The sequence below is a fragment of the Triturus cristatus genome, chromosome 8, assembly GCF_964204655.1.
Source record: "Triturus cristatus chromosome 8, aTriCri1.1, whole genome shotgun sequence".
NCBI classification, from domain to species: Eukaryota; Metazoa; Chordata; class Amphibia; order Caudata; family Salamandridae; genus Triturus; species Triturus cristatus.
The window spans coordinates 48,123,854-48,412,211 of NC_140591.1; the positions used below are offsets into that span (position 1 = coordinate 48,123,854).

The 288,358-nt window shown below is 47.1% G+C and overlaps 1 protein-coding gene, 2 non-coding genes and 1 pseudogene across 4 annotated transcripts; 2 read left to right on the forward strand and 2 right to left on the reverse strand.

Annotated features, from left to right (window-relative positions):
- Positions 1–8,395: 8,395 nt before the first annotated feature.
- TRNAR-ACG (transfer RNA arginine (anticodon ACG)) lies at positions 8,396–8,468 on the reverse strand. Its single transcript has one exon. It is a non-coding gene; the product is annotated as a tRNA-Arg (tRNA).
- An 872-nt stretch (positions 8,469–9,340) lies between these two features.
- LOC146800023 (uncharacterized) lies at positions 9,341–236,722 on the forward strand. 2 transcript variants are annotated; one of them, XM_085620929.1, is made up of 7 exons: positions 9,341–9,431; positions 86,091–86,217; positions 88,060–88,176; positions 130,130–130,219; positions 137,831–137,941; positions 156,375–156,467; positions 234,160–236,722. In XM_085620929.1, exons 1-7 carry the CDS (start codon positions 9,408–9,410, stop codon positions 235,179–235,181), a joined length of 1,584 nt encoding a protein of 527 aa, XP_085477055.1. In that variant the 5' UTR covers positions 9,341–9,407; the 3' UTR covers positions 235,182–236,722. The 2 variants fall into 2 exon arrangements, with proteins under 2 accessions (XP_085477055.1, XP_085477054.1); XM_085620928.1 differs by lacking the exon at positions 9,341–9,431 and adding an exon at positions 46,740–46,910.
- On the reverse strand, positions 13,195–13,267 carry TRNAR-ACG (transfer RNA arginine (anticodon ACG)). The gene has a single exon. It is a non-coding gene; the product is annotated as a tRNA-Arg (tRNA).
- LOC146800025 (NADH dehydrogenase [ubiquinone] 1 beta subcomplex subunit 1 pseudogene) lies at positions 46,210–46,483 on the forward strand (annotated as a pseudogene).
- Positions 236,723–288,358: the final 51,636 nt, after the last annotated feature.

Here is a 288,358-nt window from a genome sequence, read left to right on the forward strand (position 1 = left end):
GATCCAAAGTCCACACACAGCTTGGACCAGGGTTCTAGGCATGGTTCTTCCGTGATTACCGGATGAGGTGCGGGCTCGCCCCCGGTGATGTTACACGAGTGACAGTTGCGGACGACTTCCTCAACCATGGCATCCATCCGAGGGAACCACACCTTGCTCCGCAGCCTGGCCTTGGTCTTGGAGACGCCTTGATGCCCTTGGTGCGCCAGCCGAACCACCTCCCCTTGGAGACTCCTCGGAATGACTAGTGTTGCGCCTCTCATGACCACGCCATGCGGCCCTTCGCTGAGCTCGCTCTGCGCGCTCCACACTTGCTGTCGAAAACCCTCTCGTCTTCGGTGAGGGCTTGCACCCCGTCCAGGAAGTTCCGCCAATTGCGGTTCGCCAGCGTGCGCTTCACCTTTACGAGGCACTCATCCAGCTCTGTGGCCCTGCCGATGTCCTCCAGCGTGAGTGCCACCGGGCACGCTGCCTTCGACACCATCCTGACGAACTCTTCCGTGCCACTTTCATCCGACTGATCAGGGTGTGATGGGGCCGGCCCCGGGTGCCGGGACAGGAAATCCGCCGGGTTGTTGGCCCCAGGTCGGAAGACGACCTCGAACCGGTAGGCTTGCAATTGGACTGCCCATCGCTCGATCCGCGGGGGGCCCAGGCGTGCCGTGCCAGCGAAGAGCGGGACCAGTGGTTTGTGGTCGGTGACCACCCGGAAGTCGTGACCATACAAGTAGAGATGAAAGTGCTGACAGGCCCACTTGATGGCCAGCGCCTTCCGCTCAATCTGCGCATACCGCATCTCGGTGGCCGTCAGAGCTCTGCTGGCGTATGCGGTCGGGACCCATTCCTTCGCCTCCGTTTCCTGCATCAGGACTGCGCCCAGCCCAACAGGGCTGGGCGCAGTCCTGGCTCGCGTCCACCACCACCTCTGTCCGCCTTTGAGTCCGGAAGTACGCCATGACCTTGTCGTCGATTAGCGCGTCCTTGACCGCCTGGAACGCGAGATCTTCCTTCGCTGCCCAGGTCCAGGGTTGGCCACTCTTCGTGAGAAGCCGGAGCGGCTCCGACAGGGACGCCAGGTTGGGAATTAAACGTCCGCAGTAGGTTGCCATCCCTAGAAAACTCCTGACTTCGGTGGCGGAGGTGGGCCTCGGGGCTGCTCGGATTGCTTCCGCCTTCTTCGGATCCACTCTCAGGCCTTCCCTCGAGAAGACATAGCCGAAGAACTCGACCGACTCCTGGTAGAAGGAGCACTTGGCCTCGTGCAAGGTAAGGCCACTGTCTGCCAGCCGCTGCAGCGTGTCCCGAAGATGCCGATGGTGTTCTTCCAGAGTCTTCGAGAACACCAAGATATCGTCGCTCAAATTGATGACTCCCTGGAGCCCCGAGAGAGTCTCCCGTATGGCGTTTTGGAACACTTCAGCCGCTGACGAAATCCCGAAACTCAGCCGCTTGTATCTCCTCAAGCCAACGTGGGTGGAGAAGGTGGTGATGTTGCGGCTGTCCGGGTGGAGCTCTAGCTGATGGTATCCCGCGTTGAGGTCCAGTTTTGTGAACCACTGTGCGCCGTTGAGGTCAGCCACAATATCGTCCATGGTGGGCGTGAGGTGTCTTTCGCGCTTTACTGCCTTGTTCGGGAGGCGCATATCCACGCACAAACGGATGGCGCCTGGCTGCTTGGGTTTGGGCGCCACGACTAGGGGGGACACCCACGGGGTGGGGCCGGATACCTTTTCGATCACCCCCAGGTCTTCCAACTTCTTCAACTCCTCCTCCACTCGTGGTCTCAGGAGGAATGGTATTCTCCTGTGGCGCAGCGCCATGGGCCGGACTGTCGGGTCCACGTGTAGTTTGAATTGTTTCCCGCGTAGGCACCCTAGACCTCGGAACAGCATGGGGAAGTCCTTCAACATCTCCCTGGCATGCAGATCATGCACTTGATTCGCGAAAAACACCAGCGCCAGATCTTCGGCGGTGTGACAGCTCAGTAAGGTGCCCCTCTTGCCTTCCGCCACGTGGAACGTCGTGGCCAGCTTCCTACCGTCGCTGACGACTTCAACGTCAATCACCCCTCGCAGGGACAGCGGCTTGTCACTGTCATATGTGAAGATTTGGGCTTTGGAGGGCCTCAGGGGCGGTCGTGGCGACAGCCTCTCATACTGGCAGCTGTCCATTACGTTCACCGACGCCCCCGTGTCGATGAGAGCGCTTACTGGGGATCCTGCCACCATGATGTCACACATGGGCGGCGGCCTTCGCCTCGTGCCTTCCCGGCCAACGAACGAGACGAAGAACACTTCATCATCCTCTACCTCTTCCACGAATTCCGCCTTGGTGTTGTCTCTCAGGGCGGCGGATTCTTCCTCTGTCAGTTGGTGCACGCTCGCCGTCGCACCTCGCGGGCCCCCAGCACCGCCGCGCATCCGTCCGCCTCGGCAGACCTTCGCGAAATGGTTCGCTCGTCCGCACTTCAGACACGTTTGTCCTCTTGCGACGCACCGCCCGCCAGGCGGGTGACCTAGGCCACAGTTGCCGCAGGTGTCTCTTTGTGGAGCCCTCGCGGCTCCGCGCTGCTGGCTCGGCCGCCTCTGCAGCACATCCACCCTCTCCTCCTTGACTGCCGGCGGTTTCGTGGCCACAGCCGGCCGGTTGAGGGCTGCTTCCATCACGTCCGCCCGAGCGTTGGACAGCTCGTGAGACCGGCCCAGGATTAAGATGTCCTCCAGCGAGATGCCTGGCTGCCGTAGGATTAGGCGCCGCAACGGGACCGACCTGCACCCCTGGATGAGCTGCGCCCGAATCTCTGCTCTCTGGTCTGGTAGTTCGCATGACAGCGAGAGTTTTCGAAGGCGGGCGTAGAAGACGTCGACGCTCTCTGTTTCCTCTTGTCGTGCCTGGCGGAGCTTGAACCACTCGAAGTCGGGGTTGGTTTGGGGGTCAAAATGGCGATTTAGGGCCCTTATGGCGCCCGCATAGTCGTTGTCGTTCCCTCTATCTGGTAGGGTCTCGAAGAGGTCGTACAGCTCCTCGCCACCGTAGCACATGAGGAGAGACCTCTTGACTGTATTGTCCGTCTCCCGCACCCCGACAAAGTAGTGCTCCAGCCGTCCGATCCATGATCGCCATCGCACCGCCGCTGTAGAGGGGTCCGACAGCTCGCTGAACGGTGGCAACGGGGCTACCGCACTGTGTCCAGGTGCGGCGGCTGCTGGTTGCGCGGCCCGCTGCTGTGGTGGCTGCGCGGTGCCACCTCCGCTGGTGACAGGGGTGGTCATGCTTGCTGCCCTTCTCCGTCACCTTTCCACCACCCCGGCCGTGGCTGCCGGTCTGCTCTCCAGGCGAGACCCTTGTCACTCTCCTCCCCCGCTTAGGGATGATGTAGGCTGCCTGGATGTCGCTGCGCGCAGGCGAGACCAACGGCTGTGCACCGTGACGCAGATGGGCTGCTTGGCCGGTGCTGCGCGAGGGCGAGACCACCGGAGCCCTTCTTCCTTATTCACCAAGCTTTATTCATACGATCTCTCCCTGCAGGCATTTGCATGGACGCCCCTGCCCCTGCCTCACTCTCGGGGCCTTGCACACCAGAGCAGCAACGTGCTCTCTTCTCCCCACTCAGACGCGGGCCGGGCTCACGAGGGCCGACACCCCCCTCCGACAGAGCTTACCGGCACAGCACAGGACGCCGGATCCTCTCCAGGCACCAGGACAACGCGCGCGCGGCCCCAGCCAGCCAACGCGAGGGCGCGCCCAGGAAAATCCTCCGTGTTCCGCCTCCGCGGACAGCCTGGAGCACCGCCAGCTGGATCAGCAGGTGCGCGGGGGGGCCAGGCGCGGGTAGGCTCCGCTCTCGTCGCCAATGTGGTATCGTGGGGGGCGGGGGTACAGGGTAGGCCTAAGGACAGTGAGTAGCTGGGGAATAATAAAGGACACAGCAGTCAGGGTCACTGTAGTGGGCCAAAGACCTCGAGCGGTCTTGCGCCCGTTTATTTATGCCTTCGGGCGTGCCCGCCCTCCGGGTGCGTGGGTGCGTGCTTAGCGTGGCTGAACGGGCCGGGTGGCTCCGTTACCACAATTGGGGCCTGTTCATGGTTTGAGAGGCCATTCTCAACGTGGACCCAACCATAATGCAATACGAGAAAACCCTCATATCCTACTTTAATCAGGATTTTCGTTTAGTTTCTGTATTGTTGTCCCCCTTTTGTTGCCTTCCAAAGAAATGGGTTTTACCTGTCTCCAAAAGTGTACTATAAATATTGCTTCTAGATGGAGCATTTGAAGCGGAGGCCACTCTAAGCTCGTTTTATTAACCGATGACGGTTCCATGTGAGTAAACGTTTATTCCAGGTATTAGAACACACAGGCAGCTGCGGTAGTGTAGTGAGAACTGTCACGTGAATGTACCGCCTGGCTTCTCTGCGCATGCTCGATCTCCGGGACACTTCCGCGCATGCGCAGCACCTCTGAATCTCTTTCCTAGTAGCAGGAGGAGCTAGGGTTTGGGGCTTGTTGTGAGGGGTTCTCCGTTGTCTCTCTTTATTCTTTGGCCAATTGTAGCTCAGACTCCTCGTATTCACCGGTGAATGTGCGATTATAAGCAGGAAAGGAATGTCCCGCCAGGAATCAGCCACCGTAAGTAATGCATAGAGTAAGGTATGAAGACACCATATGTTATTCTGAAGCCACGCAGAATAATGTGTACAGGAGTGTGGTTGGCTTTTAACCACGAAAATAGTCATAATGTCATTGGCTGCATATCTTAGGCACAGCTCTCAAGTATCCATTTTGTTAATGCGTGACATTCGGGTTCCTTCATTGCAGTGTTATGCGTGACATTGCCTTAAGGCGTGACATTGTAAGTTACACTTAGAGGCTATATTCAGAGCTTGGTTTAAGGAGTCTCCGCATGCTGATGCTACAGGCTTCCCTTCTATGCAAAGGTTGTGTAGAAAAAGCCACCATATTGTGAGGTCTGCACCAGTCTGAAGTTTTCAGCCGATGAATCTGGCTTCCGATTAGCGAAATGGATGACAGAACTCCAGCAGAATCCAGCAATGCCGGTTTCTGATGGAATTATGCCATAACATACGGGCATTGGAAATGTATCCTTAAAGTGGGGGCATCGTTCTTACCCACGTAGCTTCCAAGTTTTCAGTTTGCAAATGTGTGGCATTTCCAGTTATAAGGTGTGCATATGTGTGACATATTATGGCCATATGAGTGACACTTTATCGTGAATGGAATAAAATCAGTTATAACCATAAAATAACATAAATATCGGAAGACACTCACTTTGTACAAAAAATGGGTTTAAAAATTGCCTTACACAATTGCCATACAAGAAAGTAAAAGTAATGTATAAAAAGCAAGGACTAACTGAAGGTTTCAGTTACCCAAGGCACAGATGGCTTGCCAGCTTGGTCATGGCTTGCCACTTTTCCACTATGCCCCTATGCAAGAAAACCCACATGCACAGACAAAAACACACAAAAGTCCAATATTGCTCACTGTTCTGTTTAGTTTACGTTTGCAAAATTCAGGTCCTGTAAACATCATTTATTAGCATAAGCACTATAATCTGGTACATTAATTGTGCAATAGAAGCAAACCAAATTACAATTCCCCGAGTTAATTCTGTTGTCAAATCACTGCTCTGGATTGGGCCAAACATTTCACAATAACAGGATTAGGTTTCTCATTATTAGCAGTACTTATCTTCATTAGATTAGAAAGCTGAAAGCTGGAATCAGTAAGAAACCTGTGATCTTTTATCATAAACAGCTTTTAGATTACCAACCCAATTTACCATAAACAGATATGAAGTCATTAAAAAAAAACAGAATACAAGCGCCCAAGATGTCGCTCAGATGACGGGCATCAAAGTCAATCTCTCTGAAGCACAGGGGTATTGAGAGGAAGTTGTACAGACTTTCAGGGATGACTACTTTGCTTTCTGAGAAACAATATATAGACTGCATATATTCACTGCAACCATACATTAAAAACAAGTTAGACTTTTAGCATTGTCGTGCCCAAAAGCAAACATTTAATGCATTTAGATTGTTTTTGGCTTTGTGCCTGACTCCAGGCTCAAAACACCACCTGAATGCGCTAAATAATGATAAAGACCTTTTCAAACTTCTGAATAAATGATAGTGTCATTTAATTATGTTTGACCTTTTTATGAAAAACCCAGTTTTTTTTAATTGCTCCAGAATATTGACATTGTTTAGCTGATCTCCTTCTGGCCGATTGCTTTGGAGTCTCACAGAAGAAAGTTGTTGTACTACCGCTGCTGCTGAAAGCACGGCACGAAGCTTGAAACCCGCAGTTGCTTGGCAGGTAGTTCCATTCGGGAAATAATGTCGTCCCAATTTTTTTTTCCGCTCAGCAAATCATCTTTGCTCACCCTGTGACTTTCACTCAGTGTGAACTTGAGCTTCAGCCTCAGGCACAGAGCTGACAGGACTCTGGGTACTGCGGGCACTACGTTTTTCATAATACTGCTTGTCTGATGGAGAGCTCCTTTTTAGGTCTCGCCTGACCCAGCGCATACGCTGGTCTGGCGAGACTTATTGAGAGGGCTCCAAAAAGTGCTACCAGGCCAGCCTAGAGCTACAGTGCATGTGCGCGGGCGCGCGGGCGCGCGGCCGCGCTTTGCCGCAATTACTTTCACTTTCGCTGCCTCACGGCCGCTTTGATGTTTGATCGTGATCCCGATCGCAATCACTTTAACATTCGCAGCCGCTTTGCATAGCCAATAGGTCTCGCTTTTGGGACCTTATAAGTATTTAGTTATGCAACTGTTGCATGGCTAAACACTTATAAGGTCCCAAAGGCGAGACCTATTGGCTATGCCAATGCTTGTTTTAAGTGCTACACCACAAGCAACTGGGCTGGAACAAGCCCGACCAAAGACACTGGATCCACGATTAAAACTGTTACAAAAATTCTACTGTATCTCCTTCAGACATTACAAAAACTGGTCATGACAGCACTTGTTATGTCCAGACTAGATTACTGCAGTGGTCTCTTTCTCAAGGTACTACAAAACACTGCTGTTCGTATGCACCTGGGCATCCCTAAATTCCAATCCGCAAAAACACTACTACGTAAGTTGCACTGGCTCCCAGTTGGCCAGAGTAGGAAGCTGGCTTGGTATATGGTGCACACGTATTTAAGTGAAGCACCCTGCACCAATCCTGACAACCCTTATGTTGATTTTAGTGGTCTTAGACAACCATAGAAAGCTCTTTGGGCCAGATGTACGTCCATGTTATTTTGCATGTCGCAAATTGCGCTCAATTTGCTACTCGCAAAATGACTTGTACAACAGGGACACTGTTTGCAATTCTCAATGGGGATCGCAGATTGCATGCCTCATCAATATTCATGAGGCAATCGCAATTTGCGACCCCGTTGGGAATGGCTGGCCCTCCCAGGTATGGTGGCCTGCTGGGCTCAGCAGACCTCCATGTCTGGGACTGGTAGTGATTGGAGCTGTCTGTGGCATTAACACGTTTGTCTAGCTGGGCTTCCAGTGGACTACAAAATGTTGGACACTTTGAAACGTATCATTAATATATATTTTTATTGTCTTGATGCACTGTTTTGTAAAAAAGAAATTACTAATGCATCGAAAAATGAAACCCATTTGGAATAGAGAGTCTGTTTTACAACTGGCTGCTTTCTGTGATTATGTTATAGATATTGATTGAAAAGAATCTATAAGAACTATTTCTGTCAACCAAAAAATGCTCATTGGAGACTGATATCATCTCAAAGCAGTTTGATTTCTGCCCATGATTCAAATTGTTTTATTTTTACGGTGCATCATCGAGGCACTTCTAAGTGAGAGGTGACCAGGTTAGGGGGAGGAGCTAAAAGAGATTTATTTTTTAAGGGTAAGTGGGGTTTCCTATCTTTCTGATATGGACGTCTGCGTTGCAGAAGAGTGTGGTGAGGAAGGTAAGACTTGGGGTAATAGAGATCACTGGTAAATAATTGAAGCTTTAGTAACACAGCCTCACCCCCATAACCAGGGCATTATACAGATGTGATGTTCTCCAGATGCATCTGTATATATGTAAAATAGAACAAATGTATCAATCATTTGGCACATATTGAGCTTTTTATGCTATTAGCGTTAATTATACCATGAAAATACTGAGCATCCAAAGAAAATGTAAGTTTCCATTAATATATTTAGGATTCTTTCTAGGTTCAAATGACACACAAACTGAGACCACTGCAAATTTCTACTATTTCATTTCGGCATATAATTGTTTTGTTCATTTAGATGTAATTTCAAACAACACCTGGTTCACAAAGTATTTTTTTATTTATGCATTCGTAAAACAACATGAGTATTTAAATGAATGGAAATTCTAAAAGTAGTCCCCGAGCCAGCCAGGAGTCGAACCTGGAATCTTCTGCTCCGTAGGCAGACGCGTTATCCATTGCGCCACTGGCCCGCTGCTGAAGGCTGACGTCACAAGGGGCTATCAGAGCACAGCCATGGGAGACACAAGAGTCACCTCATCAGTTTCAGCACGAGGGCGGGCTCGTGCCACATGTTATCCATTGCGCCACTGGCCCTCGCCTCTAGGGGGCGCCAGGCCCAGAGTGACGCAGCACCTGGCAGATGGATGGACGTTTATATGTGCATGGTCAGTCCTTCTGAGCACCGGAGGCAAAGAGGAGGAGAGGATCTGATCACGACGATACTAGAGGGCTGCCGAGCTCTGCCAGGTGCTGGCGCTGTCCCGCAGACCCACCAAAACTCGTCGCGCTGCCTCACTCAGGACGTGGATCTGCAGGAAGATGCAAACGTGCTGAGCTCTGTAGACATCTCCACAGGGTTCGATAACAGGAGTCATTGGGGCCTGTTCATGGTTTGAGAGGCGATTCTCAACGTGGACCCAACCATAATGCAATACGAGAAAACCCTCATATCCTACTTTAATCAGGATTTTCGTTTAGTTTCTGTATTGTTGTCCCCCTTTTGTTGCCTTCCAAAGAAATGGGTTTTACCTGTCTTCAAAAGTGTACTATAAATATTGCTTCTAGGGGGAACATTTGAATCGGAGGCCACTCTAAGCTCGTTTTATTAACCGATGACGGTTCCATGTAAGTAAACGTTTATTCCAGGTAATAGAACACAAAGGCAGCTGCGGTAGTGTAGTGTGAACTGTCACGTGAATGTACCGCCTGGCTTCTCTGCGCATGCTCGATCTCCGGGACACTATTCCGCGCATGCGCAGCACCTCCGAATATCTTTCCTAGTAGCAGGAGGAGCTAGGATTTGGGGCTTGTTGTGAGGGGTTCTCCGTTGTCTCTCTTTATTCTTTGGCCAATTGTAGCTCAGACTTCTCGTATTCACCGGTTAATGTGCAATTATAAGCAGGAAAGGAATGTCCCGCCAGGAATCAGCCACCGTAAGTAATGCATAGAGTAAGGTATGAAGACACCATATGTTATTCTGAAGCCACGCAGAATAATGTGTACAGGAGTGTGGTTGGCTTTTAACCACGAAAATAGTCATAATGTCATTTGCTGCATATCTTAGGCAGAGCTCTCAAGTATCCATTTTGTTAATGCGTGACATTCGGGTTCCTTCATTGCTGTGTTATGCGTGACATTGCCTTAAGGCGTGACATTGTAAGTTACACTTAGAGGCTATATTCAGAGCTTGGTTTAAGGAGTCTCCGCATGCTGATGCTACAGGCTTCCCTTCTATGCAAAGGTTGTGTAGAAAAAGCCACCATATTGTGAGGTCTGCACTAGTCTGAAGTTTTCAGCCGATGAATCTGGCTTCCGATTAGCGAAATGGAGGACACAACTCTAGCAGAATCCAGCAATGCCGGTTTCTGATGGAATTATGCCATAACATACGGGCATTGGAAATGTATCCTTAAAGTGGGGGCATCGTTCTTACCCACATAGCTTCCAAGTTTTCAGTTTGCAAATGTGTGGCATTTCCAGTTATAAGGTGTGCATATGTGTGACATATTATGGCCATATGAGTGACACTTTATCGTGAATGGAATAAAATCAGTTATAACCATAAAATAACATAAATATCGGAAGACACTCACTTTGTACAAAAAATGGGTTTAAAAATTGCCTTACACAATTGCCATACAAGAAAGTAAAATTAATGTATAAAAAGCAAGGACTAACTGAAGGTTTCAGTTACCCAAGGCACAGATGGCTTGCCAGCTTGGTCATGGCTTGCCACTTTTCCACTATGCCCCTATGCAAGAAAACCCACATGCACAGACAAAAACACACAAAAGTTCAATATTGCTCACTGTTCGGTTTAGTTTACGTTTGCAAAATTCAGGTCCTGTAAACATCATTTATTAGCATAAGCACTATAATCTGGTACATTAATTGTGCAATAGAAGCAAACCAAATTACAATTCCCCGAGTTAATTCTGTTGTCAAATCACTGCTCTGGATTGGGCCAAACATTTCACAATAACAGGATTAGGTTTCTCATTATTAGCAGTACTTATTTTCATTAGATTAGAAAGCTGAAAGCTGGAATCAGTAAGAAACCTGTGATCTTTTATCATAAACAGCTTTTAGATTACCAACCCAGCTTACCATAAACAGATATGAAGTCATTAAAAAAAACCAGAATACAAGCGCCCAAGATGTCGCTCAGATGACGGGCATCAAAGACAATCTCTCTGAAGCACAGGGGTATTGAGAGGAAGTTGTACAGACTTTCAGGGATGACTACTTTGCTTTCTGAGAAACAATATATAGACTGCATATATTCACTGCAACCATACATTAAAAACAAGTTAGACTTTTAGCATTGTCGTGCCCAAAAGCAAACATTTAATGCATTTAGATTGTTTTTGGCTTTGTGCCTGACTCCAGGCTCAAAATACCACCTGAATGCGCTAAATAATGATAAAGACCTTTTCAAACTTCTGAATAAATGATAGTGTCATTTAATTATGTTTGACCTTTTTATGAAAAACCCAGTTTTTTTTAATTGCTCCAGAATATTTACATTGTTTAGCTGATCTCCTTCTGGCCGATTGCTTTGGAGTCTCACAGAAGAAGGTTGTTGTACTACCGCGCTGCTGCTGATAGCACAGGACGAAGCTTGAAACCAGCAGTTGCTTGGCAGGTAGTTCCATTCGGGAAATAATGTCGTCCCAATTTTTTTTTCCGCTCAGCAAATCATCTTTGCTCACCCTGTGACTTTCACTCAGTGTGAACTTGAGCTTCAGCCTCCGGCACAGAGCTGACAGGACTCTGGGTACTGCGGGCACTACATTTTTCATAATACTGCTTGTCTGATGGAGAGCTCCTTTTTAGGTCTCGCCTGACCCAGCGCATGCGCTGGTCTGGCGAGACTTATTGAGAGGGCTCCAAAAAGTGCTACCAGGCCAGCCTAGAGCTACAGTGCATGTGCGCGGGCGCGCGGCCGCGCTTTGCCGCAATTACTTTCACTTTCGCTGCCTCACGGCCGCTTTGATGTTTGATCGTGATCCCGATCGCAATCACTTTAACATTCGCAGCCGCTTTGCATAGCCAATAGGTCTCGCTTTTGGGACCTTATAAGTATTTAGTTATGCAACTGTTGCATGGCTAAACACTTATAAGGTCCCAAAGGCGAGACCTATTGGCTATGCCAATGCTTGTTTTAAGTGCTACACCACAAGCAACTGGGCTGGAACAAGCCCGACCAAAGACACTGGATCCACGATTAAAACTGTTACAAAAATTCTACTGTATCTCCTTCAGACATTACAAAAACTGGTCATGACAGCACTTGTTATGTCCAGACTAGATTACTGCAGTGGTCTCTTTCTCAAGGTACTACAAAACACTGCTGTTCGTATGCACCTGGGCATCCCTAAATTCCAATCCGCAAAAACACTACTACGTAAGTTGCACTGGCTCCCAGTTGGCCAGAGTAGGAAGCTGGCTTGGTATATGGTGCACACGTATTTAAGTGAAGCACCCTGCACCAATCCTGACAACCCTTATGTTGATTTTAGTGGTCTTAGACAACCATAGAAAGCTCTTTGGGCCAGATGTACGTCCATGTTATTTTGCAGGTCGCAAATTGCGCTCAATTTGCTACTCGCAAAATGACTTGTACAACAGGGACACTGTTTGCAATTCTCAATGGGGTCGCAGATTGCATGCCTCATCAATATTCATGAGGCAATCGCAATTTGCGACCCCATTGGGAATGGCTGGCCCTCCCAGGTATGGTGGCCTGCTGGGCTCAGCAGACCTCCATGTCTAGGACTGGTAGTGATTGGAGCTGTCTGTGGCATTAACACGTTTGTCTAGCTGGGCTTCCAGTGGACTACAAAATGTTGGACACTTTGAAACGTATCATTAATATATATTTTTATTGTCTTGATGCACTGTTTTGTAAAAAAGAAATTACTAATGCATCGAAAAATGAAGCCCATTTGGAATAGAGAGTCTGTTTTACAACTGGTTGCTTTCTGTGATTATGTTATAGATATTGATTGAAAAGAATCTATAAGAACTATTTCTGTCAACCAAAAAATGCTCATTGGAGACTGATATCATCTCAAAGCAGTTTGATTTCTGCCCGCGATTCAAATTGTTTTATTTTTACGGTGCATCATCGAGGCACTTCTAAGTGAGAGGTGACCAGGTTAGGGGGAGGAGCTAAAAGAGATTTATTTTTTAAGGGTAAGTGGGGTTTCCTATCTTTCTGATATGGACGTCTGCGTTGCAGAAGAGTGTGGTGAGGAAGGTAAGACTTGGAGTAATAGAGATCACTGGTAAATAATTGAAGCTTTAGTAACACAGCCTCACCCCCATAACCAGGGCATTATACAGATTTGATGTTCTCCAGATGCATCTGTATATATGTAAAATAGAACAAATGTATCAATCATTTGGCACATATTGAGCTTTTTATGCTATTAGCGTTAATTATACCATGAAAATACTGAGCATCCAAAGAAAATGTAAGTTTCCATTAATATATTTAGGATTCTTTCTAGGTTCAAATGACACACAAACACATGCTGAGACCACTGCAAATTTCTACTATTTCTGCATATAATTGTTTTGTTCATTTAGATGTAATTTCAAACAACACCTGGTTCACAAAGTATTTTTTTATTTATGCATTCGTAAAACAACATGAGTATTTAAATGAATGGAAATTCTAAAAGTAGTCCCCGAGCCAGCCAGGAGTCGAACCTGGAATCTTCTGCTCCGTAGGCAGACGCGTTATCCATTGCGCCACTGGCCCGCTGCTGAAGGCTGACGTCACAAGGGGCTATCAGAGCAAAGCCATGGGAGACACAAGAGTCACCTCATCAGTTTCAGCACGAGGGCGGGCTCGTGCCACATGTCATCCATTGCGCCACTGGCCCGCGCCTCTAGGAGGCGCCAGGCCCAGAGTGACGCAGCACCTGGCAGATGGATGGACGTTTATATGTGCATGGTCAGTCCTTCTGAGCACCGGAGACAAAGAGGAGGAGAGGATCTGATCACGACGATACTAGAGGGCTGCCGAGCTATGCCAGGTGCTGGCGCTCTCCCGCAGACCCACCACAACTCGTCGCACGGCCTCAGTCTGGACGTGGAGCTGCAGGAAGATGCAAACGTGCTGAGCTCTGTAGACATGTCCCCAGGGTTCGATAACAGGAGTCATTGGGGCCTGTTCATGGTTTGAGAGGCGATTCTCAACGTGGACCCAACCATAATGCAATACGAGAAAACCCTCATATCCTACTTTAATCAGGATTTTCGATTAGTTTCTGTATTGTTGTCCCCCTTTTGTTGCCTTCCAAAGAAATGGGTTTTACCTGTCTTCAAAAGTGTACTATAAATATTGCTTCTAGGGGGAACATTTGAAGCGGAGGCCACTCTAAGCTCGTTTTATTAACCTATGACGGTTCCATGTGAGTAAAGGTTTATTCCAGGTAATAGAACATAAAGGCAGCTGCGGTAGTGTAGTGAGAACTGTCACGTGACTGTACCGCCTGGCTTCTCTGCGCAAGCCCGATCTCCGGAACACTATTCCGCGCATGCGCAGCACCTCCGAATCTTTTAGTAGCAGGAGGAGCTAGGGGTTGGGGCTTGTTGTGAGGGGTTCTCCGTTGTCTCTCTTTATTCTTTGGCCAATTGTTGCTCAGACTCCTCGTATTCACCGGTGAATGTGCAATTATAAGCAGGAAAGGAATGTCCCGCCAGGAATCAGCCCCCGTAAGTAATGCATAGAGTAAGGTATGAAGACACCATATGTTATTCTGAAGCCACGCAGAATAATGTGTACAGGAGTGTGGTTGGCCTTTAATCACGAAAATAGTCATAATTGTAATGTTGCTTCTCACCGTAAGGGGGCAGGTGCTACCCAAGGACACACTGGAGACGGGTAGTAAGGTTGTGAAAACCTTTATTCAAATATATAAACACTTTACCGAGAGAGCGCCGGGCTACACGCTCCGTTCGCTGCTCTCGCGCCGCGCTGACTCACGCGCATGCGCAGTAGCGTCCGATCTGGCCGCTACGCGCGTTCCTACCCCCTGACGTAGTGCGCGTCAACTAGACCGCGACACTACATATCTCCCCCTTTTATACCACACATCACTCTAAGCCTACTCTGGTGGTCAGTCCATTTCATAGTCTCTGAACTTGGCCAGTCTCACCACAGCACGCCCAACCCGGGTGTGTCTTACCGGGGTGGTATGTCCTTCTTGACCTCCTTCTGCGACCGGGCTCCCTCTTCTACCTTCCGGAGTGCCCTGGCCCTCTCTTTCTCCTTCCTCCTCGTCTTCCCGGGCTCTTTCCTCTGGGGCCCATCCATCCTGTATGTCTCTCTCCCCGTCTTGTTCATCTCTCCCGTTCTCTCCACCTTCTCCCTTAGGAGCTCCTGCTCCCCTTGTCGTGCCTTCTGATGGTGTCGCCCCTTCCGCGTCCTCCCGGGGCCATTGTAAGATTTTGTTGCACTTAGCCATGCGGTCATGTTACCACACGTTTCCGTCACTGAGCAACGCTGCTCGGTCGTACACTTCTTCCACTCTTAGGGGTGGGGAGTACTTGCTTTCTCCTTTTCGCTTTAGGGTTGCCAGCTTCACTCTGACCCACTCCCCTTTTTCCAACTTTGCCTCCTTCACCTTCCGGTTGCGGTTGTAGTGTTCCGTGTAAATGCGTTGTGCCTGTTCCAGATTGTGTTGTACAACCGCTGGAGACCACTTACTGGTGATTGTCTTCTCTTGCCAAGCAACATTGTCTCTGGTGAATGGTTGCCTTCCTCGTAGGATTTGGAAGGGGCTGTACCCTGTGCCAGTGGGGGTGATGCGGTATGCCCAGATGGTGCTTTGTACTTCCTTTTCCCAGTCTTTGTCCCTCGTTATGGCGGCCTGTATAGAGCCCATGAGTACCCTATTGAACCTCTCCACTTGTCCGTTGCTGGCCGGATGATAAATCGACGTGTGCCTGAGTATTATGCCGTTCCTTTCAGCAAATTTGGACCATTTGTCTGAGGTGAATTGGGGTCCATTGTCACTGATTATCGTTCTGGGGATGCCTTCCCTGAGGAACACCTCCTTGAGGAAGCGCAAGATTGTGTCTGTGTCCATGACCTCTTGGGTGTGTACCTCTGGCCACTTCGAGTACTTGTCCACCAATACGCATAGGTATTTCGGTATCCCCTGATCATCCAGTATTGGTCCTAAGATGTCCACTGCCACCTCTTCCCATGGGTCGCTGGGAATCGCGAATTTCCCTAGTGCCGGCCTCATCGGCTTTAGTATTTTATCCGCTCCTTGGCACTGCGCGCAGTCTCTCACGTGCCTTTCTATTTGCATGACCATCCCCGGCCACCAATACGTTTGTTTGGTCCTGGCCTTCGTCTTCACAATTCCCAGGTGTCCTTCGTGTAATATGGATAGCAGGTCCGGTATTATACTCTCCGGTGGTACCACTCTGTTCCCTCTGTACACGAACACTCCGTCGTTCCCCACCGACAGCTCCTCTCGAACCTCATAGAACTGCCGGACCTTGGGCTTCTGTCGTCTTCTCTCCGGCCACCCTTGTATAATGTACTCCTTGATGTCGCCCAGATCACCGTCTGCTGCATATGCGTCTGTCCACTCCTGTTTACTGATGGTCTTTTCCGGGTCGTCCATCAGGGCTACCATCTCGTCTTCTTCCTCCGTGCCACTGGTGGCCCTTTCCATTGCTGACGCCCTGCTGAGGTAATCCGCTATCTTGTTCCTCGAGCCCGGGATATACTCCACGTTGTACCTGTACTCAAGGAGTTTCAACGTCATCTTTGCAATCCGGGGTGTGGCGCTAGCATGGCCGCAGGACGTCAAAACCTTCACTAGGGGCTTGTGGTCTGTCTTCACTTGAAAACGTGTGCCCCACAGGAACTGGCGGTACTTTCCCATGGCCCAGACCACGGCTAGCATCTCTTTTTCGATTACGCTGAACTTTTGTTCGGAAGACGTCAACGTTCTGGACGCGAAGCTGATCGTCTCCGTTCCACCTTCAGGCCTTTCCTGCATGAGTACCGCTCCTAGTCCTTTTTCGCTTGCGTCCGTCATCAGTATAGATCTTCCCCGGGGGTCGTACCCGTGCAGCGGGATCGCCTGGCTGATTTCGCGTTTCACTGTGTCAAATTCTTCTTGCTCCTCTTCTGTCCATGCAAACACCGTCTTGTCCCTTGTGAGTTGTCTCATATTGTGTGTTTTCGTGGCGAAATGGTGGACAAACTTGCTGTAGTATTCCGCTATTCCCAGAAAGGACCTTACTTCTTCCTTGGACGTGGGCGGGGGCGCGTCACAGATGGCCTTCACGTTCCCTTTTTTCGGTGTTATCCCCTGTTCTCCTATCTCATGCCCCAGGTATGTGACCGATGTCATTCCGAAATGACACTTCGCCCATTCCGCCGTCAGTACGTGTTCTTCCAAGATCTTTAACACCACTTCCAACTTCTCGTCGTGGTCTTCTAGCTCCTTCCCCATTACTAGGATATCATCCTGGAAGTATTGTACTCCCTCTACACCCTTGAATAGGCGGGCCATCAACTTTTGGAACACTGCTGCTGCAGACGCTAGTCCGAAGGGCATGCGACAGAATTGATAGCATCCAAACGGCGTTATAAATGACGTCAGTTTCTTGCTCACGGGATGCAGCACCACCTGGTGGTATGCCGATTACAGGTCGATGGTGGAGAACCATTTCACGCCTTTCGTGCGGGCCAACATTTCCTCTATGCGCGGCAAGGGGAATTTTTCTACCACAATGCATTTGTTTAATTCACGGAGGTCCACACATAAGCGCACCTTGCCTGACGGTTTCATGGCCACCACCAGTGGCGCCAACCACTCCGCGCTGTCGATCGGTTTGATGATTCCCCCGTCTTCCAGTCGGTGTAGTTCCTGTCGTACCGCCTCTCTCACTGCAATCGGTATGTTCCTTACTCTATGCGCCACCGGGCTGGCTTCTCCTTGAGGACGATCTTGTGGGTAAACTTCTCAAGTCTACCAATCTTGCCGCCGAACACTTTCGGATGTCCGCTCCGCCATTTCGCTGCTGTCAACTCTTCTCCGTCCAAAGTCACCAGCACTTGGATGTCCCCTCCTGGGTTCAGCTGTATCCCCAACTCTCCTTGGTCCATCCACCCTAGGACTGATGGTCCCTTCTCCGCGACGTATAGTTTACAGTGGGCGCTGCGTTCTTTGAACTGGAATGGCAGTTTCCTGAATCCCACCATCGGGATGGGCTCCCCTGTGTAGGTGACTGGTCGTATGTCGGGTGGATCCAGGCGTGGGCCCAGTGTGGGTTCGAACTTCTCGTTCCATACCGATCTTTGGACAATCGTGTAAGGCGACCCCGAATCCGCCACAATGGTGATTCCTACCCCTCTGATGAGCATGTCGCACTGGGGCTTGCGCGCTCTTTTACTCTCGATGCCCAGTACCTGGTCTTCCACGCACAGGACGTCATCGTCTTCCTCCTGGCCGTCTTCTTCTTCACCTATGTCTTGTGCTACGAATTTCACCGCGCGTTGTTTCTCTTTCCTTCTGCACACCTTCTCATAGTGGCCGACCAGGCCGCAAAATGCGCATTTGCCTCTGAAGGCGGGGCACCGTTTGTCATGTGCCGCGTGGCTCGGGCTCCCGCATCTGTAGCATCTCGCCGTTTCTCCTTTGTCTGGTTTCCACGGCTGTCCCGGTTTTCCTTTCGCCTTGTATGCTCCCCTGTAGTCTCCAGGCGCCGGTTTTCCTCTTCCATACTGGTCCGCGTCGTCTACCTTGTTTATCGTGAGTCTTGGGGCTTGGTCTCTCTTTGCTGCTTCTGCGCAGCGCTTGGTCAGCTCTGCCCTCTTCACTATGGCGATCACGTCTTTCAGCGTCGCGTCACCACTCGCCCACAATTTATCTTGCACTGATTTGCTTGTCGTATGCATCACGATTTGGTCCTTGATGAATTCGTCTTGTAGAACTCCGTATTTGCATGTTATTGCAAGTTTCCTCAGTGCCGCCACGTAATCATCTATTGTTTCTCCCGCTTCTTGCTTCCTCTGCTGGAAGTTGTAGCGGTCGATGGAGGTACAAACTGCAGGACGATAGTGGTTGTCCAAATCTTCCAGGGCGTGTTTGAACACGTCGGTGTCCGCTGCCGGCCTGGCGACTGGTGTTAGGTTTTGGAATACCCATATGCCTTCTGGTCCCAGGTTGTGCAAGAGTATCCTCTTCCTTCTGGCGCTGGAGAACGCCTCCTCGTTCTCATCTTCCAGCGCTTCTAGGTAATTCTTGAAGTACTCCCTCCAGTCTTCCCATTTCATTTGGGGTTCTCCTGGCCTTGGAAGGAACGGAATCGGCGTTGTTAAAGCTGATGCCTGCGCACTCATCTTGACGTCCGCTTGTTTCCTCGGGCTACCTGGCGCTTCTGTCCTTTCCCCTCTTCTTCGGGTCGCTGGGATCTCGTTGGAGCTACCTGCGCCGTCTCCACCCGATTCCGCCAGGGTCTCTGCTGCCGCTCCCGTCCGCCCCTGGCTGTCTTCTACCACGTGGAGGGCACACTCACTGTTCTCGTGCCTTCCTCTGGCATCCGTCCGCCGCTGCCGCGCTCTCTCGGTGTGTTGGGGTCTGTCCTCGACCTCCTGGCTCTGCTCTCCACTCGGTGTGTCGTCCCCCTGCGTAGGGCTACCTGCTATGTGCTGATTGGGGGCGCCTCCTTCACCGAGGGTCACCGGGTCCGCTCTGTCCGAGCCTCGTCGCCACTATAATGTTGCTTCTCACCGTAAGGGGGCAGGTGCTACCCAAGGACACACTGGAGACGGGTAGTAAGGTTGTGAAAACCTTTATTCAAATATATAAACACTTTACCGAGAGAGCGCCGGGCTACACGCTCCGTTCGCTGCTTTCACGCCGCGCTGACTCACGCGCATGCGCAGTAGCGTCCGATCTGGCCGCTACGCGCGTTCCTACCCCCTGACGTAGTGCGCGTCAACTAGACCGCGACACTACAATAATGTCATTTGCTGCTTGTCTTAGGCAGAGCTCTCAAGTATCCATTTTGTTCATGCGTGACATTTGGGTTCCTTCATTGCAGTGTTATGCGTGACATTGCCTTAAAGCGTGACATTGTAAGTTACACTTAGAGGCTATATTCAGAGCTTGGTTTAAGGAGTCTCCGCATGCTGATGCTACAGGCTTCCCTTCTATGCAAAGGTTGTGCAGAAAAAGCCACCATATTGTGAGGTCTGCACCAGTCTGAACATTTCAGCCGATGAATCTGGCTTCCGATTAGCGAAATGGAGGACAGAACTCCAGCAGAATCCAGCAATGCCGGTTTCTGATGGAATTATGCCATAACATACGGGCACTGGAAATGTATCCTTAAAGTGGGGGCATCGTTCTTACCCACATAGCTTCCAAGTTTTCAGTTTGCAAATGTGTGGCATTTCCAGTTATTAGGTGTGCATATGTGTGACATATATGGCCATATGAGTGACACTTTATCGTGAATGGAATAAAATCAGTTATAACCAAAAAATAACATAAATATCGGTAACCATAAAATAACATAAATATCGGAAGACACTCACTTTGTACAAAAAATTGGTTTAAAAATTGCCTTAAACAATTGCCATACAAGAAAGTAAAAGTAATGTATAAAAAGCAAGGACTAACTGAAGGTTTCAGTTACCCAAGGCACAGATGGCTTGCCAGCTTGGTCATGGCTTGCCACTTTTCCACTATGCCCCTATGCAAGAAAACCCACATGCACAGACAAATACACACAAAAGTTCAATATTGCTCAGTGTTCTGTTTAGTTTACGTTTGCAAAATTCAGGTCCTGTAAACATCATTTATTAGCATAAGCACTATAATCTGGTACATTAATTGTGCAATAGAAGCAAACCAAATTACAATTCCCGAGTTAATTCTGTTGTCAAATCACTGCTCTGGATTGGGCCAAACATTTCACAATAACAGGATTAGGTTTCTCATTATTAGCAGTACTTATCTTCATTAGATTAGAAAGCTGAAAGCTGGAATCAGTAAGAAACCTGTGATCTTTTATCATAAACAGCTTTTAGATTACCAACCCAGCTTACCATAAACAGATATGAAGTCATTAAAAATCAAATAGAATACAAGCGCCCAAGATGTCGCTCAGATGACGCGCATCAAAGACAATCTCTCTGAAGCACAGGGGTATTGAGAGGAAGTTGTACAGACTTTCAGGGATGACCACTTTGCTTTCTGAGAAACAATATATAGACTGCATATATTCACTGCAACCATACATTAAAAACAAGTTAGACTTTTAGCATTGTCGTGCCCAAAAGCAAACATTTAATGCATTTAGATTGTTTTTGGCTTTGTGCCTGACTCCAGGCTCAAAATACCACCTGAATGCGGTAAATAATGATAAAGACCTTTTCAAACTTCTGAATAAATGATAGTGTCATTTAATTATGTTTGACCTTTTTATGAAAAACCCAGTTTTTTTAATTGCTCCAGAATATTTACATTGTTTAGCTGATCTCCTTCTGGCCGATTGCTTTGGAGTCTCACAGAAGAAGGTTGTTGTACTACCGCTGCTGCTGAAAGCACGGCACGAAGCTTGAAACCAGCAGTTGCTTGGCAGGTAGTTCATTCGGGAAATAATGCCGTCCCAATTTTTTTTTCCGCTCAGCAAATCATCTTTGCTCACCCTGTTACTTTCACCCAGTGTGAACTTGAGCTTCAGCCTCAAGCACAGAGCTGACAGGACTCTGGGTACTGCGAGCACTAAGTTTTTCATAATACTGCTTGTCTGATGGAGAGCTCCTTTTTTAAGTGCTACACCACAAGCAACTGGGCTGGAACAAGCCCGACCAAAGACACTGGATCCATGATTAAAACTGTTACAAAAATTCTTCTGTCTCTCCTTGAGACATTACTAAAACTGGTCATGACAGCACTTGTTATGTCCAGACTAGATTACTGCAGTGGTCTCTTTCTCAAGGTACTACAAAACACTGCTGTTCGTATGCACCTGGGCATCCCTAAATTCCAATCCGCAAAAACACTACTACGTAAGTTGCACTGGCTCCCAGTTGGCCAGAGTAGGAAGCTGGCTTGGTATATGGTGCACACGTATTTAAGTGAAGCACCCTGCACCAATCCTGACAACCCTTATGGTGATTTTAGTGGTCTTAGACAACCACAGAAAGCTCTTTGGGCCAGATGTACGGCCATGTTATTTTGCACGTCGCAAATTGCGCTCAATTTGCGACTCGCAAAATGACTTGTACAACAGAGACACTGTTTGCAATTCTCAATGGGGTCACAGATTGCATGCCTCATCAATATTCATGAGGCAATCGCAATTTGCAACCCCATTGAAAATGGCTGGCCCTCCCAGGTATGGTGGCCGGCTGGGCTCAGCAGACCTTCATGTCTGGGACTGCTTTTAAATAAAGCATTTTTTTATTTTAATGCAGCCCATTTTCTTCAAAGGAAAAGGTGATGCATTTTTTTTTCTTTAATTAAATGTTTTTGATTCATTTTTTAAGGGCAGGTAGTTGTCCCTGGGACCACTGCCTGCCCCAAAAAATATTTTCCGCTGCATTTTGTAAAGGGGTCCCCGGGCCACCCCTTCCCTTTTGCAATTGCATTATCACCCTCTTGAAGAGGGCAGTAAATTGAAAGTGTTTTGCGACCGCAATTGCAGTCGCAAAACATTCGTACATGGCTTGTGTGGTCGCTATTAGGAAGAAAACGCCCCTTCCTAATAGCGAGTCACTGAACACTATTTAGCGAGATGCAATTTATTTGCGACTCGCAAAATAGTGTTAGTACATGGCCCACAGGATTTTTGCATGCGCAAACTGTAGGAGAGTAGGGTCTGCTTTCTATGTTCACCCCCACTTTTTGCTTTTGCTCCACTGGTTTTCGACTTAATGTGGCTGTGGGCCTGCTAATCAGACCCACAGCCCAGCTGTTCTCTCTCTAAACTGATACTATGTACTTTAGGTGCATAACCCAATTGGACAGGATCACCTTATTGGCCCCTGTACAGTGTACCTTAGGTACCCAGGGCATAGGTGTACCCTAGGCCTACCAGGGGCTGCAGCATGTATTATGCCACCACTGGCCTGGCCTTCCATTATGACACAACTGGCTGATCACTCAGCTGGGGCAAGGTCGTGTAATCACCCCTTGCTTAGGTGTAGTATTCCTATACCTACCTTATATATAGACACATGTGTACCTATCAGCCACTCCTATGGCAGGCCTTAACAATCCTGGAGGCAGAGTGCTTGGTAACATGTGAGATGGTGCTCTAGCATGAGCTGAGCCTGTCTGCAGCTTTCGGAACCATGTCCTTATAGCTGTTCTATGATATAGCCTACCATATACTCTTAAAGTACCTTATAATCTTAAACGGTTATGGTAACTATGGTTTGGCTTTATCGAAACATGTCGTGTAAGGTGTCTAACACTTTGGAATAATACCCCCATACCATTGCTGGCAATGAGGATATTATTCCTCCCTTCTAGAGAGAGAAGACATGTTGAAACCTACTTACCCGGTTAAAGTTAACCAGAGCCCCAGCATCACAAAATGGATGCTGCTGCCACAGACACTAGTCTGACCTCTTGCTGCTGGGAGTCCTTCCAGCGAGGGAGGCTTGGACAATAGGTTTCCTGCCTCGGGAGGTGCGAGCACCACCCTAGACAGGATTTAGTGTATTGGGGCAGGGAGGGTTGAATGAAACGAGACACTGCCTGGGGCACACAAGGTGTCCCATGCATAGTCCAGTTCAAACCGGTGCTGGGGCACTCCAGCCCCAGCTCTGGCGCGAAACTGGACAAAGGAAAGGGGGTGTAGCCACTCCCCTTCCTGGTCCCACCCATAGGAGGGACCTTGCAGGTAGCCCAGCCCACTAGCCCAGTATATTAGTAGCTAGTTGGGCCCTGCTAAATTAGATTAACCTGAATCTGCAACTTGAACAGAAACTCTGGACCTTCGACATTCGACCTCAGGAAGAAGACTGAAGAAATCTCCCTTGTGGCCAAGGAGTGACCACCCTGGGCAACCAGGCACCATCCAGCGACCGCTGCTTGCTTTGCGACTGAATCCTACGAGGGACGACTGCAGAGACTGACCAGCGCCGAGACTTCCAGACACCTCTGAACCAGATCCACATCTCCAGCGAAGCTGAGACCCGTGGAGGCGACGAGGGACGTGGGACCGGCGACTTGGGAAAAGTGGCTAGTAACTGACTAGCGCGACTTCTGAGGCTTCCTCGAGGCTGGGCTTGGGGAATTGAGAAGCCCGAGCACCATCTACAAAGAAGACCAGCTCCCCACACTTCACGTGTTCTGCGTGGGGCCCTTCTGCACCTGTGTTGCTCGACGTGTTGTCCGGTTGCTGGCCCGTTGGCTAGTAGCCTCTGCGACGACGAACCTTTGTTTTTCACTTGCTGGTCCGGCTCCTCCAGACTGGCACCCGCTCCTCTGTGAAAAAGAAGCACCCCAGACCTTCCTGGTCTGCACCAGAAGCAAGTCCTCCATCCTGCGTGGGTTCCGCTTGCCAAGGCTTGTTGGGTCCTAACTCGACTTCGACGCCGCCGACAGCAAGAGCCTTCGTGGGACAGCTCACCTCCTGGTCCTGGTCATCCTCGACGTCTCCTGGTACCCGTGGCTGCTGTGACAAGCTTCACCTCTTCACCTGCATCTTCACGACATCGCCTGGTTTCTTCCTGGTTCCTTCCCGGCTCCTGGCTGATGACCTAGACTCTGTCCCTTCTGCTTGCAGGTTCCTTCCTTCTTGATCCCCACCTTGGGATCCACCGGACACTCTTCACTGACTGCCTGTCAGCAACTTTCCTTCAGGCATCCATAGAAGTCCACGACGAAACCCGACGCAAGTTCACACCTATGCACCCGCAGCCCGTGGGCTAGGTAACTTGGGTACTTCGGTGCTCACAAGGGTATTGACTATCCTAGGGTCTAGTTTCCGAGTCTCGACTTTCTAGCTATACCAGAAGTGTCCTAAAACTGCTTATTTCTAACTGCTAGTGATTCTATCGACTTTTACGCATTACGCGTGAGTGTTTCCACTCTGCACCTGAATCCCGTGGGCCTACCACTTCCTAACTGTTGGTAGTATAGTGTAGCCCCAGCGATTCCCTAGGCCTAGGCCTATCCTGTGTTCGTTATAAGAAAACAGTGGTTCTGTCGGGTATAGGTAAAACAATTGCTTTGTCAAAAAGGACGAGTCAAGGATAAAAGGGAAATCAATCAAGCTGACCACACAATCTTAGAATATAAATCAAAGATCAGGCTTGTTTTGAAGAATATAATGTCATTTTTATATATAAATTACATCATTTATATAGCAGAGCACAAATGACATTGGAAATGCAGGATTACCAAGCTGATAAACTGTAAAGTGAGTCAGTGAATTTGTGACAGAGTGACATAGGTGACCAAATTGTGCATAATATATACAGTGAACAATTGCAGAACTTTGTTATATGTACAGTATGTGAGGGAAGGGCCAGTATCGAGGGCAAACAATGACACTGTTTCATGGATAAATCAGAAATTATATGAAAAGCAGGTCTCGCACTGGTCCTAGCATTTTCCGTCGACGTTTCAACCCAAAAAGTGCGACTTTGAATCGTCACGCAGGGTCTTCATCAGGACATTAAAATACAGATAGGTAACCTGCAAGAGCAAGTAAAGCGTGTGTCAGATATGTGTTATTATCGTGTGGTTATGTGATCCCGAAAAATACGGGACACCACTCACCTAGCCAGCGGTCTAGGAGGGCCTGGTAAGGAATTGTTCAAAGGCGCAGAGCTCCTCATCAAATGTGGTCTCTGTAAGGCAAAGTACGTGGTGCTATAACTGAACAACATAAGGTCTAGGCCTGTATCGTCGTGAGGCAAAGAGACAATGTATTTGAACAATTATAGAAATTGGGTGAGGGCTGAGAATTAAGGGTAGTGGCCTGTAAGTTGGCCGGTTACAGAGGACATGTAATTCAAACATGTGCATAAGTGGTTGAAAAGGCGGTCAAAAAGGACCAGTTCAAGAATTATCGCTAGATAATCGACCATGTGGGGAGGGGAAAAAACAGAATTTAATTGTTAGTTTTAACCGCTCACCTTAGGGGGCTTAAATCAAATGAGTGAGGACGAATCCGGTGAAAAATCGCGTCGGAGCCGTCTTCTATTTGATTCTGAAAGGACAATTGATGAATCAGAATGGTTCGTAGCCGGGCGGGACCGTGGGCACTTGTTACAGGGACGAAATCTTACTTGGGAATGAGAGCGGTAACAATTCACGCTGCAGCAGCTCCTGTCAGAGTCGGGAGAAGCTGCGAATGACAGGCAGGCCGCTACATGAAGGAGAGCCGCGCTGTCCCGTCTGACGTCAACATGGTGACGCGTAGGGGGCGTTGCATAGCAACCAACGGTGCGTCTTGGAATTCCGACCAATGGTGCGCGAAGAGCGCTGCACTCCAGCTGAATCCGAAAAACATCCCACTTTCCTGAGGACGATCATGTGTTATGGGGGCGTGGTCTGGCAAACGAGGCCATCTCCGGGAGAGGCGGCCCAGTGGGCGCGGTGTGTGCTATGCCCAGGATGAATCACAAAACTGTCAATCTGTATGATAGTGTAGAGACAGAATGGATCGTATCATGAGCAATTGCAACAGAGGACCTAGAAGATTTAAGACCTTCTCTGACTCTACATTTGGAAGTGGTTCAGATTCGGATTTGGATAGACCTTCCACGAGCCACCAGGATAACCAATTGTCCCTTTTTTTAGAGGAGGGCCCCCGACAACCAATCGGGTGGGGGCCAGGATCAGTTCTGGGGTCGCCCAAGAAGATGGAACAACCGAAGAGGAGGGAACAGCCGGCGCACCAACTCACGTGTCCGTTTCTTCCAGCCGGAAGCCCATGGAGAAATCTCAACCCGCAGGCAGACATATCGTTGGTGAATCCACAGCATGAATGTATAATCGCCAATGTCGCATCACCTCCACTAGGGTTGCCACTACCCTCACAACAGGACACCTCAACCCTACTAGTTGATCCAAACTCTCATGCAACTGTCACAAATGGAATACCATCTGAGCATCCCGATGAGATACTGATATCAACTGGACGGATAGAGCGACCGATGACCACTGCCACCATAATTGACATTTCCCAGCAAGTACCACTGCAACAAGCGAATATCGATCTGGCATCAACTCAAATTAACGCTAATTCCAGACCCTTGGAAACTCTGGCATCAACTCAAATTAACGCTAATTCCAGACCCTTGGAAACTCTAGATCCCATAATCAATCTCTCTGATTATGCATTAACAAATGAAGAAAAGATGGTCCTATCCAAAGGGTTGTCATTTGTACCCACAGCTGTTCCTGATTCTTTCAATGTCAAGGTTGAATTACAACGTTTCTTCAGGAAAATCAGGCTGAAGTATTATTTTTCGAAAAACATCTATACCCCAGCAACCACAGCAACGCCTTTCCGACCAATCTCAACATTCACACCAAGTGCGTACATGATGAGCGATAAAATACTTGCCTACGAAAAAATTGTACTCGAGGAGACCATGGACCTACTTCGTAAAAAGGAATACATCAGATACAACATCAGTAAACCTGAAAAATTGGCCCTCGCGACCTTGGGAACTAATGAGTCCATTGTTATAAAAGCCGCAGACAAAGGGGGAGCAGTAGTGCTGCAGAACACACAAGACTATGTTGCTGAAATAGAGCTTCAACTGGCGTGCATAGACAGTTATCGCCGGGTGCCGAGGGATCCCACATCTGAAATCAAATCGCTGATCGAAAACATCACGACGGATGGAGTATCACAAGGCTTCCTCAGTCAATCGGAATATGATTTCCTGAACAAGCGTGAGGCTAGGATTCCGACCATATATACCCTTCCCAAGATCCATAAACGCCTCGACAAGCCTCCTGGTAGACCAATTGTCTCGGGTTGCGGTTCCATACTCGAGCCGCTTAACCAATTCATAGACTACTTTTTACAGCCATGGATACCACAGACCAAATCATATGTTCGTGATACAATGCATATCATCCAATTGTTGGAGGGACAACCATTTGATACACGAACCCAACTGTTGGTCACGTTAGATGTATCCTCGCTCTATACCTCCATTCCTCAGACGAGGGCCTTGGAAGTTATCAAAGAACTCCTTGACAAAAGAATGCGACCGCACTGGATACCTACCGATTTCCTGCTAGGCCTTTTGGAGATTGCCATGAGATATAACTATTTTGTTTTCTTGAAACAGTTTTATTATCAATGTAAAGGCGTGGCGATGGGGGCTACCTATGCGCCGAGCCTGGCCAATATCTTCATGGACGCGTATGAGGAGGAACACCTATACGACCACCGGAATCCTTTCATTGACAACATTACCATCTGGAAACGCTATATAGACGATGTTATAATGATCTGGACTGGTACTAAGGACGAACTCAACCAGTTCTTTGACTGGCTGAATGCCAGATCCAACGATATCCAGTTCACCATGTCAAATGACAACAACACCATCGATTTCCTGGACCTTACCTTTGAAGTGGATGATGGACAACTGATTTGTGACCTCTACCGTAAACCTACAGAACGGAACACCCTCCTGAAATATGACTCTCACCACCCACGCAGCCTAAGGGATAACCTTCCCTATGGCCAATACCTTAGGCTGCGGAGGAACTGCACGCGCAGAGCTGATTTCTTTAAAGAAACCGAGATCCTCACCACTCGACTAAAGGAACGGGGGTATCCACTGGGTCTCCTGAAACGCGCACGCAAACGCGCATGGTATTGTCCGAGAGATGAACTATTACAGGTCAAAGAGAAAAGATCTCAGAGTGAAAACATTGTGTGTGTCACATCTTTCAACACAAAGAGCAATGGGATGAAGAAAATTATCAAGAAGTACTGGAATCTTGTTGTGAGCGAACTGCCGACCATCGAGGAACCCATCTTCGCGTTTAAACGTGCCAAGAATGTAAAAGACAGTGTTGTTAAGGCATACCTTGAACCACCAAAACCTCGTGGTCTCAGAGAACAGTTGGGGCTACCATCCATCGTGGGCCATTACAAGTGCGGACAGTGCAAAGCCTGTCCTTTGTCAATAGAGGGCTCCTCCTTCCTCCATAAAGACAGAACTTATAACTCAACTACATTCACGAATTGTAACAGCTCAAGTTTAATATACGTGATAAGATGTCCTTGTGATCTCTTATACGTGGGGCAAACAACGCAAAAAATAAAAGTAAGGATACTACAGCACATGAGCCGCATCAGATGCGGAACTCAAGGGGCCCCTATGGTGGACCATTTTCTGGCACTGAGCCATCGACCTGAAGATTTGAAATGGTGGGTGCTAGAGAAGGTCAGTCTGGCGCCAAGAGGGGGATCAATAACTGTGAATCTGAAGAGAAAAGAGTGTAGATGGATTCACTTCCTCAATACTGTCCAGCAAGGACTGAACAGCCTCGAGGAAACATCCAGGGAAATGGGGCAACTATGATACTCCATCTTGCACTCCTTGTTCCACAACCCCAGGCCAATCTGCATTTTGTATACTTAATTTGCTTACTTTTCATCCTGTATCTTACCCTGTGATCTGCTGTCACTCCAAGACAGATCTCAAATTGTTATTTAATTTGAACTCGATTTATGTCTTCTTATCTGCTTCCTAAGGCATATGCTTTGTAAATAATGACTGTTGTGTTTATTACATTTCGATCCACTCATGCTTCTCTACACAAGGGTTAAATTGACTACGCATGATCCTATGCCCATTAGCACTTGATCTGTCAACCCTGTTGTTGAACACATGTACTGGCAGCCCACAGCCGTTAACGCGCACTTGATTTCAGCTGACCCGCCTCACTGATGTTACTGTGGTTGCCACGCAACCCCACTCGTACACCACTCTGCTGACTTCGATTAGCGATAGACTCGCTTATGATCCGTAGCAATTGCAAAACGCTCATTTCGAACCTCTGTTGCAATTGCTCATGATACGATCCATTCTGTCTCTACACTATCATACAGATTGACAGTTTTGTGATTCATCCTGGGCATAGCACACACCGCGCCCACTGGGCCGCCTCTCCCGGAGATGGCCTCGTTTGCCAGACCACGCCCCCATAACACATGATCGTCCTCAGGAAAGTGGGATGTTTTTCGGATTCAGCTGGAGTGCAGCGCTCTTCGCGCACCATTGGTCGGAATTCCAAGACGCACCGTTGGTTGCTATGCAACGCCCCCTACGCGTCACCATGTTGACGTCAGACGGGACAGCGCGGCTCTCCTTCATGTAGCGGCCTGCCTGTCATTCGCAGCTTCTCCCGACTCTGACAGGAGCTGCTGCAGCGTGAATTGTTACCGCTCTCATTCCCAAGTAAGATTTCGTCCCTGTAACAAGTGCCCACGGTCCCGCCCGGCTACGAACCATTCTGATTCATCAATTGTCCTTTCAGAATCAAATAGAAGACGGCTCCGACGCGATTTTTCACCGGATTCGTCCTCACTCATTTGATTTAAGCCCCCTAAGGTGAGCGGTTAAAACTAACAATTAAATTCTGTTTTTTCCCCTCCCCACATGGTCGATTATCTAGCGATAATTCTTGAACTGGTCCTTTTTGACCGCCTTTTCAACCACTTATGCACATGTTTGAATTACATGTCCTCTGTAACCGGCCAACTTACAGGCCACTACCCTTAATTCTCAGCCCTCACCCAATTTCTATAATTGTTCAAATACATTGTCTCTTTGCCTCACGACGATACAGGCCTAGACCTTATGTTGTTCAGTTATAGCACCACGTACTTTGCCTTACAGAGACCACATTTGATGAGGAGCTCTGCGCCTTTGAACAATTCCTTACCAGGCCCTCCTAGACCGCTGGCTAGGTGAGTGGTGTCCCGTATTTTTCGGGATCACATAACCACACGATAATAACACATATCTGACACACGCTTTACTTGCTCTTGCAGGTTACCTATCTGTATTTTAATGTCCTGATGAAGACCCTGCGTGACGATTCAAAGTCGCACTTTTTGGGTTGAAACGTCGACGGAAAATGCTAGGACCAGTGCGAGACCTGCTTTTCATATAATTTCTGATTTATCCATGAAACAGTGTCATTGTTTGCCCTCGATACTGGCCCTTCCCTCACATACTGTACATATAACAAAGTTCTGCAATTGTTCACTGTATATATTATGCACAATTTGGTCACCTATGTCACTCTGTCACAAATTCACTGACTCACTTTACAGTTTATCAGCTTGGTAATCCTGCATTTCCAATGTCATTTGTGCTCTGCTATATAAATGATGTAATTTATATATAAAAATGACATTATATTCTTCAAAACAAGCCTGATCTTTGATTTATATTCTAAGATTGTGTGGTCAGCTTGATTGATTTCCCTTTTATCCTTGACTCGTCCTTTTTGACAAAGCAATTGTTTTACCTATACCCGACAGAACCACTGTTTTCTTATAATAATCCTACCCAGGTTCTGAGGGACACAGGGTCACCCCATTGTTTATATACTATCCTGTGTTCGTGACAGTGGTCCTTATACCACTTACTTAGTATATGGTTTGCGTGGCCCCTAGGGCCTAACTGTATTACTTACCTGTGTGACTTAATGTATGCTTAAATAAGACTGTGTTGTACTTACCTCGAATCTCATAAAGAGTGCTGAGGGTTTGACTAGAATAAATACATTCTATTTTTATATATATATGTTGTGGTGTCCTTTCATTTGGTATTCAAGGGATTGCATATGGTATAACAGCTGGCTTCACATGCCATTCAGAGTTTAGCCTAAGACTGCTCTTGTCCATGCTACCACTAGGATAGCTGGTCTATAAGGTTGACTTTACAACCAATCACCATAAGGGTTGTTTGGACTGATACAAGGTGTACACTAGAATTAGTGACATCATATATCAGGCCAACTTCTCACATTGGTGAGCAGCGGTTGGAATCTGAGCTTGCTGTTGTAATACCATTGTAATCTTGAGATACTAAATTGAAAGATCACATAAGATGTTGTTTAGGTACATATAACATAGATTATAAATACTTAAGTCCTACTGGACTTAGTTGTTGTAGGTTGAAGGGCCTAGCACACCCTGACTACAACTACTAGAGAGGTTTAGTAGATACAACTAGTGTAGGTAGGTGCACACACCACACCCTCACTAGATCATGTCTCTGAGAGGAGATAAAGGTGATTCTCTCCCAGGAGGCTACGATCTTAGAAAGATCCCCTCTAGATATGATACCCTAACTTTTCAGGAGATGAGACAATTGTGTACCTCCAGAAAGTTAAAACAGGGTTCAAACCCTACCCTCATTCAGCTAGTAGAGATCCTAGAGGAGTATGATGCTCTTAGGGCCTCCCAGGCTAGTACCCTAGGTACAGGTGAGGGTCTACCCACTACAGATGAGTCAGATGAGACTACAGATGAGGAGGTAGACAGCCAGGTCGAAGTAGGAAGACTTAGCCAGGCTAACTTAAGCTTGCATGGGAGTCTGAATGGGGCCCCCCCATACAGACCCCCGAGTGGACTTAACCAGAGAAACAGGAGAGACAGATCCCCTTCAAGGGAATCCATCCACTCCCATGTCTCTAACAGCTCCAATGCCTCTTCTCACAGGGGAATGACTTCCCCACAGAGAAAAGAGCATGAAGCCAGAATGAGGGAAGCTAATCTAAGGATTGAGAGGGAAGAACTTGCCCTTGCCAAGGAGAAGCTTGCTCTGGCTAGAGAGCAGAAGTTAAGTGGGTTAGAACCCACTGGTGGCAGCAATATCCCTAAGGATAGAGACAGGACCTATGATAATAGAAACCTGAGCAAGATTGTCCCTCCCTACAAGTGTGGGGATGACATCCACAAATGGATAACTGCTTTGGAGAGAGCTTGCAAAGTACAGCAGGTACCCCAAAGTCAGTGGGCAGCTATCTTGTGGCTCTCCTTCTCTGAGAAAGGTAGAGACAAGCTCCTCACAGTTAGTGATGAGGATGCAGACAATTACACTGTCCTGAAAAGTGCTCTGATTGATGGGTTTGGCCTAACCACTGAACAATACAAGTTGTTGTTCAGGGATACCCAGAAGACACAGACTCAGGACTGGACTGACTTTGTAGATTGTGCCACTAAGGCTCTGGAAGGCTGGTTATTGGGTAGTAAGGTTAAGGACTATACAGGATTGTATAATTTGATCATGAGAGAACAAATCCTTAATAACTGTCAAAACCAGCTGTTGCATCAACACTTGATTGACTCTGACCTAACTTCTCCCCAGGAATTGGGAAAGAAGGCAGATAGGTGGGTCAGGACTAGAGTTAAGCAAAAAACCCAGAACCAGGGCGGTGATCAGAAAAAGGCAGACCAGAAGGGTAATGATCAGAAACAAAAAGACCAGAAGTCTTCACCAGGCCCCCAAAAGGCTCAGGGGGAGGGGGGTTCCAAAAAGGATAAGAAGAAAGATGGCCAAACCATGGTGCAACTATTGTAAGTCAAACGCACATTGGTTTAGTGAGTGCACCAAAAAGGATAAGCCCTCAGCCACCATTGCCCCTAAGGCAACTGTACCCCCTAGTCCAGCTGTAAGTGGTGGTTCCCAGCAAAAGGGTGTAGTAGGGTTAACCCTGGGAACTGAGGAGGGTCCTGGCCTAGTCAGGATACCTACTCAGGCTGTTCTGATCTGTGATGGGGACATAGCTTTGTCCTCTACTGTAGGCCCCAGTAACCTGGGCAAGTACAGACAGACTCCTTTTATCAATAATAGAATGGCTCAGGCCTACAGGGACACTGGGGCTAGTGTCACAATGGTGACACCTGCCTTTGTGGACCTGGACGGATCATGCTAGGTGAGAACTACCTAGTGACCAACGCTAGCAATGCCACTACCTCCCATAGTGTGGCAATTGTTAACTTCTCCTGGGGAGGGGTAACTGGCCTCAAGAAAGTTGTGGTAAGTTCAGACCTTCCTGTAGAGTGTCTGTTAGGAAATGATCTTGAAACTTCCGTTTGGTCTGAAGTGGAGTATAGGACCCATGCAGAAATGCTTGGGATAGATGCACATGTCCTTGCTGTGACCAGGTCACAGGCCAAAAAGTGTAACACTGAACAAGTGCTGGATCCTGGGACAATGGACCAGACACAATCCAAGAGAAAGAGCAGTAGGGTAAAGGCTGTGCCTTCCCCCCTGCCTCAGGTGGTGGATCAGCCCTCCCAGGAGGATGATTCTGAGAGCCTTGAAGGAACAGTCCTAGAAGAACTGGAACCTGATCAGGTTGAGTTTCTTGGGACAGGGGGACCTTCAAGGGCAGATCTGAGGCAGGCTCAATTAGACTGCCCCTCTCTTGAACCCCTCAGACAGCAGGCTGCTGCCGAGGCTGCAGGGAATGCTCAAGGTACCCATAGAGTGTATTGGGATGAAGGGCTGCTGTACTCAGAGGCTAGAGACCCCAAGCCTGGCGCGTCCAGGAGGTTGGTAATACCCTTGAGTTTCAGAGGCTTCCTTCTTACCTTGGCCCATGGTATTCCCCTTGCAGGACACTTAGGCCAGAACAAGACTTGGGACAGACTTGTCCCTCACTTTCACTGGCCTCACATGTCAGAAGATACCAAGGAGTTTTGTCGCTCCTGTGTCACCTGCCAAGCCAGTGGCAAATCAGGTGGCACCACAAAGGCCCCCCTCATACCACTGCCTGTGGTGGGGGTTCCCTTTGAGAGAGTGGGGATAGACATTGTAGGACCAATGTACCCCCCAACAGCATCTGGGCACAGATTTATACTGGTGATAGTGGACCATGCCACCAGGTATCCAGAAGCTATTCCCCTGAGGACCACTACAGCACCTGTTGTGTGTGGCAAGAGCCCTACTTGGAGTCTTCTCCAGAGTGGGTTTTCCAAAGGAGGTTGTGTCTGACAGAGGTGCCAACTTCATGTCAGGATATTTGACTGCAATGTGGAAGGAATGTGGTGTCAACTACAAGTTCACTACACCCTATCACCCACAGTGCAATGGGCTTGTGGAGAGATTCAACAAGACCCTAAAAGGGATGATTAAAGGTTTACCAGACAAGCTTAGGCGAAGATGGGACATCCTTTTACCCTGCCTTCTGTTTGCTCACAGAGAGGTCCAACAAAAGGGGGTTGGCTACAGCCCCTTTGAGCTTTTGTTTGGGCATCCTGTAAGAGGACCCCTATGTTTTGTAAGGGAAGGATGGGAGAGACCTCTCAGACAACCCAAACTTGATTTAGTGGATTATGTACTTGGTCTCCGCTCCAGGATGGCAGAGTATATGAAGAAGGCTTCTAAAAACCTTGAGGCAAGCCAAGAACTCCAAAAAGCTTGGCATGACCAAAAGGCTGTGCTGACTGTGTACCAGCCAGGGCAGAAAGTGTGGGTGTTGGAGCCAGTGGCCCCAGCAGCACTCCAAGACAAATGGTCTGGAACCCACACTATTGTTGAGCAAAAGGGAGAAGTCACCTACTTGGTGGACCTTGGGACTCCCAGAAGCCCCCACAGGGTGCTTCATGTCAACAGATTGAAGGCATATGTTGACAGGGCAGACATGGGCTTACTCACGGCTACAGATGAGGGGCAGGAGGAAGAGAGTGACCCTCTCCCAGACCTGTTGACTCAGAACCCTGATGATGGCTCAGTTGATGGTGTGGTCTTTTCTGACAGCCTCACTGTCCATCAGCAACAGGACTGCAGACAAGTTCTACAATCCTACAGACATATGTTCTCTCTGACCCCAAGTCAGACAAACTGGTGCACCCATGAGGTGGACACTAGTGACAGTCTGCCTGTGAAGAGTAAAATCTACAGGCAACCTGACCATGTCAGGGACTGCATAAAAGTTGAGGTACAAAAGATGTTGGAGCTGGGAGTCATTGAACCTTCAGAGAGCCCTTGGGCTAGTCCTGCAGTTCTTGTGCCAAAACCTCACACCCAAGATGGTAAGAGAGAGATGAGGTTTTGCGTGGACTACAGAGGTCTCAATGCTGTCACTTGGACAGATGCCCACCCAATACCTAGGGCAGATGAGCTCATTGACAGACTGGCAGCTGCTACGTTTTTGAGCACATTTGACCTGACAGCAGGCTACTGGCAAATCAGACTAGCTGAGAATGCAAAGGCCAAAACTGCTTTCTCGACCCCAGGAGGACATTATCAATTTGTGGTAATGCCCTTTGGTTTGAAGAATGCACCTGCCACTTTCCAAAGGTTGGTGAATCAAGTCCTTACAGGCCTGGATGACTACTGTGCAGCTTATCTTGATGATATTGCTGTCTTTAGCTCCACCTGGGAGGATCACCTGGTCCACCTGAGGAATGTTTTAGGGGCCCTGCAAAAGGCAGGCCTCACTATCAAAGCCACCAAGTGCCAGTTAGGGCAGAGCAAGGTTGTATACCTGGGCCACCTAGTCGGTGGGGGTCAGGTTCAACCAATGGAGAGCAAGATCCAGACCATAAAGGACTGGACTCTTCCAACTACCCAGACTCAGGTCAGAGCTTTCTTGGGCCTGACTGGGTACTACAGAAAGTTTGTTAAGAACTATGGGTCCATTGTGACACCACTTAATGACTTGACCTCTAAGAAGATGCCAAAGAAAGTTCAGTGGACAGTGAGCTGTCAAAAAGCATTTGATGACCAGAAGCAGGCCATGTGCAGTGCACCTATTCTGAAAAGTCCAGACTACTTCAAAGAGTTCATAGTCCAGACAGATGCTTCTGAGTTGGGTGTGGGAGCTGTTCTTTCACAACTGAATGTAGATGGTCAAGACCAGCCCATTGCTTTTATTAGTAGAAGGCTGACCCCTAGAGAGAAACGTTGGTCAGCTATTGAGAGGGAGGCCCTTGCTGTGGTTTGGGCCCTGAAGAAGCTGAGGCCATACTTGTTTGGCACTCACTTCAAGATTCAGACAGACCATAAGCCCCTCTTGTGGCTAAATCAGATGAAGGGTGAAAATCCCAAACTTCTTAGGTGGTCCATTTCCCTACAGGGGATGGACTTCACAGTGGAACATAGACCTGGGACTGACCATGCCAATGCAGATGGACTCTCCAGATATTTCCACTTAGAACATGAAGACTCAACTGGTCAAGGTTAGTTTAATGTCCCTAAGTTTGGGGGGGGGGTTGTGTAGGAGAGTAGGGTCTGCTTTCTATGTTCACCCCCACTTTTTGCTTTTGCTCCACTGGTTTTCGACTTAGATGTGGCTGTGGGCCTGCTAATCAGACCCACAGCCCAGCTGTTCTCTCTCTAAACTGATACTATGTACTTTAGGTGCATAACCCAATTGGATAGGATCACCTTATTGGCCCCTGTACAGTGTACCTTAGGTACCCAGGGCATAGGTGTACCCTAGGCCTACTAGGAGCTGCAGCATGTATTATGCCACCCCTGGCCTGGCCTTCCATTATGACACAACTGGCTGATCACTCAGCTGGGGCAAGGTCGTGTAATCACCCCTTGCTTAGGTGTAGTATTCCTATACCTACCTTATATATAGACACATGTGTACCTATCAGCCACTCCTATGGCAGGCCTTAACAATCCTGGAGGCAGAGTGCTTGGTAACATGTGAGATGGTGCTCTAGCATGAGCTGAGCCTGTCTGCAGCTTTCGGAACCATGTCCTTATAGCTGTTCTATGATATAGCCTACCATATACTCTTAAAGTACCTTATAATCTTAAACGGTTATGGTAACTATGGTTTGGCTTTATCGAAACATGTCGTGTAAGGTGTCTAACACTTTGGAATAATACCCCCATACCATTGCTGGCAATGAGGATATTATTCCTCCCTTCTAGAGGGAGAAGACATGTTGAAACCTACTTACCCGGTTAAAGTTAACCAGAGCCCCAGCATCACAAAATGGATGCTGCTGCCACAGACACAAATCTGACCTCCTGCTGCTGGGAGTCCTTCCAGCGAGGGAGGCTTGGACAATAGGTTTCCTGCCTCGGGAGGTGCGAGCACCACCCTAGACAGGATTTAGTGTATTGGGGCAGGGAGGGTTGAATGAAACGAGACACTGCCTGGGGCACACAAGGTGTCCCATGCATAGTCCAGTTCAAACCGGTGCTGGGGCACTCCAGCCCCAGCTCTGGCGCGAAACTGGACAAAGGAAAGGGGGTGTAGCCACTCCCCTTCCTGGTCCCACCCATAGGAGGGACCTTGCAGGTAGCCCAGCCCACTAGCCCAGTATATTAGTAGCTAGTTGGGCCCTGCTAAATTAGATTAACCTGAATCTGCAACTTGAACAGAAACTCTGGACCTTCGACATTCGACCTCAGGAAGAAGACTGAAGAAATCTCCCTTGTGGCCAAGGAGTGACCACCCTGGGCAACCAGGCACCATCCAGCGACAGCTGCTTGCTTTGCGAATGAATCCTACGAGGGCCGACTGCAGAGACTGACCAGCGCCGAGACTTCCAGACACCTCTGAACCAGATCCACATCTCCAGCGAAGCTGAGACCCGTGGAGGCGACGAGGGACGTGGGACCGGCGACTTGGGAAAAGTGGCTAGTAACTGACAAGCGCGACTTCTGAGGCTTCCTCGAGGCTGTGCTTGGGGAATTGAGAAGCCCCACTCTCGAGCACCATCTGCAAAGAAGACCAGCTCCCCACACTTCACGTGTTCTGCGTGGGGCCCTTCTGCACCTGTGTTGCTCGACGTGTTGTCCGGTTGCTGGCACGTTGGCTAGTAGCCTCTGCGACGACTAACCTTTGTTTTCCACTTGCTGGTCCGGCTCCTCCAGACTGGCACCCGCTCCTCTGTGAAAGAGAAGCACCCCAGACCTTCCTGGTCTGCACCAGAAGCAAGTCCTCCATCCTGCGTGGGTTCCGCTTGCCAAGGCTTGTTGGGTCCTAACTCGACTTCGACGCCGCCGACAGCAAGATCCTTCGTGGGACAGCTCACCTCCTGGTCCTGGTCGTCCTCGACGTCTCCTGGTACCCGTGGCTGCTGCGACAAGCTTCACCTCTTCACCTGCATCTTCACGACATCGCCTAGTTCCTTCCTGGTTCCTTCCCGGCTCCTGGCTGGTGACCTAGACTCTGTCCCTTCTGCTTGCAGGTTCCTTCCTTCTTGATCCCCACCTTGGGATTCACTGGACACTCTTCACTGACGGCCTGTCAGCAGCTTTCCTTCAGGCATCCATAGAAGTCCACGACGAAACCCGACGCAAGTTCACACCTATGCACCCGCAGCCCGTGGGCTAGGTAACTTGGGTACTTCGGTGCTCACAAGGGTATTGACTATCCTAGGGTCTAGTTTCCGAGTCGCGACTTTCTAGCTTTACCAGAAGTGTCCTAAAACTGCTTATTTCTAACTGCTAGTGATTCTATCGACTTTTACGCATTACGCGTGAGTGTTTCCACTCTGCACCTGAATCCCGTGGGCCTCCCACTTCCTAACTGTTGGTAGTATAGTGTAGCCCCAGCGATTCCCTAGGCCTAGACCTATCCTGTGTTCGTGACAGTGGTCCTTATACCACTTACTTAGTATATGGTTTGCGTGGCCCCTAGGGCCTAACTGTATTACTTACCTGTGTGACTTAATGTATGCTTAAATAAGACTGTGTTGTACTTACCTCGAATCTCATATAGAGTGCTGAGGGTTTGAGTAGAATAAATACATTCTATTTTTATATATATCTGTTGTGGTGTCCTTTCATTTGGTATTCAAAGGATTGCATATGGTATAACAGCTGGCTTCACATGCCATTCAGAGTTTAGCCTAAGACTGCTCTTGTCCATGCTACCACTAGGATAGCTGGTCTATAAGGTTGACTTTACAACCAATCACCATAAGGGTTGTTTGGACTGATACAAGGTGTACACTAGAATTAGTGATATCATATATCAGGCCAACTTCTTACACAAACGGGTCGCAAACTTGTTTGCGCATGCAAAATCCCGTCGTACATCTGGCCCTTCATTAAGTGGTAGCTGTGGAGAGCAGCCTTCAGGCTTAGTCCAGAAGGAGTGTTGAGCAGCTTGTTTTACCAGATCTAATCGTGTAGTGTAGGTTAAACGAAAAAGAACCACACATGTAGTTATAAAAATATGTCTATTCAATTGCAAGAGGCAAGTAAGCACAATACACAGTGGTCTACAGGGAGAGACCAAAACATATACTAAGAAAGTGGATTGCGAACTGTGACCCAAGTCGGGACTTGGACCAGGAGACTTAGAAGAGCTGGGGACACAGAGGGGAGGATACTCCCATGTCCTTTGTCCAGTTTCGCGCCAGAGCGGGATCCAAGACCTCTGTGAACTGGCTCAGACTGGAGTATGGCAAAGATCCAGGTTCCCTGATCGACTGATGGAACCTTTATACGTGCCCTGGAGTTTCCTCGGGCAGTAATCTTCCCACCTTGTGTCACCCTTGTCCTGATGACCTCCAGTCATAAAGGTTGAAACGGCATCGACTTGTACCAGCTAAATATGGATTCTGTACTATGTATGACATGATTCTGCATCATTTCTGTATTATATTAATTCATGTATAAGATCATCCAGAATCTTTCCCATACGCTGTAGTGTTTTTCGTCATTCAAGTGTTTCACTCGCGCCGCTTAATTATTTCTTCACGAGCACAACGTGTTCACTTTGCACTTACTACACAATTTTAATGCATGGTTGCTAGCCTTAAAGTTTGAGAGCGGATACCCTAAACCATCGGCAAAAGCTAATGTAGACCTACCCACCATGGCAGGGAGGAATGTGCCAATCTGTCTTTTTGCAGGCGATGTTGTGTTGTTGCGGAACACTGAAAATGCCTCACACAAATTCCTTAAAGCATTTTGGATTATTGTACTAAGAAGTACCTAATTACACCTCAAAGACAAAGGTCATGCTTATCAACCCCTTCCCCCCTAGAAGGAAATTTGTGGTCAATGGTGTTTCCTTGGAGCATAACCATAATGGCAATCCTCTCCCTGAAACGCAAGGTGGGTGGTCAATGTCCGAGTGTGAGCCTATGGGTATATCCGCAACAGACTGTAGCTGCTGCCCTTTATGGGCCTGAGTTATGGGGTTGCGGTAAACTAAAATAGCTTCAAGTAGTAGAGGACAACTTTTTTAGGTCCCTCTTGAGCTTAGACTCGGAATCCCATTGGTGCCCTTGTACCTTGAACTGGGCATGTCTGCTTGTGCAGCTCAGGCAGGCTTGAATCACGTATTGTATTGAATACGCGTGCACAAGAATCCATGCGCATCAATTTAGTTAAAATCAGTTCAAGAAATAGTCAGCATTGGGAGATGGAATCTGGCTGTAGCATGTTAAAAATTTACTAATTAAGCTTCATTTAGAACATTGGAATGTTGGGAGCTTTATTGATGACAGTGAAGTGCTCCGGGCTTCTAATGTCTGGTAAAGGCCCGGAGCTCCTTCATTCCAATGTTTGTTCACAGCTGTTGCTGTGAACAAAGACCTCATTATGCCTGAGGGGATTTAAATCCCCTTGGGCTCACTGAGACCTTTGTTTTATTTGTAAGAATATTCTGCCCTCTAGTAGCGGAATGTTCGAATAGCTTGGCTATACCAGCCACTAAAGGCCCGCTCCCTTGTTAAAGGCCTGAGCCAAAGGGCTATAAGGCTATATTAGATCACTTCTGGAAAGAGTCTGCTCAAATTGTTTCTGGCTCAGTTGAACTTGTCAAGAATCAGTATTGGTCCTAATTCCAGCAAATTGTTTTGCTTATGAGCTGTCTCCCAGGCTTGAGAAGTACTTAGATGGGCTATATCCAGAGCTGAAAAGCTCCCTATACTTAGATTGGGGACTCTTCCCACTAAGGTCCATCCAGCCTTGTTTGGGGGAAATTCGAATGTGAGCATTTATTGTGACTGTTCGGTAGGCAGTAAAAATACAGTGATGCAGTTAATGCTGTTTTGCACAAAATTTACTGCCCCACCCGCCCCCAATCAGTGGGCAAATGGTGATCACACTCCTGGAGATTTGCCCTTTTGTTCAGCTAGACAGTCTGGCTGCAGGAACAGAGAGGGGAGACCAGTGCCCAAACGGGTTTTCCCGTGTGTGGGTAGCCTACAGGTAACCACTCCTCTAAGGTGGGCTACCCAGCTCCAAACATCCAGGGAAAGGTTCAGACATCTTGCAAGTGGGCAGATTAGTGCACCCTGGGATTTGCCTGATACTACACATAGCCGAAAGTCAATACAGGGCTGGACGGATCCTGGTAGCCCATTCGCTAGTGATAGCATCATACCCCCAGGTACTTTCTGGGTATAAATATGACACCCTGAACCTTAGAGCACAATAGAACTGGAGAAAGGACCGAAGAAGGTCTGCCCTGCTGACTACTGGACCTGGCAAAGGGAGGCTACACCGTCTGCTGGACTTTACCTGCTTCACCTTGGGCTAGCAAAGAGACGACTGTGCCTGTGACTCCTGGCCGGAGGAAAAGTCACTCCCAAGCTCCAGATCAAAGAAGTGGCACCAAGAGTCAGTCGGCTGACCCCTTGAAACCAGCGCCCAGGCCATCAAAGCTAAAGTAGCCCAACTCAGCAAGTCAGTACCCACTTCTGGAAATTTGCAGCCAACTCGCCTGGGCGCCACACAAGCCCAATCCTCGTCGGCCAAAAGTTGAAGTCGAGTCTGCCAGACCCATGAAGGTCGTCTGAGTCAAGACTGGTTGCCCAAGAGGGACTCCAGCCTCCACCAAAGGATACCACTGGGACTTCATGATAGGAGACCAGTAGCACAGCAGCAGCTGGCCTTCTACTGATTCAAAGAAGACGTTGAGGAACTACAACCTCTTTGACCCGTAGACTGAAGAGTAACCGCAAGGACATTCCTTAAAAAGCCCAGCATCCAGAACATCCTCTATCTCCTGCATCCTCAGGATAAGGACCGCTCCATTAAAGTCTATGGCGGTCTGACGTAAAGTTCAGAACTGGACTGGAGAACTCTTTGGTGATGAGGTAAAAGTCAAAATACCCCTTATAACACCCCTCCACCCCCCTCTACTCCCTGACGTATTTATTCGCCTTGGTCATATTAGGGTAGCCAAACACAACTCTTATTAACTTTTCAAACGTTTCCAAAATTTACAATTACCAATGTTTGTTTGCATGTGTGCTTGAAAGTACTGATATTTATAATTCCTTTGAAAATCTATATTTCCAGAATCCTCCAGTGGATTTTGTTCATCTTGGATTATAAAAATTCATCCAAATATCTATTTTTATAAATTAGTGTCAGATTTCTTTCGTGTTGTGTGACTTTCTCATTTCGTTGTTTGGTCCTTCTAAATGTTTTGCACTAGTTCATTTGTTTACGCTTTGCTGCTCAAACCAACAGGTACGCATGGTTGAACTAAGGTTTTGCAAACCAGCATTACTGGACCCAAAACAGTTTTTTGCGAGTGTATTACACGGTAAGGTTGCACAACTGTACCATATAATACACCAAAATCCTCACACAATTGAATAAATATTTCTTCTTCTAGCCCTAAACCAGTTCACATTTTCTCCTTGAAACCTGTCTCTGAAAGTCTTTTCAACAGCACCTGGTTTTCAGTTGTGTTGAATGCAGTGGAGAGATCTAAGTTCTCACTCCAACTACATCATCTTGACCCAACCATGAAAAAAATGTTTTTCTCGAACCGGGTGCCACTTGCATCACATAAGAATTGTTGTTGTTAACCAACAAATCCAGCTCCTCCATAACGTGGACAAAGGAATTCAACAGAATTTGCAGCCCCCTTGCTGTCCGAGCCATAAGGACAGCGTTGTCAGCGTACAATAGTAAGGGCAGGCTTTGTCGTCCCACCTGGGGACAGTCCACTTGTGACTTCAAGAGAACCTGCATCAAGTTAACATAAGAGATAAAAAGAAAAGGAGCCAAGATACAGCCCCGCCGGACCCCTCTCTGTATTGAGAACTGTTGAGTAACGTAAAGGTCTTTTGTGTAACAAACCACCGCTCTGGTACCTCTATGGAGGTTTCCTTAAAAAAAAGAACAATGTTCCCATCTACTCCAATGGAAAACATAATCTGCAAGAGCTTGGTTCTGTTAACGCGGTTAAATGCGGAAGACAGATCCATAAAAGCCAGGCGGATAGTAGCAGGACAGGCACTGGTGTACTTGTTAAGTATCATATACAGATTCAAACATTGGTCCACAGTTGACCGTCCAGCACAGAAGTCATACAGAACATCTGATCATCTGTCCACCGGGAAAGCCTATCTAATAAAATACATCCAACCACATTTACCACCGAATCTAACAGAGAGATTGGCCTACAACATTGGATGCTAGCTCTATCTCACTTTTTAAAAACAGAGACGATAGTAGATATCACCCTGGTATCCGGAGGGCCAACTACCCCAGCAGCGTTGCTAATGAAAGTATGGGCCGGTACCCAGAAGTCCATAGTACCCCCAGGGGCACCCCGCTGTCCCCCCTCCCCCATAATAGGTACCCAAATGACACACACAAGACAGTTGGTGTTAGGTAACAATGCTGCAGGTTTATTACATAATTCCAGAATATGTAATGGGTGGGTTATCTTACGGGCGATCCAAGGGCAGGCAACCAACTGGGTCGCCCGCCCACCTGATGAGCCGGGCAGCGCGGGAGCGATGCCCGCCGTTGCTGCCCTCCAGGTGATTCTTTCTACGATCACATGCCGTTGGTAATTCTACTCACGCCCCCCCCTCTCGGGGCGGAGCGTCGCATAGCAAGCCCCCGGTTGTTCAGGCCCACAACCGCCCGCAGGACTAGCGGGGCGCCGACACGGCTTCCGGGACCTCCCTTGAGGCTCCTCGGTTTTGGCTCAGGCACCCCCCATGGTGCCTCGCAGAGGTACCCTTTGTACCGGCCTGCTTCCAGATCGCCCTGTAACTCCGCCACAGCCCTGGAGGCGTCTCACCGTCGCAGCCAGGGCCCCCCACCAACCCGCTATAGTCTTACCTGCAACCTCTCCTATCTAGGGCTTCCTGCAACTAGCTGGAAGGGAACCATCCTAGCAGAAAGAAGAGTTTGAAATTCTGCCACCTCATGACCGTGTGACAGCGCTAGCGGGACTCAAACCCTGTGAGATCCCTTATGTCCCCTTATGGCGAGGTGGGCGACAAAGAGGTCGCCAGGTGGGTGGGGGAAGGCTAAATAGCCTCCCCCTCACACCAGGGCCAGGAAGTGACACGCATTGCGTGTCACTTCCAGCCAGCCCGAGGAGGGGGGCTCCGGTCTGCGTTCCCGCACCCCCCCCCAGTGGGAGGGGGTGTGGAGGGGTGAGCGGTGCCGCGGGGGCACTAAGGCGCCGACCGCCGATTGGCCCCCTGCGGGGGCCGCGGTCAGCGGCATATTAGAAATATACAGATCAGGAGGAATCCCGTCTGGACCTGGGGCCTTATTTTTTAACAACCCCGCTATGCCCTTTCTTACTTCCTCATTTGAGAACATCACAACAGATTTCTCTTCTCCCAGGCTCCTGCCTACGCTCGAGACAAAAGAGGACTGAAACATACTTCAAACAAGAGATATAAATAGAAAGCACTTTTAAATATGTTCTAGAGCTGTGTAGATGATCCTTAATATTTAGCGTAAACAAAGGCAGTAAAGTCATGGTATAAAGGAATACATATGATTGTTGTTTAATGTCCTATATGGTATCATTACTGGACCTTTGCAGATTCTTAAAGCTACAACAAATGGTCGGTATTCTTCTCTAGGAAAGTTTGCAACCCTATCCACAATGTCTTTCACGACTAGGGTTGCCACTTGGCCGGTTTTCTACCGGCACCACCACCCAGCCAGTACATAAATACAAACAAAATCACCTTAAGTCAGTGTTTTTTGCCGTTATATATAATTTAAAAGGCAAATATAGAAAGTACTTTTAAATGTATTTTAGAGCGTTTAACGAGTGTTGACTAATCATTAAAGAAAACAAAGGCAAAAAAGTGGTTTCGAATGCATACATACCAACCTGTTCAGTATCATATGTAGTGTCCTGCGAGACACGTTCTAGTGGTTCGCAGGAAGCATGTAATCCCAGCCACTCCCTCGAGGGCTGGACACACTGCACCCGACACCCATCCATCACGGGTGTCACGAGTGACGTGGCCCCGCTAATAAAAAGGCCCGGGTGCACGTGCTCGTGGCCAGTTTACTGCACAGTTCAGCCAGGTGTCCGTGTCACTTATTGGTATCATGTGGGCCTGAGGCCCGACACCACATTGGCGACGAGGATGGGATTACATGCTTCCTGCGAACCACTAGAACGTGTCTCGCAGGACACTACATCATAGTCCGGGCCTTTGCAGACTCTTAAAGCAACAACATATGGCCAGTATTTGTTTCTGTTGGAAAGGGCTGCAATTCTAGCTACAATATATTTTTCGCAACCCAAACAGGAGTATGTCGATATCTGTGTTAATGACTGCGCTCCAGGGAGACAAGTCTAAGATCCGTGCACCCTCTGTGCAGAGGCTGCTCCGTACTGTGGAGCTGTAGCAGTAACAACACTAGACAGAAGTACCAACATGTGGACACAAGCGCGCAGTGGAGGCTGCGTTGCCTGCCAGTGAAAAGAAATACACGTGTCCTTTCGCATCTGTCCTATGTCTGGGCCTCCAGTCACTGCTGAAAGGAGCCACCATGGTCGCATGTTCAACTTTGTACGTGATCATTGGGTCAATGTATTTGTCCCTCTGGGATTTGTGATTGGATGGTACTGGGATCGAAAGAATGACGAACGCTTGACCGAATTCCGCAACAAGAGTGTGTTATTCAGGAGGGAGTTGAAGCCAGGGGAAGAAGTTACGTGGAAATGAATTCTACCAGCTAAATGGACTCTTATATTCAATTGCACATTTTGGTGTATCGATCTGCCCTCGCTGTTTCATCTGCTTTGTGATTTGATGTAGGGCTTGAAACGGATGTATGTAAACATTAAATGACGTGTCTTTCCCGCAGATAACGAGCAGTGACCTCAATCTGAGCATGCGCAGATGTGGGCTAACGTTCTGCGCATGCGTAGGCGGGTTTATCATTGTCGTGCGCATGCGCCGATCTGGTATCTCTGTAAGTAATTGTGCCCAGACACTATCACCTCAGATCCCAACTGCCGGGTGGTGTCTTTTTCCTGCGCATGCGCAGTTAAAGTCACTGATTCACGTCAGTGCATCAGACTTGTGTATCACTAAGGTATTTGTAGGCAGGAGCGAGGGACCGACGGCCTCAGCTTTGTTCACCCCCCGCCGCTGCCACTTACAGCTCAGTCTCTGAAGGTTCACTTGAAAGGGAGAGCAGAAAAGATATGCCTCGGCGGGAGTCAGCAAAAGTGAGTATTTTCTGAGGAAAGTAGGAGCATGGAGACAGTACTGTGTCCTTTGACACAGAATAATCAGTGAGATAGGACTCCAACGGCAGCTCTAAAGTTACTTGAGCTGACCGTACCCCAGCATGTGAGTGTACCCCTCACAGGGCGGTGGAGCCTTATCTGCTGGGTGACACTGCTCTACAGTGGTTAAACCAGTGCTTACACCCAGGGAGCGAGGCCTGAGCACCAGTCTGGCCTTCATCTGCCAGGGCAGTTAAGCAATTTGTCTCTTTTAAAAAAAAAGCTCAACCTTTCCTTCTTTTTATTTCACGGTTCTACAAACAGTTCATCTTTTACTTCCTGGTGTGAGGTTACTTTCAAGAACCTGCTTCCTCGACCAACCGTTTACTTACTATTGTTTTACTTTGCCACAGTTCTCTCCCACTCATTCTTGTCCAGACTTTCAACTTCGACATTCAGGTTTAAATTGTCCCGGGGCTCGTTCTTCTCATCAGTGCAGGTCACAGTCAACCGAGATAAAGAATCAGCTACACTCTTCCTTGCACCAGGCCAGTATACTGCACAACAATTATGTTCAGCACCCTTTATTGTCCTATGGCTACTGTCTATTCGTTGTTATGCACAATGTGAGATAAAGACACACCAGCCCTCTTTTACTGACATCCCCAGTTAAGATGTTTTCTTCTTAATTCAAAGCAACCCAACGTGTTAGTCAAAGCTTTTTGTTCCTCGATTAAGTCAAAAGCTTCTTGGCATGTGTCAGCCCAGTACAATTGGACAATTGTTTTTAGAATGGCTCTAAAAGGGTCAGCAATAGTAGCAAATATTTTTCCGAATTTGGATCCATGTTAAGAAAAGCCAAGGAATAATGTGACCTGACCTTTATCACTGGCTGAGACGGTCCTGTTTATTGCTGCTACTAAATTATTTTAGGTTTTAACTACTTCCTGAGATATGGTGTGACTCAGGTAGTTTACGGATCCCACCCCACCTGACATTTATCTTTCTATTGCATATTGCGTTGAAAGTGGCGGCCAACAATGCCAGTCCAAAGAGCATACAACAAACTCATGATCTAGGTCCATCTTATGATACATATAGAATAAAGCGAGCACACAAAAATGAGAGGAATTCCTTCAACAACTTATCAACTTGTTTATCTTGTAAAAATGGTGGTGATATACCTAAATGCCCGTATTCAGGTCCTGGTAGTCTAAACACACACAAATGCCTCTTAATTAATGGTATGGAATATACTCTCTGCAAAAATTGCTTAACGTACACCCATAGTATGGTTTTATGTTGAAAGTTCTTGTTGTGACCCAGTGTTAGAAATTGGATTATTAAATGTGGTGTCGGACTACACACCTCAAGAAATAACAGTAATAAAGTAAAGATGCAAAACAATAAAAATTCCAAACTGACTGAGATATGATTTAAAAAAAAGTTTTAAGTAGAAATAGCACAGAGTGCCATTGGTAGTCAAGGCTCAACCTCGTCTCCTATGCTGACGACCCCCAGCTCATCCTCTCTTTCACCAACGAACCCATAACCTCCAGAATCAACTTCCACTGCGGGATGAATGCTGTTGCCACCTGGATGAAAGAAAGCTGCCTCAAGCTCAACTCGGAGAAAACCAAAGTACTCATGCTGGGACCCACCCCCTCAGCCTGGGGCCACTCCTGGTGGCACGCTGCACTGGGAATCTCTCTCACCCCCACGGACCTCGACCGTAGTCTTGGCATCATACTGGACTCCTTGCTCACAATGAACCACCAGATCAACGCTTTATCCTCATCTTGCATCCACACAATCCGCCTGCTTCGAAAGACATTTAGATGGATCCCTACAGAATCCAGAAATACGGTCACCCACGCACTCATCACCAGCGGTCTTGACTACGGCAACACACTCTACGTCAGTTTCACCCAGAAACGCCTCAGGAATCTACAGAAACATTCAAAACGCAGAGGCCAGACTGGTCCTCAACATCATCTGCCACAACCACTTCACTGAACACCTCTGAAAAAACTACTGGCTCCCAGTCATCAAAAAAATCACCTTCAAGCTCCTCACACATGCCTACAAAGCTCTCTACACTCAGGAATAGCATATTTGAACCACCGCCTCTCATTCCACGTACTCACCAGATACCTTCGCTCCACCCAACTGGCCCTGGCCACCGCTCACGGATCCACAAGACCAGAGGCGGAGGAAGAACCTTCTCCCATCTCGCCGCCAAGACCTGGAACACCCTGCCTCTCCACCTCAGGCAATCCCCGCCGCTGACCCAATTCAGGAAGGTTCGCAAGACCTGGCTCTTAGACTGAACCCCTGCACCCAGACGGCTGAGCAGCCCCACCCTCCTCACTGCCTTGAGACCCTTATGGTTGAGTAGCCGCATTATGTAAACCCCTGAGTGATTGATTGAGGCTCACTGTAGACCAGGACTAGGCACAGTTTGAGGAGGCTGGGGCTGACTGTGATGGAGCACGGGTCAGGTAGACCAACCAGGTTTGTGCTGGTAAAAGATTTTACCTCCTGATTTAGTCTTTCAAGTGCCACTTCACCACAGGGAGTACACTTCTAAAGCCCCCCGCCTCAAAGGCCTCAGGGAAGGCAGTTAATGGTTCACAGGGTGTCAAGCGAAGGCCAACAGCAGGGTCCAGTACAGGTCTAGTTGCCACTGCTCAGCTGGGCAGTTACAGTAAATGCCTCTTGTAGCTTGCTGTTTTCCTGTAGGTTGAACAAGAGGTTAGCCTTATGTCCTTTGGAGTCTACTTCTTTGTCCTGGATGCAAGAGGGAGCAGGTCCAGTCCTTTAGAGCCCCTCTTGGGTCACAGACAGCAGATCCTTTCCTCTTTTGTTCTTCCTGATTCAGAAAGTGTTCAGAAGTGAGTGACTGGGGGTGCCATATTTATACCACCATGCATCCAAGGAGCCACCTTGGATGCCATCATCGCTCAAAGAAACGCAATCACAATCAATCACATACTCCCCGTCGACTGGTCAGACCACCACATGATCTTATTCCATATCAACCAACTAACTCTTTCAAACGCCTATGCAAGACCCCCCCCCCTCCCCAAATGGTTGAGAAACTTCTCTCAGGTTCCCGTGAGAGTCCATGAAGAACGGATAAGCTCACTTCTCCCCGACACCAACGACCACCTCTCCACAAATGAACTCACTGAGTGTTCTAACGCAAAGCTAGTGTCCATGTTTGACCAACTAGCTCCCCTAAAGCTGAAAAAGAGCCGAGCCACTCCATCCAGATCTTGGTTCAACTCCGACCTCAACTCTGAAAGGAGAAAATGAAGAGCCAAAGAAAGTAAGTGGAGAAATAACCCTACCTCCATCCTCCGCGATCAACTCAAATCAGCCCGTAGGAAGTACAACGATCACATCAAAAACAAGAAATCCAGGAGCTCTATAGCATCATCAGACAACAAACCTCCAAGCCCGTGCCCTCCTCTATACAGGCATCCAAAGAACTATGCGATAACTTCGCCAACTTCTTCAATGATAAGATCGCTAAAATCAAAATCTCACTGGACGTCAACAATACGCACCCCACGAAGAGCATCGTGGCTGGATCGCTTGATCTTTCTCCTGGTACCTCTTCCAATTACTGGCTAAGCTTCCGCCCCATTCAAGAAACTGAGATAGTCACGCTGATTTCCACCTCCAAACCCTCAGCTCATGTCCTAGACCCCATTCCTCCCCTACTGACTAAAAAGCTGAATCACGCCTTAGATCCGCTCTGGAGCACATTCATAAATAGCTCCCTGAAAAACGGAGTCGTTCCAGACTGCCTTAAAACGGGTCAAGTCACACCCCTGTTGAAAAAACCCGGCCTAGACGTTACGGATCTGAACAACTTTAGACCTGTGTCGAACTTCCCCCTTCTCTCAAAAACCCTAGAAAGATGCGTACTACATCAACTAACCCAGCACCTGGACAACATCAGCTTCTTGGACCCCCACCAGTCTGGCTTCAGAAAAGGCTGTAGCACAGAAACCGCGATCCTCAACATCATCGATGATATCCATGGATCACTAGACTCTGACCAATGCTGCCTCCTCATTCTCCTTGACCTCTCGGCAGCATTTGACACAGTAGATCACAAACTCCTCATAAGGGCTCTCCAAGAAAGAGCTGGTCTTGGTGAGGTAGTCCTCAAATTGTTCTCCTCCTTCCTACACAATCGCTCACAAAAAATAAAAATCAAAAACTTCACTTCCGACAAGTCAACAAGGGCGCCCCTCAAGGCTCGGTGCTATCACCACAACTCTTTAACATCTACATGGAACCTCTCTCCAAACTACTCAGGAAAGCCAACATCCGCTTCCATCTCTACGCTGATGCTACTCAGATCTATCTGGAAACTACATCTCTCAAAGACATTCAAAGACTCAATGATGTACTGAGAGATGTCCAACACTGGCTGACATTCAACCACCTTAAACTAAACCCTGATAAGACTGAGACACTCCTCATCTCGAATAAGGAAGATAACCCCCAAATTGCCGAATGGTTAAAGGCCATCGATGCGCTCAACTGGAATCTCACTCTAGCAGACTCTGTCAAATCTCTAGGCATCACTCGAGACCCAAAACTGAACATGACGAGACACATTAAGAATTCGGCCAAAAGTGCTTTCCTTAACCTCAGACTACTGAACAAAATAAAACCCTTCATTCCGACCTGTGATCTCAAACAGGCCACCCAATCTCTGGTACTGTCAAGACTGGACTATGGGAATGCAGTGCTCTCAGGAATTCCTAAATTGCATCTGGCTCCCATCAAAACAACGCTGCATGCGGCTGCCAGAATGATCACTGGTATTAAGAAATTCGAGCATATCTCCCCTGCACTCAGGGAACTTAAGTGGCTTCCAGTCGAAATGCAGATTAGCTTCAGAACAGCCTGCCTCACCCATAAAGCCCTTCACACTGGCAAACCCGAATACCTGGCAAAAGAACTCAAAAAAGCTGGCCAGACCAGGAACCTGAGAAGTTCAAACTCCCTCCTACTCATCCCACCAAAAACTAGAAGAAAAAAAACTGCGGATTAATCCTTGACCGGAAGCGCTCCTAAAATCTGGAACTCCATTCCCCCTCTCTTCAGAACCATTCCCTCCTATGTAGAATTCAAAAGCCAACTCAAAACCTTGTTCCGCAACCACTCCCTAGGGAGTGGATAGCTCGAGGCAGCTAGCGGACACCGAGCTCTGCTCCAGCTCTAAGACTCCGAATAATCCTGAAGGCAAAACTGTCCTGCACTAGAATGTGTTGCTCTTTTATTTTGCGTTCTTCTGTTAATATGCCGCTCTTCTATTTTGTATCTGGGGATTATCTACTATGTACCTGCTGTAAAGCGCTCCCGATACCCTAGGGTCAGGCCAACGCTATAGAAAACTTCTTAAATAAAAAAAATAAAAAAATGCCTGACACTAGCTAGTGCATGGGAATGGCTCCTGGGCATGACCTAATAAATAGGTTAAAAGTTCCCGGGGCCACACTAAACTTGGGCTCTGAGGGTTGGGAGTGTGTGTGAGGAATAAACTACAGTGATCCTACTGTTGTGCCATACCTAACACTAAAACGCAGTTTGAAGCAGCTACTTTACCCACAATAAACCCAGAGACAGAAGTCTGATAGGACAAAAACAGGGTCGTTCAACAACCAAGCCGTGGATACATAAGTAATGTCTTGGCATCCTGTTCTCTCCTTTTCAAATGTTACATTCGGTTCAGCAGACCTGTCAAGTAGAACTGTGTTGTCAAAAGGAGGCCCACAGCCCGACCCTCATATTCTGATGACCTCAGAGGAGTCATCCCTACCCATTCAGGTTAGCCTGTTTGCTCGTGGGAGGCATTTATCACTTATTCAAATGCTAATCACTGGGAACTGGCAGAGGCTTATGTTATTTAGCCGCCTGACAGTTCAGGCAGAGAAAGGGCAACTTTCTAAAAGTTGCATTTCCTTAATATTTATTAAAAATCCAACATCAGCATTTAATTGATTTTTAATATCTCTTAAAAATCATTGTTTAATTCTTTTTCTAGCTCATCCCTTTCCGAAGGTACAGTATTAGTTTTTAATATTACTTCCCAGTTTTTCCCTATGGGCCAGTCAGCCTTCCTAGTAAAAATAGCTTTTGGGTGGTAGTAACTATAAGGACATGCTAACATTACATTTCTATGTGTCCTACATTTAAGTACCATGCACCCAGCCTTATGGGCTGTAAGGCTTACATGACTTATTGATTTCTAAAAGTAAGGTTTGGACCTGTCGTATTGGGTTATTTCAACAGGTAGACTTGCAGTGTTTAAACTGCTACAGCCAGCTCCAGTGGTAAGCATTTCGTGCTTTTGCCTGACCCAAGATATTGGCTCTGTCTGCAGACTCCTGTTATCTCTTTGAGTAGAAAGTGTGAAGTTCTCAAACATACATAGAAAATGTTGATATCGCCATGAATGTTCACTGTGTAAGCCAACATATTTTCTGTTATCAATGTATAAGTGCTCTCATTGCATAATGGCTGCCCATATATTTGCTTTTCATGCATTTTGTTTATAATAATGGATGCCTGTAATCAATATGTGAATTGTGAGGATGCATTTATTTCCTCTTTACTTTAGTCTGATAAATGTGTATTATCTCTGAGTTTTATTAATAAAAATAAGAAACGCAGGTATCTGACCATTAATTAGAGAGAGATACTTTGCGCTAGAAATTTATCCAGAGGCCGCACCAGTTTGTACTGCCAACCAGCTATGGACGGAGGGCGGTTCCAGGACCAGTGTAGAGAAATGACCTTGGGCCTAATGCTCTGTTTTTGATTCACAGATAGAATTGTGATAAAGAACAGCCAGGCTTGCTATTCCAAGGTGTGCTGTGTGACCCGTCCTAAGAAACTACAGTAGTGGGGTTGTTATTTAACACTTTAGCTAAAGTTTAGCATATTGCTTAGAAACGCTTTAGTGTGTTAGGATGTTAGGAATTTGCTAAAAAAAAATTCTTGTTCTGTGTAGTTACTGCTCATATTTTATGCACTAGATTAAAATGTTAAAATAAATGTTTTAAATTACATATCTCCTTTCTAAGTGCTATTTTGAATGTGTTATGAATTTCCAAAAGGACTGTTTGGATTTCCAAAATGTCCCTGATCTCATCTTATGAAATTGATAGTTACCAGAAAACGCTTCCTGCGCAGTATTGCTTAGTGGGTTTGTGTTCGAGTCGCAGTTCAACTGGCTTTCTAATTCAGTGTTGGTCCATTGAACTAAGTGCTTGCACCAGGGAGGTCAAAATCCGGGCCCTGTAGCTCTGGCCCCCAACTCCTCCTGATTGTATCACCCCCAACCCATGCTTTACACTTGCACTGCAGTGGATGGCACAATATGTTCTACAGTCCACTAGTGACATTTAACTTACAGGCCCTAGGTACATGTTGTACCATATACTAGGGACCTATAAGAAAGTTAAATATGCCAATTAGGAGGATATCAATTTTACTATGTTGAAAGGAGAAGCACAGGTTAGCAGGGGTAAAGTGCACAGAGTTCTATAGCTGGCAAAAAAGTTAAGGCAACAATCTGGGGGTAAACTATGCAAAAAGTATCATTTCGTACCGCTGAAATTAACCAACGTGGGAGCGGGTGAGCTCCCATCCTCTCCCACCCTCTGTCAACTAAAGAATCTGTAGTCCATTGGTGATATTGGGCAAGTTGATATCTTGCAGGGGATGTTGTTGCAGGTTAATCTGAGTGGGAGAGCTGTAAAGGGAAAGGTCAGAACTACTCCACTACCCTTCTCTAATCCAGCCATTCTACCCCACTCCACTCTAAGCTACCCCACTCCACTCGAGTCTACCCCACTCTTCTCCAATCTACCTCACTCCATTCCAATCTCTACTGCACTCCAATTTATCCAACTCTACTCCACCGCACTCCACTTCAATCTACCCGCTTGTGAGAAAGTGCCATCTTTCTTGCATGGTATGCCCCCACTTTTTGCTGAATTGCTGAATGTACTTTGAGTGTGCCCTGGACTCCTGCCAATCAGGTGCCCAGGGCCTATGTTCCTAACCTAAATTGGCAAATCCTGGCCACATGTCAGCCCCTGGTAAATGGTACCCTTGTGACCAGGGAAGGCCTCTAAGGGCTGCAGCACTTACTGTGCCACCCTTAGAGGCCCTGTACCCTAACACAAACACACTGCCCTTGCAGGCTGAGTGCCTGGGTACAGGACAAAACAGAGAGTCGACATGGCACACATCCCTGTGTGCCATGCCCACAACCTACACTGCCCTGGCATACATCAGCCACCCCTCTAGCTGGGTGTTCTATGCCAGTGGTGTGGGCACAGGAGTATGAGCCCTGTGCCCCTACAGTACCCAGGTCCATTCCTGGGCACTGTAAGTGCAGTGCTGCCATTTAAGAGTATATGGAGCTGGGAGCTCGTCAAACACAAACTCCACAGCACCATGATGGCTCCACTGAAGACTGAGAAGTTTGGTATCAAACTTCTCAGCACATTAAACCCGCACTGATGGCAGTGCAGGATTTAATGTACAATGCACAACAGAGGGCATCTTAGAGATGCCCCCTGAACCTAACCTACAATCCACGTCTGGTCTGAGGGGCTGCCTAGGCTGCCACACAGCAGAGATGTTGCTGGACCCCTGGGTAGAGAGCCACAACTCTGGGCCTGCAACAATGCACATCCTGGGCGAGGTGCTAGGTCTCCTCCCCAAGGATGGGCAGAGGAAGCTTCAAAGGCATGCCACATTTGTGAACTTCTCCAGGCCACTTTCTGTACTCAGCAACTGGCCCCTACTGGTTCTAAACCCCCACTCTGGCGGGAAGACTAGCCGGAAACCCCAAGGAAGGACAGGGGGTGTGCCAGCCTCAGCCAACCCCACCCCTCAGGCCCAATCAGGGCTAGGCCACTGCCCCCCTCCCACAGGAGAGTGGCAGGATAGGAGGTGTACTCACCCCAGGACAGGAACCCAGTGGTCCCTGCCCTTTACCTACCTGTAACGTCCCTAAATTTAGTATTTAGGGGCACCCTGAACCTTCCTCAGATTCCAAAACAACAAAGAAGATCAAGAAGAAAGAAGACCTGCCGTGCAGCTGCTAAGAAGAGGAAGACACCAACTGCTTTGGCCCTCGAACTTGCTCCTGCTAAATCCCGGCACCTCCTGTGGCCAGCAACCTCACATACCCCGGAGGACTTGGTTACCTTGTGACTCTGAGCATCTGGGACGCCCACGAGCAGTGGCTCTGCTCAAAGCAAGTATCTAACCCCTGGCATCAGCCAGGAACCGCGAACCCTGCACACTCTGCACCCGCCAAGCCTGGCCTGTGCTGGAGTGGACAAACACCCCGAGGATGTCCCCCCGGTGACTGTGACCCCGAATCCGGTACCCAAGGACACACCTCGACGCTCCTGACGACGCCTGCAGCCTCAGAACCAGGGACCCCCCCCAACTGCAATCAACAGAGGGTAAGATTTCCCGACACCAAAAGGCACCCCGGCGCCCTGCGGCCCCCTGTGCCCGACTCCTGGGTACCTACCTATCCTCCAACTACCCAACTTACCTCTCGAAGTGGTGGTGGCACCTGAAGAATCTTCGTCCCCGAGCTTGCAGCCTTTGTTCGTCCTTGAGCTTTTCCATTGCAATCCATTGAGCGCCCGAAGGCTCAAAAGCACCCTGCACCCAGCCGCCTGAGTGGCCCTGGCAGTGCAACTTCTACTCCTACCTACTTCCCCATTTGCCCTGAGCAAGTGATCAGGAGCCTAGCTCCCACAGCAGCGTGGCCTGCTAGTCAGCAGCCACCAACCAAGGGCCCCCTGGATAACGTTGTGCCTAACTCACTCTGCACCCGGCTGCCCCTGTGCCGCTGAGGGTGTAACAACTGTACTTACCTGACCCTGGGAGACCCTTGAGTCTATGCCCAGAACCTTAACTCTGCCAGTCGAGTACTTACCCTAAAGCCGATAACTCACTTTTCTTCCATAGGGTAACATTGACTGGTTTCTCTTGAAATTTCTTCTAAGTGTGGAGTTTCTAAACTTTAAAATATTCACCTAAAATCAACCGAGTAACGAAAATGGAAATACTCAGCTGCTATTAGGAGAGATCCCAGTGCTGGATCTTGGTGCCCAGCACTGACCCTGAAAAGTGCTTACGACCGTACTTACTACTAACTCAATTTTCTCCCATAGGAAACCATTGACTGTTTTACATATATATACAGAGCCACTTTCCTACACCGTTCCACTCTACCCCAGTCTACCCACTCCAAACCACCCAATCTACCTCGCTCTATTCTACCCCAATCTACCACACTCCATTTCACTCTACCCAATCTGCCCCACTCCAGTACAATCCACCCCACGGCATACCACTCCACTCCAATCTGCTACCCCAAACTACCCTGCTCCAATCTACAGTACTCCAAACTACCCCAATCTACTCCCAAAACATTAAATTCTGCCCTACTATAATACACCCAGTCTACCCCACTCCAGTGTACCCCAATCAACCCCATTCCACTCTTCCCCAATCTACCACAATATATACCACTCCACTCTACCCCAATATATCCCACTCTACTCCAATCTACCCCACTCCAATCCATTCTACCCCCACTCTACTCTATGCCAATGTACCCCTTCTCCACTATAACCCATTCCATTTTATCCCAATCTATCCCACTTCAATCTACCCCACACCACACCACTTAGCCATGCTGATCAGCAGCCCCAATGGTGTACAAGATGGCTAAAACACCTTGCCAAAGCCAGTAGCTCTCGCATATGCGAGACCTATTGTCTTTGCTAATGCTAGTTTTAAAACCGCTTTCTGGGCATTTTCAAAAAGTCAAAAACTGTCAGGTTATAACATGCACAACAGCTATTCTGATCACCGTGCGCAGACTTAGTTATGGGCCTTTCCACACCTGCGAGGCTGAGAAGAGCACAGCCTGGTCTGGAGGAGCTCAACCCAAGATGCAACTAATGAAGTTAGGCCAAGAGCTCAAACGAGAGGTCAGATAAGACCGCCTACAATGAGTACTAAATAAAAAGCAACAGGCTCATAGCCCCCTAAAGGCCCACCATACTTCTTTTCTGCATTTCCTGACCCTCATTCTTGATCATCCTCATCTGGGGTTTAAATTCTTGTTTGTGGGTGCCAGCTTAGTGTGCTAAATTGTTCGTGGGGAGCTTAGCTGTTTAGCTGTGAGGTCCGGAGGAACTGTTTCAAGGTTGGGCCAGTGGGGTTGGATAGTGGTGGCAGGTGTCGTGATACCCATTTTAAAAGTCCTACGATCTAGGTGAGCGGGCCTGAATTCTGCCTGGGAGTGTCATCACATTAGAGCAACTGGGGGAAATGAGCACTAAGACAGAAAAGCAACAAAGGTGAGGAAGAACAGTGTGGTTACAGAGCGATGGCAACTTTGGACTCGTAGAAATGGGTTCCTGGGAGGCTCGGGCCAATGCCATCTTATCAGCCACTGGCAATAGCTTGGGCTGCATTTAAGTCCATGTTTCTCACCCACAGTGCCACTCTAGACAAAGGCCCCACGTTATACAAATCAGTACTGATTCTGCTCCTCATGGGAGCAGTCCACGCCAAACAGCCAGGCAAGGCCCCTTCCAGAAGGTACTACAAGCAACCACAGACAGGTTTCGACCTACTTAAGTTTCATCAATGAGGTGCAGCTTGAGGCGTATGGCACAGTAAGCACGGGACCCACATCTGGGCATACCCATCGCACTTAGGGCATAAACTGCAACAACAACAAGGAAATGCATAGAACGCTTGGATTAATATCAGCCACTGACAAATACTCTGGCTACACAAATCAAGTGCATTGTTTTTCTACAGTGAAACTGGTCTTGGGTTGTTTGTGTTCAGGTTCAGAGAGAACCTGGCTTGGTGTTTGGTCTGAACTGCACCTGTCTGAGCAGGGCCAGGCTGGTCTGCAACTAGCTGGGTCTATTCTGAGGTAGCATTGTGGGCAAAAAAATAATGGACTAGGATGCGTCCTGAGTAATTAACAGTTGCTGAGTTTAATTCATGCATTTCTCCCATCACTTTTATGTTTACTTGACTGCAACGCTTTAAGTACAATGAGAAGGAGCAGATTTGGGTCCCATGCTCCTTTTGGCATTGGAACCAAGCTGCACCAGATTGAAGAGGCCCAACTTGGGCAAAATCCGTTTTGGTTTGCTTGTATTCTGGTTTAGAGAGGAAGTAGCTTAGCAGTATGGACTGGGTTGGACTGTTCCTATTGGTGCACGGTCGAGGCTGATTTGCATGCAGCTGACTCTACTCTGAGGTGGCGTTGTGGGCAAAAAACAATGTACTGGGATGCCGCCCGAGTAATTACAAGAAGCCGATATTAATTAAATCATCCCTCCCATCATATTTTTATGTTTCCTCCAGTACTAGAGAAGGTAGGCTAAAATGTGCAATATACATTAGAAATAACAACATTTCACTGTGGTTACAATATGTGTAATTGTGCACTGGTACTAAATATTTAATGAGATTTAAACAGGTATTTAAATAAAATGACAATTGCTAATACAAGCAAAGTGATACACACGTCCTCCTTAGCATTCTAGCAGTATCTGAGGTCAGCAGTCTAGTAGGGGTTTAGGAACCTTAGCTGTGCTTCATTTTAGTGTGTTTATGCCTAAGCATTTAAACAAGTTCTAACTAAGGCAGTTGCTTTAGATATCTGTTGTGGTTTGGTGGATGAAACCTTACTTCTAAAAAAAGAAAAAGTTATATATATTATATTCTTCTGACTGCTGTTTGTGGATATTCCTTTGATGTTTAATGAACTTCAACTCTTTATTTAAAAAAAAATAGTTATACCTTGAAAGTTGACTTCTGTTTGGAAAGCTAGGAAATCAAAAATTATAGCAAATAAAGGCAATTAATTGTTTTCAGGTTGTGAAAATGCCCACCTATGCGCCACCTATTCAATATATAGGTCAGGCCTTCGCTAAATGCCCTATCAGAGCTAGGAGTTAGATCATAAATGTACCCTGGTGATATTCCACTTTCGATCTGTCTAGATAATACAACCTCCCATTCTGCATTTTCAAAAATATATTTTCTATTTGCCAACGGATGGGTAGCATTAAGCTAAAACTTAATGTTGAAAAGAAGGAAATTCTTGTTGATAAAGGACAGAGCGATGCATGGCTTGACATTAGCTATCTGAGCTAGGTGCACTTCGGAACGGGACAAGACTGTAAAGAGTCACAAGGTTAGGTATGACATATTCCACCGCAGTCTTTGGACCCCCCAACGGAATGTGGAAAACCGGTCTTCATGATTGTGGGAATTGTTGGCACTGTGGACATTTGGTGGAAAATGCGGACAAATAGACAATCTAATGAACAATAGTTTGACTGATTAGTGAAAAACTGCAGTGGCGAAAAAATGGATAATTGTGGAGATATTAGATTATTGCCAGAGTAACAGTGTTTGTCGTCTGATGAGTGGACTCCATGAGTATTAATAGGATTTTGCACCTCGTGGGAGATCTTGTTACATGTGAGATGTTCTATTGATTATGTGAGTTTGTTTGCAGTTAATTGTATTTTGCCAACGGTATTGTGCTTTGTGAATCCCCCGAAGAGATCGTCAACAATTGTGAAACTATATTGAATTGCAATGTGTTGTACATCATTATGTGCTGTGGATTCTATTTTTGTTGATGATATAGTTGCGATTATGTGGTTTATGTAAAAGGTTTGACTTTAAGGGGAAATCTAGTTAGATATAACTTTTTCTGCTGAATAAAAATGTAGTGCCAGGTTATAAGCTGAAGACCCTTATTAGTCTAGATGTAAATAAGAACTAAATCAGTGTTAATGGTATATATTCTATACGCGAGGATAAACCGGCTGATTCCAATGGTAGGTTGTTGCTGGTTGGAAACCTAGCTTGATGTATGGTTGGTAGTGTCTTAATGTGCTATTTTCCCTTTTTCTGTGACAAGTTTGATTTCTGTCCCATGTCCCAATAGGCAGGGAAAGGGTTTATCTGGTTTGGTGTATTGATATCACTTATTGTGTTCAAAGTTTTGTTTTAAAATCATATGGCAATTGATTATGTGCAAATTACGTATATTGTGAACTTAATTTTAGTCTGCAATGGGTGCGCTAATGGCAAAATCAATCTATGGAGCAGAAGTTTTGCCTCAAATTGGAAGCACCACATATGAAATGCATGTTAAGCAGGGTATGCATACATCTTTGTGGCTTGCAGAATGGCATAAAATTACCACAAATTAGGAAAACTTGCAATTTCCTGAGAATGGAATGTACAGTGTGAAACAATTTGAGGTGTGTCATGTATGAGCAACGACTGCAGCTGAGACCTACGCAATGGCCAATGAGAAAGGACATCAGAAAATGCTATAAGGTCAGATAGGTAAAGCTGTTTATCAATGTGATATTGTGTTTATGGAAAAACACATTGTGTGTGAATGTATTGATTCAGACAGGGATAAAACAAAAGGAAGTAAGAAAAGAAAGGGTGAATTAAGGGGGAGAGGATAAGTTAATGGATCATTTGTTGATGAATGAGACCCCTCTTCAGGTGGAAGACGTGGTAGCAAGAGAATCGAGTGTAAGAGATGAACCATTCACTGAGGCTCAGAGTGAGATAAAAGTGGTGGAGATTTATATTTTTTTAATTTAATGAGGATTTGGATGTAATGGCAGAAACCGGACTAATAATGATAACATTTCAATATATAATAATGATGAATTGGTGTTTTTGATTACAGAAGCAGGAAAGTATGCATTATGTATATGGAAAGCTTGAGAAATTGGCTGGAGAATTGAATGTAGATTTATCCAAAAAGAGAATGTGTGAAACTTTCAGATTGAAACTGCCCAAATTTGAATTGCGAAAAACAAAAGGTTATAACTTTGCAAGACAATGTCAGAAAATTACTTAATGTGGATTAAGAACGGAAAAAAGTAACAAGGTTTAGAGGTGAATGGAATGGGATTTCTGTCAAGTTTGAAATGCCGAAAAAGTCTAAATCAAAAAAAGATGTGAGTGCAAGTGATTCTAAATGTGAAGTGATTGTTGGGAAAATAAAAGTCCCATTTCAAGATGTGCCTGGTGAGCATACATTTCTGTACCCTGGACATGGCAGAACTTGCGGACCTATACAAGGAATTTTCCAAATCTTAGAGAGGAGCCGGAAAATTGGTACATTGCTGTGAACAGGATTGTAACCATTTTAAACCTTGGAAAAATCTAGATAGGTTGTTTTCGATTGTGGTACCTAAATATTTGTGGAGCGAATGAGTGACAATAGTACAGTGGCCAGAAGGACTACAGAGAATTGGTACTACTTATAAAATGTCTAAGATTGCCATGGACAAATATGAACAGGCAATGGAGCATCTGAAAGGAAAGGTTCCCTAGAAACAAGTGAATTGTTTGAATATTATTAGAGCAACGCAAAATACAGAAGAATCCGTGCATGCATTTTATGAGTGATTGATGGCAGCATAGTGGAGTTGATGATCCAGCATTATAAGGCATGTCAGGATTTGTTTCGGCTATTGTGTTGTTATTGGATCCGGTGATCACAGCCCATATTTAGTATGATGTAATGGAAAGAAAAATTGTTAGACAAGATTGTCACACAATGTTCTTTTCAAACAAAAGGTGCTAATGTACATTGTAATGGTGTTCAATGTATACAAGTTATGGTGGTCTTAAAGTTAGAGGTTTCAGTAATGCTAATGACGATGTTGGAAATGAAAACTAGAGCTTGTCATATTTGTGGTAAAGATGGCCATTGGAAAGAAAGTCGTAGATTTAATGTGAATAGATTTTAAAATGAGTTGCAGATGGTTCTACAAAAGCAGTGTAATAGGAGTCCGAGGACACTGAATGGGACGATGCAGTCAGTGGTCCCAGCTCTGTCAGCCTCTTTGCAGAACATGCAGGATGCAAGGCAGTTCAGTGGGAATATGCCTTCAGCCCCAGTCATACAACAACAATGCAGAATAATAAATTATGATTTAAACCAAATTTTAAATTTCAACAGAAACATTACTAAATTAATGACAATTTTCCACAGTTTGCATATACACTTGGAGTTCCCACTGGATTGAGTTAGGTATAACCGTGCCTGAGAGGGAGGAGTATTGCATGTTTTGTGCAGTCCTAGAGGTAGACCAAAATGGGCCTTATGTAGTAGGAGAGGCTAATGGCCATTCCATTTCATTTGTGATTGCTACATGTGCTATCCAATCCACAGTCAGACTAGTAGAACTTCCAAACCTACCCCTCTCGGGAAAAGAAGTCCAAGTTATAGGCATTTCAAATAAACAAGTGACTATTATGTTTTAGCGAATGTCCCAGTTAAAATTAGTTAATTTGTTAATAATCAATAATTCATCATTAGTGAGACAAGTTCCGTGATCAGTTGCGCAAGTTATATTACTCAATTTAGCATATAATGGATGGTGTTGGCATACAGACAAAAGATGACAATATAATTTTCAAAATAAAATCATAAGAAACAAAAGTGGGAATGTTTCCAGTTGTCACAACAGAGTACTTGCCACCAAATTTAGGGCACACAGTTAAAAAGGAGGTGTGGAATTTTTCAGGGAAAGAAATTGGGCTGACTAAAAGTGTGGAACCAATACAGATTACTGTGAAAACAGAATGCAGCAGATTACCCGGGATTCGGAGGAGGTGACTGCACCTGTCAATGATAAAATGATTGAGCACGAAGGACATCCTGATAGTCCATGTAAGTCACCTGTAATGGGCTTGAGAAACCAAATTGCAAATGGAGAATAGCACAAGAGCTGCACAGAATAATCACTCAATCAATCAATCAATCATTTGTAGAGCACACTAGTCACCCGTGAGGGTCTCAAGGTGCTGAGCGGGGGGGGGGGAGGGGACAACCAGGTCTTGCGAAGTCTCCTGAAGGTCAGCAGGTCCTGGGTTTGTCGCAGCTGTGTGGGGAGTGTGTTCCATGTCTTAGCGGCGAGGTAGGAGAAGGATCTGCCACCGGTGGAGGTCCTGTGGATGCGTGGGACGGTGGCGAGGGCGGCGGAGCGAAGCTGGCGGTTCGGGTTGTAGAAGGTGAGACGGTTGTTGAAGAATGCTGGTCCGGCGTTGTGTAAAGCTCTGTGGGCGTGGCTGAGGAGCTTGAAGGTGATCCTTTTGTTGACTGGGAGCCAGTGCAACCCGCCGAAGACGCTGGAAAAAATACAATGAATGAAAGCCGGGATCACAGACTTTTCAAAATAGTCTGAAGAGATGTTGCAAGGCCAGAGCCCACAGTTTTAAATAAAATGAGACAGCCCCGTTGTATGCGAAGCATTGAAGATAGAATGAATTAGCTCACCAAAATGTTGTGGGAGGTCAGTGTTTTAAGTGCTTGAACTTCTGTTCTTGTATTAGCCACCTGCAGGACATAGGTGTCACGGGCAGAACTGAGAGAAACTTCTTTCTGGGACAATAAAGCTCTTATTCGGCTCAGCTTGTCGAACTCTGCCTTCAAGGTCGGAATGGAAGGCAAATTGAGATATCGGGACTCCCACGAGGTGGAGGAAACAGCACATTTTTGCCTGAAACTACACGTTGTGACAGTCACAATGTACGGTATGCCTATTAACATGCCACAGCATTTCTCATTATTCAGAAGTAAATAACTGCTGTTAGACAGCAGTATGAATGTTGGTTTAATCGAGGGGACGGGCTTTCCTTTTAAAATGCACGCTAAATTAGGCGCCTCTAAATTACAGGCGCCGTGCAATTGTATATTTTTGCACACAAAGGAGTGTCCAATGGAAGAATCGCAAGATTCACCAGTCAGATACACCTCTGTGTCTTCACGCAAACATCAAAACGTGAAGGGGAGTGACCAAACTTCATGAAGGAACGAATTTCCTAGTGGATCATAGCGACCTAGGGGAAAATGTTTCATGCATGATGTAAATTTAAATAAGGAGAACAGCAGTGTTATAACCCCATGAACGCGCCAAACAGCAGTTTGTTTCCGCTACTGAGAATGGTAATGGGTCTAATTTTTCTATTTGTAAAAGGGTATAAGTGGCATCTTTCATGGACATAGACTGTTGTCTTTCAGTCAAATTAAAAGGTAAAAACAAAGAGGACGCGTTTACATAGTCCCATGGCACTCGAGCCATTTTAAGCGTCTAAAAGGTCAATGCTAACTACACAATAGAGTGCAATTGGTTCTGACCATGATATAACACAGATACATCATCCTGCACAATATTAACAACAGAAGAAACAATATTGTCCAATGTGTAAATCCTGGATGAAAGGGTATTGATACTGTTATCTACTACAGCAAAAACTGTTTCAAGATTAACTTGGTCTATAGCCCTTAAACATGAAGCGGCTTCAATTTGGAACAATTTCCAAATTTCATTGTAAACTGCATATATCCATCGGTTGGGCATAGGGCCAATCAGGCCTTTTATGAAATCTGATATATCCACATCATACGATAACATTGACAAATGCTGTTTAACAGAAGACAAGGTAGAGTGTTGTAACCAAGTCTGACATAATTTACCAACAGAATACGTTGTAACGGAGTGTGTAGTTGTAAATCGTTGATCAGGTCTATCCTGTGGTAACCTGGAGCCCTGTTATGGAAATGCATTTGGCATGCATCTGCACTGGTCTGCCAAACCAACCTACCCATAGAGTCAAGATTAGAGATATTAAATGTTGCATTTGTAAATAGAGACTGCAACTCCTCAAACGTGTAATTGGTAGTACCATTCCAGTCTGGATATTCTGCAAGGGAAGGAAAAGCGGGAGCCTTTAGTTGTTTAGCCGTAGCTAAAACCAGACAAGTAGTTTGATAGATGGAATCGTTCAAGAATAGTATTTGTGTTGGTATAAGATATGCACAATACAAAGCTTCTGTGCCCTGCACCTGCCAGGTTTTGGAACCCCAAACTGATTTCAAATCATCTGTATTTTTCCAATGATCATAGCCACCCACAGCCAATTTAAGGATGAAGGAATCAGAGCATAACAATTTAATGTGGGTAAGCATAACTTATATTTGATTCAGAATTTAATTTAAAATAATAAGATTCAGGATTTGAGGTTTCAAAACTCGTAAAATATGTACATTTATTCAACAGGGTCTTAGAACTCCCTATTGGTGGGGCGGGACAATGTTATCATTGTGTGCAATTAAAAACAGCTTGAAAAGTAGTTGCTTTATGCAAATAATGGTGGCCATAATGCTGATAGCAAAATAAGTCAGCATCATTTGCAGAATTCAAATACAAGTCTTCAGCATCAAATGCTGCATAGTATTTTAAATCTGAAAACAGAGATTGTATTGCTCGCACATAATAATAAAAAAATGAATTTTGTTATGCGCACAGCTACCCCAAAAGGGGTGTCCCGGCGCTGAGGTAGATAAGGGCAAGTCAAGAAGGCAAAGATCTAGATGGAGCGACTAAACAACCAGGTTTTTAAGGACCTGCGGAACTCCAAATCAGACTGCATCAGGCGGAGCTCAAGCGGTAAAATATTCCAGTATTGAGTAGCTCCCACCTCAAAGGATTTGCCTCCCATTCTAGATTTTACGAAACGAGGGATGACGAGAAGATGCTTATTATTTGAACGGAGAGATCTGGTTTGATGATAGGTACGAAGTCTCTTTCTTAAATATAATGGGCCTTTACCTATACTGGCTCGGTAGGCTAAGGTCAAAGCCTTGAATTCGATACGTTTGGCAATGGGTAACCAATGAAGTTGTCGCAGATATGGGGTGATTGCTCGCACATCCCAGTCATCTGAACGTATATTATATTTAACCACATCACCCATTGAGACATGAAGTACATTTGGAACATTAATAATCTCGGTTGGACCATGGATCTGAAACGGGACTGTATCCCAAACTATGCCATCTGTAACTGGCCAGGCTGTAATGTTCACGAAAGGCAGGTCCCTCTTCATGATGTGTGATGAAAAATGCGGGGCTAAAGTTCCATCCACCAGTTATACAGCAGAGCGTTCTTTAAGGTAGTGTCCATTAATCAAAAGAAAAAACTCTGTCACAAATCCAATGGACATGAATAGAAAGATAAGGATGAGCACCAGCCAAATATATATCCACGGGGGAACCAAATAAGTGCGTTTAAACCAGGAGATAAAAATTGCAAATTTTGATGGGGTCAAAGTCGATGTCGAATGAGAGTCAAAGGAAAAACGGGATTCGTTCCTCGTTGTAATATTTAACCCAGGCAAAGATTCACTTGTGGGGTAAGTATATTCTGCTTCTTCATTAGCAGCTATTAACTGTGAAACCAGCAAAGGATTAGCAACAGCGTCCATCTCTATGGCAGTGTCAGGATTTCTTGGAATAGTGGCATATGATGAAGCTGGAGGCAAACTATTCAGATTCGGCCAGATGTTGTAGCTTGACATTGTCAATTGAGACGTATCTGTTGTCTTTGCGACCTGGAAGTGGTGGTAAAATTACTGTACGAGTTCCCTGCACGCCCAGCGCTGGAACCGGAGCTCGCTAGGATGGACCAAATTCTTTTTTGTTTTCCAGCTTCTCTCTGACCAGTTCTCCAACTTTAGGCAGCCAGCCGATCACTGGAATCTGCAGTGCACCATCAGCGGCGGCAGGTAAATGATCTTTTGCTAGACTTTCCCTTGTGTCTCTTAGGTTCTGTAAGACAGCACAATGTTTTTCTACGTCAAAAGGGACGCCATCAGCCACCAAGTCTAGACCATCAAGGTCTGGCACAAACATTTTCGTGCCACAGAGTAATTCGTAAGGGGTCCGCCCACCCAGAGGTCTTCTAGGGAAATTTTTAAGTGCACCCTGCACCCCCAAAGACCTCATGGATTCTATGTACGCCTTAGAGGCGAACGCCGGACCCTGGTCCGAATGTAAGGTGCTCACTGCAAAAATTCCCACAAAGACGCGCAAATCCCTGACTACATTCGAGCGTCAGCGCTGCGTTGTGACCAGACCCATAGAAAACGTGTGCACGAATCAACTGCAACTAAAATGTATTTATATGCAGTATCAGAAGAAAATGGACCGCAGTGATCCAAATAAACACAAGCAAATGGTCTATTGGATATGCATAACGTTTTTTGTGGTGGTCGGGTCACAGTAGACTGCTTGATTTGCTGACAAATTTCACAAGTAATTGTTTGTTTATATAAGCCACGCCAAGTGTAAGCCTGCGGGCCGCGTTGGGAATCAACCTCTCACCAACGTTATTAATTGTCACATAGGGAACGTTACTATTTGGAAAGACGGGGACCCCTACAGCTAATTAACTTGCTATACATAGGGAAAGAGACCATGTAGGTAAAGAGCTATAACAAGTGGATGAATATACATAGTAATATATATCCAATGTAAATCATGAATGTAACCACTAAAGTGCCAATCATATAGACAAAAACTTTATATACGCTTATGATTAGAAAAATAATTTTATTTCTTCATTTGATATTCTTTTTTGTGTATTATTATTCAATCTTAGTTTGATATGGCGTATAACAATTAAATATATAACAATATTTACAAGTCAACAAAGTACAATAAAGTTAATGCAGTAAAAAAAGAAAATTGGGGGAAGGGAATACAGAAAAATAAGATATCGTGGAACCAGATAGCAAAAAACTACATAGACATGTGAATAATAAAAACAATGCGGTAGATGAGAACTACGTGCGTTTCGGCATAACTGCCTTCAACAGGAAAACCGTCTATTGTACTGAAACTGAAAAAAATATAAACAACATGTAAGAGAGTGGTTACATTTTACTGTTTTGTATACATGTGCACCGTAATTTTAAACACTTTAAGTACAATGCTTACGGAAAAAATCTATATAGAACTGAATAGTTTGAAACAGGACAAAAAAGGGGATACAAAATGATATATTAAGCATTCGAATAGACACATCAAATTAATCATTCCTATTTGATTGCTCGTCAAAAAGATAGCATGACCAACTGAGAGCAGAGCGTGCCTAATTTTTAAAACATTCCATTAGTTATATACATATATACAATCTCCTTATCTTCTTTTATTCATTTTTCACACTACTAGAATACAGTGATCCTATCTATACAAAGGCTAATTATTTAAATAAACAAAGAGAACACAAATATTCAGAAAAAGTCAAAATAAGTAAATTTTTTAGAAAAAAAGTAGAATAATAAAGAATAAGTATTCAGAAGAAAGATCAAACAAATAAAAAGCAGTCAAATCAGATAGCCTTATGTAGCTGAAGTCCCCATCAATACATCACATATTACTACGAATGAAAGGGGTAAGAAAAGGCTACTTCACTTACTGAATACCAAAAATAGAGAGCTGAATTATCTTGGATTTGGTTGGGCGTCAATTATATGACTGAAGGCAATGTTTGCGCAGTCAAAGACGATATGATTCACTGGTTCTCTCTAGGCAAATGAGATATACAATATATGTAAATGGGTAAATCAATTTATACAGCTATATTCATTTTATTAAGCGCAAATATACAAGTACCTGGAAGAGCCTCCTACTATACTCACTTAAATTTGATTTGAATCCGATGATCTGTAACACAACGCTCCAAGAATAGAAGTGTGTACTTATCTACCCGGATCAGCTATCAAAGTGAGTGCCAATTCCCCTAACAGCAAGAACTATAAAAAGGAAGAAAAGTCGAAAGAGGTAACCATATTGTTGTCGTTGTACCCATAAGTATTATCCATGGGTAGACAGCCATCTATTAGCAGTGGTATATTGTGCCGATATCTACTTACTAGAGATTAATCGGTATCCTTCCTTATGCGATTCTGGATGAGAACAGAGCTGACCAAAAAACGTCTATCGACATAAACTCATTCAAAGGTCCAAAATGTAGGAAATCACCAAGGTATTTCCTAAATATACCTAAAATAACAATGATAAACAGAAAAAGTGGGGGTCTTAAAAATGGCTCTAGCGATAACGTTCTGCTAGTAACAAAAAGCCGTAGTGACATACCTGATAATCGCTCAAAATGATAGTATAACTGGCTCCAATGACTCAACTGCAGACAACGCTGTCAGCTCTTGTTTTAGCGTTACACCATCTATATACCACACGATTAATGCGCCAAAAATCTCATAGGTTCAACTAATTAGGAACAGTTGGCGATACTACAAGATACAGGTAGCGATATTCCGAGTTAAAAATAAACATCGAAGACGGACCATCGCCTTGAGTATCTAATCTCATATATTCAAGATGGCGCTGCCCATTATGCATCCCGAGAGTTGATTAGAGGAGGGACAAATAGTCCCAATATTCCGAGTTAAAAGTAAACATAGAAGACGGACCATAGCCTTGAGTATCTAATCTCATATATTCAAGATGGCGCTGCCCATTATGCATCCCAAGAGTCGATTAAAAGAGGAACACATAGTCCCAATATTGAGTTACGAAAATAGATAGAAAACGAAACCGTAACATGCACCATTAGTAAGGGTGCATAATGCTGTAGGTCTCAATACATACCAATGTAAATGATGTATATCTACAAATCAGTAAAATTATATATACTAAGTAAAGAGATGTATAAACATACATCAATCCTACATCTACAATCGACATCTTGGAACGGGACAGAATATTAAATAGATGGTATTACTCCTGTATAAGTCCATGAAAGGCAGGACAAAAAGTCCCTATATTGAGAGTCGAAAGTTAAATAGGGGGGCAAGATCTACTAACACAGTGTAATTTGCCAACCTACAAGAATGAAATATTCAACTATACGTATATCAATATAGAGAGGATTTGTACTAAGGCTAGACTTAGATAATCGCCTAATCCCAGGGTATTTCCAAATTCAAGCCCTTTTTAACAGTATCCAGACTGAAAATCCAAAAGACTTCACGTTTCTTTCTTATTTTATCAGAGTTTTTGCCTTCTTTAACAATGATTTTTTCCAGAATGAACCATTGTATATTATCTTCAGTTTGGTTGTTTTCCAGAAAATGTGAAACCATGGGGGAAGCCATTTTTTTGGTCCTAATAGCGGACCTTTGTTCAGTGAGTCTGATGTTAAGAGACCTAGATGTTTCACCCACATATCCTTTGTTGCAAGGACATATAAGTAAGTAAATGATGTTTTAGGGAACGTTAACAGGGTTTAAATGATATGAGTATTTGGAAGGGAATCCTTTTGGATAAGTACCTCCCTTCTCTGTAGCAGCTAAAGCTACCAAGATGTCATCATCAATCTTACTCATGGCTCTTGTAACCACTGCTACTAAGCACATGTCCACTGCTGACTTAGCGGCTTCATCAGCTAAGCTGTTAGCAACCGCGTGTACTCCTACACATTGGTGGCCTAGAGTATGAATTACTTGTGTGAGCGGCAGGCGTTCCTTCAGCTCTGCCACTTGAACCCATAGCATTTTATGCTTAATTGTCTTGCCTTTGGAATCACGGTAGTCATTTTGAGACCAAAAAATAAATTGTCATTAAAAGATTGCACACAGTAATAGGAATTGCTTACAATTAAGGTAGTCATATTAGGATCTGCAAACTCCAGTGCAAGCACCAAAGCACGCAGCTCCGCCAATTGGGCGGTACAGTCGCCGAGCGCCTGTGTGTGAACCACACTGGACTTAATCTCGCCGTTCACTATGGAACCAGTCACAATCGCACAGGCTGCAGAATAAGAATGTTTAGATCCAATTGCCAGTAGTGCCGAACTGTCAATGTAAATGATACAACGGTATTCCTCGATCGGGCTCATAGACAGAGGAGCTGGATGAACAAATTCATATTGCAGCGACTCCTGAGTCTGTAACGAGGAATGATAGAAAAATGTGACATCCGGGGATGTCAACAATGTAGCCCATTGTATCCACCGTGGATGTAAAGCTTTGGAATTAGGAACACTCGCCTTTTTCACTGCTTCCAGAGCAGGATATGGTGTTACCATCAACATGCGTTTTCCTTGTGCCAGGGCGTGTTCTTTTAGAATCGCCATCTGGACCGCCGTCAAGACACTTTCGACAGAGGAAAACCTCAGTTCTGCTGAAGTGTACAAGTGTGACTTATAATGCAATAGGGACTGTGTCTCCTTCATTAAACGTCAAGTATGTGAAACTCACCGCGCCTGGGACGATTCTTATCACCAGGTTAGTATGGTTGTCACGGGTTAACAAGAGTTTAGAGTCAAGTAAATCAGACTGCAAAGACTGCAGTATATTTGTATGTTCCGGAAGCCAGCATGCTTTCGCAAATGTTGGTTGTATCAAAGCATAGAGCGACTTGATACGCTGGGCATACTCTGGTACGTAAGTATGACCAAAGTTCAAGAAACCCAGCAAAATTTGTAATTTTTTCAGGGTTGTAGGAGGACGCAAATGTGCGCACTTCTCAAGGAAGAGCGGTACCACACCGCGTCCTTCTTTCTTGAGCCCGTAGCCCAAGAAGAACTATGCGAATTCAGCAATGTGTGATTTTGCAAAATTAAATTTGTATCCGTAGTCCGCAAACTCCTCAATGATGCGGTCCGCGCGACAAAGATGCGGATACAACTCGCCTGTAAGATAAATGTCATCTACATACGAATATGCATCAGGGTCGATTGTGTCTAACAATGGGACTACACGTGAGGCGAAAACACCCGGGCTATTTTCATAGTCCATCGCTAATCTTGTAAACTGTTTTTGTTTGCCACCGTGTGTAAAAGCTGTCCACTGACTTGACAAGGGGAAACAGATTGTGGCTAAAAAAGCCATCGGATATATCTAAAGTCGGTTTATATTTTTTCCGAACTAGACTGTCCACTAGGACTGAACTATGGGTATTCTGTACCGCATTCGTCCAACAATGTGAGTTCAGATGTCGGTAGTCCAAAATTATGCGGTACGACCCGTCTGGCTTGGTCACGGTAAAAAGAGGGTTATTCATAGGTGACACACGTCTCAATTACCCCTTGATACTCCAATTGGTCTAGTATTTCCGCTACAGGAGCCTTTTATTTCCCTACGGATGGGATATTGGGGTTGTGCCTGTGGCATGGACCGCAATGGAATCTCGTGATGGGGAGATGTTATATCCCAACCCACCTGAGTACGGTATAAAGCCAGCGCAAGTACCGAAGCCCACTGTTCTGCAAAATGTTGCAAATGCTTCTTTGGGACACTGTGTGAAAAACTAGGGAGGATTACCTCCTCCCCTCTCGTAGCTCCCAGAACAAAAGGCGGGGGCCAGTCTTCCTCCGCTAACAGGATGTCATACGAAGAAGTCAGATTTTCCCCAAAAAACCTTTGGTAATGCGTTTAATGTCACCTTCTATGAGAATACTAATTTCATATAGTCTGTCAGGGGGAGCCACTCTGGTGTCAGCAGTTTCAACTGTGATGAAAGTATCAGTTGCTGCCGCTTCCAGAAATGGACGCAGTGCTTGCCGCACTACTGTAACCTCCGCTGCACTGTCTAGCAGCGTTACTGCCCATGTTTGATTCCAGAGCTGGGTCCTCACCATCCGTGGCATACCTCGCAGATAAAGCGGCCACCTTCTCCTTTTGAAAAGGAGGGCGTTGACGAGGAAAGTCTTTTTGTTTACCCTTTCCGTCACTTGCCCGTGGCTGCTCACGTCCCTGCTGGGCACCTCGACCTCGTCTGCGCTCCTGGCGATCCCCTCCACCGGCATATGAGCCCGATGCTTCCTGTGAAGAACGGGGAGAACGCATATCAGGAAGCTTAAATCGATCAGGAGATTTAATTCTCGCGTGGTCACGCAGTTCATGAGTGCGTTCTGAGACCGAAGGTGTAGGGGACGGTGCCCGTCCCCCTTGCTTTTGTTGTGTTTTCCCCTGTTTGTTATTCTTCTAATTCTTTTTAGGGAATTGTGGACGGCCTCCTTGATCAGTTTGAGACATCCGTTGTGCCTGCGGTTGTGCAGGTACTTTAGCAAAAGGCTTAACACCCAAACTATTACACCCAACTGTTTTATATGCCTGGGCGATAATCTTGGGTAATTCGTGGGGTTTGTCTACATCTGGGACAAGCGCCAAAGCATTAGACACTTGAAAGTTGACTTCATCACCCTTAACATTAGCAAGGATTAGATCAGCAACCACGTCATACGCTCCAACTAACCTCATCCCCGGTTCTATTGCCGCCTCTGGTCCGTGCTCATCCTGAACACGTTTTATTACAGAGGGGAGTACTACCATGGACAGTGTGTCAAAACACTTTGCATAAACTGCTGCGAATATTTTACCCCAACTCTCACAATCAGTGACTTCGGATACTAAGTCTTTCTGCAAACTAATTATCAAAATCCGGTGCTTCTCCACAGGAGTGGTATGTGGAAACACTGCTTCCTGCTGGTCAAATTTCTCAGCAAGCCAATAAGGTAAATCTTCCTTATTTGGGGAGGCATGCCCATAACCGGATTAACCATTACGGGGCTAATTGTAACACCGCCAGCACCCGCTGGTTGTTGTGAAACTCCAGATGCTCCCGCCTGGATGTTGCGGTTCACATATTGAACCATTGCTCTATACACACGGACTAGTGTAGTGTGCATGAGACGGAGAGCTGCCACATCGCACGTTAAATACCGTGGATGCGGCGTGTAACCCGCCAACACGGGCAAGTGGCCCCATCAATCGATAACGGGCCAGACATGATAGGTGTTAGGGGTACGGGAAGGGCGCCATCAAACCAAATGCAATGCTGTCATGCCATCAACTGAACTTCTAGAGTTTTATATGGCCGATACACAGTATGGCTGTATGTATGCCACAAATTATCCGCTCCCTCAATAGCTGGAAATGTCACCCAGAAGTAAAAACACCTCATGTGTATACTGGGTCGGCTTGGACCAAAAAGATCAGATTGACACCAGCATCTGGCACCCACATGCTTGCAAATGATGCCGGACTGCCACGCGGCTGTGCGTCGTAATGTCAGCCTCAACCATATAGAAACGTGAAAAGAAAACTGTAAGGGAAAAGGCAGCAAGACAAAGTTGGGTCGTAATTCAAAATACAAATGAAACCTTTTTGTAAATATCAAGCTTGAATCGCCTATAAAAGCGACAGTATAGGCAAGAAAACCATCACCGATGTTTTCCGGAAACAGAGGCAAGGGGATTGTGAACAAGTAATGAGAACTACTAAAGTGCCTCGTAAATAAGTACCAGACCAAACGTTAGGTGCGCCATGTTGCAGGGATTCTGCACACACACAGAACTATGCACAGGAAACCAGGACTTCGGTGTATTGTGATGTACAAAAAACACGGCTCAGTGCCCAGAACCCCTATCCGGCTAGCTATAGTATCCCATTCATTCTCTGTACTACAGCGGAGCTACCAATGATTGGATATCATGTGACTCGGGGCCTCTCAGAATTCGTGGGAACAAGACACTCTTTCGCTTAGATGCTCATACCTGCTCACAATGTGAGTAACAGAGACACTGTATAGTTTAAAATGTTTATTTCAACTAACATGCACTGTAATGCAATACACGTGCTAACATTAGCAAAGAAGTGCATAAAAACAATACAATCAGCATGGTTACAATTCCATATAATACGAACGGGGATAGCATATTATGACAGTAGATGAAGCTTTAAAGTGCCTTACCACCCTCCCCGTGCTACAAGCTATGTTTATTATATCAGTGGAAGACCTCTGGGCTTGGACAGCGGAACCCCCTACCTCAAGTCTTAGATGATAGGATTTACATCTCCGGACAAGCACAGCTCTTCCTCTGGAAAGGTTTTCTCCAAGTGTGTTAACTTGCAACCCGTGCAATATTAAAAGCACCCAAAAAGTCAGAAGCGCAGCTGTGTTTCATGTTATGTCTATATGTGTGTGGGACGGACCAAAGCCGATTAACCATTGGAGTTATGTTCTGGCCTTGAACACGATGTACAGACGAGAACTCAGAGCAAAACAGAAATAGTGAAAGGCAGACAGTTCCCATGTGAAGAAGCACAAGCAAAAGTGTTTACGGGAACCAAGGCATGTAGTGTTGTGTGCATAAGCGGCAAGATGGCGGTGATGCAAAGCACAAACTAATGCTAACTTAGCAACGTCTGCTGGCATCCCTAAACCCTCACGACAGTGATTGCTGCGGAATCCGGATTGGGATGGGTCCAAGATGTTGTTCTCCTCGAGGAAGTGGGTCAGTTGTCTGTTGGCGATTTTTTCGATGACTTTCGGCGGGAACGGAAGAAGGGAGATGGGCCGGAAATTCTTAAGGTCCTTTAGGTCCGTTGTGGGTTTCTTGAGTAGGGCGTTTTGATCTCAGCGTGCTTCCAGCTTTCCGGGAAGGTGGCGGTCTCGAAGGAGCTGTTGATGATTTTCTGGAGATGGGGTGCGATGATGCGGTTTGCTTTGTTGAAGAAGTGGTGAGGGCAGGGGTCGTATGGTGAGCCGGAGTGGATGGTGTTCATGGTCTTGATGGTGTCATTGACGTCGGTCCAGGAGAGCAGGCGGTTGGTGAGGCTGGGGGGGCGGTGAGTCTGCAGTGTCGGTGGCTGTAGGGAGGGTCTGGGTGTTGAAGCTGTCGTGGATGTCTACGATCTTGCGGTGGAAGAAGGTGGCTAGGGAGTCGCATAGGTCTTGCGACGGCAGCATGTCGTTGGGGCTGGGCTTGGAGAGTTCCTTTACGATGTTGAAGAGCTCTTTGCTGTTGTGTGCATTGTTGTCGATGTGTTCCTTGAAGGAGGTCCTTTTGGTGACTCGGATGAGTTGGTGGTGCTTGTGGCTGGCGTTCTTTAGGGCTGCATGGTTGCCCGATGTCTTTTTGTGGCGCCACTTTCTCTTGAGTCTTCGGCAAGTCTGCTTGGATTTCTGGAGGTCGGTGGTGAACCAGCTGGCCTTTCTGTCGGTGCGTCTGTTTGAGGGTTTTTTGAACGGGGCGAGAGGGTTGGCGCAGTCGTCGATCCATTGCCTGAGGTTGCTGCCGGCTGCGTCGGTGTCGGTGGTGTCTGTCGGTGGGTCTCGGGCAAGGGCGGTGATGAGCTGGTCTTCGGTGACTTTGTTCCAGCTGCGGTAGGGGACCCGTTGCGGGTGGTGGTTCGTGGTGGGTTTCTTGAAGGTGAAGTGGACGCAGTGGGGGTCGGTCCAGTGGAGATCGGTGGTGTGGCTGAAGGTGACGTGGTTGCTGGCGTAGAGGATGGGGTCGAGCATGTGTCCGGCGGTGTGTGTGAGGGTCGTGACGAGCTGTTTGAGTCCGAGGTTGGCGAGGTTATCGAGCAGAGCAACGGAGTTGCTGTCGTCTATGTTCTTGAGGTGGAAATTCAGGTCTCCGAGGTGGATGTAGTCTGTGGAATAAATGATATTGTGATCCCATGATGTTCCATGATTCTGAATCTAGCAGTGATTTTGTGTCAAATTCCCACAGATGCTGAATTGTTCACAGTGATTTATTTGTATTAAGCATTTTTATCTGTTTGCGTTCAGATTCCAAAATAAAGTTCTCGTTTGGTGTAGGACCACCCTGGGTATAAGAGTTCCTCAATATTTTCACAGAGCCTCAAGAAAGATTGGAAAGTTTACATTTGCCTTATGATTCAGTACTGGTGCAGTCATTGATGATTTGCTGGGTGCAGCTAAAACAAAAGACAGTGGTAAGATGGACACAATTACTTTATTAAATCACTTGTTTGAAAATGGTAGTAAAGCGTCCCCTACTAAAATGCCTCACTGCCAAAAGGAAGTCATTTATTTGAAACACCAAATTGAGACAGATGTGAGGAAGGTGTCTAAAGAATCTTTCTCTGTTATTCTGAAAATGAACCCACCTACTACACAGAGAGAAGCGAGGATGTTTTTAAGAATGGTTGACTATTGTCATCAGTGGATTCCAAACTTTTCCTTGATTGCAAAGCCTCTACAGAGACAGACACCTGATGTGAGAATGACCCATGAATGCATTCAAGCCTTCCTGAAGCTCAGACACTAATTTTGTCCTGCGCATGCTCTAGAAATGCCTATTTTTGAGAACGATTTGTATTTTGTCATGAAAAAGAAGGGTGCGCACTTTCAACAACAGAGATCTGCGAAAAGACCAATTGCATATTTTTTTGCGACATTAGATTCAATAGCCCGACTCGGCCGAGTTGCATGAAGAGTATTGCTGTAAGTACTATGGCAATTGTTCGGAACGAGACAATAGGGTATACACTTATTGTGTTGGTTCCACAATCAGTTGAAATATTCACTCATACATGAACTCTGTACCTCTCAGTTAGCTTCTTAACTAAGTATGGGAAATCATCTTGGAGGCAGAGAACATTTCAATAAAACGTTGCAATATTCTGAATCCTGCCATGCTCTTGCCTTTGCCCAAGAAGAAAGCTGATGATGAAATTGATGATTGTGACCATGATTGTATTGATGTAACTGAGTTATGCGCCAAGCGAAAACTAGACATCCCAAATTTAACACTTGAGTTGGTTGGTGTGATTTTGTTTGTGGAGGGTTCTTGTCTGAGTTACCATAATGGAATCCTTCAAGCAGTATACGCAGCTTGCATAGTGGAAAATGTAGTGGAGGTATCATACTTGTGTAATGTAAATTCATCACAAGTAGCAGATTCGATAGCCATTACAAGAGCATACTTTGTGGCTAACAAATTAAGTGTGATAGTCTACCCGGTGGGCCAACATATGAAAGAAAATGAATGAACACAAAATAAGCAGAAGCAAAGGCAGGTACCTGTTCCTTGAGCCCAGCCTCATTCCCCCCCCACAGCATGACAATAACACATCGAACAAGCCCAGCAAATTGTGTATTGGTTCCACACCCTCCCATCCCCCTCTCATATCATGAACAGTAGAACCTTATCCTCTACCAAATGTCCCAGAGATTGGAAATGTTTTAGCTCAAAGCCTCTATAATCCACCCATGCCTGCCTAATCCTGGCGTGTTTTTACGGAAAATCCCTTGCTTTATATACTGTCACTTCTAAGCCCATACAGTAATCCATCCCCGTCTTCCATATGCCCAGGGAGGGGGTGGCCTCAACTTTCCATGTCTGTGCTATATCTCACTTTGCCAGAGTCCGACACAGAAACAGCAGGGTATTGTTATGGTGGTCTAACCACTCACCTGAAATCCAGGTAATCAGCAGGGGCGATGATTTAGTCCCCAGTCCTACCAGACTAAATCTCAGCCTCACTGGATTTTGTTGACAGTGAGTCTGACAAATACTCTGAGAGGGAAGGGGTTTGGGACGACGAACAACACGTAAAGAAAAAGACACTGTGACTTCACTTCTGGACCAGCCGGGTTCTTAACTGCGAAGTCACCCTCGTCTGTCTTGTAAAATAACACATATAGTGTAAGAGTGTTGTCTTGCTTATTCTACTATCTGCATTAATTGTACTTCTCAAATACAATAGTCACCTTCTATAACAAGCGGAAGCCCATAAATGGCGTGATTAGTTTTTATATGGTTCTTGTCCGGATCAATCACATTAATGGACAGACTCTAGTGAAAGGAAACAGAAAAGTAACATGTAATCTTCTAAACAGTTCTCATAACTCTCTTACTTACATAATTGTAACTAAATCCTTTCTCACCTTAATGCTCTTCTCTTTCTCCTATCTGTGCTGTAACCTCTGACTCTTATTTCCCGAATTGCTACTTATAAAAGAAAGGCAGAAAAACACTAGCCTATTTATCAATAAACATATTATAGAAACAATTGCCTAAAAGAAATAAGTGGGAACAGAATATTTGTTTCTTCAGCACCTGGCTTTTTCGATCATTAAGTGTCAAGTGTAACGACCTGAAATAAAGGAATAATTGTTCCACTTTAAAAGTTCAAAGCGCTTTCATTTAGAGTCAAACAACAATGTATTTTTTCCACATAAAATTTCAAAGCGCTTCCACACGAAATTAAATATACAATGTCTTTTTCCCTTGAAAATGTTCCAAGCGCTAACGCTGCAAGTGAGTCTAACTATTTAAAAGATAACTGCCAAGAGCGTCTTTTCGTTATTTGCTTCGAGCACGCTTTCCAAAAATCAGATCCAGTAAAAGAAATAACTCCCCCTGAACACCAAAGGCATTCACGGGACTTAGCTCTCTAGATGCTTCTCTCGCGTTGAATGTTCTCACACGCGTTGAAGCCGAGGATATATTCGCGGGTCTTGCCAGGCGAAGTCTTGACTCGGGTCTTGAATTCCAGAAACGAAGTCAAGCGCATAATACTTGCTGCGCGGCTATTTATACCCGAACAAGGGCGTTGTCAGGCGCGTCTTGTTGAACGCGCTACCGTGATGTTCCAGGGACGTTCCTAGACGCACGTTGGAAGACCCGTGCTTTAGTTATACCGATACTTGATGGGCACAAAACAACAATGGTTTCCGAAACAATAAACACTCCAAATGTAGTAAATAACAACCATGATTTTTTTAGAACCTGCAATCTAAATACCTGGTTTGGCAGGAAGGGGTATGCACACATGATTAACACCTTTGAAATTGCGCAGCATCGCAAAGAAGATAATCAATGAATCCTATCATTGCAGTTGTGTGTTGGTTCCTGACAGGTATCTTGTGTCTTTTGCTATCTAGACCATCAGTGACATGGAGAAGAATGAGTTTCAGGTCCATCTGATAGTCAACATGATTTTGGAGTGAGTCCTGTCTTAAGGCAATTGTGGTGCTAGCAGGGGTTCATGAAATCCACAGGCACCCCAATACAGAATTGCCGAAGGTTTTTGCCTTTACTTAATACATTAAAATTGTCCCAAAAAATTATTGTTGTAAAATGTGCTGCACATAAAAGTGAAGATTACATCTTTTCACTGTGCACCAAGTTTGCAGACAAAGTTGCAGAGTGCTTTGTTCTTCTGTGTATTACATTGCCATTAAATGAGAATTCTGACACGTGAGTTATAAAGGTAACTCATTTCTTGCCAATGTCAGTTGAAACTTTTAAAGAACTTAAGGACCTGCAAATGAAACATCACAGAATGGAAAGAAAAGTTGGGAAGGAGCAGGATATACACAATATAAAATTATTTGTGGAGATCAGTTGATGGATAATTTGTGTTTCAAGCACACAGAAAATGAGGATTGTTTGCAATAAGTTAAACCACTGGCAATCGCTTGGAATACTATTCAAACCCATTGTTATTTTGCCTGCCAGGCCACCAGCTTGGACCCAGCCATATGCAATCCAGTCTTGACTGTGCTCTAAGAACAGTCCATCCCTAACTGCCAGACCAGGTCCTTCATGAACCAGAAGATAAGCAACCTAGAACCGGTTTAATCCGGATTGGGGTTTGTCAGTAGGTGTAGCTTGGTTCCGGTGGCCAAATGAGCACAGGACCCATGTCTCGGCATATATCCTTGCCAGTTAGGACGGTACATAAGCACACAACAGGTGATGAAGGAATGCTTGCAATAAATCTGACCATTGCCAGTCGCTCAAGGTAACATGTCACCACAGTTTGAACACACCCTTATGCAAGTTAGTCTTGATCCTGCTCCAAAAGGAACAGCCCAGCCTGACCTTCCAGGCCAGGTCCTTCCTTAAACAGAGCAGAAGCAACCAAAGAACAGTTTCATCCTGATTGGGGCTCGTCAGTTGAGTATAGCTTGGCTCTACTGGCACAGTGAACACGGGACCTACGTCTGGGCATACAGTTCCACTTAGGGTGATGCATCAAACACACAAAAGGTACCCCTATACACTTACCTGCTCCCTGCTGACGAGAGGCAACTACCTCGAAACACGTGTCCAGGGATGACTAATGCGACACATACTTTTCTATATACACCGTGGCATAGGCGTACTTGCCGTCGCCACTACATTGACCACAGTTCCTTGGGGCAACTTGCTGGTGTGACGAGCAGAGTGCGACCAACTTTTGATTCAACACACAAAAGGTGATGGGAGGAATGCTTGCAATAAACCAGGCATTTAAGAAGGCTCATTTTTGCACCTTTAGAGATTGTAGCTGAGAATAGGTTTTTATGCTCGCAAAGTTGAATAATTGCACACATAGGTTGAAATTTTGCATTGAAACGTAAAGCTGATGTAACTGTTCATTGCCCACATCTGTTCCCTGAAATTTAACAAACTGTTGAAGAACAGTTTTTGTTTACATCGTTTCAAGATTTCCTCATATCAGTTGGTTAAAGGACTATTTTTATTAAGGATCGCAAAATGTTGAATGTAAGATTTTTTGAGAATTTTTTTATATTTTCATTTTGGAGATTAGGTCATTGAAAGAGTTTATTTTTTATGGAAAGCAGATGGCTAATAAAATAATTTTATGATTTTTAACTTGTACAAATTGAAATCTTACTGAGTGTGTACGTCCCTGCTGGATATGTCATACAAATAGCACACAACACAATAATACTACTAAAGATACTGGGATAGTTCAGAGAAATAGTTTCAGTGGAAATTATGGAGAACATTCTAATGCTAATTTACTTAGTGCTTACAAGGAGATAATGAATGTTCCTTATTGCTAAATATGCACACATCTCTTAACGTGTTTCAGAAGGTGTGTACTAAGGTACAACATCTGTTATTGTATGGGTTGTCCTGTACTGTGTATATTAATGAACCAAGGGCCATATATATGAAGCATTTTTCTGGTCGCAAACAGGCCAGTTCTCATAATCACCCTGTTTGCGACCAGAAAAATGCTTTTCGGATAGTACAAAGCCTAAATTGCAATTTGGTAACTTGTTACCGAATCACAATTTGGGTTTTGCGATTCAGTATTTGGAAGGGATGCGTCGAGGGCATCCCTTCCAAATACCGAATCGCATTGGTATGTACGAATGTTTTGGGACCAAATTGCAGACGCAAAACATTCACACTTTACCACCAACTCAAAGTTGGTGATGGTGCATCCACAATTTGGAAGGAGTCACCATAGGACCCCTTCCTCTTGGTGAATTTTTGGATTTTTTTCTTAAGAATAGGCAGTGGCCTCACGAAACACCACCTGCTCTTAAAAAATGAAAACAAAACGTTTATTTTTTTATTGTTGCTGTTTTCCTTTTAGGAAAATGGACTGCATTTCAACAAAAAAAGCCTTTTTTGAAAGGCAATCACAGACATGGTGGTCTGCTGCCACCGTCGCTCTGATGGCTGCGATTCATAATGGGTCGCAAACTGTGACCTACCTCATTAATAATCATGAGGTATGTCGATTTTCAACCCACAAAAGTTTCATACAAAAGGAATAGAGATTTCCAAATAGCAAGTTGGATAAAATCACTATTTTGAGATCACTGTTTCTTTTCTTTGTACACCTGACCCCAAGATTCTAATATATACATTGTGAACACGTTGAATGAAGAGAGATAAACCAATTATGAAAGAGTGAAATGTGGAATGATTCAGTTGATTTTAGATATGGTTGGTGTATTGATTCCCCCAATTGGTGTTGCTTTGAAGGATGTTAAGATTTTGAACTTGTCTACTTCAGTGAATGTTTGGCTACTAATACTGCAGGGGTATTAACTAAGATTAATGAAGAAATGTTTGCCATTTGTGCAGTGGTGATACAGAATAGGCTCGCTATAGATATGCTTTTGGCAAAAGAAGGTGGCATTTGTTGTTTAATTAAGATTCAGCAATGTTGTACGTTTGTGCGAGATAATACAGGACCATTAAAAAGTATATTAATGATATAACTAACATTTCAAGTATGTTTTTTTTGGGAGAGAAACTGCTGTGTGGGAAACAGTAGGTGAATTGCTCCGTGAGATTAGTAAGATATTTAGGAAGATGGGTGAATAGATTAGTGATGACTTACTGAAAAGAATATTAAGAACTATATTAATTATAACATCTATTATAATAGGCATAGTTATTTGCTTTAAAGAAGACCTAAATGTGTTTCTGAAAGAAGAAAATGACCGAAGAAGGCAGGAGGAGATCCACCATAATAAGATCAGATCCAGAGTTTGCAATGGTCTTAAAACCTTGAAGGACAAGTAGTTGTTGGAACCAGTAATGATGAATGAAGTGCTATATTAACGTAGTATGATCATTTCATACATTCTCACAGAAAGGGAATGGTAGCGTATTGGTATTTATTAAAAAACAATGCTTAATTCAGATGAGCTTAAGTTATCATGACTAAGCCACAGCCAGCTTGCATTGACATCAATTCATATTTACAGAAGGAATTGTGGACTTTTTTGTTTTTTTCCAAATGCATGTATTTCTTTGTGTGATTTTCCATTTTAGAAAATCAGCGAGATAGAAACCTTAGCCTTGGTGTTTGTACTAATAAATTGTATTCCATTGTGTTACTCTTGAGGAAACCATGTTCAAGATGTTCCTTTCTTTGTAAGTTTCAAGGCTTTGTCTTTGTAACTTCCAAGGCCTTTTGCCCAATCTTTTTAATGAACTATTCATTAACTTAACTGTTTATTGTTTTTCGGAGCTCCACAAATATCATGTAATGTCTTCTTTTGCAATGCACCCCTCGTTCATTAATATTCAGTGAAGTAGGTGTTACTAGATAGATCTTTTTGAATGTATCTTATCTTTTAGACCGTTTGTTGACTTACTACAGTGATACATTGCGAGTCCTAATTGTTTACTTGTCATATCTCACCACTGGGTAGGTGTTATTCCTGCAACTAAAACCCTATAAAAGATGATGGTTTTGGGAAATGTGCCAGACATTCTTGGTCATTCTATCGAGGCAGACTCTTACTGAACTATTCTTCCAGATCTTCTACTTACTTGCTTTCGAGGTTGACCTTAGGCTGATCCTCTCGTATTACTTTGGTTTACTAATGAGACTTTTATTGCTAATGAAATAAATGATCTTAGTGTTCTATTAAACCTTAATGATTTTGACTTTAAATATTGTCTTGTAAAGGTGTTCCTTATTGACTTTGGACTCCGTCTTACGAAAACGCTGACAGTCTAGGTCCTGTGCATCAACTCTCTTAATTATTTTAATCAGAGCATCGACACGTCTGTACACCTCAGTGGGACCCTTCACAAATCCTTTTTAGAACATTTGTAACAATGGATTGTTATGTTTAAATTTCGACAACGCAAACATGAGCTTTCCTTGTATGTCTAAGGCCCATTGCCGGTTAGGATATATGATTTATCATACTTAATTTACTGTTTTAAGTTGTTCTTATATGCTTTAAAATAGATTCATTCTATACAAACAGTATAGTACATTGTCTCCATGAAGCAGTAACTGTCCGGGGAAAAGCTACCTCTCCAATCACTTGTTGACTGTTTCCTTGCCTTTGACCCTGTACAGTGCTCGCTGCCTCCATCTATATTTGCACTACACAAATGCTACTCACATACTTGCATGTCACAGCGAGTAATCAAGATAAACAAATTACATACAAATACCTCTAATGTAATCTTATGGTTGTTGTGCCATTATTCACGTGCATCACTCACTTTGTAAATGCAAACTATACAATGTGTGAATACTTCTTGTTCCCATTCCAGTAGCTTGGTTACGCTGATGATGTGAAAGTAAATAAAAGCATTTGATATAAGTGTTGCAACAGAGACACAAAAAGCTAGGTGTCATACATAGAGAGTCAGACTGTAGTCAAGGTGGCTAGGTTTATGTGACTGTTCCATAGAGTGTATTCAAGTAGGCCCATCACAAATGGAGAGGAATGGTGACCTGGTCTTCATAAGGCCACCAAAGCTGCAGGGCAGAGTGGCCACTGCCTTCATTGACCACGGGGCTGTTCTGTTGCTTCAATTGGGTCTGGGATGTAAGAGGTGTCACTATTCATAGTTAGAGACGGCAAAATGGCCCTGTCACTTGAAAATGTGATCACTGAAGTTCTCTCACTTGTAATTTATGAACATTGGTAAAATACAATCTACGCAGGTTTGGGCACTAGAATATATAACTACTGATAGCCATAGAGTCTCTTGGAAGAAGCCCATTGGCATTCACATACAATAAACAGTGAAAACAAGAAACCCTACATGTAATCGATGACTCAACAAGTTAGGACTTGCCCTACTTATTTAATACATGTCTCTACACCGTTCTACGTAAGAGTTTCAGAATATGACATAATGCATATAATTAACATCCTTCTTCTAGGCGCTGCATACATTCCAAGATGTTGTTGCCTGTTTCTCACACGAGGAGTGGGCGCTTTTACACAAATGGCAGACGGATGTTTGTGGAAATCTGATGAGGGAAATTCATCAAGTCTTGATGACTCTGGGTAAAGTTTTATAAAGTTTGCACACTCTATAAATTACAATACGCTTTCAAAGTGTACAATTCTCAAAATAATGTTTAAAATTGTTCTTTGAATTTTCCTTTACTATTATCATTATTACAGTTGATTGTTCTGTAATTATACTCATTCCTAGAAATATACAAGATGAGCTATGAAGTCAACTACGATATTATTCTCAGTGTAGGACATGAAAATAAATTGTCTCCTATTGAGTATTTGACTGTCGGCTCTGACATCTCTTTGCATAGCTGGGGGTGCAGAGTATAGGTGATGTATGTGGGGCAGCAGTGACAGTGGAATAGGTTACCAAGGTACCATCTGATGGGGTGGTCACAGGAAAGAGTCTGTCTTGGAAGATGATTAAAGTCCTGGTTGCTGCATGTTTTGTTTCTCCTCAAAGGGTAGAAGTGCTTTCTTTGGAGCCTTTGTAGTCGGTGTAGCTTTATCACATGTATGATGGTGCAATACCTTGACATTTTATAAAAAGGTAGTATTGTAGGAACCTTATATATTATAGAGGATTCATGTGCAAGCTTTCATATCTGCATGGATGTTTTGGGGGTGGGGTAGTAAGCATCTCATTTGATCATAGGCAGCACATATGCAGTAGAGAGTTCACTATCCTGCTGCATTCTTACATATGCTGGTTGTTGTAGACTTGTAGTTGATTTGGTTAAGTTAACTGTTTGCTGTTTGTACAGATCATGTGTTTATTTAAACTGATATAAGCATGCATAGTAAAAGGTAAGCATGTCTGCTCGTTTTAGTGCTTACACAGTAGAAAGTGTACCACACTATTCAACCGCATGGTAGCACTTGCAGATGAATGCTGTCATGATCTACTGCAGTGTGAAATGTCTGTTTCGCTATCTCTTATCTGGGTCAGAACAATGACAGGTGCACTGGTACCCAGGAGAGCGAGAAATAAATTAGGTTGTCCTCTGGATCCCCATGCTTTCGAAAAGAGCTGTACTTTGAAGGCTTTCCCTAAAAAGATAAGTCAGATTAAGCCTCTAATGTGCTGCCAGTATTCTAATGCCATAGACTTACATTTTGCTGGCTAGATTAGCACTATAAATTGTTTTTCTCAGATCAGTTATGTTGTCCAGTGCTGGGGTTTCAGTGTTAATTTTGAAGAAACTATGGATAGTGACTGTGACTTGTTTCAGTTGGGTTGCAGGAAAGGTGTTGTAGTCCTTGTCTTAATATCAAGCTCCATTGTAATGTTGTGCTGTCTCCTACAGATGGCCTTGATATAACTCCCTTCCATCAACACATTGAAGGTTCTGTGTGGCTCCTCCCCCTCAGAACAGTGTCATAGACCCTTCTGTTCACCCTCCACTCGCTTTCACTCTTCTCTGCTCTCATACTTCTCACACTTTCCAATACAGGTTCTTCCCTCACCCATCTTTCCAACACAACTGTCAAACCTTTTCACCCATCACCCTCACACAACAACAAAGTGGCGGCTACTGCAACTGAAATAACCATCTAGCCCTTACCCTAGAATGGACCATCACCACAAACATTCCACACACAAATACCAGATATCAGTCATACCATATTGTTTATTTATTGTGTTGGTGGTCTACCATTTGCCCTTTTACATGTAAATAGCCATGATAAAGTGTTTACATGTACCTCATCTTAAAGTTTTGATAAAAGTGTTCACTAATGCCTCATCCTACAGATTGTCCCAATATGTGGTAATAGCAGCCATTTCCTAGGCAGCTTGGACGCCCTTCATTTCACTTATCCCACTCTTCAAACACTCTTGATCCATGAGTCTCTACATCACTTACATCTCTTTTATTTTATAAACAGGTCCTATGATTGCAAACTCTGTTTTTTCATTGAGAACAAAAGAAAATGAAGGCCTGTACCCAACGGACGATGACTCCAGCAGACGACTCAGTGAGGACCATTACCCGAGTGAGAATGGTACTGGTGTTTCTTTAGTAATTGGCCAGGATGTTTATCTTGCAGTTACAAATTGTGCATTAATGCTCGCTTACAGACACAACCATGAAGGATCATATATGTACGCAGGGACGGACCCCAGCACACTGACCTATCATTTCTTTTTTTTTTTTTTACATTTGGTTACAGAGCTCACAGTCATCCTCGTGCTAAAAAATAATCACACATCTGAAGAACTGGAGAGGAAGTCTAAACTAAATCTGGAAAACCCAGAGCAAAATATACCACAAGAATTTGCATCACCAAAGATAGGACACAAATTCCATAGTAAAATAGAACTCTCTGGGACAGATGTACGACCAGTGTAAATTGCGACTCACAATTTGCGCTCGATTGCGACTCGATTGCGAGTCGCAATTTACAATGTACAACAGTCTCAGAGACACTGATTGCGATTCCCAATGGGGTCGCAAAATGCGAGCCTCATGAATATTAATGAGGCACTCGCAATTTGCGACCCCATTGTTAATGGCTGGCCCTCCCAGGGATAGTGACCTGCTGGGCTCAGCAGACCTCCATGTCTGAGATTGCTTTTAAATAAAGCAGTTTAAAAAAAAAAAGGCAAAAAGGTAAACAGGATGCATTAAAAAAAACCAAAAATGAAACGTTTTAAGGGCAGGTATTGGTCCCTGGGACCACTGTCTGCCCCTAAAAAATATTTTCCCCTGGGTTTGCAAAGGGGAAGGGGTCACCTAAAGACCCCTTCCCATTTGCGACCGTATTACCACCCTCTTGAAGAGGGCGGTAAATTGCGAGTGTTTTGCGACCGGAATTGCGGTCGCAAAACATTCGGACATGGCTTGTGAGTCTCTATTAGGAAGGGAACTCCCCTTCCTAATAGTGAGTCGCGAAACAATATTTTGCGAGTCGAAAATTATTTGCAACTTGCAAAATCGTGTTTGTACATGGCCCTATCAGAATTAGCATGCGCAAACGGGTCACATATATTAATCTCAAGTTAGATGTAAAACTAAGTTGCAAAACAGTCGTAATTTTCAGCCTGTGGGTTTTTTCCACACAAATAGTTCACCTTAGCCTTTGTAAGCTCTTTTTTAGGTCTCGCCTGAGCCAGCGCTCATGAACTGCTCTGCGAGGCTTCTAGTAAGGACTTTAAACTCGGACTACACGCTCATGCATGTGCTTTGTTTTCTCTCACACTATTGGCCTCTTCGTGCGTCTTTCTAAGAAAGACAGCACGCAATTGGCCAAAGGCGGGTGCATGTCCCGCCTTTTCTCCAAACGATAACTCCCCTGGCCTTGGGAGCTCTGGAGCGAGCAGCAGCGCGGCCAGATGCCTGCTGCATTCCTGACATTCCTTCGCGGCCGCGCTTCTGTTAGAATGCAGATATATCATGCAGCTTTTAACTAGAGACCACATGCGTTCTTTGATGTAATTTACTTTGCTGACATTCCAATTGCTTAAAGTGCATTCATTTTTTGTTTACAAAGTGTATGTTGTTTGGAAGCTTTAGTTTGTTTAAGATATGGTGCTATTCACTAATCTCCCTTGCACTTTCATTTGCTGTACTTTGCTGTTGTTATAAAGTGTTGTTAGATTTACATTTTGTTGTTGTTCAGCAAGTTAAAATAGGTGAGCACACAGGCTTTCCTAAAGATGCAGTTAAAATATTGACCTTTAATCTCAAGTATCTATTATGCAATATTCTGCTGTGTTTGTCTTTCATGTTCACGCTTATCAACACAAACTTCAGACTCCTTTTCATAACACTCGTTTACATGGATGCAGCTTAACTCTGGTAATTCAGTCTCTTCACCAAAGGAGCTCGATTTCCAGCCTCCATATTGTTGTATGCCAAGATTTTGCTTCTTTATGGAATCTGCTTTCTAGCCCAGCTGTGGGGAACACTCGCAAACATGCAAAGCTTTACCAAACCTTAACCTAAAAAAAGTCACACCTCTACGCAGAGTCCATGCTAAAAAGCAAACCCTGAAAAATGTGAGGAAATGCCATGAACGGGCCAAAAAAAACATACAATGACTCAATTATCTGCCTAAAAGACTCTACCAATTATACGTGAACCTTGCATGTTTGGGCAAAACTTTTACGAATCATGCACGATAAATGAGCATCACACAGACCCACATGTATGAATTGATAAATACTGCCTATAGATTCAGGAAGATACTGCTGTGTACAGGTGCCAATGATAAGCAGAAGTCAAAGTATAAATGAATACACAGTACTGAATAATAGTTCATGAATGAAGGATTTATACCACATCTCAAGCCGCTCTTTAGTCAAGCGCCCCTGGTTTGTCATTGTTAAATTAGAAGTCTAGCCATCTGTTTTAGCCTGCTCGTGAGCTATGTTTGGTTCTGGCAGGAACAGACTGTTCAAGAAGTAAATTTTGATCTGTAAATTGCCAAACTACTTATTCTATTACCCAGTGGCAGATTTTCGCATTCATTTTGAATCAAACCTTCTAGTATACGGCATATCAGTAAAAACTGATTAAAAGAAAAGAGAATTATTTCATGATTTAGACATAAATCCATTGGTAGCATATTGTGTAAACCTATAAGGTAGATAGATCACCGAGTGATGAAATCTCTGCACACATGCTGGTTGAAGGTTTAATTCCCAGTCACGCTGACTCAGCGAGTCTACCTCCTGAGATTGATGAATTGAGTATCATCGATTTGGTTACTATTAAAAACTTGTTAGAGTGCTATAAAAAAGTTTTGCAATACCAAGCACTTCTTTATTAAACTTTTTTAACATGCTACACAGCAGCCACACTGCTCCACAACATAGCTTAGAAACAAAGGCAAAGCCAAAACCTTTGGCTAACCACTAATAAGGTCCAAAAGGCGAGACCTATTGGCTATGCCAATGCTTGTTGTATATTTTTAGTTGACTTTTGGTAGGCTAATCTAGTGACCACCATATAGTCTTTGTGTGAGGCCTATTCTGTTTTTTGCATTGAGCATTCAAAGCATTGGCAAACTATTTTAGCTCTGGCCCCACAAGAGTAGGTTTCTTCCTGAGAGCCTTGGTGCTCAAAACCTCTTAAAGGGTGGAGGATGACTCGCTCAGCATATCATTAAGGTCTGTCAGACCACCCACCTAAGCCTTTCCTTAGAAGTCTACTTGCCCGCATTTAGCTCCAGCGTCCTCCATAGATGGATCTCAGAGGTGAGGACTCTTATGCTATCGGGTTTAACACTAAAGGGCAGCTAGATGGAAGTCAGTTTGTGATTTGTCGAGCACAACATGGTAGCACTCTTTATGGGAGCAAGAACATCTGCATGCACGCTTGCGCCACTTTAAAAGGCTCAAGGCTTCAAGAGCTTTGTGAAACTCTTGAGCTCTAGATAGATATTGTTGCTGCACTAAGTGAAATAAATCACGCTTGAATGCATTGGAGCCGCAGTAGTGTTTTTATTCAGTTTACGGCTAGTACTACCTTACTGGATAGGAAACACAACTTTGTGGTGATGTTCAGGGTTTCGCTACCCCACCGCCCAGCTCATCGTAATTAAGAGGCTTTCTGTCTGGATTCGCCGACAGAAAGAAGTTGGCCTACCTCCTGAAGACTTCGGAAACAATTTTGCAGAGGGATTACCTTTGCACTTCAAGAGTGGAAGAACATTGTATATTGAATTAAGCAGGTACCGACATGTACTGTTATATTGACAAGTGCATGAGGTTGAGTGCTTTGAGTGTAGTTTGTTTCTCAGCCCTACACGGAATTTATTCCATATGAGACAGCAAGAGAGCATTGTTTTATCATAACTATATACAAGGCATTAATGGATTGTGTACTGCAAAGAAGGTTGCAATGATACAACTTTTTTCCAACCGCGATGCATTATGGACATTGAAGTCCTTGGAAGTACTGAGTGTCAGTGTACCCTTAAAAATGCTTGCATGTGAGTCCATCCTTACAGTCTGAACTTGCAGGACATTTTAAAACCACAACTGCTCTTTGCGTTGTGCATATGGTTAAGACCCGGCTGGGTCGAAACGTGTCATGCTATGCTGATAGACTGCCTGCCAAAATAAAAATCTACTTTTACCCACTCTTAATTGGAGGGCTTGTTTCTCACACGGTGGGAAGTGTGTGCATTTGCTTGTGCTGTATTAAGCATTGACTTTGGTTCCAAGCCCTGACCCACCTGGCTGGGCGTCCTTTTACGTCAAGGCTCTTCTGGAATATAAGTTTGATAGTGCATTAATTATTCATATATGTATTCATATGATTTATCGTGTGTGATAGAATTTAGGGAAAGTGCAACAAAATTATTATACGAATTCTTGCATTTTACATCATTCATCCTGAGACTTACTCTTCAAAATAATCAGAAAAGTGTGTTTAAGCCTTGTACAGATAAGTATTAGGCACAGAGGAATCTTCAGATTTCTTCCTGGGAGATTGGTTCCCAGGAGCTGAGCTGCAGCAATACTTAGTGAAGGCCATCTACTTCTTTGAGCCAGTATAGCTTTCCATATTATCTGCATTAGATTGATACATTGCTTTTAATCAAGCCTTAAAAATATATATAAAAGAAAAGGCTCTTCTGGAATATGAATATATATATATATATATATATATATATATATATATATATATATATATATATATATATATTCACTGAAAAAACCATAGGTTTCACACACGTTATAGTTACGAATTAGCATTTAAAAAACCTTGCAAATTCACTTAAAAAACCATAGGTTTCACACATGTTATAGTTAGCTGGACATTTCACTCGTAAAAAACCAATGAAATTCCCCCGTTATAGTTAGTGCAGGCAACTATAACTCACGCGACCGCAATCCTCTGCTGATGACGTCAGATATTACATCACTGTATTTAGACACTTATTTACCCATGTCTTCTTCCATTAATCTTTAGCTATACATATATTACAAATATTTATTTTTCATAAAGACACATATGTCATCAGTGATGTAATATCTGACGTCATCAGCAGAGGATTGCGGTCGCGGGAGTTATAGTTGCCTGCACTAACTATAACGGGGGAATTTCATTGGTTTTTTACGAGTGAAATGTCCAGCTAACTATAACATGTGTGAAACCTATGGTTTTTTAAGTGAATTTGCAAGGTTTTTTAAATGCTAATTCGTAACTATAACGTGTGTGAAACCTATGGTTTTTTCAGTGAATTTGTACGTTTTTTTAAATGCTAAGTTATGTATTTATTAAAAAAAAAGAATTTCAGGTTTTTCACCATGCGCGCACCGTGCCTCGTGATTACAAAGCAACGATGATGCATGCTGGGGGCTGTAGTTGATCCTATGGCCTCGTGACCACATGGTAATTATTGAACTCACCTGTGAGCAAGGCGTGGTGACGCCGAAACCGGTCAGGACTTGAGTTATATATATGCTGCTTCAGACGAATAAAGTTTTGTGTTTGCACAGAAGTCGGAGTGGGGCTTTACTTTTGAAGCATTGAACATGCAGGCTTCTCCGCTCCTGCAACCTTTGAGCCCACCCTGCAGAGTCGGTGGCCCCCAGTAAACAGAGGATGTTGTCTGGATTTTATGGAGGGGGCATGACACGCTCTCGCGCACCAAACGAAGGATTGCCAGAAGTATTGGTAGCGCATCAGAGAGAAAGGGAATAGGGGAGTTTTCTCCTCTTGGAAGCTCCGCAGTGCTAACCCTTATCATGGACAGAGGCAGCATAAAAGTGCACTTGCTGTGAGAAGGAATGCGTGCACATTACAATCTGGTACGTTGTTGGGACATTGTTCATAAAACGCTATTTGGGCAAAAAATGAATACTAAGCAATGCCTCGTGATTACAAAGCAACGATGATGCATGCTGGGGGCTGTAGTTGATCCTATGGCCTCGTGACCACATGGTAATTATTGAACTCACCTGTGAGCAAGGCGTGGTGACGCCGAAACCGGTCAGGACTTGAGTTATATATATGCTGCTTCAGACGAATAAAGTTTTGTGTTTGCACAGAAGTCGGAGTGGGGCTTTACTTTTGAAGCATTGAACATGCAGGCTTCTCCGCTCCTGCAACCTTTTAGCCCACCCTGCAGAGTCGGTGGCCCCCAGTAAACGGAGGATGTTGTCTGGATTTTATGGAGGGGGCATGACACGCTCTCGCGCACCAAACGAAGGATTGCCAGAAGTATTGGTAGCGCATCAGAGAGAAAGGGAATAGGGGAGTTTTCTCCTCTTGGAAGCTCCGCAGTGCTAACCCTTATCATGGACAGAGGCAGCATAAAAGTGCACTTGCTGTGAGAAGGAATGCGTGCACATTACAATCTGGTACGTTGTTGGGACATTGTTCATAAAACGCTATTTGGGCAAAAAATGAATACTAAGCAATGCCTCGTGATTACAAAGCAACGATGATGCATGCTGGGGGCTGTAGTTGATCCTATGGCCTCGTGACCACATGGTAATTATTGAACTCACCTGTGAGCAAGGCGTGGTGACGCCGAAACCGGTCAGGACTTGAGTTATATATATGCTGCTTCAGACGAATAAAGTTTTGTGTTTGCACAGAAGTCGGAGTGGGGCTTTACTTTTGAAGCATTGAACATGCAGGCTTCTCCACTCCTGCAACCTTTGAGCCCACCCTGCAGAGTCGGTGGCCCCCAGTAAACGGAGGATGTTGTCTGGATTTTATGGAGGGGGCATGACACGCTCTCGCGCACCAAACGAAGGATTGCCAGAAGTATTGGTAGCGCATCAGAGAGAAAGGGAATAGGGGAGTTTTCTCCTCTTGGAAGCTCCGCAGTGCTAACCCTTATCATGGACAGAGGCAGCATAAAAGTGCACTTGCTGTGAGAAGGAATGCGTGCACATTACAATCTGGTACGTTGTTGGGACATTGTTCATAAAACGCTATTTGGGCAAAAAATGAATACTAAGCAATGCCTCGTGATTACAAAGCAACGATGATGCATGCTGGGGGCTGTAGTTGATCCTATGGCCTCGTGACCACATGGTAATTATTGAACTCACCTGTGAGCAAGGCGTGGTGATGCCGAAACCGGTCAGGACTTGAGTTATATATATGCTGCTTCAGACGAATAAAGTTTTGTGTTTGCACAGAAGTCGGAGTGGGGCTTTACTTTTGAAGCATTGAACATGCAGGCTTCTCCGCTCCTGCAACCTTTTAGCCCACCCTGCAGAGTCGGTGGCCCCCAGTAAACGGAGGATGTTGTCTGGATTTTATGGAGGGAGCATGACACGCTCTCGCGCACCAAACGAAGGATTGCCAGAAGTATTGGTAGCGCATCAGAGAGAAAGGGAATAGGGGAGTTTTCTCCTCTTGGAAGCTCCGCAGTGCTAACCCTTATCATGGACAGAGGCAGCATAAAAGTGCACTTGCTGTGAGAAGGAATGCGTGCACATTACAATCTGGTACGTTGTTGGGACATTGTTCATAAAACGCTATTTGGGCAAAAAATGAATACTAAGCAATGCCTCGTGATTACAAAGCAACGATGATGCATGCTGGGGGCTGTAGTTGATCCTATGGCCTCATGACCACATGGTAATTATTGAACTCACCTGTGAGCAAGGCGTGGTGACGCCGAAACCGGTCAGGACTTGAGTTATATATATGCTGCTTCAGACGAATAAAGTTTTGTGTTTGCACAGAAGTCGGAGTGGGGCTTTACTTTTGAAGCATTGAACATGCAGGCTTCTCCGCTCCTGCAACCTTTGAGCCCACCCTGCAGAGTCGGTGGCCCCCAGTAAACGGAGGATGTTGTCTGGATTTTATGGAGGGGGCATGACACGCTCTCGCGCACCAAACAAAGGATTGCCAGAAGTATTGGTAGCGCATCAGAGAGAAAGGGAATAGGGGAGTTTTCTCCTCTTGGAAGCTCCGCAGTGCTAACCCTTATCATGGACAGAGGCAGCATAAAAGTGCACTTGCTGTGAGAAGGAATGCGTGCACATTACAATCTGGTACGTTGTTGGGACATTGTTCATAAAACGCTATTTGGGCAAAAAATGAATACTAAGCAATGCCTCGTGATTACAAAGCAACGATGATGCATGCTGGGGGCTGTAGTTGATCCTATGGCCTCGTGACCACATGGTAATTATTGAACACACCTGTGAGCAAGGCGTGGTGACGCCGAAACCGGTCAGGACTTGAGTTATATATATGCTGCTTCAGACGAATAAAGTTTTGTGTTTGCACAGAAGTCGAAGTGGGGCTTTACTTTTGAAGCATTGAACATGCAGGCTTCTCCGCTCCTGCAACCTTTGAGCCCACCCTGCAGAGTCGGTGGCCCCCAGTAAACGGAGGATGTTGTCTGGATTTTATGGAGGGGGCATGACACGCTCTCGCGCACCAAATGAAGGATTGCCAGAAGTATTGGTAGCGCATCAGAGAGAAAGGGAATAGGGGAGTTTTCTCCTCTTGGAAGCTCCGCAGTGCTAACCCTTATCATGGACAGAGGCAGCATAAAAGTGCACTTGCTGTGAGAAGGAATGCGTGCACATTACAATCTGGTACGTTGTTGGGACATTGTTCATAAAACGCTATTTGGGCAAAAAATGAATACTAAGCAATGCCTCGTGATTACAAAGCAACGATGATGCATGCTGGGGGCTGTAGTTGATCCTATGGCCTCGTGACCACATGGTAATTATTGAACTCACCTGTGAGCAAGGCGTGGTGACGCCGAAACCGGTCAGGACTTGAGTTATGTATATGCTGCTTCAGACGAATAAAGTTTTGTGTTTGCACAGAAGTCGGAGTGGGGCTTTACTTTTGAAGCATTGAACATGCAGGCTTCTCCGCTCCTGCAACCTTTGAGCCCACCCTGCAGAGTCGGTGGCCCCCAGTAAACGGAGGATGTTGTTTGGATTTTATGGAGGGGGCATGACACGCTCTCGCGCACCAAACGAAGGATTGCCAGAAGTATTGGTAGCGCATCAGAGAGAAAGGGAATAGGGGAGTTTTCTCCTCTTGGAAGCTCCACAGTGCTAACCCTTATCATGGACAGAGGCAGCATAAAAGTGCACTTGCTGTGAGAAGGAATGCGTGCGCATTACAATCTGGTACGTTGTTGGGACATTGTTCATAAAACGCTATTTGGGCAAAAAATGAATACTAAGCAATGCCTCGTGATTACAAAGCAACGATGATGCATGCTGGGGGCTGTAGTTGATCCTATGGCCTCGTGACCACATGGTAATTATTGAACTCACCTGTGAGCAAGGCGTGGTGACGCCGAAACCGGTCAGGACTTGAGTTATATATATGCTGCTTCAGACGAATAAAGTTTTGTGTTTGCACAGAAGTCGGAGTGGGGCTTTACTTTTGAAGCATTGAACATGCAGGCTTCTCCGCTCCTGCAACCTTTGAGCCCACCCTGCAGAGTTGGTGGCCCCCAGTAAACGGAGGATGTTGTCCGAATTTTATGGAGGGGGCATGACACGCTCTCGCGCACCAAACGAAGGATTGCCCTAAGTATTGGTAGCGCATCAGAGAGAAAGGGAATAGGGGAGTTTTCTCCTCTTGGAAGCTCCGCAGTGCTAACCCTTATCATGGACAGAGGCAGCATAAAAGTGCACTTGCTGTGAGAAGGAATGCGTGCACATTACAATCTGGTACGTTGTTGGGACATTGTTCATAAAACGCTATTTGGGCAAAAAATGAATACTAAGCAATGCCTCGTGATTACAAAGCAACGATGATGCATGCTGGGGGCTGTAGTTGATCCTATGGCCTCGTGACCACATGGTAATTATTGAACTCACCTGTGAGCAAGGCGTGGTGACGCCGAAACCGGTCAGGACTTGAGTTATATATATGCTGCTTCAGACAAATAAAGTTTTGTGTTTGCACAGAAGTCGGAGTGGGGCTTTACTTTTGAAGCATATATATATATATATATATATATATATATTTCACAACCATCTCCATTTTCCCAAGTAGATGTGAGATACACTCAAAAAAGACTTCAATCTTCATTTATTGCTACAAGACATGAACTGCTGCGTGCCTCCCCTGCGCGTTTCGTTAGTCAAGCCTTAATCATGTGTACGATCGGCGGCTTAAACGACCAGGAGGAAATTTGCCTTTTATCACAGGGTGGCATTCCAATGAGCCTCTCATGTGAGAACAATGTTTGATGCATTCTGGTCCTACTAGTTCATATTATTTTATTATATCCTCCAGTAGATGCGGAGTGTTCATGCCATTATTAGCTCTCAAAAGCTGTTTTCCTGTATTTCAGCCCTGGATCCAAAGGCCAAACAGGCCCCCATGAACACAGGAAACATAGGGAATCTGCGAGAGCAGTCAACGGCTGCAATTCCTCATGGGCTGTTTAATGCTAATTTTTTGAAGAGTGGTGCAGTCCATTTAAGGCTTTAGGCAAAGCCGTTAAATATCTGCAACCTTCTGCATTTGCCCAAGGAGATGTGAGATGTGAGATGCACTCAAAAAAGGCTTGAATCTTCATTTATTGCTGCAAGACATGAACAGCTGCATGCCTAACCGACACGTTTCGGCAGTCAAGTCTTGATCACAGGTACAATTGGCAACTTAATGACCAGCAGGATATATATATATTTATATATAGAGGTCTTGATTATAACTTAGAAGGACTATGAAATGTCAAACGGTCTATGCTAAAAATAAAAAAGAGAAACTGACCTGAAGAGTGGATCGGTGTTTGTTTAAACGCGCCGCCGGATTGGATGTCCTGGATCATCCATCCATCCATCCATCCATCCATCCATCCATCCATCCATCCATCCATCCCTCCCTCCCTCCCTCTCCCTCTCCCTCTCCCTCACCCTCACCCTCACCCTCACCCTCTCCCTCTCCCTCTCCCCTCTCCCTCTCCCTCACCCTCTCCCTCTCCCTCTCCCCTCTCCCTCTCTCCCCCTCTCTCTCTCTCCCCCTCTCTCGCCCTCTCTCTCTCTCTCTCCTTTCCATAGGAAAAGCTTTTTTGGACTGTCCTATATCCAATGAATTCTCACAAACCTTTCCCAAAAAATATGTCATTGGGAGTCCTGTGCATGGAAAGTTATGCAGTGATCCGTCAAGCGGGGCTGAGAAATGTTAATTTCTATAGTAGCGTTGAACACGACTACACCTTGAATTGCTGGACGAAATTACACCGAATTTGGAAGAAAGGTAGATTTTGGTTTGCAGATCACGCTTTCAGTTATCCGGTGTAAATCTGTTCAGTAGTTGTTGAGAAATGTAAGGAAAAAAAATATTGATATCTGTGGCTGCGGCTAATTTGTGATTTCATAATTAGTCATGAATGCGCTTACCAATAGGAATGCCTTGATTGGCTGGTCGCAACCTAAGCAGAGAGTTGCAGCCGCTATTTTATCTCATTGCACCACTCTCTGGGGCTGAAACCAAATGGTAGAATGTGGCATAACGGGTCAGGTTGCATGTTCTCTGACCCAGTGAGAGGAATATAGGGGTGTTTGAGAAACCTTTTATGAGTATAATATGTGGGAAGAATGTTTTTTTTCCACTCGCGATATATCGCCGAATTCGCTGCGACCATCGCGCTGATGGCACCCCTGCGTAACATTGTGACAAATTCGCAAATATATGTCACAACATATTCGGATATCCGTGGAAAAAAACTTAATACACCCACACTCAGTCTCACTTGCCACTCACACACCCAGTTACAGACCCGCTCTGAGACTTACCCACCCACTCAGAGACTTACTCACCCACTCAGAGACTTATGCATCCATTCATAGACCACACATTTATGCACCCACTCAGACAGTCTAGCACCCACTCACTCTCCAAGTTAAATGCTCATGCACCCATTCACAGACCCACTCAGACACTTAACCACCCAATCTTTCACCCACTCAGAGGCTTATGCACCTACTCGCAGACCCACTCAGACACCCACCCACCCACCCACCCACTCACTCACTCACTGTACTCACACAGTCATGCATCCACTTGTATACTTACTCTGAGACTCATGCACAGTCACAGACCCACTGAGAGAATTAAACATACAATCGCAGACCCACTTAAAGAGTTATGCATCCAGTCACAGAACCACTAACAGTCTTATGATGTCACTCAGAGACCCACTCAGAAGCAAATGCACTCAGTCAAATACCCACACAGGGTAGTACACTCCCTCACAGAACAATTCAGACAATCATGTACCCACGAACAGTCCAACTCCTACTTTCTTATACCCACTCACAGACCTACACAAAGATTCATGTAATGACTCACAGACCTTCTCACAGACCCCTCAGACACTCATGCAGTTACTCACACACTCACACATACACATATGGAGGCACTAGCAAACCCACTCAAACACTCATACCCACTCAGAGACCCACACAGACACTCAGTCAGACACTCACACACCCATTGAGACCCTTCTGTAGCCACACCCACACACTCACTCACTCTCAAACAATACAGTTACACTTAGGAAATCAAATTAGAAACCTTTGAATTTTACTTACAAAACCATTGGTTACGGAAACATTATAGTTAGGTAATAGAATTTAAAACCCTTAGAAATTCACTGAAAAAAACAAAGGTTACAGGGACGTTATAGTTCAGCTCAGATTTCACATGTACAAAACCAGTGAAATTCAGCAGTTGTAGTTACCTTAGCTTACTCTAACTTACGCCTCCGCAAGTTGGATGTAATATTTGATGTTGCATTCTTGTGGACGATCACATGGTCTGTATGTAAAAACCAAAAACTATAATAAAGTTTGTGTTTAAAAAAAAAAAAAAAGAACATCCCTGCAATGCACTACTTATGACCTCACATATTGCATCCCTCATGCCATGGTCAGTGACATTACTGATGACAACTCAAATGACATAATTGATTACATCATCCACAGAACCACTCACACTGACTCGTATCCCCATGCAACCACTCCTATACCCACACAACCACTTAAATACCCATTCACAGACCCTTACAACCAAACACACAGCCACCCACTCAACTATAGAGCCACTCACACACCCAGTCACTCACCTATATAGTAACGTATACAGCTACTAACTTACCTATACACCTTATCACACAGCCACTCACTCTCCCACTTATTCACCTATACAGCCACTCACACCCCCACTCACTTACCCATACAACCTCTCAACAGTCACTCACCCATACAATCCTATATATACCTACACCCACACAAGCACTCACATACACATTCACACATCAATATAAGCACTCACTTACCGAGACATTAACTCTCCAATAATGCCACTGACACACACACTCACTCACATTATAACCACTTATACACACATTAACTGTACACTGCAGCTACTAGCACACCTGCTCACTTACCCATGCATTCACGCAAAGAGCCATTCACTCACCCATACACCCGCTTATGCACCCAGTCACTCACCTATGGAGCCACTCACACTGGCACTCATTCACTGATACAGCTACTCAGAAACACTCGCCCACCCATACAGCTACTCACACAATCACTCACTCTTCCATACAGCCCCTCAGAGAGCCAGACACTCGCCCATACAGTCGCTGACATGCATTCCTTACCCATACAGCCACTCACACAGCCCCTCACCCATTCATACAGCCACTCACACAGCTACTTACCCACCCATACAGCAACTCACAAACACTCACCATTATAACCATTGGCACAAATACTGACTCGCCCATACAGCCACTCACACAGCCTGACACACCCATACAGCAGCTGACACGTACTCACTCACCCATACAGCCACTCACATACCCACTTATTCACCTATACAGTCACTCACACAGCCACTCATGCACCCATACAGCCACTCGGACACTCACTGACACACAGATTCAGACTCAGTCTCGCATGTCGCGATGACGTATGTTAAAAATAGTATCACTTGTTAGTAGTACAAAAAGAATAGTATTTAGGTTATGTAGTAGCTTAGTATAGATCTTTAAAACTCCGAAACATGACGTCATTTGTGGTGTTATCAGTGATGTCACTGACAATTGTAAGTGATGTAAGATGTGAGATCATAAGCAGTGCATAGCGGGGCGTAAGTTAAAGTTAGCTCAGGTAACTATAACTGCTGAATTTCACTGAGTGATATCTGAGACTAACTAGAACATCCTGTAACCTTTGTTTTTCTCAGTAAAAATATATATATATATGTGAGGATATGTAACATTTAATGTTCAACAAGTATTGTAGAACCCCCCCATGCACTTTCTCATTAAGAACTGATTCTAGTTGCTGCCCATCTCCGGAGACACAAAATATTCATCTACCCATACCTAGACATCTGATAGAGACTTCTAGCCTCAGATTCCTTACCTTTAAATTTCCCAGGCGTGAGGCTGGATCTGGAACCTTTTGCTGAGCAATAACCCTTGCGTGTGCCGTGGGGTGGCTCCATTCGGCTCCGCGGGATGTTGGCGTCTGATGTCCTGGTACCTATATAGGTGCCACCCAGGCACATGTATGTCAGTTTTTTTATTTCCGCACCAGTTAAGTGCCGATCCGGGAAGAGCTTCCCCTCTGTCGGTTTTTCTCGACTTTTTGTCAAATTTGCCCCCCCCCCCCCCCCCCAAATTTTCTTTGTGTTCAAGGATGTCTCCGAGGACAACAGGGTTAAAGCCATGCGGTGCCTTACACTGCATTATGTCCAGTTACTGACCCTCACCTTCTCTGTCTCTGGTGTCTCTAGTGCGACCATGATTCAAAGTCGTGCTCGGTCTGAAGGCTTTACGGGAGTGGGCTATGAAGTTCCTTGTGGCGCGGCAGTCAAAACTGTCAAGCAAGGGTGGCGTGGCCTGCAGCCAAAGAAGATGGCCGCACATTAGGAGAGCTGCGGTAGCAGATCCGAACATTTCACCCACAATCCGGCACAATCCGACACTGCCTACGGTACCTACCGCCCTGTGAAGCTGTGGAACGGTGGAGTACCGCTCTCTCCCCCCGAGGCGGCCTGTCCGCTGCAATCCCTGGCCGCCGATTGGGAGCGTGGACAGTGAGCCCAGAAGCTAGAAAATGGCGCCCGCCACCGCTGAGCTCCGTACTTGAAGCTCCGCGCCGGACAGAGTGTCCCGCTGGGCGGCTGGCAGGCGGGCACGGGGCTGAGCGTCGCAGTCCTGTGGCTTCTGGCACTGGGTTTGGTGGAAAGATCCGTGCTCTGGGGCAGCGGGCACGCTGACTACGACGGCCGACCTCTGGAAGGTCTAACTCCTGGGCCCTAGTGCCAGTGCGGGGCCGCGAAGGGCTGGGCGCGCCTTGGGTGGAGGCGCATCGGGTGGCTCCGCGTACGGAGCGTTTGCAGACGGAGACATTGAAAGGAGCGGCAGTGGACGGGGTTGGAGGACGGTGAGGCACTGCACTCCTTTGGGGACCCCTAGGCGGGCTGACAGAGCCCGGTGGGGCACAGGAACTGGTGCGCGGAGTTGGAGGGGATGCCCCAGCCCCGGTGTGAGTGCGAGGGCCCAAATACTGCGGTGAGTCCCGGGAGAGTGCAATACTAGCGCCAGCGCCAGGCAAGTTGGCAGCCTCAGAGGGCCTGGCGACCGGACTTGGCGAAGCGCGTCTCGCTCCAGGCACTTGTTACAGCAGTGGGTACACGAAAGAACCTTCCAAACCAAATCAATTCTGGCGCATTGCTGACAGCAAGGTGTTGGTGTCGCTGGTAGAATGAACTTGCTCATAATGCCTCATACCATACGCGCACTCTAGCGGGCTCGCTGCGGAGGTAACAACGGGAGCAGCTGCGGAGAGTTTTGGACCATTAGAGCCCAAGCCAAGAACTGAGGCTGGCGGGATAGCGGGTCCCTGTGAGGCACTGTCGGGGCCCACTGCAGGGCGCAGCGGGATTCGCTTGGTGCTTGGGTTCCCACGAGTTGCGCAGGCCGGGGAGGACACGTGTGCCATCGAGGTGCTGCTTCGATTGGAAGTTGGACGCGCATCGTGGGGTCTAGAGCATTGTGGTCTGCGGGGTGGAGCATAGTGCCACCCGGCATACAGGGGAGTGAGTTCCAGAGGGCCTCGGGGTGCGGGCCCCTCGGGACCATGGGCCGCAACAGACCGCTTGCTCAGAGCCAAACAAATCACATCGACAAATACACGGTCAACATGGGCCGAGAGGATGACCATCAAGGCGGGAACCAGCGGTGCGGGACGGCTGAGGACGGGCCTGACCCATCGCTCAAAGACATTATGCTGGCCATAATGGAGATACGTGGCGCCATAAAGGACATGCGTGGCACCATGGAGCCCAAGGTGGACTCTGTAAACGTGGAGGTTAACCTGCTCCACGCAGACTTGAGCAAGATATCCGACAAGGTGGCGGAGAGTGGCATCGGCTGCCTCCAATCCAAAACGAAGAGGCTTGAGGAGCAGGTGGCCACGCTTACGAAAAATCAAGCGGACATGGCCACCCGCCTGGAGTATCAGGAAGGCAGGGTGCGGCGCAATAATCTCTGCATCGTGGGGGTCCTGGAGGGCATGGAGGGTCGTCCACAGACTGCTTCGTGGAGGATCTTATACTTAAGCATCTTAAGCCAAAGCGCCTGTCTAACTTCTTCTCGGTGGAGAGGGCCCACCGCGCACTGGGGGGGTTCCCCAAGCCGGGGGCTCCAACGCGCACCATCATCGCCCGCATTTTGAACTATAGAGACCGAGATGCTGTACTGCAGGCATCTCGGGTGTCCGGGGACCTACGGCTGGACAGTGCCACAATCCGTTTCTTCCCGGATTTCACACTAAATGTACAGCGCCAACGCAGGTCGTTTGAGGGAGTCAAGAGAGCCCTTGGAGATCAGGGCCTAAAGTACATGATGTTGTATCCTGCGCGACTCAAGGTTCTGGATGGGGAGAAGGCGTACTTTTTTGACTCACCGGCGGAGGCGAACAACTGGATGGAGGGATGGCGGGCCGTCAGAGCGGCTCGCGCCGACTGACCCATAACTGCATGGGCCAGGGGTCCCAGAGCAGCAATACTCAACCACGAGAGTCCCGGCAGATCGAGCAGACAGCCCCTGAGTGATTGCAATGGGAGAGCCGGCACATGGTGATCTGGTCATGGGAGGTGGGGGGGGGGGGTTGATCGACATCGGGGTCCTTGCCCCTCAGGGAAAGTCGGGAAAAGGGTTTATGGACACCTCCAAAGTTGTTGGTTCCGGGTGGGTATTGTGCCTTGTGGTGAACACTCAGGACTCCGCCACTGGCCCGGGGGAGGGGGAGGGGGGATGGCAGGGATTGGGGGGGGGGGGGTCCGTTAACTATGCTCCGTTCATGGGGTGGGCAATCCGTCCATAATCTGTCTTCTTCTGCGGTTGCAGACTCATGTTCCCTCGTTTTGTTGAGCTGGGGATGATGGGGCTACAAGCACTCTGCGTGTTTTTCAGGTGGGTGGTTGGGGGCCCACGTAGCAGGGAGGCAAGGAGGGGGGTGGGTCGGGGGTAGGGAGTTCTAGGGTTGTTTATGTTTAGCACTCGATGTCTCAACTTCAAAAGCTCAGAGGTTATATTGTGCAAGTACAGCAGTGGGAGGCAAGCGGCCGGAGGAGACTGCGGGGTCGGATCTGGAATGGGTGACCAGGCACACATAAAGATATGGACATGGAACGTCAATGGGGTGGGCAATAAAATAAAGCGTACTTTGGTCCTACAATACTTGAAACGCCACTCACCAGACGTGGTGCTCCTAAAGGAGACCCACTTCCGGGGTAACAAATGCAGGGCCCTGGACCGGTTCGGCTATAGGATGGTTGCCCATTCTGGGTTCACGTCTGGTTCCAGGGGGGTGGGTAGTCTCGTCCGTAATGCCCTTCCAATTGTAATCACAGGCACATGGACGGAAGACACAGGATGTATGGCAGCCGTGGCGGTCAGATGGGAGAGGCAAACAATAGTTTTGAGCTCATGCTACATCCCACCCAGACTGTATGCTATGACGTATACAAAACTGAGCTCCCATATAGCGGGCCTTCCTTGGGGCATTCTGGTGCTGGGGGGTGATACAAATGCAGTCATGGATGCGGACCTGGATCGTTCAGGTGAGAGACGGGGGAATAGGGGGGAAATGGGCTTGCGAGGCTTTACCACAGCACTGGGGCTCAGCGACGTATGGCGAACACCTAACCCCTCTCAAAGGCATTACACCTTCTACTCCGCTAGGCATGGGTCCTTCTCAGAATAGATCATCTCCTCTTGCCTGGGGACCAGCTGGGAGACTTCGTGGACTCCTGTATCATGGCCAGGGGAATCTCAGACCATTCTCCGGTGGGGGTCACTCTCAAGGGGCCGGCAATCGCTAGGGCGGCATTTCCCAGGATAGACCCGTGGTGCCTCAGGGACGACTCCATAGTCGACAAGTTAAGGGAAAGTTCCCAATTATACTTCGTGGAGAACCAGGGTTCGGTCGATTCCCAGTTGGTCCTGTAGGAAGCTTATAAAGCGGTATTGAGGAGTCAGGCCCAGGCACTGATTGGCGCCAAAAAAAAAGAGGAAGGGCTCCAGATCCGACAGTTGGAAAGTGAAATCGCATCTCTAGAGAGGGGCTCCCTCCATGCAGCAGGGCCACGAGTTAGCCCTCAAACAGAAGGAACTTCGTTCGCTGGCAGAGGGCGAGGCGCGTGCATATTCCCTGGCCACGCAACATCGGATATATGACGCGGTGGACAAATGTATGAAACTACTGGCCTGGCTCGAACGTAGGGATCGGGAGTGATCCTGGGTGGCCGAAGTTAACGACGAGTCCGGGTCCTTGGTAACCACAGGCATGGAAATAGAAGAGGCCTTCGCGTCATATTACGAGAAGGTTTACACCCCAGTGTGCACCAGGACAGAGTCGGATTGTGAAGAGTTCCTACGGGACTTTGCCCTGCCCACCCTGTCTAAGGAGCAAGCGGACAGCCTGGAGGTCGAACTCACGAGGATGGAATTGGGCAAAGCCCTTAACTCCCTCCAGGCTGGGAAGGCACAAGGGCCTAATGGACTCCCTGTGGAGCTTTATAAGAGGCAAGCTAACATTGTAATTGACCCCATGAGGCAGATGTTCCTCAAGGCGCGGAGAGTGGGTAGGCTTCCACCGGATCAACTAGAAGCCACAATTGTGGTCATCCACTAAGCTGGGAAACCGGCTGACCAGTGCTCGTCTCATCGGCCTATCTCGCTCCTCAATGTGGAGGCCAAGGTCTTCGCTAAAGCCTGGGCGACGAGACTGCTCACGGTTCTCTCTGAATTGGTGCATGTCGATAAATCCGGGTTCATGCCGCACAGGAGCACTCGACGGCTCTATGGGGTTCTGCATATGACTGAGGGGGAGGACGACACCCAAACAGCATTGATGGCGCTGGACTCCTCAATGGCCTTTGACATCATCGAGTGGCCGTACTTATTTATAGTCTTACAGCGACTGGGCTTTGGACCGATTTTCTGTAGTTGGGTGCGCCTGCTGTACGAACAGCCGGTGGCGAGGGGGAGGGTAAATGGAGCGCTATCCCGTGCATTTCCCCTGCGTAGAGGCACCAGGCAGGGGTGTCCGCTGTCCCCTCTCCTCTTCGCCCTGGCTCTGGAACCGTTGGCCCACTGGATTCGTAGAGACCGGGCTTTCTGGAGCCTATTGCTTAGCGACGAGTGGGAGGAGCGTATATCCTTATACGCCGATGATATTGTCCTGTACATGGCTAGACCATACCACTCCATGGCGCAGGCGCTTCATCTTTTCGGCAGCTACTCCGGTTATAGGATCAATTGGGCCAAATCATTGATTTACCCCCTCTCCGGCCCCCCTCCGCGGATTCCGGCAGGGTGCCCTGCCGTGGTGGTGTCTGAGGGCTTCAAGTACCTGGGGGTGTATGTTACCAGGGACAGGGTGGAGTTTTCACTAAAAACTTGGAACCCCACCCGGCGAGATTAGCATCGGATGTTAATCACTGGAGATCCTTGCCTCTGTCCCTGATGGGGCGCGCTGCGCTCTTCAAAATGCTGGCCCTACCGCGCCTCCTCTACATCCTGCAAAATTCGCCTTACCCGATCCCTGGGGGAGTGTTTAAGCGCATATCCCAGTCGCTGCGGACGCTGCTCTTGGATGGTGGAAACCTGAGGACAGCGCTGCGAAAGCTCACTAGGGGGGTGTACGACTGGGGGCTGTCCCTCCCGGACGTCCAGTTGTATTATTGGGCTTCCCAGTTGCAGGTGGTCAATGACTGGGTGTACGCGGTAGGGTCGGAGCCGGCTGACAGGGTTGATAGATATGCTATGCCGGGGGGCAACTGTGAGCAGCTTTCGTACTCGCGGAAGCAGTGCAGGGACATACCTTCGCATACCTGGGTGGTGATACAGTGCTGGAGGGAGGCCAATAAATTCTTGGGATGGGCGGGCACCCTCACGGGTAGGACGCCGCTCTAGTTCGGGGACCAGTTAGATGAGGTCTCGAGACTGTCCGGCTTCAAGGGATGGTGGTTGATTGGGATAGATTACCTGGCTGATGTATGGAAGGAGAGCGCCCCTAGATCCTTTGACTACCTCCAAAAGGAGTACCAAATGCACGACTCCCAAAATTACCAGTATCTGCGCCTCACACATGCTCTGCGCTCTCACAAACACTTGGGCTCTTCGCTCCCAGAATACTCTCCTTTGGAGGATAGGCTCCTACTCGACCCTATTCCAGGGAAACTTAACAGCCACCATCTACCGTAAGCTCATTAACAACATGCCTGACCCTTTGGTGTCCCTGCGCAGAAAATGGGAGGGGGACGTTGGAAGCCTGGAGGACGAGGACTGGCAGGACTCCCTGCAAGGCCCCCGCGAAATTGCCATCCGGATGCGGTTCCACCTCGTGCAATTTAAAATCTTGCATCAGGTGTACTACCCGCGTACCCACTTATTCTCATGCGGTAGGAGCCTGTCCCCTCTGTGTGTGAGGGGGTGTCGGGGGGAGGGTACTTTCTTCCATATCCTGTGGGAATGCCTGAACATAGTGCCATTTTGGACCAAAGTAGCACAGACGATGGCGACGGTGGTGGGTTTGCCGGTCCTGGTGGAACCCAGGTGGCTACTTCTTTTGTTTAAGGGAGCCACGAACTGGTCCAGGTACAACAAGATCTGGTTGGCAACAGCGGCTGGGGTGGAAAACAGAATATCACGAGCAGTTGGGTGGCGCAGGCGCCCCCACAATGGGACCAATGGCTCAGGGACCTGGATTGGTGTCAGAGGGCGGAAGAAATAATCTAGAAGTCCAGAGGTTGTGTTAAGAAATGGAAGAGGGTGTGGGGTCCATGGCGCAAGTATCGAGCTATGAGGGGCGGGAGGGAGAGGGGGGGACAGTTGTAGCTGGCCCATTTTGCTGCCCAGTCGGTCCTCAAATGTGCAATGTCATGCTGATTGTTTGCGAGGCATTTGAACACTGCTGTATAATGTATGAGACCTTGAGCAAAGTTAATAAAAAGATTTAAAAAAAAAAAAAGAAACTGTCAAGCAAGACTCCACGGAGATCCTGGTCACTATCGAAGAAGAGGAGGTCGCGGGACCGCTCCCGAAGCCCAAAGTCCTCTTTGTCCCATTCGAGGGGTCGGAGATTCGGTTGGCACTGAAGGCATTTCTTCCCTCTGTCAAGGGGAAGTTAGTGCAGGTGTTCATGGACAACACCCCGCCATGTGGTATTGCAACAAGCAGGGTGGGGTGGGGTCGTGGACCCTTTGTCAAGAGGCCCTGCATCTCTGGACATGGCTGGAACAGTGCATAACCCTGGTGGTTCAATATCTGGCTGGTTCTCTGAATGCCAGGGTCGACGAACTCAGCCGTCAATGCCTAGCTTATCACAAATGGCGTCTACAGTCGGAGGGGGCCAAGGTCTCTTTCATCAGTGGGGAGAACCTTGGTTAGATTTGTTCGCCTCCGAAGAGAATGTGCAGTGTCAACAATACTGCACGCTGGAATTTCCAAGGCGGCTTTGCTCTGCGCCGCCTTTCGTCGCAAGTGGAGCTCAGACCTGCGGTACGCCTTTCCGCCCATACCACACCTGCCCAGGGTTCTGAAGAAGATCAGGAGCGCCCGGGCACAAGTCATCCTTGTGGCTCCGGACTGGGCAAGGAGAGTCTGGTATCCAGAGCTTCTGAAGATGAGCATCGATCCTCCCATCTGGCTGCCCCTTTTGGAGGATCTTCTGTCGCAGCACCAGGGGAGGGTCCTCCACCCGAACCTTCCAACTTTATACCTTCATGCGTGGAGGTTGAGCGTCAGCAGTTGATAGCTTTTGACCTTCCTCCTGAAGTATGTAACATTATTTTGGCGGCCAGGCGGCCCTCCACTAAGACGGTATACGCCTGCCATTGGCAGAAATTTCTATTATACTGTATAGAAAGGTCTATTGACCCTCTTTCTGCTTCTCTTTCCACTGCTTTTCTATTCATTCCAACCCTTGCCTAACAGGGCTGTGCTTTGGGAACTGTCAGGGGTTATCTTTCTGCTCTGTCTTCTTTTTTGCAGCTGCCAGACCAACCCTTTCTCTTCAAGTCTTCAATTGTAAATAGATTTTTTAGGGGGCTGGAGCACTTGTTTCAGCCTACGCCCTTTGTTACGCTGCAGTGGGACCTTCATTTGGTCCTTACTTATCTTATGCTTGCTCCCTTCGAGCCTTTACACAACTGTCCCCTTTGGCTGCTTCCCATCAAGACAGCCTTTTTAGTGGCGATTAAATCTGCCTGGAGGGTGAGTGAGTTGCAGGTGTTGTCTTGTACACCTCCCTACATGATGTATTTTCCGGACAAAGTGGTGCTTCACACCTGTGCATCATTCTTGCCTAAGGTTGTGACCCCATTCCATCTGGGTCAATCCATCACCGTGCCCACCTTCTTTCCTCTCCCTCATCCCTCTAAGGAAGAGGAGCGTCTCCGCTGACTGGACCCAAAAAGAGCTTTCTCGTTCTACCTTGACTGTACAAAAGAGTTACAGGTGGACGACGAACTCTTTGTGGGATACGTGGGAGCTAAGAAGGGGTGGGCGGTGCAGAAAAGGACTATCTCTTGCCGGGTCGTTCTCTGCATCAAGATCTGCTATTCCTTGGCCAAGAAGCAGCCCCCTGAGGGATTAAGGCCCGTTCCACCAGGGGAAAGGCTGCGACTACTGCCTTAGTTCAGGGTGTCCCAGCCATGGACATCTATCAGGCAGCTACTTGGGCATCTTTGTACACATTTGGAAAACACCACTGCCTGGACAGTCAGGGCCGCAGGGATAGGCATTTTGCCCGTTCGGTCATGCAGGACTTCCTAGTGTAAGGGATTGGTCCGGAACCAACCACCGGGCACCGGGATGGGATGGATTAGGTATCTAATTCAAAGGTGAGGAATCTGCAGCTAGGAGTCTCTATCAGATGAACAAGTTACTTACCTTCGGTAACGCATTATCTGGTACAAACTCTATCTAGCTTCAGATTCCTTACCGCCTCACCTATGCCTCTCCACTTTGTGGACTCATTTTGTTGGACCAGGGTTACTCCCCTTTTCAGGCCCCTAGTTGTGCACACGACTACATAAGTTACTTTGTGGCTCTGCGCTTCTGGCGTGGAAAAAGCAAAAAGTACTGACATCCGCGTGCCTGGGTGGTGCCTATATAGGTCATTACCGACGATGTCCCGCCGAGCGGAATGGAGCCACCCAACGGTGCGCGCAAGGGGTATTGCTCAGCAAAAGTTTCTGGATCCAGCCTGACGCCTGGGAAATTCAAAGGTAAAGAATCTGCAGGTAGATAGTCCCAACCAGATAATGCGTTACAGAAGGCAAGTAGCTTGTCCAATTAGCTAATCAAGGCATCCACTTCTCAGGAATCTCTGCTTCATTACAATTGGACGTGCAATCTCCTACAAAGGTTAGGCCTTCTGGTCAACCCCAACAAGTTGACTTCTGTCCCGGTTCAAACCTTACATTGTCTGGGAGCTTCCATTGACACAATTCGGGCAAAAGTGTGTCCTTCGGAGGAGAGTCTCTTATCGATCCTTCGTAACTGTCATGCTCTCATGAAAGCCTCTCATCTAATGGTGAGAACAGTATCATCCCTCATGCATCTTTCTCACACCGAATGCCTGTCTCCACATGCAAGCTCTACAGCAATATCTTGAGGACCAGTGGGTCTAACTGACAATTGGGATGACAGGATACAACTATCCCTTCATGCAAAGCTGTCCCTGAAATGGTGGTGCACTCCAACCAACCTACTTTGAGGTACGTCATTTCATTAGGAGATCCCTCCTCAAACTATAGTCACGGATGCCTCACTACTGGGATGAGGAGCCCACCTGGATCACAGAGAGTATCAACATACCATATCAATCACCTCAAGCTGTGCTTAGTCCGTCTTGTGCTGAAGGCGCTTTATACGTCATTCAGATCCCACTCCCTGCTAGTTCATAAAGACAATACAACAATCATGTACTACCTCAATAAGCAGGGGGGGATGAGGTTCAGGCCCTTGTCACATGAAGCCCAGACAACCTGGAAATGGCTTCTGGCCAGGAACCTCATGATCACGGCAACTCACCTTCCAGGTATCCAAAATGCTCAAGCAGACTCTTGCAAGAAAACCACGAGTTGGTCTTACACGACCATGTCGTCCCAAACGTCTTTCAACGGTGGGGAACTTCAGCCACCGTAGAAAAGAAAAAATGCCGAAGCTTCGCTACAAAGTACTTCCAGCCAGGGACACTTTGGAATGCCATATGGATAAATTAGTCCGACAAATTCCTCTGTGCTTTTCCGCCGATTTCCCCGATCCCAACATTCCTCATCAAGCTGTCCCAATCGAGAACCAAGATTATCCTCATAGCTTCGGAGTGGCCACAACAATAGTGGTTCACGGACCTCCTTCACCGGTCCATCCATACACATCTGAAGTTGCCATGCAGACCATACCTGCTAACGAAGTTAGGAGGCCAGATTGTACACCCCAGTCTCTCCTCTTTGAATTTGGCAGCATGGCTCCTGAGCTAGTACAGTACGGACACTTGAATCTGTCGCAAGACTGCATGGACAACCAGACTTTCCGCATATGCCTTCAAATGGAAGAGTTTTTGCATATGGTGTTCCTCTAAGAACGTGGACCCTGCGTCTTGCCAGGAAGATGTCCTTCTTCCATACTTACTCCATTTGGCAAAATCTGGCTTGCAGTTCTGTCCTATAAGGGTTCACTTGGCAGCTCTTATTGTCTATAGAAAATGTCCTTTACAAATCTGTCTTTCCGAATTCCCCATAATCAAGGATTTTTTAGAAGGGTTAAAGAAGTTTTTCCCTCCTTTTAGGCGTCATAATCCTCCCCGGGAGCTTAACATAGTAGTTTCACATCTTATGCACGACCCCTTTGAGCTTATCCACAAAGCCTCCATGCAACACCTTTCTTGGAAGACCGCTTTCATTGTAGCAATAACATCAGCTCACAGTTTTAGCGATATCCAAGTGCTTTGATCTTACAAACAATACACAGTCTCCCACTCTAGCAAAGTGGGCATGAGAACTCACTCGAAATTACCCCCTAAGGTTATTTTGGATTTGCATGTCAATCAAAACATCTCCTTACTAACAGTCTTTCAAAATCCCTCTACTCCAGCTGAAAGAACTCTTAATTCCCTGGATATGAGGAGAGTTTTTAAATTCTATCTTGATAAGACAAGGGGCACCTGCAGATTGAACCAATTGTTTATCAACCATGATCCGGTCTGTACGGGTAGAGGTAAAGAGGCTACTGCTGCTTTTATTGAGTAATATCTCTATTCAGGATATTTGCATAGACTCTGATGCTAGAGCAGATGCTCAAGTAGGACAGGCCTCCCTTAGAAATCTATTTGCTTAAATAGCTACCATATTTAATTCTCTGTCTTGTCCACCACTCTTAGGAGGGTTCGGCTTGCTACACTATTCAGTGCTTATGACTATAAATGGGAATCCCATATGAGAGAAGAAATAGTTTCTTACCTGTAACTACAGTTCTCTCGTAGGAGAATTTCCACTATAGCCCTAAGCAACCCTCCCTCCTCCCCGGTGGAGTGGACAGAGGTAACCGTGGGACCTAAATATCATCACACATCGCCTCAAAAAGAACTGAAGCAACTGCCACCTGCTCAGCATGATGGGATACTGGTGGTAGCCGGGTTCTTAAAGGCACATTCTCTATTTTTAACTCCTAAAATGACAGCCTATGGGGCTACTCTGTCCTGCTTTCCTTCATCTCTTTCCTCTATCACAAAAGCGTTTGTGAAAGAAATTCCATCTGTTATATTAAACATCATAAAATTATACACATATATAATTCTCCTGGCGCCTTTGTTAAGTACAAGATGAAGTATTGGGCCATTGTAGCCTTGTTCTATAGGCTGCATAATATTTTATTGTCTTGCGTGACTCTGCAGGCCTTCCTGATGAAAGGCGAACATCTACACTTAAGATATATTGTGAAAAAGTGCTCCGGGGTCCCCGCACATGGGTGGGACTATTCAGTGGGTATGACTATAATGGGCATTTCCCTACGAGAGAACTGGAGTTAAAGGTAAATTATTCCTTATTTTTTGTCTAATATGGGCTAGTTCAACCCATATAGTACCCTGTATTAGCTGCTGTTGATCTGACATTGCCCTTTATGTTATATCTCCAAAACAGCTATTCGGCCCTCAAATCGGCATTCTGTTGATTCCTAATCTTCTATTGACTTTTTTGTACTCTTTGTCAAATCCCGGATGGCATCCTTAAGCATATGCCATGCTGTATGATTGGATGCTGTTTTAATATTTTGCAAGGTAAAAATATATGTACTTTTAATTGTTTAATAAAGGTCTCATCCTGAAGTACTGAATGAGCAACTGTTTTCTGTGGCCTAGTCTGCTGCCTGACGTTCGTGTATAGTTCTAATGTAACTAGGGAATGATCTGACCCCCAAATGGTATGATATTTAACATCTTTATTATTGATAAGAGCCTGACCTATTTAGAAATAATCAGTTCTTGAGCATTCTCTATGTACATGAGAAAATATGAGAACGCCCTTTCTGGTGGATCATGGTAGCACCATGATCCATAATATCCAGAGGATGTACTACTGTGGAGATGGCCTCATGAACTTTAAAGGACCGTGCATGCCGTGTGAAGTTTGTAGTATCTATATGAATGTCTATAATGTAATTGAAGTTCTCTTTCCTGCCGTCATACCCTCCCCTCCCTGACTGACCTCCCTGTGCAGGATCAGACCTGGCCAGTGCCGATCCTGGATCAGCCTCATTTCATGGTTGGTAATGCTATCTTTAGGAAAGTCGTTAGTGAGTATCCTCTCTGCAGCTCACTGCTTGGTGATGTCCTCTTTATCCCAGATCCTCCTCATGTTGCAGGACCTCTTTGTTGCCTTTGATGCAGTCGACCATCCCATTCTCATACGCACCTTGGAATCTCGAAAGGGATTCACTGGCAATGTTTTTACTGGTTTCCCTCCTACCGTTCAAACCGACACCAATTCATTCACATGGGCACAAAAGATCCTTATGTGTCCCTCAAGGGTTTTGTGCTGACTCCTGTCATCTTCAAGCTCTACATGGAGTCACTGGGTGCTCTACTCACAGAAATCAGCTTCAAAATTCACCAATATACTGAAAATACATAATTCTGTGTGAAAATCTCCTCTGCTTCAGGCATCCAACGCCTCAAACACTTCCTGTACATCAAGACCTGGATGCCAAACACCTACCTGAAGACAGAATTCCTGTTATTTGCCAAGAGCAAGATAAAAGATATGCACAAACCTGGCGTTTACAACTTATGTCCTGGTGCTTGACCTGCTGTGGAAACTGGGCTCTAAGTAAACCCTTCATACAAAAGGTGAAGGGAGTGATTCTTGCAATATATCGAACCACTGCCAATTAATTGGTGTGGGATTCCAACTGATCCTTCTTTTGCCCACCATTCCACTTCAGATTAGACCAATCCGCACGCAAATCGAGTTTATTTCCTGTGATTCTCGTCACTGGTGCTAGAGATCAGTGGGTCAGGGCAGGATCAGCTGAGGTCCGAGAGGACCCAAGGGTCCATCGTTGGCATAAATCCTCCCACCAGGGCTGTCTTGGTTCTTTGACCTTAGGAATCGATGTCAGTGTAGAGTAAGCACCAGTTCTGCACCCTCTAGCAGATGGTGAGTATGTCACTCGCTCAGCACCGGTTACTCTCCCCAGTTCAATCCTCTTCTCTAGGGTGCCACACAGCCCAGACACAGTGGCTGGGGTCTCCTTCTCGGGCAGTGCCTTCTTGCAGCGTGAGGCGTTCTTCCTCCGTTCTCAGCAGGTCATGTCACAGATGTACCCACAGCTATCCAGTAAGATGCCTAGACTACAAATGATGTCCCCTTGATATGGAAGATACGAGCCCTGGATACCCACAGTCGTCTGCAGACCACTTCCTTGGTGATTGAAGAACTCGGAGTGGGATAGTTTAGGTCCACATGTTCTACACTATTTTCAGAGAGGAGATGTTGATCCCACTGTCAATCTCAGGGAACCAGTGTGAAGTAGTTACTTTTGATAGTTAATGTTTCCTTTGATACAGTAGACACTTTGGCTCTCCCAGCAGAGAGTAGTGTTGCTAGTTCCCACTGAGGCCCCCACAATGTGAACACAGTGAATGCCGAAGACTCTGCACCTGGCTGGAATCAGTTGTTTGGAGTAGCACTGAGGGGAGAGACACGAGGACAGCACCTGCCTAGAAGACTTGTTAAACTTAACAACAATCTGCAGACTCACTCCTCCACTAGCAGCCCAAAGTGCAGTGCTCAGGAAGAGATAATCATCAGACCCTTGCTAACACGACCCCTGCTGCATTTCAAAAGGAGCCTCGTTGTAGGAAGGTGGATATCTGACTATGGTTACCCCCAACTTTTTGCCTAGTGTCTAGCTGGTTTTTCGACTTAGTTGGCCTGAGATCCTGCCATTCAGGGTCTCAGGCTGCCTGCTCTCTCCTTAAAATGGACTCCATGTACCCTAGGTACATACACAATTGGTAAGGATCACCTTATTGGACCCTGTACAGTATACCCTAGGTACCCAGGGCATAGGTGTACCCTAGGCCTCCCAGGGGCTGCAGCATGTATTATGCCACCCCTGGTCTGGCCTTCCAATCAGACACAACTGGCTGATCACTCAGCTGGGGCAAGGTCGTGTAATCACCCCTTGCTTAGATATAGTATATCTATATCTACCTTATATATAGACACATGTGTACCTATCAGCCACTCCTATGGCAGGCCTTAACAATCCTGGAGGCAGAGTGCTTGGTAACATGTGAGATGGTGCTCTAGCATGAGCTGAGCCTGTCTGCAGCTTTCGGAACCATGTCCTTATAGCTGTTCTATGATATAGCCTACCATATACTCTTAAAGTGCCTTATAATCTTAAACGGTTATGGTAACTATGGTTTGGCTTTATCAAAAGATGTCGTGTAAGGTGTCTAACACTTTGGAATAATACCCCCATACCATTTCTGGTGATGAGGATATTATTCCTCCCTTCTAGAGGGAGAGACATGTTAAAATCCTACTTTGCTGTTTAACTCTAACCAAAGCCTCAGCATCACAAAATGGATGCTGCTGCCACAGACACGGGTCTGACCTCCTGCTGCTGGGAGTGATCCCGGCAAGGGAGGCTTGGACAATAGGTTTCCTGCCTTGGGAGGTGCGAGCACCACCCCAGACAGGCCTTAGTGTATTGGGGCAGGGAGGGATGAATAGAATGAGACATGCCTGGGGCACACAAGGTGTCCCGTGCATAGTCCAGTTCAAACCGGTGCTGGGGCACTCCAGCCCCAGTCCTGGCGCGAAACTGGACAAAGGGAAGGGGGTGTAACCACCCCCCTCCCAGGTCCCACCCATAAGGCGTGACCTAGCAGGTAACCCAGCCCCCCAGATTTGGATAAGAGTGGTAGCTGGGCCCCAGGAGATTAGATTATCCTGAACCTGCAACTTGAACAGAAACTCTGGACCTTCGACATTCGACGAAAGAAGAAGACTGAAGAATCTCCCTTGTGGCCAAGGAGTGGCTACCCTGTGCAAACAGGCACCATCAAGAGACTACCCTTTGCTTTGCTGAAGCTCTACGAGGGACCGACTGCAGAGCCCGACCAGAGCCTTGACTTCCAGACTTCTCCGACCCTGATCCACATCCACAGCCATGCTGAGATCCGTGGAGGCGACGAGAGACGTGGGACCGGCTACCTGGGAAAAGTGGCCAGTATCTTCAAGCGCAGCTTCTGAGGCACCCTCGAAGTTGTGCACCGGGGATTGAGAAACCCCAAGCACCATCTGCACCGAAGATCAGCCCCCCACACTCCACGAGTCCTGCGTGGGGCCCTTCTGCATTTTCCTGCTTGCCGCGTATGTCCGGTTGCTTGCCCGCTGGCTAGTGGCCTTTGTGACGACGCATCCTGAAATCTTCACCGCTGGTTTGGCTCCTCCAGACTGGCTCCCGCTTCTTTGAACAAGAGAAGCACCCCAGACCTTCCTGGAGCAAGTCCTCCGTTCTTCCTGGGTTCCGCTTGCCAAGGCTTGGTGAGTCCTAGTCCAACTTCGACGCCGCCGACAGCAAGAGCCTTCGTGGGACAGCTCGCCTCCTGGTCCTGGTCGTCCTCGATGTTCCCTGGTCCTCGTGGCTGCAGCGACAAGCTTCACCTTCACCTGCAATCTTCACGACGTCGCCTGGTTCCTTCCTGGTTCCACGTGGTCACTGGCTAGTGACCTTGACTCTGTCCCTTCTGCTTGCAGGTCTCCTCTCTTCTTGATCCCAGCCTTGGGATCCACCGGACACTCTTCACTGACTGCCTGTCAGCAACTTTCCTTCAGGCATCCATAGAAGTCCACGACGAAACCCGAGGCAAGTTCACACCTATGCACCCGCAGCCTGTGGGCTAGGTAACTTGGGAACTTCGGTGCTCACAAGGGTATTGACTATCCTAGGGTCTAGTTTCCGAGTCTCGACTTTCTAGCTATACCAGAAGTGTCCTTAAACTGCTTATTTCTAACTGCTAGTGATTCTATTGACTTTTACGCATACGCGTGAGTGTTTCCACTCTGCACCTGAATCCCGTGGGCCTCCCACTTCCTAACTGTTGCTAGTGTAGTGTAGCCCCAGCGATTCCCTAGGCCTAGGCCTATCCTATTTCCGTGACAGTGGTCCTTATACCACTTACTTAGTATATGGTTTGCGTGGCCCCTAGGGCCTAACTGTATTACTTACCTGTGTGACTTAATGTATGCTTAAATAAGACTGTGTTGTACTTACCTCTAATCTCATAAAGAGTGCTGAGGGTTTGACTAGAATAAATACACTTTATTTTATATATATATCTGTTGTGGTGTCCTTTCATTTGGTATTCAAGGGATTATATATGGTATCACAGCTGGCTTCACATGCCCTTCAGAGTTTAGCCTAAGACTGCTCTTGTCCATGCTACCACTAGGATAGCTGGTCTATAAGGTTGACTTTACAACCAATCACCACAAGGGTTGTTTGGACTGATATAAGGTGTACACTAGAACTAGTGACATCATACATCAGGCCAACTTCTCACATTGGTGGCAGCGGTTGGGATCTGAGCTTGCTGTTGTAATACCATTGTAATCTTGAGATACTAAATTGAAAGATCACACAGATATTGTTTAGGTACATATAACATAGATTATAATACTTAAGTCCTACTGGACTTTGTGGTTGTAGGTTGAAGGGAGTAACACACCCTGACTACAACTACTAGAGAGGTTTAGTAGATACAACTAGTGTAGGTAGGTGCACACACCACACCCTCGCTAGAATCATGTCCCTGAATGGAGATCACACTGATACTCCCTCAGAAGAGGAGAATCCTGGACAGATTCCCTCTAGATATGATGCATTCACTTTCCAGGAGATGAGACAACTGTGTACCTCCAGGAGATTAAAACAGGGTTCCAACCCTACCCTTAGACAGCTAGTGGAGCTTCTGGAGGCCTATGATGCTGAAAGAGCTGCCAAGTATGGTGCCATAGCTGTAGATAAGGGTCTACCCACCACAGATGAGTCAGATGGGACTTCAGATGAAGAGGTAGACAGCCAGGGCCAAGTAGGAAGACTTAGCCAGGCTAACCTAAGCTGACATGGGAGTTTGCATGGGGTCCCCCCATACAGACCCCCAAGTGGGCTTAACCAGAGAAGCAGGAGGGACAGATCCCCTTCAAGGGAATCCATCCACTCCCATGTCGCTAGCATCTCTAATGCTTCCTCTTACAGGGGAATGACTTCCCCTGAGAGAAAGGAGCATGAAGCCAGAATGAGGGAAGCTAATCTGAGGATTCAGAGGGAAGAACTTGCCCTTGCCAAGGAGAAGCTTGCTCTGGCTAGAGAGCAAAAATTGTGTGGGTCAGAACCCACTGGTGGCAGCAACATTCCTAGAGATAGGGCTAGGTCTTATGACCATAGAAACGTAAGCAAGATAGTCCCCCCATATCAGAATGGGGATGACAGCCACAAGTGGATGACTGCTTTGAAGAGGGCCTGCAAAGTACAGCAGGTACCCCAGAGTCAGTGGGCAGCTATCTTGTGTCTCTCCGTTTCTGACAAAGGTAGAGACAAGCTCCTCACAGTCAGTGATGAGGATGCTAACAATTACAAAGTCCTGAAGAGTGCTCTGATAGATGGGTTTGGCTTAACCACTGAGCATTATAGGTTGTTGTTCAGAGACACCCAGAAGACACAGACACAGGACTGGTCTGATTTTGTGGATTGTGCCACTAAGGCTTTGGAAGGTTGGTTAACTGGCAGCAAGGTGCAGGACTATACAGGATTGTACAACTTGATTATGAGGGAGCAGATCCTTAGTAATTGTCAGAACCAGCTTCTCCTTCAACACCTGGTAGACTCAGATTTGACCTCTCCCCAAGAATTGGGAAAGAGGGCAGATAAATGGGTCAGGACCAGGATTAGGCCTAAAAATCAGGGTGGTGACCAAAAGAAAGATACCACCAAGCCTCAAGAGAAGGGTGGGGATAAAGCAAAAGAGAAATCTTCCTCAGGGCCCCAAAACTCCACACAGGGTGGTGGGTCCCAAGCTCCCTCCTCTACCACAGTTAAAAAGCCTTACTGCCATGAGTGTAAAACTCCTGGGCATTGGAAAACTGACAGCAGTTGCCCAAAGGCTAAAAACAAAACTGTTCCTCCAACTACTCCTGTCACACCACCTATTACTGTCAGCAGTAATCCCCCAGGTGATGGGAGTGCCCCCAAAAATTTGGTTGGGTTTTCTTGGGGAACACAGGGGGACCCTGGCTTAGCCAATTCCCCTACAGCAGCTACTCTTGTCTGTGATGGTGGCATGGGGCTTGCCAACTTCACTGCCTGTCCCAACACTTTGGGTAGGTACAGACAGGAGCCCTACATCAATGGTAGAAAAGCTGAGGCCTACAGAGACACTGGAGCTAGCATCACTATGGTGGCCCATAGGCTAGTTCCCTCTGAGCAGCTTTTGCCTGGTTTCTCATGCCAGGTAACTAACATTGATGGCAAACAGAACAGTCATCCCATGGCAGAGGTATGTCTCAGCTGGGGAGGTGTCACTGGCCCTAAAAGGGTGGCAGTGTCTCCAACCTTGCCTGTGGACTGCTTACTGGGGAATGACTTAGAACTCTCAGCTTGGGCTGGAGTTGAACAAGACACCCATTCCAAAATGGTAGGCCTTTCACAAAAGGGTGGTGGGGTTGTGCCAGTCACAACCCCTGTCCAAGTAGATTTCCTCCCTGAAAAGGTTGGAAGGGCAGTGGTAGCCACAGCCCAGGCAAAGACAGACTTCCCTGTAGAGATTGGCAGAGCTGTGACAGTCACAGCTCAAACTCAAGCTGAGTGCCTCCCTGAAAAGGTTGGCAAGGCTGTAATGGTCTCAGCCCATACTCAGACTGACATAGGTGTAGTGAAGCCTGAAACTATGGATCACTCCACACAAACAGAGAGTAGTGGGGAGGAAGAAAAGTCTCCCTCTCCCCAGACATTAGGAAAAGGTCAGCCTCCTCAGGGATCTGACCTCACCCCTTGTGAAGGAACTGCCCCAGAGGTAGCCAGGCCTGGCCTGGCAGAGCCTCTGATGTCAGTGGCCCCTTCCAAGGTGGGACCCAGTCTGGTGCAGGTAGCCTGCCTCTCTCTACCCTCCCTCAGTCAGCCCAGGACTGCAGAGGTCAGGGTGGCCAGTGGACCCCAAGAGGGCCCCTGTCCACAAGAACCCCCCCATCAAAAGAATGAGGATTGCCTGGCTAGTAGCCCTAGCCAGGTGATGGGTAAAAACATTCCTGAGGGATCCCCTTTACAGGTAGTTAGGGACCTCCCCCAGAGGGATTCTGTTGGGCACAGGCAAACATGGGACCTTAGGGCCCCAAACCTGACCTGTCCCTCCAGTAAGCCCACAAAAGGGACCCAGCCTCCAGTTTTAGGTAGCCAGAGGCTGACCCTGAGAGCACAGTGCAACTCAGTGAAAGAAAGAAAGGCATCCATGGTGGAGGATGATTGGAGGAAGCTGAGGCCTCACTTTGAGGACACTCACTTCAGTACTCCATCTCAACACCAGCCTTTTACTTTGCAAAGACACACCAAAGGTAGAGATTCCCTATGGTGGAGACCCTATGATACCTTTAGGATGAGGGATTGCTTAGTGGACCATGAGACAGGGGGTAACCATGCCAGTGCTGGTTCTTCCTTATATGGTCACTTAGGCAATAGAGGCTTACCTTGTCAAGGCCAGCCTTATCTCCTTTCGTTTGGGGGGGGGGGGGGGGTTGTGTAGGAAGGTGGATATCTGACTATGGTTACCCCCAACTTTTTGCCTAGTGTCTAGCTGGTTTTTCGACTTAGTTGGCCTGAGATCCTGCCATTCAGGGTCTCAGGCTGCCTGCTCTCTCCTTAAAATGGACTCCATGTACCCTAGGTACATACACAATTGGTAAGGATCACCTTATTGGACCCTGTACAGTGTACCCTAGGTACCCAGGGCATAGGTGTACCCTAGGCCTCCCAGGGGCTGCAGCATGTATTATGCCACCCCTGGTCTGGCCTTCCAATCAGACACAACTGGCTGATCACTCAGCTGGGGCAAGGTCGTGTAATCACCCCTTGCTTAGATATAGTATATCTATATCTACCTTATATATAGACACATGTGTACCTATCAGCCACTCCTATGGCAGGCCTTAACAATCCTGGAGGCAGAGTGCTTGGTAACATGTGAGATGGTGCTCTAGCATGAGCTGAACCTGTCTGCAGCTTTCGGAACCATGTCCTTATAGCTGTTCTATGATATAGCCTACCATATACTCTTAAAGTGCCTTATAATCTTAAACGGTTATGGTAACTATGGTTTGGCTTTATCAAAACATGTCGTGTAAGGTGTCTAACACTTTGGAATAATACCCCCATACCATTTCTGGTGATGAGGATATTATTCCTCCCTTCTAGAGGGAGAGACATGTTAAAATCCTACTTTGCTGTTTAACTCTAACCAAAGCCTCAGCATCACAAAATGGATGCTGCTGCCACAGACACGGGTCTGACCTCCTGCTGCTGGGAGTGATCCCGGCAAGGGAGGCTTGGACAATAGGTTTCCTGCCTTGGGAGGTGCGAGCACCCCCCCAGACAGGCCTTAGTGTATTGGGGCAGGGCGGGATGAATAGAATGAGACATGCCTGGGGCACACAAGGTGTCCCGTGCATAGTCCAGTTCAAACCGGTGCTGGGGCACTCCAGCCCCAGTCCTGGCGCAAAACTGGACAAAGGGAAGGGGGTGTAACCACCCCCTCCCAGGTCCCACCCATAAGGCGTGACCTAGCAGGTAACCCAGCCCCCCAGATTTGGGGGCTGGGTTACCTGCAACTTGAACAGAAACTCTGGACCTTCGACATTCGACGAAAGAAGAAGATTGAAGAATCTCCCTTGTGGCCAAGGAGTGGCTACCCTGTGCAAACAGGCACCATCAAGAGACTACCCTTTGCTTTGCTGAAGCTCTACGAGGGACCGACTGCAGAGCCCGACCAGAGCCTTGACTTCCAGACTTCTCCGACCCTGATCCACATCCACAGCCGTGCTGAGATCCGTGGAGGAGACGAGAGACGTGGGACCGGCTACCTGGGAAAAGTGGCTAGTATCTTCAAGCGCAGCTTCTGAGGCACCCTCGAAGTTGTGCACCTGGGATTGAGAAGCCCCAACCCCAAGCACCATCTGCACCGAAGATCAGCCCCCCACACTCCACGAGTCCTGCGTGGGGCCCTTCTGCATTTTCCTGCTTGCCGCGTATGTCCGGTTGCTTGCCCGCTGGCTAGTGGCCTTTGTGACGACGCATCCTGAAATCTTCACCGCTGGTTTGGCTCCTCCAGACTGTCTCCCGCTTCTTTGAAAAAGAGAAGCACCCCAGACCTTTCTGGTCTGCACCAGAAGCAAGTCCTCCGTTCTTCGTGGGTTCCGCTTGCCAAGGCTTGGTGAGTCCTAGTCCAACTTCGACGCCGCCGACAGCAAGAGCCTTCGTGGGACAGCTCGCCTCCTGGTCCTGGTCGTCCTCGATGTTCCCTGGTCCTCGTGGCTGCAGCGACAAGCTTCACCTTCACCTGCAATCTTCACGACGTCGCCTGGTTCCTTCCTGGTTCCACGTGGTCACTGGCTAGTGACCTTGACTCTGTCCCTTCTGCTTGCAGGTCTCCTCTCTTCTTGATCCCAGCCTTGGGATCCACCGGACACTCTTCACTGACTGCCTGTCAGCAACTTTCCTTCAGGCATCCATAGAAGTCCACGACGAAACCCGAGGCAAGTTCACACCTATGCACCCGCAGCCTGTGGGCTAGGTAACTTGGGTACTTCGGTGCTCACAAGGGTATTGACTATCCTAGGGTCTAGTTTCCGAGTCTCGACTTTCTAGCTATACCAGAAGTGTCCTTAAACTGCTTATTTCTAACTGCTAGTGATTCTATTGACTTTTACGCATTACGCGTGAGTGTTTCCACTCTGCACCTGAATCCCGTGGGCCTCCCACTTCCTAACTGTTGCAAGTGTAGTGTAGCCCCAGCGATTCCCTAGGCCTAGGCCTATCCTATTTCCGTGACAGTGGTCCTTATACCACTTACTTAGTATATGGTTTGCGTGGCCCCTAGGGCCTAACTGTATTACTTACCTGTGTGACTTAATGTATGCTTAAATAAGACTGTGTTGTACTTACCTCTAATCTCATAAAGAGTGCTGAGGGTTTGACTAGAATAAATACACTTTATTTTATATATATATCTGTTGTGGTGTCCTTTCATTTGGTATTCAAGGGATTATATATGGTATCACAGCTGGCTTCACATGCCATTCAGAGTTTAGCCTAAGACTGCTCTTGTCCATGCTACCACTAGGATAGCTGGTCTATAAGGTTGACTTTACAAGCAATCACCATAAGGGTTGTTTGGACTGATATAAGGTGTACACTAGAACTAGTGACATCATACATCAGGCCAACTTCTCACACTCGTCTCCATCGTCTCATTCTTCATTGTCTGAGGCTACACCTTTTAGCTCAGAAATACTAGCAATACCTGTCCACTGTCTCAAGGGGCTGTACTATAACCTCCATCCCAGTGGCACCAAAATGCAGCCACACGCCCACAAATAATATGGAATCCTGCTACCAGTCATACGACAATCAACATAACATGCACATATGGATGCCAGTGCGAGGACTGGGCAAGACCTTCAAGCAAAGCTTTGCAGGTGTGGAGCCTAATACAGAACCGAAAATAATATCTGGCCAGTGCTGTCCATTGCCGTCACCAGTGTTTGATGTATGTGACCCAGGATATGGGCAGTCAATTAGAGAGCACGCTAGGTGCTCCCATCCAGACCATCAGGCGAGGTCCCAGAGCTATGATGAAAGACCTATACCTCCGCGTTCACATGATGGTGTGTGCTTCACCAAAGCATTATCAGCATACCAGATCACTTACAGCTAGGGACGCTCAGGGTAGGGGTGAAAACCTGTAATACCCAAAGGGCTATTCAAGCTAAAATAAAGTTGTGCTAATCCATTATTGTTTAGAATAAATAACCTGAATTTCCTGTTGTTACGTACACTCTGTTTTCTGTTAATCTTTTCTTCCTGCATTATGAAGTCATCACAAAATGCTTTGTCAAAACATGGCAAACCACTTTCTAGATAAGGGCTTCGCTATAGGCAATGTATAAGGCAATGTATGTCTCTTAAGTAGAAGGTTGGATTCTACATCATAAGTGTTGTACCCTGTCATTTCTTGACCTGTGTCAGTTTGAAGTGATTACTCAAGATAAGGCTCAGGTTTTAAGTAAAAAGAAAACCTTCAGACCACCCAGTGAACCAATGTCAGGCTGGTTGCCGGCCACTTTCCCTGAACTCTGGACTGTTTTTAATGCAAATTTGATCAACTCCTCATTAATCAGCTTTGTGTTCCTTCCCTTTTCAAACCATCCATCAGCATTTCACTTTAGAAAAAAGAAAACCTGCCCCCATTTCCTCCCTCCCATTAACAACTCATAGAATATCTACTTGAAGCACAGTGTGTTAGATCTTTTCAGCCTCAGGGTGCTCTTCCTCAAAACATTTTGCCTTCACCCTCCTATTTTTCAGAATTAGTTTTTGCTGGACTTAGGACTCGAGCACTGGTTAGAAGTGGTAAAGTGCACAGAGTGCCTGTGCTCACCCCCTAAAACATGGTAAAATGAGCTTACACCTGAATGACATATTTCATTTACTTAAGTCCTTAGTAAAGCGGTATACCATATACCCAGGGACTGTAAATTACACTCTTTTCATGTGCGGAGGTCTGTGGAGGGACTTGTCCCAGAATCCCATGCTGCTGTCACTCCCGCTCACTTAAAAGTGCCTTTCAGAGACCGAAGGATGCCGGACCACCCCTCTTGGTATGCGGTTCTCTGGGCAGGCCAAGTCCTACTGGCCAAGGCAGAGAGAGTACTTCCTGGACCATCAGGAGGGGGACCTAGAAGCCCTCGCTAAGGCACGTAGGGAAGTCTTTGTTCCCATTTCTCCCATTCCCAGTTCCCTGGATATCAACCTGCTGCGGCACAAGCGCATCCCTCTGCTGCCTAAAGTAGTAGTGCTGGGAACTTTTCTAACTAGAGACACCCTCACCTGACCCGTTTGTTCATGACATAGTACCATCTTGGCAGCCTACCCACCTAAGTTGTCAACTAGTTTCACAGTAACCTTGTTTAATTCTGTCATATCTTGGTTCTGTTGGTGAGTCTTTATGGGGAAGCGCAGGCTGGTGGGGGCAAATTCCAAAGCACCTGCGAACACGGTCTCAACCATGGACGCTTTCTTACAACGAGCTGTTGGCATCTTGGACAAGGAGATCCAATTAGCCTCCTGGCGCCTCTCTCGTTCTCCTGTAAACCACGTATGCCATGGCCCTCTGAGTGTCTCTCCATCTTTATGCCCAGACTACCCTGAACCAGCTTTAGATTCTGATCCTTTTTCCGTTGAACAGAATAAGGACAGGGACACTGCTTCACCTTTGGACCAAGGCACCTCCCAGATACTGGACAGTCGAGCAGTTCCATCAGTATCTGTACAGAATCCCGGGGTGGGGAAGGGAACAAGAGCCAAAAGGAAACCCTCCCAATCACCCCCCCCCCTCCCTCCCCCCCCCCCCCCATCGGTAGTAACGCCAACCGACGGAAAAGCAATGGTTTGCACTCCAGCCCTTCAGACTTTTCGGACCCGTCTAAAACTGATTTGGCCGCCATGTTGGAATCTTTAATGGTTTCCATGACAGCTGCTTTGGACTCTAAAATGAATTCCCATCGTCCAACGCTTAACAGCATTTGAAAGGGATCTTGCCACGCTGAATTTGTCCTCCCGAGTTGATTTTGTGGCAGCAGGCGCAGGGACTCTGAGCTCATCTGTTGCATCCAACGCTGCGTGTTGTAGCGTGTTGTAGCGTGCAGATAAGACAATAAGAGTCCATTGCCACAGTAGGTGCTGGAGGGTACATCTAATCACATATGTCCACACCTACGGCCTGCCCATCCACCAACATTGTCTATGAACCCAAAGGAGGGGGCCCCCACTCAATCCAAGTTTAAATCTGGCCCTCAAGATGTTGTGAGTAGGGCAATCATGATGTCCAGGGAGGGGAAAAAAGAGCCATCTTTCTGAGGCACCTATCAATCCATCCATTGTTCAACCTCTCGACACTTACCACCAGAATCTACCCCTTTTGTAGTAGTTCTAGCAAATGTACCGGTTCTCCCGTTGGGAGTGTAGGAAGAATTTGGCCAACTCAAGCATATAGTGGTGCAGTGTGTGAACTCCAATACTGCCCCAGGCTTGGGGGTGGAAAGACGCATCACTATGAAAAAGAAAGATCCTCGTGTTCCTGTCTCCTTCACACAGGAGCCAGAACATAAGTAGTGTCCTGGTCCTCCTGTCGTGCTGGCATGGGGTTCACAGAGGTTGCGTCATTGAACTCCTGTAGTCATTGAATCGAGTTTACAGGTTTCAGAACTGTATGTTTCCAAGATTGGTCAGCATGCTCTTTACGTAGCCAATCCATGTGTATCTTGCTCGACTTGTCCAGTGGCACTATCTCCCGAAGGCTATTGTGATAGTCGTCCAGGGCGGGTGTGTACTTCAACCTGCGCCAAGAGAGCAGGGGCCTTAGCTGGGCTTTGTGTATCACCGGGGTAAGACCCATATCCCGTCGTTATGGGAAAAGGGTAGGTTAGCTAAGGCCCAAGAAAGTTATTCTCTGCAACTCCCAGCTCGCCCACAGCCCCCCAATCCTCCGCCCCGCACAGCGTGCTGCCCTCTGTCTTAGCCGTGTATACTTTGGGTGCTGGTGAAACGCGTTTAGTCTTGGAAGCTTTATAAATTAGGATGGCAGCAGCCTGGTGTGCTCGTTTTAAGGTACTTCTCTTGACCTGAGCGGACCGGCACATAGTCCTAGTAAGGGTTCTGCCGAAATAAGTGGACTCGTTAACTCTCTCTGATGGTTGCCCTTCCAGTAGAATAGAGACTCCGAATGTCCTATGGGGATTTATGGCCATTCATTGGCCAGTCCCCGATCGTCACAGGGTGACACAGTTCTATTGACAAGATTTTGAAGTCCCCTCGGAGTTTTGGAAACGAATAGAGTGTCATCTGCACTGGAGTAGGGGCATCTTCCTACCTATGACCTTGGGGGAGTCATTCTCTCTGTCCTCCAAGTAAGAGACCGCGTCGTTAAGGAATGGTGAGAACCGTGTGGGAGCTAGGACGCCCCCCAGTCGGACGCCCTTATCCACCCCTATCCGCTCAGTCAGTTCCCCTCCGGGCCCCGTCTGTCTGTCGCATATGTACCCTGCGTAGACGGATTCGGCTCCTACTGACGGACACTACGGAGCCGGTGGTCTGTACCGTCCCAAATCAGGTGGGAGCAGGAACAGGCTGGCCTTTTAACTTGGTTCACTCCCTCCTTTTGTTTGGCGCTTTTGCCTCTGTGCTGTAAGAGGTAAAAAAGGATTCAGATGGGAACTCATATCCGTCTGTTTTTCGCTGTATATACCCTTTCTTCATATTTTAGGCCAAACGCGCTATCATTAATTGTCTTATGGCGTTTCATAGCCGTTTTATTCAAGTTTTAAAAGTAGTTTTATGTATAGTGATTTGTGGCATTTTATGGTTGCAGAAACCGAGCAAAGTATTTTGATGATGGAGTATCTTTTTTTCAGGATTCTTTTATCACGTATTTTTCCTGCAGTAATTGAGATTTTATTAGACTTCCTCCCTTTGTATAAAGATCAAAGCATACTATCCACAAAGAAGTGTTCTTTCCTCCCTTGTCCATATAAGAGCCATCGTCTTCATTAACGTTTTAGAATGATTAAACCTAATGTTTAATGCAGCCTGCAATGTCCCCGTTTTCCTATCGCAGGGTCTCCCCCTCTCACGTCTGAGCCTGAGAAGAAATTCGAAGCAGTGGATGGAGATGGACCAGGCAGCCGAAGCGCCAGCGTCAGTGCAGGTAAAGAACAGTTTGTATTGATGGGTGGGCAGTGAGTGTCCACCTTCGAGGCCCGGGCATTCATGGTGCATCAGGGTAGTTTCATCACTCTTTGATGGAGATGGACCAGGCAGCCGAAGCGCCAGCGTCAGTGCAGGTAGAGGACAGTTTGTATTGATGGGTGGGCTGTGAGTGTCCACCTTCGAGGCCCGGGCATTCATGGTGCATCAGGGTAGTTTCATCACTCTTTGATGGAGATGGACCAGGCAGTCGAAGCGCCAGCGTCAGTGCAGGTAGAGGACAGTTTCTATTGATGGGTGGGCTGTGAGTGTCCACCTTCGAGGCCCGGGCATTCATGGTGCATCAGGGTAGTTTCATCACTCTTTGATGGAGATGGACCAGGCAGCCGAAGCGCCTGCGTCGCTGCAGGTAAAGAACAGTTTGTATTGATGGGTGGGCAGTGAGTGTCCACCTTCGAGGCCCGGGCATTCATGGTGCATCAGGGTAGTTTCATCACTCTTTGATGGAGATGGACCAGGCAGCCGAAGCGCCTGCGTCAGTGCAGGTAGAGGACAGTTTTTATTCATGGGTGGGCAGTGAGTGTCCACCTTCGAGCCCCGGGCATTCATGTTGCATCAGGGTAGTTTCATCACTCTTTGATGGAGATGGACCAGGCAGCCGAAGCGCCAGCGTCGGTGCAGGTAGAGGACAGTTTGTATTGATGAGTGGGCAGTGAGTGTCCACCTTCCATGGCCCGGGCATTCATGGTGCATCAGGGTAGTTTCATCACTCTTTGATGGAGATGGACCAGGCAGCCGAAGCGCCAGCGTCAGTGCAGGTAGAGGACAGTTTGTATTGATGGGTGGGCAGTAAGTGTCCACCTTCGAGGCCCGGGCATTCATGGTGCATCAGGGTAGTTTCATCACTCTTTGATGGAGATGGACCAGGCAGCGAAGCGCCAGCGTCAGTGCAGGTAGAGGACAGTTTGTATTGATGGGTGGGCAGTGAGTGTCCACCTTCGAGGCCCGGGCATTCATGGTGCATCAGGGTAGTTTCATCACTCTTTGATGGAGATGGACCAGGCAGCCGAAGCGCCAGCGTCAGTGCAGGTAAAGAACAGTTTGTATTGATGGGTGGGCAGTGAGTGTCCACCTTCGAGGCCCGGGCATTCATGGTGCATCAGGGTAGTTTCATCACTCTTTGATGGAGATGGACCAGGCAGCCGAAGCGCCTGCGTCGGTGCAGGTAAAGAACAGTTTGTATTGATGGGTGGGCAGTGAGTGTCCACCTTCGAGGCCCGGGCATTCATGGTGCATCAGGGTAGTTTCATCACTCTTTGATGGAGATGGACCAGGCAGCCGAAGCGCCTGCGTCAGTGCAGGTAGAGGGCAGTTTTTATTCATGGGTGGGCAGTGAGTGTCCACCTTCGAGCCCCGGGCATTCATGGTGCATCAGGGTAGTTTCATCACTCTTTGATGGAGATGGACCAGGCAGCCGAAGCGCCAGCGTCGGTGCAGGTAGAGGACAGTTTGTATTGATGGGTGGGCAGTGAGTGTCCACCTTCCATGGCCCGGGCATTCATGGTGCATCAGGGTAGTTTCATCACTCTTTGATGGAGATGGACCAGGCAGCCGAAGCGCCAGCGTCAGTGCAGGTAAACAACAGTTTGTATTGATGGGTGGGCAGTAAGTGTCCACCTTCGAGGCCCGGGCATTCATGGTGCATCAGGGTAGTTTCATCACTCTTTGATGGAGATGGACCAGGCAGCCGAAGCGCCAGCGTCAGTGCAGGTAGAGGACAGTTTGTATTGATGGGTGGGCAGTGAGTGTCCACCTTCGAGGCCCGGGCATTCATGGTGCATCAGGGTAGTTTCATCACTCTTTGATGGAGATGGACCAGGCAGCCGAAGCGCCAGCGTCAGTGCAGGTAAAGAACAGTTTGTATTGATGGGTGGGCAGTGAGTGTCCACCTTCGAGGCCCGGGCATTCATGGTGCATCAGGGTAGTTTCATCACTCTTTGATGGAGATGGACCAGGCAGCCGAAGCGCCAGCGTCAGTGCAGGTAAAGAACAGTTTGTATTGATAGGTGGGCAGTAAGTGTCCACCTTCGAGGCCCGGGCATTCATGGTGCATCAGGGTAGTTTCATCACTCTTTGATGGAGATGGACCAGGCAGCCGAAGCGCCTGCGTCAGTGCAGGTAGAGGACAGTTTGTATTGATGGGTGGGCAGTGAGTGTCCACCTTCGAGGCCCGGGCATTCATGGTGCATCAGGGTAGTTTCATCACTCTTTGATGGAGATGGACCAGGCAGCCGAAGCGCCTGCGTCAGTGCAGGTAGAGGACAGTTTGTATTGATGGGTGGGCAGTGAGTGTCCACCTTCGAGGCCCGGGCATTCATCGTGCATCAGGGTAGTTTCATCACTCTTTGATGGAGATGGACCAGGCAGTCGAAGCGCCAGCGTCAGTGCAGGTAGAGGACAGTTTGTATTGATGGGTGGGCAGTGAGTGTCCACCTTCGAGGCGCGGGCATTCATGGTGCACCAGGGTAGTTTCATCACTCTTTGATGGAGATGGACCAGGCAGCCGAAGCACCTGCGTCAGTGCAGGTAGAGGACAGTTTGTATTGATGGGTGGGCAGTGAGTGTCCACCTTTGAGGCCCGGGCATTCATGGTGCATCAGGGTAGTTTCATCACTCTTTGATGGAGATGGACCAGGCAGCCGAAGCGCCAGCGTCGGTGCAGGTAGAGGACAGTTTGTATTGATGGGTGGGCAGTGAGTGTCCACCTTCCATGGCCCGGGCATTCATGGTGCATCAGGGTAGTTTCATCACTCTTTGATGGAGATGGACCAGGCAGCCGAAGCGCCAGCGTCAGTGCAGGTAGAGGACAGTTTGTATTGATGGGTGGGCAGTGAGTGTCCACCTTCCATGGCCCGGGCATTCATGGTGCATCAGGGTAGTTTCATCACTCTTTGATGGAGATGGACCAGGCAGCCGAAGCGCCAACGTCGGTGCAGGTAGAGGACAGTTTGTATTGATGGGTGGGCAGTGAGTGTCCACCTTCGAGGCCCGGGCATTCATGGTGCATCAGGGTAGTTTCATCACTCTTTGATGGAGATGGACCAGGCAGCCGAAGCGCCAGCGTCAGTGCAGGTAGAGGACAGTTTGTATTGATGGTTGGGCAGTGAGTGTCCACCTTCGAGGCCCGGGCATTCATGTATGTATGTATGTATTTATTTCTTGTTAAGCGCAGCTGTCACCCAAAAGGTATCCTGGCGCTGAGACCCTATTAAACCATCGGAAGAAGTATTTTACATTGCTCTTGGGAACAGGTAGGTCTTAAGATTTCTTTTAAAAGAGAGCAGATCTTGACTACCCCTCAGCGCCAGAGGTAGGGAGTTCCATAATGTGGCGGCCGTATAGCTAAAAGCACGGCCACCTATCCTTGCTCTAGTAATCCTGGGAATCCGCACCAGGAATGCCGGTGAAGATCTCAGAGGTCGGACAGCTTGATACCATGAAAACAGACCCTAAAGTGGAATTGGTCCGAGTCCATGCAACGCTCTAAATACAAGACATGACGCCTTGAAAGCGATCCTCTGCTGTACCGGCAACCAATGTAGATCAGCTAGAGCTGCAGAAGAAGAGGCAGAGCGTGGTCGCGACAGAGCCAATTTCGCAACCATGTTCTGGATCCTCTGCAACTTAAGGATCAATTTTTTAGGAGCTCCCAGAAGTAGTGCGTTACAGTAGTCTAACCTACTGAGTATGATACCACGCACTACCTCTGCTCTGGCACCTGTAGGGAGTATTGGCAAAATTTTGCGCAGGGCACGAAGCAGGCCCATGCAGGTCGCTGCGGTCTTATTTACTGAAACATCCAGCTGTAGGTCAGGTTCAAACACCACTCCTAAATTACGAGCCGATTTAGCTGCTTCCACAGAACCCGGAATAGAAGGTGGCCAAAAGTCGTCAGGCAACGCACGAGGAAAGCGATCAGGAGAACAATGGAGAACCTCCGTTTTTGACCCGTTGAACTGAAGTGAGTTAGCTCGCAACCATTCTGCTGTGGCCGACATACAGTGATGAAAAGTGTCTTTCGAGACCGACTCACTACCCTCAAATGAAAAAAATCAGTTGAGTGTCATCGGCATAATTGATGACTGATATGCCAAATGACTTAATAAGTTCTATAAGGGGTCGGAGATATAGATTAAACAGGATCGGGCTGATCGCCGACCCTTGAGGGACACCCTGGTTCACCTGTCGAGTGGCTGATTGAAATGGTGGTAAAGCCACAGCTTGCTGTCTGTCACTGAGATAGGACGTTAACCAGCTTAGGGCTAGATCGATTACTCCCACACTTTGGAGACGCTCCAAGAGAATCTCATGGTCAACCGTGTCGAACGCGGCCGACATGTCGAGCAGCACTAAAAAAGCTGACCTGCCCCTGTCGACACGCGTTCGTAGATCGTCTAGCACGGTAACCGATGCGGTCTCAGTACCGTGGGCCGGTCTAAAGCCAAATTGAGGTGTATCCAGGCAAGAGTTTGTTTCCAGGAAGTTAGACAAGGCTCTCGTGACCCATCTCTCAAGAACTTTTATCACAAATGGTAAAAGCGAGATGGGTCTATAGTTGGCCGGGCATGATGGATCTAAAGAAGCCTTTTTTAATAGTGGAGTTACTATTGCCAACTTCCAACTATCTGGGACTGTCGCCGTCATCAGTGACTGACAGCAAATAGAGTAGAGTGGAGGAAACAACTCATCTTGAAATGCCTTCCAGATCTTATGAGGCATTGGATCAAGTGGTGAGCCCGAGGACACTCCATTGGCCAAAACACCAAATTCTTCTAGCGAAAGAATGGGAAAACAAGGCAAATAAAAAGTATCTACCCTGTTGCTATCCCGTAAAGGCGCCGAATAACAGAGGGATTCCAGGGGGGGAGGTAGCGGTGACGCCAACTGTCCGGGCACTGAGAGTCCACTCAAAATGGTCCTAATTTTCTCCTCAAATGCAACGGCCAGAGAATCACACAGATCTTGAGAAGCCGGAATAGCTGGAACTGTACAGGATGGATTAGATAAGTTGTTAACCATCTTAAATAGGGTTTGCGATTTATTGGTGGCCTTCCCCAAGGTATCTTCTAAGAACTTTGCTTTAGCACTTCTTAGCTGAGTCTTGTATACCTGCAGGGCCACTTTATATGCTGCCCTGTCCGACTCCTTATATCCTCTCCTCCAAGTACGCTCAGCCTGTTTACAGCGGATCTTATGCTGTCTGAGATCATCATTAAACCAAGCGTTAGTTACTCTAGGTCTATCCCTCACCCTCCGCAGAGGGACCAGTTCATCTAGGGATGTCAAAATTTGCTGACAAAGGGCAGTATAGCTCTTATCTACACTATCCTCCACCAGGAAGCCCCTAGGCAATAGAGTAGGGCGGATTGGCTCTCTAAGAAGACGAGCCCATTGGCGGTTAAGTCTAAAGCCACTTGAGTTAGTTGATTTTAACGAAACGGGCAAAGCAATGGACATATTAATCAATGAGTGATCTGTCCAACCCTGCTCCAAGATCTCTTTCACTACAACCAGGTCCCTCTCGGCGAAGATCAGGTCTAACGTGTGTCCCTTAACATGCGTAGGTGATAAAACCAGCTGTGTGAGGTGAATATTACTACACGATTGGCAGAGCTCTCTGTAGGCCAGATCTTGAGGGCCAGAAGGCCAGAGGTTAAAGTCTCCCAATATTAGAAATTTAGCATGGGAGTTTGAAAGATCGTAAATCAAATCAACCAATGACTGAAGAGAAGTTATGGTCGAAGAGGGAGGTCTATAACATAACAACCCTGCAATCAAGGTGCCGCCCTGGGCCATGATAGAAAAGCCCATGAGCTCAAACCCTGACACTTCCTTTACTGCTAATTCCACAAGGGAGATTGAGTCTTTAAAAATATAACCTACTCCACCTCCCCTGCCAGAGGCTCGAGGAGTGTGTCTTATAAGATAGCCCGGTGGACAAGCCCAACCGAGTTCCGGCCCACAGTCCGCCGTAGTCCATGTTTCAGTCACAAATAATATATCCAGGTGTGAGGATTCTAATAAAAGGGCTATCTCCGCATGATGTTTCACGAGGGAACGAACATTCAGTAGGCCACAGGAGAGGGCCTTGTAAGATGAAGGACATGGCCGATGTTGGGCATCGTCCTCCATACGGTACAGTGAGTTGTTACAATCCTCATGGTTATCAACCAGGTGGGTGGCCACAGGCGCCCCTGAAGCACCCGGGACGCGAACGAGCGCAAACAGGCTTACCTCTGGCGCACCTCCGGCACGTCTACGGCGCGTCTACGGCGCGACCGCTGCGCGCATCCGCTGCGCGCCTGCTCACCCATACCTATTTATGATATTACGTCGCGCGGGCTTCCGGCTGCTAGAGCCTCTAGCCCCGACCAAGATGGCGCTACGAGTGTCCCAAGCTTCAGCACCCACCCAAGATGGCGGGCGGAGCACCACGACCCCACTAACTAAATCCCGCAAAAATGCGAGTGAGGGCACGATTTATAATGCAGGTGAGCCTAATCTAAAACCCCTGCTTACTGTCCCAACAAATGCCAGATGAATAGCAAATATAGCGAAAAGCAGCAGCAGCGCGATTCCATGCAGCGCAGTTTAAAAAGTATGCCCAAAAGTATACCAATACTAAAAAGCTGTCCAGCAATACACGCGATGGTGAAAGTCTATAGAGCGCTTTCCGAGAGCGGTTTAAATAGGCTCTCCAATGCGCGGGCTTCCGGCTGCTAGAGCCTCTAGCCCTGACCAAGATGGCGCTACGAGTGTCCCAAGCTTCAGCACCCACCCAAGATGGCGGACGGAGCACCACGACCCCACTAACTAAATCCCGCAAAAATGCGAGTGAGGGCACGATTTATAATGCAGGTGAGCCTAATCTAAAACCCCTGCTTACTGTCCCAACAAATGCCAGATGAATAGCAAATATAGCAAAAAGCAGCAGCAGCAGCGCGGTTCCATGCAGCGCAGTTTAAAAAGTATGCCCAAAAGTATACCAATACTAAAAAGCTGTCCAGCAATACACGCGATGGTGAAATTCATGGTGCATCAGGGTAGTTTCATCACTCTTTGATGGGGATGGAGCAGGCAGACGAAGCGCCAGCGTCAGTGCAGGTAGAGGACAGTTTGTATTGATGGGTGGGCAGTGAGTGTCCACCTTCCATGGCCCGGGCATTCATGGTGCATCAGGGTAGTTTCATCACTCTTTGATGGAGATGGAGCAGGCAGCCGAAGCACCAGCGTCAGTGCAGGTAGAGGACAGTTTGTATTGATGGGTGGGCAGTGAGTGTCCACCTTCGAGGCCCGGGCATTCATGGTGCATCAGGGTAGTTTCATCACTCTATTGGACACAGACTTAGCCCTTGTCTACTAGTCTGAATACACTGCGGGAGTTATACTTACCCCACAAATCATTGAGATTGGTTGACAAACATATTTGAGGAGCTCATGTCTCTTCTCTGTCCCTGTTCATTTCATAGGAGTTCCTTAAATATTCTAGGCTGTTCATATTTCTTTCCAGTCTTCGTTTTATTTTCGAAGTATATTTAACTTGTTTTTACAGGTTCGGCTGGTATTGCGTCTCTAATTTCATCAGACCTCAAAGAAGAGGACGAGACTTGGTCTGTGGAACACTGGGACTCTGAGATGAAAGGAAGCTTCAAGAATCTTACAAGTGAGTGAATGACACCCTCCTGACTACTTATTTTGTTGTTGTTGCTGATTTAACATTTTTAAAAAAATACATAATTCTGTGTCAGTGTCTAGTTAGGTAAATAATAGTTCGCCATGCTTCCTTGCTTGACTGAGATGTGAGTGTCCATGTTCTAGGCCCAGTGCGCGTTATACACCAGAATTAATACATCACTAATGTTGGACAGGGGGTAACCCCTTTTCTGGTGGTCTCTTGCCTCTCGAATAATAATTTGCTTGCAGTGAGATTATTTGAGAAACTTGCTCATGAGATTATCTCTCTTTCTCCTTTCTCTGCTGTTAACCTATGAGGCCCTTTAAATATACTATACTGGTCATATTTCTTACCATCCTCCATGTGTTTTTGTCACAGGAACAGCATATATCGCATCCCTTATTTCATCAATCAGCCCTGATGAAAATGATTTAGGCCAAAATATTTTGCCCACGCCCAATAGATTTCCAATGCCCCGTGAAGGGCGCTCTAGAGGCGATAATCCTTTTTTGGTAAGTTGATGAAGAGAGCCATATGAATGGTCATGCGGGTTGGGTAGAGGTGATGGAAAAGTGCAGATAACGCAACCCCTGTGGTGGATGGTGTGAAGGTTTATTCTAGTCTAGACGGTAGGATTAAAAATCCATGGGGGTTAATTTGCCCTAGAGATGGAAACAAGTTCTGTCCCACAGTCACCACCTTACAGAAACATTTCTTCTCACCTCTCAAGCTCCCATGTTTGAGGATGTATCTCACACTTGGTGGTAGGAGGGCCCGGATGATGAATCATGCTACCTTCTAGATGGACACAGGCTTTCCATGCTGTTGAGAGCAAGTCCCAAGGCACTGGACACTGTACGCGGCTTGTGGTTATTGAGGCTCTAGGTCTGGGATATCGTTTGTGTTTCTGATTATTTATGAAACATCTCCCGAAACAGTTTCTTACAGCTGTTTTCACCCTTTTTGTCTGTAGACATACATGACATATACAGTTGACAGCAGATGCACTGACTATTCTGAGATCAAGTTGTAGAATCCTAAGATTGACATTGGAAGTGGGACCTTTGCTCCTGTCCCAAGTGTAGTACACTCGAACGGTATGTCTGCGGACACTTGGTCACTGCCCATTGGATCCCACGACGGCGCAGGATTCAAGATTTACTAATGCTTGCTGTAGTGGCTTCTTCTCGTCTTGGTTTGGGTGGAATCCCCATAATCTCCTTCCTGTGAGCAGTAGGTCTCTCTTTAATAATGGCAGTCTGAACAGCTGTGAGAATCTTCTCAATGGGAATGAATAGCTCTCTCGTTGCTGGGCTATGAGTAGACTACACTTACACATTGTACAAAGACTAAAGTGCTGGAACAATTCCAGGAAGCATGTTAATATTCTTATGTCTGGTCTGCAGGTATTTATTTTTCAACATATTGGTTTAGACACCATGTAAAATGGGGGTGTTATTCATCCAATCCTTCTCTGAAAATGTGAGCATGACTAGTTCATAGCGCAGTTTGCAGAAATTACAAGACATCACTGGATTTGTCAAAGAATTAAGGTGTTGGAAGGTGGCACCTTTCTCTGGAAATTCAGGTGCCAACCCCTACCCTCTGCTCCAGAGCTCATATTCAAGACAAATCGCAGTTCGAAGTCCATTTTGTAACCATCCTGTTCTGTGGCAGTAACTATTCTACCAGCCCTATTTAGTTGCTCTTCTAAATTGTCATCTATAAAAATGAATGTAATTTACACCGTCTTGAATGATGGTCATTATTCCATCTGTAAGCAGAAGCCCCAGTCTATGCTTACTGCCCTGAGGCAGGCGAGGATAGGATCATGGACTCCACCAAAGTTAAACACAGTTCGATTCGGCCACTCGTTTCTAGCTACAGAAAGCGGCCGTGTCGAGCTGTTTTGGATTCCTTCTATTCCAGGTCTATCATGAGCTCAATAATAGAGGATTATGTCATCTACAATTCCTATAATCTGTGAGGCTTCTGTATGACCCATTGAGCCTAACCACAGAGAAAACAAGCATTGGCATAGCTAGTTGGACTCTACTGTGGCTGCTGTTCAATATGGCTAAAAGCTCTTGGCGTATAGGGGCGTGGAGTGAAGTGTTCTAAAGTATGGCGCCTTAAATGTGGGGAATCCAATCATGCACTGTTCAGTCCCACTGTAACTAACATCATGAAGCGTCTTCTATTCCTTTTTAAAAAAATATTTTTTTATTGTTTTTATATATGCCATATACAAAGAAACACAGCAGCAAGATACAGCGTCCATCCCCTCTCCCACCACCCTAGCCTTCCCCGTCCAACCTGTGCCCAAGGCAAGGCAAAAACCGAAAAATCAATTTTGTATTGTAGCCGTTTCCATCATTTTAGGCCAACAAGAACATAAAAGACAATACTTATAGCGCAATCTTTCTAGTACATAAAGTGCAAAGTTACATTTCATCAGTTTTTAAATATGCATTCATTAGAGAAAGTGACCTGTGCAAGAACAGAGATCTTGTATGATGTGAGAGCTGTGTAAAACGCAATAAAATCTGTTTAAAAGAAAAAAAAGTGACCTGTGCAAAGTGCAAGATATATGAAGAGCAGTTCAAAGAATGCGTAAAAAAATGACATGCCAGGCTAGGCCAATGTTCTAATCTTCAATTATATGGACTAACTATCCCTCTAGTAATTTGTCAGCCAATCAGAGAACTTTGTCCCCCTCCCTAGGTTTGGTGAGGGTTTGTTTGACAAAGCCAGCTAGACAGGGGTTCCCAAATAACCAAACCTTTCTTTTTGGCCCGAATGCCCTTCTTAGAATATATACCCTTTTCAAGGCTGCATATTGAATATATCCGGGCCAGCCACTGTGAATATAGAGGGGGGTTCGGATCTGCCCAAGCAGATGTTATACATAGCCTATAGACATGACGTGTATTCTATTCCAAGTGCATCCAATAATGGCAGCAGGGAATGTGCATCTCTCTCAGGCAGCCTAAGGTACTTTAGGGACTAATGCTTGGCACAAGCTCTGACTGCAGGGCTGACCTCAGAGAGTGGAGGATGTGCAGGCAGCAAATCCGTGTCAAGTTGAGATTGACAGACATGCTTCTGTCTACAGTCTGTAAGTTTTTTGTTTGCTGCTTGCAAGACTCTTGCTGTCAAATCCAACGTAGCATTTAAGAGTATCAAGGAACACGGTTACCTAAAGGTCTATACTGTATAACATGGCCACACACCTTCACAGATCTATACAGTGCTAAGAAGTCCGAGATAACATAAACCCTTATGTATGCTCGCAGTTTTTTTTTGTATTTTTGCAGAGTTTTATATAGCGTGAACTTGACCTGAATAGGGAATCAGAGCGCTTTACATAGCACCGGTTATGTTACATGAAGAGACACATTCATTAGGTCTCGGGGCCATCCGGTCTGCCGAAGGCAGAACCGGAAGTCGAGAGATTTAATGTTTTGGAGAAGAGGGGCTTGAACCCGCCCCTCTTCTCCCCTGTTCTCCATTGGCTGGCCTCTTCAATGCTGGCCAGCCATTGGAGAAGAGGTCCCGTCACTCCGATCAGGATCGGGGGGCGTGTTTTTTGCAGAAAGTCTCATTATCTTCTCCAGCCAATGGCTGGAGGAGATAACAGCAAAACACGCCCCCGAATCCGAAAAGGACGCTGCGTTTCTCTGAGGCATTTCTGCTCTGCCTCGGAGAAAGGCGGTGGTGTGCTGGTTTTAACATGCCTCTTTCGCCCTCATCTTTCCCTAACAACTCAGTCTCTGTACTCTCTTCATTTCTGTTTCCTTTTCAGTCCTGCCTCGCTTCACGTTTCTTCCCTCCTGCCTTTTATCTCTCCTTCGCCCCTTGTCTTCCGAGCCTTCCTTCTATCCCACCTCTTCTCTCCTGACACCCAGCATCGCCCGTCTGTGGCTCCCGAATTACTGGTAAAGCAGCAGTGGTAATAAACGCGAGTTGCACTTCACCGTAAGTTACTCGTCCAACTTGTCTGAGATCGTGTTTCCGGGTTCAGGACATTGCTATTCACAGCTGTAGTGACCAGGAAGGACAAAGGTCAGGCGCCCCTAGTGGAGTAAAGTTAAACAACAACTATCTTCAAACCCCACGTTAGTGTGTGTATAAACATGAGCTCCAAGGCAACTGTGAGAAAAGAAAACTGGAAGTCGCCGTGTTTGGTGGCGCATTCAAACTGTTTTCTAAAACCATGTTCTGTACAATATCGACTCGTATTTTGTCTTTAGGAAGAGGTTTTACACGCTAGAAATTATAATTTTCGAGTTTGACCAATAGTCCCTTTTGACTGGACCCCTAGAGCGATTGCTGATTAAATAAAACGCACTGCCAAGTAGGTTATGGATGTTCCAGATTGAACACAATGCATTTCTGGCTAAATAGTGCTTTTATTCCTGCTTCTAAAAACAGGGATGTCGGACTTTGACAAAGCGCCAGATGTGCCTTTCTTTTTAGCGAATGCTTTTTCACGGTGTCACGTGACAAGGCCCCGTGGCCTGGGAGCCTCAGCGTTATTAACCAGTTTCATTTAACCCATATGGGGCCTCGCTGCGCCAACGACACCTGGCGACAGTGTGAAAGTTCATCCCCAGTTAATGGATTTTATGGGCGGGGAGTGGTGGGGGCAGTTGGCCGGGAACGCCCCGAGAGGCCAGGCTAATTAAAGAAGCCCATTTGGCGAGGGCTGCCGAGGTCCTCCACCTTGCAAAAGAGATTTGGAGGCCCCTGAGTTTTTCCGCAGCAGTGACCTTGTGTAGGGGACCTTTTGCTGTTTTCATGTGGCCTCCTCCTGGTTTGCTTTTATCTATTCCAAAAGGTGGGGGTCTGTTTCTTCCGGACGTGTCTCGCACCGTGCGCTTGCTCCAGCGTGTCAGATATTCAATTCATTTTTTTATTGTTTGATTAATTAAAATCTTTACAATTCCCCATCAATATTTGCATAAAATCACGATAAAATTACAAAAGTATAAAAAGTAACATTACATTACGTTAAATACATTTACGATAATTCCTGCTTGCAAAATCCATCTAGTCGGTGCTTGCATAGCGCCGAAACCCCAATAATAATGACTTTGATTGATTTTACTGTCTATTTCAGCTGACAAAGGGACGTGGCTTACTGCCCAATTAACTAATATGATGGATAGACTATGTAAAAATGTCTATAATCCGGATTGGACGGCGTCAGCGAGATATAAAAGTTTTCTGACCATTATCATAAATTTGACACCGCGGCAGGCCAAGATGAAGGGAAATTATTGACATGTTCCAAGTTTCTTGAAGCAGGATGATGTCATGATGGGTAAAGAAAGTTAGTGTTTCGTTGTCCTGCCCCATGTCTTTAAAGCCATGAACATTCCATGAACAAATCGAGATGTTGACTGTATGAGCCTCTTCCTGCCTGGAAACCGGCCTCCCTTCTCCTATTGAGTTTTTCCTTTCATCAATAGGTATGTTTGTTATTTAATGTTTTAGACACCCAGGACCAATCTCTGGACTCCAGGATGCTTCCTACCGGACTTCTAATACTTCCTATTATGTTTAACCTGTCATCATTATTTAGCATAACGGGAGAATTTGAACGTGCACCTCGCACACATGTGAGATTGTTTTTCTCTGTCGGGTCCGCGTCTTTAGAATTTTTAAGGAGAGGATGCGGATATCTTGGGTGGTTGTAAGCCTTCAACATGATGCCCCATGCACCAAACCTTGTGCTTGTTGAATGAATTCTATCCACCAGGCCCTTTGAGGCCCAAGTAGTCAAGGTCTCTTCGACTCCCGCCTTTTGTTTGAATTCCACGGCTATTAAATCTCCAGAATGAATACCTTTTAATTCTGGAATTTCTTTAAATAGCCTCAATAGGTTCCCTCTATTTAATATGTCTTGAGGTCCTGTGGACTTGTATTCAGGAACAAATAACAGTTTCATTTCGGACCCATCTGATTCAATTTGAACGCTGGAGTGTGAATATAAATTGTCCTTACTTCCCCGCTCTGAGGTGGTTGTTAAAAGCAGGCCCTTATGAGGCGCAATTCGCAGGCCTTCGGATCAGCTTTTTTCACTTCCGTTGTCCGTTCCAACTGGCCCAGTTTACTAATCATATTGATGTCATTTTGTTCTGGGCCGAGATCCTGATGGTGGAGCTTGCAATGTCGGGCTGTTCCACTTATTGTGATCTCTATTTGGTTGGTGAATTTTTGGGCTCTGGGGGATGTAGGTGCCTGAGGTGACCTGTCTGGCTGCGGAAACCGAACTCCCTCTACTAGACCTTTTTTCGTTTCCTGTATATCCACATTTGGGCCACTTTTTCGACTAAAATCACTTTTGCCCGTCACTTGAATTGTATTACCGGAACCCTCTTTTTCTATTGTTTCGTTGTTTACCAATTGGTGCACTTCCTGGTTAGATTCCTGGCATGCATTGCCCTCTATAGACCTATTACTCTTTTGAAAGAAATAAACTTTCTTTTGGGGTAGCACGGGAGGGATAGTGCTGTGTTGTGTTTCGCTAACCTGGGAGGTATTTGCGTTTTCTGAATCCAGATGTTTTGCCCCGAAAGGGGAAATGGGGAATTTTTCCTCTTGAATAGCTTTTAATGTAACTTGCGATGTAGTGTTCTTCAAAACAGGACTCAACTGTTTGTTTTGTTTAGGCCGAGCCTTCCTTGCACGCTTTCTTTCCCGTTTTGTAGGGTACGGTCCCCCCGAGGCCTTAGAAGGGATTTGGGGAGCGTCTATATGGGGAACTGTTAGATCTATTTGAGTCTGGTGATCCGCTCTCTCTGTATTATTTGCGTTTTTGATTCCCCCTATAGATTGGTTAGTGTGATTTATTTTAGCCTCTTGTTCAACAGTTTTTTGTAGTTGGGAAGACTGTTTACTAAAGCAAGATTGTTTTACTTCCCCTAAGATGTCCTTTAGGATTTCTGGGAGGGATGACAATTTCTCTATGATCAAGCCACAGCCACAGCTAAAAGGTTGGCTGTTATTGTATGTTTGCTGATCCTTCTTTCCCCTACTTGTTAATAACGATGTTATTAAATCCATTTTAGTATTTATGCCAGAAATATGACTTGCAATGAGATTAACCAGATCAATTTGAACATCCAATTTGTCTGATTGAAAGTTTAGAACCCTTATAGCTTGATCCAAGGAATGAATTAGCGATTGGGACCAATGTGCGTTTGACTGATTTTTGTTATGGTTCGGCGAGATCTCCGACCCCAGCTCAATCCTGCTAACTGAAGAAATAGTTATTGGAGGTGAGAAATATTGATGACTTGCGCTGGAGGAGCCTTGGAAATCTTCCACAGGTCCTGAGTTCTGAGAGGCTAATTTACCAGGTGAGTTTAGAGGTGTCGATGCGGCTATTGTGGGTGTTCCTTGTGGAGTTTTATTGCTTAAATCTGGTTGCAAATTGTTTCCTAAAGGAATTATTTCCTGGTTCTTGGATTCCAATAGTTCCAAGATTTCCACCAAGTTAGAGTCGTTTAGCATGGAAAGTAATTTGGCAGGTACTTCTTCCATGGAGCGAACCTGTGCAAGAGTGTTGGTTAATTGTTCCTTTGAAGCAAGTGACTCTTTTGAATTGAGGAAGCCTTCTTCCTTGAGGAAAGCAGAATGTTTTCCTACCTTTGGACCAATTGACGTTATGTTGCAATCCGAGGCTAGATGGTGGGCTACAGAACTTGTATTGGGGTTAGACCGGGCACTCCCTTCTGTAAGGATCTCGGTACCCCCTCTAGTACAGCATTATCCGCTTGCTTGAGTATGTACGAGTGAGGAGTTTTAATGAGCATTTCTAAATTGTTTGTGAATGTTGTAACTGAAGTTGGAGGCATTGTCTGATGGACCTGCGCTATAGTGGTTAGTGACTTTCCCTCTTCTGGACAAACCTTCTTTTTTTGTGGGGATGGATCCCTATGCGCAACGTTAATTGAGACTTCTAGAATCCGAGAGGGGTTAGCTCTTGATTTATCTGGACGCATTGGACTTGGCAGCTGGGCGGCTTCAATTGTTGGAGCGTATATTGCCGCCATTGGGTCCTTCAACAGGAAGAATTTGCGGATCCCTGAATTATTTTTTAGGTTTGGCATTATTATTGTTGGCGTTGGAACAGAAACCAGCCTCTCCCTTGAACCTTTTTCCTTTGTTGAATGATTAAACAGTGAAACCTCTTCTTTAGGTTATTTATTTTTAGATTTTTTACTTGTTTTTCTGCCTGTTGCCACTTGGCGGATTGTCCCTGATCTCATTTGAGCAGCCCCTTGCTTGAACTAGCACCAAAGAACCTGACGCCAGAGCAAGGATCTTCGTGCTTAGGAGCAGCTCTATGTAAAACTGCTAGATTTTTTAGAAAGAGTCATAGGAGCACATGCCCCGTTAGGGCTTCAATGTCGGGGGGCTCACTTTTCACCGCTTGCCTGCTTTGTAATGATGTTTTTAAAATTTAATCCAATCCTATTAATATGAAAATTGGTGATTCCGTGGTTAAAGTTTGATCAAAACCTTACGCGGGGGGGGGGTGGGGGGGGGGTGGGGTCTTTAATGCAACCAGAAAATTTCCCCCGCCTTCCTCCCGCCTTGTGGTTTAATTAAGAAGGGTCCTGGTCCACCTAGACCGTCTAGCTCACCCGCTCCGGTGGATGAACCGTTCTGGTGTCTTCACCACCCTTTTTGCTTCCGCTTGCACCGTAAATCGATGAGTCAGGGCTCCTGAGCCAGCCGCTCCAGCCGCCACGCGCTGCCCAGTCCTTCCCGGGATCAGTGCCTCACGCTGCCTGCGCTGTCTGCTGCTGCACCGGGCAAAGGTGGCCACAGAATCTGCAAAAGCCACCTGCCTCACCAAACGGAGCGACTCAGCGGGACCAGGGGGGCAGGGGAATCGGGCTCAGGCTCAGGCTCGGGCTCCAGACGGGGTTTAGAGGCTAACGCACCTCTGCAGTGGGTGGAGTGTCATAGGTGGCGCGGGAAGACAGCTAGTCGCTTTCCGCCACTTCCCGCCCTGCTGCTCTGCTTGCGCCCGACTAGCTCCGCAATCCACCGCTCCGACCCGGCACTCCTGGGCCACCAAGATACCTCCTGAAAAGCTCAAGCCGCTAGACGAGGACTACTCCCGCTGCGACCTTCGACCTTCGCCGCGGCTCGCGGTTTACACGGGGCACTGATTCTCTGATCTCCCGCTGCCGCTGCTGCTTCGCCGCTACCACTGCAGCTGCTGCTCGCTCTGGTCTCTCTCTGGTCTCTCTGGTCTCTGGTCTCTGGTCTCCCGCAAGCTCTGGACTGGACATGTCGGTGTCAGATATTGTGTTGGCTCCTTCCCCCCACCAATCAGCCCTGCTGTGCAGCAGCTGTTCGTCCCTGAGCGCTAGACCGCTTTACTGCAGCAGAAGTGCTGTTAGGGTAAAAGGAAGTGAGGATTGTGAAGTGCTCGAGAAACCAGTGAGGTTTCAATGTTAAAAGCAGTCAAAAGCAACACCGCAATACTGTTAGTATCAAACAGTCGTTATAAAAAAAAAAAGGTCTCAGATAGCGTTTTTACCGCGCTGTAGGCAAAACCACCAGCGAGGAGGTTAGCGCGTGTCTCTCTACCTGCGCGCTTGCTCCAGCGTGTCAGATATTGTGTTGGCTCCTCCCCCCCACCAATCCCCCCTGCTGTGCAGCAGCTGATCTTCCCTAAGCGCTAGACCGCTTTACTGCAGCGGAAGTGCCGTTAGGGTAAAAGGAAGTGAGGATTGTGAAGTGCTCCAGAAGCCAGTGAGATTTCAATTTTAAAAGCAGTCAAAAGCAACACAGCAATACTGTAAGTATCAAACAGTGGTTAAAAAAAAGGTTAATCAGCTTGAAGGGGAGATACCTTAACAAGAGCTCTCTTGTTCCACCATCCTTTGTTGTCAAGGAGAGCGGAACCTCTACTAACATGAATGACTAATGTAGGAGAAGAGAATTTTGATTGCCCCTTTGGAATCCTTTTCGGATTTTTGATGAGCACCCAATCTCCCCTTTCCAAAGGTTGATCTACAAAATGTTTGCCAGAATCAAAACGTGCTTTCATAGCATTTTGCTTTATTTTAACATACTCTTGGATGGAAGCAGGCTTAAGTGAAACACTATCATCTTTGTGAAGCCAGGTGGGATTGAGATGAGTATGCACTCTCCTTTTCCTAAGCAACGTAAAGGTGCAATGCCAGTGGTGGAATGCGGCGTGGTGTTATAAGCCCAGACCTTATCATGCACAAAGGACAAAGGATCTAATCTAGACGATATTGCAGACTGAATGCCCTCCTTAATTATCCGATTGCACCTCTCCACCAAACCATTAGAAGAAGGCGAGTATAAAGCAACCTTAAAATGAGAAATGTCATGAATCTTGAGAAAAGAACACATCTTTTGTGACACAAAGTGTGTACCATTATCAGTGACAATGGTTTTGGGGAAACCTTCAACATCAAACACTGTTTGCAAAAATTTCATCGCATTATCAGTTGACGCTGCATTGCAAAAAGAATAGTATAACCATTTAGTATAGTAATCAATCAAGACAATGAGAAACTTGTTTTCATTGGGTAAAATGTCATAAGGTCCAGAAAAATCTAAACCAACTTTATCCCATGGGCCTACAGGAAGAGGAACAGGATGCAACGGAGTGGAAAGAGTCTTCCAATGTTTGTCAGAAAGAAGACATTGAGTGCAATTGTCAATCATTCTCTTGACATGTGCATCCATGGAAGGCCACCAATAAAATTGTTTAATGCGTTGACATGTCTTGACAACACCAAGATGTCCTTGATGGGCCGAACGAATGATTGAATTTCGTAAGGATTCAGGTGGAACAAACAACGCATGACGCATGATCATATTGTTAACTAAAGAAAGTTCTTCCGAAACATTCGCAAAAGCTCTTAAATCTGGAGATAGATTTCTGCGCTCAGGCCATTTGTTCACAATAAAACTCTTAACCTTGGAAAGTGTGACATCATCATTATAAGCCGAATTCACCTCGGACTCAGATATAGGTGGACATTCCGCAATAGCATCAATTGCAGCGACAACACATTCAACATCATCATCAACCACGGAATTTTCCTTCAAAGACATTCTTGAAAGACAATCCGCTCTGAAATTTTTTCCCCCAGAAATGTGTTTTATGACAAAGTGAAATTCGTGAAGTTTTGATAGAAGTCGAACAAGCCTAGCAGAGGCTCTGTTCGAGGTGCTGCTTGAAAGCATGTGCATGAGCGGTTTGTGATCAGTGTAGATTTCAAACTCACGACCCCAAATGTATGGTTTAAATTTCTGTATGGCCCAAACACAGGCTAAGGCCTCTCTTTCGATCGTACTGTATCTAGTTTCAGCTGGTAAAAGAGTTCTAGAGGCAAAGGCAACAGTGTGTTCAACACCATCTACCCATTGTCCTAATACGGCCCCCAAACCAGTAAGACTAGCATCTACAGTAATAAAACATTTTGAACCATCAGAAAAAGGAGATAGAGCTGGTGAGTCCTCAATAAGTTTCTTAACATGCTCAAAAACTATTTGTAGGTCGTGTGACCAAACAAACTTCACGCCCTTCCTCAAAAGATTCCTTAAAGGTTCAACAATTTGAGCATAACCATGAACAAATCTGGCATAGTACTCTGCCAGGCCAAGGAATGAGCGAAGTGCATCCCTATCTTTGGGAGGGACGGCATCTCTAATAGCTTTTATCAATGAAAATTTTGGTTTAATGCCATTAGGAGAAAGTGTATGACCCAAATAGTCCAATTCTTGAACAGCAAATTTGCATTTATCATGCCTAACTGTCATCCCAGTTTTCTCTAAAACTCCTAACACTCTAGAAAGAATAAGATCATGTTCCGCAATATTGTTGGCAAAAACCAAAATGTCATCCTGGTAAGCCTGTACCCCAGGAATATCACGGAATAGATTATCCATTAGTTTCTGGAAAATGCTAGCAGCTGAGGCTAGACCAAAGGGAAGCCTCAAATATTTGTACGCCCCAAATGGTGTAACAAAAGTTGTCAATTCTTGTGACTTAGGAGACAAGGGAATTTGATGATACGCTGACTTAAGATCCAAAAGAGAAAAGAACTTAGACCCACCCAGATTAGCGAGTAGATCGTGGCTCTTGGGTAAGGGATGACAGTCGACGATGATATTGTTGTTCAATGAGCGCAAGTCAGCACATAATCTGATCTCGCCGGACTTTTTACGAACTAACACTATGGGAGAGACCCATTCGGAAGAATCACAAGGTGTAATAACCCCCTCATCACACAAATTTTTCAAATTTTTTTTAAATTCATCCCTCGCACTCAAAGGAAGAGATCGGACTTTATGAACAATTGGTCGGGCATTGGGCTTGAGACGGATTTCATGCTTGAAACCCAAAACTGTGCCAACTTTATTTTGAAAAACCTTTGGAAATTGATCGAGAATGTGATCAACTTTATGAGTAGACACAGATAATTCAGACACCTGAATGTTCTCAGGTTCAAGATTAGAGTAATAATCATCTGGGATATCACCCAAAGTAATGGGTTGATCCGACCCGGGTTTGAGCATTAAACCCATTTTGGCTTGATCTAACCAACCCAAGATATTTCTACCTTTGAGGGCAACATATACCTTAGTGAAAGTTTTTCTACCAAGGCATTCGATCTTTGAATGGAAGTACCCTAACATGTCAATATCTTTTTCGCCATAAGCTTTGGGATTGACATCAGACACAAAAAGAGACACGCTGCTACCCCAATTTGAATGAAATGTAAGATCTGATAAAATAGTGATAGGTGAACCGGAATCAGCTTTGACCTGTAAAGAAATGGTACCAACAATTAATTCACACAATGGACCCTTGACTTTAGAAAAATCAATAGAATCACATTCAGTAGACAATGAAACATCGTTGAGTCCAGTGGAACACCAGTCTAGATTCTCATCAAGTTCAAGGTTATTCACTGTGGTGAATCTTTTGCCGCCTCTGCAAACAGATGGAAAATGACCAATTTTTTTGCACAAGGAACATTTTTTCCCAGATGCAGGACAACTAGGAGAATTTCCCAGATGATTTCTTGACCCACACCTATAGCAAATGGTGATTTTCCTTGATGATTGTCTAAAAGGCTTACTGACGAGATTAACAGAGCAGGAAGCAGATGGAGACTCTCCATCAACCGTGTGTACACTGACTTGAGTGGCTTGACTCTCTTGTAAAATTCTTGAAGATATTGTTGCACGTTCAATACCTTTAGCAATATCCACTATTTCTGCAAGAGTGGGGTTTTTACAACTTAATAAACGTTCTTGTATTTTTTTAGACGAACAAGAAAAAATGAACTGGTCTCTAATTGAAGTATCTGTACTTGGACCAAATTCACATGTGGCAGCGAGAATTCTGAGTTGAGCAATATAGTCTTCCACGCTTTCATCTGCACTCTGCTTACGTTTGAAAAAGTTATGCCGCTCCAAAACAATACTGGGTTCATCATCATATTGTTTTTTTAAACGACACAGGGCTTCTTGATATGTGTCCCAACCATCACCTGAATCTGAAGGAGGAGGAATAGGTGGGAGATTCTCAAAAACCTGTTGAGCCCGACTCCAAGACAACCATATAAAATGGCAACCTTGCGAGCAGGAGGATATTTGACCGCATCAATGGCAACCAAATAGTTTTCAAAACCCTTTAGCCAATTGCGCCAGGCCAAAGATGGTTTGCCGGGAGTCTGTAAAAATGGAGCTGGTGTTTGGAACTGTTGGGATGAAGCCATGACAAAAAAAAAACAATAAATAGATAAACAAATAAATAAAAATAACATTGACCAATTGCAAAAACGACGATTCAATAAGTAAAGAGCGTGCAGATCGCTGAAAACAACATGCACTGTTCTACCATGCAGATGAGAGTGTACATATTGCAGAAATAGGTGATGATGAAAGCGTGCCTATCGCTGCAAAATTTGACCTTTAAAACTGAAAGCTGAGAACTTATTAACGTGGTAACAGAAGCGTGCACAAAACTGTAAACATGAAGCAGCTTAGTTTGTGAAAGCGTGCCTATCATAGGCTGGAAGCACTTCCCTCGATTAAAAACACTTCGTTTGTGTAAGCGTGCCTATCGCTGTAGGAAGAAAACAGCTTCGTTTGTAGAAGCGTGTCCAACGTGGTAGGCATGTAATTAAATATGGACGCTTGAGGCTGTCACCATGGATACGGCTGTACGTGATTCCTAGAAGAAGTTGGCCTTGTTTCGTTGCGTGACGTAAGGCGTGCGTAGAGGCGGGGTTGTCAGAACAGACACAGCGCGAGGAGCCGGTTGAATTCGAACCGACGTGCACGGAGAAGTAATGGGGAAAAGTAAAAAATATACGACCTTTTCAGCAGTGCGAGGTCATGAAGGACGATGTGGAACAGAGTCGCTTGATCAGAAAGGTAACTTGACATGGATGGAAGAAGCGATCAGCTGCTCGGAAGGAACACGGTTAAAATCCTTGGAGATAGCTCTGGGTGGTGGTGGGTGCCGGAAGAAATCCCGCTCGTCGCCAAGATGTTGAATACAGGACAAGGTAAGAGTGGTTGGAAACGTGGTTTATTGCTTAGTAAAAGCACCCACGACCGGAGCCATCCAACCGTGAGGAAACCAACGTCCAGAGTGACGTTAATCAGAATCTCCACGAGTGGAAGACAACGATCTGGAATGCAGACATTGAGAATACATGAGTCGCGTGAACCCACGCGACTCTAAAACACATAGCATTGAAACAGGGTATGAAACAGAGTAAAACACCTCTATAACAAGTACAATGCAGGTGGAAGGCACGGGCAACTGCTGGGTGGCACGTGGAACCAGCAGGGATGAGCTCGCGGTGAAAAGCGTGGCAACGGCAGTTAAAGGCATACGCGCGAGGCAAGCATACCGATAAGCTTGTTAGAAAAAAAATGAATGTAAAAACACATCGGAAGGCTAAGGGGTCATCACAAAGTGTGACACGGCAGACGGCAGGCAAGAGGAGTTGAAAGCAGTTCAGAGGCCGCAAAGTGTAATGGGCGCGAGGCGTATGCGCAAAGCAGTCAGAAGGGCAGCTGGCAGGAATTAAAACACAGCGAAAGCAGGGTGGAGGGCTAGCAGAAGAGCAAGGGTGGCAGAAAGAGTAGGAAATGAAACAGTCCTACCGCACTAAAGGCAACAGTGAAACAGCAGGACACAGGGATCCTCTAGTAAGCTCCAGGGTCCAGGAATAGTAGAAAGATCACTGGTGAAGCAGGGTACATCTCATCCTGTCACTTTCCAAGGAAGAGTCGGGAACATCAGGAACACTGAAGGTGAAGTTTATTGGAGCAAAGGAACCCACTGTCTGCAGCACAGGCTGCAGCTACATAACTGACAAAGAACCCCTCAAGTATGTCATAGACCCCACATTCCAACAAGAGACATGAAACAAAAGGTGGAGGCAGAAGACAGACTAAGACACATTGTAACAGGACCTGTTGATCAAAACGCAATGAATAATGGAAGAGTTTAGAAATGCGAGCGATGAGCAAGTCTTCGGTCTTTTCCGGATCGCTGGCTGCTTTTGAGCTTATTTGTAAATTGGACAGTTATTTTTGTGTTGCCCTGGTGCAAGTGAATGCTGAAGAGGGAGATAGCAGCCAGACACCAAAGACATGCCAAGAATGGCTGAGAAGCAGAAAGCACATTTTTCTTGCATAGCACATACTCGGCTGAAGGGCATTAAAGTGCTATAAATGAATACTAAATTACATTATACAAGTTAATATTTTATTTTTGGCACGGGGATATTAAGTGTTTTTGCTTATATTTATTGGATGTTGAGATGTCACCGGGGCTCGAACTCGGATCCCCAGTTTCAAAATCAGCTGCTCTGTATATTAGGCCACACCAACATCATATTACCTTTCGAGAACTCCTAACATGATTAGTTTTGCTTATAGCTGCAGACCCACTCTCTTTATATGGATATAACACCCCGAAAGCCTATAAAAGTGCTTTTTAAAGGTACAATCGAAATAAAGAAATATAAAGCTGTGTTCAGATTGTACCCCGGACAGCCTGACTGAAGACTTCTATGGTAATGAAACAGAAATAGGCTTTACAAGCTGTGGACGCTCAGGGCCAGACTTTCATTTCTGGTGGAAATGCCCCAACTAGACGAATTACCAGCAGCTGATTATACACATAGTGAGAATCATTACAGGGATGTATCTAACCAAGAATCCATCAGTTATCTTACCTGGTTTTACCCTCTATACTTTTCAATGAAAATGTGAAGACCTTTTCAATAGAAACACTCACACAGTCATCCTTGTGGAATACGGAACTGGTCCCAACACCTGATGAGTTTTCAACAGGGCTCGTCATACTCCTTCTTTGTGTAGTTACATAATCAATAAACACTTCTCAAGTGTCTGAAAAATGTATTGGCCTTGAGTTCCCCGTATGGGTAAACATTTCTGTCCCAATATTCATCAAATGCTGAGAGCATTTCAGAGGGGCTTGGGCAAGTTAGAAAAATGAATTGAATCCCACTGGGGCATTTAAAAATACACCACATGGCATACCACATGGATCAGTGCTTAGTCCTACCGTATTTAATGTCCATCTCTCTCTGCTTCCAGTTTTTAGTCAATCCTCCCTAGTTCGCTTTTATGCTTTCACTGATGACACTCAACTAATTTGGGCATTATCTTCGTTACACAAGATTGACGGTCAACATCCAGAATTTCAAAAAGGCTAACAAGAAGCCCAATCCCCCTTGAAAGGAAACCCAGAACTTAACAGATAGTACATTGTGATACTGATCCCTGAACCGCTCCACAGATAGTGCACTTTGGGCCACTAATGTTGCGATCCGTGGCAGGATCTCCTTAGTGACTTTAAATGGTTAGTCTGTCATTGGACATTTAAAAACCTGTTCATGTTCAATAGATTAGTCATGGACTTCTCATTGAGAGCTAAGTTTAGGTAACTCCTTGGAGGAATAGAGCTCTGCTTTCTTACCGGAGGGAGGGACTTTTGCCAGATGACTGTGTAATTTTTACAGTGTGTGGTTTTCTTGGGGTTTTGCCAGTATTATGCCTTAGTAGGTCTTGAGGTCCCACGTTGGATGCTACTGGTGTATATTTCGTTTTTTGATTACCCCAGAAAGATCTGACTTGGCTCCACCATAAAGATATCTGTCATGGAAAGCGGGTAAAATAGGCCGATGTCTCATGATCCTTACCCTGCATTATACTAGAAGAGGGGCCCGTTGGAGCCTACCAGTCTAATGTATGTGTTTTTAAACTTTAAAGTGACAAAGGTAAGTAAACTATATGTCACTAATAACTCCATACATATTTGGCGTACATGACGCACAAGCAGGATGTGAAGGTTTTGAATGTGAAAACAAGTAATTAAAGATGAATGCATGTCTTCTTCAGATAGGAAGCGATTGAGCTTGGATACACCAGATGATTGCTAGTGTAATTACAATTACAGGAAATTGAATGTACAGAGCAGGAAGTGAAGAAGATGTAAACCTTCTCCACTCAGAGTCTTGGAGGTTGAATTCATCATGTGCTTTCTAGTGGGGACTGTTTTGATGCATGTTTGAAAGTGAGGGCAGATTTACACCTCCATTTACATCAAGGTGCAGTAGAGGGTCCAAGAACACTAGAATATGCATATCAAGGAAGTGAAGCCCAGTATTACATGTGAGTTGTGGACTTTGTAGCATGAGACAAAGTGTTGTGCCCCTGCTTAGAAAGAAAGAGTGATCTTGAGATGTTTTGAATCTAGTTTCAGTGATTGTATTGATGAGATCCGAAGAGTGGACCATATGTTACAAGTTTGTTATGAGTAGGGGCTTGAGAAGGAGTTGACTCTTTGACATGCACTAGTCTTAATTCTGATGTTAATGTGTTAAATACTATGGGGGGGCTTTCCTTAGAAAGCATGAGCAAGTGTGAATGTTTCCTGAAATGTGAAACTTTGGATCCAAGGTTTTCTGCACTTAGAGTGTTTTGGAACCATCTGAGATGTTCAGTTTGTTGGCTGAGTACTGGAGGAGGTTTCTAGCTGTGTATGGTGGGCCGGCTGCTATAAAGCACTGTTTTCCCATAGTAACTATTTAAATGAGATGTGTTATTTAGACATGTGTTGGTTGTATTGTCTCACGTGCACATTTTTGTACAGAAAATTATAATTATCAGAGGACAAAAAAAATCACATGAATCGGACTGAAGCCGTTCTAGATCATGATTCTGCTATTTGTACCAAATTCTCTGACAAGCCACATTCTAGAGCAATCCTTGCTGAAAGTTACTTCCACTTCTTGGGCGGGGCACTGCTGAGATTTCAGGAGAATTTTTGAAAATCTTTTTTTTTTTTCCCCAGGTGCCCCGGTTGCTTCTATCATTTCACAGAGCTTTGCGGGTGACAACAGAGCACATTTCCAGCAGAAGACGGATGACGAAGAAAGAAATCCAGGTGAGTAGAGTACATGGTTTATTGGATGAGGCGCAAGTGCAGGAAAGAGAGAATGAAGAAGAAAGCACACATGTGAAGTGTCTACATATAGTTCATTGGCGGACGAGCAAAGGAAGAGGGAGAGACGGATGAATGAAGGAATCCGGGTGAGTTGTGTCCATGGGCCCTGGTGTCGAGTGCAGAAGAGGAAGGTGACTGGGTTGTTTGTTGGGTGCAGAGGACATTTCTTTAGAAATTTGTGACTGAGAGAATGTTTAGTGGCTGTTATGGAAGACGTGTTTGAAAACCTGCACCAAATGCGATAAGCTTAAATTGTTTATGAATAAATAAAACCATATGGGAAAATATGAGTTAATCGTTTGAAATGCTACACAAATATCTATGAATGGATTTGTAGAGGAACAAGAAATAAAAATTGTTAAGATCTTCACATTTTAGAAATGTGCACATAATATAAACAAGCAGATCCGTGCTGTAAAGTAAACAAGTTAGCGTGTGGCCTGTCATTTTGTATTTCACATTCTGAAGAAGATGGCCCGCTCTACTGATAGAGCCCTCAAGCACTATGTATACCTCAGAAACCGAGAGTGAACAGGGGTGGGTAGACCCAAAGTCCAAGCTACTGTTTAAGAACTATACTACGTACCTCACGCTTCTACCACTTCATTAGTGTCCGTGAATAAAGTTCTCAACCAGCATGCTCCTCTGTTCCTTAATCTCTTACAAGCTCCATACGGGGAGAAGTGCTACAGATTCAGTACTACAACTCAGCTACACTGCAACTACTGCACAGCATGAAACATACACCAACACCACAATACATATACTCAAGTCAAGTCAGCAACATTTCTACAGCGCAGACATATCACTCCGAAGAGTCTCATGGCAGTACGGAATTATTGATCGAACAGCCAGGTCTTAAGTCTGTTTCGAAAACACCCAAGAACGGGGATGGACCGCAAGTCGACCGGCAACTTGTTCCAGGAAAACGGAGCTAAGTATGAGAAAGATCTGCCACCCTGTCTAGTGGTAAAAATTCTAAAAGGAGCGAGTAAGGACTTAGCACTTAACCGCAATGCCCTCTCGGGCTTATACCAGTAAAGTTTTCTGGACCAATATTGCGGTTTGTTGCCATAAAGATATTTATGGGTGAGGCACAGGACCTTAAAGAGAATGCGCTTTTTCACTGGAAGCCAGTGCAGGGCTCTGAGACATGGGGCAGAGGAGGTTCGTTGGGGGAGATTCAGAATCATCTTGGCTGCAATATTTTGCAACACTTGGAGCTTGTTTAAAAAGGATCCATTTATGGATAACAAAAGTGCATTTCCGTAATCCATTCGGTTGGTAATCAAACCCTGAAGCAGCGGTTTTCTTGCCTCCAAGGGGATCCATTTAAAAACTCTCCGTAAAGTGCGCATAATTCCGAAACAGGAGCTGACCACATGATTAACCTGGGCCCGCATGGACAATTGATTGTCCAGGTAGAAACCCAGGTTGCAAACTACCTCCTTGGGAACAGGACAGGTGCCAAGGTCATAGGGCCACCATTCTGAGGACCAGTAGTCTGATGCCTTTCCAAAAAGCATAATCTCGGATTTTTCACAGTTAAGTTGCAGATGGTTATCCTTCATCCACTTGTTAATATGGGACAGGCAGTTTTGGAAACGCGTCATGGTTTCCTTAGGGTCCGGGCCCAGCGTGACTATGATCTGAGTATCGTCGGCATACAATATGACCTCAAATCCGTATGCTCTGATCACTGGAGCTAAAGGAGCCACATAAAGATTGAAAAGAGTGGGGCTCAAGATGGAACCCTGCGGAACACCGGTAGTGACAGGTCTAGTGGAGGAGGTACTAAGCCCCACCTGAACAGTAGTGCTGCGGCCCGAGAGGTAGCTTTTGAACCAGTTCAGGGCCCAGCCGCTGACACCAATCTCTCCGAGCCGATGAATTATAATGCTATGGGAGATGGTGTCAAATGCGGCTGACAAATCGAGAAGTACGAGGACTACTGGTTGTTGTCTGTCCAGGGCCCGTCTGATGTTATTGGTGACCTTGACCAGTGCCGTCTCCATACTGTGAGCCGCTCTGAACCCTGATTGTGAAGGGTCCAATAGCTCATGAGTCTCCAAGTAACCAACAAGTTGCCGGTTGGCAAGGGATTCTACTACTTTCCCAAGATAGGGAAGTAGAGAGATCGGACGGTAGTTGGAGAGGAGGCTGGGGTCGGCCGTGGGTTTTTTCAAGATGGGCTTCACACAGGCAATTTTCCAATTAGAGGGGAAGACAGCTTCTGATAATGATTTGTTACATAAATCCGTGATATTGCTCACCAATGCAGGAGCGACCATTGCCAGAAGTTTGGAGGAGATAAGGTCAGTAGGAGAGCCGGATTTTATCCTCTGCAAAGTCTTGAGAACTGTCTCTGGATCCACCGCAGTGAATTCCTCGAGATAGTGGGAGGGAGTCGCAGGAGCAGGAGAACCATTATTTAAGTCCAAATTATTTATATTGGACGTAAAAGAGTGATGAATAGTAGAGATTTTTTCTTCGAAAAATTTGGAGAGAGAGTCCGCCCAGTGTGGCGAAACAGGAGCAGGCTGCAGATTCCTGGGAGTCGTAAATTCATTCAGGACCTTATAAAGTTCCTTGGAGGAATTGCTTGCCTTGTTTATTCTATTAGTAAGGAACAATGTTTTGGCAGTTTTGATTTCCTGCATATAGCTGTGGTGGAGTTCTTTATACGTGGCATGGTCCTCTAGGCATTTATTTTTACGCCACTTGCGCTCCGCTGTCCGACACATAGTCTTGGTCGCTCTGAGCTGGTCCGTGAACCAGGGGGGCGTTTCTTATCTTGGTCTTTACCAATGTCATCGGGGCTATATTGTTCAGCGTGTTTGAAACTGCTTCCTCAAGTGAAGCCAGCGTTTGAGTTATATTTTGGTCAGGCCTTATTAGATTGCGGGGGAAGTGTTCCAGAAAAAGAGGCAAAGTTATCTTGTGCCAGGGTCTTCGCCATGAGGAATCAATTTTCAGAGACTTGTTTTCTCTGGACATATAAGGAAATTGAAATTTTAAAAGGCAGTGGTCGGTCCATAATAGCGGGGCGGGAGGTGATACAACTATCTCGGACTGGTTTGTAAAAAGAAGGTCTAAAGTATGACCAGCCGCGTGAGTGGATTCATGCACCATTTGAGTGAGGCCAAGAATACTCATGGACGAGATCAATTTCCCAGTGTCAGGGTTGTCATCTACATCAATGTGGTAGTTAAAATCCCCAATCGCAAGAAAGTTATCTGCTGCCAAGACGTGCGGTGCTAGGAGTTCCAAGAGTCTTTCAGTGAAGTCCCCCTTGGGGCCAGGTGGACAATACACCAAAGCCCCCCTCCAAGTTCCATGTTGGCCAGCTTTGAGTTTAAAAATACAAATTTCAAGACAGCTTTCAATAAGGACTTCTAGAACAGTTAGGTCGAGATCGTCCAGAATGGCTATTAATAGACCCCCCCCCCCCCCCCCCCCTTTGTCTGAGTCCTATCTGCTCTCGTTATTCTATACTGAGGAGGAAACGCTACATGTATATCAGGCAAAGTGTGGTCATGAAGCCAAGCCTCCGTGATTAGACAAATGTCAGTGGCCTCTTGATCTATCAGGGCCCACAATTCAACAGAGTGCTTAGGAATGGAGCGAGCGTTCAGGTAGATGGCCTTGAGTTGATGATGTTTTCGTCCATCTACAGTACCTGATGGAGCCACCTTTACAGGCCTGATTATGTGGGGGATACTTGAGACTAACCCAGGGCTTACTATGTGACAGTCCGAGCAGCCCAGAGTGGGAGTATTGATTTCTAATAAATCCTCCCTCGAGTATTGTAGAGGAGTCATTTTATAATGAACACGAACTACCAAGAAAAGGGACTAGTTCCCAAAACAATATACAAAATTACCTGTCAATAACCAGGGGGTGTGGCGACTGGCGGCGATCGGGCGCAGACGGGCTTGCCTTTGGCGCGCCTTTGGCGCGCCTCAGGCACGCCCGCTGCGCGCGTCCGCGCCTTAGCCGAATTTAAATAGGTGATCCCGAGACAGCTCAACCACTAGAGCGTCACCCTGCACTTCCGGTCGCCGGAAGAATATTCTGCCGATCGACCCTCCGCACAATCGGCACAAGCCGCGGTGGAACGGGGTCTAGGCAGGACTAGCAGGTAAGAGGTTAGGCAACACGATGTAAACAGAGAAAGATCAGTGCAAATAGAAAGTTAAAAACACACAAATTGTTTTTTTTTTTTTTAAATGAGGCAAACGAAGTTTAAAATCAATTAGGGAAGAAGAGTGTGGTCCCTCTGTGACTTCTCTTTGACAGGTGCAAATAAGAAGTGGCATAAGGAGCAGGTGTGCCGGTGCTTCAGAGACGCCGCTGCACGCGTCCGCGCCTTAGCCGAATTTAAATAGGTGATCCCGAGACTGACCCTGAGTACAGTACTAGAACCACACAACTTCTGTATGACATCTCTGGTAGGACACAGATTTAAGAACCTACTTCCAGGGTCATATGACACTGTATTGAGAAAAATAATATCAACATACACTTATATCTCCATAAAATATTGAAAATATTGCAGCCATATACTTTAACAGTAAACAGAAAACATAATGATGACAAAAATACTGCACCAAAAAATATCTAAAGTATACCAATAATCGTTCCTGCTGAATAAAGCACCCGTTAGCCTCAGACCTACAGCCCTGTGTATCAAACGGCCAGTTGACCTATAGACAGCGTTGCCGCCGGTGTGTGTGTGGGGGGGGTAAAGACGGACTAACACTTTGCATGTAGCATGAGGGGAACAGGGCGGAGGGAGAAATTGTTAACAATGAAGGACATGATTGGGGGGCCATGGACCCCGTGGACTGGTCTGATAGTCCTTTCCCAGAGACTGGAACCTCAGTCGGGAGGAGTTCAGGTTGTTTACTGCTTCCGTTTTCATTTGGGGGTGTTCTCCGGCACAATGTCATGGGCACTGCCCAGCATACGTCATGATCACTGCACTTCATAGGAGTCCAGAGGAGAACCCTCTAGCCCACTTAGACTCGCCATATCTCTGTGACAGTCACAAATGTTGAAAATAATGAGCCTTAATGTCTAAAACCTTATAGCCCCAGCTTAGCGTCTGTCTTTCGTGAGCATGCTGAAGGAGTCAAAATGTGATTTGCGCCTCACACAGGAGACCCACCCCAAAAGGTGAGTCTGAGGGTGACTCAGATCATGTTGGTTCTCCTGACAGTTTCTTTCTTTAGGTCCTAGCCAAGGGGGGAATGGGGGTGGGGGGAGGAGCCATCTTGCCTGTAGTTCAAATTTAAAGGAAAGGTTCTGAACATTCATACCGAAATCCTCAGACACGTGCTGACAGTGAGGATTTCTATGGTGACCCACACTTTCACACTATATTCTCTCAATTACACTAATGATAACCAGTAGAAATTTCTGATGGAATTCCTATCACAAATGATGACACATTGACCCTTGGCTATGAAGTGCTGGTGGAAATGGACGTCGTCCTAGATCGATCTGCCCTACGGATGGGTCAGCCTGGAACTGTATCCAAACCGAGGCTGGAGTGGATGTCAGATATCTGGAATACCCAAAACCACACCTCTAGAGTACACATTCTACTCCGCCTCAAACCAAACCTGTGCTCAGCTTGATCACTTCAGGGGCACTCCACATATATTAGCAAAACCATGCCACATTGAAATCGGATCACTAGCCTATCACGATAACATTACAGGACCACCGATCCCTTACACACAACTGGATGTTGCAATTAAATGATAATCTCCTGAAAAGCGAGACCACTCTCACAACAATTAGAGGGAGAATCTCCACCTTTCTGTTGGAGAAGAGGACTCTATTTCCCACTTTGTGATCCTGTGGGATGCCCTAACGGCAGTGTAGGAAGCTGGCTCTGTATATGGTATGCCACTAGGTGGTTATACCGTGCATAGAGTCCAGGGGTTTCCCAAAAGTGAACAGGGCTTAATGTAAAACCCAAAGTGCTCTATTAGTGGTAGTGTGGTCGAGAAGCCTTAGGCCTAACACAGAGGAGTGTAAGACATTTATTGCATAACATTGACCAATAATGGACTCACGACTCAAAAAGGAGAACCACACCAATTTTAGAAAAATAATCTTTATTTGTATTTTATTTTAAGACCAAGATATTGGCAATAAATATAAATACCTGTCACTTTCAAAAATTGACACTTAGAACAATTTCTGCATAGTTCAATGTTATCCTATGGGGACAACAATATTGTGGTTAAACAGATAAGTATCACACTTACAGTTCCAGTCTTCGGGACCAAAGGCCAGCAAAAGACAAAGATCAAGTGAGTGCCAAAACTGCACCACCAGCGGCGGCCAGGTGCAGAGGTCAAAATCAGAGTACGGCCCAATGCGTTTCAGTGGAGCCTGAGGTTGCTCGAAGCTACACTGCTTGCAGGTAAGTAGATCGGTTGCAGAGGCCAAGCGTTGGGGGTTAGGGCAAGCACAGGCAGGGTTGCAAAGCAGCACCAATAATACACCACCAGTGGCACCAGGGCGGTTGGGTGCAGGGTGCAATTTCAGCGTCCGGGTCCAAATGCTCTTCAGTGAGGATTCTGTTGTCGACCAACAGGCTGCAGGCATGGCACCGGAGGTTGCAGGAGGGAGACTAACAACAGTAGAGGTGTAGAGGTTCGTAGGGGCACAGTCGGTTCAGCTCACCAAGGTCCAGGGGCTCCTGGGGCAGGGGTGCCTTTCGACATCAGAGTCTTCTTACCAGAGCCGATCACGGGGTCAGGGGTAGCCTCTGGATTCAGGCTGCAGGTGCCATTGAGGCCAGGAGAGGTCAGCCAATGCTGAATTCGAGGTCAGGATCGCTGTGGAGAATTCAGTGGACAGGTGAGCCACTCAGACTCGCGCCGTGGGCGTTTGGTGCAAGGCACCAGTCATCCCAGAGTTTTCAGAGGTTGCAAAACCGGTCGCAGGGTTGTCGAAGATGGAGACATGCCGGTAGGGCTGGGGCCAAGGCAGTTGTCATCTTCAGTCTTTTCTGCAGGAATGTTTTCTTTTTTCTTAGGTCATTGCAGATCTAGTTTCCAGGTCTGGGGGAGCCCCCTAAATACTCTGGGGCAGATCTACAAGGAAGTGCCGCAGCGTGGCACAGCAAGCCCTTTGGCTGCTCCATACTGCGGCACTTCCGAAGCACAGGAATACAACATATTTACAATAATATGTTGCATTCCTGTGCTCTCCCCAGCGCTAGTGCACAAACTGCAGCCATGTCCGGCGCAGGCACCCTTGCACGATGGTGCAAGGATGCCTGCGCCGTGGGGAGATTGTTTTTGTGCAGGAAGGGGCACCATAAGTATTGTAGGGGCATATCTACTCATGCAGATATGTCCTCACCTGTGGTATAATGAACTCTGCCTTAGGGCTTGAAGACCTGCTAGAGGGGTGACTTGCCTATACCTTCAGGTAGTGCTGGCTGGCATGGCACCCCGGCAGGGTGCCATACCGACTTTATCATTTTTCACTTCACAGGGGCATGCAAGCTGTAAGGGCAGTTGCATGATCCTAGTGAGGGGGGTCCCAGGGTACTCTCTTCAGCTCTCAGGCCCTAAGTACTCAGGGTACCATTTACTAGGGACTTACACGGAGGGTATAAGTACCAATTGTGGGTGGGTGTTACGCAAGAAGCTCTGGCGCAGGGGACCTGGTTGGCAGGGACCCGGTTCACTACAATCGAAACCACATCAAACCCAGGCAAAAAGCGGTGGCTAACTATATCAAAAGAGGCACTTTCTCACAGACACGTAGCACACTATGCAGGAACAGTGATTCACAAAGCAGACAAAGACCTTTAACAGTGTGCCTTTTGTCGCCACATCTCACTCCTCAATGTAGATGCCAAAATCTTCACAGGCATATTGGCGCAACGACTAGGCCCCTGCATAGCGGGATTAATAGCCATCAACAAACTGGCTTAATACCGAATAGAGGGTGCAGTGGCAATACCAAAAGCCCTTTACACATTCTTGATAAGACTGACCACTCTGGGACACCAGTCGTTTTGCTATATATAGATGCAGAGAGCGCCTTTGGCCAGGTTCACTGGCCTTTTCTAGAGGAGGTGCTGAACTAATTAGGACTTGTCCCCAAATTCAAGACCTGGGTATTGAGTGGCATCTCACACCCAACATCTAGGGTTCAGCCAAACGGAGTGATCTGAGACCCATTCAGAGTCCAGAGAGGGTCAAAACAATGTTGTCTCTTCTGCCCTTGGCCCCACATATGTTATGTTAATGGGACTTCTAAAGGGCTACGAATACCCAAAGGTGTCTTGGCGCTAACTAACAAGGCTTTGAATGACCGAGGGGTGGAAACTGGAAGGATAAGGAGAGTTAAACAGCCAGGTCTTCAGTAGTTTCCAAAAGGCCAGTATGTTGGGGGCATTTTTAATGTGCAGCAGAAGTGCATTCCAGCATTTTGAGGCAAACAACAATAAGCTATTCTTGCCCCAGGCTGCCCGCTTGAATCTAGGAACAACTAGGAGTTTGGCATGTGTAAACTGTAAAGTCCTGCCTGGGGTGTACCATTTGAGTCTGTGTTGTATATCTTGAGGGCTAGATCCCTGAAGAGCTTTGTTAGCAATACAAAGTGATTTGACAGTGATCAATGTAATTTCCTGGTAGACTTGGTAACCGAGTGGTATTTTGGGATCTTTAAGAGGAGTCTAGCAGCAGCATTCTGCAAAATGTGCAATCTATTTAGGATGTTTTGGTGATCGTTAAGGAAAAGGCTATTACAGTAATCCACCTTTGCCATCACTAATGATGAGATCAGAGTTTTCTGGTAATGAACCGGAATGTAGGGAAGTATCTTTCTTAGCATTCTAAGCATGAGAAAAGTTGAGAATGCTACCGCGTTAACTTGGTCGGTGAAGCGCAGTTTGTCATTGATAAGGAATCCGAGATCGCATGCCTTTCTGATAGGTGTAGGTAGGGAATCCATTTCATGTGGCCAGTAGGACGGGGTCCAGAAGGAGGATTGGGCACCAAAGAGAATCATCTCAGTATTGTCAGAATTAATTTTTTATTTTTTTATTGATTTTCATAGTCTCATACAGTGTACAGTTGAGGAGAACAAACAACATTTGGTACATCAATATACAAAAATAACCCCCCCCCCCAAAAAAAACCAGCACGTAACTTTAAATGAAGCTTACATGGGAGAAAAGTTAAACATACTGACATCATTACATACAGCGTGTGGCACATGTATTCACGGGGACTCATTATCGGGGGGATCTGGCTGGACAACAGAACACAAATATACCAACAAGGGCTCCCACATGTCATTGGGCCTGGAGGACGATGGTAGCTCCTGCGCATACAGTTGACCTATAGACAGCGTTGCCGCCGGTGTGTGTGTGGGGGGGGTAAAGACGGACTAACACTTTGCATGTAGCATGAGGGGAACAGGGCGGAGGGAGAAATTGTTAACAATGAAGGACATGATTGGGGGGCCATGGACCCCGTGGACTGGTCTGATAGTCCTTTCCCAGAGACTGGAACCTCAGTCGGGAGGAGTTCAGGTTGTTTACTGCTTCCGTTTTCATTTGGGGGTGTTCTCCGGCACAATGTCATGGGCACTGCCCAGCATACGTCATGATCACTGCACTTCATAGGAGTCCAGAGGAGAACCCTCTAGCCCACTTAGACTCGCCATATCTCTGTGACAGTCACAAATGTTGAAAATAATGAGCCTTAATGTCTAAAACCTTATAGCCCCAGCTTAGCGTCTGTCTTTCGTGAGCATGCTGAAGGAGTCAAAATGTGATTTGCGCCTCACACAGGAGACCCACCCCAAAAGGTGAGTCTGAGGGTGACTCAGATCATGTTGGTTCTCCTGACAGTTTCTTTCTTTAGGTCCTAGCCAAGGGGGGAATGGGGGTGGGGGGAGGAGCCATCTTGCCTGTAGTTCAAATTTAAAGGAAAGGTTCTGAACATTCATACCGAAATCCTCAGACACGTGCTGACAGTGAGGATTTCTATGGTGACCCACACTTTCACACTATATTCTCTCAATTACACTAATGATAACCAGTAGAAATTTCTGATGGAATTCCTATCACAAATGATGACACATTGACCCTTGGCTATGAAGTGCTGGTGGAAATGGACGTCGTCCTAGATCGATCTGCCCTACGGATGGGTCAGCCTGGAACTGTATCCAAACCGAGACTGGAGTGGATGTCAGATATCTGGAATACCCAAAACCACACCTCTAGAGTACACATTCTACTCCGCCTCAAACCAAACCTGTGCTCAGCTTGATCACTTCAGGGGCACTCCACATATATTAGCAAAACCATGCCACATTGAAATCGGATCACTAGCCTATCACGATAACATTACAGGACCACCGATCCCTTACACACAACTGGATGTTGCAATTAAATGATAATCTCCTGAAAAGCGAGACCACTCTCACAACAATTAGAGGGAGAATCTCCACCTTTCTGTTGGAGAAGAGGACTCTATTTCCCACTTTGTGATCCTGTGGGATGCCCTAACGGCAGTGTAGGAAGCTGGCTCTGTATATGGTATGCCACTAGGTGGTTATACCGTGCATAGAGTCCAGGGGTTTCCCAAAAGTGTACAGGGCTTAATGTAAAACCCAAAGTGCTCTATTAGTGGTAGTGTGGTCGAGAAGCCTTAGGCCTAACACAGAGGAGTGTAAGACATTTATTGCATAACATTGACCAATAATGGACTCACGACTCAAAAAGGAGAACCACACCAATTTTAGAAAAATAATCTTTATTTGTATTTTATTTTAAGACCAAGATATTGGCAATAAATATAAATACCTGTCACTTTCAAAAATTGACACTTAGAACAATTTCTGCATAGTTCAATGTTATCCTATGGGGACAACAATATTGTGGTTAAACAGATAAGTATCACACTTACAGTTCCAGTCTTCGGGACCAAAGGCCAGCAAAAGACAAAGATCAAGTGAGTGCCAAAACTGCACCACCAGCGGCGGCCAGGTGCAGAGGTCAAAATCAGAGTACGGCCCAATGCGTTTCAGTGGAGCCTGAGGTTGCTCGAAGCTACACTGCTTGCAGGTAAGTAGATCGGTTGCAGAGGCCAAGCGTTGGGGGTTAGGGCAAGCACAGGCAGGGTTGCAAAGCAGCACCAATAATACACCACCAGTGGCACCAGGGCGGTTGGGTGCAGGGTGCAATTTCAGCGTCCGGGTCCAAATGCTCTTCAGTGAGGATTCTGTTGTCGACCAACAGGCTGCAGGCATGGCACCGGAGGTTGCAGGAGGGAGACTAACAACAGTAGAGGTGTAGAGGTTCGTAGGGGCACAGTCGGTTCAGCTCACCAAGGTCCAGGGGCTCCTGGGGCAGGGGTGCCTTTCGACATCAGAGTCTTCTTACCAGAGCCGATCACGGGGTCAGGGGTAGCCTCTGGATTCAGGCTGCAGGTGCCATTGAGGCCAGGAGAGGTCAGCCAATGCTGAATTCGAGGTCAGGATCGCTGTGGAGAATTCAGTGGACAGGTGAGCCACTCAGACTCGCGCCGTGGGCGTTTGGTGCAAGGCACCAGTCATCCCAGAGTTTTCAGAGGTTGCAAAACCGGTCGCAGGGTTGTCGAAGATGGAGACATGCCGTTAGGGCTGGGGCCAAGGCAGTTGTCATCTTCAGTCTTTTCTGCAGGAATGTTTTCTTTTTTCTTAGGTCATTGCAGATCTAGTTTCCAGGTCTGGGGGAGCCCCCTAAATACTCTGGGGCAGATCTACAAGGAAGTGCCGCAGCGTGGCACAGCAAGCCCTTTGGCTGCTCCATACTGCGGCACTTCCGAAGCACAGGAATACAACATATTTACAATAATATGTTGCATTCCTGTGCTCTCCCCAGCGCTAGTGCACAAACTGCAGCCATGTCCGGCGCAGGCACCCTTGCACGATGGTGCAAGGATGCCTGCGCCGTGGGGAGATTGTTTTTGTGCAGGAAGGGGCACCATAAGTATTGTAGGGGCATATCTACTCATGCAGATATGTCCTCACCTGTGGTATAATGAACTCTGCCTTAGGGCTTGAAGACCTGCTAGAGGGGTGACTTGCCTATACCTTCAGGTAGTGCTGGCTGGCATGGCACCCCGGCAGGGTGCCATACCGACTTTATCATTTTTCACTTCACAGGGGCATGCAAGCTGTAAGGGCAGTTGCATGATCCTAGTGAGGGGGGTCCCAGGGTACTCTCTTCAGCTCTCAGGCCCTAAGTACTCAGGGTACCATTTACTAGGGACTTACACGGAGGGTATAAGTACCAATTGTGGGTGGGTGTTACGCAAGAAGCTCTGGCGCAGGGGACCTGGTTGGCAGGGACCCGGTTCACTACAATCGAAACCACATCAAACCCAGGCAAAAAGCGGTGGCTAACTATATCAAAAGAGGCACTTTCTCACAGACACGTAGCACACTATGCAGGAACAGTGATTCACAAAGCAGACAAAGACCTTTAACAGTGTGCCTTTTGTCGCCACATCTCACTCCTCAATGTAGATGCCAAAATCTTCACAGGCATATTGGCGCAACGACTAGGCCCCTGCATAGCGGGATTAATAGCCATCAACAAACTGGCTTAATACCGAATAGAGGGTGCAGTGGCAATACCAAAAGCCCTTTACACATTCTTGATAAGACTGACCACTCTGGGACACCAGTCGTTTTGCTATATATAGATGCAGAGAGCGCCTTTGGCCAGGTTCACTGGCCTTTTCTAGAGGAGGTGCTGAACTAATTAGGACTTGTCCCCAAATTCAAGACCTGGGTATTGAGTGGCATCTCACACCCAACATCTAGGGTTCAGCCAAACGGAGTGATCTGAGACCCATTCAGAGTCCAGAGAGGGTCAAAACAATGTTGTCTCTTCTGCCCTTGGCCCCACATATGTTATGTTAATGGGACTTCTAAAGGGCTACGAATACCCAAAGGTGTCTTGGCGCTAACTAACAAGGCTTTGAATGACCGAGGGGTGGAAACTGGAAGGATAAGGAGAGTTAAACAGCCAGGTCTTCAGTAGTTTCCAAAAGGCCAGTATGTTGGGGGCATTTTTAATGTGCAGCAGAAGTGCATTCCAGCATTTTGAGGCAAACAACAATAAGCTATTCTTGCCCCAGGCTGCCCGCTTGAATCTAGGAACAACTAGGAGTTTGGCATGTGTAAACTGTAAAGTCCTGCCTGGGGTGTACCATTTGAGTCTGTGTTGTATATCTTGAGGGCTAGATCCCTGAAGAGCTTTGTTAGCAATACAAAGTGATTTGACAGTGATCAATGTAATTTCCTGGTAGACTTGGTAACCGAGTGGTATTTTGGGATCTTTAAGAGGAGTCTAGCAGCAGCATTCTGCAAAATGTGCAATCTATTTAGGATGTTTTGGTGATCGTTAAGGAAAAGGCTATTACAGTAATCCACCTTTGCCATCACTAATGATGAGATCAGAGTTTTCTGGTAATGAACCGGAATGTAGGGAAGTATCTTTCTTAGCATTCTAAGCATGAGAAAAGTTGAGAATGCTACCGCGTTAACTTGGTCGGTGAAGCGCAGTTTGTCATTGATAAGGAATCCGAGATCGCATGCCTTTCTGATAGGTGTAGGTAGGGAATCCATTTCATGTGGCCAGTAGGACGGGGTCCAGAAGGAGGATTGGGCACCAAAGAGAATCATCTCAGTATTGTCAGAATTAATTTTTTATTTTTTTATTGATTTTCATAGTCTCATACAGTGTACAGTTGAGGAGAACAAACAACATTTGGTACATCAATATACAAAAATAACCCCCCCCCCCCCAAAAAAACCCAGCACGTAACTTTAAATGAAGCTTACATGGGAGAAAAGTTAAACATACTGACATCATTACATACAGCGTGTGGCACATGTATTCACGGGGACTCATTATCGGGGGGATCTGGCTGGACAACAGAACACAAATATACCAACAAGGGCTCCCACATGTCATTGGGCCTGGAGGACGATGGTAGCTCCTGCGCATACAAGACTAGATTTTCTCTACAAAATACCAAATCTCTAAGCCACTGTTCCGCTGTGGGGCTCAGTGCACTATCCCACACCATCGCCACCCGTCGCTTGGCAATAAGCAGTGCCACTCTCGTCAGCCTGCCCGCGACACCCTTTAGGAAGAGGACAAGACCCAGTAACCATATCTGAGGGGAACACTGCAACACAATCCAACTAATCTTTGATAACGTGGTATTCACAGCAGCCCAGTATTCCGACACCCGCCTGCAGGTCGAAGCTAGGTGCCAAAAGTCTTCCCCTAAAGCCCTGCATCGTTTACAAGCATCAGTGTCTCGGAGCCCATATTTTAAAAGTTTATGCGGAGTTTAGTAAACCTGGTGGAGATGTTTAAAGTGTATGATACGCAAGTTTCCGTTAGAGGTGAGGACACTAGTGAGTTGGTAGCAGAGTTCCCAGTCTTTCTGCATGAGTTGTGGGTCTTGTCAGAATAAAATTTTAAGCAGTTCCTGCCCATCCAGCTGTTAACTGCCTGCATGCACTCACAGCATTTTAATCCTGCACCTGGCTCATCGTTTACTAAAAGAACGGCAATTTGAGTATTGTCTACATAGGAGGCTAGGAAGAAGCTAAAAGGTTGTATAAGCTCAGCCAATGGGGTCATGTCTAGGTTGAAAAGTGTTTGGGTAAGCGAGGACCCCTGAGGTACCCTAAAGGGGAGCGAGTAAGAGGCAAGCTCACCCATCTGCACCGACTGCCCGCTTCCGGAAAGAAAAGATGTCCGCAGATCCCAGGCTGAGCTACAAATACCTATTTTATATAGTTGATCCAGTCAATCTAGTGACCATGTCAATGGCTGCCAAGAGATCAAGCAGGATGAGGGCCACCCCACCCTCCATGATCCAGCTCCTGCCAGATCTCCTCAGTAGCCCAGACAAGGACAGTCTCCGTGCTGTGACCGCTACGGAAACCAAATTGAGTAGCATCCAAGAGGTTGTTAGAATGGATGAACTCTGTGAGTTGGATGTTCATGATTTTTTCAACAATTTTAGCGGTCAAAGGAAGACACGAAATAGGCCTGAAGGTTTTTGGGTCTTTAGGATACAAAGAGGCCTTTTTAACAAGTGTAGCACAGACGCTTTCTTACATGCGGCTGGGAATATGCCAGTCTGAAACATGTGACAGAAAATAGTTGTAAGTTGAGTGCAATGTCTTCTGCCACTAGCTTGGCTATCCTGGGAGGGCAAGGATCAGCAGGGGAGCCGGAAAATGCAGACCTCAGTAAATTACTGACCATTTCTCAAGAAGGTATGGTGAATTTATTGGCGCAATTCTGTATTGCTTGGAACAAGGAAAGCCTGTTGATGCAGTTGGAGAAGCTGGAAGATGTACATTTGTCAAATGTTAACTCCACCTTTTGCATAAAAAAGGTAGCCAGAGAGTTGCAAGAGGATTGAGTGGTAGGGCAGGAATTTTTAAGTGAATCCTTAGTCAACGTGGTGACGGTTTCAAATAATTATTTGGTGGAATTTCTGGCTTCTTTCTTCCTGGTGAAAACGTTTGCCTTATCCTTTGCAATTAGAGTTTTATAATTAGCTAGGCATAGCTTGTTTTGGGATTTTTCCTCACTATTGTCGTTGGACCTCCATCTCTTTTCTTGTCTACAGCAGCTTTGTTTGAGCGCTCAGACATAAACCATGGGCCTGATGAGTTGTTCCATTTGGACCTCGACTGAGTGTTTTTATGTTGCTTAAATTGTTGTTGTTTGTGAAGATCCCTTCAAGAGTGCCCCTGGCTGAGAACATATAATCTAACCCACTCATTTTAGGGATAAGTTTTGTGAGTTTTGAGCATAAGCTGGTTCTCTACACAGATGATGTCATGATAATGTTAACTAACCCCCAGACCTCTGCACCGTCACTCCTACACGTGCTTGATACCTTTCATAGAGTATCAGGGTTCAAAATAGGCACACAAAAGTCCCCGATACTAAGCCTAAATGTTCCACAGGATTCATAAGATGCTCTACAGGGTTAATACCTATTCGCAAGGGCCCAGAAACATGTCCAGTATCTGTGTATGAATATATGTCCCAATAATAATAAAATGGTTACACAAAATTGCAACAACATCATGCAAGTAATACCACTACAACCACTCCCAGGAAAAGCTGACAAATTGCAGAAACTACTGGAGTTCTTGATTCGGTGAGGGTTTAAACAAATAAAAGCGTATGTTCACTACAATTAGATCATAGGTGTAATTACAATAATTCCGAAGTAAAAAAAACATTGTTGAAAATGGTGCACAGAGGGGAAAGCGTTAAACTTTCAGGACTTCAGATGTATTAATCCCACAGCAGACTTTACCACAATGGGGAAAGTGTTGGACTTTGTAGGGTTCAGATTTACTACTCCCGCTCCAAACGTTAACACATTTAAGAACCTGTTGGACTTTTGAGGAGGGTGTGGAGTGGGTAGTCACCTTTTCTAATCCTACTACAAAGATAATCACTTTGAATAACATTTGACCTTGAGGGGCTCAGATTTACTATTCTCACTCCAGACTTAAAGGCAATAGGGAAAGAGTTGGAATTTGGGCGGGTGGTTCAGATTTTCTATTCTCACTTCAAACTCAACCACGTTAGAGAAAGTGTTTGACGTTTAGGTGGTGATATTTGCTATTCCCATTTCAAACCTAATGACATTAAGGAAAATGCTGTACTTTAAAATTTTAAAATTTACTAATACCACAAATGGGGGGGGCGCTAGGTGGCGCCGGACCAAGATGGCCGCGCTGTTGTGAGGCTCTGGCTGCCTGACTCGAAGATCCTTCATTTATATGCTCTAAGACCCCTCGCCTGCAGGTGAAACCCAGTTGTAAGCGACCCGCATTGGGAAATGCCGACTCGCTGTTAATCTGAAGACTCTACGCCCTACCGCCTTGGAGATATCGGCAGAAGACGCTGCCTGGGGCACTGGTGCTGGACATGGCTGTGTCGAGTGCCGGCGCGTCCTTGCGGTGGTGGGCCTCGGGCCGTTAGAGAAGCGGAGCTTTCCCTGCGATCTCCTGCAAGGACCCTGGAGCTGGCGCCTGCCGGATACTGCCGTCGGCGGGGTGCTCACAGCTCCTCCCGGGTTCGGACGCGGCCGTCCCCCTCTGCGTCGGACAGCGGCCCGGGCCGAGCATCGAGAGACTGCGACCCTGATAGTGCGGCGGCTGGAGTGCCGGGGCTGCGTGACTCGGCCTGCCTTTACGGGCACGGAAGGCTGCCGAGCTGAGGCGGAGAGGCCCCTCCGGCGGCTGGCGGGACTGGACTGTCATCGGTGAAAGCGGGGGCTGCTGCCCCCCCCATTGCGGAGAGACGACCTGGAGCAGCTGATGTGTGGTGGGGCGGCTGCTCTGCACGCTGGGGAGTGAAGGACCTGCTGGCTACGGGGTGAGTGTCCGGCCTGGCGCATTGCTATGGGTCTGGCGGGGGCTGAGTGGCGGATGGACCGTACCTCGACGGCAAAGATGAGACACCTGCATAAGACAAGGGCTTGCATGAGGAAACTCTGAGCTTTGCATAGAGCAGCTCCTAGACCAGCATACTGCAAGCAACCATTCTGCCGTACTGAGCCCGGCGAGGCGTGAAGCCGGGACGCAGGCTCGCCATACAAGGCCCAGATACAGACGACAATACTGGGGTGGCAGGAGGGGAGAGAGAAGCGTTTTCGATCGGGAGCAGTACGGTGCCTGGTGGGACGCACTGATCCGAAGAAGACTTGACGGCGCCTGGTCGCGCAACTACTCGGGAGGTGCGCGCAATGGGGAAAGCGGAGGCGCGCCAATCCAAACTGCCGTTTGAACAGAACAAAACAACTACGCGTTCCACCACCGAACACCCAGGCGGCCCGGATGCGGCGCTACAGACTCCTCCGGAAGCCTCCCCTACCGGAGAATTGAAAAGCATGCTCACAGTGATGCAGCAAAGTTTGAATGCCCTCTCAGGGAAAATGGACACCATGAATACGTGCCTTGACTTCTTAGTGCTGAAAGTGGATAAACATGACGAATAGATTAAAGAAGCCGAGAAACGAATCTCTGATACGGAGGATAAAGCTACTAACATGGCCAAGCAAATGTCGCAAATGGACAAGCTGCTTCAGGTAATCGCGGCCAAGAATGAGGATCTTGAACCACGTAGCCGACGGAACAACATTCGCTTGATAGGGATTTCGGAGTCCACAGCCACGGGGCGCATGGAGGACTATGTTGAGCGGCTGCTCACCTCTGCGCTAGGTGCGGAATCCTTCTCAGCGCACCTGATAGTTGAGCGGGCTCCTAGATCACTGGGCCCGAGACCTCCGGTTGGTGCACCACCAAGACCAATAGTGGCACGACTGCTTAACTATCGGGACCGTGATGTGGCCTTACGGAAAGCGCGAGACATAACGCAGTTGCAGTTTGAAGGAAATACGTTCTCCATTTACCCGGATTTTACGCTGGCTGTCCAGGAGGCGAGAAAGAAATATGTGCAAGTGAAGCAGAAAATGCGTAAGGCGAACGTGGAGTATGCTTTGCTATACCCCGCCAAGCTGAGGATACGCTACCGGGACCGAACGATTATTTGCACTACACCGCAACAAGCGGAGGACTTTCTCAAGACCCTTGGACGTTCCCCCCCGGCGCACGATGACAATAGCGGTCGATCGAGATCTCCATCGCCAGTTAAAGGCCACTGAAATGGACCCATAGAAAGTGCCGCTGTTTAAGCCAGAACGTCTTGTGCACGGACGGGGAGCTCATGATGGGCGAAAGGAAGGACTAACCCGGAAGTTCTATGCGATAGGGATAGCATGTGGGACATTTGCTGGAGGCGGACTCGGCTACTGGACCGCGCAGACAACACTGACAGCAGCGAGACCGTGGGGCTGCACACCTGCTAACAGATGAGTACCTGGGGCTGGAATGGATCTATTTCCATGGGCACCACAGAGGGACTATCCCACAGGAGGCGGCTTGAAATGACTCATTAAACATAGGTTCGCTCGAAATGCATTAATTGAGTGGGCTAGATGGGGCCCATCTACTATGGGTCAGGCACCCTCCATCCTACCCCTTCTGCACCCCAGCTCCATTGGGGAAGGCAGGGGGAGTCCTGGTGACTGTAGGGACGTGAGGGTTTAAGAGGCACACCAGCGCCCCATTGAGGGTGGTCCCCATTACCTACGGTTTGGTAGCTTTGAAACTTTTTTTCCTTATCTTGATAAATGTTACGGTTTAGGGTTGGGCACATGCTCTGGTTTGAGGGAGGGGAGGGAGGGATCTGGGATTCCGGCACAATTGGGGTGCCGCTGTGGGCGGGAAGAATGGGAGGGATGGATAAGGGAAAGCCTCAGGAGAGAGTAGGAAGAGATTTCAGTTTGACGGATGCTCGAGACACTGCACAGCCTTATATCACTGTCCGGGGACAGAGGACACTACACTACACTACAGGCCACGAGACGGGATGTTAGCACACATCACGCTTGCACTAAGTGGCATGCCTGGCATTAGGCTGTGCGCATGGAGGGGATAGGGCGGGATTCGGTGAAACTCCTCTCGTGGAATGTCAGGGGACTACGAGATCCCAGGAAGCAGAGACAAATTCTCTCGTACCTGGACCGCCATGACATCAGCATAGCAGCGCTACAGGAAACACACACTGACCCAAGGGGGCCCCCGTCCTTCGGCAGCAGATGGGCATCCCATAGAGTTTTCTCGGCTTACTCCACGTATGCCCGGGGTACAGCAATCCTGGTCAAGAGGGGTACCCCTTTTCGGTTTGGAGGAGCATGAGATGATAAAGGAGGCAGATTCTGCATGATGTGGGGCTCGCTGGGAGCCCACTCGGTGGTCATCATTAGCTACTATGGTCCCAATTTTGATAGCCCAGACACCTTGACTGCACTGTGGGGACAGATACTAGACATTGGCGCTACCCATGTGCTGTGGGGGGGGGGGACTTCAATACGGTCTGCGACCCTGCCAGGGATCGATCTTCACACTCGCCTCACCATTACACTCGCAGCCAGGGCACACTGCGGGGACTGGTGGGGGACGGAGAGTTAATTGACCTGTGGAGATATAGGCACCCGGAGAAACGCGAAGGCACCTTCCACTCGTCGATCCACGAGTCCTGGTCGAGGTTGGATTATTGGCTTGGTTCCCGTGGGGTCTGCCCGTGGGTGCAAAGAGAAGATCACCTGGCCCGCACGCTGTCCGACCATGCCCTGGTGTGCATTGCTCTCACTGTCCCCAGTCTGAATGCTGGCCATAGGCGCTGGAGGCTTGTCCCGGAGGCGCTGCTAGACGAAGTTTTTAGAACAGAGGTGGGGAGGCCATAACCGACTTCTTTGAAAGAAATAAAGGAACGGTCGAACAGGTGGGGACTCTCTGGGATCTGTATGTCTAAAAGCTTTGGAGTCTTGCGGGACATCCGCCGGCGGCTTCTTCCGCTGGAGGGGGAATTGAAGACCCTGGAGGAGAACGCCTGGCGGGCCGAATCTGGAGAGGGGAGGGCTAAGTTGAGAGAGACGCTGACCGATTATACGGAGACGGCAGAGAGGGAGACAAAATTTAGAGGGAAATACGCTCAGGCACGGCGCTATGGGGAGGGTGGCAGACCTGGGAGGGCCTTGGCACAGGCGATTAGCATGCCTCGGTATGCTAACTACATCCTTGAGGTTGAGGATGAGAATGGCAACTGTCACAAAGACAGTGATCAGATATTGCAGACCTTCACTGACTTCTACGCTGAGCTGTACAGATCGAAAGGGACCAATACATCAGACTTCTCGTGTTTCTTTGGGGACATCACGCTGGGGTACTTGGGGGACAACCAGAGGGAGTTTCTATGTGCGCCATTTACGAATGACGAACTCAGGGAGGCGATCCTCCAGCTGCGGTCCGGGAAGGCGCCGGGACCAGACGGACTCCCGAGCGACTTCTACAAAATGTACCTAGACCAGCTAGCCCCGGTTCTGCAGGACGTTTATGCTGAGGCGCTTGAGACTCAGGAACTTCCACCCACAATGAGAGAGGCCCTTATCATGTCCATTTTGAAGCCGGGGAAGCCGGTCAACAAATGCGACTCATACCGACCCCTGTCCCTTATCAACGTAGATAGTAAAATCCTCACTAAACTGTTGGCTAACCGACTCAACCTGCTAATGGATAAGCTAATCCTACCAGACCAGGCGGGCTTTATCCCCGGACGATCCACTTCCCACAGCCTCCGCACCCTTTTCTCGATTATACAGCAGGTGGCCCCGCAGCTGCCGCTGGCGGCTGTCTTTCTGGACGCCACCAAGGCGTTCGACTCGGTAGAGTGGGAGTATTTACATGCAGTGCTCCGTTGTATGGGGTTCCCGGTTGATTTCTCGGCCTGGATCAAACTGATTTACCGAAAGCCGGTGGCCCGCGTGCAAATTAATGGCCATGAGTCTGTGGGTATACCACTATCACGAGGCACTCGGCAAGGGTGCCCGCTGTCGCCGCTGCTATTTGCCCTGGCGATGGAACCGCTGGCTGCCAGGATTCGCCAACATCACCAGGAGAGTGCGCTGAGATGCCTGCTTCGCCCGGTTCTGATCTCGCTGTATGCGGACGACGTCACCCTCTACGTCAAGAACCCGGTGCATAACCTAAATCCGATCCATAGGGAGTTTGTGCGCTTTGGGGGACTCTCTGGGATACAGATCAATTGGTCGAAATCTCAAATTCTTCCTCTGACCGCGGCTGACGCCCCCTTTGAGGTAGAATACCCGCTAGAGTGGTGCGACGATGCTGTGAGATACCTCGGCATAAATGTCACCCTTGACAGTGAGGAACTGCTCTGTGATAATTATGGCCGGGCGATTGACGCGCTCCGTGACAAGGTAACGAGGTGGATAGCCATGCCACTATCCATCGCCGACAGGAAATCACTGGTCAAAATGATCGTGCTACCTAAGTTCCTTTACTATTTTCTGAATATCCCATACCACCCTGGATGACCTTTCTTTGACACTCTGAGGGGGGGAGCTTCTGCGACTTATATGGGGCGGTGGTCAGCCGCGGATAAAATGGGAAACGCTGGCTAGTCTGTACGCGATCGGAGGGCTTGAGCTGCCCAACTTCGAACTCTATTACATGTGCGCGCAGGCGCACTATGCGTACTACTGGTTTCATGGCCCGAGGTACACTGCTCATCTGGCCACGGAGCATTGGCTGGCAGACCTTGTCCCGATAGAGGGGGCAGTGTTGCAACAAATGTCGCGCTGCGAGCGCGCCCCCACAACGGTGGACTGCACGGTGCGCGCATGGAGATGGATTGAACACAAAATGGGGGCCTCAATGCTCTACTCCCCCCGCTTGCCGCTGGTGTTTCATCCACAACTGACCCTCTTACAGGAGGGTATTTTCAAAAAATTCACAAGCCAACGAGGGATTCACACGTGGGGCGAACTATATAGAAACGGGAAATTTGCTACTCTGCAGCAGCTGTGTGGTGATTCTCCGCCGACGGTGATGGAAACATTCCTCTATGCCCGTCTCCGGGAAGGAATACGGGCTTGCACCCTGGGATATCCGCAAGAACCACAAGTGCTTCCGCAGCTGCACACGCTCCTGATGGCAAAAACTCCATCTCATTTGGTCTCCGTCCTCTATAGATCCCAGTACGCGGAAATTGGCACACTGCAGTGCGCGGCTCGAGCTAAATGGTCGCATGAACTGGGGCAGGAGCTCTCAGACCGAGAGTGGCGCTATTGCTGTACACAGACGGAAAGGGTGGCTGCTAGCTACAGGTTGCGTATCACGCACTATAAATATCTGCAACGCTACTATTATACGCCCGCCCGCCTACATAGATACGGCCTAAGGGGGGATGCTAGATGCGATAGATGTCGGGCTGACGAGGCGGACTTGCTTCACCTAGCTTGGAGCTGTCCGGCCCTCCAGGAGTATTGGGAACGAATATTCGAAGCGGTCGGGAAAATGTTGAACACTATGCTTCCGCTCTCCCCACTGATGGGCATACTGGGGTACACGGAGGAGCTCCCGGTGGCGCACAGGAGATTCGCTTCCTTTTGTTTCCTCCTGGCTAAATGGAAGGTGGCCTGTAAATGGGGCAGAGGGAGGGCACCTACCTTGCCCTGTACTCTGACCTTCTTCCGTCGAACTCTCGACCCCGAGACATGTGGGGCCCTCTGAAAACGTACCTACTGCTTACTCCGCAGGAGTCTGATGTGGCGCCTCCGGCCTCCCTCCCCGGCTAATGTGCCTGCTGAGCTGAGGGATCTCTGAGCAGGGCTTTTAAGGTTCCTTTATAGACCACTCTCACCATGGGGCTAGTTGTTTGGGATATTTATTAATTGTTATTTCTTATTGTTAGGGACTGGGGTCCCTGGTTCTACCCCCAAAGGGGGGGAAAGCAAAAAACCCGAAAGACCATAACCTGTTTCTGTACGCGGCCTGCCCTTGTGGGTTGTTGGCGATTCGCTGTGTACACTTCTACCCTTTCCTTACCATCATCTGCTGCCGGCCACGTATGGTTGTAGGCATTCTGCTGTGTATGAACATCATGTGCTACATAAAGTTTTTTTGGAAAAAAAATGTAAAAAAAAAAAAACGTTTTCTCGTCTGGAAGACGTTGGATAAAAAGGTAAGAAAAACAATTAAAAAAAAAAAACTAATACCACAAATATATAATATACATCACACAAAAAAAACTACATTATCGAAATACTTTTTAATTATCCCAAAACAACCACACAAAATAAAACATTGAGTACTATCACAGAAATATAAACAAAATAGCAAACATTTACTAAAACTTTCAAATTAATAACTAATTAATTAAAAAAAACATTTAAAAAGTTCAAAAAGCATGAACATTTATTGAAATGTAAAATCAAATAACATAAATGTAAAAATACCAATGTAACACACAAATTGTAAAATACCTTGATCTAAAATAAATATATTAAATTAATTCCCATTAAAATTCAAAAACAAAGTAAAACAAAATTTAAAGATATTACAACATAATCCTGTGCACACACACAAAATGAAATTCGTAGATGCAATGTTAAACGCAAGTAATATGTCCAGAGTACTTAAGTGATACTGGATATTCTTTATTCTTATGAGAAACGCAACCATCCGACACGTGTTTCGTCGGGGAAGAGTAATCCCACGACTCTTCAGGGCTGAGGAAAGTTGCGTGAATGAAGTGTACTCCCAAAACCGGTGATAATTCCAACCCGGCTGGGTACAAAAGTTGCACAGAAGAGTCGTGGAATTACTCTTCCCCAACGAAACACGTGTCGGCTGGTTGCGTTTGGTTTTCCTTACACACATTGAGGGGTTACAAGGGTCTCCCCTTCCTGTATAGCAAAATACCTACCTGTTCACCCAAACACACTACACGCATATTTGCTGAGCGCCATTACTTCCTACACACTAAAACCCTTAATGCAGTTGTCTACCCAAAATTTAAAGATATCATTTCAAACAATATTTTTAATTTGAAGTATTTCACAAAATATTTTAGTATTACAAATATTTTGTAAAATGATAATCCAAACTGATATATTCAAACCCACAATATTTTTGACATCAGGATATCTGTGTCACTCGTTCATTCTATAATATTTTGTCAGAACACCACTTCCAGATAGAAAGGAGAGCTTATCCTGTACAAGCAAAATGAGAACTGAAAGAGCTGCAGAAGGAAAGGTATTGTAAGAATGATAAAATGTCAATAATGGGGGAGAAGCTAGAATGTATCTATTGTCAGCCAACCTGTGGCATGCTTGTAGCAAGAAGAGATTCCTCAAGGTGAGAGAGGAATTGATTCACCCCTGAAGCTGTTCCCTGCAAATGCTCTGCACCTCTGAACTGGAATCAGAAAATGCCCTACAACATATAGTAGAAGGGAAAAGGATTACAAAATATGGTTATCAAGCAGGATTAGATTCAGTATAAATATTTACCCCTGCAGCATTTCGGGCCATTGTAAGAATCAAAGGAAAAGTAAAGGGTACTAGATAAGATAGTCATTTTAACAATACATTAATTAAATTAGGAAGCAGATAAAGAGCAAATAATTAAACCAGATTAATCAGTGAATTGCTAGTAAACTGTAAAGTGTGCTTGGCTCTGTCATATCAATAATGTTCTTTATTATGATACATGGCATTTTTAGGTCTCGCTGAGCCAGCGCGCATGCGCTTCTAGCGAGACATTTAGTGAGGGAGTTTTCAAAGTGCTACCGCTGGCATAGAGCTACAGTGCACGAGGCGTGCATGCGCGCAAAGCAGCCATATGGCTTTACGTCGCTCTCCCTCAGAGCCTCCTCTCCGCCCCCTTCCCTGCTGCTATTTTACACCAGTTTTCTTACCATACGGCAGCAGATAGAACAATTAGAGAAGGGGCCAAGTGCGCGCACAGAACTCCCGCTTCTCCCCCTCCCACCCCCCACAGATCGCGTCTCGCGGCCGCTTGTGCGGCCAATGTTTGTTATTAACATTTTGGGTAGTTTCCAATTTATGGAAACATCCCCTAGCTTATTTTTTCCTGTTTCATCCTAATCCCTTTGGCATTTGAGAGTGTTTTCCGATTTTCCATTTAGCCTCCGACACTGTTTTGCCCCATCCCTCTTATTGTGGGTCTGGCCTTGCCGATGGTGTTGGCCGGACCAGGGGCAGGCTCTGGTCATTGTTCAGGTCTTTCAGAGTCGCCCCCCGACACCTCTAACTCTGTCACAGGGACTGACTCTGGTCGTTGTTCTGGGCTTTCAGATGCATCTCTTGAAGCCTCTACCCCCATCGGCCACAGGCTTTGTGGGTCCTGCATCGCCTTTCCTCAGTGGGAGGGCAGCGCCTCAACACGGCAACGGCCCGCGCATGGATAGCCAGCGACTGCCATTTGCTCCTTATCATTGAAGGCACATTTTACCCGACGCGTCTCACAAGCATGAGACACCAGGAAAACAATATTCGAGGAAAGCACTGGGCAATGGGTCTGCTGACACACCGCTTATCAAGCCACCATTTTGGATTGGGCTACGGCCCTATTACTAAGTGGGATACTGCTGATCGCCAAGAGACACTGTGATGTCACAAAGTCAGTTGCAATGTCTCCGGGATCAGCTGCCTCTCCGGTACACCTCTCATTGCCTTGCAACTCCAACAGATTTCTAGTGCCTCATTTTTATAGTTTGATTTGATTTGGCCCCCCTCGTCCTTTTTAATAAGGGCATTGCAGTCCTTCCAGTAGTTAACAAGCATTGGCATAGCCAATAGGTCTGGCCTTTGGGACCTTATAAGTGTTTAGCTATGCAACAGTTGATGTTGTTGCTGCATAACTAAATACTTATAAGGTCCCAAAAGCGAGACTTATTGGCTATGCCAATGCTTGTTTTCCTTGTTTTCTAGTTGGCTTTTTAGTTCCTTTTTGGATATTTTCAGACTAGATTTCCTGATAGATAGCGCTAGGCCACAGCTTGAGGTCCGTTTCACAGAAGATTTGTTTGAGTGTCCTTTATGAGAGTTAGGGGTCACCAGGCATATTGATTACTAGCTTCTAGAGTTTCTTTTGGCTGCCAGCTTTTAGCTGCCAGAGATCCTGTCCTCCCATGCTAAGTATGAAGGAATGTTTAAGTGGACTGTTTTATAGGTCATTGTGAATAGGGAAGATGTGGTGCCTATGACCAGTCTTGGTCCTCCTACCAGCCTTGGGGTGCTTGAGGTCTATGATTGACTCCCACACTGGCTGGATTTAGGGTGAGAAATTTCAAATTCTCCAGTATTGGGGTATCTTTCATAGATTCACATGCCTGAATCATTCCCCGTCGTGTGGGAGTCCCACGGTACATAAAAAAGCAATAATTATGCACATAACCATAACATAGGTAACCTGGAACCAGAAAGTAAAGTAGCTATAAACTACAAGGAAAAAATCTTCCACATCTACGACTTGTCCAAGTCATTATATACAGTCCAAACTGCAGCCAATCAGGCGACAGCACCCTCTAGAATGCTCTCCTCAGAGGCTGAGGCTCTCAGATTTTCTACCGCACGTCGTGTGAAGGGATGCTCCTTGAGCTCTGCTCAGTACTCTTCTATTCTTCTGGAAATTCTTCTCTTCGGTATGTCATGTTCAAAGAAATCTCTCTTTAGATCTTGTGAATCTTGTGGGAAGCTCCGGATGTTTTCTGAAGCTCCCCACAAGAAGTGCATTTATTGCCTATATCCTGATCACCAAGTGAGAGATTGCAAAATATGCAGGACCTTCCCTCAGAAAACCCTCAGAGATAGAGAAGGGCGTCTACTTCTGTGGCTATAGAAGATTAAGGATCAAGACAACCCCTTATCTGAGGTGGATGTATTGGATCTGGCTCATCTGTCCTCTAGGAAGAGGATGGTTGAGGAGGATCTGTCTTCTCCTGGGGCTAAGGTGTCAAGAAAAACACAACCCTCTAAGGGTTCTGATTTGCCCTCCACCTCAAAAAAGGCTCCTCCACCTTCAAAGAGTAAGCCTCTGCCTACTATGCCCCCTAGAAAGACTGTGAAGTCTCTGGCTTCAAAACGACTTCCTGAGAAGGATTTACCTCAGAGAAATATCCCGTCGACAGCGGCTCCTCCGTCGACGAAAATCTTCGACGTCGACTGTTACCTTCTCGTCGCTGAGTCCAAAAATGATCATGTCATCAGCTTCATCTCCGTCGACGCTAGTCTCTCACTCTGTGAAGCCCATCTCGTCGACGAAGGAAATTACATCTAAAGCCGACGCCCCTTCGACAGTGAAGGTTAGAAAGATCTCGTCGTCGAAGACTGCCTCGTCGACGGCCACCTTGTCGTCAAAGACTGCCTTGTCGACGACCTCCTCGTTGACGAAGACTGCCTCGTCGTCGACGACCACCTCGTTGACGAAGATTGCCTCGCCGCTGAATACTGCCTCGTCGTAGAAGATTACTGCGTCGTTGATGACAACTGCCTTGTCGACGGTTAGTTCCTTAAAACCAGCTCAATCGACGACGATACCGTCGACGGCTCCCTCGTCGACACTTCAATTGTCATCTTGCACAGAATTGCAGGTTTGGTCTGCATCTACGGCCACGGCCTCTGCACCGTCTACGACAACATCTTCTTTACTACAGAGATGTGGTTCTTCGTTGAAGGCCTTCTCTCCATTGCATATCTCCCCTACCAAAGTACCTATTGAGTTACCAGAGCAATTACTGGACTCTGGGGAGGATGATGAGTCCGAAGAGGATGACCGATTTCGCACTGCCAGGAGTCCTTCGGAATTGCTTATTAAATATCAGGAGGATGACCAGGAGGAAAATCCTTTCCTGGAGTCTGTAGCTCCAGCTCCTGACACGATACCTGCAGCACAGATGCCTTTAGCTCTGCTAAACAATCTGCAATACATGTTGGACGATTATTATCGCCGTTTTCCTCCATCTGGATCGGCAGAGTCTATTCCATCGACAACTATGCCTCAAGCTTCTGGCTCTTCTTTAAGGTCTCCCAGACCACCTTCTCCAGTACCGTCTCATCATTCCCATGATGTTAACACCACTGACTATGATGGGGAAGAAGGAGAAGTGGACGATAGATCTCTTCTTACGGAGTGGGACGACTACCAAATTCAAACTCCATCCCCTTCAACTCCAGCTCCTATTGACTCTCCTCCAGTCGATATCAGAGGCTTTCATCTCCTTATGGAAAGGACAACACAAAGGTTCCTTCTACCGATGGAAACAAAGAAGGATGAGTTCTTCCTCTACGATTTTAAGGATCAGCCAAGGAAACAGATACGGACCATTCCCATTATTGATTTCATTTGGAAGGAACGATTGAAGGTCATGACAGCGCCTGCTTCTATTCCTGCGGTCTTGCCTCAACTAGACAAAAAGTATAAGGCACCAGATAACTCACCTGCATGCCTCATAGGCCAGCCGAAACTGACTCTGTTATTGGCCAAGTGGCACAAAGACGAGCTAGAAACCCCTCCTCTCCAATCACAGCTCCTCCAGACAGGGACGGCAGACGACTGGATGCTATTAGGAAGAAGGGTTCCACCATGGCAGCGACGACCGTCTATGCTGCTAATTCACTGGCCATATTAGGGCGATACGACAGATAGACAGATAGATGTGGTCTGACATCTCTCCCTAAATCAACATGTTGCCGGAACCATCAAAGTCTGAGACCTTAAAGATCTTACAAGAAGGGGAGCTGAGATAATAGATTCGGCCATGGATGTCGCATCCACAGGATTTAGGCAGCTAGCGGGTGCTGCAGTTCTGCGAAGGCAAGGATGGCTGAAATCGACATGTTTTCGCCAGGAGGTTCCAGCAAAAATTATTGACATGCCTCGATGGGGAATCACTATTTGGCCAGCATGTCGAAGAGGCCCTTCAGGCCATTAAAAAAGATACCGACACAGAAGAGCTCTCGCTACTCTTCAAGCCACCCTTTCGAGGTGCTAAGGGACGCGGATCCTTTTCTAATAGAGGAGGCTACAACCAACAAAGGTCATACCAATCCTTTCAATGCAATCAACGATATCAGTCCCAAAGACAACAGTCATACGGACAGCAAAATACCTCCTATTCGCAAAATAAAAGAAGGCCCTCCTACCGTGGACGGGATTCAGCTAAAAAGCAATGAGAACCGCCACCTGCCACCACTTCTACCGCCTTCCCCTTTAAAAGTTGGAGGAAGAATCTCCCAATGTTACTCGAACTGGTCCGCTATCGCATCAGACAAGTGGGTCCTGGACATCGTGGCCAGAGGCCATGTTCTAGAGTTCATAAAGATTCCTCCAAACTCTCCTCCTAAGGGCCCACCTCCTGCTCATCTCAAGGAGCTTTTTTCCCAAATAAATGTGATGATTCGAAAGGGAGCGATCGAAAGGGTCTCTCATTTACAAAGAGGAACAGGATTTTATTCGAGATTTTTCCTGATAATGAAAAAGTCGGGAGAATGGCGCCCCATCCTCGATCTTCACTCCCTCAACAAATACCTGAAGAAATTATCCTTCCGGATGTTAACGCTTCAAGAAATCCTTCAGCTCCTCTCGGCGGGGTATTACATGGCCACCCTCGACCTCCAAGACGCCTATTTCCATGTGCCAATCCTACCCAGACACAGAAAATTCTTGCGGTTCAGAGTGGCTAGCAGGGACTTTCCAGTTCCAGTTCAAAAACCTTTATTTCGGTCATTAGGACCATAAAAGTTTGCGTACAATACAATCCAAATCGTGACAATATAATCTAATCCAAATCATGACAATATATAGTTAAGGCACATCGAACGGAGATATAAGAATCAAAGTGCTACATCTTCGGATGCGAAAGAAGATTTGGGTGCACTAACCAGTGAGCAAGCCAATTGGTTCAAATAAGTGCAAGTGCAATAATATTGAAACATAAAAAACACAGGCATAAATACAATAACAAACAAGTCAATTGCAAAGACCAACCAATGGGCAGAAAATTTGATAAAAACGGTACAATTAAAAATATGCCTGGAGAGGGTTATACATAAAATGTATCAATTAAAAATAATCATCTCATGGTAAAAGGTCTAAAACAATTAAAAAGATAAAAGAGGGTTTTTCCACTCTCCTTATTATACGGAATAGAATAAACTATACGCTAGCAGCTGGGGTGGGTATTATTATCTTTTTTTCTTTTTCTAAGAAAACCCAACGCCTGTGCCACATTGTGTTTAAAAAACGAGAAACAGCAAAGACAATGGGCTTAGAGGTATCGTATTTCAAAACTCTAAATGCCTCCTGACAGTGCAAAAACCCCATGTTCCTACACAGCTGGATTAGCCAACACTGTCTTGTCGATTTATAACCTGGGCAAAAAAATAAAACATGCAGCTCTGACTCCTCCTGATGGTTACAAGCTGGGCACCCACGTTAGCCCAATACAGACCATTTGGAAGTGAAGGCACGCAAAGGAAGGGTGATAAATCTAAACTGGAGGTATAATTTTGTTGCTGGGGACGGTAGAATATTATCCAGAAAGGGTTCTAATTTATACTCATCTTTCACAGTAAGAAATTCTACTGTCAGAACACCTAGGTTCGGATTCCCGTAGATGACTTCCAATTGATAATTTCTCACCAGTTCAGTACGTGAAACCGTAGAACAAGTTTCTTCAGGGTTACTCCAGAGGGTTGGTTTGCCTATCCTTTTGCACTCTTCCCTTATATGTGCAAACCAAGCAATTTTTTTTTCTGCCCCGGGAAGACCTAGTAGCTCTTTTGTTTCTACCTGATAATCTACCAGTTCCGGGGTCACCCACATCCTGCGCCAGAAAGTTAGAGGCCTAAAGGTAACCTCATCTTCAATCGGCCTAATACCTAAATCTAACCGCAGGGGGGTTAACGGGGTGCTAGAGGGTAGACCCAAAATTTGTCTTAAACTGTTCTCAACTTTACTCAAAAGGGTACAAGAACAATGTCCCCAAAGTTCAGCCCCATACAACGTGGCTCCCCTTGCTTGTGCCTTATATTTCAATATTAGGCTCAGTTGGTTTGTAGGTGGATTCCCTCAGTAATTTAGCAATCCCACCGGTGGTCTGTGCCAGTTTAAGCTTAGCTTTGGCTATTTGTGGCCCCCAATCCATGTTTTCAGTAAGGGTGAGACCCAAATAGTCAAATACAGGAACCCTTTCCAGTACTATACCATCTAAATGGGGATTTGGACGTGTTTTCTTGGCTAGGTTAACAACCATAAACTTGTTTTTTGTGGTATTAATCTTCAGCCCCCTATTGTTACAAAAAATGACGAAACTGTCCAATATCCTCTGGATTCCCATCGGCGACTTAGACATCAGAAGGGTGTCGTCAGCAAACATCAATGCTGGAACCTTTGAGTTTGCTAACTTGGGGGCGTCATTGTCCTTAACTTCAATAAGTTGGGCAATAAGTGCGTTGACAAAGAGTCAAAACCGGGTTGGTGCAAGCACACAGCCCTGCCTCACTCCTGGGAGTCTTGGAGTTAATACTCCCCCTTTTCCACATCTTACTCGAGCATAATTAGCTTCATGCAGCTTAATAAGCATGCTAAGAAGGTAAAAGGGAATCCCCAGATCTCTTAATACCCCCAAAGTTTGTCTCTGGGCACCAAATCCAAAGCTGTTTTCAGGTCCACGAAAATTAAATAGAGGCTGCCACCCTCCATTGTCACCTTTTTCCAAAATATGAGTTGGAGTCTATATATTTGGTCAACGGTGGAGGTGTTCTTCCTGAATCTGGCTTGATAAGGGCTTATAATATCAATATCTTGTATCCATCCCTGGATTCGGTCTAAAAGTACCCCTGCAAACAGTTTTTGGGTGACATCGATCAGGCTGATCGGTCTATAGTTTGCAGGGAGTAGTGGAGACCCCTTTATTAAGACTGGGACAATTTCTGCCCCAGCCCAGGTATCGGGAATCGGCATGCCGTTCATTATAGCATTGAATAATACCCACAGATAGGGACACCAAATTGTTGGCTCTTCTCGAAACAAATCCCCTGGTAGCCTGTCTAATCCAGGTGCTTTACCTGCAGGAAGTTTCATAATTGCTTTGTAAAACTCCAGAAGGGTAATCCCAACCGGCACTCCATCAGAATACCTAGGTGAGGGAGTGCTCTTCTCAACTACCAGACCGCTGTCTACACTTAAGACCCCTTGGGTGGCGATGTGACCGCCAATGTGGGTGCCAGGGTTGGATTCCGTTTTGTATAGCACTTGAAAAAGATATGCCCACTTTTCTGCTGGAAAATTCGGCTCTAAGGCTGAATTGCCTTCCTGAGTACCTGTTCTAACTATGGCCCAGAATTCCTTCATGTCCCTATTCAATAGGGCAGTTTTTATGTCCTCCCATTTTTTCACTTCCCAGGAGTGCTTTGCTTGGCGAACAGCCTCTTTATATAAAGCCCTCCTAGATTTCGTTAAAAGCCTATTTGTTGCTTTGATAGCGAATATCAATGCCCGTTTTGCCTTTCGGCATTTATCGTTAAACCATAACTGAGTTACAATTTTTGTTTTTTAGGGCACACTATCGGGTAGAATATATCAGCTAGTTTAGTTGACAAGCTCTTATGGAGTTCTCTAACTTGGTTGATGGGGGCTGAGTTCTCCCTGTCAGCAGAAATGCGGCTAAATTCTTGCAAAACTGGTAATACTACTTCATATAAAGCACCCAGCTTCTCAGGTGTTTGCTTTATTACCTCCCACTTTACTCTTCTTCTATTGTTAGTAAGTAATGGCCTGTTCTCAAGGAGGGGACTACTAACCGGGACAATGCCTGAATCCAGCACCTTCAATACCAATGCCAGGGCATTATGGTCACTATCATGCCGTGGTAAGACGGCAAAGTCAAGGACCCTGTGCCATGATCTGGTCTCCACTAAGATATAATCCAAGAGAGAAGCTTGGCCAATTCTATTAAATGTTAATTTCCCTGGCCTATCAGAGATTGTGCGGCCATTACATGCTCTCAGCGAGTTGGTTAGCAGGATGGCATTTATTTGAAGTACCAGGGGGGTCCAGGTCTTAATCGACTGGATTTGCGGATCAGGAATAGTCCACTGGGAATCCTCCTCATTAAAAATTAGATCGTGGATGCCAGGAAGGGGCTCAGATTGGCAATTAAAATCGCCCCCAACGATCAGCCTCGTATTAAACGAGACAGTGGGAATAAAGGAGTTTAATACATCAAGGGTTGGTGATTCCTTGCTCACACTTACAGGTTGGGAATAGACATTAATAAGGGCAAACTTCATCTTAGTAGAGAAACTAAGCATTACACATTGGATATCCCTGGAAGAAGTGTACAGGGGACTAGATTGACAGCCCACATGTGAGCCGCCCCAGATAGATAAACCCCCAGACGGTCTGCCCCTCTCTCTTGTAACAGCTGGTATATTAAATGTCGCAAATCCCGCCCTTGTGCAATCATTCCTTGCCCATGTTTCCTGGAACATACAAATATCATACTGGTCCACGAAAAGTCCCCAATCAGGGCAGGAGAGTTTTCCCTTGATGCCAGCCACGTTCCAGGAAAGGATCTTGAGCTTACTACCTGTGTACAGGATTTCTCTTGGGGGATCAATGCAGTGTACATTTACAATTGGGGAGTTTGCCTCTTTCAGTTCAAAGTCCTTCCTTTCGGACTACGTTCAGCACCCCGTGTATTTACCAAGGCTCTGGCACCAGTGGCCGCACACCTTCGTCTGGAAGGGATTCAAATCTTTCCATACCTGGACGACTGCATTATTAAGGCGAATTCTTTTCCAACCGCAAGTGCACACAATCAAAGATGTCTGTCACTTTTCCAATCTCTAGGTCTCTCCATCAACCTCGACAAGTCTCATCTTGTTCCCTCATAAAGAAAGACCTTCTTGGGAGCCACGTTAGACACTCGGCTTACCCAGGCATTTGTCTCAAATGAAAGACAACAAAAAATCTGCAAGCTAGCCCGCCTTTTACAATCAAAAAGGTGCATTTCAGTCTGGCTGTTCAAGTCTTTTTTAGGGATGATCTCTTCCTGCATCCCTTTGATACCCAACTGCCGTCTCAGAATGAGGCCCCTGCAAGAGGAGCTCAACCACCAATGGTTGCAGATTTCGGGGTTGTTCGACATCATTCGCATCACTCCTCGGATGCGAGAAGCCTTACTCTGATGGACTCTATGAAAGAACGTGAAAAAAGGGTTTGCATTCCTGGTAAAAGTTCCAAATTTCACCATCACCACAGATGCATCCCTCGAGGGATGGGGGGCACACCTTCAAGGGATGATGGTCAACGGCAAGTGGAACGTCCAGCAAAGTCCAACTTCAGTACTAATTCGGACAGACACCACTACAAGTATGCACTACTTGAACAAACAAGGAGGAACAAAGTCTGCCCTTCTCTCTCTTCAAGCCCAAGAAATCTGGGACTGGGTGATACGACACAGAATCAGCCCATCAGTGATCCATGTTCCAGGAGTCTCCAATGTCCTAGCAGATTCCCGCAGCAGATCGACAGTATCCAATCAGGAGTGGGAGTTACATCAACCAACGTTGAATCGGGTCTTTCAGGAGTGGGGTCGTCCCGACCTGGACCTGTTTGCGACCAATCAGAACCGCAAATGCCCATTCTTAGCAAGTTGTCTTCCCCACAAGGGGTCCCGCTGTGGTAAATAATTTAATTACCGGGACTTAATTTGATACAGAAACATAATAAAAATAGCTCAGTAAATAAGAGGCAGAATCCGTGGTATTAGAGGTTCGGAATGGGCTTTATTCCAATGGACGATTCGAATCGGTTGCTCCAAGTTCCATCACCACGAAGGTTCAGGAAGTGAAGTACATACTTTATTGATAATTAATCACTTTTATACAATAGGCATTACAGTGAAGCAAATGCAAGAGGCGTAACAATTGATAGTGTAGATAAGAGATACATACGTAGCAAAAATAGGCGTAACTGGGTGTGATTAAAGAACGTCATCAGATGTGATGTCATAATAGGGTGGTTCCATGAAAGAATTTCGCAATGTCAGCAGAAATACTTGGCAGAAATGCGCGCGCAGCAACATGACGTGTGATTGACGTGCAACTAGGGGGTGAAGGGGACTTGACATTTAGCTCTACATGTGGCGACAGAAGTCTGGAGGGTCAAGTCAACCTAATCCCAAATCATATCTAACATCCTATGTTTAAAGAACTATGTTATCCAAAAGAGAGGTCTCGTAGAGTAGAATCTTATTCTATACTGACTATACTGACTGTTAGTGCGTGTACAAGCGTCTAAGTGTCTACACTAGATGCGAGGGCGGAAATCTTCCATAATAATAGGGCTATGAATTACTTGCATAAAGACAGAGAAGCCGGGCCTTTGCTCGGTAGCTAGAAGAATGTTTACTTAAACTACTAGACAGGAATGCATTGGGCAGGGAACGGAGCAGATAATTTCGAAGGTGAAATACAGTTTTTGGCAGGCAACAGGCTGATGTCAGGCTTCGTGGGCCGCGCAGGGAATGAGACAAAGTTCATGGTCACAGATGCAGGCTCAGACTGGAGCTTTCAGAGGCAGAAGACAAGAAAAGCTTGATGACAGAATCAGGGCCTACTTGCCTGGACTGTAAAATGGCATAAGTGAACCATATAAAGCCGGTGGCCTTTCATACTTAGGAATGGAATATCCGGCCTATTCATGGCGGATCTGAAAGAGGACATGTTGACGGTGGACGCACATGTGTTTGCGTCTTCATAACTGGAACTGGAGGGAACATACATGTACTTGTGATTCATACATGAAACCGTTGGGGTCCAAGATAGGTGACATAACTGATCAGAAAAATCCATATTTCCACACCGCGGAAATGCGTTTTCGATGAATTGGTCGTAGATATATGCTTACGCCTTTCCTCCAATACCGTTGGTTCCCAGAGTTCTCCGGAAGATGAAGAGAGAACCTTGTCACCTAATTCTCATCGCTCCCAGATGGCCTCGCCAGTTCTGGTTTACCGAACTTCTCCTTCTCTCAGAATGCGATCCCATTCAGTTTCGACCAATACCGAACCTCCTATCCATCCAGAAGGGACAGATCTGTCACCCGGACCCTGCCTCTCTAAAATTAGCGGCCTGGCGCCTGAACACCTTGAATTCGCACATCTGAACATTCCTATGGATTGTAAAGAAGTGTTAGCCAACGCTCGAGGGCCTGCCACTGTTAAAATGTACAGGCTTAAATGGAAGAGATTTTGCATATGGTGTCAATCTGCCAATTTTCATCCAATTCATGCAAAACTGGAACAGATTTTACCGTTCTTTTTACACTTGACAAGACCAGGCCTGTCCCATTCTACTCTGAAAGTATTTTTGGCAGCTATTTCAAGGTTTCGGCAAGACCGTTCCAATTCTTTCTATTCAGCTAGGATCATTCACCAGTTCTTCAAAGGATTGTTTCGGATGTATCCTCCTGTCCGGCGCCCACCTCCATCCTGGCATCTTAATGTGGTGCTTGCACAACTCATGCGGCACCCCTTTGAGCCTATTCATAAAGTGGATTTGAAATTTCTATTGTGGAAAGTCTCTGCTATTGGCTTTAACATCAGCTAGGAGAGTCAGTGACATTCAAGCTTTTACTGTTAATCCACCTTTTCTTCAATTCACCTCGAACTCAGTAGTGCTACGCACTAACCCCAGTTTTCTGCCTAAAGTACCTTCGGACTTCCATCTCAACAAGCCTATCATTTTAAAAACTTTCTTTCCTAATCCTCAATCGCATGCAGAAAGAACTTTGCATTCCCTTGACATTAGAAGATGTCTCAAGTTCTATTTACAATGGACTTCTACAATCCGTAAATCTGACCAGCTATTTGTGGCCTACGGAAGGATGCAGCTGGGACATTCAGTATCCAAGCAGACTATAGCTCGTTGGATTTCTGCCGCAATTTGCCTCTGCCATCAGCAAACAGGAAGACCATTGCAAACAACTCCGAGAGCACATTCTACAAGAGCAATCTCCTCTTCTACTGCTCTCTTTGAGGGTGTGCCTCTTCATCAAATTTGCAGAGCTGCAACTTGGTCCAGCAGACACACTTTTACCAAGCACTACTGTTTGGAAGCTGCCAGTGATGCAGATACGTCAGTGGGACAAGCGGTTCTCCGTAATCTTTTTAAATAAGGTGAGCCTCTGGGCTTCCCTCCTCCTCTGTACTGTTTCTCAGACGCATTTCAGACATGATTATTATATATCATAGCATTGCCCTGTATATACATATATACATGTATTTATGCATAGTATAGGATTCTAGGTATGTTATTGCATAATGTCTTTTGTACATATGTTTATATTACAAATAGCGTCTTACGAGCATTATTGGCGTACTTCTTTCTACTCTGATTCAGGCATGTGAATCTATGAAAGATACCCCAGTACTGGAGAAGAACAATAGTTACTTAGCTGTAATCTGTGGGTCTCCAGTGGTGGTATTTTTCATAGATTCACATGCAACCCACCCACCTCCCCTCAGAGGCTGGTTTATGCTCTTATCACTTGGTTCACTCTTGTGCGAGAAAATCTGAGAGCCTCAGCCTCTGAGGAGAGCATTCTAGAGGGTGCTGTCGCCTGATTTGCTGCAGTTTGGACTGTATATAATGGCTTGGACAAGTCGTAGATGTGGAAGTTTTTTTCCTTGTAGTTTATGGCTACTTTACTTCCTGGTTCTAGGTTACCTATGTTATGGTTATTATGTGCATATTATTGCTTTTTTATGTACCGCGGGACTCCCACTCCGACGACAGGGAATGATTCAGGCATGTGAATCTATGAAAGATACCAACACTGGAGAACCACAGGTTACAGGTAAGTAACTATTGTTCATCATGTCATTGTCGATTTTGTACAACCAGGGCCTGAACAAGTAGATCAAGAGCGCTCTTGGAGATGAAGACTTCAGTGCTCCTGTCATTTTTAGGTCGAGCCTAACGCAGCGCGCAAGCGCTGCTTAGGAGATGACCTCTTGGAATCACTCAGGACTTTTTGGGAAACTCGTGGATGTACTGCACAGTTTCCAATGAGTACAAGTGCATGTATGGCGTTTACGTTGCCGGAGCGAGCAGCTGCCCCATCTGTTTGCAATTACCGCGCCCGCGTTTGTCTAATGGGGCCATCTGTTTTTTTTTTTCCTAATGTGTTTTCACTTCACTTTTGTTCTTTTTCTTTTTTTTTTTTTTTTTTTTTTTTTTTTTTTGAAACCGTTTATTGCAGTTTATAGAAGTTACAGGTATGGGCCTACAACCACACGGCCGGCCGCTAGAGCATCAAAAGCATATTACATACATACAACAAAAAACTTTCTCAGCGGTGCACAGTAGGAAGACAGGAGTGATCAATGGTGCAGGCCTCACAGCTCCATGCCCACAGTACGGTTCCATTTTCTTAAAGCAAAACAACGTAAACAAACCACAACCGCAAGGCAACCCTCGATCCAAAGTGACAACACGTGCTCCATAAGTGGGGGATCCAAACCAGCAGCAAAATTCTGAAGAGGGGGACGGGAGTAGATCAGGGACTGGGGGACCGCGCGCCCGCGGCCAAGGGAGGGGCGCCATCTAGGGAGACGGAGCCGGCGAGGCCGCCGGTAGCAGCGGCGGCTCACAAATACCCCCGCGGTAGGCGTTCCAGGGGCCCCAGAGTTTCATCCACGCCCCAGGCTTACCCCTCGCCACATACACCACCTTTTCACGAAACATACACCAATCCATATGCTCTTTCCAGGCCGACACCGCAGGGGGCCTCTGGGATCCCCACAATTGGGCAATATCACGCTTGGCTATCATGTATCCCAGAGTCACCCACCGCGCCTGCGGGACCGAGTAGTCATTTGGTTCCCAGACATTCAGCAAGCATCTCCTCGCTTCAGGCAGCAGCGCGACACGCGTAACCATTCGTAGAACCTCATGCACACCACGCCAGAATCGCTCCACCTTCGGGCACTCCCACAGTATATGCATGAAAGTCGCCAACGCACCACAGCCACGCTTACACATTCCATCACCGGCAAAACCCATACGTAAAAGCCTTGGCCCCGTCACGTAGACCCGGTGAAGGATCTTGAGCTGGACGAAACGAAGGCGAGCCGGGATGGCCACCTCTTTCGGAGAGGCCACCGCGGAGATCCAATCCTCGTCGTCCAGCTCCAGCCCGTCGGCAACCCAAGCCTCGCGGAGACTAGTCAGCAGACACGATCTATCGTTAATCAATTTTTTGTATATGAGGGAGATCGTGCTGTCCGGGACATGGCCATCTAGCACTCTGTCCTCCAGGGGGGAAGACTCCGGAATGGATGCAACATCCGGGAAGACGGAGCCCAGCGCATGGCGGACCTGTAGGTACCGAAAGTACTCACTGCCCTGCAGCTGAAACTCCGCCTGCAGCGTCTCAAAAGTTTTGAATCCCCCCCTCGTCCAGAGATCTCCCACCGTGCTGATTCCGATCGTGTCCCACTTCTCGAAGCCCTTCGACGTCCACAGGGAGCCCAACCTCTCAGATGCATACAGCGGAGACGCTCGGGTCAAACGGTCCTTCCACCCCATAGCTGCATTAGCCGCGTGCCAGACACGCACCATGACACGCGTCGGTCCCGTCAAACGGGAGTCGGGCGCGCCAGAGTAGAGCGCTCGATTATAATCGCCACCGGGCAGAAGCGTCCTGTCCATCTCAAATGCCGGGTTCAAGGCGGGCCCGTAAAGGCCATGATTAATTGCAGCTAGTTGGGAGGCCCAGTAATACCGTTTGATGTCCGGGAGGGCGACCCCTCCATCGTACCACGGGAGCGTCAATTTAGCCAGAGCAATACGCGGCCTCCCGTCCCAGAACAGGCGCCGCTGGAGGCCCTCCACCTCGCGAAAGTAGCGTGCCGGGACCAGGTCCATGGTATTCTGGAGGGCGTAGAGGAAGCGCGGCAGGGACATCATTTTAAATAAGGCCGCTCGGCCGAGCGGCGAGAGCGGCAGACGCCGCCAGCGCACCACGTCCTCCCTCAGACGCTGGAGGGGGGGCAGCAAGTTCCGCTCATAGCGGGCCTCCGGGTCAAGAGTGATATATATACCCAGGTACCGGAAACCCTGGGAGGCAATCTGGATCGGACAGTCCCGTGGCAAGACCGGGGCCTCCCCGGAGAGCACATAGACACAGGACTTCGCCCAGTTGATGACCAGGCCTGAGTTGCGACCGAAGGAGCGCAAAACATCAACCAGGACGATCAGTGACTTGCGCGGGGAGGCGAGATACAAAAGGATATCGTCAGCATAGAGGGACACGCGGTCCTCATGCTCGGGGGTCCAGCGGAGACCACGGATAGAAGGGTGCCACCGCAACCACTCCGCCAGGGGCTCCATGGCCAGGGCGAACAGGAGAGGCGACAGGGGACAACCCTGTCGCGTGCCCCGCCCCAGCGCGAATGGGGCAGATACTCGCCCATTCACCACCACCTGCGCCAACGGGCCCGAATATAGCAATTTGACCCAGCTGACGAAACCCGGGCCGAACCCAAACTTCGCCAGCATCGCCCAAATATATGGCCATTCGAGCGTATCAAACGCCATGGTGGCGTCCAAGGACGCCAAGATGGCCGGCTCCCGCACAAATGGGACACGCGCGAGCACCCCGTGTAAGCGCCGCAGATTAAGCGCCGTGTTGCGGTGTGGTATAAAGCCCGATTGGTCTTGGTGGACCAAATCGCCCACCACGCCAACCAACCGGTTGGCCAACACCTTGGCGAGGATTTTGGGCTCCGCGTTCAAAAGCGAAATCGGCCTATAGGATGCGACCCGCTCACGGGGCTTCCCCTCCTTATGGATCACCACAATTGTAGCCAGACGCTGGTCCGGCGGGAGGGAGCCCTGCGAGTGGGCCGCAAGGAACATCGCGCGCAGGTGGGGCGCCAACACATCCGGGCGTAGCTTGTATAGCTCAATGGGAATACCATTGGGGCCCATGGCCTTGCCGGATGCAACCGAGCGAATAGCCGAGGCAATTTCGTCCGAGGTGGGCGGGGCATCCAGCGAATCCCTGTCCTCCACCGTAAGGGAGGGCAGTGCGATGTCCCGAAGCAAGGCATGGGAATCTTCCTCCGAGCAGGGAGAAACCGGGGAGTAGACTTCGCGAAAATAATCCGCGAAGCAGGAGACAATGGCTTCCGGCTCAGTGACGCACACACCATCCACGCTCTCAATCAAAGGCACCACGCGGCTCGCTCTTTCCCTCTTGTCCAACCACGCAATCAATTTGCCAGCCTTGTCACCCACATCATACAATCGCCCCTGCTGCTCTCTACTGAGGCCCCTGGCCGCCTCCGTGACGAGGGCCCGATAGGCCGCCTGCTTTAAGTGCAAAACATGCAACTTGGCGTCTGTTACCCCGCTCCCCAGGTCACCCTCCAGTTCTGCAATCTCGGCCTCAACCCGGGTCACCTCCTCCCGCTCGCGCCGCCGGGCATTGGAAATAAAGGAGAGGGCCTCCCCTCTAAGAACCACCTTGAAAGCCTCCCACAGGGAGATGGCAGACGGGACCGACCCCACATTCTCATCGAAATAGCGCTGTAAGGATTTGATCAAGTCGGCACGAATGGTGGGGTCGCGCAAATACCATGCATTGATCGGGGCCACTCTGCCATCCCCCCTCGGGAAGACATCGAAATGCAACAACAATGGGGAGTGGTCTGAGATACCCCGTGCCAAATGGCGCACCTCCCCCACCCTCCCTGCCTGGGCCGCCGGGACGAGGATGTAATCAAGCCGCGAGAGGCTACCATGGGCCCCCGAGTGGAAGGTGTACTGTTGCAATACGGGATGCTTTAAGCGCCAGCAATCCACCAGGCCCAGCGTGTCTAAAAGGCCGGGCAGCCACGCCTGTGCCCGGGGGAGGTCCCTAGGGGGATGGCGATCCATAGACCCAGAGGCAACCGCGTTAAAGTCCCCTCCAACCACCAACAGGCCACCCGGAAGGTCCAGAAGGAGGCGCCCCAGGTCCGCAAATGTAGTGGCTTGTAACCCAGGCGGGACGTACACTGATATAAAGATAAACACTCTACCCTCCATTCGTCCCACCAGAACAGTGTAACGTCCCCTCTCATCATGGCGCACCTCGTCAATCTCCAACGGGAGCGAGTTCTTGACCATAATACCCACCCCCCGCGAGCCCGAAGTGAAGCCGGAGTGGGCCGCCAAACGATATCCCCGCCGATTCATTGCATGAAAGGTGTTACCTATAAGGTGTGTCTCCTGCAGGAAGACAACATCTGGAGAAATACGTTTTAAATACTGCAGGACCACACCACGCTTAATCCTATCCCCCAGGCCGTTAACATTCCATGACAACACAATCAAATCCCTACCCCCCATCATACGTCAAAACAATCGGTCGCCCCCCACCGAGCATCTTAAAAACAACAAAACAGTTGCGGGTTTGCCTTGCGGTGCTAACAAACAACACACCCCCCCACCCCCCGGTCCCAACAGAACTCCCCCCTCCCTGCACCCCTGCATGAGCCCAGACAGCCCCCCCAAAGTGCAGTGTGCCTGTCGCCCCATAGCTAAGTACTAACTAGTCCCCCCGAGGAGGAGGGAAGCCCCCAGCAGACCCCACCCGACCTCCGTGGGAGGGGAACATACGAAAGCAATATATGGTAAAGGAACAATATCCAGAGCAAGGCCTATACAGTCACCCCTCAATTCTGATCCGGCGGGCCCTCCCCGCCAGCCGCGCCCCCCCCACCCCGATCTCCAGGCAAAGTATCTAACCAGTCCCCAGCCACCTCGGGCCGGTCGAAGAAGTGCGTACGGCCATCCACCTCCACCCTCAGCTTAGCCGGAAAGAGCATTGAGTACTTGAGGTTTAGGTCCCTTAGGCGACGTTTAATACCAAGAAAGCTCTGTCGCTGCTTCTGGACCGCCGGAGTAAAGTCTGGGTAGAAGTGTACATCCATGTTGTCCAGCCTGACCGGTCCCTGTTGCCTGGAGGTCTGGAGGATGGCGTCTCTGTCCCGGAAATTAAAAATCCGGGCAATAATAGGCCGCGGCGGTGCACCGGTCTTAGGGCGGCCCCCAGGGACCCGGTGGGCACGCTCCACTGCAAAAAGCTTACTCAGCCCCCGGGGCTGGAGATGGGTCAGGATCAGTTCTTCCACGAAGAGATCTGCCGCCTCCGCCTCTCGGCCCTCCGGCACACCAATAATGCGAACATTGTTCCTCCGGGCCCGACTCTCGGAATCCTCCAGTCGCCGGTCCATCAGGGCGCTCGCCTGGCCAAGCCGGCGCACCTCCTTCTGGAGGGCCACCACGTCCGTAGTGAGGCTCGTTGTGGTGTGGGCCAGGGAGTCAACTCGGTCGTTCGTTTTTGACAAGTCTGCCCTCACAAGGCCCACATCCACCAGGACCGAGTCAATTTTTTGCGCCAAGGTATCGAAACGCTGGTCCACTGAGGCCTTCACTTTTGTTCTTTTTCGATCAGTTCTAGCTCCCCACCTGACACAATGTGTGATCTCTTTGTTCAATGGATATTCCTCCAGGGGCACTACATTTGCTTTCAAGAAATCCTTTCGCCACGGACTCGAGTTACTGTCACAACACCCTCCCATGTTGGCACTTTGCATTTTCAATGCGCTGTGTGGACCCAACGGAAGCAAAGAACTAGGCTTGACTCTTGGCCCCAAGGCCACTGCCTGTGACCCCGAGATAACAAAGCGTTTTTTTTGTTTAGTTATTAACTTTTAAAGCGGGAGATCTTCGAAGCTAAGGGGCCTGGTGCGAAGAATGAAAGAACTTCACATGGCGGAGTGCGGGGAGGAGACCCGCAGCACAGCTGCTAAACTCTGCACCTTGAACGAATACTGTCCCCTCCCCCACCGCGTCCTTGTTTCCTCCCTTCTCATCTTTCCTTTATAGTATCTGTGACAAGAGGGAGGCCTTTCCAAACACAGGCCGGAGAGGGAGTTGCCTGCCAGACAGTCCATACAGCACAGACTCCCCTGCGCCCACCTCCAGGCAGGAGAGGAGCAGGCAGAGGGACCTCTCGGGGTACCCCCTGGGCGGAACCTCAGACTCCAGCTGGGACCTTTAAATCATGAGATATCTGTAGGGACCTACAGTACGGACAGCGAGAACCTCTGCCTCAAAGAGGCCGCCCGGCTCAGCCACGGAAAGAAAAACAAACAAAACATACTTAATCCTGCCGTGAAAGCTCACCTCGCAGCCCGAGCACGAGTCAAAACAACAACAAAACACAGCGCCGCAGGTTCCCACACGGGCATCAAGGCGCGCAGGTAACGCGCCACCTACAGTCTCGTCACCCCAATGTGGGTGGCGCGCCGCTGCACGCTGCCTTTAAACAAGAGTTGGGTGTTCTGCGACACTTGTCATAGATCCAGATGTTTGTATGGTCACGAAACCCGAAGAAAAACTAAGTGCTTCTCACACCTTCCGTGCCCAAAGCACTACACAGACCGGTCTCAGAACGTCCACTCTGTTCTGCGCCACCCATCTCTCAGCCAAACACTGAACACACTCCAAGTCCCCCACTACCAAACTCGACGAATAACACAGCAGCTTGGTGGCATTCCCAGGCTCGCAAGAAGAGGTGCAGGGTTCAGGGTGCGCTACAATGCCAAAGCAATGGTAGTAAGCGCTATGCGTAACATGCTTGCGTAAGGGAGATGCCTCGACTTGGCTTGTGGAAGATGCCAAGCCCGGAACAGCCCATCTGTTCCGGTACAGTGCGCAGGAGAGAGTGTCCTTTCATGCGGAACCCCAAACTTAAAGCCAGTGCACCTGAGAACTCAGAACAACATGAGGCTCCTGGCCTATGGAGACCTTCGCGCTTGGGGGCGTCCATTCAGAAGTTAGGATCAGGGTTGCATCCAGACGCATATGTCAAGTCTTGACACCCTGCAGGCATACAGTGTGATAACATGCAGTTAGCACCCGCGGCAGTGCATCTGGGTGGTCTCCACGTCTTCGAGGCGCCTCAAGGGTGAAGTGCCAGTGGTGGCTCAGAGCAGCATTCATTCACCACATGTGCACCACATTCCCTGCTGATGTCACCACAGCTGACAGCAGAGACGTCGGAGACAGGACGGAGCTCACAAGAACCGGCTCCACACGCAGTTGTCGACGGCCGGGTGGGTGGATGCCAGGGCCCCCACCGGGCACATTCTCTGTAGTACAGCCCGCAGCTCTGGGCGCCAGTTCACACCACAGCCACCACGCCAGGGTGCCCGCATCAGCCTAATAGTGAAACATGGCACCAGTCTGTACTAGGACTGGGGCCTCCCCAGTGCTTAATTTGAGCCGGTGCTTTCCGGTGCTCAGCACCTCCACTTAATTGGTTTCCGGTGCTCGGCACCGGCACCTAATTGTCAACACCATACTAAGAACAGTCAACCACATGGTGGCGCTGCTCATAGAGATGAGAAGAACAAAGTTTGTTTCTGAATACAATATTCACGAAAATTGCTCATACCTGCCTCCCCAGCCATTCCTTTAGCTGTGGGGACCTGGAATAATCTGAACTGTTGCACTTGCAGGCGAGAGAGAGATGGTTAGTTGTTGTTTTGGCAGCGATGAAGGGCGATGGGTGGTGCAAACTGCAGTGGCTTCCTGCTTAGAGCCCTGGCACTTAATATTTTACAAATTAAGCACTGGGCCTCCTTGTCTGCCAGAGCCGCTCTCAGTCACCTACAGCAGGCACAAGTGGGGTGCCAGGCGCAGCTCTGTTAAACCACCTCATCCTACCTAACCCAAAGCACACATACCCTGGAGCCAGGCCCGTCCTGTTTAACCCGTGCAGTGCTGCGGGCGGGGATAAGCAGGGCGGACCCGGGCAAGCAGCAGCACGAGCCGGGGACGACGCTCCTCAACTATCTCCACCCTGCCCTCCACCAAGCCGGCCACTTTCTCTACACCCACAGCTTGGAACCCTTGCTCTCCCCTTCGGCCCCACAGCCCCGCACCTCGTCTCTCCCTTCTTCTCCAACTCTGTTTATCAAACGCTCACCTCCCTCTACCCAACCTTAACGACTCCCCTCCTCTCCAACCCAGCACAGCTTCTTAGTTGCTCTTACCTGTCTGACTGAGCTCCGAAAACGACGTCCCTTCGCTCAGCCTCCCAGCCATTTTAAGGATTTATGGGGTATGGACACATAACTATCTAGGACTCCTATTCACAATATTTAGCCTTTAGAATTGTTTATAAATTGAATAAACGTAGAAAGCAGACTGAAATGTAGCCCACACACAAAGAAGAAGAAAGACTAAAATGGCAGCTATATCTTCGTTATATTTAATCTATAATAATAACATGTCGGGTGTGTTTCAGCTCTCTTAGGAATATTTAATGTCAACATACTCCCTACCCCGCCATTCATTTCCTCAATGCCTTTGTCTGTCATTGCATGTTTAACATCGTTCCAAAGTGAGTCGCGCCCCAACGAGTAATGAAGGGATAAGTCTTGCATTGAGGTAATGATTCACTTTGAATGATCTGCCTTTTGACTCCAGCATTGTGACTCAGTATACTATGCACCCAGGTAAACTGATTACTGCCACATTGGTTGTCCATCTCAAAGCTTAGCAGATTTTCTTTTACAAAATTAAAATTTTCGTCATCATCCCAAAATCAACAATGTTGTACTATTTTGGATCGTAAAAAGGGTAACCGAAAACGTACAGAAATGGCAAACGCGTAACAAAAACATTTAAATATATTTTATACCGTAAATACAGGTCAAATGCAAGATCTTTGTCGATCGTGTGACCCCGGATAATAACGTATAAATCCCCTCTATATTTGCTGCAAATAGAATGTCAACAAAAGCATGCCCTCGTGGTCGAGTCTCAGCATACCTCATGCGGTGCAAACATATCCAAACATAGGCTTTGCACAACACGTCATTAAAAAAGTTGCCTAGTATGTCTCTAGTTCTGGAAAAGTATTGCTCTTGGAGATAGTCTAGTAGTGACCGCATTATCTCCGTAAGCAGGGAATTTAGATTTAGATTCCGCCATCCCATTTCATGATCTGTGAATATCTGTTTACTGAAGTGTGACGCAGGAAAAGAAGGCTTTGGGATGCGATTCGCTTCTTTGCACATCAGACATAATATGGCGGCACATCAACAAAAGCTTTCTCCGGAAGGTAGTTGATAATTATCACACCGTTTTAATTTAATTATTTTAGATTTTGTGATGCATTGGGTAGGCTGATAATGTGCTGCAGCGGCATAAACACTCCTAAGGTCCCAAAGGCGAGACTTATTGGCTATGCCAATGCTTGTTTAAATTGCATTATGCACCACTTGCAGTGCTTTCTATGTGCCCTTCTAGATGTTGTCATTGTTGAGAAGGCAACTCGCCAATTTAGCTTTTCTTGGCAACATCAGGAGAGATTCCTGGAAGTGAGAGGACCGTTTTCAGTCATCAAGTGATTCTTGGAGGGCAGCACTAATATTATTGGTTTACTTTTAAACCAAACAATACTTCAGACCGGATACTTTGTTATTTTTTTTAGTTCTCCATTTGCGAGTGCCACTTTGTGATGTATGATAGACCCTCCAATTGTTAAATACACTGTAGGCATCAAATTAATTTCTTTAAAATGATTAAGAAAGTCTATATGATGTCAGTAGTGGAGTCTTGAAACACTCCATTACCGCTGCTACTTTTTTTTCAGTCAAGAATGTCACACTTTCTTCACCCTCAGGTCTTTTTTGGGACCTTTCCTCCTGAATAGGAGGTATCTTGAATATATGCCTTTCCATCTTTGGGGATGAGGAACTGTTAGTATTGCTTTATTTTTCAGAGAAAGAAGTTGTCTTCTTGCGAAGGTCAACCAAATGGTGATTTACTGCCGGCGCTGTTAAAATAGAATAGAAGGCACAGGTGCTTGCAAAGAAAAAGATTATCGATCTCAATAGTGAGCACCCACTGGTTGTACTGAAGTTTTACAACCCTTAGAGCGTAATAGATACAGCCCACATCGAAGGAAGTGGTGCTGAAAGAGAGGCTTTAAGGGTGGGAGGTGAGGGGGAAGATGCCATTGTCTCGACCTGAATGGTGAACGTCCATAAGACTTGTTATGGTTGGTTGGTGGATTTTGATCTGCAACCACAGCTCTGGTAATAGGTGTGCCTTTTATGTTTGTGATGTTGCTGCTTAAGCTGGTATGACCATCAAAGGGACCGAGTCCTCTGACTTTTGTTGCATCTGCAGTCTTTGAAACAGTACTATAATTTGAAATAATATTTTGTGTTCTTCTAGCCTATTCATTTTCAGGGTCTCTGCATCATTTTTCATTTGTACCATCTTTTCTTCCATATGTGGTCCAAACTAAAAAGATTCTGAGAATGACATGTTTAAGATTTTCAGGTGGACATCCAGTTTTAGAGATGTAAGAAGCAACTACATTGAACATCTCAAATATGCTGTGGCACTAACCGGTAACCTCCAGATCTTCATAATCAACAGATACACTGATCACCGGATTTGATATCCAGAAACAATCTTGCTGAAATCTTGTCTTCACTCCCTGGGAAGCTACTGTGAATTATTGCATTGTCTCTAAAAGGCACCAGCCGTAACCCCCAAAGAGGGTCATAGTGCTGGGAGCTTTAGAGATAGTGGCAGCTATTCCACACATTGTGTTTCCTTCTACATCCATCCTTCTGCTCTCCCTGCTTGGGGAGAGCAGATGCTTTTTGGAAGCTGAAACTATCACAAATTCAGATTGCGTATCTAAACAAAGGGCCAGGCCTTGCTCCGGGGGCCTGTACTTATTTAGAAGGCGAGAAGAGGTGGACTTTTTCATCACAGAAGTGAAGAGTTCTCAGTTCAAATTCGAATTGACCTAGAACTAGCTGCTTCAGGGGTCTAGGTACAGATATTGGTTCATATGTCCAATATTACAGAGTTTACTGTAAGTACAGAGACTGCAGTATGGTTGGTTTCCAGCTGAATATTAACTTTAATTGTACCTCTTGCAAGGAAATTTTTAAAGATGGAGATGCCATCCAAAAATGACATGCTTGATGGTGAACCGGTGATGGATGTAGGGGTATCTCATGAAGAAGTGTCCAAATCGCAGTCAGAGGATCTAGTTGGAGATCTTGAAGGTGACCTCTTGCATTTGTGCTTTCTCAAGGGAAGATTGAAAGGGGAAGTGGGAAAGGGAAAGTGGTGTATCCTATGCAAGATGTGGTTCAAGGAATGTCTGGAGAGAAGGTGGTCTCTTATTAATGGATGACCTAAAAGTCTGCTTAGACATCAAAAGCTTTAGTGAGCCTTTCTCTGGGTGTAGCAACCTCTCCAACTAAAACGTATGTTACTGTTAATCGTCTTCACACTGATCTGTGCAGCATTGAATACTTCAATGTTTAACCGTATGATGTAGAGCAGGTTACAGACATGGGGAGACAAAAGTGCTCAGATTTTTTTATCTTGCCGACACTGAATGATGGTAATGCTTCGGCATGGACATCAAAAGGGATTTTGCTCCAGACAGTGAAAGAAGTGCCATTGACATTGCGATCTTCAATGTTAATGAGAAGTGTAGATGACAGTATTGCTGGGATCGCGGATTCCTCTCTCCTCTTGTGGGTTTGTTCTTGTTAGTTCTTCTCTGAGTTTGTTGGCTCTGATGATGGCTCTTTCACAGTGGAAGCTCATTCTTCCCTGGAGGAATTGTCCTTTTTCTTTCTATCTTCAACCCTGTGGTCTTCCAGTTTCATTCTGTCTTTATGAATCTTTATACACATTTTGGAACAAATATCCAACTCCTTCGTGGAGTGAGATGCTGGTAGATAAATATAAAGAACTTGTGAAGTTCAACTGCAACCTTCATTCATCCTTCCACAAGAATGATGCTTGACATATTTTTAAGCCATTATGACAAGGTAATTTGGACTTTAAAATTCGAAGGATGCTTAAAAACATTTTCTAGTGCCGAAAGATGAGGGAAGATTTTAGAAGTTTTCTGACAGAAACACTTAAGACGAGAATGGGTGACAGACACTGTTGCAGGGCCCCACTGTCATGAGCTGGCGGAAAATCAGTCTAGAGGAGGCAACTGTCAGTACAAGTACTCACAGTATTAGAAGCCTCTTAATTCTTACAGACGTTGAGTGCCTTTTTAATTTGCCTAATGTTAAGCTAATCCTTTTTCCTTCAGTTCTAGACAGTGTGAGAAGTTGGCCTGGTATATGCTGTCCACTAGTTATAGTGGGCACCTTGCACCAGTCCAAACAGCCCCTTATTGATGATAGGTTAATGACAACCTAATTTGAAAGCTATCCTAGTGGTAGCTATGGAGCGCAGCTTTCAGGCTAAGTCTTGAAGGAATGTAAAGCAGCTTGTTTTACCAGTCTATAATCTCTTAAATGGCTAAATGAAAGAGAACCACACCAGGTATATATATACAATATATGTATTTATTTCTAAACAAACCCTACTAGTCTCTTTATGAGGCTAGAGGTAAAAGCACATATGTTACATTTCAAATATCACAGTAAATTAGCACAATATACGTTAGGCCCTGGGGGGAACCAAACCATATATTAAGAAAGTGGTATAAGAACCACAACTTGACTAGACACAAGGCCTAGAGCCTGTAGAATCGCTAGGACCCCAAGGAACCACCCAAGGTAGTGACACAGGGGACCCACGGAAACGTGTGCAATGTGAGAACACAGCCGCAAGCTCCCGTTAGCTTCTCTCGGGACGTATCCTGCCGGAAGATTTTTCAAAATGCCGATATCTCCAAGAAATCTTCCGGCAGGATACGTCCCGATACAGCAGCAGATAACTGGACAAGTGAACATATTAAAAAGAAGATTGTGAATATACATTGTTAATCTGAGAACAAGGACCAACGAAGAGAGACTCACCTCGTTAGATCTACCCTAAGAAATGAGACTTCATTTCTATAAGGGTTTTCTGCTATTGACATGCTGAACTGCAGTCTGACATCTATTTAAATAGTCTGCCTGTGATTACAATGTGGAGAACTTTGAACCTAATGGATACAATATAGAAGGTCCAGCATTGAGAGGACCACCTATATTAACTTTTCTAAGACATCCATTGATTTTTTTAAATGAATCTTCAGAAAACCTGGTCCTGAGGAAGGTGGCTTTCCACTGAAACGCACGTAGACCGCAAACTGTATTCAGAAAAGTGGTCCTGGAGGTTTTCATCTCCTGTAATTGGTAGTTTTGAGAACAATTGTATAAGTCCGCCTGCAAATATTTTGAGATCCACCACAGGTTACTAAAAACCTCTTTTTAGGTCTCGCTGAGTCAGCGCGCATACGCTGCTCGGAGAGACATTTAGTAGGTGAGTTTTCAAAGTGCTGCTGGCTGGCCTAGCGCTTGCGTTCACACGAGCGTGCATGCGCACAGCCGGCAGCTTTCAGCACCCGAGGCGCCATCTGGAGCTTTCACTTTTTCCGCCGTCGCGCGCGCACCCCTTCTTTCACTTTTGCCGTCCCACTCGCGTGTTTGCCGGTGTGCACCCCTGCTTTTATGTTTTTCGCGCCTTTTGCTTGTTTCTCCACAAGCCAACCTTCACCCATCTCCAAGCCACCCACAACGTCCCCACTGCGTCGCTTCCAACTCCTTTCTGGCAATTATCTCGACAGAGACCCTCGCCTGTGCCAGGGAAGGGGCTTTATTCGGGGTAGGGGAAATATGAGTGCAGTGTAAGCCCCTGCGGGCTCTGAGATGCACGTCTCTGCTCGCCACCGCACTGCCGCCATTGCGCTGCACTTTACCGCCTTCTGAGGCACTATACTGTTCTCGGTGGCACTCTGACGCTGCACTATTCTGCGGTCTGGGGCACTGTATGACTCTCCGCGCACTTTGCCATCGAGCAGCACTATACCGCACTCTGCTGCACTATTCTGCTTCACCTTCACATTATAATACTTGTTGTGCACACTATACTGCTCTCAGTGGCACCAATCTACTCTGTGCAGTTCTCTGCACCTTCGCTGCTCTATCCTGGCCTCAGCAGCACTTGGCAGTATCCAAGTATCTGCATCTACACTACACTATACCGCTCTCTGCAGCGCATTCCTACATTCAATTACTCTCTGCTGAACGTTGCTGCACTTTACTGCAATCTTCGGCACTTTACTGCTCTGTGGCACTCGGCTGCATTCAGCACCACCCTGCCGCGCACTGCTCATTGCCACCTTTTACTGCTGTCCTCGGAGCTCGGGTGCCACAAACTACACTCCGCCTACACCGTGCACTGTAGCGCTCACACTGAACACCTGCACTCAGCTGCACCCACCTACAAGTAGCTGCACCCTCTTCCACCCACCTACAATCAGAGGCACCCATCTACACGTAGCTGCACCGTCCTGCACTCACCTGCTCTCAGTTGCACCCACCTACACGTAGCTGCACTCACTTGCACTCAGCTGCACCGACCTAGACTCAGCTGCACTCACCTACACGTAGCTGCACCGACCTATACTCAGAGGTACCCACCCGCACTCAGCTGCTCCCACCTACACTCGCATCCACCATCCTCCTCCACTCATCTGCACCGTCCTGCACCCACCAACATTCATCTGCACCCACCTACACTCAGCTCGACCCATCTACACTCGCATCCACCGTCCTCCACTCATCTGCACCGTCTTGCACTCACCAACACTCAGCTGTACTTACCTGCACTAAGCTTCACCATCCTGCACCCAGCCTTACCCACCTACACCTGCTACATCTTCCTGCTTCCAGCTTGTCCCTGCAGCTGTCTTTGCGCTCTGCATCACCTTGCAGCCCCTGCCCTGTGTGCATCAGGTTGCATCCTTGTCTGTGCGCTCTGCAGCACCTTGCAGCCCTCTGCCCTGTGTGCATTAGGTTGCATCCTTGTCTGTGCGCTCTGCAGCGCCTTGCAGCCCCTGCCCTGGGTGCATTAGGTTGCATCCTTGTCTGTACGCTCTGCAGCGCCTTGCAGCCCCTTGTCTGCATCCTTGTCTGTGGGCTCTGCAGCGCCTTGCAGCCCCCTGCCCTGTGTGCATCAGGTTGCATCCTTGTCTGTGCCCTCTGCAGCGCCTTGCAGCCCCCTGCCCTGTGTGCATCAGGTTGCATCCTTGTCTGTGCCCTCTGCAGCGCCTTGCAGCCCCCTGCCCTGTGTGCATCAGGTTGCATTCTTGTCTGTGCGCTCTGCAGCGCCTTGCATCCCCCTGCCCTGTGTGCATCAGGTTGCATCCTTGTCTGTGCACTCTGCAGTGCCTTGCAACCCCCTGGCCTTTGTGCATCAGGTTGCATCCTTGTCTGTACGCTCTGCAGCGCCTTGCAGCCCCTTGCCTGCATCCTTGTCTGTGCACTCTGCAGCGCCTTGCAGCCCCCTGCTCTGTGTATCAGGTTGCATCCTCGTCTGTGCGCTCTGCAGCGCCTTGCAGGCCCCTGCCCTGTGTGCATCAGGTTGCATCCTTGTCTGTGTGCTCTGCAGCGCCTTGCAGCCACCTGCCCTGTGTGCATCAGGTTGCATCCTTGTCTGTGCGCTCTGCAGCGCCTTGCAACACCCTGCCCTTTGTGCGTCAGGTTGCATCCTTATCTGTGCGCTCTGCAGCGCCTTGCAGACCCTGCCCTGTGTGCATCAGGTTGCATCATTGTCTGTGCGCTCTGCAGTGCCTTGCAGCCCCCTGCCCTGAGTGCATCAGGTTGCATCCTTGTCTGTGCGCTCTGCAGCGTCTTGCAGCACCTTCCCTGTGCGCATCAGGTTGCATTCTTGTCTGTGCGTTCTACATCGCCTTGCAGACCTCTGCTCTGTGTGCATCAGGTTGCATCCTTGTCTGTGCACTCTGCAGCGCCTTGCAGCCCCCTGCCCTGTGTGCATCAGGTTGCATCCTTGTTTGTGCGCTCTGCAGCGCCTTGCAGCCCTCTGCCCTGTGTGCATCAGGTTACATCCTTGTCTGTGCGCTCTGCAGCGCCTTGCAACCCCCTGCCCTGTGTGCATCAGGTTGCATCCTTGTCTGTGCGCTCTGCAGCGCCTTGCAGCCCCTGCCCTGTGTGCCTCAGGTTGCATCCTTGTCTGTGCGCTCTGCAGCGCCTTGCAGCCCCTTGCCTGCATCCTTGTCTGTGCGCTCTGCAGCGCCTTGCAGCCCCTGCCCTGTGTACATCAGGTTGCATCCTTGTCTGTGCGCTCTGCAGCGCCTTGCAACCACATAGGTGGTGGTACTTGCGTGTCTTCCGCCGGCCGCATCTGGATGTCCTCAGCAGGCGAAGTCCTTCAACCGCTGGCTGGGGCGAGGATTCGGCCTCAGACTATACCGTTGCGGAGAGCCTCGCAGTCGCAGACTGGTGGGAGGTCCGCCCTCTGGGGCTGGGCTGGACACAGGTACGGTGATGGTCTCCGTGGTCCCTGGTGTCTGTGTAGGTGCGCCACCTGTTAGTCCCTCCGTGTGCCTCCCGGTTGTGTTCTGGGGGCACTTCCTTGAACCAGGACACATTTCGGGACAACTCCTCTCCTCCTTTTTGGGCGGTTACCATGGTCCCGCGATTCGCGGTGACTGTCCAGGGCCCTGGTTCATAGTTAGTTTTAAATTTTCCTCCAGGGCGGCGGTCCTTCAGGAGGACGGTGGCCCCCGTGTGGAGTGTCCTCTGTGCGGCCCGGCGATGGAGGCTTGCTCGTTGATTTCGGCGGGCTCTCCGGTCTTGCACGTCCTCGGCCTCCATTGGGGGTGGCGACCACCCCTGGCAGGTGGGAAGTAGATCTCTCTGTGGGCCATGAAGCATCAGTGCCCACGGGCTCCTCTGGGTGGTGCAGTGTGGCGAGCTCCGGTATTCCCGCAAGAATTCGTGGAGTCGTTTTTCCGGGTCTGCTTGTTCTACGCCTGCAATGCGAAACATCTTGTTGAGTGTGCGCATAAAGCGTTCCACATCGCCATTGGCTTGCGGCCACTGAGGGGTTATCCGCCGGTGATGTATTCCTCTCTGTCTTAGAAAGGTGGCAAACTCGGCTCCCTGAAATGGTGGTCCGTTGTCGCTGCAGATTTCGTGTGGGAATCCGAACATGGCAAACACTTTCTCTAGGATGGGTTCTATTTGGGCGAACGCTGTGGATGTCACTGGTTCTACTATGGGGTACTTCGAGAACGCATCCACAAGCACCAGCGTGTGTTTCCCTCCGGGGAAGCTCTCAAAGTCTATGCTTACTCTTGACCATAGGACGGTGCAAGCGTCTTCGGTGATCACCGGAGCAGGTCTTTCTAAGCTGCTGGTCAACTGGCACCACGGGCATCGCCGGACATATTCTTCCACCATATTCTCCAGCTCCGGAACCAGACTTTCTCTCTCATTCTTGCTTTCATTTTTGTGATTCCTTGATGCCCTCCGTGGGCCAGCTGCGTCGCCCTGTGTCTCAGGGCTCGTGGTATCACCAGCCTGGGTCCTCGGAGCAGGATCCCGTCGCTTGTATCGCTCAGTTCGTTTCGTATGTGCCACATCTTCGCTATGTGTTCTCGCTCTTCCGGGCTCCAGGAGTTAGCTAGTTAGTTAGTTTGCCCATGACCCTTCCTGCACTGCTTTCAGAGTCTTGTTGTATGCCGCATCTGTGGTGACCGCCTCTTTGATATCCTCCAGAGTCATGTTCAGGGGACAGGCCGCTGTGGATACTAGGTGCACGTAATGTTTGATGTCTTCCGTGTCCTCCTGTGTTTTGACCGGGACGGGGTGTCTGGATAAAAAGTCTGCAGGGCTTTTGGCTCCTGGCCGATATACCACCTCCATTTCATACGGTTGCAGCTGAACTGCCCATCTCTCGATACACGGAGGTGGGTGAGGCGCCATCCCTTTGAAGAGTGGCACGAGTGGTTGGTGGTCTGTGACCATCGTGAACGGTTGTCCTTTTAGGTATTGATGGAAATGGTTGCAGGCCCATTTGATAGCCAACGCTTCTCGTTCAATTTGAGCGTATCTGGTTTCTGTAGGTGTCAGGGACTTACTGGCGAAGGATAATGCTGCCCAGTGACCCGGTTCGTGTTCCTGGGCCAGCACGGCGCCGAGCCCTACTGGACTTGCGTCCACGAGTACTTCCGTTCGCTTCGTTGGGTCAAAGTATGCTAGCGTGGCTTCTCCTAGAAGGGCATCCTTTATTCCTTTGAACGCCTCCTCCTCTTTCTGCCCCCATTGCCACTTTGCGTCTGATCTTGTGAGGGCTCGTAGGGGTTCCGCTCGAGTGGCTAATCCTGGGATGAATCTCCCGCAGTATGTTTCCATACCTAGAAAGCTGCGCACTTCCGTCGGTGTTGTCGGTGCGGGTGCGTCCTTGATGGATTGTGATTTCCTTGGGTCTACCTGGATGCCTTCTTGGTTGAACACGTACCCAAAGAACTCTACAGAAGGCTGGAAAAACTGGCACTTGTCCTTGTGTTGGGTCGCCCCGTGTTCTTTGAGGCATGTCAGTGTGTTGCGAAGGTGTTTGTAGTGATCCGCGGCCGTCGCTGAGTGGATTAAAATATCGTCACTGACGTTTAACACACCGGGTAAGCCTGACAACATTTCTCGTATTGTGTTTTGGAATACTTCCGCCGCTGAATATATTCCGAAGTTGAGTCTTCGTAGCCCCAGGTGGGTGCTGAAAGTGATGATGTAGAGGCTTTCCTTAGATAACGGGAGCTGGTGGTATCCTGCGTTTAAGTCGATCTTTGAGAACCACTTTGACCCATTTACATCTGCGATAATATCATCCATTGTTGGCGTGATGTGGCGTTCCCTCCGTGTGGCCTTGTTTGGCAACCTCATATTGATACAGAGTCGTATGGCTCCCGGCTGCTTAGGCTTTTCCGCGATGACCATTGGGGACACCCAGGGCTTTGGTCCCGACACTTTTTCAATGACGTCTTGTTTTTCCAGGGTCTCTAGCTCTTTTTCCACCAGCGGCCGCAGGTAGAATGGGACTCTCCTGTGTCGCAAGGCAACTGGGACGACTGTTTTGTCAATATGTAGTTTGACCGGATCGCACCTGATGCGTCCAAGCCCTTGGAATAGCTCAGGGAACTGGTTGAGCAGCTCCTCTACTTGGTGGGTCTGGATTCTCCTTGCGAAAGAAATCAGTCCAAGGTCCTCTGCGGTGTGGCTGCTTAGTAGGGTGTCTGCTTCCCTATCGATGACGTGGATTGTCGTCGTTACTTCAAGGTCGTCTGCCTTGACGGGAACTGTGATCTTTCCTTTCAATGGAAGAGGGGTGTCCGCTCCATAGGCGTAGATTTTGGTTTTGGATGGCTTCACTGGAGGGCAAGGCCGTAGGCGTCAATATTGTTGAAGGCCCATAACATTAACTGTGGCACCAGTGTCGATGACTGCTTTCACTTCCGTTCCCGCCACGTGGACCACACACGTTGGTTGAGGCCTGCGGCGTAGCTTGAGTTCCCGCGCAAACGAGATCAGGTACACTTCTCCGTCGTCATCGTCCGACGAGTCTTCACTCGCTTCTTGGTATCTCCTACCCTTCCTTTTCGAGTCTTCTGGCGGCATCACCTCTGATACTGATAGTTGCCGTACTGCCTTTGTCGGGGGCTTTCGGTTTCGGAACTCGCGACCTCTGGTGCGTCTTCGGCATACGGAGGCATAATGGTTGCGTATTCCGCAGTTGGTGCACGTTTTTCCTTGCGCGGGGCAGTCTTTCGCGGCATGTGGTTCATGTCCACAGTATCCACACCTTGGCTTGGTTCCTTCCGGCTTTGGAGTTCTGAATGAGTCTCCTCTTGGCTTGACTCGGAGAGCGTCTGCACGTTCTGTTTTGATATTTTCGGACCGTCCCTGGGGTTTGATAAGTGCTTGGTCCATCTCATTTGCTCTGGCTGCCGAAAGGTCGTGTGACCTTGCTAGTACTAGCATATCTTCGAGTGCGATCTTCGGTTGGCGCAGGATGAGCCCTTTCAGCGTCTTATCTCGGCACCCCTGGATCAGTTGTGCGCGTATTTCCTTTGGCTGGTCATCTTCTGTGCATGTGCTGGCGAGTTCACGAAGCCGGACATAAAATACGTCCATCGATTCTCCCTCTCTCTGCTGGGCTTGGCGCAATTTGAACCGTTCGAAATCTGGGTTCAACTGTGGATGAAAATGGGCGTCGAGGGCGGCCACCGCCGCTTTGTAATCGGCGGCTGCTCCTGTGTTGGGCAAGTGCTTGAATAGCTTGAAGATTTCGTCCCCTGTGTAATGCAGGAGCAGGGATCTTTTCACTGCGTCGTCTATCTCCCTGGTTGCGATAAAGTAGTTGTTGAGCCGTTCTATCCAAATCTTCCATCGGGGAGAGGCTGTCGCGGGGTCCTATAGCTCACTGAATGGGGGTAGGACTCCTGATGCCGTGTTTCGGAATGGAACGTGGGCTGGTGCGGCTGCTTGGCCTGGTGCGGCCCCTGGGCCTGGTGCGGCCCCTGGGCCTGGTGCTGCCCCTTGGTTGTTGTCTCCCATTGTGCTTATTGTTGGTTGCTACCCTGTCGTCGTGGGGCAGGTGGTTTGCCCCTCCCTTGCTTGCTTGTTGTATTGGTTGTGGTTACCCAGAGTGAGTAGCTAGGCCTCTTGCTATGTGCCTCGGTGCTGTTGTGGGCCTGTTGCAGTTCGGTGGCAGTGGATCTCCAAGGGGGGTGTGCTGTGGGCCTGTGTTTTTTTCCTTTCCTTAGCAGCCTCCCCTGGGCCTCAGCTCACTATTGGTATACTTTTACAGGACTTGGTTTTGGCCCTGTGCTTGTTTGCAGCTCTCTTCAGTACTAGGCTGGCTGTCCTCATGGGGTAAACTCGTGAGGATGCACTCACCGTATTCCTTTTAGCTATTCTCGGCGACACTGCGTGGCCGAGTGCACGTGCGCCGATTTCCGGCACTCCAATTCTCGTTTGTTTTCGCTCCGGTGCATGGCGGGCGCTCGGCAGCTGGTGCGCGGGTCTTTGATCTCCCACCTTCGTCGCCAGTGTGATGGCCCTAAACCTACGCCCCTGGAGCACTGAGCGGGCCGCGTAGCGCGGAGCCGGTGAACAGACTTAGTCCACACACGCGCTGTGTTTGGAGACCACGCCCCTGAGCTGGCGGCTCCTTTAATTGGCAACCCCGCAGGCCACGCCTGGCCTGCGGATGGAGTGGGGCGGTCTTTCAACAACTAGACCGTGTGATGCTACACCGTCCACCTCCATTTTCTCGTGTGAAATTAACAAATAAAGTAATTAAGGAAGAATTGCGGAGGAGCCCAGGAATAAATGCATTCAGTTGACAACTAAAGAACTGACGAACACTAAACGAAAAGCCAAACATCAACCAACTCTGACCCATACAGCAACCATAAACCCCAACCTAAAATTAACCCTGGCCCCATCACCAACCCTAACCAAAATGTGACCCTATCAAGAACACTGGGCCCGACCCTTCTCGAACCCCTCAATCTGCTCCCCGTGGGAACTTCCTGTCAGTTGAGTTGATGTATCCCTTTGAAAAAACCCCAACGCGTGCGGCCCCGCACCTGGAAAATAAATGTACCTCTGCATATGCCTAGGCCTGTCCCGGCGGGGTTCCTGCCTGTTAACGCCCATTTATAATGTGCAAGTGGAGCACTAGGGGCTTAGAAGCCACACAAATGTCTGAGTGTGAACCGCACAGACACCGATAATAGTGACACAATATTTTGTTTTTCTACACACCGAAAATCGTTCCCCTCTTGGAAAAGTCCCTCCTCTTGAAGCCTTATAAATAAGAAGTTCTTAAGAGTTTTTTTATACCCCAAAAAACGACTTTCTGTGTTCATTTATCAGTTTAGTTGAATGTATGTAAACGAGGTAAAGTTCAATGGAAATGTTAGTGAAAACCCACAGACTTACCAGAACCTCCAAATTTACCATTAATTCCAAATGTGTGATTAGGTCTAAGTCCACCATACTGGTAAATGTTCATCCATTTTAAGCGATTTTTTTTGTTTGTTTATTATGAAAACCTTCTCAGCCTGGTTCTGCTAACCTGGAGGTGGAGTTTGTGAACATAACATGATTTACTTCTGCGGGTAAGTGGCACCTGTGAATCACCCCATGAGTAAAACTGTATCCCACCCTTACTTCTTCCATTAGTCTAACTTCAATTGTAACTTATTCCCTATCCCTGCTACCAATCCATGTACATTTAAATCACTAACAAAAATCAGCGTTTGTTAAATGCTCACCATTTTTAAATGAAGTATATAATTAATAACACTATTTACCAGTTGTAATTTTTCATATTTTGTATCACTAAGAATTTATTTTAATCTTGGTTCTGCCATTAACCAAAAAGCATTTTAGGATAGATAGAGACTACTAGCCGCAGATTCCTTAACGTAGAATTATCCCCAGGCGTGAGACTGGACCCGGAAAACTTTCTTGCCCAGCATCTCTGCGCACCGGGGGGCGGCACCATGCGACTCTGCCCTGACGTCCTCCGTGGGCGTGACGTCACCGAGGTCACATAAGCCCCACCCTGGCGTACTGACGTCAGTTTCCTTCTTTTCCGTGTGCCACGCGGATCCGGATCGTGTCCCTGGCCTGTTTTCAGGCCTTCTTTTCACGCTTTGTGTTTCTTTTTTGAGAACAGTGTGCAAATGCCTTCGGGTTTTAAGACGTGCTCGTCTTGCGCCCACCAGATGTCGGCGACGGACCCTCACCCCATTTGCATGTGGTGTTTGGGGGAGCACCATGACTCCACGGACTGCGAGGCTTGCCAGCAGATGAAGCTGAAGTCCCGGCGGGAGCGCCGGATGAAGCTCCTTTCAGCCCGCATGTCCAGGTCGACGTCTCCATGTCAGTCCCCTGCGGCAGGGTCCAGGAACCGCCGCTTCCATCTCCGGCATCGTCCTCCTGAGAGGCCGCAGGGGCGTTGTTCGGCCCGTTGGTAAGTGTCGCAGCTTGTCCCCAAGGCCCGGTCCCCGTCCCATGGGGGGGCGCAGGTGCTTCGCAGGTCGTGCAGCCTCAAGTGTCGCCACCCTACCCGCCAATTCCCGGCGTGGGGGCGTCCGGAGTCCAAATGGAGGCCTATGCTGCGGCACTGCAGGCCTCCTTGGCTCCTCCTCCCCTTCCTGGGATGTCCACGGATCCCTTGCCGTGTGCGAGGCCTTCTGTGGAGTCACTGGCGGCTCCGGCCCCGGCGCAGACAGGTTTGGCTCCAGGTTGTGGGGGTGGGGTGTGGTGTCGTCGGGGTGCGGCCCAAATGGGTTCCCTCCTTCAGCCCACGGTGCCTCTGCATCACCGCAAACCCCCGTGGGGGTCCCTGTGGTGTTGCGGGACGTTGCCGGGACTCGTGGCTCATCCCCGAGTCCTCCTCGGTCCTCTGGGCAGGCGGTGGCCTTGTCCGAGGCCGAGTTGATGCCGCTCAGGCGCCGACGGCTGTCGGCCCAGGCGGTGCCGCATGGGCTGGCTGGGGCGCGTCTCCGGGTCCCTCTCGTCTCTCCACGCAGGCGGCTGCCTCTTTGGAGGTCGAGTCGGCACCTTTTCGGCCTCGTTGTTTGGCCGCCCCGGCTCTGACCCCATATCTTTCCCCCGCTCTGCCGGTGGTGGAGGTCGTCTCGGCGTCCCCTTTGGCGCCGGTCAACGCCGGCGCCTGTGGCGGACTCCACGGCACCATGCCGGCGTCGGGTTCGTCGTTTCGTCTTCGGAAGCCCCCTCTTCTCCAGAGGTTCGGCAACTTTTTGGATCTTCTTCCCCGGAGACGGGACGCCGCGTCGTGGCTTTTTCCCCGGCGTCTTCCAAGGAGAGTTCTTCGCCGTCCCCGCTCCCACAGTCTTCCCCAGAGGCGCCTCAGGCTCCCCACTCGTCTGTCCAGCCTTCTCCTGTCCGTGCTTGGCCGTTTCTTCCTCTGGTTGGGCTGGGGGATGGCCGGCTTAGCTTACAGCCGTCCCCCACGGAGGAATTGCTCTCCCCACCACGTTGCCCTATGGAAGCGAGTGCTGCCTTCGCCCGGGCTGTCTCCATGGCCGCTGGGATTTTGCGCATGGGCGACCCGGCTGCCTGTTTCCCCGCGGACCATTTACTTGAGGTTCTCCATCAGGGCTCTGGTGGATGGGAGCTGCTTCTCTCTTGGAAGCCTGCGGGCATCCTGCCACGGGGGACCAACCAACCAATTAATCAATCATTTGTAAAGCGCACAACATACCCGCGAGGGTCTCAAGGCGCTGGGGGGGTGGGCCACTACTGATCGAACAGCCAGGTCTTGAGTATCCTCCTGAAGGTCAGCAGGTCTTGGGTCTGTCGTAGGCTCAATGGGAGGGTGTTCCATGTCTTGGTGGCGAGGTGGGAGAAGGATCTCCCGCCGGTGGTTGTTCTTCGGATGCGCTGGACGGTGGCGAGTGAGAGGTCGGCGGAGCGTAGCTGGCGGTTGAAGATGTAGAAGGAGAGCCTTCTGTTGAGGGACCCGCTGCCCCAGTCGCTTCTGCACCCCCACCATCCTGCTCTGCATGATCCTGTCTGCCTTTCCTTCCACCCTTCTACCAGGGGCCCTCTTCTGCAGACTGCCTTCCCTTCTTTGCCCTCGGTCTTGTCTCCTCTGTCCAGGGAGGCCCGGTGGCTGGATTTGTGGGGGCGTAACATTTTCGCTTCCTCCAGTGCTGCCTTGCGGGCGCTCAACACTCTTTGCGTGTTGGCCAGAGCCACTTCCTGCTTGTGGGATTCCGTGGAGTCCCTCCTGTCTTGTGATTCTCAAGAGGGTGCCTGCGCTGATCTGCAGCACCATGCGTTGGATGGCTGGGAGCTGGCTGCGTTTATTCTTCGCTCGGCCCTGGATGTCTGAGGCTCTTGGTCGCACTATGGCTTCTTCTGTGGCCCTCCGTTGCCATGCTTGGCTACGGGACAATGTTTTTCCTGAAAATGTTAGGGAGCGTCTGGTTGACCTCCCTTTTGATGGCACTCTTCTGTTTCATGCCCCGGCGGATTCTGCTATTCAGCGGATCCTTGCGGGGCTTCGCCCTCCTCCTCCTCCTCCTCCTCCTCCCCCCCCTCAGTAAACCTGGATGTCAGTCCTCTGCTGTGGTCTGAGAGGTATTCTCCCCTTGTTATTCTGGGGTCTAGCGTTCGGTAGCCCCGGTTGCGTGTTCTGTCTGGTTGGTGTGCCTTCAGGGCCCTTCAGTTGGCCCTTCGGTGGTGTTGGTTGCCAGTCCGGCCTATGTTTGACTTGTGGTTTTGGCTGTTGGTAAGCCCGTGTAGGTCCTGAGATTAGGCCTTCTGTGTCTTCTTTACTGGCTGAGTGGCAAGCCGTCTGCGGTTTTACCCGCAGGTCTTTCTGTTTGTCCTCTGCTGCGGAAATGTTTTCTTAAGAGGGGTTCCCATGTTTTATTGGGACGTAACATACCCTATATGGGGTAATTGTAGCTATTACATAGCTCTGTCATGTGCTAGGGAGGTGTGGTCGCCCTTTTTGGGGTCCTTGCTCTCCGTGGCGTCACAGTATGTCACAGGTGCGATCTTCTTGACGATTGTCTTGCAGCAGCTTGCGTTGCGCCCAGGTCCATCCTTCTTGTTCACTACATCGCTAGACCAGTCTGGCCTGCTGTCTGCAGCATCGTGTTGTGGCAGTTCAGCACTTCTGTCCGGTGTTTCGGCTTGGTCCTCTGTCTGGTGTTCCAGAGGGTCTGGTTTTTCTTGGCCTCTGTGTTATAGTGGACGGCTTGGTCCGTCCTCCGTCTCTCTTCTTTTGTGGTCAGTGTGTGTGTTCTGCGCCATCCCCTCCTTTGGGGAGGTGTCCTGGCCCTCCCTAGCCTCTGCCTTGAGCTGGCGTCTGGCTTGTCCTGGGTGCGCTGTTCCGTGGTATTGCCTGCTGCTGGCTGCACATGCCTGTGTAGGCCTGCTTCTTCTAATCCACCGTTGTGGCCTTTGATATGTTCCCTTGAGCCCCTGCCTCGGGTTCCCCTGGGGCTTTGCACAACTGTGCCTTTCTTCTTCCGTCTGCGCAATTGGCAGTGGAGCCGTTCCTGCCTTGTCCGCTGCTTGCGGCCGAGGTGTGTTCCGCTATTTTCTATCACAGTGTGTGTGTTTCTTACGGTGGGCCCTGCCGCAGGTTCTACCTCTTCTCCCTGGGGTTTGAGGTGGTCCTTGTGTTCCTTGAGGCTTTTCGGGCGCTGTCTGCCCCTGTGGGGGGTTGGGCGTTCTCCCTTGGTTGGGCTTAGGATATCCTGGCCTTTCCCTTCTTGTCCCTGTGACATGTCCCCTGCTGGGGCCCTGTGTCTCTCCTGGTGGGGAGGCTCTCTCTCAGGCCCTCCTCCCTTCTGGGTATGGCTAGGATATATATTCTACGTTAAGGAATCTGCAGCTAGTAGTCTCTATCAGATGTACAAGTTACTTACCTTCGGTAACGATGTATCTGGTAGAGACGATTCTAGCTGCAGATTCCTTCACGACCCGCCCTTCCTCCCTGTTCTGTGAGGACCCTCAGTTGGGGTTTTCTGCGCTCGCCTCCCTCTGGGTGGCTTGCCTTCTGTGGGTGTCCTCTTGGTTTTCTTCCGGTCAGGCATTCCTCCAGCTGGTGTCTCTCCAGTGTAGGGGCCTACTTTTGCTTTTTCCCTCTCTTGTTAGGGTTTCTGCTCCCCTTGCGGTCTTCTCCGTTGGGGATTCTTTTGCCTGTCCCTTGGCCTCCTGTTCCTTTCAGGGGATATGACCCTCTTTGACGGTATGGTCTGGGGGTGGATTGCTGTTGCTCCTCTGTTCTGGGCTGGGGCCCTTTACTGTATGGTTTATTGTTACAGACTCTCTTTTTCTGTTACGGTGCTTTCAAATGCTCGTGCTTCCAGGATGACTGTCGCCTTGGCTTGCAAGGTGGTCCCACGGAGTGGTGCTTTGTGCTGCTATGGCCATCTGATGCTTTGGTGCTAACTGGTGCTATAGCCTTAGCTTGCACAGTTGTTCCTCACAGTGGTGCCTTGCTCTTTCCCTGCACTGGCCTTGCTGCTGTAGCCTCCTGGTACTTTGGTGCCGACTGGTGCTGTTCCTCATCTTTTGTTTCTCTCGGTTTTGTTTTTTCTGGTTTTTTCGCACACTGTTCTCATGCTCTCCTCAGTTTTGTTGTGATGGCTCCGCGTTGTGGCGCGGAAAAGTTCTCCGAAGCAAACTGAGGTCAGCGCGCCGGGGTGGGGCTTATGTGACCTCGCTGCCGTCACGCCCGCGGAGGACGTCAGGGCGGAGTCGCATGGTGCCGCCCTCCTGGCGCGCAGAGATGCTGGGCAAGAACGTTTTCCGGGTCCAGTCTCACGCCTGGGGATAATTCTACGTTAAGGAATCTGCGGCTTGAATCCTCTCTACCAGATACATCGTTACCGAAGGTAAGTAACTTGTACTTCAGCCCCTGGTAGGCCTCTGGGGTACTTATACCCTAGGTACATAGTATACCATATACTAGGGACTTATAAGGGCACCCCAGAATCTAATCTGTGGTGTACCTAAGGTACATGGAATCAATTTAGAGAGGAAGCAGCTAGGCTGGGGTCCTGAATAGCAGGGCCCCAGCCAGACTAAAGTCAAAAAACAGTGAAACATCAGCAACAAGCATTGAAAATACAATAGGTCTCGCCTTTGATTAAGTTAAAGCCATTTGCTTTGCTAATGGTATTTTATATCAAAGCAAATGGCTTTAACTTAATCAAATCGAGACCTATTGCATTTTTAATGCTTGTTATAAGGAGTGCTCCCGTGTTAAGGGGAGAGAGGAGAGCACAAGATGGAGAGCAAATCCAACCAGAGCAGGCAAAGGATCGAAACCAGCTAGAGAGCAGAAGGCACAACAATCCACCAGAGACAGGTGTGCACAGGGGACCAGTCGCCTCAGAACAGGCCATTTAAACAGAGTGCTTCCCAGGAGCCAGAAACTCGGGTCCAGCGAGTGTAGCAGTGAAAACCTAGTACTGGGGCGCTTAGACCAGTATTCAGGTAGCCCGGAAAAATGCCGCTTGAGGTACAAGGGAATTCCTGCTTCGTGACCTCAAACAGAACACTGACTGCCAGTCCGTTGCAGCGGGAGCGGCTGTGAACACACAGAGCCCCGAAGGCCCGATCGCAGAGGAAAAACAAAGGGGATGCAGGCACTCTGTAAAGATCAAGGCTGCCGCACAGAGGTCCAGGGAGGCCCATATAACATCCTGGGTAACAGGAGCTCACCAGCGCAACACCATAACGCATGCTAGATCATCCGATCAGGGGTAGAAGACAGCACGACCAGCACAACAGAAAGTCCTAGAACCGATGCAGGGGGAACTACATGGGTCTCGATGTGGAGAGTAGGACAGGTCTTAGCCAGCAATTAAAAAAATCTGCTTGTTAATAGATCCAGTAGTTGACAGCAAATAGTAGGTGGGTGGATGGCAGGGCATAACCAGGGATATTAGTAGGTATAGGATCCCAAGCCCAGGAGCTAGCCAAAAGCAGCGGCCATCTTGCACTTTTCTTTTGAAATAGTGCAACACGGTGTAAATCAAAAAGGTGCCATACACACTCATACGTTTGCAAAGTGACATCACAGACATTGATTTTTGTGCATAGCACCATGCATGTGTCATAACAGGGAATTGTCCACACATTTCAATTAAAACATCACAAGCATGCAAGATTGCAACACCTTGTCAGAGGACACAACGTGCCTTTCCCTGTCACGGTACGTACGACACCCGTGCTGTTGGGTGTTGGTGAAGTGATAGCACGTGTGTCTTTTAAAGCATTATGCTAGTGCTGCATGCTTAACTCCATATTTTTCCAAGTGGAGTTTTTCAATATAAGCACAGGTCTTTAACTCCCTGGTTATTTGCCTGTAAACCCCTTTTGTATCCCTGCACTCATATAAGGCAGTGTAAACAAACACACCTGGAACTAACTAAGAGGACCGAGAGAGATTTGGTACATAGCAATGCGGTCATACTGATAAAAACGTGCTGCTATTCAGTGCCGATATACCCCCTGGTAGTGTGCACATGTGTCTTTTAAAGCATTATGCTAGCGTTGCATGCTTATAACTCCATATTTTTCCAAGCGGAGTTTTTCAATACAAGCACAGGACATGAACTCCCTGGTATTGTGCCCGTAAACCACTTTCGCATCTCGGCACTCATATAAGGCATTATAAACAAAGACAGCAGAAGCTCAGTAAGAGGCCCCGGGGGGAGGGGTGTGGTACATAACAATGCAGCCATAATGATAAGAGAAGTTGCCAACATTCAATGCCATTAAACAACACAGTGTGTAGCGTAGTATAGCTTCAGCATGGAACTCCTATTTACTTCATCAGAAGGATGACGTATCCATAAGACCTAGCGGGGCCCCCTCCACTGCCGTAATGTGGGAGGCGGGCCTGTGCTTACGATCCTCTGTTGTATATCTGGTTACTTCCCCAGACGCGTGTCAAATGGCGTGTTTCTTTCCTGACACTTTCCCCCTGGACTACAACGCAGTAGGGAGTTGTAGTCCAGTGTTCCTACGGTCGGAAAACGGCCATGGGCCATGCCTCAACTTACCTCATGGGCCAAGTGCATTGGACTTGTTAAGAATAATCTACCAAAGGTTGTTATTTATCTAGGGAAGCCCCCCTTAATATTTAAGCACCATGTGTTTGATATAACAGGCAATTGTCCATACATTTCAACTAAAACATCACAAGCATGCAAGATTGCAACACCTTCACAGAGGTCACAACTTGCCTTTCCCTGATACGATGGACACTCTGAAAACCAGGTTCACTGTTGGTTCTAATGCTGGAGATTATTGTTCAATATGAAAACACATGAAAGAGAGGTAGATGCAATGTATCGAGTTTCTCTTTGAGGCAGATATCCCCGCGATAACCTTATTATTGAGTGAGAGTGATCCGCTTGAGCGTCCGATGGTATCAGAGCGTAGCTGCAAGGGAAGCGGGTGACATGTTATCCCAAAAAAAAAACAAGCACGGTCCGCTTTCACTTTCGTCCATCGTGAAAGCTTTCTTGTCTTTATGGGGCCATGTGTTTTGAAACACATAGTCCCATAAAGATAAGAAAGCTTTCACGGCAGAAGGAAGGCAGACGAGCCCGTCCAAATGGGACGGCTCAGAAAGCCGAATGAAAACGTCACCAACACCTCTTTTCCAATGGCTGGCCACCGTTTAGCATAAACTGTGACGCCGGCCAATGGAAAAGAGGAACGGGGCTTAATGCCCTTTACAGGAAATACCCCAAATCATTAAATCTCGCCAGCGAGACTGCGCATGTGCGCAGCCCACGCCAGGCGAGATATAAAAAGTGGGGGTAACCATAAGAAGCAGATCCTATTCTCCTACAGACAGGCTTAGGCAGCAGTCTAGAGGTAAAAGGTGATGCAGTGTAGTTTTGAGAAAAGGGTTTTATTTTGGAACAGTGTAAATTCAAAACACAGTAGGCCTTTGATAGACTTTGGAAAGTGTTTAGCAGCATTGTCTAAAATATATTTGCTTGTAACAGGTGTTGCTGTAGATACAGATGCTCTTCATACGGCTGCCAGTTACTGTTAGGCCTGGATGTTTGTAACATGTATTTCTTAATAGACGTTTCGAGTCACAAGACTTGCTGTGATTCCTCCATTGGATCACAAAGAAGTTTCGAGTCACAAGACTTGCTGTGATTCCTCCCTTGAATCACAGAGCCAGGACAATGGCTTCACTTCAGATTCTTTTATTCCCCCATCAGATGTTGCTGTTCAAATGCCAGGTCCAGGAAGGATAGGTTCTTGGCCGGTTTCTTCTGGACCAGCCTTCAACTTCTGAACTTTTTTGCATCGAAAACAATTGCTGCTTATCCATCGCCCGATCAGACGATTTTCACCTGTGCATAAGAATCTTGGATGGAATCCTTGCATCGACGACTCTTCGATGTACTGCAATTGACACCCCCACCTACCGGAATCAACAGGACTTCAATACTTTCAAGTCGTATTCCAGAGAATGACTATATGGGGTGTTATGGAATGGACATCGTTCCAGTTTTGCTCTGGATGCATTGATGAGTACACCTGTTCAGACCATCACGGCGCATGCAACCTCTGTTGCTGGAGCACGACAAGGAGGCCTGACGAGCCTTTTGCTCTTTCGGGTCCGACTCTGCCAGTAGCCACCATTCGACCCTGAGAGCCTCCCTTGATTCCAAGCAAGCCTCCACCAAGTGATGTTCAACCACTCCACCTGTTAACAGAACCGAGGCGCCAAACATCAAGATTTGGAGCCAGGGTCAATGGCAAAAAACCCATTTAGACTGGCCTCGAGGCTGACAGAATCCTCAATGCCAAGATCCGACAACATAGAAGGATCTATCCAGCTGCTGCTCCTAGAGGTCCCTGAAAGGAGGCAAAAGAAAATGTTCAAACACCTTACATGGGGAAGAATCTTGCGTAGCCGTCTGCTTCCGAACTCGCACACCCTTTCACGTCCTCAAAAAGCAGCAGATGACCTTTGAGGAAGAAGATTCACACTTTCGGCCTCCTACACTTCCAAGGCCCAAAGGGTTGGGGACAAGCCTGCTACCTCTTCCCCTTCTCATAGGCTTTCCCCGTCATCACTGCTATTTCAGTGCCCCAACACAACACTTTCCACAGTCCCTCCTTCCTCTATCTACTATGATTCACACCCTGTTAGTCCTTATCACCCTAACGACCGGTACTTTGAGCCTTTAGTGCCCAGAGAAGGAAATGACCCATCGGAGGACCACAATGAGGATCTCCCAGATGAACCTGACCTCGACTGGTACCCCACCAAACCTCCCTACTGCATGACATCTCTACGTATCTGCATATGTAATTCAGAGGACAGCCCACAATTACAAGGTGAAGATGCATTCCTAGTGGAGATCCTTTCAAAGACATTGGCATTACCCCTTTGCGCGAGGGCATTTTGTAGTCTGCAAACAATTTCTGAGAGCCAGCTAAAACCAGGGTCTAACCCCAAAAGGTTGAAAACCAGCTCAAACCGGCTCCAGGTGATCTAGTGTATCCGTCAAGTGTATGGTCAAGCCCCACAGACTCAATGGTTGCAACTGACAAGTTGAAGTACACAAAAATGGTGGCTGGAATGCTTGAATTAATCTCTGCAACTGGTAAGTACTCGGGCCACATCCCAGTCCATCGTTAATTTGCACTTTATGCTATATCAGTTTGGACCCAGCCATAAACAAATCAGTCCTAATCCTGCTCCAGTAGGAACAGTCCAGACAGTGTTGGGTTGGTTGTGTTGTAGTTCTGGAAGGACCTGGCCCGGCAGTTCGGGCTAGACTGTTCCTATTAGAACAGGCTCAAGACTGATTTGCATATGGCTGGGTCCAAACAGAGGGGGCATTGTGTACAAAATAGCGATGGACTGAGATGCGACTCTGAGTAATTACAAGTGGCTGATATTAATTCAAGCATTCCACCCATCACTGTTTTTTATACTTCAATGTGATGCCCTATGTGTGTCGGGTATGCCCAGACATGGATCTCATGGTGACTGTGCCACTGGAACAAAGCTGCACCCGACTGATGAGCCCAATCAGGACAAAACTCCTCTTATGTTGCTTGTGGTCTGATTCATGGACGACCTTGCCTGGAAGCTTGAGCTGGACTGTTCCTATTGGAGCACAGTCAGGACTGATTTGCCTATAGCTGGGTCCAAAGTGAGATGCATGATGTACAAAATAACAATGGACAGGGACGCTGCCTCCAGTAATTACCAGAGGCTGACATTTATTCTAGCATTCTATCCATATAATTTTTGTAAACTTCTCCGACACGTGAGCGGTAGTGAGGGCTGACACATACTAGCTTTTCACAATTTCAGTAGACCTACTCTCTCAATGTGATGGGCATCAATGAGAGGAAATGCAAAACCTCATCAAGCACCTCCCTGAGGCACAGAGGAAGAAGGGAGAAAGGCTGCTTGCGAAGTGCAAAATAATTTCCACTGGGAACATCAGATGGGCCTTGAATGCGGCAGACCGCGCCTCTTGAGGCATTAACACCAGCATCATCAAGAACGCAGACATTGCCAAGTCCTTGGATGCTCTTCAGTCCTCCACACAAAGGTCAACATTTCATAAGTACTATGCGAGTGTCAAATCCAAGTTGCCTGCATCCACCCAGAGGCAGGATTACCAGCACCAGCCCTCACTCTAATCTAGTGTTAGAGGAGCTTTTGGAGGTCTAGACTTATCTGAAAGTAGCCCACTGTGCATATCCTTTTGAATGCATGCAAACTGCTTTGTTGACTCATTACATGTAAATTGATATCTTATTCTTCCTAGATCAGCCCCACTCCTACTGAGTCCTCCAACTGTCTCCTGATGAGTATTCAAATCATAAACTGTTTTGCTCAGTGTAGCAACTCCTACATACACAGCATTCAAGTACCACAAAAAGACTTGCTGTATCTCAGGACTATCAGATGGTGTAGGACACCCTGCAGCTGCTTGCGCCTTCCTGCTTCTTTCTCAACTCTTCTTATTCAGTGAGTTACTGACAGAAGGCTTGCACATTAGCACATACCGCTGAAGTAATTACTTATGTAGAATCTAGTGAGTGGGGGGAGGGTACCAACAATGATAACATCATCTCCATAAATCATCAGGTTGGAGGAATTCCCATCACAAAGTGTGAAAACAAAACTGTCCACATTGGATCAATGCTGCCACCAGGATGCAAGTTGGAAGAGGTTCCTGTTCTACATCTCCATTCAGATTGGTGTTTGAAAGACTTGGGTCTGTGAATGCCTGAATTCCTACACGTACCACCTACCAGCATCGGGGAAAACTAAAGGGAGAGAATGAACACCAATGGAGCAGTTTAAAGAAGTGCTCACTGCTTGGTGCTCCCCCGTGAAACTTGAAAGACAGTTAGACTATGTAAAATATATATTTTTTTTACTTACTTTGTCTCGAAGTGGAAGAGTCTTCCTGCGCAATGTGCGCATGTGCAAAGCTGGGCGAGAACTATTCCTCGCCCTCGAGGCACAAGCGAGGAGCGAGGCGGCGGGTGACATCAGCCTTGTGGGAGTGGCTGCATAAAGCGGCAAAGCATGGGTTTCAAATGGGGCGCTAATGAATTGGCCCAGGGCACGGTCAGTGGAGCGCCATTCAGGGTAATGGGAAGGGGCAGGGCTGGCTCACAGTGCACTGAGTGCAGGGGGTGGTGACAATTACAGCACTCCTTTCGCCTCCATAGATTAGGCTTCCTAATTGGGTAAGGCCGAGGCGACCGAGAGTGGCTATGCATTTAGTTTCAGTTTGGCAGGCAGCTCCTATTTCCGGTAGGGGACACAGTTGCTGGAAAAAGAAAGGGGCCTGCAGCCGTGGTCTCAAACGACACGGGTGCAGGTAAGCCTTTCCCCTTTTTTGAAGCCCAGGACTCGGCAGGTATCTGCTTCCCGCGCTGTATTTGGTGTGAGACGCCATTCTGCTCCGGAGTTTCGGTTACTGCCTGGAGACTTGTGGAATAAAGTTATTCAAGTATTTAGAGCGCTTCTACCACTAACAGGTGCCCTAGATGAACAGTGCAATATGTGGCTTAGAGTTTTTTTCTTTTCCTTATTCATTTTCCTTACGAAATTAATTTTGGCATCCCGCTTATTGCAGCGAAACTGATAGGATAGGACACCCTTATCACCCAGCTCGCAAGCGCCTAATGCAACACTCGATATATGCATGTAGATGTGTATGCCCAAAACCTAGATGGTAAACGAGGGATAACTGTAGTATACGCCATACAAGAGTGGGGTGACTCTGGATCGTGCACAAAGTGGTGTGAAGAGGAGGTGGTGTAATTTTCATTCTTATTAAGACCCAGGAGGCGATGGGGGGGACTCATGCTCCTAATCTATTGTTAAAACTTTCAATGTGCAACATTTAAAAGGCACCACATGGCAGCCGCAGGTCATTCATAAAAAGAGTTGCTTATTTTGGCCCTGGGGTTACAGGTTCGAATCCCGGCATCCGCGCAGCATCCTGTAATTCTCAGCAAATCATTTAACTTCTCTATGCTGGTAAAAAAAAGAATATGAACTTGTGTAACGTAATTGGTGCTCATGAAAAGCACTAATAAAATTCAGGTCCACTATATGAAACTGCGAGAAAAAGAATGGAGCCCAGCATCTGATAACATTTTATTGTAAACACGTTCCCTTACTGATTACAGACACAGGACCACGTGAAGTCCGCTGCTGCCACTGCCGCTCAAGACACCTCCTATTTGCTGGCCCTAGCACAGGGAATAAGTGCTTCAAAAATGTCCATGTTCAGAGGATCAAGACATTTGAATGCGCCTGCCAGTTCCAATTTCCCCCGTCCTCTTGATCCAGCAACCCACAATGTCAGAGCTTATAAAACAGAAACTACTCTCAATAGGTAAGCAGAGCTTCATCAGAGGAGTGAAAGGATTGAGGCATGAGGGGGTCTACCTAAGGGCAATGACCTGTGGGGGTCACGCCTTGAAAGAAAGGCTAGATTCGCCAGTCGAGTTAAAGCTCCTAATGGGAAGGTGGGAGGTTCAGCGCAGTCATTGTAGATAAAGGAGCAGGACGAGAGGGCCAGTAGCTTGCGAATGTGATGGCTGTACATCCTGTATTTTCAGAAACTTCAACCCTGTTTATTCTTGCAAAAGTGGGCCCTGGTTTGAATTCACTGCTTTCCTAGCACAGCTGAATGCCTCCTCCGTTCAAGGGACAGGAGGCATTTCCAGGCCACTTCCTACTGTTGTTCCCCTGGGACACTGTCCGCTCCTCCTCTCTGGATGCTCCTGCTGCAGGCCCTGCTCTGTGACCTTCTGTATTGCGGAGCCCATACAGACTGGTTGGATGAGAGGCAATATATAGACACAGGCAATTTAAATACACAAAGACACATTAATAAAAAGCATTAGCAAGTGAATGTTTTCTGGTCTTTTTATTCTCTGATGCGCTTCGTATGATACAATCAGCCAACGCGTTTCGCCCAAACATGGGGTTCTTTAGGGCAAAATGGTATAAAAATGAAGCGTATCCTCTGGCACGTATGTCAAAGATGATTAAAACGAATTCTAGGGCGCATAGATGAAGCTCATGGTAGAGCGAAGTTCAGCGCCTATGTTGAGTTAGGTGTTTCTATGAAACGGTATTAGCCACACCCAAAATCTGGAGCCGTGTCCCTAAGCAACGTCCTTCGGTCAGCACAATAGACATTGCACAGCCCATATCACAGATGCAGCACCACAATTTTGAAGTGAAAGGCAGACAGGTGCATTTATTTTGCATCCGTCTTCACTTGGCCGTGTCGATCTTCTTCCAGGTCGCAGTGTGAGCATCTGGGGGTGACTTTGGACCACAGATAGGCATCAGCAGACTCCAGATATCTTTGCAATTCAGGTAGGCTATCAGTTTTGCACACTTGTTAATTCAATATGCAGGATAATGTAGAATACTGTTAGCCACATCCAGGATGTGGATTCTGTACTTTTATTTTTGTCATTAATATTATACAGTGCATAGCTTGAACTGAGGGACACCACTTGTTTGCACGATTGAGAGCTCCGGAGCTGTGGTTGAAGGCACTGCCAGTTTCTCACAGTGTCTGCCAGTGGCTCAAAATAGTGTTCGGAATACATGGCCATCCAATCATTGGCCTCTCTGCAGAGCGCTTAGGGCAGTGGTCACGCATTTGAGTTGTAATTGTGATTATGTGCAAATGGGTGCGATGGGGCCTCCATCATGGGGGTACACAGTTTTCAAAATTATGACAAGGTGAAAATAAAAGAAAATGCAGTGGTTGTTCGCTACTGAAAACTGATCCCTCACTTTTACACCCTACCACTTTTAAATGTCACCAGCCACCCCTGGCACTGCCACCCGCTCAGGTCTCTGTGAAATCACTTGTTCATGTTTCAATTAATAGAGAAGAAATGTTCAGCTTAGTTATGGTATCAGGCAGCATCAAAGAAAAGTGAGAGGTGTATCCCGTGGTTGATAAGTACCTGGTGCAAATTATAAATATTCCCAACCTTGTTGGCAAGTTATTTTTTTTGTTTGGAATGCACTCAGTCACAGGAATCAAAGTAATCAACAGCATGGAGCTTCCGTTTGTGTGTTGCAAGCAGACATCAAACCCATTACTTGAATAGCAGTAGCATTATGTAGGATATTTTAGATCATCTCACACCCAAACTCCCACTAACCCAAAGATCATTAATACAGGATTTGAGTAAAGGCCCTACTCAAAGACAAAGTAAACCTGGCACTAGTTTTTCAGCCCTGCATCAGCCTCCCACAGCTCGAAGATCTTTAATATTTTAGATACTGTGACTACTATTTAATAGTGTTGTTCTCTCACAGCTATTTTTCACTGTTGGTAAGGAGCCAGAGAGTTGAAGTTATTGTTAGCATATTTTGATTTAACGTGTTACTCTTTTTTGTCTAATGATAATACTCTAATATTTTAAGCTTTTAAGAGTCTGTAAGGTGTCCTTTCAGCCTGTGACTGCATGTGGGTTTTGGCTTGCATGTTTTTAAGCACTGACTTCTCCATTGGCCTCTGCCCTTTCCCATCTTCATCCTAAAGCAATGTCTCAGATCATCTTGTGCATCCTTGTCATCAGGATCAACTTGTCTAACGCCAGAAAAACTTTAGCTGCTTTTTTTTCTCACGGTTCTGAGGGCCCTCCATAGGGATTTCCTCTGGGAGCAGCCTTTCTCCCTTCCATGATTCTTTTCAAATTTCCTTTTCAGAACTTTTTAGCTATTGGTCTAACATCTGTATTTAGTCTGTGTTGAAAGTGGTCAAGCACGGGAGGCTTCACTCCGAAACAACCCAACTTTGAGAAGACTGAATTCTGAGAGGGCGCGATCAGCCTGAGACTGTCCACAAGGATGCTGGTGTGATCCCATCTCAGCCAGCACATGACAGCCAGCTTTACTCAAACATCAACTCTCCTATACCATCGAAGAGCTGCTAGTGAGACCCCACCTCAGTCAGCACATAACAACCCTGACATTAATTGTGCTACAGGGCTGCGGTTAGCCCTATCACTCGCAAGGTATTGAAATCCTTGGCCCATATTTGAAGACAGGTTAGGTGTAAAACTGTAATCACTGCAGATCCCCGTTACCCACGGTAGGCTTCCCTGCTCAATGGCCCAATACATTTGGAGTGCTCTGTCTGCATGGAACCCAGTGCCCTGTTGCCACCCTGCTGGCTCCAGAGATGGGTCAGGTAGTTGCCAGGGGAGGGTACAAAGGCCTTGAATACATTTTGATAAATAAAAAGAATCGGTATCGTCAAGTGATTACACTTTGATAATTTGTGATCTGAAGAGCATGTGTATATACAAAACGGGATAATACGATCAATTAAGATAAAAAGGAAGCAGAAAATTCTTTAGCACACAATTCTGGCTTTTTAAGCATACTTTATTATCCATATATACCCATATCTTTTGACCTCCTAGCAAGATCTGGAAGTCATCACCAAGGAGATTGTTAAGTTAAAGACCAAGCACCGTGGCCTGAAAAATTCAAATTCCAAATAACATCAAAAATGTTTAAATATTCATGTAAAATCTTTCTGTTTTATAGGTGGTAAAGATTCTGGTTTTATTAATTCATTTGTTTATGATGATATAGACATCTTGTTTGATTAATTCATAGTTTTGAGATTATACAGCATTTTTATCATAAATATTTCAATGTCATTACCGCTAATACTTCTGTAAGCCACTCTTATACATACATGGGAGTATTTTACAGTGGCCTCTTTTTAATAATGATGCAGCTGGGGAAGGATTTTTTTAAAGATACAGAGTTGTTTTCTTGGAAAGTTGGGTGCATTGCAGACACTGCTTGATTGCTTTCCACTTACTGTGGTCCAACTTGATGACCCAACTCTCGCATACTGCGTGTTTCTATGATATAACTAATTACACTGAATGATTCTTGTCTGTCTCCAGATTTACCGTTAATTTCCCGTGATGACACATATTTTTTGGCTACTACCCAACATTTGTTTATCAAGGCAGAGCTTGACATTTTCTTTTCTGTTACAGTAATGCATTTCTTTCCTTAACAATCATTTCCCAAATACAGTTTTTCTTGTTCTCTTCATTCTGCAGCCAACCCATCAGAACACAGAAGCTTGAATGAAAAAGAGTCCCTCATTTGCTTACATGGAAAACATCAAAGTGTCCACAAGAGTGAGAGGCGCTTCATGAGCAGTGAGTGTGAGAAGATACTTAACCAGAAGGTGCTTCTTGTAGATCATCAAAGAATCGACGCAGTACAGAAACGTTTTCCCTGCACAGAGTGTGAAAAGAGCTTTACCAAAATATCAAGCCTTCTTGAGCATCAAAGGTTCCATACTGGAGAGAGGCCCTTTCACTGTACAGTGTGCGAGAAGAGCTTTACTCGAAAGCAACATCTTCTAAACCACCAAATGTTACATACAGGAACGAGACCCTTTCACTGCTCCATGTGCGAGAAGACATTTAATCGAAAAGAACATCTTCTGGTGCATCAAAGAACACACATGGGAGAGAGGCCTTATCACTGCACACTATGTGATAAAAGCTTTGCTGTGAAGCAAAATCTTTTAACTCACCAAAAAATCCATACAGGTGTCAGGCCATATCAATGCACTGAGTGTAAGAAGAGTTTTACTCAAAAGCAACATCTTTCAATTCACCATAGAGTCCATTCTGGGGTCAGGCCCTATCACTGTACCATGTGTGAGAAATGCTTTAATCACAAGTCAAATCTTCAAAAGCACCTCAACACTCATACTGGCAAAAGGCCCTATAAGTGCACTGAGTGTGACAAAAGCTTTACTCAAACATCAACTCTCCTATACCATCAAAGAACACACACAGGAGAGAAGCCGTTTCACTGCACACAGTGTGAAAAAAGATTTACTAGCAAGTCAAGTCTTCTGATGCATGAAAGAATCCACACAGGCGAGAAGCCCTTTCATTGCGCTGTGTGTATGAAGAGCTTTACTCAAAAGATAAACCTTCTAAATCACCAAACAATCCACACAGGGAAAAGGCCCTTTCACTGCACTGAATGTGAGAAGAGTTTCTGTCAAAAGTCAACTCTTCGAAAGCACCAATTAATACATAATAGAGCCGTACTGACATGAGTGAGACCATGTTGCTGCACTGATTATGAGGAGAGATTCAGTCACTTGTCACACTTTCTCCAGCACCTGAGTAGCTACAAGCTACATGTTGTGAGGCTTTTTCCAGACATTAAGCAAGACATTCCTGACACACCAGCTAGTCTACAAAGGAAAGAAAGGCAAAATACATATGTAGAAAGACAAAATACATATGTGCACAGTCGAAACCAGCATGGCCATAATTAGTAAGAGTCCCATGCTAAAAAATAGCCTGCCGCTTTCCCTTAAAATCTAGAAACCGGTTATTTTCCAACCTATGTCTAGTAGTTGTGCACAGTGATAGAGGAAGACCACAGGCATGTATTCTGTGACAACACCAGTGCCACAAAAGGATGTACACAAAATAAATGTTTCCTAAGTTTAAGTAATAATCAATAAAGCCATTATAGACCACTCCATAAAAGGTCGAAACATACAGTGGATTGATTGTGAAAACAACTTAATTAGTATTGTTCATTCAGGAATATCTGAAAACTACAATTGACATTAACCTGATTCATTATGCCCAGAATGAATCAATTAAAAATAACATATATGGGCACCACAAAACAAACCCTATTGTAATTCTAGTTATGAAGACCCTCGAGGAATATTTAGGAGAAATATCAATGTTTCTGAGTGTGTCATCATTATCTGCTGCAAAATAACATTTAATCTTTATAAGAGTCAAAGATCTCTTTCATTGTAAGCTTTCAAGTTGACGTAATGTTCTTGAAAACTTGTAATGAAATTACTTGTTCGAAGTTGCAAGTTTTGTCTGTCTTGAATTTCCAAACACTGCCTCCAATTATTGCTACCAATGGTACAATGTGGCCTGGATGGTGTTGAAACTGTTATTAATGGTCAAACTTTGCTTCTAACAAGGGGGTGGTGCGGTTGTGGAGCCGCCTCTAAAAAGTAAAGGCTCTAATGAATAACTAAAATTAAATAGAATGAACCAACCTGTTGCTGTGCCATAAGTGCTGCTCATGCAATATGAAATTTGGCAAATGGATTTTCTTCAAAGATCTATTGGTCACATTTGAAAAGTAGAGGAAGGTGTATTTTTGCATTTCCCTATTATAAAAACTCATTGTTTTGAAATTGCTGTGTTCCATTTTAAGATGTGGTCTAACCATTTTCGTTGCTCCATATCCCATTTCCCAGGTAGCAGGAATGCTGAAAAGTGAACCTGTTCTAGTTTGTCAAGTATGTAAAGCTATATGTAGTATGTCCCCCACCCAGGACCCTGTTTTTAATTTGCCCCTTATTTTTGCTACAAAAGAGACAGTTTTGAAACGTTATTGGTTTTTTTTCTTTTTACTGTATGCTCAAGGTCGGATCCAGTTATCCTGGTTTCTTAAATAGAAACCATTTGTTTGCTTTTACCTTATGTCATATTTTACAGGTGTCCTGTTATGCTAGTCTATACCAATTTAGGCAAGTTTTTTCCTGTGTGTTTTTAATGTTTTGATTGGTATGTTCGATGGTCTCTGGCTAAATAAACTTGACTTAATAACTTACTAAATAGTTATGAGCAATTAAAAAAGTGTATAGTGACCTGAAGACACAGTTCATAACTGTGAACGGCCCTTCAGTGATAATAAAATAAAACATATGTCAGGAGTAAGAATGCAACATGAAATAAGCCTGCAGATGGATATTCAAACACATTGCAGTAGATCGTGTTAAATAATGCAAGAATGGGAAAAATAAAAGCTACAGAAATAAAATGAATAAGAATAAATTATAATATATAAAGCAGGAGGAAAATGCAACATTAAAAGAACCTAAGGAGGGATGTACAAATGCATTGCAGGAGATCGTGTCAAATCCTGACAAGAATAGAAAAATAATAACTACAAAATGAAAAAGAAAGTCATTAACCTTATAGAAATTTAGTTCACTATAACAACTGTGACTGGATAGTAATTACAGATAGGTCTTTTATGGACCAATGACTGCTCGTAGGTGAGAGCACATGAGGATGAATAATGACCTCCATTATTGAATGCTGCGGCTGTCAGTGTTAATATTACCACCTTAATGTGCCAGGTTGTCCCCATCCTGAGTGTTTCATTCCCTACCTGCACTGAGGGTCAAGTATTCACCTGAATTGCCGCCCATGGATTTCTGAAACAGTTAAAGACCCAGCTTCTGTATCTGGGCCCCAACCCATGGTGTACTCAATGATTTTCTAATGCACCTGGCCAAAGGCCTTTTAGGCGTCTATTACTACCAACAGTTTGACCTTCTGCAACCTGTTGTCTGTAAGATATAGCAAGTTCTTTATATTGTCACTTCTACTAAGCTGCACAGTGTCTTCCACAGTCTATTCTACCTGCAAAAATGCATGTGAAGAGCTTAACATATATAGTGAATTTGGCCCGTATGAAGAGCATGTTATGTTTTATCTTTGCCAAGATTATTGCCTGCACTATTGAATTTGTAACACCTGATTATGCGGTGAAGATGTAGAAAAGTTTCAAGGAGAGTGTGATGAAATCATCTGGCGTCTGTGCACTCAGGAGTTTCAGTTTTTCTGTATTGTATTGGTATACCTGAGACAACTGCTTGTAATGGGCTTGTCAAGTTCTTGTCTCTGATCTTCCAGGAGAGTGTGCACTGAAACACACACTGGACCTTGCGTCTGTGATCACGATACACCACGTGCCCGGGATAAAAAGCTTCATATTAGGTACATTGCCCAAACTCTTTGACTGCTGATGTAAAATCCCTAAGGCTCCTTGAGCAGGCTGAGACTCCATTTTCTCTTATTTTTGGCTAATCATCATGTCTGCCTTTGACGTAGATGCAGTCTGTCCTTATCTTTCCAAGTACCTGTCAAAGTGTCAAGTCCTTTAGACAATGACATCCTTAAGACACCTGATACGACATCAGTCTGGGACAAGTGCCTTGTTCTCTCTAACTCAAAGTCAGGCCAAAATAATAACAAAAACTGTGTAGTCTGAATTGATGTATTTTTACCTTATTTGTTTATAAGAATGCATCTAAGACTAGCATATTTATAAACACATGTTAAGTCAGACATTCCTATGGTTATGTCAGACATTCCCCATATCAGATAAGTCACAGAATAAATAGGCCCGTGAAGTTGCCACTTTAGAGAGGGGAGGTCCTTCGCCCCAGATTATTTAGCAAGATCATGCCAGAAGATCTTTGCAGAGACTGCCATGCTGCCGTAGCATCCTGTTCCATGCGCAAGGCTGATACCGAGCCAAGTCCGAGAGAGAGAGAAGAGGAGCTGATGCAGGTTTTCCTTTCGAGGGAACTCTCTCTCCCGGCTTCTGCTGATTATAGCCTCTTGCTGTAAACAGGTATACAGCGTGTTGATTCTCTATAATTAACTCTAGATGCAAGCTACACTATTCCATGCTCTCAGAGTATAGTGCATATGTGAGGAAATGGGCCCTTAGTCATGCGGCCTGCACAAGTAATGGCTCCACATTCACCCTCCACCAGGAACCAAACACTCCATTGTAGCACTGGACTCTCACAGGGAAGCGAAGCAGAGCAGTCCAAACCCTGCTCAAGGGAGGTGGTGTGGTCCAGTAATCACCCTTCACTGGAATGCAAGAGTAACACTCAGTAAATTATTGTAAAGTCTGTGCTTTTCCTTTAGAAAATTAAAAGTACATTTATTACACACACACACTAATCAATACTGCGCATTACTTACAAATATACATAAGGCTGGTGGAAATACCTTTTGCAACATTACATTTGACCCCTTAAAGGGTCATGACCCCAAAATTCACACACCAGTTTCACGTATAATGCAGCACTTAACCTATATTGGGGTGTTAGTTTGCATTTGGTCAATTTTGTCCCTTTTCAAGATTGGGATCACATTTTCTAGTAATACTTCATTCCATCACTGATGTCAGTAACCATAATCCGTATGCACTTATTAATATTAGTCAAACATTGCAATCATGTGCCAACATTATCAGTTACAAGGCAAGACATCCCTGCATTATCAGTAATATAGCATGATATCCCTTTCTGCACTTATGAGTAATCGGGCATTGCAATAAGGTACTCACATCATCATTAATAAAACATTGCAGCCCGTGGAAATATGAATTGCAACCAGCACTTACAACTCTTTAAATAATGAATTGTACATTGCATCTTGGTATGAAGCATTGCTTGAGACCACAGTAAAGAATACCTTTCAATAAAGCCTAGTCAAACCATCATGAACAATTCTTTTAAATAAAGAAAAATGTGTTTGTGTATTATTGAATGATGATTAGGACACAACCTGTAGCCATAAACTTAGCCCATAGAGGACTTAACACTCCCAGCTGTAGAAGACGTGCTGCAGCCTGGGGAGTGCTTGAACTTTGAGAAAATCCAAGCTTGGTCCTTCTTTCAGAGACCTTGCAAATTTAGAGTCAGTACTTTGAAGACCCCGCCCACAAATTCTTTTATTCGTTGGTGGTGCTCCTGCCACCCTGGGGCCACCACATTTGTCAAAACTTTGGGGTTAGAATTAGCCCCAGATGGCATTATAGAGCACTACTTCCCAACTGATTGTGCATTTTAATTAGACGTCTCAGCTGCTTGTTTTTGATGCACCACGTGGCCTCTTTTCTTTCTAGGGGGTGCCTGGTCCCACTGGGCCACCCCGCATCCCTCTAGCCATTTGGGCAGACAAGGGAGCCCACTCCTGACTGCCCTGCTGGCTCTTCACACAGCCAGCAGCAGTCCCATGTGCGGTCGCAGGAGCTGGCAATTTTGATCTCTTCGTTAGTGGTGACTGCCCACTCCCCCCCATACACAGGCACAGGGAGTGGGGAAGGGCACTGGCACTCCCCGTCCTCCTAGGAGTCTTTGGGGGTCCGGCATTGGGATCCCGAGACCCTCCCTTTACTTCATGGAAGCACAATGGCGCTTCTGCCTTCCTCTTGGTGGTGGGGACCTGGCATTGGCATTGGGGGTTCTAGGGCCCCCTTTGATTAAATCTACCAAGGAGGTTGGGATCCCATGCCCCTCTTAGCTCTGGGGAGGGGCCCCACGCACACCCCTTCCTAGGAAAACAATTACAATTTACTCCTTGTGGTGACCCCCGGGCCCTGGCCCACCCCACACAGTTTTAATAGCCAGGCAGCAGAACTCCATGCACTTCATGATCATGCTGGGGGTTCAGAGGTCAAATTCTTCTGAAGATATCACATGCATGCTTTTGGGCTCATTTTGCTCCTGGCAGCAATCCCTAGCAACCTGGAGTACTTTCCTCTGGCCTCCCAGGTGGTGAACTTTACAGGGAGCTGGTTGCACTGGCTCCCTGCTCCAGGCTTGGAGCTGTTATTTCCCGTCTAGTGCTTCTCTCCTCCTTGGATCAGAAATCCAGCACTTCCCCCAAATAGTGGAAGGAAGAAAGAAACAGGGAGAAAGAGCAAAGACAAACTGGATTTCCCATATTTCGGGAATCCTGTTGTGATGGTTATAATTTACGGGACCACAATAGGATCAAAAAGCTGAAATAGTATCAGTATTCTGATAGCCGCTCTTCACATTCTTTTCAGGACACTGAAGATAAATGAGCAGAAAGATCAAACCGAATACCGAAGACAAAAAGAGTATACCACGAAAGGTGGAACGGGACAAGAGACTGAAGTCAGCGTAGCGAAGGAAGGGAAAGGGTTGGACTCTAAGACTCTAACTAAGAAGAAGAAAGTGGCAGGACTTTCTGAGAATCATGCCAATACAGCGACGGATACTCTTGCAAAACAAAACTTGGGCGAGAGTGCTTCTAGACATCGCAGCAGAAGTCATGATAGTGTACCATACTCTCCACGGGTTTCTAGTGGCAAGTCCAACGGATGATTTCATATGGGTTCAGACTCCAAATAAACAATTAAATGCTCCTGGTAGGGTTTATGATCAAGGATACAGATTGACGGGAATATACCGCGCAACATTAGAGCAGTTTTCTGGCCGCATTTATCTGAAGAGAATAACCTCATACTAGCTGACGATGACTATCCTCCAGTCTTTTTCAGTGAAGCACCCGGAGGAGAGGCAGTAATAAGACTATCCTTGTCTCCCATAGTACCTGAAATATCAAGGAAATTTACCCCAGTGAGTGGGCTGTTAACCAAGCGGGGGACTTTATTCCACGTGTTGATCTATGCAGTGAATCTCAAGTTCAGGCTCAATACCCTTGAAAGCCAGAAGCAAAGTACTATAGAAATTAAATATTAGATCCACTGCAATACTAAGGCATAATAGAGCCTTGTCTTTTACAAATGAACCCGCCCCTTTTTCCCATCTCCAAACTAGACATTCTATAGGATAGTTTTTGACTATAAGTTAAACACACACACAGGTTTAATGACAAACCCGGTATGGAAAAAATGCAAAACAACCTTGGACATCTCAAATTGTTATTTTAATTAAAACAAAGTGCCTTAAAGCGACTATCTAACTGCCTTTAGTTTCGACAGGGTGCAGACTGTCTATGGGGTATAAGAACAGCCATGACATATTTTCAGCACGCAACAAGGATATCTTACAACCAGATCTAGAGGTGTTAACATACATTGATGATATCTGTCTCACTGATGATGATCTCGATGTATACCTAACTAGAGTGGACAGGATTGTTACAATATTAACATCAAATGGTTAAAAGATTAACTTTAAAAAGTCTAAAATCACCTACTTTTAGTAGACCCTACTTGGAAACGAGTTATCCAGTGAGGGCAAGAGTTTGTCTTCTGATTTCCTTCAGAAGCATGCTACCTTGCAGCCTGCTGACACACTGAAGAAGTTATAATCCTTCAAACAAATGTTAATTCCCTGAGCAAGGTTCAGAAGTATATGTCTCTATATTAAATGATAGAAATTTTCAAGCACAAGTACATATAAGATAATAATGTCCGGTCTTCATCCACAATCTTTATTTTCAGATTCTGTCAGGTTCTTTAACAATTGCTTGCAATTGTAAGCTAACAGCGTTGGGTGGTGGCTGTTTTTCCCAATTTGATAATTTGGTTGTGGACTTATCTAACCACTAAATCTTGCGCAGTTTAGACCTCACTACCCGTTAGTAAGTAAAGTTATAATCCTTGTTTAGATTCCTTAACTTTGGATCAACTTACTTGCCATGCTATGCTAAGCGAGTGAAGCCTTTGTATGGCTTGATTTCTCCCAAATTTTCAGCAAAACTGTGGATGAACAAACAAACCCACATATCTTGCATTTGCTGCAAGCAGACCTGTTCGAGACAAAATATTTACAAACTTGGGATAATAAAACCAACCTAGTGTTGGGAGTCAGACTAAGCCCGTCTGGTTATATACTATGATATACGAGGGACAGGCAGTTCCCATAGCATACACGTCACTTGTATTCTCCATTCGAAGCACTTTTTGCTTCCACTGAGAAACTTCCTGCTGCTCTGCACAGCTATTCTGAAAGTGCACCTGTTAGTGCAGAGAGAACCAATAATTGTGATTTCTCCCATGCCAGCAGTAGAGGCAGCCACTTAGGCAAGAATTGCTAATGCTAGAGCTCCACACCCGATATGGGTGCAGTGGGCCTCTTCCTAAAGTCCAGTGGATGTGAAGTTTCAATATGATCCCACTCTTGGTACACAAGCTTTCCTCCCATACTAACAGAATGTCACTCCAACGCCAAAGCCTTACCCATTGAGTAATATCAGAGTGTGGTCTTTACGAAGGCTCTGCTCAACCGCCAGTAGGAACAAAATATAAGTACTCCGCAGCCTGTGCAGCAGTGCAAGGTGTAGTGAAAGATGGTGAATTCCATCCGTAGTGTACCCACACTAAAATCGTAGGTGATCGCTCTGCTCAACTGGCAGAAATTCATGCCTTGGTAATTACATTACAGAAGGCTTGACCAGTCAGCTCCCACACTAAGAGTGTCCAACTTATCATTCTGTGTGCAAGGGTACAATGTAGATATGAAACTTGGCGCCTGAACGGATTAAAGGATTCAAAGCAGAAACCTATTAAGAATAAGCAGCTCTGGACAAAGGTAGCTGCCTTACAAGATAAGTATCCATTGGTCCCTGAGACACACACACTAAGTCATAAGAGTGATAAGTTTCATGCTAGAGGGAACTGTGCGGCCGACTTAGCTGCGAAAGCTGCAGTACAGACTGTCAGGAGTAGCAGTCCTAACCGGATTTCAGACGAAGATGGACCCAGATATATTAGCAGCAATAGAAGCAACCACGAAAAGTGGAACCCCTCCAGCACACTTTCCTCCTGAGTACTCTTGGGGGCATATGTATCAAGCCCTTTTCCCGTTCGCAAACGGGCCGATTCTCAGAATCGGCCCGTTTGCGAACGGGAAAAGGCCTTTTGGGATGTATCATCCCAAAAGGGTATCCCAAATTAGAGATTCGCAAATTTGCGATTCTCTATTTTGCGATTGCATTTAAGGAATTGCAAATTGCGATTCCTTAAATGCGATGTAACAAGCACCGAAGTTGTGCGAATTCTCCTTAAGAAATCGCAAATTACCACCAACTTCAAGTTGCTGGTAATTTGCGATTTCTTTGAAAGATGCACTTTTTGCCATTTTTCAAAGTGCCATGTGGTGCACATACATGCCCTTAGGGCATGTATGTGCACCACATGCGCACACATGCTCATTTCAGGGGTGCATCAGGGTGTCCTTATGACACCCTTGCACCCTTGAAATTATTCTCAATTTGCAATTCTCTAATTGCGAATCGCTAATTGAGAATGTCTTCCCATTCATTCCTATGGGCCTCCTGGCCCATAGGAATTAATGGGAAGGTATTCCTTAATTGCGATTCGCAATTTGCTAATCGCAGTTAAGGAATGCCAAGGAATCGCTAACAATTTGCAAATTTTTACTTGCATCTCGTTTGCGAGTCCCAAATAGCGATTCTCAAAAAATCGCTATTTGAGAATCGCAAATAGAGAATTTGATACATATGCCCCTTAGTCCTTTGATTCAGATAACACTCCTGGGGTTGCTATATCAGGAGTGGGAGACAGGATAATGCCTAATATACTATCCAGATTACATTTAATAATTGAAGCACATGAGGGATTGGGATCTGCCCATGCTGGGATTAATGCTACCGTAGCAATACTACAGCAACTCTACTGGTGGCCCTGTTTGAAAAGACAGATTAGAGATTATATTAGACGATGCAAAATTTGTCAACAAATCAAAGCTTCTATTATTAGAAGACATCTGCAGACTCCCCTCATTGTCTCTAATATCCCTTTCAGGGTTATATACGTTTGGACCATATTGGCCCAATAAACAGTATAAGTATATATTGGTAGCAATTGATTCATGTTTTCAGTTCTTATGGGTGTGGACACAGAGAAATGCAAGTGCTCCAGCAGTCGTAAAGGATTTGCAGTGTCCAAGGGAGCAGATCTTTCATTTCATTCAGACAATGGTCATGTGTTCACCTCCAAGACTTCCAGGAATGCCATGTCTGCTCTGGGACTTTGTCTGCGATTCAGCAATCTGTTGCAAGCAGAGTCCAACGGATTAGTTGAGTGTGCTAATGACATGAAACCTTGACTTCTAGGGTACTAAGTTCAGGTCTTTGTACCATAATCTGTATGGAGTCCTGAGAGCATTAAATAACTTCATACAAGGTGCTCCGTGATGTGCCCTTGTACGTACCTGGCCTTAGTGGGCTGGTAGAGTCGCGGAGCGTTTTGCCGCTTTTCTGGGCATTTTAACATTGCGCTTTTAAAATTATGAAACGTATTTGTTATGAGTGTTATTTTAAATTAATTGTGAAATGAAATTGAATTTGGTTGTTTTAACTTGCTTGCACTGCATTTTGGGACGGACACTCCTCCCCTCCCTTCATGCTACTTTCTGGGGCTGATTGCCGGGGTTTAAGGCTAGAGACGCCATTTTTGCAGTGCGTGCTCTAGTTGCTAAGGGAGGCGGGACTATAAAGATGCGCGCTTCCCAATCACCAGTACCTTAGTGGGCTGGTAGAGTCGTGGAGCGTTTTGTCGCTTTTCTGGCCATTTTAACATTGCGGTTTTTAAATTACGAAACGTATTTGTTATGACTGTTATTTTAAATTAATTGTGAAATGAAATTGAATTTGGCTGTTTTAACTTGCTTGCACTGCACTTTGGGACGGACACTCCTCCCCTCCCTTCATGCTACTTTCCGGGGCTGATTGCTGGGGTTTAAGGCTAGAGACGCCATTTTTGCAGTGCGTGCTCTAGTTGCTAAGGGAGGCGGGACTATAAAGATACGCGCTGCACGTGCGCGCAGCAGACACGTGCCGCTGGCACGCCGAAGGCGCACCCAAGGCAAGCCAGTCTGCTCCCGTCAGTGTTCCAGAAGTGGCCAGCTACTATGTGCGTTGGTTTCCTCAGCCTTCTGCTGCACCTCAAAGGTATAGTAGGGCTGAGCTGTGCCAGCTCCGCATTCCTCATTGCCAATGCCTCCCTTGGGAGGTTCTGGAGAACCCTGACACTATTTGTGAGTTTTGTAATTTTTCATTGTGCACCGCTACCACAGACACTCCCGCCCCCGAGCTCCCGGGTGGGGACAGTCAGGCGGGCCCCTCTATCCAGGCAGCCCTAATTAACACTCACTCTTTGGTCTGCCACTTTCAGGATGTTTGGGACCTTGTTGAGGATGAGTCTCTGGATCTGCTTTTTATTACGGACACATGACTCCACGAGTTCTTCAATCCTGTTATAGAACTAGCCATACCCAGGGGTTTTAAAGTGTCCCGGGTCGATCGCATAACGGGCAGAGGAGGTAGGGTTGCGGTGGTGTATAGGGACAAGTGGTCCCTTCAACGGGGTGATATTGTGAGCATTGGAGACGGAAAGGCTTTGATTTTTCTCTGACCATCTCCCCCCAATTTTCCCTGGGTGGTATTTTGGTCTACAGACCTCCGGGTCCCGCAGGCAGCTTTCTTAAAGCATTGGATGATATTATTATCCCTCGCTCACTGCATTTCTCCCACTTTCTACTTCTTGGTGATTTGAACATCCACTTCCTGGACACTATTTGTTCTAACTTTCTGATTGTTATTAAGCCTCATTTTCAAGTAACCTGGACTGATCATGTGGTTATTCCTTTCTCCTGGTTTCTTAAGGACCCTCTCCCTCCTAAAAAAACCCACACAGCATAGACCGGCACCCAAAATCAACCCAAACGCCTTCAGATTAGCTTTGGCAGGGTCCAAGCCAGACTTCGCCCACGATCTGGAGGAAGCTTGGAAAAACTTTAATAGCTGGATCGCTCAGGCGGTCGAGCTTACTTCCCCTTCTTTCTTCCCAGGCGAGCCAGAGACTCCCCTTCGTAACCTTGGTTCTCTGAGGAGCTCAAAACACAGAAGCGTGCATGTAAAAAACTAGAGCGGAGCTGGCGTCAATCCTATTGCCCTCTGGCAAAAGGGCTGTTGAGGAAAGCTCAAAAACTGTATTATGCTGCCATATTGCAGGCCAAGAGCCTGCACTATGCTGAGAGAATCGTTCTTTCAAAAACACAACGCTAAAGACATTTTCTCCATTGTAGAGAGTTTTCTGGTACCTACTGCTGAAAGTACCATTCTTCCCATGTCGGCTGTCTGGTGTGAGAAACTATCGAGTTTTTTTATCAACAAAATTCTGGCAATTAAGGAAAATTTTAAGATATACTCGACTTCAACTTCATCAGTTGAGGTGCTCTGCCTCATCAGCTATACTAGGGGGACCACATGGATCTTCTGCTCTCTCTGCAAGATTCTCTGGCATATTTAAAAGCTCTTAAATCTGGTTCCCCGTCCGATCCCTGCGCGGCCAGGCTGTTGGCCTCAGTGGCTGAGACAGTCAACCTAGAGGTTAACAGTCTGATTAATCTATCCCTGAGGACAGCCACTGTGCCTCTGACGTGGAAGCAAGCCAAACTCCTGTCTTTGCTGAAAAAGCCTTCGCTTGATCCTCTGATTCCTACAAGCTACCGGCCAATTTCGCTGCTTCCAGTCGTGGCCAAAGTCTGTGATAAGGCGGTAAATAAACAACTTACCTCCTTTGTGGAAGACGAAGGCTTGTTCCATCCAGCCCAATCAGGATTTAGGGCCAATTATAGTACTGAGTCGGCCTTGGTTGAAGTGACTGAGGCCATCAGAGATTGTTTGGACGCTGACGGCGGACCGACTCTTATTTTATTAGACCTCTCTGTGGCATTTGATACCGTCCCTCACTCGCTGGTTTTGGCCCGGCTGTTTGACATTGGGGTGACAGGTTCCGCGCTGAGTTGGATTGGCTCATTTTTGGACCAACGCTCTCAGCACGTTTGGATGCCCCCGTTCGCCTCTACACCACAAGCTCTGTCCACCGGAGTCCCTCAGGGTTCCACTCTGAGCCCTCTCCTTTTTAATATATATATGACTCCTTTGATTTATCTGGCAGAGGAGCTGGGGGCCAAGATCATCGCCTACTCTGATGATACCCGGCTCCTCTTCACCTGGAGTACAGAAGACTCTTCTCCGGTCCAGGCCAGAGCTTGTTTGTCGGCTGTTTTCAAATGGCTTCATGCTGCGGAGCTTAAGTGCAACGAGGATAAGTTTGAAATCCTCTTGTACGGTACCTTTCCCTCTCAGTTCAAAGAATCCCTCTGGCCGGCCGAATATCCTTTACCCACTCAGAGGGCCAACCTGTAAAAAATCTGGGGATTTGGTTTAATGAGGATCTGAGGTTTACCACTTAGATTAAAAAAAAAAATTGCAGGACAATGTTTTGGTGCCCTAAGAACACTTAGGAAGTTTCTACCACTCCTACCACAGCCTGCCAAAAAGATGGTTAACCGTGCCCGAATACTGTCGCGCATTGATTACGCGAACCCACTTTATGTTGGCGTACCAGTTGGCGTACCAGTGGAGAAGTGTGGCTCAATGATTAGAGCGGCAGACCCTGATGCAGAGGTCTAGCCCGGGACCAGGGTTCAATTCCCCGCCTCGGCGGGTCTTGGGCTCAAAAATTCCACGGACCTGATAATTCTCGCCTCGGTGCCATTCCAATCATGGAGTCCCACTCTGCAACTCTGGGCAATAGCTTGCTTAATCTCCACAACGGCCCCCACAATGCTAAGGAGGCCTGGCCTCCACCTTGGGGGTGCCCAGGAGTGGACGCCTCACAGGGAAAGCCAGGATGGGTTTCACAGCGGTATTCGTACAAGCGCCTTGAGACCCTTGCGAGTGAGTAGTGCGCTATACAAGTATCAATTTACATTTACCAGTTGAAAAAACTTCAGTCTATCCAGAATGCCGCAGCCAGGGTTTTACTGAATATCCCTCGAAGATTAAGCATACTACAACATCTGCTTGATCTCCACTGGCTGCCAGTTGTGGAAAGAGTGAGATTTAAAGCCCTTGCCATGGTGCACGCAGCCCTGTATCAGTCCGGCCCTGGCTATCTCAGGTAGCGTTTTTTTTTATTCTACTTGTCCTCAAAAAACCTGCGTTCTATGGTACAGTTCCTCGCAGTGATTCCACGTTTCCGCCGGGTGACAATGGGCCGCAGCTCTTTGGCCTATAAGGCTGCCATGTGTTGGAACGCACTCCCTTTGGAACTGCACTGTATTCAAGATGCTAAGTTGTTCAGGAAACGTCTGAAAACGCTGCTCTTTGTATAAACTCTTCTGTCTGACTCCCACTTTCTCGCAAGGTACCGCGCCGGGACACTCCTGAGTAGCCGTGCACGATATAAATGCATATAACATAACATAACATAGATAGTCCTGGGAAGGTGGCGGACGAGATACCTTTTGACCTAGAACAACACTTGAATGTCCTACAGAGTGTCCAAGAGATAAGAGACAAGCTGTCTAATGTGAAGCATTTTGAAGCCGCCACCAGCGAAGAGACGGTTTAAACAACTGCTGAATGGTTGGTTCTTAAAGTAGGGGATCTAATTGGAAAAAATATCTGCAACAAGTAAGATTTTTGTTTAAGAACCATCTTTATTGAAAAGTTTGCACCAAGACACAGCATCACACAGTGCAAAACATGGTCGATATACATGTACAGCATAGCAGCAAGCCCAAACATCAATAATGTATAACATTGCGTAATCAGATCGATAGTCCATAATAGCCACACTATTTCCCTCATATTCATTCATGCTTCTTAGGACAGCCACGAGCCTCAAAGATTGACTACTCCTGGTGAGCGCACCAGTCCATCCCTGCACGCCAGCTCCTAGCAGCGGCTTCTGTTGTTTCCATGCACGGGCCACATCCTGTTAGGCAACCAAGCAAGCCATCCCTACAAAAACATATTCAACACTGCGGCCCACTACCTCCTCCATCAAGTAACGAAGTACAAGGCATTAACTCCAGGGAGCGGCTTAAGACAGCGGAAAGTATCTGACCCACCTCCCACAAAAGCCCTCATTCCCAGGCTACATGGTAGAAGTCCGCCGCGGGAAGCACGCACAGCTTGCGCATCATGGAGCAAATGTAAGCGCCTCAGAGTGAGGTATGTTGCATGCAAGTAGTTGAAGTGCATCATACGCTGCTGCATTGAAATCGCCTGCTCTCTAGGTGCCAGGCAAGCTTCCCTACATTTGTCCCTGTCCAAGTCCCCCACCCAGGACGCCCATCTCTGCCGGACCTTTTGAAGGCCGTCCGGGGTGTTGATCACTAGTGATTGATAAATCGCAGAGGTTGCCCTTTTACCTAGCTTCCATGGTAAATCTTTGTCTCCAATGGTCTGTGTTCAGGCAAAGAATCCATCTGGAAGTCGTGGGCTAGCAAGGCGTGGCGCAATTGGAGGTACAGAAAGAACTGCAAGTTAGACAGTGAGTACTTGACTTTTAACTCCTGAAATGACATAATGCCCCCCCCCCCTTATAAAGATCTCCCAGGTACGAGATCCCAAGGTGATCCCAAGGCATGAAACCTTCCAGGGCAGAGAGCTGACCAAGCCATGTATCCAGCCATAGAGGGGTCATCCCGGGTAGGCGGCGGTTCCAACCAGTGGGTAAAGGGTTGCCCTCCAACAGATGAGGGACACTCGTGTACAGGAAGGCAGGGTACTTGGTAGGCGCACTCCATATAGGAGATCAAGTAGGCCATCCATCCATAGCGGATGTATTTCCAATCTATACGCCAGATCATCCTACCCCTCGTGAACCTGTCATTAACCGGCACCATGTGTGCTGCAAGATAGTATAAGTAGAGATCCGATAAACTAAGGCCTCCATCAAAAGGTGACTTGCGCAGTGACTGATACTCCACTCTGTGCCAGCTCCCAGCTCACACAAAGTTGGTAATCTTCGAGGTCAAGGAGTGGAACTCCTTGCGAGGGATGGGATGGGGATAGTTACTCAGCACGTACAAAAAGAGCGGCAGGCACACCATTTTAAAAAGGGCTGTACACCCCATGGGGTTCATTGGAAGTGTGGCCCAGCGACCGAGATCGCCATCAAGCTGCAGGTCCAGATCCCAAAAATTAAGGGCCCAGGCCAAATCCAGGAGGGGGGACACGTGTACTTCTAGATAGTCAAAAGAGTTATGCCGAGTAGGAATGTTGGGGCACCAAACCGGTCCTAGCGAGTCTCCCTGTAACTCCACTAAGCAGGACTTACCTTCACTAACCTAAAGCCCAGACGTCTCACCGTACAGCCAACAAGCAAGACTTTGAATCATCCTGCAGACTGCCTGTTCCAGTTCTTGGCGTAAAAGGCACACAAACGGTTATCCTGCCTCCTTTGGTTCAAAGAGAAACAGACAGCTGTCCATTAATGAAATGAAGAAACACTATGTGGCCGATTCTGTACAGCAGACCATCCTGGACACCAAGGAGGATTCAGAGTAGAGCCTCTCTGCGTCTCCCTACCCCGAATGAAGTTTTCACAGAAGCAACGGATTCCATCGATGAATCTGATGCTGCCACCATTACAGTTGTATAGGTTCCATGTTTTGATTTGTTCTGCATTACGTCCATCAATTGTGTGTCTTTTGCTTTCTCGCCCTAAGTGCGCCAGGTATGCCCAGACGTGGGTCCTGGGATCACTGTGCTACTGGAATCAAGCTATCCTGGCTGAAGAGGGGTGAAACCCCGAAACCGGTCCTAGGATGCATGTTTCCGGTCCAGGGAGGACCTGGCTTGGCAGTTCGGGCTGGACTGTTGCCATGAGGCACAGGGTCAAGACTGATGTGCATATGGCCAGGTCTAAACTGGGGTGGCACAGTGAGCAAAAGAATGATGGATTTTACCCAGAGCCTCTTGACTGGGGGGTGAATGTTTTGATTTGTTCTGCATTCCGTCCATCAATTGTGTGTCCATGAGACACCATAGCTCATTATAAACCAGCACATTGGTCAACATCAATTGAGATGATGCCTTTTAGAGAAACAATCTATGACATCAAATCTGAATTCTACACAGGGGACTTTTCACCACACCACACTACACAGTCACTTTATACCATCGATTTCTTTTGATCATCATTGGTTTCATGACAGGTACTTGATACCATGGAATCACATTAAGAGTGTTTCTTTTTATCATGTGGCTGACAACGATGATCGTCTTTCTACTGCTATTGAATGGACATTATCGTCCTGAAAGGACAGTTCCACAACTTTCAAGAACTTCAACCCTATCTCTCATTCCAAAGAGCTCCAAGAGATCTTTACCCTGCAAACATCACAGCTTATCTTCTGCCTGAGGGCATAGCTTGGGAAAAGACCCCTTTCCAAATTATGGGACTGACTGAGAGATTGTAATTAGCATATGTGTTAAATATTTCAATGAATCATGTGATTATTATTCTTGTATTTCAGATGACTGGGTTACAGGGACTAAAAGGTGTTATGTCTTATTTACAGGCATATACCACTTTGAACAATGAAGATTCTTATTTGAATGCATTGAATTACAAAGAAATGTATTTGTTTCATTATGCACACTAATACATAGAACTAATCAACCTAGTGGAACATACAATTACACATATTGGGAACAATGTGAAGCTCTACCTCTTGATAGTCATCCAAATTTGTTTAAGAAATGTCCCTATTTTGAGAGTGAGGACGGGTCACATCCCTCAGCTGGTTATTTTTCACAACAACTCCAGAACAACCAGTAAGCTGATTTATTCAGATTTATTTAATTAGAATTTGGAAATAGAATGATATATGAGTATTAGAAAATGCAGATGAGAAACGTAGTTGGGAACAAAATCTTGCCTTTGATTTTCTTGAACAAACCCATCCAGCAGACTACCTGTCTGGGATTTGGATCCATGAAATACCTTAAGAAACCCTCTACACCAAAAGTTAATTAACCTTGTTCATAAATGGCAATCACAGATGAACATTTCAGATTCTGAAGATAAATGATATGACCCAGAATAGAACCTATAATTTGTCTCAGTTCCCTCCTGAAGGTTTCGCCTTATGGCCCTGTGATTCTAATACCTACAGGCGTTGTTTTCCTTCCAACAACCTTGGCCCTAAAGCTAATTGCCCTGGTCAGTGATATACGACCCACACACCTGTAGTCGTTACCACATATAGGGCCATATTCTCAAGGAGCTATCTCCGAGTTAACGTCACTTAAGCGCAGCCAAAGTCGCGATAAATTTATCTCCCCATTCACAAGCTGGTGCTAACAGCCCATAGCACCAGTTTTCCGGCAATAGCATCTGCAAAAAACATCGCCACAGATGACACCGGCAACTATGGCTAATGAGATGCATAATAGGCGTTCCCGTGCAAAAAGCCACGACAACACCACTCCACAACATTCTCAACTACCAGCCACATCGGCGATACGACCACAAAACATGCAATAAGGCGCGTTAGCAGCAGGAAATTAACACCTGCTCTGACCTGGTGTAAAGTCGGACGGTAGCCGGCACCACAAAAGGGAGCCCAGCCGAAAGCCACACCTGAAGAACAACAGATGCCATGGAGCTACTCATCATGCAGCTCGGAGACCCAACAGGCCCACAACACCCACTGCCACCACCCCCAGGCCCGCCACCATCCCCCGCCCCCCACGCACTTCCCCCGCACCACCACAGAGGCAGCACAGACACAGACCGCAGACCTTCATAAAACGCACCAGCCTCACAGACATGACACCAGAGTATGTCATTGCCCACCACAGGCTCAAAAGGACAACTATCCTCCGCATCCTGAACCTCATTGCCCACAGGCTGACTGTACCAACACAGCGGATAACCAAATTCCCACCTCAGACAAAGATGCTGGCTGTGCTGCACCTGTTGGCCTCTGGTACCTTCCAACCAACAACCGCCAGAGTCGGAGGGGTCTCACAACCAGCCCTATACAAGTTCCTCAAACCTGTCCTGGATGCCATCATCAACTTGGTACCCCCGTACCTATACTTCCCCCACACTGCGCAGGAACAGCTGGAGACCAAGCAAGGCTTCTACACCATAGCTGCATTCCCGCACGTGTTGGGGGATATTGACTGCACACATGTCCTACTTGTGCCCCCTGCCGACACTGCATACAATTAGCGCAACAGAAAGCACGCTCATTCCATCAATGTGCAGGCAATAGTGGACCACCGGGGACTCTTCACCAATTTCTTCGCAACTACCCAGGCAGTGTGCATGATTCCTACATCTTCCGACAGTCCATCATCAACCGGCGCTTCCAGGATGGCACCTACGGAAATGCCCTGCTCGTTGGTAAGTACCAAATGAACACACCACACACCTCAACTCCACAATCGTGCAACTCACAACTCTGGGAATGCACACGTTACATACTCACATGCAAAATGCCAAACAACATGCCCACCTACCAGACAGGCCAGCACAACTTACTGGGGTAGCCTGGGGTAGCCATGTACATGAGCCACCAACAGCATGTCACATCAGCCACACAATAGCAGATTGTGGAGAGAGGTGGGAACAAGGCATGTGCGAAGGAGGCAAGTGACCCATTAATAAGCATGTACATAATGACAAGTGTGGCGTGGATGTGCTGGCCATATTTCAGTATGCAAAACACATATCCATGTAGACACACACCGCTGGTGTATGGAGTGGAGTGGAAAGTGGACGCAACCATGTCACCCCAGCCAGTGGGGAAGATCCCGGAAATGTAGCTTGTTACATCCCCCCTGTAAGCGTGAGTGGAGTGGGCTGGCCCTGCGTACGACAGTACTGCGTAGGGGTGTGGTTCCTACACACGTGGATCTGGGTGTGGTTCAGTGTGGGGCTTGCCAAGGTTGTGGCTGATGCGTGTCTCTGTTGTAGTGTCTGCGCCACCCGTCACACATTCGACAATGTTGCTATGTGGCATGTCCCCGGTGTGTGTGGTCGGCTGAAGGGGTACATGGGGTGGGCCTGCCCGCTCGGAGTCAGGGATCACACATGCCAACTGTTGGGTGTGTCGCTATTAGTGCAGCATGAGCCAAAGGTGTACCCTTAACTGCATGTCGAGTTCAGCCAGGCAGGTGCTCTACATCCGTGTTAGCCCTGTCCTTGCAATGGGCCTACGCACACGTGGTCGGTCACATTCTGAGCAGCATCATCACTGTGTCGTACTCTGGCCTCTAGGCGTGCGCAGACAGGTATGTGAATGGTGTGCCGTAGGGGTGCATGTGATGTAATCTCGCTGCGCACACTAGTGAATGTGCTCGGGGGGAGGTGCACAGCGATGCAGCTCATTTGCAACATGCAGTACATGTCAAACAGGAAACACTAAGTCACACATATCACACACCAATGAACCAGTGAGCCTGCCAACACATCATGCAGTATGTAGTCGTGACTCATGTATCTCTGCACTGTAACAGGTGATCAAAGATATGCACTCTGCGCGTGGATGATGACACCCCTCCGAGCCCCGAACACACAGGCCCAGAGGCAGTACAATTTGGCCCACAAACGTACCAGGGGCATCGTGGAATGCACATTTGGCGTGTTGAAGTCACGATTCAGGTGCCTGGTAAGCTCCTGTATAGCCCAAACCTGTGCAAGATGATCGTTGCATGTTGTCTGTTGCACAACATATGTGTATGCAGCAAAGCTCCATTGATACGTGTTTTAGATGCACCAGACGATGATGATGAAGTTGAGGCAGGTGGATCACACCCCACTGCAGCCGCAGCAGGAATAGCCCGTAGGGATTACATGATTGACAGTTTCTTCTCTGGTTGACGTCACATTGTGTGGGTCCTTCGCAGTAATTGCACAGTACGTTGACTGCCACAGGCACTGCATGTGCTAATAAAAGCTTTCAGATACACATTCCCTGCGTGCATGTCACTCATCTGTCCAAGCACTTCACTCAGACAGGTGTGGGTGCGACATGTTGTGCTGTCTATTGAGGGATTTGTTGAGGGATGGTGGGTGTGTCGCCTCCGTGCAGTGAGGCTGTTTATGGTGTCACATATTCTAACTGCCAGTTCTGTGTGTCAAAGTTGTTAGGGTATCCCACTTTTCGGAGTTTCACATGTGTCCCATATCATTCCATTTTGTCTGTCATTTGTGGCCTACATGTGACAACAGGGATTCGTTTGTGTTCTGATATGTGCCGCCATGATGCAGGGATGCGGGATGCACCCTGTGACTCAAGGCACACGACATGGCCAACATATGCGTAAGGGGGAGTCACGGCCCCTGCATTGGTCCGTGCTTTCATTCTTGTCTGGTCATGTACATGGCATGTCGGTGTGCAGGGGGTGTTATTTGTCCCTCTGCAATGTGAGGAGGAGATGCGGTTTCACAGTGTGTAACATGTTTGTTTCCGGATTTCCGCAGCTTACATACTGAATGCATGTCTATGTGCATTGTGGCTGTTTGTGGGGAAATGCCTATCTGATTTGGACAATGGTCATTTGTTCTGCGTCACAGCTGTGGGGTTGTGCTTGCAGGTTGTCATCTCATGGTTTGTTTACTCTGCTTTTATGTTGCATTTTCCCACCAGACGCGTGGAATTTGCAGGCCAGTCGCTTGTTTTTGGTGCTTTGTGTACCGCGATTGCCCTCATCGCAGGATTTATTGCGTTTGCGTTTCACATTTCTGGGGACTATCGCATGGTATCGCCGTGTTGTGAATGCCTGGTTAACACGCCGTAAAATTACCGCGATGGACTGCGATGTTGTAGGTTGCGTTAAGTAACTTTTGCGATGGTTAACACACGTTCTTGAGAATATGCCCCATGGTGTGGGCAAGCTATGTCGTCTTTGAATAGGACATTCCAGTCTTGCGACTTTGATTGTCCTTGACTAAAGAAAACATTGATTGTTAAGATTTTTTCTTAGGGCCACACCCCACTAGAAATTGGTAATTTATAGCTACAGGAATGTATGCCATTTATAATGAATGGAATAAATACTCAGAAAAAGAAGCTGCAGAAAGAATTCAACAGATGGATAAAGAAAGCCTGAAAACAGTTTTTAAAGTAATCAATAATGGTATGCACACACTTTCTAAAAGAGTGAATTCATTAAACAACATCATGTCTTCATCCTTGGATCTTAAAGAAGACTTAGGTCTGTTACAACATGTTTATGCTCAGTTAAAAGCTATAATCACGGCCACTGGAATTATGCGGCAGGAGAGGACCAAATTATGCAGCAAGAAAAGGCAAATAATGCAACGTAAAGCAGCACATTTTGTAATATATTACTTTATTAGGTAGTCATTTTTAAACTTGGTAACACTGTCTGGGCATTCGTAGCACCTCATAAGTACCAGTTTTAACACCCAAAAATAGCAATATGCTACAGAAAGGTGACCAGCCCTGTTTGGAAAGGGCCTTTAGGCACGCAGCAACACTTGTCGCTGCATTTATAGTAACTGTGAGGGAGAAACAACTTTTTTTTTTTTTAAATCTTCAGATTATGCAGCAGATGATGGATTATGTGACAAATTAGGCAAATCTATCACTATGCGAAAATCGCTGTACAATCGCAAAATTCCAGTGGCCCCTGCTACAATTAATTAAACTGGGCCTTACAAGCTCTTAGATTAAGTTACGTGCCCTGGCAAATTCTGAAGGAAACAGCTATTTTTGATTCTTACGATATAGAACATTGACAAAAAAGAATGGCTAAAAAAGAATGAACATACTCTTTTTGAGTATCAAACAAACACCATTTTCAATTAGTGAAAATCCAACAGTTACATGGTTAACGCAAGGCATTATTTCCCTGCTGTAAGGAAATGCCTCTTTTTGTGTGGTCGCCCCCAGAGTTTTGGACTGATGCTCCTAAGGCCAGTTAACCAAATCTCAGTGCCAGTGCTCTGACCTTAAAATATGTATTTTTGATTTGGTTATACCCAATTGTAATGAACTAACTTATTTGTAAGTCCCTAGGGCCTCATTTATGAGGTTTTGGCTCAAGGCAGCGCCGCAAGGAATTTGCGGCGCTGCCCTGCGTCAAAAGAAAGGACATGAATGCGCTCTATTTATGAGATAAGGTGCATTCCTGTCCATTTCCCCTGTGCTGGCACACAATGGGCTGCCATGGGCCAATGCAGGCACCCCTGTGCCATGGTGCAAGGGTGTCTGCGTTGTATGGGTGATTGGTTTTGTACAGGAAGGCGCACCTTCCTGTACAAAAGTAATCATGAGAGGTGTTTTCCTCTTTCTGTATGTGCTACAGAATGCAGCACACATAAAAAGAGGAAAAACAGAGAGAAATAAGGATATTTCTCTTTGTTGTGCCTCCCTAGCGCCACCCCTTGGGTGGCGTTAGAATCCAACACATTCCTAGGTTTACGATTCCTTGTAAATCTGGGAGTGCTTCAGATTCCATGGGTGTTGCGTGGGAACACCCACAGCAACATCCATGGGACACCCCTTTCACGCAGTGTTCTTTGTGAAAGGGGGCCATATTTACAAGGCCATGAAAAGCCATGCAAAGACGCTTTGCGTAGCCTTGTAAATATGCTGTGGCACATTGCTTCACCGGAGCATCAAAAAAGTGACGCTCTGGTGGCTCAAAAGGGCTGCTAGGGGCCTCGTAAATGAGGCCTTTAGTATATAGTACCCAGGGCTTGTAAGTTAGAGAGTCACCTAAGGGACTGCAGCAATGGTTGTAACCCTCTGGATGTGATAAAGGTAAAATATGTCTCCCAGTCTGCCACTGCTCCCAATCCTCCCATTTTAATGTATGTAAGCCACCCCTGGAATAGGGCTAACGAGCCCTAAGGCAGGGTGCTGTGTATTAAAAAGTAGAAGATGTACTTTTACATGTCCCAACAGTAAAGACCCCAAATTGTCCTTTTTACTATTGAAAAGGTTAGTAGCCCCATTGGCGAGTGCAGAGTTACAAGCTGACACCTCAGCCTTGCTAACATTTGACTGGGACTACTAAAGTCAGTACTGTAAGGAGTCAAACAACTCGTTACATTAAGCTCAACTTGATGCCCACGTCGAAATGAAGGTAACTTGTTGCTATGTGAAACTTTTACAAAGTGCCTCCTCACGCCTCATCCTCGGAATCCCTCGCCACAGCCCCATCACCGCCACCTGAGAGACCTGCACTGGCTCCCGGTCCACAAGAGGATCACCTTCAAGCTCCTCACCCACGTGCACAAAGCACTCCATAATGCCGGACCAGCATACCTTAACGAACGGCTCACCTTCTACACCCCGAACTGCCAGCTTCGCTCCGCTGACCTCTCCCTCGCCACCGCCCCACGCATCCGCCGAACGAACACCGGCGGCAGATCCTTCTCCCACCTCGCCGCCAAGACATGGAACACCCTCCCTATCCACTTGCATCAGACCCAAGACCTGCTGACTTTCAGGAGAATTCTCAAGACCTGGCTGTTCCATCAGTAGCTGCGACATCCCCCACCCCCTCAGCGCCTTGAGACCCTCACGGGTGAGTAGCGCGCTTTACAAATGTTTGATTGATTGATTGTTGCCCAAAGTCTCCTGTGCCCGTTTATGATTGCACACGGGTCTGTCCCCGGGACAGCTGTCTGCCCTCCTGGAGAGAAGTACAAATGACTCCCAGAAAAGGACACAATAGAAGCCTGAATGGGGGAGAGTTGTCACCTCTTCCTGACAGGAAGCTGTATGGGTGTTAGCCCAAAAGGCAAGCTTTGAAGGGGAAGCCACCTTTAAAGACTTGGGAGAGGGGCTGCTCTATTATTTAGGCAGACAGGCTGGCACTAGAGACAGAGAGGGAAAGCCAGTTGTGAAACTGGTTTTCCGGAGGTGTGTAGCTCCCTTGGTAGCCACACCTCTGTGTTGGGCTATGGGACTTGGTACACCAAGAGAGGGATTCTGCAATGTTGGAAGTGGGCACAATGGAGACATTTGGGATACATAGATGCCGTACTTCACAGGAAGTAGTCATCTGAAGGGAGGGATCTAGTAACCCATTTGCTAGTAACAGCAACCCCACCTGAGGGCATTTTCTGGGCCTAAAAAGGGCACCCCTGCCACTCAGATCTCATTGGACTGGAGAAGAGGACCGAAAGACAGCCGTGCTGCACCAAGGACCTGGCGAAGAAAGGCTGCATGGACATGGACTGCACCAGGTGACTAACTGTCAGAGTTAATAATGTGTGTCTTATTCTGTAAGCCTGCAGTGTAGCTTTGCAGAGACAATACGGACCCAACTCCATATACCCAAACGTTCTAACTTGTGAATACTTCACGACAACTAGGAAGATTGGTTAGGACTAAGGAAAACGGTCTTGTTATGAGGCATTATCTAATAGTTCTCTTAAGAGTGGTTGTCAAACCTTTGTTAAACAAAAATATCAGGCTACTACCCTGCGTGTTCCTATTTAAACCCCATCTCTATCTCCACTGCTTCTCCTCCTTGACCCTAATATATCTTGTACCTGCGTTCAACTGGCTCTGAGGTAGGAATCACTGCACCAGGGTGACCCTGCAGGAGGTAGTGATGGACAGAGTGGTGTGGGGACATGCAGCATGACACTAGCAAAGGAAATAGCTGTGCCTGTTGTGTGCTGCTCTTGGAAAGGGCAGCTCCTCAGCCCAGCCAAAGCGAGAGACTCAAGAGGTCAGTTGGCTGACTTTCATTTTGCAGAACAGAGCCATAACAGCTGAAAAAGTCTGCTGAGGAGAGCTTATACCTAGATCACCGGATCGCCACTCCCTGCTGTCGTGCAGCACCAGAGACTAGCACCTGTTGCTCAAATGTTGCCCCTGAGTCTGCTGGACCTGGGAGAGTTGTTGGAGTGCAGTTTGGGCGACTGATAACCCTGTGGCAACTGGACCTCTGTCAAGCTCAGGAGGACTCCGAGGGACATCCACCTATGTGGCCAGGATTGCCCTTACCAGGCCTATGGACCCTGGACTAGTCCTAGTAAGACTCCAGTCGACTGCACAGCATCTTCAGCATCCTGTATCCCGTGCATCAGGACCACTCCATAGAAGTCAATTGCAAGCAGTCACTAATGCTAAAACTGTACTGGAGACTGGTTTTCTAGTTGAGGTACCTTTTTTCCATGGACCTTGCTGGTCCCCCTGACTGGCTCCCTGCCGGAGCTGATCGCCCAAAGTAAATATAAGTAACCGCATTGATACCCAAGTTTATCTTGTCCAATTCATTGTACTTAATCGTGAACAAGTATTGCCAAATTCAAAGTGCTGATTTACAATACCTTGTAATTTTTGAATCTCCAGAACCCTTCCGTTGATCTTTTTCATTTTGGTGTTACAAATTATATAAAAATGTGAACTATTTTTATAGATTGGTGTCAGATTTCTTGAGTGTCTCTTGTATTTCTTCTTCAATTGTTTTGGTGCTGTTTAAATGCTTTACACTTGTTAGTTTGTGTAAACCTGACTGCTCAGACCCACAGATACCCTGGGTTGAGCTAAGGTTTAACAAACAAAACCTCACTGGTTGTAAAGGGGGTTGGCAGTGTATTACACGGTGACATCACACCACCACACCACACCATATAAAACACCCCATTTCCTCACACCTGCCTATTACATTTTTTAATTTTCATGACTATCGGAAATATAAATCTTTAGGCTGGTGTGAACAAATGCACACTTCATATCTACTCCATTCATGGAAATGTTCTTTTTCTTAAATGTGCTTATATAAAGATGACCCTGTGTTTATCAATTTGTCCAGCTGCAGAAATCCTCTAGGTCACTCACTCTTATCTGATTCAGTTTCTCTGCTTGAAGTGTGTAATGCTTTGATGCCTGGATTAAGCTGTGTCCTATCAGTCGCTCCTTCCCGACTCACCATGAACTACTGGATAATGGTTCTTATTTAATGTTAATCAACATCCGTTGCTGCAGGTTGAAACGTGGGCAACTTCTTGATTACGGGTTCTAAAACAATACAGTGCCATGGAAGAACCTTGTACACACCATTCGACATATAATCAATTGTTTCCCATGGCCTAATATTGATAGGAGGGCATGTGTTTTGTCAAACTTAGCAAATTAGTTGCTGTGTTACTACAAAATGAAATCCCTCTGACTTCTGCAGCAGAAACGTATAATTTGCAGACATCCAGAACTTCTTGGGACATTCAGAGGCTTTTACGGATACACTACCCGACTAATTTTGCTGATATTAGTCATACGATTATTAACGCATCGGCAACACATGATATTGTGCTTCTTTTTAGGAACATCGGATCTGGTCTGGTGACTGGATTTTAAGCTGTGTTCAGAATTATCCCATTATTTTCCCACTCATTATTCTCTAGTCTTTTTGGAGGATTTCCTACCATTCTCCCTCTAATAGACCGTGATATTGTTATCTTCCTCCTGATCTGACAAGGAAATCAACAACCTAGAGTACACGTATCCAGGTGAACTGAAATGCAGAAAAACCCTAGCATGTTATCTGGGACATACGTGGCTTTCCGAACTTAGCAACAACTGAATGTCGTCTTTTTGCAAAATGGATGATCTGCAAGTGCGACCTGTGTTTTGGTGCATGAACTGTGCACCTGAAATCACGTTGGATCTAATCTGGAGGAGCCCAGAGTGGCTTTCCTAGATATGGAAATGCTTCTGCAACCTTTGCAGTTGCACCAGAGACAATGCAAACATTGCATTTGCAAAATGGATGATCTGCAAGTGCGACCTGTGTTTTGGTGCATGAACTGTGCACCTGAAATCACGTTGGATCTAAACTGGAGGAGCCAGAGAGTGGCTTTCCGAGATATGGAAATGCTTCTGCAACCTTTGCAGTTGCACCAGAGACCATGCAAACATTGCATTTGTCCCTGCTGTAAGAAGTTAGTTATGATGGATCAGTTTCATCGATGTCACTCTTTGATCAGATTCCCAAAGATTGGCTCATTTCACTGCTGTCATTCGAGCCTCAAATGAAGTACGCTCACCATCACCGAGTGCTCTGGAATAGCAACGTCTTCCTGGTCGATCTACTTCCAAAGCTAATAACAACAAGCACGCCTTGACTACTTCTCTCCACAACCACACGTATGCTGCGTGTGAACTTAACGTCACTGCCAGGAACTCATCTTCACATCTCTGGTTCCATCTTCCGTGGCAACTGATGTAGCTCTGTCTTTTCAACCAGCCACTCTCTAAACCTGCTGTGAAATGTTACTATACAAAGAAGACTACAATTCATCTTACTTTTACAGCATGTCGAACGTATGTATTGTCCTCACTAGATCATTTTAGGGTTGAACACCTGCAGATGCAAAGCAGAAAGACTGATGGTTTAACACCTCATTCCTAAAAACTGCATTTCTCTTTTAAGGTCAGACCCTGGATTTAAACCCTGAAACGTCCTTTAGGACGAAGCAGGAATCACGCTGTGCCTTCACAGCGCCGGCAACAGAACAAATGCATCGTTAGCATGCATTCGTTCAGCACGCAAGTCATTACAATGACTTGCTTTAGGGGGGCGCATTGGTGGAATGGTGTTGGATTTAAAGTCCAACACCTTCCCCACTGTTGCGCAGACTGGAGTTGGAATAGTAAATAAAACGATTCCAAAATCCAGCACCCCCCTAAGACAAGTCGTTATAACAACTTGTGTGCTAAACGAATGCGTGATAAAGACACATTTATTCTAATGACGGCATTCAGAAAGCATGCATGCTAAACGCATGGGGAATACCGTCAGACAATCCTTCAAACCTCTTGCCACTTTTCTGACACTGGTATTGTGCTCTCCCTATGAATTTCCATATATGTTGCCTTGATAGAATCTTGTTAAGTCAGTATCTCTTAACATGGAGGCCATAGCTCTTTTCAAAATGGGTGTTGCTGAGAAAAACCAAAAGGCATATATAACATTTAAACTCACCCAAAGCCATTATAAATTACAACAATTCCTTGTGCAATCTACTCTGGTCATACAAAGAGGACAGATCTAACGTTATAAAATAACTGGCACTTGTGAGAACTAACAACAATTCCATTATGTTGAGAAATATAAACCTATCTTCCTTATGCAAATCGAGTCACAATCTAATCTCCCCAGAGGCCTTTTTGGCTACCACTATAGCATACATGCAAGTAGATCCAATTCAGGTGGGAGAATCACGATTTTCTAAGCATCTGGCTTTATTTTGGCTGTTTCCTGCCTAAAGTGCCTCTTGTTTCAACAGAAATCAAAGGGGGTACATACATTCTACTTTTTTCAATCTCCTACTTTCATCTTCTAAAATGTTGGCATGTGTGCTATCGGTGCTTACCTCTCTGTGACTTCTAGCAGTTATTGGGTATGTGTGACTTCAGGCAACCCAATTATTTACTAAACACCTTGGGAAATAGTCTGTCAAAGTCTCAACCCCACTTTCCAACTTCATGTATTTGAGCCTGTGGCATTGCATGGGGTCAAAAAATACCTTCGATCTTATAATGTTATCTCCCTTCACAGAAACATGAATCTAACACATGCTGATCTTACCTCAGAATTCCACTGTTGCTTGAAATTAGCCAGTCCTCCGAATGGCTTAACCATCATGGCCTCCCAGTCTAAAATCTATCTTATGAATTTTTATTTTCCCTTTGAAATATTTCTTGAAAATGTCTTCCTAAATATGAGAGCAAATATCGACCATCCTTACCTTACATACCTCAGTCTTGAATTACCATCATCCATACTTGCTAACCGCAACACTCTCTCATCGCATATTTCCCTCACTGACTAGTTGCTTTGCATGTACACCAACAAGACAGCACTTTCATCCTGCATCTATTACACAGCACTTTAATTGCTAGGCATGCCCTACAATTCACCATGTGCCTAGCCAGCCCATACCCGAAGCCCTCATTTTTAACAATGGTTCTTTGGTCATCGCTCCTTCATTTTTCCATACACACTCTGAAGATTGTTGACTGCACTCACACTCTCTGACCTTCCATTCTCATGTTTTACCCACCTACATGTCTTCGTGCGATAAACACTTTTTGATGTAAAAATTGCCTCACTTAATTGTGATTCATCCTTTAGCCACAGATCTGCCCTTATTTTCTCATAGTTGCAATTTAATAGAAATTTGATTTGATGCTCTCATCTGTCAAAGCACCAATCCAGTTCTCTAGTCTGTGAGCTATTCTTCATCTGTTTTATTCTCGCCTTCCACCCTTTTTCTGAAATAACACTTTTCCATAATTGTGCTCATGTGAGGCAAGTAATGTGAGCTGAGTTTCGTTAAACATCTCTAAAACTCATTAGGTCCAGGAGCTTCTTCCTATTCCAGAACAGGCAATTCAGACAGTTCAATTTGTCCAATTGCTCCTGTTCCTCTCCTAGACCAGGGGTCTCCAAACTACGGCCCGCGGGCCACATCCGGCCTGCAACAAGATTTTATCCAACCCGCAGCAACTTTAGCATAAATAAACCATAATGTCATTTCTTTGTTGTTTTCCAAAGCCTCGGATTCCGATGATCAACGGGAAATATCTATCCAATTCCTTTGACAGTCTGTAGGTAGCAGCAGAGCATCTTGAATCTTCTCTATTATACATTTTGGACAAGAAATGTTGTGTATGCCAGATCTTTGAACAGTTCCTAGTGCAGATAGTCCGTGCTGCAGACTGAGCATGTTTCCTTAAGAGCGCGCTGTAAGATGTGACTTTGCTGGGATTCATTTTACACAGACTTTGTCTTCAATCTGGCTCACACACACAGGCCTGTAAACAAAGAATGAAAGCATATCTCCTTCAAACATTTTCAAAAATAAAGTAAGTCAAGTGCAAATATTGAGCACATTTACCTGATGAGCATTTGAAGTACATTCTAATAATTGGCTCCTCGGGCTTGAAACCTCAGTTCTGTGATATTTTGAAACTAAAACAATCAGTTCTATCATTCCCATTAATCTTGTGCTTCATGTTTGGTTGTTTACGATTGAAAATTGTGTAGAAAGGTGCAAACTGAATTTAGTTTTGTAAGCCTTTATTAATGGCTCGAGTTTATTTTGAAAATCTTTGGGTTTTTTACAGAAGTTCTTTCTTGGAATGTTTATTTTTCTTATTGTGTGCCCCAAAATTGGACAAATTCTCATTTCATGTACATGTGTAAATTTTCAGTATTGAAAATTAACTAAAAATGAATAGCCTGCTTTTCTTATCTACAATTAAGTAATTGATTCTTTTGTCAGAGCATTTGCTAATGTTTGACATTTTTACTCATATATCATTTTTCTGTTTAAGCACAGCATTGTTTCTATGTAATTGTCACATTTTTCTTTTGCTCTGAATCATATCATGTTGATTACAAAAAAGATCCAAGTAAACCTTATTAATTCATTAAAATTTTATTCATTTATTTATAAAAACACATTTTCTTTTGGCCTGCAAATATTTGTAAAATATACGACGTCGCCCTCGTACTGAAAAGATTGGAGTCCCCTGTCCTAGACTGTGCAGATGAATTGACCATTAACATTCTACACCTAAACTGGTTCCATAAGTCTTGGCAGTGTTCAAGAAAACTCTCTTCCACTGTGGTGCAGTTCCATTCTGCATTGTGAATCAATCCAATAAATGATACCCTCAGCGAGTTTACTTCTAAAGGTTAACTAAACCGATTTTGTATATTTTACATATATTGTGTCTACTAATACTGCAATTTTATAGTGCTTAATTGGACTATGTAAATAAAGAATGATGAAAAATAATCACCTACACTTTCCATTGCTCTGCAGACTTTAAATATACATTTTAAGATGCAAACGTCACCGTGTGCCTTCTCACTGGCAGGTCATTATTATTCCTTATTCCTCATCAGATCTCAAAGAAATGGTGTGCATGTCTCCGACACAGCGGAGGAGCATCGGCTACGTTCAACTTAATTTTGAAGCAGTTGTTCCTGACTGATGGAATGGAGCGCTTATTTGAAAACATACACATCAACTGAATGGGATGTAACTTCCAGAATTAAAAATGCAGTTACATGGTGTGCCTATCACTGTACACAAAAGGGAGGCTATTTCAACGTAGTAAGACAGCTGATCCTGTTATTGCATAAACAAGAGTTGACCAGTTGCACTTCCCTATGTACAGCATGCATGATCTTCAATTGGTCTCTACCCAGCAAACATGAGACTCCACTTTCACCCGACAGCACCCAGATGTGTGCGTCTCTCAGACAGACTACTTGTGTGATGTCTTTTTCTTTTTTTAAACATTTTTAGTGATATGTTTCCAACTTATCCCCTGGATGGGGAATAACACAATTTGGCACCGATCCTGCCCATCCTTGACTTCTGGGTGAATCTTGTCTTCCCTGGTCTCAATTCTGGACATGGGCAGGCCCTTCGGTCAGCCCCACGACCCACATTCCTCTATATGGCTTAAATGGTATCATCTCTGTAGTCGCGCCATATGTCCCATATTTTGCTACATTTCTTTGGGCACTCTCACGCTTTATAAATTTATAAATTGTCTTTTCTGCTTGCAGACACCAATCCACATTCCTGACCCAGTCTGTCACATTTGGTGGATTTTTTGCACCCTAAAAACAGATTATGCCTCTCAACACCAAGGCAATGTTGCACCACAAAAGAGTATATTAAGGGAGTGTTTGTTTCCCCAGATGCCAAGGGTTGCCAGTGGTGGTGTGAAAAACATTTCCTCTCCTGTGGCCTCCTCCATTTCCCATCATATCCTGAACCAGAAGGGTTGGATGTGCGGACACTCCCATAGTATATGTAATAGGGTTCCCGGGAGGCCGCAGCCTCTCGGACATACAGCCATGTATATTTTACCCATGTGTAGCAGTCTTGTTCTGGTGTAGTATGCCCGGTGGAAGATTTTGTGATGCACCAGTCTGAACCTCGCCCTTTTGCCACCGCTTTGGAGTATCTACACGCCTTCCCCCAGTCTGTGTTGTTGCCTAGGACTTCAAGTCTCACTCCCAGTTGTCTCGGCGAGCCATGCAGGAGGTCCAGCCCATCTGTTGAGTGTGCTATAGATTTGTGAAATGACATGCTTAAGTAGTGGAGATGTGAGTATCCAAAGTTCTAGTGGGGTTTCATCCTCAACCCTTTTCCTATTCTTGGAGAGTGCATGTCTCACCAGTAGGTTTCTGAGCCGTCTGATTGTCTGCTAGCGCATATTCTACCTGGATTGTAGCAAAGGATACCATGCCCTCCCCTCCGCCTCCATATGTCTCCCAGTTTGGAAATACTGAGTAGGTCCCACCGCCTATGGCAATTGAGGCTGACTTTCCTCCATACAACCAGGGGTTGGGAAGGGTCTCCATTTCTGTGCTTCAAAACGGCAAGCCCCGTATCCTCTCTCCATCATTGCTCATGGGTCTGGGAGCAATGATGCTTCTTGTTGTGTAGAGAATACCCATTAACTTGTTGTGAGCAGATGGCCGCCCAATAGTAGAACCACACAATGGGCTGGGCAATGCCGCCCTCGTATGACCCCCTGGCAAGCTGCAGAAGTGTGATCCTAGGAGATCCCCCGTCTCACAGGAGTAGTCTGGTCACCACGTTAACGGATTGAAACGATTGTGGTGTAATTTGTAACATGTATAGAAATTTAGGCAGGGATATCATTTTAAATAATGCAGCCCTACCCAGCAGCAATAAGGGGAGACATTGCCAACGGGCCCTGTCTCTTTTGTACTTATCTAGAATCCTTCCCAGCTGGTGCTGCGGAACCTTGTCAGATGTTTAGAGGTATAAATTCACAAATGTTTAAAGCCCTCAGGGGACCACCATATAGGGAGCTCCTAGTCACTTGGCAGTTACTAGTATGTAATTGGGAAGAGAACTGATTTGTGTCAGTTGTTCGAAAGACCTGTGAACCTCCCAAATTTCGACATAATATCCAGTACTCAGGGGAGTGAGCCATCTGGGTCGGCCAAATGTAGGAGGAGGTTGTCTGCAAAGAGGGAGAATCTCTCCTCTCTCTGCAGGCCCCAGCGTATGCCCCACACCTGTGCATCTTTGCTAAGGTAGCAGGCCAGGGGCTCGACTGCCAGGGCAAACAGGAAGGGGGATAGCAGGTACCCCTGCCTGGATCCCCTATGTTTGGTAAACTCCTCGGAGAGCACACCATTAACTCTCACTCTCTCTATCGGGTTTGTGTATAGGAGGTGAACCAATGCGCGGAACTCTTAGCCAAATCCCATCTTTTTCAGGATAGCATGCAGGTAGGGCCACTCTAGGGAGTCAAACACTTTTTCAGCATTGAGTGATAGTCTGACAGTGAGCTCGGCCATGTGGGCCTTCAGGGCCAGGCAGTCGAACACAGTCTGAGGTTGTGAAGTGTGGACCAATGAGGCATATGTGGCATAAAACCGATTTTTGTGAAAGAAAAGATACTTTATTCAGTTATTCCTAACCCTAAAGTGGATAACTTGAATACAATAGTTCGTTACAAAACAGTTTAAATATGTAAAAACACTATTTGATTAGTTAAAACCATTCTGCTTAATACATGTACTGGCATGTAACCTGTACCATAACTCAGTTTGCAGTTTCCCTGCCTGACTTGGTAGTCGAAGTCACTGACTAAAGTGCCTTAGGGGGGGGACGGCTCATATATTCGAGACTCCCCCTCCTCTTTTAAAGTGCAGTGTGCATCTCTGAGTCATAAAGCCCGATTGATCGGGGGCTGTCCGTTTGTCAATGACCCTTCCCAGGCGAGCTGCTAATATTTTCGCCAGTTCCTTTGTCTTACAAGTGAGCAAAGAGATCGGCCTATAGGATCCCCAGTCCTCCAGCGGTCTACCCTGTTTATAAATCCTGACCACCGTTGAGGTATGGGGTCAGTAGGGAGGTGCCGAGCATGCCCTGTAAAACATGGCTCGCATTTGTTCACATACTTTGAGTTGGAAGTAAACGCCAACACGAGTCAGATGAGAATAGGCGTTTATTCGACTCGATCCTTCAGTGCCAGCTCACTGGTAAACAACATTCTAAGGTGAGCTTCCCTCCAACGTTCTACAGGAGGAATGTACAATAGAGGGGAAGGAAACGGGGGGAGAGAGCAGATGAGGGTGGAAGGTAAACGGGATGGAAAGCGGGACAAGGGAAGGTTAAGCACTAGTTACAACACTTTGCTCCACACTATCTTAAAAAATTCCAGGAAAAGACCTTTGGGCCCTTCCCACTGTCAATCTGGCTGATCGCTTTCAGGATCTCCCGTGTCTCTATTGGGGCATCCAGTGAGGTCCTGTCCTCGCCCTCCAGTTGTGGGGTGGAGATATTGGTAAGAGATATTTGTAGTTCCCCTGTGGGGACCTGATTGTGAGAACTGTACAGTTCTCCCAGAGAGGCCCAGAACATCTCAGCAATGTCTTTTGCTGTATCTGCTGTCCCCTCAGCCACTGTGCAGGCCCTGTGGATCTGCCTTTGGGGCTCATCTTGCAGTGCTAGCATCTTCCCTGCTTTGTTCCCAAGTACGTATTGTCTGTATTGTTTACCCCTGTACTGTTTCCTGGCTTCATGGTAGGTCAGTTCCCTATACTTCTCTGTAGTAATTGTCAATCTATGTTTAAGCTCTGGGCTTGGGGAGTCAGTGTAGTCTTTCTCCAACTTGTTCACTTCTCTGTCGCTATATCTCTTTTTGCCCGTGATATGGGAGCTCAGAGCACCTCTAATGGTGGGTGTAAAGGCCTCCCAGTAACTGGGGATTCCACTGAATCTACATTTTTCTGAAAATATCTCTATGGAGTCTAAAAGCAGTCACCTAGTCTCCCAGTCTGTGAGCTTCCAGGGATCTAGTTTCCAACTCCCTGGCCCTCTGGGTCTTGCTAGTTCAGATCTCATCATCATCGGGAGTGGTCGAGATCCCACATGCCAAGTAGTGCGTATGTTTGAAAAGTGCCCCTTGTGTGATTGGGAATAAAGTATAATCCAATTTGGACATTGCTTTTCTGGCTGTGGCCACATATGAACATTGCCTGATCAGTGGCTGTTCCTCTCTCCACAGGTTCAACAGCTCCACTCTCCCCCCCCCCCCCCCATAAAGTTAGCAGGACGGTGATCCTACCTGACGGCCTACACTACCCCCTGATATTCTATAGAGTATAGGGTCCATTGTCAAGTTTGGGTCCCACCAATGATCAAAGTGGCGCTTGGGGATTCAGTAATCCATTTCTCCATCTCTTCCAGCATCATGGACTGGAAGCCCAGAGTGAAATACCATGATGCTCCTGTCAATTTCCGTCCATTCCAGTCCCCTATTATTGCTGCTCAGCACTCCCTTCTGTCGGACCAAGTCTTGGTAACCGTTAAGGGACGTGTGTTCCAGACCAGTATTCCCACCCCTCTAGATACTGATGTAAAGCTGGAGTGGACTAGGACCCTGTATTTTCTCCTGCCCAGGAAGTCACAATTGTTGCCCACCAAGTGTGTCTCCTGTAGCAGTATTTTGTTTGGATTCTGTCGTGTCAGGACTTGGCTCGCTACTCCTCGCTTCACCCTGTTGCCCAGACCATTGAAATTCCAGGATAGGAATTTGATGCCTAGTCCATGTGTTTTACCCCTTCCCATCATCCTGTGTAATTTGTGCCCTCTTGATGAACCCTGTGTGCCTCTCCCCACCCTATTCTATCTGTTGAGTTTGAATTGGTGTTGTATAACTATCCCCACAAGTAGCCCCCCCACACACAGAACATTCTCAACCGGCGAGTTAAGAACAACTCGCTGGCCCAACTTCTGAGGTGTCTGTTGCCTCAAACCCCACCCCCCATTTTAAACTCCAACTTTTTTGGTGTTGCTACTTGTGTGCACTATTTGCTTACTTCTATCAAGCGCAGTTCAAAGGCGGTCTAGAAATGTTCATGAGCCACCAGCAGGCCTTGGGCCTCAGCTGGTTCCATGGAGGGAAGGACTTGATTCAATCTCCCCATCCACTTCCTGTGTCATCCGTGTGCCACCTCTGTCACCTCATCCATGGGCTGTGCTCCTCGCTGGTCACTGCTCTGAAGTTGTTTCCGATGTTCTTTTCACCATCTTGTATCTGTGAAACCATACTTTCTCCTCAGCCAGTATTCATTGCTTAGCGAGGAACATCATGGCATAATGTACTTAGCTTTTGCCTTTTCAAATAAGCGGTGTTGAATCTGGAATAGCATCTTTGAACCTAAAATTCTAAAATTAAGGAGCCCTGCTATAATCAGGTGGGGCTGTCCACTCGACCTGGGGGGGGGTCTCTCAGTGTGCACTGCACCCATTCTAAGACAAATTGTGCAGAGAGGTTGAAGGGCCTCATCGAGTGCAGGATAAAGTACTCTATAAATCGCTCCAAGTGTCTTCTTTCGGCCCTCTCTGGGAATTTCACCAGGCATATATTGTTCCAGTATGATCTCCCCTCCTCATCGTCTGCTCAGAGATGTAGCCAGTGGGTCGTGTCACGGAGCTGGTGCACCTTGGCTTGTAGAGCTTTGATTGATTCAGTGTGTTTGCCTAAGATAGCCTCCGTTGTTTTCGCTCAAGTTGTGATTTTCTGCACATCTACCCTCAGGAGATTGACATCAATGGCCACTGTGTCTATTTTCTTTTTTAAGATCTCCTTAGACTCCATGATTGCTGCCAGCACTTCTTCTGGCATCTCCTGTGTACTGTCTAAGGGTGAATTCTGTTTCCTTCTGGGTGTTTCGGTCTTTATGGTGTAGTAATCAAGTCTGTTGGCTTGTAATCTCTTTGTCACATCCCATGATGGTTTCCGCACACAAAACAGTCAGGGGGGCTGGGCTGCTACCCCACCTCCTCTGCTGCATGTGCTGTTTCTCTCCTGCTAGCTGATCATTCCCTTCCCTAGTTATTGAAAGGTGGGGGAGGAACTGCTGCGATAGGCCACCTTTTGGGTCTCAGTGCGTCAGACCTGTCTGAACTAGGCCGCTTCATGCTGCTCAGGGCTCACTCTAGCTCAAGCCTCAGTTCATTCCCCTTTGATCGCCGCCTCAGGTGGTTCAGTGGATTCAGTGCTTCATGCCCTCCGCTGGACCTGGGAGGCAGCCTTTAGCCTCCTCCATTCCTCCCTCAAGAGCCCCTCACCTGGCTCAGCTGGCAGCGTATGCTGTTGATGTGGGTGGATGCCCTTGTTTCCTGTCTCAGCCCGCAGTAAGAAGGGTCCCGTCTGTCTCTCTCATCAGTTCCTGCCTGGTGTGTCTGCTGTTGGTAGTAATCCTGCCGTTGGGCCTTTCCCGACGGGCCGGTGGGGGTTGCCATGCGCAACCCTTTCCAGATACAGTGGCCGCTCCTAGGATTGTTGACTCCTGGGAGGTATGACACCTCAAAGTTGTATTGTTGCAACTGGACCGTCCATCTCTTGATTCTCGGGGGCCCATTTCTGGCTGTCCCACTGAATAAAGGCACCAACAGTTTGTGGTCAGTTATTACCTGAAATGTGTGTCCATGTAGGTATATATGAAAATGCTGGCACGCCCACTGGATGGCAAGCGCCTCTCTCTCGATTTGGGCTTATCGTGTCTCCACTGCCAATAGAGCCCTCCTGTTGGGTGTTCCCTCCCGGGTGTTCTGTTGCAGGGGCTTCATTCCTAGCCCCACTGGTCTGGCATCCACAGTCAGCTCTGTCTGTGCCCCAGGCTTAAAGTACACCACCGGAGCTCCCTCAAGCAATGCTCCCTTCACATCCCAAAATGCCTGGGATGTAGCACTGGACCACTCCCATGGCACATCCTTCTTGGTGAGTGCCCTCAGTGGTTCAGAGATAGCAGCCAACTGGGGAATAAATCTTCTGCAGCAGTTCACCATCCCCAAGAAACTGCGTATCTCCGTGGGGGTTCTGAGGAATTGCCACAGTCTTAATGGCTTCTACTTTAGCCGGGTCCACTTGGAGTCCATCCTGGGAGAATCTGTATCCAAAGAACTCCACCTCATTCATGTAGAAGAAACACTTGCTCTTATGTAGTTAGTCCTTGGTCTGCCATCCTCTTCAGTGCAGACTCGATGCTCCTCCAAGATGTCAGAGAATATTAGCACATCTAACTGACGTTGATCCCTCCAACTTGCCCCGCCAGAGTTTCTCTTATCGCATCCTGGAATACCTCACCTGCGGAGGATATCCTGAAGCTAATTTGCTTGAATCTCCTCAACCCTACATGAGTCGAGGAGGTTATGTACCGACTGGACTCCTCAAGCATCTGTTGGTGGTATCCAGAGTTGAGGTCCACCTAGGAGAACCATTTTGCTCCATTTATATCCGTTATGATTTCATCGATAGTTGGAGTGATGTGCCTCTCTCTCTCTTTATCACTTTATTGGGAAGGTGCATGTCCACACACAAACGAATCGCCCCAGGTTGTTTCGGTTTGGGAACAATACCAATGGGGACACCCACAAAGTGGGACCGGACACTTTTTCTATCACCACGGCCTTCGCCAGCTTCTCCAATTCTGTTTCTATTAGGGGCCGGAGGTGGAACGGCACCCTTCGATGTCATAGCGCTACCGGTTTAACTGCCCTGTCAATATGCAGCTTCACTTGTACATCCTTCAGGCACCCAAACTTTCGACCAGCAAATCGACTTCTATGACCCCTTTCAGCGGCAGGGGTGTGTTTTGCCCCCGTAGGTGTAAATCTTTGTCTTGGTGCTTACGAGCTGCGGTCGAGATTCCAATCGCAGGTACTTTTTGGCTTCCAGACTGTTCACCGACGCCCCGTGTCAATGAGGGCCATTATAGATGAATTTCCTATTCTTACATTGCACATCGGCGGCGGTCTTTTCTTCTGACCACTCCGTCCTGTGAAGGACACAGTGAACACTTCTTTTTCCTCGTCCTCCTCCTCCTCTAGGAGTTGTATTTATACGCACACCACCTGTGATGACCCTTGGTCATCTTCACCTTCAGCGACCAACGTGACTCTTCCCTACTTATTGAAATTTCCTCCTTCACTCGACTGTCGCACGGATCCCGTGCATAACTTGGCAAAGTGGTCGGGTCTCCCACACCTTAGGCAGGGCTTTCCTACGGCTGGACAACCTTTGAATGAATGGTGGGGCAACCTACAGCTTTCACAGCCGTTGTCACTGGGAGGGTTGTTGGCCCCTCCCCTTCCTCGGACGGGACCTTTTTGGATAGCATCCACACGTTCCTTCTTGATCATTGTCACGGCCTGCTGTCACGCAGTAGAAGGTGATGCTCACGTCAGCACTGATTCCATTTTCCCAGCCCTTGCGTCTGCCAGCTCATGCGATCTTCCCAGTATCAGTATCTCATCCAAGGATATTACCGGTTGTCGTAGGATAAGCTTCCTCAAATTCTCTGACCGGCAACCCTGGATTAACTGAGCCCTTCTCACCACCTGCTTGTCAATGCCTGTGCACATGCTTGTCAACATGCGCTGCCGCGCGACGAACATGTCCATTGATTCCTCTTCCTGTTGATGGGCCTGTCTCAGCTTGAAATGTTCATAATCGCGTTAAACTGTGAGTCAAAATGTCTATTCAGCGCAGCCACTGCTGGATCAAAATCCTCCTCCCGTCCCGTGTTTGGCAGATCCAGAAATAATTCATACAGCTCATCTACTCCCATGTGCAGCATAGTGGAATGTTTCACTGCACCATCTGTTTCACAAGCTGCGCGAAAGTAGTTTTCCAGTCTCCTAATCCACGCTCTCCATTTCGGTGCCGCAGTGGCGGGTCCTCCAGCTGGCTGAAAGCGATGAATGCACACATCGGTCCATTGCAGGACAGACATTTCCTTTTCCAAAGATCGTTCCTTTCGTGTCCCTGTACCAGCCCCTATGCAGACACGAGCTGTTTCTTCCTAATTCTCAGTCTTCCTTGCAGATCCAGGCTCCATGGGGAGCCCTCTCCTCCCAGCACAACACAGCACACTCAGTCCCCACACAGCTCCTACGACCTCTGGGAGCCAGCCCCTGAATTAAGGAAGGATGTTATAGTCCAATATTTCGTATTCTGTTAATACTGTATCCAGCCCCACTCGTTGCCTTTCATGTCGCTGTGTGCCGAGTGCCTGTGCTTGCAAACCACTGAGGCCTCGGTGCCTCGTCGCACCCTCCTCCGGGCCTGCACGACCCCCAGGGCTCACCTCCTATTCTTCAGCCTGCACCGTCGCATGGTCACGCCCTGCAGTGTGCCCCCCCTGCTGGGCTGCTGCTGCCTCCACGGCCCCCCTCTCATGGATCTCACATTGGTTATCCATGATGATCCCTTTTGCGGACACCTTTTTCCTGAAATGTTGAGCAATGCAGGGAGCAGCCCTGCCCCCCTGCGAGAAGCCTCAGCTCCCTGAGGGGGCCCCCTCACACTCATCCTCTGAGCACAGGAGCAGCCCCCCCCCCCCCCCATTGTCATTCTGCCTGCGGCTGATGATTCTCACATACAGCATGACAATGGGCCAGTCAGGGCTGCTACAGCACGGGGTGGCCTCCTCCAGCCTCGTTCTAGGGCAGGGCATTCTGTCAGATGGAAGAAATGGGCAAACACACCAATGCTGCTACGGAATCCAGTTCATGAAAAGAAGCCGGTGAAAGAAGTTAAAAAGACGGGGCAAGAGTTATTTCACAGTCTCATCATTTTAGAACTGATGCATTTTCAATATTACATTCAACAAAGCCACGGTTGCTGCTTTTTTCATTTTGTGCAACTAACAACCATTGACAAAGCAAATAGTTCTGACTTGTTGTAGGTGTAACGTTACTTGTTGTGTTATATATCTGGATACAATGACAGAAGAGGCAAAATACCAGTCGGGCAGCCCACTATACTAAGCACAGATTTTTAGCTTAGCTGTTTTAAACCACGCCCTTAAGTACATCGAACGCCCCCTTTGGAGAGACCCCTCCGTTTCGTTTTTTCATCCCACTTAAAGCCCTTGAACCAACACCAAGTCACATTCACCTCACGTCCTGGTAGTGTCCATCATGCATGACTCATGACTTCTACGTTTTCAGATTGCCTATGTGCAGGGGCATATTGAACCCTCCCTTACCCCACCCTGCCCCTTGCTTTAGGAACTACAGGGAGGGTGAAGTTCTTGATGGGCCTCTTCTGTCTGCAACTCTGTAGACAGGTTCAGCTCATAATTAATATGAAAAGGTGGGTGAGTAAGTGAAGGGATAGGTGGATGGATGGATGGATTAGTGAAAGGGTGAACAGATGAATGAAAGGGTGAATGGATGGATAATAAGAGAAAGGATAGATGAGTGAGTGAAACGATGGATGAGAGAAAAGGTACATAGATGGATGTATGGGTGGAAGGGTAGATGGATGGGTAAAAGGGTGGATGGATGAGTGAAAGGATGGATGGATGAGTGAAAAGATGGATGGATGAGTGAAATGATAGATGGATTGATGAATTGATAAGTGAAAGGGTGGACAGATGAGCAAAAGAGTGGTTGTGAGGATGGATGAGTGAGTGAAAGGGAGGGTAGATGGACACAAGGATGGATAGGTGAGTGAAGGAGTGAAAGGGTGTATGGATGAGAGAAAATATGGATGGATGAGTGATTGGGTCAATGGATGGATCCATGAGTGGATGAGTAGATGGATGGATGGGTGGATGGAAGGAAGGAAGGATGGAAAGATGACTGAAAGAGTGAATGGGTGGAAGGATGAGTAACTGGGTGGATGAATGAGAATGTGAAAGGATGGCTGGATGGGTGAAAGGGTGAATGGCTGGATGGATGAGTGAATGGATGGATGAGTGGAAGAGTGGATCGATGAGTGCACAGATAGATAGGGTGAAAGAGTGAATGAATGGATAAGTGAAAGTGTGGATGGAGGGATGGATGAGTGAAATGATGGATGAAAGTATACATGATGGATAGGTTTGCAAATGTTTGAACATGGATGTGCACACAAGACGGGAGCACAGAATGAATAGTGAAAGACTGAAAGATGGATAAAAGAATGATTACACCTTGGACCTCCCATTATTTTAAGTAACATTTCCTATACATTGACTTTCACATTTATATGAGTCAATGTCTCTATATGATATGTGTGTGATGTAACGCACTCTGACACCCTGCTCTGCATACTTGGGATGAGTAGCACTATAGAAGAAATCAACTACACATGAGAGAGGGACACCATTGGAGGGTGGTAGCAAAGCCGGACTGGCTGGACCGGGCATCAGGCGTTTCCCTGGGAGGCTGGAAAGGTGGGGGTGCAGTTTTGTTACTGGGGGCTGGCACTGCAAAGTTCCTTTTATATCCAGCAGTTTTCAGGCAACACTAAAATTGGCCTGACTTATATTCAGGTGTGGTTCACCAGTGTCTTGTGGCTAATGTACCTGGTGGAGCGAGATGGCAGTTTTGAATCATCTAAGGTAGCACAGAGGGTTAATATGCCTGCTGCAAAGAACGTGTACCATGCATATCAAAGAACAGTATTGTATGTGCAGAGCTCAGTGGGTTACTGCTTTTGTCACTGAGATTCTTTTGTTACTGTGCAGTTCATACGTTACAAACGTAATCTAGCACAGTGAGCTATGGACTGCCATCATAGAGCTGCATGCAAGCTGCATGGTACGGGTCAGAAAGTTATGTTTCCTTCCCAGTCTTTCATTATCCTGATGTTGCTAAAGCAAGGTTGTTAGGGTAGGAATAAATTCTTATCATTAAAGTTAACCCTAAACACGGTGTTTTGTTCTGAATCCTGAGTTTGTGCATCTTCAGACTAAGCCCTCTTTGCCTTATGTAACATGTTCTCTACACGGATTTACACACGTATGATTCATTGTCTCTGTATGTGTGTGTGTGATGTAAAGTGCTCTGACATCTTATACTGGTCCGTGAAGGGCTATAAAACACGTGAAATACATGTGAGAGAGGGGCTTTGGAGAGATGATAGTGAGGGAAACATTGAAGAGGCCCATCAAAGATTGTCGTATCCGAGGAACAGAGGGAGGGACTAGAGGCAGCACTCCAAGTGGACGAATTACGGCAGGCGCTACAAAGCATGGCTCGCTGTAAATCACCGGGCCCGGATGGAATCCCACAAGACATTTGCTGATCTGCTACTCCCACGTGTACTGGACACTTTACAGGAGGCACAACAGGTGGGAAAGCTGCCGCAATCTATGCGGGAGGCGCAGCTAGTCATGCCCCCTAAGCCTGGCAGAGACGCAAACGACCCAGGCTCATACAGACCCTTATCAATGTTGGGAGCGGATACTAAATTGCTTGCTAAAGTCTTGGTCATGAGACTGGTCAGGGTGCTAACTTGCCTGGTGCGCGAAGATCAGTGCAGTTTCATACCCGGGAGAGGAACTCATATGAATATATGATGGATGCAATGGGAATATCTATGGGAAGTGGTGAGGAGAATGGGATTCATCAGGGAATATATGGCCTTGGCGAGGCTGCTCTATCATCAGCTGAGAGCTTGAGTCCGTAATGGGGGTCTGATATCAGAGGCAATACAAATTGAGAGGGGCACGCGGTGGGGTGCCCTTTATCCCCACTACTTTTTGCACTCGCATTGGAACCCCAGGTAATATGGCTAAGGAGGGACATGGCCTCTTGGGGCATAATAGCTGATGGCCACACCCGCGTGCTCTTCCTGTACCTGGACGATGCACTTCTATACATTTGTCAGCCAGAAGAGGCAATTCCAGTGCTTTCAGGGTTACTGACCTCCTTTGCCTCAGCATCTGGCCTGCACATTAATCCTCAGAAATCAGTACTAGTCCCACTGGCTTCCTTTGCGCACGGAAAAGCACGGAACCTTCCAGAGGTGGGTTTCGGTTAGGAAAGCGACTATTTTAGATACCTAGACATACAGGTAACCCACCAGCCGGAAGCTCAATACGCATTGAATATGGGTAAAGTCCTAACAGGCCCGTAAATTTCGATTCAATTCTGGAACAAGTTCCCCCAGTGGCAAACATGGTGATGCTGCCTGCTGCTGGTACATTTGCAGAACTCCTTTTGTAGTATCCTGAAGTCCACATACGATACCCTGAACAGTCTCCTAATCTCACTGGTATAGGCCGGGGGACAAAACAGATTAAAACTGGAGATGCCTAAATTAGACATGGGTTTTGGGTCTCCGAGATTTCAGACTTTACTATATAGCGGGATCATTGCAATATGCAACACAGTGGTGCATGGACGAGCGCACGGTGGAGGAGTTACTGGGGGAGTGGAGTACCGTGTCAAAACTGCCGAGATATCTTATGACGGGCTCAAGGGACCCTAGGGACCGCACATATATAATACGGCAGGTGGCAGAGGTCTGGGAACAGGCATGCACCTTGGTCCTCCGAAGGGCTCCATATGCCTGTGTGATCCCACTCAAATGGCTACAGGGATTTAAAAAAATTCATAAAACCATGGACATCACAAAGTGGTACAGAGGGGGATGTGTGATGGCCGGGGACATGTACCTAAATGAGATATTCCTAACATTCGATGAGGATAAAGAATGGTTTCAAATCCCAGAAGGGCACTTCTTGCACTACGCGAAAATCTCTTGCACGGTCCGCAAGATATGGACCTCGTTCCCAGAGTCGCACATGCTGGTAACACTGCTGGACCCGGGGTCCAGCAGAGGGCTTATCTCCTGCATTTACAGGGCACTGAAAGATGATTGTATGGTTGACGGACGGAGAGTGGAGGAGGGCATGAGACAGGTGGCAGTGGTAGTCAGTAAATGCCAGGTTCAAACACACCCAGTTCTATTATCTACACTGCACATATCTGACCCAACAATTGGCGCAGTTCACCCCAGGGCAACCCTCAGCATGCCCACAATGCGGCACTGACCCAGCTACATTCCTTCAGATGACCTGGAGTTGCATACGCCTACGAACATATTGGTGTCAGGTGACACAGACTCTCCGCACCGCAACGGCAGTGCGAATGGAGGTCTCCATTAAACAGTGCAGATTGGGTTACCTTCCGATGCCAAATAAGGGAAGGCAGATACAGCACAAGTTTGCGCTTTTGGCCCTGGTTCTGGCAAAAAATGGTATAGCAATGACGTGCTATAGCATGTATATGACGGAATTGCAATGTGATACTGAGCAATGTCATTGATAAAGACAAGATTTAAAAAAACAGACTGTCGTATCCTGGTGCTCAGTAAGGTCATAATTTACTGTGCTTTAGAAGCTGATAATAACAAATGTGTTGTAGACTGCACCATGTTTTCCCAAAATTTCTTGGGGGTGTGAAAATAAAGGCTGAAAGCTGTCAGTTTGTTTGTAACACTCAACAACTTTTAAATATCTATAAATAAACTGTGCAAATGTTTCAAAACATATCAGCAGTTGGGAAACCACAAATGGGCCACTTGTTTGTAATTCAGAAGTGTGATGGAAACAGGGTTTTAACAGGATGAAAACAATCAAGACAGTTTGAGGTCCATTACGATGGCGGGCGGATTGCAAGGGAGCCAGGGACTGACCGCCGAAGCTGCGGCGGTCCCGCCATGTGAATTAGGATGCGCCCGCCACACTGGCGGGCGCATCCTGGCCCTTTAACATTGCGGGTGGATCTGCTGGCTGCAGACCCGCTCGCAATGTTAAAGGATTGCGCACAGCATTGCCATGCACTACATGGCAGGCACCACGTGGTGCCTGCCACGTAGTGCATGGCAATGAGGGGGGGGTACCATAGGTACCCTCTATGTACACCCCCCACCTCCCAACGCCCTGGGGGCCCGCAACGGGCCCCCAACAGAAGGACCCGCATGCCTCGTTGCCGCCATGGAAATGCGAATCACCGCCTGCATCACAATATGGATGGCGGTGTCTTGGACACCGCCACCATATTGTGCCCGTTTTCCGCCCGCTCGACGAGTGTATGATGGCATTTTGCTTCCATTTCAATATAAAATGTTCTGTATGTAAAAGACAGTGCCTCTTTCTGACCTACAATAATGCCTCAACAGCGTATACAGTTTCTAGTCTGTAGTTCCCTACTGTGCATCAATGAGAATCTGCAGTTTAAATCTCACATAAATGAAACGGCCCAATCAGTACACTATTTCCAATATACAGCTTAAATAAGGAGGGCTTATATATGGCTAGCCAGGGCATGATATAGCAATTTCAACTCCTATCTAACCGCTCTGACCCACAATAATACCTTAACACTCAGCAGTATGCAGCCAAATATAGCTCATGCAGGCTGGTTAATAACTCCCTCTTTCTGCTTAAAGCTCATACCCTCATGCAAGACCTCTCCGCTAAGGGTCTTATCCGTCACTCAGTACTGTACCAGCCCCTAAACCAGTCATCACCAGCGGAACAGAAATGGAATGCTTGAAGCGATCTGACACATTAAGATGGCCACTCGGAGGACTGCCCTCTAGTCCCAATTAGCTGCATCCCATGGGTGCCGCTTTACATCTCACAATGTCTATCCGAGCAGATCTCTCACCAAACATGCCTGCTCGGGACATGATTTGTTAACAAAATATCAGATTGGACAACCTAGTTCAGTAACCATATAAATAGATTATTATCATATGAGAATACCACAAAAAGACCTGTACCATTGTCTCAACCTAAAATAAACTTATTTTGACTTGTACTTAAGTGGTTATCTATTTACTTACTTATATACTATTGCGCGACCTCCTCTGATGTGTCGGTAAAACGTACCTTTTGTTCCGACGTTTTGTCTAAATTTTGACCTCCGGTCCTGAATTTTTGTCCTGAATTGTTACACTCACCATCCTGAATTTGCAGCTATGCCAGTTGGTCACCCTAACACTGAGCCGCCAGTCACTCGCTGCCTGCACCGGTTCAGCCACTGGGCCCAGATGCCACCGCAGCTGCCGCTTGCCTCACACGCAAGCTGCTCTCGCTCGCTGCCGTCACAGCACCATGGCTCCAGCCTGCTGCTCCCGACAGGACTACACCTCCGCACACAGCCTCAGTACCAGGGCCGTTCTCCTCAAGCCACAGAACACACAGGAGTCACATTAGAGGGTACTATTAACACTGGTTATGAGCGATCAGCGTACCCTTTATTTATTCCCCTCGGGTCCACCGCTGGCCCCTCTGGAGTAACTTGCAACAATGTAAGGGTGAGCCCAAATGGCTCACTACATAGAGCACTGGGAACTGCAGCATGCTGAGTCGCTGACAGATATTTACTGCTCCCCCTGGGACTGAAGTGTTGTCCACCGCCTCTACGGCTTTGTAAGGCTGCCCGGGGGGGGGGGGGTTGCGTAGCGGCCCGCCCCTTGGAGGGCGGCCGCCTTAGTGCCACAGGAAGGCACAGGGGTGGGAGGTCGAGTCCCTGGGCTTGTCCAGGGGAGACCCCAGCAGAGAGCTGCTTCCGGCGAGGGCGGGGAGGAGACAGGGGTACGTATACTGTCTCCGCCCCCTCCTCGTCCTCTTGTCCGCTCGTTCGCCTTGATCGTCGCCTCGGACCCTCGTCATTTCCGCGAGTGTGTTGCGGTGAGTTGCTGCCTTCCCTCCCCGCCCCGGCCTTGTCCCTGGGCAGCACCAGGTGACGAGGCCCTGTGGTCAGTACACCACGGGCGGGGGGGTTTGCGGCCGAAAAGCTAGGCCCAAGCCGCCGGCTATGGTGGTTGCACAGGCGGCGGGGGGTGGGGCGCGCATGTGTCTGGTCATTGGTCGGGCATCGCGGGTGCGATCAGGTCAGAGGTTAAGGCCTGACACCCTTACTTTCGAAGTTACAGGTTTATTTCCCTGTCCTACTGTTCAGGAAGATCCCTTGGGTAGTGCCTGCCACGGGACACCCGGGCTCGCGTCCCCCCCCCCTCCTTCCTAGGGGGGAGGAGTTGGCCTAATGGTTTGGACGCTCGACCTCAGAGCTGGAAACCTGGGTTCGAGTCTCGGCAATGTCGCCGCACAGCTTGTGATTCGAGGCAAATCATTCATCTTCCAGTGCTTAGCAAAGATGAACGTGTGTCAGCATGTAACGTATCTGGTGTTCAAGACAGTTTTCCGAGCCCTGGTTGGTCGTGGCTCGGGGGCAAGAGGTAGGCGTCGACCTCGAAACCTGGAGAGGAGAGGTGGTCCGTCGGCTGCCAGCTGGACATTGGTTTAAGAAAACCAGGTCCGAGCCTCGAGGTCACGTCCGCATTTCGTGATCCCGGGCATTTACTTCATCCCCCGCACTCGAGGTTAGTTTTCTATTCCTACTGAAGTTTCATCTAGATTCCTTGTTGAGGATGTGGTCTGTCGGCTTGAAACCGCAGACTCTGGTGCAGCAACCCAGGGGCGAGGCTCGAGCGTACTTTCTGCGACGCTGGCCATTTCAAGTGTCCCCTTATGCCTGATTATGTAATGAAATGCCGCGCTCATGTTCAGCGCTCCTATCTCGCATGTCGTCCGTGCCAGATTACTTGGTCTGGGACTCTCGGTCTTGAAGCTACAGTTCTCCCCCCATTGATTCTTTCATGCATTGCGTATGCGATCCTGGCCATCTGCTGTAACCTCCTTGCGCCTGAACATGCTATGTACGCGACCCGCTCGTCACGTTTTAAGAACTCTCCTCTTGTGTGTGAGATGCTTTTGCTCAGCGCCCTAACTCTCTCAATGTCGGTTCAGCGCTAGATACACTTGGTCTGAGAATGCTAGTCTCGAGGTTACAGTTTCAACTCCCATTGACTCCTTTCACTTAGATATCTTTAGGATGTGGTCCGTCGGCTTAAACTGCCGATCTCGGGCAGAACTTCTGGGTCGAGCCTCGAGTCGGGTCCACATCGTTCGATTCTGGGCGTGTCAAGTATTCCCCTGTGCCGGAATAGATAATGTAAAATGCCGCTCTCAGGTTTAGCGCTCAAATAAAAAAAATAAAAAAATAAAAATATAGAGGACGCACTCTGTTGCACCTCACCTGCTCGGGGTACACTCCTACGAAGCGCTCCGACCCTGATGGTGGAAGGGGTGCCCCGGCCTTGCTGCTCCTGCAAGTGCGGCGGTGCTCGGCGGCCAGCGCGGCCCTCGCCTGGTCAGTTGTGAAGGCGTCTTGTGCTACGAGCTGGTGCTCCTCCAAAGCACTCCCTCTCCCAGTTTGCAACTTGCGCCCGATACTTAAAAAAAATAAAATAATAATAATAATAAATAAATAAGAGCAGGCACAACTTTCCCGGGGCCCTCCCGCGCTTAGGTGGCATGCGGCCGCGGAGGGCTACCTCACGGGAGGGTGCCTACTCCGGTCTGGGGGGGGGGTCGCTCTAGGATGCGGCGGGCCACTCGCGGGCGGCGCACGTGTCCCGCGTGGCCCGGAGCCGAGACTCCCAGAGTTCCCCTGGCGCTGCCCCCCCTCTCTACCGACCTAAGGCTTGCTTCTCCCATCCTCCTCTCAACAGCGGCGTGCGGTGCCCCCCCCCCCCCACGGGGCGGCGAAGCAGGGTATGGCTCCAGGGTTCGCACACATGTATTATCGGGCCGCAGCCGCTCCCACGGGGGCTGGGGTGGGGGGGGCAGGCCCAAACAGCCTCGAAGGCGGCCCCCTCCCTCCCTTGTATCCCACGGCGTCGCGGGTGCACGGGGAATGCAATGCAGGCCTAAGAACCATGGTTTTCTTTAAAAAAAATAACTGTTTTTCCCTTTCCATTTTCTCTCTTAGATCGTGCCAGGTGTCCGTCAGACCGGTGGGACTCGCGCGGTACTGGACGGTTATCTTTAGCGCTGGGCGCACGTTTGTTCTCCCTCGGCATCGCTCTCATATGCGGTGGCTAGTCTTGTGGTGATTACAGGGCACTGTGTGTAAGTTGAGCAGGGTTGGGCACGGTTAGTACTTGGATGGGAGGCCTGTTGTGTGTCTCGGCGGTTATAGGTTGTGACCTTCTGATCTGTTGGCGTTGTATGTACTGCGTGAAGCCCTGCCCCTTGGCCACAGCACTGCCGTTTCTCCGCGATGGTGGGGGAGTTCTAGAGCATTTTAGTCATGTTATGGAGACGAGCATAGTTGAGTAGAATACCTCAAGTCTTTAGTTGACTAGGCACTGTTTTAAGAACTCTTCCCTTGTGGGTGAGATGATTTTCATCTGGCAAGGAAATATATGGAAAGGGCTTTTAGGGGACAACATATTCTGATTGGCACGAATTAGAAATAACCTTGAGGAGGAAGGTAGGGGTCATGTATATCATTGCCTTGTTTGTGAAATGTGATATATGGTTTAATGAAACACAGGGGCTGCATCACACAATTTGGTACTGAAGTAGTCGCTATGCAGCACAAACGGTGAACGGCAGCTATATGCAGGGGCCTTGAGTTGGAAGGCACTCGTGTAAATATCTAATTGTTAGATCCCTGGAGAATGCAACATATTTGGAGAGGAAACCTTACAAACCCCCATAAATTCCTTCATATTGGGAGAATGAAGAAAGAAGTAGGGGAAGAACTTTGACTATATGCAGCAAGAGCTGCTAAGAGCCAAAAGTTGAACTTAATTAAATACAAAACAGGGCCTCGCACTTCTCTTTTGGGTCCTTTAGTGAATCACCTGACCGCTTGGCAAACTTGATGCACAGCTTCTTCCACTTGCATGTGGAAGATGGCCAGATGCTCTTGGGGTTCAACGTCGACTTTATGTCTCAACACTTTCCTTTAATTAAGGAACTGCTTAAGTCTACGGTGCCTCTCTTCTAAATTATTGTGCTGGTGGTGAATGGACAATAATTATGCCTTTAAAACTTGTTTTTATCACATGTGCTGTGCATTCAAAGACAGGTCATATGTCCCTGGTTGCGGTTTGGGTTTGCGGTGGTTGATTTGCCTTCCTCCCATGCATTGTCATGTCATGGCATTTGAGTGTCTTAGAGATTGGGTGACGTTGCTTGAGTTCTACCTGGGTTAAAAACTTTTGGAGTGCGCGTGGTGAGTCGGCCACCTTGGAGGTAATGTCCTGAAGGGGTAATGTGTTAACAGCATCCATCAGGGGGTAGGTGTCCTCCGCCACAGTAGATTACCTCGTGGGCCCGAGTCGGTCAATGGCATAGGGTGAGGAGCCCGTTTTGTTGTGTCCGTCAACGTCCCTTGTCCAGGAAGGAGGTGTGATTTCCCGGTTATTGCCTGCGGTGGGCCAGGCAGGTTGACCTATTGTGTGAGTTCTTGGTGGCCAAGTGCAACATCTCTCAGTGTCCACTGCTTTACCAGCCTTTTGTGTAAGTCGTTCATCGCCACCGTATTCTGGTGGTTATGCATTGCAGATGCCCTTAACGTATTTGGTTCTCAGTAAATGTTGTAAATAGACCTGGGGAAGCAATGATCTGCCTGACTTTGCCTGGGTCACCAGTAATGACTACGGCTCTCACTGTTGGTAATGCACATCCTTCATCGGGATGGGCTCGGGGCCCGTAGGTATCCCATGTGCCTTTTGATTCAAATAATATTTACACTGAAAGGGCTTGGGAGTGTAAAACTTTAGTAAGTTTGGCTAGTAGTGTTGGTGACCCGGCCTTACCATGCCTGAACGGAGGCATTTTTCAAGAGGATATGCCTGTTAGCCACAATAATGACTCATTTATCTTATGCAACAAAGAGGCATAGTCAAGTCAGTACTGATGATGAGAGATGGGAGGTTGATTGATAGTATTCCAGCCTGTAACGCCCTGAACGTCTCAGGATCGTTTAACCGACACGACAATGAGGACGCAACCACTTGTGAAGGGTTAGTTCTTTTAATGAAGGCAAATAAAATACAAAGAACAAACAAAAGTTATAGTCACTGGAATCCTCCAGGCTAAGTACGTTACCAGCCCACAGCACGGATGGTCCTAACCGTCCTCTGCATATACGCCGATCCCGGCGTATGCCAACAGAGGGCAGAAATGAAATGGCCGACAATGCCAATCGGTAGGCTGTGAGGGGCACGAAGAGTGTTGGGGAGAATCGAGGAGTCAGGGAAACACCCAGCCGGGGTCTCTACCTGAAGGGAGCAGCCGCTCAACCTCTTCCTCAGACTGCACCGGGACGCGGAGTCACCTCCTGGTGATGCGTCACCGATACCCCAATCACAAGCAAGAAGACTGAACCGAGAGCAGCCGCTCGATCGATCCTGTGGACTTCCGAGTCGGTAACGCGGCAAACACCTCCTGGTGTGCGTTACAGCTGGCAGTCCCTGTGTCTCTGGTCGGGCTGGGAGTTACGACTCCAACCAGAAAAAGCGCCACTGCGCTTGGACTCAGCCGAGTCAAAAAGCGAAGCTCAATGGTTGACCGGTAGAGCTTCCGGGTCCTTCACAGGTGACGATGGGGCAAGACACGGCCCAGGGAGTAACGACTCGACCTACCTCCGTTCTTGCCTTACTGGAGCACCACTCCGGAACACTGCTCTTCACGAAGCAGGTACGTCGGTGTAAACACAATATCCGACAGCCTTGTACCTCCCAGTTCCTCCCTTTATAGGGCGTGTTTTCCTTGAGTTATGTAACAGCTCTCCTGTTTACATAAGGGCGTGTTTCCCTTGAGTTATGTAACAGCTCTCCTGTTTACATAAGGGCGTGTTTCCCTTGAGTTATGTAACAGCTCTCCTGTTTACATAAGGGCGTGTTTCCCTTGAGTTATGTAACAGCTCTCCTGTTTACATAAGGGCGTGTTTCCCTTGTATGACAGGAATTCTTGACAGTACATCCTCCCTCTCAGCGGCTCCCCACGGGTCCAGCGCTGGCAGGAAAACGCCGATGGAACAAGGAGACCAAGCGCGGAGCATGAACCCCTTCAGCCGGTTCCCATGAATGCTCCTCCGGGCCATAGCCTTTCCACGCAACCAGGTACCACAGCTTCCCCCTGCGCCATTTGGACGCCCGTATGCCCGACACTTCATACTCCACCTCCGACTCCACGCATACCGGCCTAGGTGTCCCAG

Excerpts from the sequence above, each read along its gene's own strand:
- LOC146800023 (XM_085620929.1), top strand. The coding sequence starts at position 9,408 with ATGTCCCGCCAGGAATCAGCCACC. Across the intron at positions 9,432-86,090 it reads CCCGCCAGGAATCAGCCACC|GCGCTGCATACATTCCAAGA; the intron begins GTAAGTAATGCA and ends TCCTTCTTCTAG. Across the intron at positions 130,220-137,830 it reads AAGCGCCAGCGTCAGTGCAG|GTTCGGCTGGTATTGCGTCT; the intron begins GTAAAGAACAGT and ends TTGTTTTTACAG.